This window comes from Canis lupus, chromosome 31, assembly GCF_011100685.1.
Source record: "Canis lupus familiaris isolate Mischka breed German Shepherd chromosome 31, alternate assembly UU_Cfam_GSD_1.0, whole genome shotgun sequence".
Classification (NCBI taxonomy): domain Eukaryota; kingdom Metazoa; phylum Chordata; class Mammalia; order Carnivora; family Canidae; genus Canis; species Canis lupus.
The window spans coordinates 33,715,809-33,959,601 of record NC_049252.1 but is presented as its reverse complement, the minus strand read 5'-3'; the positions used below and the strand labels follow the sequence as shown (position 1 = coordinate 33,959,601).

Sequence of the window (243,793 nt, the reverse complement as noted above, 5' to 3'; positions counted from 1 at the left end):
GTTGCCTGCCAAGGACTAACAACACATCCTAGTTCTCTCATACTGGAAATAGGTGACAACATTACAGATGACGTCATCAGCCATTAAGATCTTCTGGCCTTTGCTTATCTATCAACTTTTCTAGAATTTAGCTTTCCATATAGCTTTCCCGTGATGCGACTCCAGTTATTTCCATTTACCCAAGAGCAAATCTTAGTGTTTGCGTTTGGAATGGTTTGGGTTCAGCATGGGGTGAATGTATACATAATTTATGCTTTGCTTGGAGACTCTTGGCAGGTCCTCCACTGTGGACCTGCTGATGGAGAGTATATTCTCTTTTCCAGGTGGCAGAAGTGGGATCAAATCTGGGTCTCTGTCACTTGAGAGTTGAATGGGGAAGATATTCCACCTCTTGTCAGAATCTTTGTGTCTCTTTCAAATCCACAAGCAGTACTTGTCAGGGACATCAGAGGAGGTTGCAAAGGGATTAATTAGCAGGGCTTTTGCAAAGGAAAACTGTCCTCAACCCTGATGCCTCATGATGGTTACCAGGCTGCTCACAGGGGAATTATAGTCTTGGACGATGACCAGTACTTGAGAGATGAATTCTTATGTTTTGGGGGCTTTTACTTTTATGACGTTGTAACAAAGTAAAATATGCAGGGCACCTGACAGGCTCAGTCAGCGGATTGTAGGGCTCTTGATCCCGGGCTTCTGAGTCCTGGGGTTGTCTGCCCACATTGGGTGCAGAGATTGCTTAAAGAGAAAATCTTTCAAAAACAAAACCAAAACCAACCAACCAAAAAAACCTCCAAAGTGAAGTATGCAACTCTTGGGTCTGTCTCTGAGAATGTTAGTCTTCCTTTCATGTCTTTTTTTTTTTTTTAAGACTTTATTTATTTGAGTGAGTGAGAGCATGAGTGGTGGGGAGGGGCAGAGGGAGAGGGAGAAGCACACTCTCTGCTGATGCAGGGCTTGATCCCAGGACCTTGAGATAACCAGCTGAGCTGAAGGCAGACACTGACTGAGCTGCCCTGATGCCTTTTTTTTTTTTTTTAAGAGTTATTTATGAGAGAGAGAGAGAGAGAGAGAGCGCGTGCCACAGGTAGAGGGAGAAGCAGGCTGCATGCAGGGAGCCCAACGTGGGATTCGATCCCAAGTCTCCAGGACCACACCCTGGGTTAAAGGCAGCGCTAAACCGCTGAGCCACCCAGGCTGCCCCACCCTTCTTCATGTCTTTATCACTTACTAACTAGAGTAATCTTGTAGCATAGATCATACTGTCCCACAGGAATACACGCACCGTAACTTCAAATAATCAAGTTGTGCCAAGTAGTTACTCATTTTAACAAAGGAGTTACAGCCTGAATGTCCTATCTTAGTTGGTGGCACAACCTTGACCCACTCAGCCCCACGCTTGACTTTTTTTGACTCTTCTCATCCCACTTCAACCTCATTGTGTTGACCTAACCTCCAAGCATTTCTTTTTTTATTTTTTTAAGGATTTTATTTATTCATGAGAGACACAGAGGCAGAGACATAGACAGAGGGAGTAACAGGCTCCCTGCGGGGAACCCAATGTGTGCTTCATTCTAGGACCCCAGGATCATGCCCTGGGCCCAAGGCAGATGCTCAACCGCTGAGCCACCCAGGTGTCCCCCTCCAACTATTTCTGATCCTGTCTTTGCCTCTTTGTCCTTATGTCCACTGCCTTAATGCATCTTCATTTCTTTCCTATTTAAAGGGTCATCTAAATGGTTTTCCTGCCTCCTGGTCCTAGTACTCTCAAATCAATCCTAAAATTAAAACAAGACTCTTCTCTGGGCTTATAGAACCTCTCATTTTTTTTTTTTTCCTTCTCAATTTTAACTCCTGACTTCATGGGTCTCCTCCGCATCTCCAAAGTCACCTTAAGCAGTCATACGAAACTTGAGCTCCTTAAACTTGCAGTGTTACTCATGTCTTGGCCCTGGTTGTTCAGATGCCCGGAATCTCGTTCCACACAGAAGCTGGGAAGGCTCTTAACTCTCTTAACTCCCCCTCCCACAGGCAGGTTGATGTCCTTTCTGCCCTAAATTTTGTCACGATCTGCTTACATCTGTTTCTCCCAAAAGACACTGAAGTCCTTGATGGCAAGGATGTGGCTTGTTCTTTGTGTGTGTGTGTGGTTTTTTTTTTTTTTTTTTTGGTCTCACTTGATAATGCGCTGAATTAACAGATGTAAGAATACATTACTGATGCACCTATCTGAACACGTTTGGGTTGTTCATTGACAGACACACAGAAGAACCTTTGCTATCTGGTGTAGATAATCATAAAAACTGGTACGGGGCGCAGTGCTTATAACTATACACTGGGCACACATTAACCCACGGGGCTGTAAATGCTCACAACGCTACGAAAGCAGGCACACACGCACAAAATTAAAAAAAAAAAAGGAAAAGAAAGCAGACACACACAGGCATCTACGGTTTACAGGTGAGGGGACGCTTGGGCTCAGGCCCAGCGCCACAGGACCCAGGGTCGGGCCCACCTGAGCCCGCCCCGAAGCACCACGTTTGAGCTCCACCTGCAGCGGGGGCGATCCCACGGAGCAGGAGCTGGAAGGACCCCGGGGGGGGGGGGGGGGCTTTGCTCTGCTCACTGCTGCTCTTTCAGGCTCAGGGTGGGATGCCCCTGCACGTGCAGGGGGTCAGCGGCCCAGCACAGCCGATCCGGAGGGGCCAGAAATCCTCGCCCGCCGCTCGGAGCGCTCCAGCACGGGGCGCCCCCTTCAGGGCTCCCCCAGGTTTGCAGCCTGTCCTCCCGGGAACGGGCTGCCCGCCCGCCCGCCCGCTGCCTGCAGGAGGTGCCCGCTCGCCCCCCACCCCCACCCCCACCCCCGTTTCCCGATCCGGCTACGCCGTCGCCGCTTCCAGGCTGCGTTGCATCCTCCCGGTCCCCTCTGCTGCTGCACGGCCGGGCTCCGGCGGGGGCTGCGGCGCGGTGTGCCTGCTCCGTCCTTCGGGGCGGCGGACGTCGGCCGTGCCCTCGGGGGCGCGGGGGCATCGGAGTGTCCGCGGGGGGCCGGCGAGCTGCTCCTCCGAGCGGGGGGCGACCCCGCCGCCCCGGCCGCGCGTCCCGGGCTGCCCCCGCCGGGCTCCGAACGAGGGGTGCGCGCGCGTGTGTTGGGGCGTCCCGGCCGCCCCCGCCCCCGCGCCCCGGCCGCCCCCGCCCCGCGCCCGCCGCCGCCGCCGCCGCCGCACAATGGCCGGAGCCGCCTCACCGCGCGCAGGGATCCCGGCCACGCGCGCTCCCCGCCCCCCCCGCCGCCGGCCCGGGCCTCGCCCCGCGCCCCGCGCCCCCCCGCCCCGCCGCGGCGCCCCTGACCCGGGCTCGGGGGACGCGCGGCCCCGCCGTGGGGGCGCCGGGGGCGCCGGGCGGCCGCCGCGCGGGGACTACTTTCGGGGCCGCGGAGGGACTACTTGGCGGAGGCGTCGGCGTGGCGGCGCGCACGGCATGGCGGCGGCGGCGGCGCGCCAGAGGTAGAGGGACGCCGGCCCGCTCAGGCCCCGGCGCGGCCTACACGCTCCGCTCGCCGCGCCCGCCCGCGCCCCCGCGCCCCCGCGCCCCCGCGCCCCGCCATGGCGGAGCCCCCGCCCGCCCGACGCCCGGTGCCCCTCATCGAGTCGGGTAAGCCGCGCCGCCCGCGCCCTCCCCGCGGCGCCCCCGGCCCGGCCCGGCCCGGCCCGGCCCGGCCCCGCCGCGCGCCCTCCCCGCCGCCGCGCCCGCTCCTCACCCGACCCCCGTCTCCCCGCAGAGCTCTACTTCCTCATCGCCCGGTACCTCTCGGCCGGCCCGTGTCGCAGAGCCGCCCAGGTGAGTGCGGGCCGTGCGGGCCCCGGGGCGGCGTCCAGGGCCCGGCCCCGCCGCCGCCGCCGCCGCCGCCGCCGGGGGGTCGCGGGGTGCAGGGCGCCGCCGGGGGGGGGGACCCGGGCGCCCCCCGCCCCCCTAACTGCGCGTCTCGTCGGCTGCAGGTGCTGGTGCAGGAGCTGGAGCAGTACCAGGTCTGTGCTTGGCGGCGCCGCCGTGCCCGCCGTGCCCCCTCCTCCCCACCCTGCCGGGGCCGCTCGCCCGGCCCCCCCCCGCGCCCCCCACCCCCGCGCCCCCCGCCCGGCCCCGCGCGGTGGTCACTCGTGTGCGTCCCGTGCCTTTGCAGTTGCTGCCGAAGAGGTTGGACTGGGAGGGCAACGAGCACAACAGGAGCTACGAGGAATTGGTGAGATGTTTGACATTTGGCGTCCCCGCGCCCCCGCCCCCCCGCCCCCTTATCGGGGCTCCCGCTCGCGGGGCGTAGTGACCGACCGGTGCTCGGGGCGGGGTACGGCGGGTGGGAAGGGTGGGGGGTTGCGTCTGGCGACAGCAGGACGTCCGTCCGCGTTGGGGTTTGTTTTGTTTTGGGGCGGCCGGGTTTGTTTTGGGAGGAAACGGCCCGGGGCAGGGGGTAGGGGCAGGGGCTGGGGCGCGGGGCGCGGGGCGGGGGGCGGGGGCGACCCTGCGCCGCGGTTTGCGGTGGGGCGGGTCCCCAGGTGCGGCTGCCTAGGGTGAGAGCGGGCAGCGCGCGTGCGCGCGGGCGCGCGGGCGGGGGGGCGGCGCGCCAGCCACTCAGCGAGCCGCTCTCATCCTACTGTTGTCGTGCCCGACTTGTAACTCGACCTCTGATTGGTCCTCTCTGCCTCGCCCCGCCCAGCCCCTCTAACCACTTGTTCCCTAGGAATAGAATCGCTGGTGTCTGAAAGGTGGAGAAATACGTGAGCGTGTGTTGAGCGTGTTTTTTTTCTTTCTCCTGAGCAGCGAGCGTCCTAGAAACCTTGCTGCCGCGACCCTGTGCCGCTCCTCCAGGACTTTTGCCTCTCAAAGCTGCACAGCACTTGCGGAATGCCTTGCAAAGCTTAGCGTGATGGATCACTGTGTTGACCTTGCTTGTCCGTAGGGTAACACAGGCCCCAACCATGCGGTGTGTCTCACGTTAGAGCCCCGTCGGCGTAGATGGCAGGTCTCTTTTCGTGGCACTTTGTCAGCTTTCTGAGTCGCTCTCCGTGCACAATTCGGTTTCATCCACTGCTTTGCCCTATGATGTCAAACATTGTTTTAGGGAACTGTTTTTTTTTGCCAGTTTGTGTTCCAGGAGGAAGGATTTTGGTTTTGCCGGGGGCTGTATCAGCATCTCGTAGAGCAAGACCACCGAGGACGGAACGAAACAAAAACTCGGTGATCTTTTACCACAGTTCTAATACCTGTAACAGAATTTGGTAGAAGGATAGGATCACCGCTCTTGAATTAAACGAAAGGACGGAAAGGAAACAAAGGGGATTTGTTCATCTGTATGTGAACAGTTAGGTATTATTGACAGAACCGGGGAGGGTTAGAGGATGCTGTTTTAGTCAAATTTAGTGTTTACTGATGTAGAGTTTTTGGAAGCAGACACTTAAACTGAATAGTATTTCCGATAAAGTGAGTTCTAGAAATCCTGCATCGCGGCAGAGTTGAATTTATTTTGATATTTGAGTCTAGGGAACGTTTGAAGGACTACTTGCTTTACTGCTGCTGTCGGTGAGAGAAAATAGTGTTCTCGGGGAAGCAGAAGAGCATTATTGACAATGCAGTTGTGCTGTGGAAGAGAAAATTGTGCAAATTTTGAGATGCTATAATTACTGGAAAACTTTGAACGTTACGTTTTTGGCTTTTCCGTTAGAATTGCTAAAACCTTATTTAAAAATTGTTTACGATTACCCCAAATCTCTGTGATACATTCCTGTGATGTGGCTGTGAGCGAGGTCCTTGCTCATCACTTGGCTCATTGGGTCTGGTGGGTATCCTCTTTGTCCTTTGCCCTCTCCCACCTGCACTCTCTCCTAGCAGGGAGTGACAGAGGATGAGCTTCTTGTTTACAGAGTTACTCTTTTGTCAGAGTATGCTGGTAGCTTCTAGTTCTCCAAACCCGATCTGCTTTTCTGTTTATTAAGTATTTCAGATATACACAAATGACGATACTGTAATGAAGCCTGTTGCCAATTTGCTAGCTTTACTTTGGCTTCTATTTGAAGTTTTTTTTTTTTTTTTTTAATAAATTACCAGTGGAAATCTTCAAACCTAGAAAGATAGAGTAGTCATGAACCATTTACTAGGTACTCCTTATCAGCCTCAGTGATTGGCAAAGAATGTTGCATTTGTTAGCTCTCTCCCCTAAGCTGTATTGTTTTAAAGCAAATTCCAGACATTCCTTTATTATTGGTTAATATGCTGAAGTATTTTAAAGTAAGTCCTAGATGCTACATTTCCTCTAAATTCTGCAAAGTGCATCTCGAAAAGATGGAGCTATTTCTTGGGCCACCACAGTGCCAGGGTCACACTTAAAATCCAAAGAATAATATTCTTTGATATATATGTAGATTTACTTTTGTATATGTAGTCCATTCTCAGATTTTCATCTTGTTCCTTGGATTTCTTTAAATCTTTTTTTTTTTTTTTTAATTTTTATTTATTTATGATAGTCACACACAGAGAGAGAGAGAGGCAGAGACCTAGGCAGAGGGAGAAGCAGGCTCCATGCACCGGGAGCCCAATGTGGGATTCGATCCCAGGTCTCCCGGATCGCGCCCTGGGCCAAAGGCAGGTGCTAAACCACTACGCCACCCAGGGATCCCCGTTCCTTGGATTTCTTTTTATATTTAGTTTGAATTAGGCTTTAGGCACCATCCATGTGTTGTACTGAATTTATTTTCCTTTTTCTTTTTTTTTTTTTTAATCTTCTATAGTTTTTTCTCCTGTACCATTGATTTCCTAAAGACGCTTGAGTTGGTCAGCCTGTAGGGTGTTTCACGTTTGGGTTTTATCTGATAGTTTCCTTATGCTGTTTTCTTGTGATGTTTAATTTACTCCTTTTTCTCAATAGTCCTCATTCTTTGGATCAGAGCCATCTGGGGAGCTTTATAAAATCTGGATGCCTAGGCCATAACCCACACCAGTTAAATCAGAATTTCGGTGTTAGGATTGGACATTGCTATTTTTTGAAATCTTTCAGGTGATTCCAGTCTCACTGCTCACAAAGTTAGAGTTTATCTTAGACTTGGGACCCTGTTGTCATTCCAGCGTGTACTTTGGAAGTAAGAGTATTTTTGATACTTCTTAAAAGAATTGGGACTACTTATCTCTTAAGACCTAACCGTGCATTAGTAGTTGGACCTGTGAATTTGTAAAATGTAATTGGGGTGTTCATGGGGAGTGAGGAAGGACCTCACTTTTAAAGGAAGGACATGTTTAAATAAGGTGAATGTGATTGAGTACACTTAGTAATTGAGTAACACGCAATTTTGTAGGCCACAGTCTTTCTGAACCAGTAAATCAGGAAATCCTTACACTGGAGTTTGTTGTTAGTGGATTTAGTGTCATTATGCTTTTTCTTTAAATAATGTTTATTAGGGGGATCTCTGGGTGGCTCAGCGGTTTAGCGCCTGCCTTTGGCCCAGGGTGCGATCCCGGAGTCCCAGGATTGAGTCCCACGTCAGGCTCCCGGCATGGAACCTGCTTCTCCCTCCTCCTGTGTGTGTGTGTCTCTCTCTCTCTCTTTCTCTTTCTATCATAAATAAATAAATAAATCTTAAAAAAAATGTTTATTAGGCCTTTAAGGAAAAGGCTTAAAAGTTGTTTGTATTGAAATACAGTATGAGTTGTAAGTAGCCATTTTTCTTAAATCTTTAAGTTCAGTTATAAATCTTATAAATTCAGTAATATATCTAGAAACAAGTATATTTTATTTTTATTAGTGTTTAATTTGTAATGAAAATTTATTCTTTTAAAAAATTTTTAAAAAATTATTTATGAGACACACACACACACACACACAGAGGTAGAGACACCCGGCAGAGGGAGAAGCAGGCCTTATGTAGGGAACCTGATGCAGGACTGGATCCCTGGATCCCAGGATCACACCCTGGGCCAAAGGCAGGTGCCAAACTGCTGAGCCACCCAGGCGTCCTGAGAATTTAATCTTAAGGTATTTAACACCAAGTTAATTGTCTTAAATTTCCTTGAGCATTTCTACACCATAGTATTTTAGTATATGTGCTGTTGAAGTGAGCACCACACTATACTACAAATACGTGATTATTTCAGCTACCTCAATATTGCAAACTCTGTCAAATCTAAGTGTAATCTTTCTAAATTTAATACTTGCAAGTATATTTTAAATTTATTGTAATTATTTTTTACTCTTCTAAATATTAAAAGTAGTTTAGTCATTACAAAACCTGTTACTGTATCAGAATAACTGATTTGCACAAAGGTATCAATACATTTTTCTTTTCATCTCATTTGTCCGTCTCTTTCAGTTATGGATTAACTCTCCAAATCAAGGGGCTTGGGGCAGGGAGCTTCCTGCTGGATTAAGGAATCAGGTTATGGTAGAGTATACACCAAGACTTAGAATTTGGGTGTACTGTTAGACTCTACTTGAGGGCTGAGTTGAGCTTTTTTTATAGCAAGGCTACTTATGTACCTTTTTAAAACAAAAAACAACTTTGTACTGGATAATTGTATTGCGACTGACTCCACTGTTTTATTTACCTCGTGGGATCCTGACACAGCTAATCTCTTTCCTGTCTGGATTCTGGATTTCCTTTGTGGTTGACTATGGAGATGTATCATTCTATAGGCCTTTCATTGATAATTTGGGAACACTTAATGATTAAGGCAGTCTGATGACAAGTTACAGTCTAGCAATACAGTGGTAGAAAAATTAAAAACTTGGGTTTTTGTGCCAAGTATCTGGGCTATAATCCTGATTTGCGCTGCTTCTAGATGTTCTGATCTTTACCTGAGTTTCTTGATCTGTGTAACAAAGATAATAGTTGTATCAAAGGGTTGTTGTCAGCGCGGGGCGGCGGGGGGGGGGGGGGGATGGCTTACAGTACCTGGCACACAGTAATAATCAGCACTTAAAAGTAACAAAATGTTGGTAGGATGAAGAGTCCTAATTGCGTAGACTTTCCCTTCACTTAATTTGTATTTGTAGGGTTTAAATGAGAAAACAGAATGGTTTCTGTGAGCTTTTATGTCTGAGTATGATACCTGGTATTTACCCATTTACGGATGAACACAACATGGGATGGGGAACTAATGGTACCCTATAGCTGGGTGCTGAATAATGGTGGTGGTGGTCTATCTAGGAGTCACTCAGCCTTGACTGTGCTACTTTATTTAAGCTCTCCGTCCACCGTGGGGCTTGAACTGAGTATCCTGGATCAAGAGTATGCTTTATTTTTTATTTTTATTATTATTTTATTTATTTATTTGTTTATTTATTTTTATTTATTTATACATGCATATATATATATATATATATATATATGCTTTAATGACTGAACCTGTCAGGCACCCCAACCATGCTGCTTTGAAAAGAGGATAGTTACTAAGTACTTTGCTTTCCGAGGTTCACCTAATCATAACAGTCGTTTGGATCTATGGGACAGAAGTCACATAGCTTTTTTCCTTTCACATTGTTTAAATCCTTAATTGATTTTTGCTGTTCTGTTGGTGTCTGAGAAAGATTGTTCTAATCTCCATCTGTGATGATAGTTAGCTTTTTTTCCCCCAGTTCTTTTTTTTTAATGTTAGTAGGTACGTTCAAATTGATAATTGTTATCCTATTGAATTGACTTTTTTTTTAAATGAAGACTTTTTTTTTTTAATTTTTATTTATTTATGATAGTCACACAGAGAGAGAGAGAGGCAGAGACATAGGCAGAGGGAGAAGCAGGCTCCATGCACCGGGAGCCCGACGTGGGATTCGATCCCTGGTCTCCAGGATCGCGCCCTGGGCCAAAGGCAGGCGCTAAACCGCTGCGCCACCCCCAGGGATCCCTAATGAAGACTTTTTTAGAGCAGCTTTCGGTTCACAGCAAAATTGAGCAGAGGATAGAGATTTCCTATCTCCCCCTGTCCCTTGTAAGTGCACAGCCTCCCTCATTATCTCATCCCCCAGAATGGTACGTTTGCTGTGGTTGATGAACCTATATTGACCCAACATAATCACCCAAGTCCATAGTTTACGTTAAGGTCCTCTTATATTTACAGTGGGTACTCTTGGTATTGTGTATTTTGTGGTTTTAGACAAATGACACACATCTACTAATACAGTATTGTACAGAATAAGTTTATTGCCCTAAAAATCCTTTGTGCTCTGCCTAATTATGCTTCCCACGCTCTTTCCTAATCACTGATATTTTTACAGTTTCCATTGTTTTTGCCTTTTCCAGAAGTTGACCTTTTTTAAAAAAATTAGGAAATGTTCTTTCTCTCATAATAGCGTTTTGCCTCAAAGTCTGACTTGGCCTTCGTACAGCCAGCCCTGTTTTCTCTCTCAGTGATGGCAGAGTGTGTCTTTTTCTGTCCTTCTACTTTTATTAAAGCAAACATTTTCCGTGTTCTCACTTTCTAAGTATGTCTCCTGTAAACAGCATATAGTTTTATTATTCAGTCTTCTATTTGGAGTCTTTAAACTATTTATAATTTAAGTAAATTAATTAAATTGTGTAAAGTCTACCAGAAATCTTTTATATATGTTCCCATCTCTATTTCTTCTCTGTTTTGGATATTATACTATTTGTTCTTTATTGCTTTTTAGCTATATATCCTTTTATTTTTATTTTAGAGGTTATCTTAGAGGTTAAAATATGTTGACCATGTAACTTTACCATTTCCTAAATAAATAAAAACTGTTGTCACCCTCCTGTTCCTTGGGCTATTATCATATTTTACTTTTACATATGTTAAAATTTTTCCTGACATTACTGCTATTTTTTTTTACTGCTATTGTTTTAAAGTTAATTCTCATTTGCTTACCCACCGTCTGCCTTGTCTGGTATCTTCAGCTCCTTCCTGTCTTCCCATGTGTCTTATCTGTGATTATTTTTCTTCAGTCTGCACAACTTTGTTAATTCTTTTAATGAAGGTTTGTTGGCAATGACTTCGGTTTTCCTTTTTCTTGCTTTTTTTGGTTTAAAAACATTTTTGTTTTGTCTTTATATTTAAACATTGTTTTAAAGGTGAAATTTGGTTGGTGCTTTTTCCTTTCAGCGCATTAATATTGAAAAATTGGCAGTTTTATTATTTCTCCTTTCAAAATAATGTTTTTTTCTGGCTGCTGCTTAAGATTTTCATTTTGTCTTTGATTTTCAGCAGTTTTAACTGTGATGTAGTGTAGTAGTTACCTATTGCTGCATGACAGGTTACCCCAAACTTAGTGGGTAGAAACAATGCAGCTTTATTATTATCTCAAAGTTACTGTAAATCAGAAGTCCAGGCACAGCTGAACTGAGTTGTTTCAGTCTCTAGGCCAAATCTGGGGGTTTCATCTGAAGACTAGACTATAGAAGAGTCTGCAAGCTCACCTAATTTTTATTTTTAAAGTTAGAGAGAGAAAGAGAGACAGCACAAGTGGGGGGAGGAGGGTAGAAAGAGAAGCAGACTTCTTTCTGAGCAGGGAGCTCGATGTGGGAGTTGATCCCAGGACCCTGAGATTATGACCTTAGCCGAAGGCAGACGCTTAACCTACTGAGCCAGCCAGGCGCCCTTGCCTGGTTTTTTGGCTGGATTCAGTTCTCAGGGTTGTTGGACTTAGGAGTCTCAGTTCCTAGTTGTCTGTGGGCTGCGCTTTGTCTGTTCCTTGCCGCTTGTCCAGTTCAACAAGGCAGCTTGCATCATCAAAAGGTGAAAGCTGACTAGGCAGTAATTGTCTGCTGGTAAGACAGAAGTCAGTCTTTTTTTTTTTTTTTTTAAAGATTTAAAAAATTATTCATGAGAGACAGAGAGAGAGAGGGAGAGAGGCAGAGACACAGGCAGAAGGAGAAGCAGGCTCCATGCAGGGAGCCTGACATGGGACTAGATCCCGTGTGTCCAGGGTCACGCCCCGGGCTGAACGTGGCACTAAACCCGCTGGGCCACCGGGGCTGCCCCGTATCTATTTTTTTTAGGTAGGCTTTAGCATGGAGCCCAACATGGGGCCTGAATTCCTAGAGAGGTCTATATTTTATAGCCAAGTTGTCAGCTTCCCAAATCTTGACAGAGCTTCCTCTGTTTTATAGCCCAGTTGCCTGCTTTTGGGTTGCTGAGGAGATCTCTTTGCTCTTTAGTTGAGCCCTGGGCTTTCTATTCTTGGCCTTCAGAGGGCCTCTGGAGTGCACTTGAAATGGACTGGGTCTTCCCCAGCTGCTTTGCATCCTCCCATCCAAGTACTAACCAGGCCCGACCCTGCTTAGCTTCCGAGATCAGGCGCGTTCAGGGTGGTATGGCCATAGACAGCTGCTCTGTATCCTGTTTTTGGCCCTGTGCAGTTGGTGAAGGTCTGTGGGAAGAATTGGGGTGGTGTAGACTCTCTGACTGGGCCCTCAGGATTTGCATCAGGCATCAGACATGCCAGCCCACGGGTAGACTATGAAGTTTAAAAGTTTGACAGATTTTTCCTTATTCTCATCGGTGGTCAGTTTTTCCTCCCTCTCTGCTAGGGATGAAAGCAACTGTGAATCTTTCTCTGGTCACAGAAGGGCTTACCAGTTTCTGGGGTGTAGTTGATGTAGACTTGTTTTCTCAGCTCTGTGATGGGATTAAAAATTATTTTTAAGCTAGACCAACCTGTTCTCATTGTTAAAGTGAAGGCAGTAGCTTAACAGGTTATCTCCTTTTAATAGTTGAAATAAATGACTGCTTTCAGCTTTACAAAATTACGTGGAACATGTAACTGTCTGCAGTCCTGTGTGGGTACACTTAATTGTCTTTCCTGGCATATAGTGTTCATTGTCTTTCCTGGCTCTCAGTGTTCATTGAAAGAATTTATGTGGCTTAATGCTTAGTATATTTTCTGTTGAGAACCAATCACCAGCAGGTTGGTTATTAAATGATTTTTTTTCTGTGCTCTTTGATTTTTTAAAATCTCTCTGGGACATGTGTTTTATATGTAGGTCAGAGTAATGTTCTACACTGGAATGGCTGTGAGATACATGGAAGTTGTACACCCTCTCCCCTTTTTTTAAGTTCCACCATTTCATTAGGAGGGTATGAATTGTATGTGCAGTATTCAGAATTTGGCAGGGACTTTGACTTTGCTTATTATTTGTAATGGGATAGATGAGTGAGATTTGGATGTGAGACCTTAGCTGCTTAGAAAAAGTTCTTTGTTGATTTTAATCACTCTGCATATATATATATTTAGTTTTAAAAACTTCTAGGAGCCATTTTGGCTCTAAACCTCTTCAGATACTCCTTGATTATTTTGTTACTTGCCATGTTAATTAGGATGCACTATAGCCAGGTGCAAGGATCCAGTGATGCTGGAGAGTTGTGAACTAGATATCCAGGGTTCTTATTTTTAGCTTTGCCGTTTATTAGCTCTTTAGTTCTGGGCAGGTTATTTTTAATGCCTGTGCCTGTGTTTTCTCATCTGTAAAATGCAGATGAATAGTTTGGGGGATATAGTAAGTTAGTGTTCTTAGAAGTTCTTAGAACAGTATCCGGTAGTAAGTAAGCACTGTGTGTTAGGTATTATCATTAATGTAGTGAAGAGTTAAATTAGTCAAAACCTTACAATAGTTAGAAGTGTAACTTGTACATTGTAACGGTGCAGTATTACCTATTCTTTTTGCAAACATGGAGTCTGAAGTCTTAGAATCTTGTCCAAGGTCCTGTAACTAGTTAGGTAGGGCTAACTGGACTGCTAAGCCACATTGCCTGGATGGCAATGGATCAGGTGACTCCACTGCCCCCTTCCTCTAGTATCTGTTAAACTATCATTGATGTATTTCGGGCTGGATTCCACATTGAGAAACTTTTGCTGGAGAAAGACCTTGTGGTAAAACCTTAATTTAAAGCTTTAAATTTTGACTGTATTAGGGCAGCCCTGCTGGTGCAGTGGTTTAGCGCCGCCTGCAGCCCGGGGTATGATCCTGGGGACCCTGGATTGAGTCCCACGTTGGGCTCCCTGCGTGGAGCCTGCTTCTCCCTCTGCCTATGCCTCTGCCTCCCTCTCTCTCCATGTCTCTATGAATAAATAAATCTTAAAAAAATTTTTTTTGACTGTATTAAATTTGTCTACATATGTATGTAAATGTTTGAGGATGTTGGTAGTGGTCTTTATGTGGGGGTGTAACTGAAGAGTGATGTAAAGGAGAGGCTCTGACTTGACAAAAGGTCGGAACTAGAACAGACCTGGCTGCTGTCCGCACCATCTGTAGTCGTGTACAGAAGGTGACCGAGGGCATTACACTGGGCTTCCAGTACGAGATGAGGTCTGTGTATGCTTGCTTCCCCATCAGTGCTGTTATTCTGGAGAATAGTTCTCCTGTTGAAATCTGAAATTTCTTGGGTGAAAAACATATCCACAGGGTTTGGGTGAGGCCAGGGGTTGCTTGTTCTGTATCTCAATCCCGGGAAGATGAAATGACACTGAACTTGTATCAAATTCAGCTGCTTCAATTCAGCAAGTCACAACTGATAAAAACAAGGATATCAGAAAATTTTGGGATAGCATTCAGGTTTCTGAAAAAGGAACAGTTCAGCAGGCTGATGGATAAGATTTATGTTCTCCAGCTACAGAAACAGCAAGATGCCAGATGATTTTTCAGTTATTTGTGATATTTTAAAGATGCAATAAAAACTGTACTGATTTGGGGCTTTTTCTTAAACCTTTTTTTTAAATCCTTTCCAACTGTCTGGCAATTAAACCATTCAGAAGTAAAGAAACCTAAGAAACCGAAAACCCTCACCCAGTAATTATATGCTTAAGACTTTTTTTATGGCTGTCAATAATGCATCTTTTCTGAATTGCCTTTTTACATCTCTTACCTGCTTTTTTACTACTGTCTTATTCTGTAAGAATTTTTTACATTTCTTTAGGTTGTTCTTTAGTTGGCCATGTGTTCTAGGTTCCTGTCCCAGCTTGCAGGCTGCTTTTTAGTTTTGTTGGGAGCTTTTGTTTTTTACAAAGGTTTAAGGTTTTTTCTTTGGTTATATTTGTTAATCTCCATTTTGTCTTTAAAGTTGTCCTTAAAGCCCTTTTGCACTCAAAGATTAGTATTATAAAGGTAGTATTATGTATCTATTCATCATTATTTTTTCCAGTCCATTTGTAGTTTCTTTGTAATATCTTCATGTTCCTTTGAGCACATGGTTGGTGTGAGGTACAAATCTTGCCTTTTCCAAATTGTCAGTTTGCAAGTACCATTTGAATCTTCTTTCTCTACAGGGACAGTGATCATCATCATGTACTACATTCTTGCTGACTTTTGTCTCCATTCCTGTAACATTCTTTACTACTTTAGTGATTAGGTTTTATAATAAATTTCTTACTAAAATGCTTTATCAAATTCCCTTTGCTCAGGATTTTAGCTCAGAAAGAAGGTGGTCCTTAAATACACAGTGTTAAACTTTTAGCCAATTAGAAAGGAGTTGATTCTGAACTATATACCTTGAATGAATTAGCTGTGCAACTATAGATGCTTTCTGGCTCTTTTTTCATTTGGGGGAATAATATTTTTATTCTGAATGATATAATCGTATTTCCTTAAGAATTATTTCGTATATTTCAGGACTCTGACTGAGAATCTGCATCAAGTGCAGGGCTTTTTGACTCTTTGTAAGCTCTTATTTTGTTTGTATTCAGTTTTATGAATTTATTTTAAAGACATAGCTGATATGAATAGGTTTTATTCCGATAGGTCATTTATTTATTTATTTACTTTTAAAGATTTTATTTATTTATTCATGAGAGACAGAGAGAGAGGCAGAGACACAGGCAGAGGGAGAAGCAGGCTCCATGCAGGGAGCCCGACGATGGGACTCAATTCCGGGTCTCCAGGATCACCTCCTGGGCCAAAGACAGTGCGAAACTCCTGAGCCACCTGGGCTGCTCCGGGTTGGTGATTTAGAATATGGCATACTGGTTGATGAAATGATAAACTAAGGGGCTCCTGGGTGGCTCAGTTGGTTAAGCATCTGCCTTTGGGCAGAGTCCTGGGATCGAGCCCCAGGTGAGTCATCTGTGTTGGGCTCTCTGTTCAGCAGGGAGCTTGCTTCTCACTCTCCCTCTGCCTATTTGTGCATGTTCTCTCTCTCTCAAATAAAATCTTAAAAAAAAAAAAAAAAAAAGGATAAACTAAGTCTGGCTAAAAGATGTTTTGCATTAGTACTGAAAGCTTTGATCTTTGCTATGTTCATGTGGCTAAAATTGTTACTTGACCTGTACTTTGCAACTTCATATATTCTGTAGGGGGTAGCATATTTAAAATTCATTTAAAAATTTAAGTGTCCTGTCTCTTCTCTTTATTTTAAAGATTTTATTTATTTATTTGACAGAGCGAGCACAAGCAGGGGGAGTGGCAGGCAGAGGGAGAAGGAGAAGCAGGCTTCTCACTGAGTGGGGAGCCTGATGGGAGCTCCATCCCAGGACCCTGGGATCATGACCTGAGCCAAAGGCAGACATTTCACCAACTGAGCCACCCAGTCACCCTGTCTCTTCTGTTTTAATATATATTGTGAAATATTAAAAAAACAACAACAGGTTTGACTTTTTGGGAAATATTTGTCTCTTCATTAAGTTCCATGTAGGATCCAGACTTTAATTAGTCTTCATATAGGTTTATTTTAATTATGTTCTGCTTAGAAAATTCAGTTACTTTCAGATGTTATAAGAAAATAATCTCAAGTTTAGTGGTTTCTTTTCAGAAGTCAGCCTACTTATGGGTAGCCCTTGAGTATTTTTTGCATTTTGTATTTTATTCCTTTCAGATGATCTTACTCCCTGTTGTGATGCTTAGTCAGAATTGCCTATCTAGAATATCAGAATCTTAGATTTTTCTTCTTCTGAGTAATTTGGAAAAGCTTTTACAATCTAAAATAGGATTCGTTGTTTTGCTAAGGGAAGAAGAAAATGATATTAATAGATTACATAGAAATACTAAGGATATGTGCTCATTTAGTATTGGCTTAGGCATTAATAGCATTTTCTAGGTAAGCTTCATTTTATGAGATGGCTAATGGATGACTTTGCTTCAGATTTTCAGATTGGTGGACAGTGCTTTAAAATTTGTGTGATTGTGTGGTACATGATAATAGAATTATGGGATACGTTTTTTACTTAGAAGCAGTCGCCTAAATAATAAAGATATATAATGATGTCTTTTAAGTCTGTAGGTGGAACTGATACAGTGATTTAATGGTATCATTAAGGACTTAATCTTTGTCTTTTTGATTGAGCCAAGATTGACATTTTGACTTTTTCCCCCTCAAAACGCTTAGTTTTATGGTTGCCATCATATTCTAGAAATGATGGGAGGGAAGGGTTCTTTTATTAGGGAGGAGAAATTTTTTTTTTTAAATATTCTATTTATTTATTCATGAGAGATAGAGAGAGAGAGAGAGGCAGAGACACAGGCAGAGGGAGAAGCAGGCTCCATGCAGGGAGCCCGACGTGGGACTCGATCCCAGGTCTCCAGGATCACACCCTGGGCTGAAGGTGGCACTAAACCGCTGAGCCACCTGGGCTTGCCCAGGGAGGAGAATTTTTCAGGAATGTTCCCCTGCTCCAGGAGATTCTTCTCTGTTTCATTGGCCAGGACTACATCACGTGGCCATCTAGTTATGAAGGAGTCTAGAGAAGTGAGGTGGTGTGAAGTAGGGGAGATAGTGGCTGTAGGGGAAGCTATAAAACTAGTTATCTTTCCTGAATTACAATCAGTGCTTTTGAATGAAGGGTCTTTGTGCCAATACTAGATCATTTCTCTCCTTAAGTCCTTTTGTATAAACTGAGAGTTAAGCTGTTTTCCCTTCTCACATCTTTAGCGATATTTTTATTGTGCCATTGATTACTAAATTTGAATTTATTTATAAAGCTTAGAAAAGAGGTCAAGAACTTCTGTGGCATCAGAGGCTGAGGGGAATTACTTAAGACACTAGTTTTTAAATTTTGTATCAAAGACCATGCTCTCTGTCACTTCTTGTTTCATTGTACTGTGTACTCTAGGAGTTGTGATCTGTGGTAGTTTATGTGTTTTCCTTTGTAAGGTTTCTAGATGGAGTTTCATTGAGGGAAAGCTAAAAGTCAGATAGGTATGTATTTTTTTTTTTTTTCAAAGATTTTATTTATTTATTCATGAGAGACACACACACAGAGAGGCAGAGGGAGAAGCGGGCTCCATGCAGGGAACCTGACTTGGGACTCAATCCCAGGACTCCAGGATCACGCCCTGGGACGGAGGGAGGCGCTAAACTGCTGAGCCACCCTGGGGCCCCCCAGATAGGTATGTATTAAAGATACTAAACATTTGTTCTAGATCCTGATTAGATTATAGGATCCCAAACTTTACAGAAAAACCTACTTTCTCCCATAACCTTCCAATTAGACACATTATCTAGACCCTACTACTACTTTGTACAGCTGCTACCCTAGTCTTGAAGAACCTCATACTCACAGTAGTATTTGGTGATAGAGTAATATAATGATCCTAGGATTGTGGCTGATAAACTTTCAGAGACTGACTGTGGCTTACAAAAAATAAGATGGTAGAGAGATTGGCTATGTGGTGTTGGAAGGGACTTATTAGTTCTGGCCTGATTCCTGAGGACATTGTATAACTTCCTTACTGAAGTTGTTGGTAGAGACCCTTACCAGTCTGTGTAGGACTTAAAAATACTGAAGGAACATTTTTTTATCATTAATTTGGTCAATATGGTACTAATTTTTAACAATAATATAAGAATTGGCTGCTTAACAGACCAAGCTTCCCAAGTACCTCTTGTTTTTGTTTAAGATTTTCTTTTAAAGCAATCTCTATACCCAGTGTTGGAGCTCAAATTCATAACTACTTTCTGTTCATTATTTTTGTTCCCTATATTGGGAGTAGAACCGTATTACTTTCAGAAATGCCTTGTTTTATACAAGATTAGGTTAACACCCCTTCCCCCCTTCCATCTTTTATGGTTGTGCTAGAATCCTCAGAAATGCAGTGAATCTGTAATTATCTTTACGGGATTATAGCTGCTGCATGGAATCCATGTTCCTACAACACCTGGACTTTGCCTAACTACACCTGCCTATGTTGAAGCCTGTTATTTTAGTAATCGGTTTTATTGCTTCTTTAAGTCAGGCAGCAAATAGAATCTATAAAGTTCCCCTTGTAGATCATTTAAGAGAGAAAATAAGACCATGTCTAGCACTGGGAAGCACTCTATTTAAAAATTTCTGTCTGTACCCTTTCTATCTAGAGAAGTTGTTTTTAGCTATGTCTGGTTAGCTTGTTTTCAGGAACAAGTCTTCACTGAGGAGACAGGCTTGGTTGTGTATCTCAAAACTTAAAGCCATTAAATATTATCTATCCATCTACCTGAATAGTAGAAATCTTAAAACTGTTAGAGTGATTTTCTGCCTTATAGAAGCCATGTTGCCATTGCCCAAAGTAATTTTCTCTTTCTTAAGCCTTTTAGATAACATTATTTAGGTCGATCAGTGTGAGTCCTTCAGTGGGGGTTTTGTTTTCAGATTTGCATTACTGACAAGTTCTTAGATCTGTGATTTTCTTGACCCTGTTGGAATTACCTTCTAGTTCCTCCTATCTTTCTCTTCCCTCCGATGATGAGCTAATTATCTACAACAGTTTTTGGACTTTTACATGCTGATACTTTGAAGCACAGAGTGCTAATTAGTATTAAAAAAAAAAAACCACTTTGATATCTTCCTGAGCTTTGATAGAGCCGTGGGCTTTCTGTCAGGGTAGGAAACAAAAGTTAGGTTGAAAAGTTGAAGATATTTTATTTAGCCCCTTCTGTCACTAGAACTTATGAACAAAAACTTAAACGTCCTATTTATTTGAAACAGAAAGAGAGAGCAGGGGGAAGGGAAAGGGGGGAAAATCTCAAGCTGACTCTGAGCTGAGCAGAGTCCTCCGGGGCGGGGGGGGGGGGGGGGGGGGGGGGGTGGGGTGCTCATTCGGACTCTGAGATCACCTGAGCCAAAACCAAGAGTCAGACACTCAGCTGACTGAGCCACCTGGGTACCCATAACTTTATATTGAATCCAGGCTTATTTTATATTTGAATTGACGTATAAGAACCAAAAGTGTGATCTTGAACTATGTTTCAGATTTTCTTTGGAGCAGCTCTTTCTCAGGGAGCTTGAAAGTGTTTGGGGCATTGCTGGTGTCACGGCACAGGGAATACTCTTGGCATTGCTGGAAAGGAGCCAGCGGTACCATATGTCCTGCACATGCAGACAGTCTTGCACAGTGATGTTTTTTGTCTCAAATGTTGGTAGCATCATGATTGAGAGACCTTAATGCAGCATTAAAGTTTATGACATACATTCAAATCAGGTTAACATTAGGCATCTTTATGAGTTAAACTTACACAGTGTGTTGGGACACCTGGGTGGCTCAGCGGTTTAGCGCCTGCCTTCAGCCCAGGGTGTGATCCCGGGATCCCGGGACTCCAGGATCACACCCTAGGGGCTTGATTGAAGGCAGGGGCTAAACCGCTGAGTCATCCAGGCATCCCTACTTTTGGGATTTTAAAAAGAAAGATGTTTTAGAACATTTATATGCAAACATTTTTTAGGAAAGAGAGCTTTTTATTACTTTTACATATAGATAATTCAATAGTGGACACTTAACCCAGTTTGGTGGCCAGTTGTTTAGCCCTTTACCTTTTCCAGCTTGGCAATACAAGCCTCTGATTTTGGATCCAGCACATTGCCTCCCCAGTCATGGCAGATCTCATTAAATCTGTCATTGTCATTGGTCCTGATAGCTTCTACCAGCTTAGCCAGAGCTCCTTTGTCTTCTGAGTTAACCTATATGATGGTAACAGTGGAGCAGATCTTCCTGTGGACGCTATGCCCCAGCCTGGCCTTCCCCTTGATAATGCAGTAGAGACCCCCCCCCCCCCCCCAATCTTACGACACAGGACTGGAAAGAAGACAGCTTGCTCCGTGGGATCCATATCATGTGTAATCACTACCAGCAGAACCTTCTTGTTTTCCACCAAGGTGGTGACTTAACCCCAGCTCAGAGGACAGACAGCTCCACAGTGGGACATCCCCTTTGCTGGCAGCTTTCTTCTCAGACTGGGCCAACAATCTCTGCTTCTTCTCTTGCTTTGTCTCTGATCTGTATTTGTGGGCCAGCTTAAGCATTTGAGTAGGTGTTAGGTGGTTCAAGGCTGGGGAGAACTGGTTAATTGCAGGAGGCACTTGTAGGCATTTATAGAGAATAGCCTTTTGCTGCTGCAGCCAGATGTAGTGGGGCATGTGCATGTACAAACTTTTTATAGGAACTTGTGCTTTTGGTTTTCTTGAGTTCATACCTAGGAATAGAGTACCTGGATAATATGGTAGGTATATGTGTTGTTATTAAAGAAGCTGCCCAAATATGTTTTTCTTTTTTTTTTTACTTTTATTCGTTTTTTATTTTTTATTATTTTATTTTATTTTATTTTATTTTATTTTATTTTATTTTATTTTATTTATTTATTTATTTATTTATGATAGTCACACAGAGAGAGAGAGAGAGGCAGAGACATAGGCAGAGGGAGAAGCAGGCTCCATGCACTGGGAGCCTGACGTGGGATTTGATCCCGGGTCTCCAGGATCGCGCCCTGGGCCAAAGGCAGGCGCCAAACCGCTGCGCCACCCAGGGATCCCTACTTTTATTCGTTTTTTAAAGATTTTATTTATTTGCGGGAGTGCGTGTGCACACACAAGCGCACAAGCTGGAGGGGGCAGAGGGAGAGGATGAAAAGCAGATTCCCCACTGAGCCCGACTTGATCCCAGTCCCCTTAGATCATGACCTGAGAAAGTCAGATGCTTTAACCGACTGAGCCACCCAGGGGGCCCTGCATTTATTCTATATAGAATTGACCCCTGGACCATAAGTTTTTGTTTCTTCATTTTCTTCTGGGATATCCTTTTGCTCTGTACAACTTCTTCTGGCTTAGGAACCATCAGGTCTTTTGCAGTAAGGATCTCTCATTGTGCCAGGGAGAGCTCACGTGGGTGAATCTGAGCACGAGCCCTATAAGTTCTGCACCACATCTTGGGGGTTTTGTTCACCTGGATCTGCTCAGTGACCAGAGAATCTGTATCTAGACTCTTCAGTTCAGCATTACCCTCTGCATTTTTAATCACGTGCAGTAAAAATTCAGCACTCTTTTGGGGTCACTGATCCTTGTCCAGCTGCATTGTTTGGCCTCAGCATACCTACCATCTCCACTATTAGAGGTAGGGAATGGCAGACACGGCTTCTGATAAGCGACAGCCTGCAGATACATGATGGCTTTTCAGATATGTGTACCCTTGATGGTCTGGGCCATCAAGGTGTTTGATGTGTATTTTTATTTTTAAAAATTTTTATTTATTCATGAGAGACACAGAGATACAGAGACATATGCAGAGGGAGAAGCAGGCTGCCTCTGGGGAACTCAATCTGGGGCTTTATCTCAGGACTCTGGGATCACGATCTGAGCCAAAGGCAGGTTGGCTCAACTGCCAACAGTTGATGTTGGAGCATCAAGATGTTGAGCAGTTGATGCTCAACTACTGGGCCACCCAGGTGTCCCATCTGTGATCTGTCTTGAGAAAAATTTTTGTTCGTGGTTTGATGTATGGATCAAAGTTAATTAAAAGTTTTTTGACAATTAGATATCCAGTTCCAGCTCTGTTTTTTTTGAAAAGATTATTTTTTGTCCTTTGTGCATTTGTCAGAAATTGATTATCCTTGTTATATAATGATTCCTGAAGTCTGGTATTATTTTCATACCTCAACTTTATATTTTTTTAAAGGTGCTTTGTAGGCCACTTGCATTTAAATATGAATTCTAGAATAAAATTGTCAGTTTCTGCTTGGATTTTGATTGGGATGGCTTTGAACCTAAAGATCAGTTTGCTGTTTATTTAGATTTTCTTTAAATTATCTCAGCAGTAATTTGTAGTTTTCACTGTACATATTTTTACATGTTTTGTCAGACTTATTCGTGTTTAATATTTTTTGATACTATTGTGAATAATATTTTTAAAACTTGCTCTCCAATTTAGGTCTTGTCCAATAAACATGTGGCTCCTGATCATCTGTTGCAAATCTGCCAACGCATTGGTCCCATGTTGGATAAAGAAATTCCACCCAGTATTTCAAGAGTCACTTCTTTACTTGGTGCAGGAAGGCAGTCTTTGCTACGTACAGCAAAAGGTACCTTAATTTGAAGAAGTGTTCTGCTTTGTAGCTTAATAATAATTATAATTGTGAAGTAATGTAAGCATTGTGAAAGAAAGGCGATTTGTAACTATAAACCATGATGTGGACTATAAAATTCTCTGCATTTAGCATAGACATTGAATTTTACTACATAAGTGTTTAATGGGTCCTTCTGCATTAAAAAAATGATAAAGGTATAGTTGTTAAGCAAAAAAGCTTGGATTTATTCTGAGATGTGTTTGAGGTTTTATCGATGTGAGTTCTTAATTTTCCATTTTGTAGCTCACTTATAACTTCATTGAATGTAATTGTATGTGTCTAATAAACTCTTTAAATGATAGAAGTATTTTATTTGGTATTTAGATTCTGAAAGCCCTTTGTAATAAGGGGAAGTGATTTTCTAAATTTGGTAGCAGTTTGAAATCAAGCACCAAAAATGTACAATTGCATGGTTCTCTTTCATCAATTTAATTTTTTTGCAAAGTTATGTGGTAGCAAAATGTTTGGAATTGCTGTTCTTTTTCTGTTAGCTTGGTATAAATCACTTAGATTAAGTACATGTATGTGATATGATCTATGTATACAACGTGGCTTAACTGCTAATGGGCAAGAATGTTGGCTCTTCTGATCCTGAGTATACGTCAAGTTCATCCCCTGTGATTATCTTTACGATCTGTCGCTGAGGTGGTGCTGCCTCGTAGATGCACCACCAGCTGTAAAGCTTGACTGAGAAAGAACAACCCTCCTTCTTGGTTCTGTGCCAGACTGGTTTGTCAGCTTTAGTTATTTCTTAGTGCTCTGTGGCCCTGCCACATGGTGGCTTGGGTCAGGAAACTGTTCTTACTCTCCCTTCTCTGTGTCCCTATTCACCTTGTAATTATCCTATTTTAGGTTGTTATGTAGTAGTTGCCTGTGTGGCCTGTTTCCTCTGTTTTTCTTACTTGTGTCAAGCTCTGTGTCGTTTTGTGATGAGCACTGCTTTAGAACTGGCAGACCTTAGAAGAGACTTGAGCCAGCTGCCCTAGGGTAGGGGCCCATATTTCTGTTTTGTACTGGTGTCAAGAGAGGATGCCTTGTAACTGCTCTTTGGTCATGATAGTGGTAATGAATCCGTTCATGTAAAAAGTAATATGCGTGTTAGGTTGGGGCACCCGAGGCTCAGTAGAGGTTTATATGATGCCTTCCTTCCCTTCTTTCATTTGCGAAGAAGCTAATTTCTGGCACAGCATAATCTGTGTTCTGCTGCTATCTCCTATAGAGGGGGCAGATGTTTCTTCCTAGTGTATTTGCTGATAGGTCAAAGAGGGACGGGACGCTAGAATTAGAATTAGTGTTCACACTCACAGATCCTACGTATGTGCTCAGGGTATAAAGGCTTATCCGTGATCCTAAAACAAGAGGAAAGCCACTTAATTTTGTCAGTATTTCCTAAGGAGATTAAAGTCATGGTAATATTGGCCAAAATTAATTTTAAAACTCCGTTAACATTTTAAGGATTTTCATAGAAGTCAAATAAAATATTTCTTAAAAAATTTCCATTTTGGGAAAGTTGGATCCGTTGTGATTAAGCTCTCTTACCATTCATATTGTGTGGTGTAATTCTGCATTGACAAATAAAAACTTACTCGGCATTGACTAGGACTTGGGAGTCAAAAGATCTGGTTTTATGGTCCATCCGGACTTGGTCATTGGCAGTGGGTCTCTTGAAAGGTCCCAGAACCTTTGAGCCTCAGTTACCTCACTTGTGCGTTGGCGATCACACCTACCTCACAGGGTTGTTGTGAGGATTCAATGAGATGATGTACGTGGAAAGCACTTTGTACATTGTAAAGTGCTATACTCATGTTAGCTGTTGTTGTTGTATCTGAGATGTCGTAATTTTTTTTCCCCTTCAGAAATAGTCTAATAAACCTCTAGGGCTTTTCTGTTAAAGTATATTAGTTGGTAAAACTTTGAATAAACAGTTTGTTACAATATACGTAAGTATTCTATAAAATCTTTCTTGGGGTTAACTTTCAAGATTTTATGTGTATCTAAAATTCGTTTTAAAGACTGCAGGCACACAGTTTGGAAGGGCTCTGCCTTTGCTGCTCTTCACAGAGGAAGACCTCCAGAAATGCCGGTGAATTACGGTTCCCCACCCAGTCTTGGTGAGTGAGTGTGGCTTGGCAGGTGACCGAAACTATGTTTTTAATTTCTTGACCCACTTTGTAATGGTTGTGTTAAAATTTAAAAGGAAATACTGGTAGTGTTGTTTCAATAGTAGTAAGTGTCAATTTCCAGATTTATTGTTTTCCTAAAGTTATTACTAAACGTAATAAAAATTAATGAAATTTAATCTTACCGTAATAAGAGGCCCATAGTGGTGATTATACTAGAACAGAGTTGGGGAGAAAAACTTGTGTCCTTAGGATTTCTTGAACATAGATTCTATGACCCTCTAGAAATTGTGGAGTTTTTCTTCGTTTTTCACACATTGACTCTTCCTTAACCATTTTCATTGTTTTTATTTCCTAGTGGAGATACATCGAGGAAAACAACTCACAGGGTGTTCCACTTTTAGCACAGCATTTCCAGGAACTATGTATCAGCATATAAAAATGCACAGAAGGATTCTCGGACATCTATCTGCTGTTTACTGTGTAGCATTTGATAGGACAGGACATAGAATCTTTACCGTGAGTTAACGTTTTAAACTAAATTTGGTATCATTTGGAGCACTTCAGTGTGTGTTCGAATCATTTAGGAGATCTCATAAAACATGGATTCTGTGGTTCCCATTCTTGGAGTTTTTGACTCCATAGATCTGGTGTGGGGCCCGTGAATTTGCATTTTTATTAAGTGGCCCAAGACATTCAGATGCAGATAGCCAGGTCTTGTGTGGTGTTTGTGAGACATTGACCTAGAGCAAAGGTTTGTGGGCATGAGCATCAAGTATCTAAAAATATACACACCTAAAAAAAAAAAAAAAAAACAAAAAACACACACCTAATACTTGCCTTCTAGCCCATTCTAGACTTCTTGATGAGGATAGTTTCTAGTATGTCTAGTAACCAAAGCTTCCATAAAAATCCAAATCCCTTTAGGTGATTCATATTCATATTGATTACTCATTGATTCAGGGAAATTAATTATTTGAATAGTGGAAGATTATAATTATTATAAAACATATTTGTAATCTAACATTTTAATTTTTTAAGGGAAAATTACCATGGGTCAGAAGTTTAATAAATTTCCTTTTTCAGGTGTGAGATTCAGAGCAGGTACTCACAAATTTGCCGAGTTAGATGGGTGCTGACTGGTGCTACAAATCTGAGGCTGTGTTTGGTTATTTAAAATTAGAGTGCTAGTCCTATTATTTTTTTAGTTTTTGAGATTACCACTTAACTCAGTCGGTGAACCATAGATCTGTCCTAATGCATATCAAATTATTTAGCTTGATGTGAGCTAAACTGACATTTAACCATTGTTAGTTGAAATAAGTGAGTCATAAACTTTCAGTTGGACTCATTACTTGGTGGGGAATTTTGGAAAAATAGTATTTTATGTCTGAGCCACAGAAATGAAAATTTCATAGTATCTTTATATAGATGTTATTTGATTTGAAGAAAAAAGCTATTGTTCCATAAGTGTTCTGACCATAAGAGTCCTAGTTTACAGTGTATTGTACAGTTGGAAAGAGAAGAGGAGTTATAGTTCCTTCATTTGAGTGACACATGAAATAGTATTTTTAAAAATGCTAGGAAAAACTTGCTGTGTTAACATTTGTTTTTGGGTGTATTTTTTCTCAGGGTTCAGATGATTGTTTGGTGAAGATTTGGTCAACACACAATGGCCGCCTATTATCCACACTAAGAGGTCATTCTGCAGAAATTTCAGATATGGCAGTAAACTATGAGAATACAATGATTGCTGCAGGGAGCTGTGATAAGATAATTAGAGTGTGGTGCTTGAGAACTTGTGCCCCAGTTGCTGTGCTCCAAGGACACACGGGGTCAATCACATCTTTACAGGTAAAATAGCCTTAGTGTGCGCATTTGTGTATGATCTCCTTTTCCTTTAAAACTTTCTCCTAAAAAAAAAAAAAAAAGTAAAAATAAAAAAAAAATAAAACTCTTTCTCCTTAGAGATGAGAAATAATAAAATGCTTAGGAATTGTGTGATCTGTTTTAACCAAGAGAAGATGTAATTATTTATACCTCCATGAATCTTGGAAGGGTGAGGTAATGTTGTCCAGTGCAGTTAGGGCTTTACATGAAGACATGATGGATGACTTATTGCCTCCATTAGGCTTACAGTTGAGCCCCGGATAGTGTCAGTTATGAACAGGATAGGTTAATGATTTTTCTACTTTGTTTTAAAGTGGATTTCAGTAAGTTGGTTAAATTTGCTGAAGTATATTTAAAGAATCTTTTCACTTTATCATGGAGGATAATTTTGGCCCTACACAGAGTAGAAAAGTATAGTGAACCCTCAGGTGCCCATCAACCTGTGGCCAGTTTTTTGCTCCAACCTCTTTACTTTGTACCTAAAGCAAATTCTAGATTTCATATCATTTCTTTTGTAAGTATTTCAGTATATCTTTCTAAAAGATAAGATTTCTTTTTTTATTTTTTTTTTTAATTTTTATTTATTTTTTTATTTATGATAGTCACACACACAGAGAGAGAGAGAGAGAGGCGCAGAGACACAGGCAGAGGGAGAAGCAGGCTCCATGCACCAGGAGCCCGATATGGGATTCGATCCCTGGTCTCCAGGATCGCGCCCTGGGCCAAAGGCAGGCGCTAAACCGCTGCGCCACCCAGGGATCCCTCTTTTTTTATTTTTTAAGATTTTATTTATTTGAGAGAAAGAGTTTGCTCGTGCATGCGTGAGCAGAGGGAGGAGCAGAAGGAGAGGGAAGCAGAGTCTCTACTGAGCAGGTAGCCTTATGCTGGGCTGGGTCCCAAGCCCCTGAGATCATGACCTGAGCTGAAGGCAGACGCTTAACTTGACTGAACGACCCAGGCGCCCCAAAGATTTCTTTTTAAAAAATACAACCAAAATGTTACCATCATACTTATCTTTTTTTCGTGTTCAAATTTCCAGTTGTCTCTCATAAATAGCATTATTTTGTTTGAGGGACCAGAGAAAACTTACACTTTACAATCGGTTACTAAAAGAAGCTTAAAGCAAATTGTGTTCCCTTGTCCTTTTTTTTTTTAAAAAAGCTCCTTACAGGTTTTTTGTTAAAAGAATTGGGTGGTTTGTGTGTGGTGTTCCCATAGTTTGGATGTCACCGTTTGCATCCTTGTAGAGTGGATCACCACGTTCCTCTGTGTTTCCCGTAACTTAGTTGTTGGATCCAGAGCAGCAGTTGTGCTTAATGTGTATGTGAATCACTTGGAGGCCTTGTTTAAAATACAGATTGCTAGGCCCCACCACCAAAGATTCTGAAATGTCATAGGTAGGGCCCAAGAATTTGCATTTATAATAATTTTCCAGGTGCTGCTGCTACTCCAGGGACTGCACTTTCAGGATCATTGATCTAAAGGCTTGATCACCTTGAGACGTATTCTCTTCTAGGCATGAAATGTCTGGTGGTTTCTCTGTAGCAGTAACCGATGATACTGTCTTAGAGCCATTGGTTCATTCAGAACTGAAAATGGTGCTATTTGGTCAATTTTTAAAAAATTAACAGTTTGTTAGGAGATACTGATTTGTAAGGCCTTTTAAGACACCTTGCTGCCTCTGATTTGAATTTGGATAAAACTGTGGGGGCGGTTCCACTTTCAGGTGCTGATTGACCCAGGCAGGCTTCTATGTTAAGTGGTCCCTAGATTTGGTGGGAAGTTCTGTGACTAGAAACTTTTTGGGTCCATTTTGTTGAAGAGCAAAAACAATATAGTTTTGAATGAAAACACCATAATTGGGATGGTGTTTTATTTTGAAATTTTAAGTAAGATTTTGATGTGCCTGTTTATTTTTAGGCGAGGAGTTTTCTCAAAAGTTTTCATAGTTTGAACATTAATTCGAATCCTACTTGTGTGTACCACAGTTGACATTGTGTTATTTAATACGAATTTCTAGGCCAGTTTATTTTGTAGCAGAGGAGAAAACTTCTGACTTTGTGCTGGTGTCTGTCTTAAAACCGTTATGGAATCCCTCAGTGTGAAAGTGGAGCTCTAGTCTTTCCTGAAACCCATTCCTTTGGTAATGGGGCCCACCCAGTTGTACTTACTGAAAATATCTGAAAAGTCTCTTTGGGTAGTAGTAAGTTTTTAATAACATCAGAAAGTTAATCTGTGCTTGCCAATGATTACCAAAGTTCAAAGTCAAACAAGTACACAATTTTAGTTACTAATCTTTTTTATGTTCTTTGACCTGTTACTGGCATATAGAAACCATTTTTAATTTTAGTAAAGATTTTTCTTCCAGTTTCTATGAAGATATATAAGTAATATTGTTTACAGAAAAATTAGACAGTAGTTAATAGCAAGTAAGAAAATAAGCATCCGTGATCCTACCATTTAGGAATAGTCACTGTGAATATTTTTGTGTATACCTTTTTAAGGTGTAGCATTATACAGTGTCATTTGATATAATTTACATTCTCAAAAATGTTAGTATTATTACCACTGGAGGTAGAACCTTTTGTTTGAAAGAATAGCAATTGAGGATTCCATAGGAAGGAAAGATACTGTATAGCTGGCTTGGACTAGCTTTCCTTTTTAAAAACAACTCGAAAGCTGAACAAAGGTGAAAAAACACCTGAGGTACATATAATGAGAAATTAGGGTACTAAGATATGGTGGATAAGGAAAGCCTAGAGTGAGGAGCTGTGAATTGGAAGGCATTTGCCAATTCCAGAGGAGGTGGCCAAAAAGCTTAGTGGAATTTTTGACACACTTGTAGGGGTAGAGAGGGTATATCTTGGAAGTACCTACACATAAATTCAACTAATAGAGTAGAACAGAAAAATTTGCAGCAGAGAATTAACTGGAAGTTAGTAGAAAGGAAATTCTGGAGTTAAAATATAAAGCTGAATTTTAGAATTGAGTGGATGATTTTAACAGCAGATTAGCGATGACTAAAGACATTGGAGATATAATGAACTGGAAGTGAGGTCAGAAGAAAATAAATTAATTGAAAGCACAGCGGGAAGAGGTTGGACTCTCAGGCTCCTGCTGAAAAGATACTGCATGTCTGTACATACATATGTGCCACATGTGTGATTGTGTTTCCTGAACAAGAGGAGAGAATGAAGCAGAGATGTACTTGAAGTGGTAACAGTTGAGAGTTTTGCAAAATGTGCTAGAGAAATAGAGCCACCGATTGCAGAAACATCGAGGACCCTGAGCAGAATGAAGAAGAATACAGAAGACTGCAGCTGTTAAATATCACCCTACAGAGGAATCTTAAAGTAACCAGAAAAAAAAAAAAAAAAAGCAATAAGACAGATGATTAGCTTCTCAGTAGGACAGTGGAAGTTGATAGACAAATATTCCTTCTAAGGTACTATAGGGCACCTGGCTGGCTCAGTCAGTAGAGCATGCAACTTATTCTTGGGGTTGTGTGATCAAGCCCCACATTGGGCATAGAGCTTACTTGATAAATATATTAAAAAACTAAAAATAATCTTATATTTGGGGTTATTTAAACAAAGTGCTAATAGAAAATGACTGTCAAGAATTCTGAACCTATTGAAAATATCAAAGTGCTTTAAACGTATTTTCAGACAATTCCCTAGCAATAGAACAGCCCCAAGGGGGAGTTCTAAATAGTATTCTTAAAGCTGAGATGGAAATTTGATCCCAGGCTTGGAGATACAAGAAAGAATGAAGAGTTAAAGACAAAAAAGTAGGTGGGCAAATGATAAAAAGCATTGATTGTATACAAGTATATAATAGCTATGGGTTTAAAAATACATAGAGAATCAAACTAACAAATAATAGTAACGAAAGCTTGTATATCAGAAGGTGGTAACTTTAGTATTTTAACATCTTTGCATTGTTTGAGAAGTGAAGTAGACTTTTATTTATTTTTTTATTTTTTTATTTTTTAAAATTAAAAAAAAATTTATTTATGATAGTCACACACAGAGAGAGGCAGAGACATAGGCAGAGGGAGAAGCAGGCTCCATGCACCGGGAGCCTGACGTGGGATTTGATCCTGGGTCTCCAGGATCGCGCCCTGGGCCAAAGGCAGGCGCCAAACCGCTGCGCCACCCAGGGATCCCCTGAAGTAGACTTTTAATAAGATGAAGATGCATTTTGTAATCTCCAAATTAACAACTAAGAGAAAAGCTACCAAGCTAATAGGGAAATACAGAAAAATTAAAAAAAAAAAAAAAAGGCAAGAGAAAGGTGGGAAGTCCTAGAATGCTACGAGGCTGTTACCAGATAACAGTATGTTTATGAACACTGTATTTCTAAGTGTGTTTAGGTGGTTCTAGTGAGAGACAGATTTCAGACGACTAAGAAATGAAACCCCACCTTCACTGTAAGGCTATAGGGAGGCTGGAAGTAAAGGATGGAAGGCTTTTGCCAACATTAATCATAAGAAGACTGGTGTTGCATGCTAATACTAGATAATAGGGCCTCAAGGCAATTAATATTTTTAGAGGCAAAGCTGGACAATTTATAATAAAAGGTTTCATGAGACAGAAGAGTTCTAAATGTAGGAGTGTGGCATCAGTTTACATAAAGCAACAATAGAGTTTATGGGGGAAAAATGGGTCTCCATAATCACAGTGAAAGATGAACATACCTCTGTCTCCATAATTGAAAGAAGAATCTAAGCTCTTAAGAAATCTCGATTTGAACTACATCAATAATTTGACCTGGATGCTGGATTGAAATGTTGCATATAATATCTGCATTTTATTTCTTTATGACCATAAGTGGGGTGTTTATTATATATAACCACTGTCCCATTCTGACCCTTAAAGCAAGTTCTCAACAAATTTTAAAAGATTGAAATAATCCTAAGTATATATTTTCTGACAGTAGTGCAGTTAAGCCAGAGACTACAAACAGCCAGATTTAATAGGAAAATAATTCTCAAATTAATCATTATACTTTTAAATAAGCAATGTATCATAGGAGAAATCACAACAAAAATTTGAGAATACTTGAACTGATTAATAATGAAAATATTGGGTATTATATACTGTGGGATGTAGAGTTTGGTTGGCAGCCACCAGGATGGCACTCAGTGATTCTTGCCCCCTGGACTCACGTCCCCATATTGAATAGGGTTGACCTGTCTTATTCTCTTGACTCATTCATCTTGAGAGAAACCAGCTGTCATGCTGATAGGATCATCAAACAGTCCTATGGACTGTTTCATGGCATTCATAACAATTAACTGAAGTTTCCTGCCATTTTTGGAAGTAGGTCCTCCATCCCCCAGGTAAGTCCAGGCTGACATCTACTGCATCCTCATAAGACCCTGAGCCAGAACCAACCTAAATTGCTCCTGAATTCTTGACCTTTAGTGACTGGGGTATGAATATATATTATTTCTAGTAGCTACATTTTGGGGTAATATGTTACATGGCATTAGATTACCAAAGGGAGGGACTCCTGGGTGGCTTAGTGGTTGAGCATCTGCCTCTGTCTCAGGGTGTGATCCTAGGGACCCACATCGGACTCCCTACATGAAGCCTGCTTCTCACTTTGCCTGTGTCTGCCTCTCTCTCTCTGTCTCTCATGAATAAATAAAATCTAAAAAAAATTAAAAATAAATTAAAAAAAGATCACCAAAGTGCATGTATATTCGTCAGGAAGTTAGAAAAAAACAGGAAACTGTAGAGGATGAGGACCTTAGGAAGATATACAGAAATGAAGGCTTGAAAAAGTAAGCATAACAGTAGAGAGGATTAGCAAAGCCAAAATTTCTTTGAAAGAATAAAATGTTGGTTTAAGACAGATTGATCAAGGAAGAAAAAAATGTCAAAAATAACCATTATCAGCTTTGAAAAAGAGGCATTTCTATAGACCCTTTAGATATAAAAAGAGGATATTTTATTTATTTCTTTAAAAAGTTTTTTTGATGTCATCTCTACCCTCTGTGTGGGGCTCAAACTTGTGACCATGAGACTGAGAGTTGCTTGCTCTTCTGACTGAGCCAACCATTGGCAGGCTGGGTGGCTTAGCGGTTTAGCACCGCCTTTGGCCCAGGTCCTGATCCTGGAGCCCTGGGATCGAGTCCCGCGTTGGGCTCCCTGCGTGGAGCCTGCTTCTCCCTCTGCCTGTACCTTTGCCTCTCTCTCTCTCTCTGTGTCTCTCATGAATAAATAAATAAATAAGATCTTAAAAAAAAAAAAAAAGACTGAGCCAACCAGGCATTCCTAAAAAGAGGATATTTTAGATGGCTATATAGGAAATTTGAAAATTAAGTTGCTACAGATAAATATTCAAAACCCTTTCAAGACTGCCACAGAAAGGAAAATCTGAATAGATCTATATAATTATAAAGCTGTGTGGTTAAATTTTTTTATCCACCTATCAGTATTTCTGTAAAAAAATTTTAACTTGAATCTCATGAGGAAGCATGTCAGATAAATTCAAATTAAGAAACTGAAATAAGTCTCATATCCTTCAAAACTTCAGTTTCAAGAAAGGCAAAAAGAAAATGATATAAGGTAACTAAGAAAATGGTAGAAGTATAAATGCAACGTGAGAGCCTTGATTTTTGCCCTGGCTTTAGGAGTGAAGAAAACCTATAAAGCAAATTTGAGAAATGAGAAATTTCATTATGAACTATGTATTACATACTAGTATTATATTGATACTAAATTTCTTGAGTGTTGACAAGCTTGTTATAGTTCAGGAGTAGAAAGTGACTGTTCTTAGGAGACTCATGGTAAGGCTCTTAGGGCTGAAGTGTCATGATTCAGGTCCATGTGGTTCATGTCTATCCATTTATGCCAAGAAACAGGTGTGACACCATATTACATGTATGATATACTTTAAAAAGCCATGGGAATCCACTGAAAATACTTGGACAGGTTACAGTTTTTCTTCTAAAATAGTAACTCTGGGACCAGATAGTGGCAGTGGCTGCACTGCATGTAAATGTGCTAAATGCAACTGAATTGTACATGTTATTTATTTATTTATTTTTGGAGAGAAGGGGAGAGAGAATGAGAAGGGCAGAAGGAAACGGGAGAGAGAATTTTTTTTTTTACTTTTTTTTTTTTTAAGATTTTATTTATTTATTCATGAGAGACACAGAGAAAGAAGTAGAGACATAGAGGGGAAAAGCAGGCTCCTCACAGGGAGCCTGATGTGGGACTTGATCTAGGGACTGAAATCAATCCCTGAGCCAAAGGCAGACACCTACCTGCTGAGCCATCCAGGCATCCTGCGGAGAGGGAATCTTAAGCAGACTCCATGCTCCGTAGAGAGACTGATGTGTGGCTCCATCTCATGACACTGAGATCATGACTTTACCTGAAATCAAGTCAGATGCTTAACCAGCTGAGCCACCCAGGTGCCCTGTGAATTGTACATTTTAAAATCGCTAAAATGATGAGTTTTATATTATACAAATTCCACCCCCCTGCTCTGTCTAGAATGCACATGTAATAAACACACAGGAAAGATTGCTAAATGCATTTTAGCAGTTAATAGGGCAGCTGTCTTTTTTTTTTTTTTTTTAAAGATTTTACTTGTTTACTCATGAGAGACACAGAGAGAGAAAGAGAGGCAGAGACACAGGCAGAGGGAGAAGCAGGCCCCATGCAGGGAGCCCGACGTGGGCCTGGATCTTGGGACTTCAGGATCACGCCCGGGACTGAAGGCGGCGCTAAACCGCTGAGCCACCTGGGCTGCCCAGGCAGCTGTCTTTGAATAATGTATTCTTTAATAGCAAAAATAGAGGATAGCATACATTAGAAACTCCTTGTTTTGCCAGCAAACAAGTTATAAAAGTAGAAATTACGCTCCCAGGCATATGTTATATACTGAACAGTTACTCAAAATGTGTAGATTTCAAGAAAACTATTTTGACTTTGGAAGTAGCTATGTGAGCTTGTAGTACAGAATCATAAAGCCACCAGGGACTTTGAGGAAATATACTTCTTACTGTTTCCTTTATGCAGGACTTTCCTAACCCATCTTGGAAAAGTGAGACTCATATTTTATTATCCAGAAATACAGATATATGGTTACTGATCAGTAGTTTTGAGGATGATGAATGAAACATGGCTGGCTGTCAGTGACACTGCATTTGAGGAATGTTGCTGCTTAGAAACAGAGGGAAGGCTTGAAAGGTTAGAAACACCTGTTGGATGCCAAAAAAAAAAGGAAAACTCAAGCTCGGAGGTCTCACTTGTGAATTCTATTAAACTTACTAGAACTGCTGAGATCTTAGTAAACTGAATAAAAATAGGACCTGTGTCTTTTTTTTTTTTTTTTTTAAGATTTTATTTATTTATTCATGAGAGACACAGAGAGCGAGGCAGAGATACAGGCAGAGAGAGAAGCAGGCTCCATGCAGGGAGCCCGACGTGGGACTCGATCAGGATCATACACCGTGGGCTGAAGGCGGCGCTAAACCGCTGAGCCACCCAGGCTGCCCGGACATATGTCTTAAACCAGAACTTCACTATAAACCACCAATAATTGATTAGCAAATATAATGGGTTAAGAAGAACATAATCCACAATAGCAACAGAAGCCTTCAAACACACTGGGAAATGGGAAAAGTCTATATGAAGAAAGGTCTTAGAAATAATGACAGAACCTGAAAATGTCTAGTATACTCCAGAATCAGAAGATTCAGGGCTGTAAAGATATTATATCTCTCCAAATCTTGGTATAAAGTTAGTGTGTCTATGTTTGAAATCTCAGGTGCTTTGTTTTAATGGACTTTAGCATGCCATTAAGTTCACTTAGAAGAAAATAAGCACAAATCTCCCGTGCCCCCATCCTAAACAAAACAAGCCTCATAACTTTTGCCATGCTAGATACTTAATAATACTTTAGAGGTGTTACAGAGAAAACAGTATGGTGTTGAGCTAGGGACAAAATAGAGAGCAGCACCACTTATATCTAAGAATTGGATTTAGTTAGAACATAGGTGACTTAAAGTGGTTACTTTTCCGCAGAAATTCAGGTTTAGAATTCTTAAAGTATTCTATGCAAATTTATAAATTTTACTGTGATGTTTTAATTAATGAGAATATTCGATTCTTAATATACCTTCACTTACTGCTTTTAATGGAATATTCTCCAAAACTCAGTTTTAGTCTGTATTCTGGAACATATCTGCTTAGATGTAAATGATCACTGTTAACGTGTTGGGAAAAAACGCCCCTTTTTTCCTGGGCTTGAGAAGAAGGAACCTGGAAGAAGCTTCTTTGAAGAAGTATTAGGTTCAAATCCTACCTCCCTTTCAGAGTGTATAATCTTGGGAAAAAGTCATAAAACAGATAATAAACTATATGTCTCTGGGACGTTTTAATGATAAATAATTATGTAAATAACCTGAAAAAAATTCTTCGCAGCTCTTTCCTTTCTGTTAGTGGCACTGGTCTTTGTTTGCTGAGCTCCTTTGTCTTGAATGCCTTATGAGTCAGAGAGTTGTGGTGTTGCTCATAGCTTTCCTCCCCATTCTGGGGGAAGGAAGGGACTACTTCCTTCCAGTTAAGGTTTTTAGATTAACTGGATGGATTCTTAGTTATTGTTCTTATCTGTTTCCTTTCAGTAACTATTGTATACTACTGTGTGACCGACACATTTGGGGTTTAGTTGAGAACTGCAGTTACTTCTTGCTCTCTACCCATTTAACCCATTCCTCCACCACTTCCAAAAATGAGCACTTGAGTCATCTAGATATTTCTGTTGATACCATATACCATATTCCCTCTCACTTTGGTACTTTTGTTCATATTCTTTTGCCTAGTTTGTTTTCTTTTTTTTTTTTTTTTTAATTTTTTTTTTAACTTTTATTTATTTATGATAGTCACAGAGAGAGAGAGAGAGAGGCAGAGACATAGGCAGAGGGAGAAGCAGGCTCCATGCACCGGGAGCCTGATGTGGGATTCGATCCCGGGTCTCCAGGATCGCGCCCTGGGCCAAAGGCAGGCGCCAAACCGCTGCGCCACCCAGGGATCCCTTGCCTAGTTTGTTTTCTTTGTATTTTTCTCTTCATCCTTTAAGTCCTGTTAGATTCTGGTCCAAATTGGCCTTCTGTTTAGCTTGTTTATGTAACACAGTTGAACTTTGTTAAACATAGCCCTTCTGAAGTTACAGTTTATTTCTTGTGTTTTCTTAGAATACTTTTATAGTTTTCTTTTTATTTTATTTATTTATTTATTTTATTTATTTATTTATTTTAATATTTTATTTATTTATGACAGATACAGAGAGAGAGAGAGAGGCAGAGACACAGGCAGAGGGAGAAGCAGGCTCCATGCACCGGGAACCCGATGTGGGATTCGATCCCGGGTCTCCAGGATCACGCCCTGGGCCAAAGGCAGGCGCCAAACCGCTGTGCCACCCAGGGATCCCATAGTTTTCTTTTTAAAATAGTTTGTTGATGCACTTGAAATTTATCCTGGTGTACAGTCTGAAGAATAGCTTCCAGATTGCTGCATAGTTGGTAAAGCATTTATGTAGTGATCTATTGCTTCCCCAACCGATTTGAGATGGCACCTTTATCTTAACTCTCACATTAAAGTCTGTTTTGGACTTTATGATTTATTTTTCCATTGGTCACTGTATTAGTGTACCTACCATGTCCTATAATTTTAATTATTGAGGTTTTGTGACAGCTTTCATTTTAATAGGACCAGGTCTTCACTTTATTTTTTATTTTTTTATTTTTTATTTTATTTTATTTTTAAAATTTTTATTTACTTATGATAGTCACACAGAGAGACAGAGAGAGGCAGAGACATAGGCAGAGGGAGAAGCAGGCTCCATGCACCGGGAGCCCAACGAGGGATTCGATCCCGGGTCTCCAGGATCGCACCCTGGGCCAAAGGCAGGCGCTAAACCGCTGCGCCACCCAGGGTTCCCTTCACTTTATTTTTGTAGAAGTTTTTCTGGCTATTCTTGTTTATTAGTTTTGAAAGTAATCTTTTATTGAGATCACATTACGTATATAAATTAGAGATAGACTAAAGATTATGATTTTCCAGTGTAATATAGTCATTTGTATTTTGTAATTCTTACGTTTTACTTGTGTCAGTTGAAATTAACTTTGAAAAACCATTAAACTACGACTTAATTAGAAGCCCAGGAACCTGAATTGTCTGTGTTATTGCTTTTTAGTTTAGCCCAATGGCCAAAGGCTCCCAAAGATACATGGTCTCTACTGGTGCTGATGGGACAGTTTGTTTCTGGCAGTGGGATTTAGAATCCCTGAAATTCAGGTAAGTGGCTGTAATTGTGTGATAAGTTTTCTTTCTTTAATGTTTAATTTAGTCTAATGAGATGAAATCTGATTATAAAGGGAAGTTTGGTAAAGTAGTTGCCTTTTTACTTTTTTAGTGTATAAGGCATTAATGTTTTATTCACTTTACAATATAATATTTATTATTTTTTTTTTCAATTTTTATTTATTTATGATAGAGAGAGAGAGAGAGGCAGAGACATAGGCAGAGGGATAAGCAGGCTCCATGCACCGGGATGCCCGATGTGGGATTCGATCCCAGGTCTCCAGGATCGTGCCCTGGGCCAAAGGCAGGCGCCAAACCGCTGCGCCACCCAGGGATCCCTAATATAATATTTATTTTTAAAGATTTATGTATTTTAGAGAGAGAATGTACAGGGGGAGGGGCAAAGGGAGAAGGAGAGAGAGAATCTCAACCAGACTCCCTGCTTAGTGCCGAGCCCAACTTGGGGCTTGATTTCACAACCTTGAGATCATGACCTGAGCTGAAATCAAGAGTTGGATGCTTAACCAACTGTGCTACCCAGGAGCCCCTACAATGTACTATTTAGAGGGGTATGTAAAAGAAGCATAGCAATTCTTAGTGTGTACATTTTGTGGAAAAATAAGGGAGATTGTATGTATGTGAAACATTTTAAAAAATGTTAGAAATGTATAATTAGATGCATACTCAAAAATTTAGGCCGGATTCCTTAAGAATCTGAAGACCGGTTATAGATCTGTGCTGTCCAGAATGGTACCCCCCAGCTCTGTGTGACGGTCGAGCACTGTACTGGGGGTAGTACAGTTGAGGAACTGCACTTCAGGTGTGGGTAGTACAGTTGAGGAACTGAATTATTAGTTTCATCTTAAAAACTGATACTTGATTCAGGTATCACAAAACCGTTAAGCATGTTTGATATAACTTGACTGTGTTGAATTTAGTTTTTCAACTGTGAGTTTTATGAAACCTGAATACAGATCAAGTATCTTTGATGAAAACTGTTCAAATTGAAATGTAGTATGTATCTTGTATATTCTATTCTGGAAGATTTCAAAGATATAATATGAAAAGAATCTAAAGTTCTCAATATTTTATTTTTATGTGGTATTTTGGATATATTAGCTTGAATGAAATAAAACTGATTTTATCTTTTTTACATTTAATGTGGCTACTATAAAAATTTGAGGTTACATGTGTGGCTCGCATTGTTTCTGTTGAGTAGTGCTGTTCCCTGGTGGTTGTGTACCCCGCCCTCGAGCCTGGATGGCAGATTTACTTGCATGAGCTTTAGTCTCCTCAGTAACAAGATATGGGAGTCAGTAGGTCTGCTCTGGCTGTGGGATAGGAGTCTTGTGGACACACAGATTGGACAGTGCCTTCCAGAGTCCATCCAGCTATAATACCATATGCACAAATACTTGTGGGGTACTTTATAAATAAGGTACTTTAATAAGGTACTTTATAAGGTATAATAATGTACTTTATAAAAAATATTTGAATATGCTAGATTAAAACCAACATTGTAAACTCTGTTAGTGTGGAACAAATGAGTTATAAAATAACATCTTCTTCTTTTAAAGCCCACGTCCCCTGAAGTTCACTGAAAAGCCTAGACCAGGTGTTCAGATGCTTTGTTCTTCTTTTAGTGTTGGTAAGATAACTTTAGTAATTTTTTCTCTTAGTTTTATGTAGCATTTGTTGAATGACCGCATTATTGCTAACAGTGTTTATCAGATGGATGGTAGATGACTTATGCCCATTTCATTAGGTTTAATCCAAGATGTTTATTTAATTAGTTTTTTCCTTGTCTTTTACTCCCCCATGCTACCATTCTCTGATTTTAATGGTAAACAGAGTCAGCTGGTGAAAGGAGGCTTAAGGTGTCCCAATGGGTCCCCTGTGTGAGATATACCAAAACCGTGGTTTTCTTGAACAGGCTGAACTGCAGATTTTTATAGTTTAAGTTTGTTTTCCACTCATTTTTGTGAAATTATTGTACATTTTCTTTTCTTGTATAGTGAACTTGTAATCTTTTTTAGGAGAAGTCCAGGACTTTCTCCCATAAAAGCCTGAAAACTTGAATAAGTCAATTTTGTATTCTGAAGCTAGTATATGAAGTTTAGAAAGCAGAGCCCCTTTTGTCAAACACCTTTGAGTAGCAGAACATATGGTTGCCACAATTAATAAAGTAGTAGGAGATAGTAGTGAACATGTCCAGATTGAATATTTTTTTAATTAAAGTCCCATCTGATGTATGTATTTTTTTTTTTTTGTATGTTCTGTTCTGTTTTTTTTTTTTTTTTTTTTTTTTTCCCTCCAAACACCATCAAACAGTTCTCCAGCACTGGCAGGGTGTCCTGCTGTTCATTTCTATTCTGATATCTACCTAAAGAACACCGTGAGATCCCACAGGTTAAGGGCTCAGATCCCTAAATGGGATCTAAAAGATCCCATTTCCCCCCTTCAGACCAGGTTGTCAACCGGGGTTCTGACTACCTGGCTAAAGATCAGAGGTCCCTACAACCTCCTTTGTGGGTTTGATTATTTTGCTAGAACAGCTCAACAGAACTTAAACATTTTACTAGATTTCCAGCTTATTATAAAAGTATATCATTGAGTAACAGCCACACGGATGTTAAAGTGTATGGGCGCTCTCTAGGCATGCTTCTCTTTCCAAATCTTTCCAGGTTCACCAACTTGGAAGCCCTGTCCTTTAAGGTTTTTATGGAGGCTCTGTTACATAGCAACAGTTGATTAAGTCACTGGTGATTGATTCCCCTCCCCTTTTCCCTCCAGAGGTCAGGGGAGCTGGACAGAAAGTGCCAATCTTCTGATCACGTGGTTGGTACTTCTGGCAGTCAGCATTCCCATTCTTAGGTGCACTCTCCAAGAGTCACTTCATTAATATAAACTCTGGTTTGGGCAAAATGGATTTGTGATGAATATCAAGATACTTGGATCAGTATTATTGTTTAGGAAGTCCCAAGGGTTTTAGGAGCTCTGTGCCAAAAAGGGATGAAGACCAAATACATATATTTTTTATTGTAAATTACAACACCACTTTGCATTATATTTATTTTAAAAGGTCTTTCTTTATACAATGAGTTAGAAAGTGGATCTTTTGAGATAAACTTAATTTTGGGATAAGAGATCTTGCTTATTAGTAAGTTGACATAGAAATTTGGTTTGTTTGGATATTGGTTAACAAACTGAGTTTTTAAATCTTAACATTTTTTATTTCAGGTGGTATGTTTTTAGCCACTGGTAGTACTGATCATGTTATCAGAATGTATTTTTTGGGTTTTGAAGCACCTGAAAAAATTGCAGAACTTGAAAGCCACACTGTAAGTATTTATGTTATAAAATTCTGCAGATTCCTATTGGTACATAGTTAAATATCGCTAACAAAATTGTTACTTAATCCGATTTTAAATGTAGGAGGGATTGCATATAAAGGTAAGGATATTGGGATCCCTGGGTGGCACAGTGGTTTAGTGCCTGCCTTTGGTCCAGGGCGCGATCCTGGAGTCCCGGGATCGAATCCCACGTTGGGCTCCCGGTGCATGGAGCCTGCTTCTCCCTCTGCCTGTGTCTCTGCCTCTCTCTCTCTCTGTGTGACTATCATAAAAAAAAATTAAATTAAATTAAATTAAAAAAAAAGGTAAGGATATTATTGACAACTAAGTATGTGACTGTGCTAATATTTTGTGGTTATTTCAGCCTTACTGTTGAAAGTCTTGATTATGACAGTTTATCTGGGTGGGTTTAGTTTCAAGGGGCCTATTCCCCTTAATCATGCTCATGAAATAAGAATGTTGTTTTATTAATGTATAGTAAGATAGATAACTCAGGATTTCTGGTCAGTGGTCAGGTCATCATTTTTCCTATAGGAAGTTCTATGAAGTTCTTTGATAAACAGATCCAGATCACTTTAAAAGAAAAAAAAATTTTCTATACCTAATCAGTCATCAAAGTGATGCCTTGTTTTCAGCTGCTTTGTTTTCATCACTTTCCACATTTGAATTCTCCTAGAGATGTAATTCATTTTAAGTATAGTTGTAAATTTAGAAGGAGGGTTTCCTTGTAGTCTCGTTGGGGTCCTTGGTTTTTTTGCTCTTAATGTAGGATACGCATGTGAGCGAAGGGGCTCAACACGAGTATGCATTCTTGTTTTAAACGAAATGTGCTTCTAGTTCTAAAATGTTTTCTTTTTGTTGTTTTATTTATGAACAAGAGTGTGATCACTTTTGTGTTTGTTTTCTGTCCCCTTTTAGGATAAAGTTGATAGTATCCAATTTTGTAACAATGGTGATCGGTAAGTGTGTCTGTGAGTGTGTTTTTAGGCAAATACACTGTGCTTCATATTAGTGCAGCTGATATATCACTTTGTATATTGCAGGCAGTTAGTGCTAAGTGTTATCTGTATGAACGTGTCTGTAGCAGGGAGGGAAACACATGAAGCACATAGGTTTTTAGAATTGTAGCTTCCACTGGCTCCTGTGGCCAAAAGGAGCTCCTCTATTAGGTGTAAAGATGATGAAATTCCTAATGTTAGAATAATTAAAAAAAAAAAAAATCTCTTCTAATAAACCACTGTGATGGGTCATGCAACAAAATTGTCACTTAAATTACTCCCTCCTGGTCCCTAATTTCAGGTGCCTTTCCTAAACTGCATTTTTTAAAAAATAAATTTATTTTTTATTGGTGTTCAATTTGCCAACATATAGAATAACACCCAGTGCTCATCCCATCAAGTGCCCCCATCAGTGTCCGTCACCCAGTCACCCCCACTCCGTGCCCACCTCCCCTTCCACCACCCCTCATTCGTTTCCCAGAGTTAGGAGTCTCTCATGTTCTGTCTCCCTTTCTGATATTTCCCACTCATTTTTTTCTCCTTTTCCCTTTATTCCCTTTCACTATTTTTTATATTCCCCAAATGAATGAGGCCATATCATGTTTGTCCTTCTCCGATTGACTTATTTCACTCAGCATAATACCCTCCTAAACTGCAGTTTTTAACATTTTCCTTTGTTAAAAGATGGATTTATTTTTACATGGTGGCCAACATGAATTAGAGTTTAAATTGAAGCAGCTTACAATGGAGTTTTTGCTCTAACTGATCTTCCTGCACATCTTTGATCCTTCCTATTTTTTTTCCCCCTCCAGATACTACTTGTACATTGTCTTCTTAAAACTCAATTTGTTTGATAAGCTGTCGATTGAGTTTGAAATGTGCTTTAACTCCATAGGACCAGGCAAATGAGAGCAAACTAGATTTTTTTCCCATTCAGATTTGTTCTAAATCCCTGTCTTTTGAATTAGCACCTATACATTTACTGGCAGTCAAGATAGCTACATGAGAAATGCTTTTGCTTGTGATTTTAACTGTAGTTCTTGGTGTCCTGTACATGAGTATAAGATCTTTCTCTGAATTTTTTTAAGGTTCTTAAGTGGTAGCAGAGATGGAACAGCAAGAATTTGGAGATTTGAGCAGTTGGAATGGAGAAGTATTTTATTGGATATGGCAACCAGAGTCTCAGGGTAAGTGGAGATGGTTTGTTGGAAGCAGGTGCATCATAATTACTTGGTTCTTCTCTTGGTTGACTGCTTTGTCAGGGGATTGGAGCCACCTTCTATTATGAAGAGCAGTGATCTAAATGAATGGCTACTTCCTGCATATCTGATACATAGATACATAAATCTCATATCCCTAGGAATTTTTCCTTACTGCCTGTCTAGGGTAGTGCCATATCAAAGCTCTTAACAGTTTTTTCTAAGAAATGTTTCACATTCAGTTGTTTGGAAATCCACATGTCTAGTTTATTTTTAATAATTATAGGGGAAATTAACTCCTATTCTCTGCTGTGACTCAAAGAGCTTTATTTGGCTTTAAAATAAATTTGATCTGCACATTTTTGTGAAATGATCTGTGGTTAGGGAAGTGAGAGAAGAGTGTATACTGGAAATCAGATAATCCTTGCTCACAAACAAATCATCTCTACGATTACTTGAAAATGTTCTGTCTGGATATTCAAAACCATCTTAATGTAAGAGTGAATACTCTCAGTCCTTGATTGGTTATAATAATAAAGGTTGTTTTCATTAGGATAATTCGAAATCTCACATTTACCTGTGAACAATTATTAAGCAAAATAGGAACATCATTGTAACAACTTCAGTACAAAAAAAATTCTTTTAAAGATTTTATTTATTTATTCATGAGAGACATAGAGGCAGAGACACAGGTGGAGGGAGAAGCAGGCTCCTTACAGGGAACCTGACATGGGACTTGATCCCTGAACTGGGATTACGCCCTGAGCCAAAGGCTCAACTGCTGAGCCACTCCACCCAGGTGTCCAAATACAAAAATTTTTAATGAGACTGGAAACTGCTCAGTTTTCTTGCTGCCATGGAGCGTGCTCTGCCTGTAATTTCCCCCAATGATGGGAATATTCTTTTCTCATTTAAAATTCTACATCTTTCTAATCTTGAGAACCACAGTTTTCTGTATGTAAGAATTGATGGGTGTATTTGTTTTAGGTTTCTAATCTTGAGTGATCAACTTGATGAAATGTAGTATGTCTATTGCTTCAAGGTTATTACACAGATTTTTAGTTTAAAGAGAAGCATGGAGGCTTAGCCTTTACTCTTTTTGCCTCTTTTGTTACGCTTTTCCCTGACCAGTCTGGTTAGAATTATTCTCTTGTTGGTGTTCCATTGTGCTTATATAGATAGGTATTACATGGCACTTATTCCATATTCTTACAGCTGTTTTCTTTAATTAAAATAGGTGTTTATTAGATGTTTATAATTTCTTAAGATGTATTATCTGACTGCAAAAGCAGCTAGGTTTTACCTTCTCTCTGTTACTGACTATATTTTACAGAGATACTTTCCCTATCTTGTTAATTAAGGCTGCAGAATATTGCAGACATTTGTATTCAAGGCCATTCTTGCCAAGAGACCCATAGTAACCATCTATAGGGAAGTGTAAAGAGATGAGTACAGTTTTATTTATAGTTCAACAGATTGAATATCTGTGTGCTAGGCACTTTTCTAGACATTGGAGATGTGAAAATGCATTACCTTCTTTCTGTTGTCTTAAAATTTTCTTGTCATCTTCTCTGGAGAGAGAGATAACAAAATTATTGTTCTTAGGGCTTGGGGTCACGGGAAGGGAATAATAGAAAAGGAGTAGAGAGAAAAAGCTTTGCTTTTATGATCAGAAGTGGTGTCCTAACATCTGCTTTCATTTAGACTGAACAGTGTTTTCTCTTTCCTTTCCTTTTTTTTTTTTTTTAAGATTTTACTTATTTATTTAGAGCATATACAAGCAGGAGAAGGGGCGGGGGGCGGGGGCAGATAGCATCTCGAGCAGACTCCATGTTCAGTGCAGAGCTTGACACGGTGCTTGATCCCAGGACCGTGAGATTATGACCTGAGCCAAAATCAACAGCCAGATACTTAACCAGCTGAGCCACCCAGGTGCCCCTGAACTGTTTCTTACTCATCCCCTTCTCGTCCCAGTTGTGTCATAATCTGTTCATAGATAATCTGTTATGGGTCAGATGTACATTAGATATATGATTATGTATGGACATGAACTGGATCACTTCAGTTATTTTTGTACTGATTGTACTTTTCAAATGAATTTACACATTGTGTATGTTTTCCTTAGGGACTTATCTTTGGAAGAGGAAAGGTTTATGAAACCCAAAGTCACAATGATTGCTTGGAATCAGAATGATAGCATTGTCGTCACAGCTGTGAATGATCACGTCCTTAAAGTGTGGAATTCTTACACAGGACAACTGCTTCATAACTTACTGGTAGGTTTGTTTTTATATAATGTAACAAATCAATATTTTTTTGGAACTGTAATTTGATTTTTGAAGCTATAAAATATGTTAAAAGTTTTGTCCACTGATTATCAAATGAGTAGAAATTTATAGATATGCTGATGTTCAAATCACTATCATTAGTATATTTTTAAAAGTCCTTACACGCTATGACAATATGGGTTTTTAATTTTAAACTTAATGGCTTGCAAACCCTCTTTAACTATATGACTTTGTTGAATAAAGGGACATGCTGATGAAGTATTTGTTTTGGAGACACATCCCTTTGATTCCAGAATTATGTTATCTGCAGGACATGATGGCAGCATATTTATATGGGATATTACAAAAGGCACCAAGGTGAAACATTATTTTAATATGGTAAGTGAAGTGTATCTTAATGTACGCTTGCATTGGTTTCAAGTATTCGGATTATGAAGTTTAGCCAGAACCTAATCTGTATGTTTTGGCAGTTTATATAGGAATCAGGATACGTGAAGCCTAATAAATATCTGCCAGACATACATGTATAGATACTCATGAAATTCTCTCTGTAACTGAGTCACACTAGGGAAGGAATTTCAAATGATTTATTTAGCCCTCTGTATATATGTGAATGTGTTTGAATTTGTTTAAATTAGCAAAATCATGGTTATTATACATATTTTCACTAAATTTATTGAAATATTTGGTAATAAAACAATACTGAATGAAATTGTCTGGGAATCAAAAACATCATTGGGTTTTTCCAGCCAAACACATGTAATACTTTTTTTAAACACATGTAATACTCTAAAACTGAATTAGGATCCTATTGCATATTTTAAAAAATTTCTCATATATAATCACAAGCTTGTCACCAAAATCAGCAAATTTAACATTGTTAAAATAGCATTATATTATCCAGCTTTATATTCAAATTTTGTCAATTGTTCTCGTAATGTCCTTTTAGTTATATTTGGCCCTTTGAGCAGTATTTAATTAAGGATTATGCATTATATTCGTTGGCATTATATTTCTAGGTTTCTTTAATCTTCAGAAATCCTTTTTTTTCTATTTCTCACTTTCTAACTTTTTTGAGGAGTGCAGACAATATGTTACAGAATAAATATCTGTATTTTGTCTGCTGTTTTTTTTTTTTTTGTCTGCTGTTTTTTCATGATTTGATTGTTACACCTTTTTTTGCTGCTGATTATTTTAATTTTTTATAACTACTTACTTTTAGAGAGTGTGAGTAGGGTGGGGAGGGCCAGAGAGAAAGAGAATCTCAAGTAGGCTCCGTGCCCACTGCAGAGCCAGACTCGGGGCTGGGTCTACATGACATCATGATCTGAGCTGAAATCAAGAGTCGAACACTTAACTGACTGAGCCACCCAGGGTGCCCTGATGGTGATAATTTTAAATATTTGGTAAGGTGGTATTTGCCAGGTTTCCTCACAATAAAATAGTTGTTTTCCCTCTTTGCAACTTTTTTGCCCCCTCTTTGTAACTATTAATTTTTTCATGAGGTATTTTGAGCTCTGTAAATGTCCTATTCCTCATTCAACTTTCACAGTATCCACTGAAGATTTTTAATGGCATCATTCTTTCCATATTTATTATTGGCATTCTCACATAGTTTTGTAATCTTTTTTTCATTTTATGTGAAGAATATTTTCCAGAATCTGAAATATATTTTTAAAAAATTGCAATTACATTTTTGACTGAAAATTCATCCTTTCTCAGGTTATATGGTTAACCTACTGTTGAGTGTTTAAATGGTTTCTGAAGTATGCACAGTGACATCACTTTGAATATCCAGGTACATGGATGGCTATTTATGTAGGTCTGTGATTATTTCCTTAAGTTAAATTCTGAGGGGAGTTACTGTATAAAAGAGTTTTTGTGTTGTCAAGACTATTGCTTGATATACATATGAGATGTTTTGTAAAATTACTGTAAAGTTTATTTTGTTCCAGTTCAAAGTGTAATTCATTTTAGAGGAAGTCTAATAGTAGGGTGTAGAGATGAATGTGGTTCTTAGACCTTTGATTGAAGGCCCTCTGAGTCCATGTGTTCCATGTTTTTTTTTTTTTTTTTTAAACCTTAAATTTTTTATTGCAGCATGCTTATTTTGGACAATTCTTGACAAACAGTTCAAAATGCAGTATTTATTACCATAAAATGCACTAAAATAACAAAAAACATTGCTGAATTGCACATGTGTAATTAGGCATCTCAGAAAGTTGCATCTCTGGGTTTAAATTATTGGAAAAATAAGTCTTTTTCAGCAATTTTTCTATGGTTTTAAATTTTATAGGTATCTCCATTTTCTTTTTTTTTTTTCCCATTTTCTTATTTGTTCTTTAAAACTCTTTAAGAACATTACATCCTCAATTTAACTTATCAAAACAGAAAACTACATTAATTCAGGCTTTCAGCAGAATATAACCTAAACAACTTCTGAACCAAAGCAGATTCAAGTGGACAATGGTGATCTTACTTCCAGTGAGACATACAAACTTTGCTGCATATACTGGGTTCTTTTTCAACTTCTTTTATTTTTAAAAAAGATTTTAAAATTTATTTGAGAGAGCATGTGAGCAGAGGCAAGGGGAAGAGAGAGAAGGAGAACCTTAAGCAGATTCCCACTGAATGCAGAGCCACATGTGAGGCTTGATGTAAGGCTCGATCTCATGACCCTGAGATCATGACCTGAACTGAAATCAGGAGTTGGAAGTGCCACACAGGCACCTGGACTGAGTTCTTCTTACCTTTATGGCTCAGCTGAGGGACTCCCAGTTTTCTGTTAGACAGATTTACATAGGGTTATAAATTACCACCATTATGTTATTATATTAAATACATAATAACCTTCAATGTGACATTGAATTGTTGTACAAGCACAGTTGTACATTGCATTTTGTCAGGAATCACTGTGGAGGACTCTTTAAACTATAGGGAGAAACCCAAGTCTGGCTTGCTCTGCAAGATCCTACTCAGGAAAACTTCCTTCTCTGCAGGTACCTTAGCAGAACTTTTGGTGCACTTAGGTGCACATGTATGACAGGAAATTAGCTGCCACCATCTTTGACTTGCCAGAGAAGGGCGGTTGCCTCTACTTTACCTGGACTGGAGGTTCCAGGCCAGGGGTGTGAAGTGGTGCCAGGGTACAAGTAGGGTTGTAGTGAAGGTCGCTTCTCAAAGGACTGTGTAGGTGAATTGGTGTTCCTTTGTTTTAAAAAAAATTGGAAGAAAATTATTCCGTTTATTCCTTTTTATGTTATGAGAGAATACAAATTTGTATACATATTATGTATACGTGTAATAGGGTAGTGCCTTAATTATCCCAGTAACTAAATTTTCATGTATGTTAATCAGTACACATTTATGTGTGGTATAGTGGTAGTGGAGTGTTGATTTTTTTTTTTTTTTAATTTTTATTTATGATAGTCACAGAGAGAGAGAGAGAGAGAGAGAGGCAGAGACATAGGCAGAGGGAGAAGCAGGCTCCATGCACCGGGAGCCCGACGTGGGACTCGATCCCGGGTCTCCAGGATCGTGCCCTGGGCCAAAGGCAGGCGCTAAACCGCTGCGCCACCCAGGGATCCCCTGGAGTGTTGATTTTTAAGCAATATTTGGGCATGGGATGAGTTTGTTTTGGCAGTTAGTGAGTTGGGTGATTGATTTTCCATCACTGATCAGACTTGCCCTAAAGTTCAGTTATTGGAGAGTTACAGGCTTAGACAACAAGCTGTTAATGAAACAATTCATTTATCTATAAATTGGTAGTGCTAAACTAATGTAATTTCAGTTGAAGAACAAGAATAAAAGTTGAAAAGCAGTCTATTAAGGCAACATTCATGCTGTAATTGGAGCATCCTTCCTAAACCTGTGGTAGTTTGAAATAAGGTAGGTGCAGGCATTTCCATGTGCTCTCTTGTGACTTGGCAGCATTCCTACTTTTGCATGGTGGTCAGTCATCTTAGTGGAAAGTTTATTTTTTTTTATTTATTTTTTTAAAACATTTAAAAAAATTTTTTATTTATTTATGATAGTCACAGAGAGAGAGAGGCGCAGAGACACAGGCAGAGGGAGAAGCAGGCTCCATGCACCGAGAGCCCGATGTGGGATTCGATCCCGGGTCTCCAGGATCGCACCCTGGGTCAAAGGCAGGCGCTAACCTGCTGCGCCACCCAGGGATCCCCCGGAAAGTTTAAATTCTAGAAAAGTACTGATTTTCACTCACGAATACCACACTTTGTTGATCTTGAGTCATTTATCTTGTTTATGAAATTGTCATTCATTTCTAAGAAGTAAAGGAAGACTTTACTTTGGATTGGCTTATGATCTTTCCTTCTATGATTTTGAGAAATCATTCTTAGACTAGCTATCAAGCCCCGCATTGAACATCTTGGGAAAAAAAAAGTGACGTAGCTGTAGCAGGTAATTGACATGAAAACGGTTGATAAAGCAAATGCACTTGTGTAGAATTGGTTATAACTTTTTTCCTCTGTGTTTCCTAGATTGAAGGGCAAGGACATGGAGCTGTCTTTGACTGTAAGTTTTCACAGGATGGACAGCATTTTGCCTGTACAGATTCTCATGGACACCTTCTGATATTTGGTTTTGGATGCAGCAAGCCATATGAAAAGGTCTTTTTTTTTTTTCTTTTGTAATATTTTAACCACTTTAAAAAAATTGTAATTCTAGTGTAGTCAACATACAGTGTTATGTTAGCTTCATGTGTACAATATAGTGATTCTACAATTCTGTATATTACTCAGTGCTCGTCAAGAGAAGTGTACTCTTAATTCCATTCACCTATTTCACCCATCTCCCTGCCCACCTCCCCTCTGGTAACCATCTATTTTCTATATTAAAAGTTTGTTTTTTGGTTTGTCTGTAAAAGGTTATCTTTAGTGTTTTTTTTTATAAGTAGTTATTGTAAGTAGTTATTTATAAGTAGTTATTAAGGATGTTTTGGGGGAAAAAAGAGGTTTTGAAAATATGTTAGGTGTATTGAATTAGTTTCTTTTTCAAATTATACATAGCTACTTAATATTTGTATTCTTTAACTTTTATAAACCTCAAAATGTCTATCTGTAAACTTCTTTTTTCAGATTCCTGATCAGATGTTCTTCCATACTGACTATCGACCACTGATTAGAGATTCTAATAATTATGTCTTAGATGAGCAAACTCAGCAGGCTCCTCACCTTATGCCTCCACCATTCTTGGTAGATGTAGATGGAAATCCTCATCCAACTAAATATCAGAGATTAGTACCAGGCCGAGAAAATTCTGCAGATGAACATTTGGTTCCACAGCTAGGCTATGTGGCAACAAGTAAGTGTAAATTTTTTTTTTTTAATTTTTATTTGAAAAATGTAAAATATACAGAACTCACGAACTTCTAGATCACCAGTAATAGTTTGCAGTATTTGTTTTGTCATTCTATCTCTAGATACATACAATTATTTTTAAGCACCTAAGTTCTGGACTGCATGTGTGTTCATTTATCCCTAGATAACTTCAATATGTATTTTCTAAGAACAAAGGTATTCTCTTATGTAACCATAAACAGTTACCAAATATGGCATTTAACACTGATGTAATACTGTTATGAAATCTATAGTCTGCAATCAAATGTTGTCTGTTATTCTAATGCCTGTTAAAACTTTTATTGTTCTCCCCTATGTGGATCTCAATTTGGGACTGCACATTAAAGTTAATTGTCATTGGTGAAGTTCAGGTTGTACTTTTTTTTTTTTTTTTTTTTAAGTTTATTTTTAAGTAATCTCTACACTCAATGTGGGGCTCAAACTTATTACTCTTAAGATGAAGAATCTGACTGAGCCCCCAGGTGCCCCCAGGTTGTACATTTTTTGATAGAATACAGTGTGTAAATGATGATGTAGCTTACCTGCAGCATCACATCAGGATGCTTATGATTGTGTTTTATACAAATATTGATGATGTTATTGAAAAAATTTGGTTAAGGTGGTGCCTGCCAAGTTTCTGCACCATAGTTATTTTTCTCTTTGTAATTAGTAAAACATTTGTGGGGAGATACAACTTTACCTAAAAGTTTTAGAGTCCACTGATGATTTTTGCTTGATTCAGTTGTTCCAAAGATTGCAGCAAAATGGTTGTTTTCTAATTCTGTCATCATTGCATTTGCATTTTATTAGTCTGCCTTTTATATGTTTAGACAGTTCATTAAATTTTAATATGGACTTCGGGGTTGTTATATAATGGGTTATAATCCATAATGGTTATTATTTTGTTGCTAACACTGTTTTTAGATTTGAGTGTGAGAATCTTTTCAGGCTGAGTGTTCTCTTTACTGCATCCCTTGAACATTTCCTTACTTTCTGGCACAAGATGTTTGAGTCCTGTCTTGTACTTTGCCTGCCCTAGTCAAGGGCAGAGGTTTGGTTTTGTTTTGTTTTTGTATTTGTTCCTAGTAGTGCAGTGTTTCTCTGTACAGATGTTATTAAGCAAAGAAAAAAAATGCTTCTGTTTTGTTTGGATGAGGTTTGTTTTACTAAAAGTAAAATCACTGGGCAGCCCGGGTGGCTCAGTGGTTTAGGCCGCCTCCAGCCCAGGGCATGATCCTGGAGACCCAGGATCGAGTCCTGCTTTGGGCTCCCTGCATGGAGCCTGCTTCTCCCTCTGCCTGTGTCTCTGCCCCTCTCTCTCTCTGTCTCTCATGAATAAATAAAATCTTAAAAAAAAAAAAAAAAAGTTAATCACCAGTTATATTTGAGGCTAAAACTTGATGTGTAAATCACTATATGTTTACTGTTTCAATTACATATTTTCTATTAGTTTAAGGTATAGTTTACATAAAACAAAATTCACCAAATTTAAGTTTTACAAGTCAAATTAGTTTGGCAGATGTTGAACAGTCATGTAACTACCACAATCCAGGTACAAAATGTTTCTAATACCCTCAAAAGTTCTTCTGGCTTTCTTGGAATGACTGTTCTATTTTGTCACTTTAATTTTGTATTTTTGAGGAACTTTGTATAAGTCGAATTGTACAATACTAAATCTTCTGTCTGGCTTCTTTAACTTAGCATGCTGCTTTTGAGATTCATTTTTGTTCTTGCACAGATCAGCTATTTGTTCCTGTTTGTTAATAGAGTAGTGTTGTATGCATATACTGTCATTTATTCATTCAGTAACAGTTGAAGGGCATTTGGCTTTTTTCCATTTTGGGGTTCCTCTTGGGAGTGCTGAAGTACCAAACTAACAACTGGGTTTATCTTAGGTCTTTCTTTGATTTTATTAATTTTTGCTTTATGTATTTTAAAGTTCTGTTATTAGGTGCAGACACATTTCAGATTGTTCTCTTGGTGAATTCTTTTATCGTTATGAATTGTTCCTTTTTTCCCCTAGTAGCATTTCTTCTTTTGAAGACTATTATTTTGTTTTCATATTAAAATACTAATCCAGCCAATTTTCTTTAGTATTGTCATGGTGTATCTTTTCAGTTTTTTTTTTTTTTTTCTTTTAAGATTTTATTTATTGATGAGAGACGGAGGCAGAGGGGAGAAGCAGGCTCCATGCAGGAAGCCTGATGTGGGACTTGATCCCGGGACTCCGGGATCACACCCTGGGCCGAAGGCAGGCGCTAAACTGCTGAGCCACCCAGGGATCCCCTCTTTTCAGTTTTTTTTTTTTTTTTTTAAATTTTTATTTATTTACGATAGTTACACAGAGAGAGAGCTAGAGAGAGGCAGAGACATAGGCAGAGGGAGAAGCAGGCTCCATGCACTGGGAGCCCGACGTGGGATTCGATCCCGGGTCTCCAGGATCGCGCCCTGAGCCAAAAGCAGGTGCTAAACTGCTGCGCCACCCAGGGATCCCCTCTTTTCAGTTTTTATAACCAATTTATGTCTTTATATTCAAACAGATTTCTTGGGACACCTGGGTGACTCAATGGTAGAGTGTCTGCCTTCAGCTCAGAGCGTGATCTGGGGTCCTGGGATTGAGTCTCATGTTGGGTTCTCCACGGAGAGCCTGCTTCTCCCTCTACTTGTGTCTTTCCCTATCTCTGTATGTCTCATGAATAAATAAATAAAATCTTTTAAAAATCAAAAAAACAGATTTCTTATAGGCACCAATCCAATTTGAACCTGTTAATTGGAAAATGTAGGCCTTTTACATTAATAAAATTATTAGTATGGTCAGGGTTAATTTTCTACCATTTTGCTATTCTTTTCTCTTTATCCTTTCTATTCTTTGTGCCTTTTCTTTTTTTCCTGCCTTGTTTGAAATTGATTACTTTTTAGTATCTCATACTATCTCCACTAATATCTTACTAAAGATACCTGTTTGTCTTAGTTACTTTTAATGGTTGCTGTAGGACAGGAATTGTTGAGTGTGGTTTGCAGACCTGTGGTTTTATCCATGATCTTTTTTATGAGGCCTTCAAAGTTGCAACTATTTCGTAATAATATTTACCTTTTTGATTGTGTTGACAATTGCACTGATGGTATGGAATCAGCAGTGGGTAAAACTTCTGGCACCAGACCATGAACAGTCATTGTACTTTTCATTGCCTTAAACACACATTTTTAACTCTTCTGAGTTTAAGATTGGAAGTATGCATAGAACAAATCTTCTATATATTCTGAAGTATCTCTTTCTGGCTGGTGGGAACATGGACTATTTTTAGCTCTGTGAGAGCTCTGGGAATTTTTTGGGATACTGCCTTTTCATGTTTTTTCCACCTGCAGGGTGGAGTTTTACCCAGTGTGTGCATTGTATCATTATTTAGTCAAAGGATCAGTTCAGCATTACTGTGTATCTCTGAGCTTTCCATGCAATTCACTCTTCTCTGATGTTCAGCCCTGCATATTCTAGGCTTCCCTGCTGCTCCCAAGCTCTGACCTCTGTCTCCTCAACTCATTGAAACCTCTGGATGCTCTTTGGGTTTCCTCTCCTTATTTTGCAGCCTGGAAAGTGCCTCCAACTGTTACCTGGGGCAATCAGAAGGCTAGACTCCGTTATTGGTCTTCCCTCAGGGATTACAGTGCTCTGTATCTGTTGTCCAGTGTCTGAAAACCAGGGTTATATATATATTTTATGCATGTATATAATTTTTCCAGGGTTGTGGTAGTTTATGGTGGGGAGGGCAGTTCCTATAGTACTTAAATCTTCATGGGTAGAACCCCACTTTATTTTTATTTTAACATTTTATTTCCGAGGCAGAATGAGAGAGAAAAGACTCCCGGTTGAGCAGGGAGCCCAACTTGGACCCATCTCAGGACCCTGGGATCATGATGTGAGCCAAAGGGCAGATGCTTAACTGACTGAGCCACTTGGGAACCCATAGAACCCAAGTTTAATATTTCAGTATTTGAATAGCATTATGCCAACTCGTTCTGATGATATTTGCCATGTTACATTAAGTGTTTTGTGCTATGAATGAAAAGTTCTATGTTCTGTAGACCTCGGGTTTTTACAGGGAGAGGGAGAGGACCAGGAGTCATCTTTTCTGTTGTTTTCCCTTTCATTCCATGTGGTGGTCTTAGGAATCTTTTACCATTCCCTGTTCTAATTAAAATCTTTTTATCATTTTAGATTAGGGCTCCACTTTTTGCTTTCTTAGCTCATTTTTTGAAAATATAGAAACAGTGATTTTAAGATACAGAATTAGGACATTTAGCTCATGTAAGTTCTTCATTGATGGTCATGGTGAAATGGAGATGTTATCCATGAGATACAAGGGAATTTAATTCAGATAGTAGGATGCAAGTATTTTTTTTTTTTCCTGAAATAGTATATGACATTTTTTAGTTTCTGGATCTGTTACTGTAGAGACTAGGTTATATTTTTCATTCTTTTTGCAAATACCCTATTAATTTCAATCTGTTAGGGTTCTACTTATAAGTGGGTGGGGGCTTGGTCTGTATTCTGTTCAAAGAAGATTGATTTTATGTGGGAGGATATGTTAGTGTTTAGATAAATTTCCAGACCCCACAACCATCTAACACTTTCTATCCATTAATACTAACTGAACCTGTTAGTTGAAAAATAAGGAAGCAAAGTGACTTTTTAAAAATTCTGATTTTGTACTTGAAGAATTATGGGTACTGGCTATGCTAAAAGCATACCTAAGGGATAGAGGAACTTAAGCTTAGTGGGCGAGGCACGTGTAGCTTCTCCCTCCCTCCCTCTACTGCACCTGCTTTCAGGAGCTACAGCCATAGTTTGTTGAAGAGTATTACTCTCTTAAGAAATTAAAAAAAAAAAAAAAGAGAGCAGAGAAGAAATGCCACTCTTTTTCTGTACTTCAGAAATAACACATTGTTACTCTGGTCTTGTCTGGAGACCTCAGGAAATCAGAGTTGAATGAAGTATGTCTTGTATAAGTTTGAGGGGACTGTTAGTGTGTAACAATAAAATGAAGCTTCCGCTGTCCGCGTGTTTCTACATGCTTACTTCAGGGGTTTAGGGTTCGAGAGTTTTCCTATTTGTGTTTATTATGATTTTGAATGTACAGGTGACGGAGAGGTGATTGAACAGATTATAAGCCTACAAACCAATGATAATGGTGAACGAAGCCCAGAGTCCAGTGTTCTTGATGGAATGATAAGACAGTTGCAGCAGCAGCAGGATCAGAGAATGGGAGCAGATCAGGATACTCTTCCCAGTGGACTTCCAAGTGGAGAAGAAACACCTCGAAGAGGTAAGATGTATGAGAAATATCTTGTCTTAATAAGGCTGAACTGAGAGTAAATGAAGTCACTGTCAGTTACGTGCAGTGTGAAAAATTTGAAGTGTATTTTTACCACTTCAGTAGTCTGAGGGTGATTTCATTAGGTGTGAAGTTGGTGTGCTAGTAAACGAATGTTTGATTTTCAAGTACCTAGAGAGGCTGTTAAAACCTTTTTTGCTCTAAGATAAGAGTATTTATAAAATTGTATTAAATGAGTAAAGAACAAAGTGTGTTTGAATATTTAAGGAAAACTACAGTTCTAGGTTTCCCTTTAAACATTTTTAATTAAAAAATATTAGTTGGTTAGAGCGCTAAATGTTTCTTATGGAATCAGAAGGCTTGAATGAATTTTCAGGATGAAGTTCCTGATCCTGGAATGTAGTATTCATTACATTAGTAGTGGAGATAATGTAGAGGAGCAGACAGTGGTTAAACAGATGGAAACTCAACGGGGGAAGATGAATGCCGTGGAAGGTTAGGGAAGCCGTGCTCCCTGCCATGTCATGCTGCACTGGTACTCCCAGAATTTTTTGTCATCCTACAAGCATGGATATAGCCCATAGTTTCTGTTTACACTAATAGGAGGAGCCCCTTTATCCAATGTTTTAAGAAAACAAGCACTTTACCTGGGATATCTGCTGCCACTTTGGGCTCCATAATTCATCCTGCTGACTTGCAGTCATGGGAGGCTGCCCTGCCTCCTTTGCCCCCCAGATCAGCTCTGCACAGGCTGGGTTCCTGGGGTCTGCGTTGCCCTGTCCTTCACTCTCTCAGCTCCAATTCAGGAGCTTGCCAGCATTTCCCTATCGCATTTTGTGAAGTTTTAATATCCACTTTGGGAGCTTGCCTGCCCCAGTGGCACAGATTATCTCTTAAAGTCACAAGTAATGTTGGTGTTTTAGCTCTTATTATGAAGCCACCATAGTTTGAAGGAGACTATCTGCAATGCTAATTTTTCCAAAAAGAGGTGTTTTTAGTGTGCAGTTTTGAGGAAGGCAAGACCTTTAGGATTGCAAATAATAGCAGTATAATAGAAAATATCTGTACATTAAAAGATTTCAGGAAGTCTAGTAAAAATGGAAGTTGAAGTTAAAAGGTGTCCTGTATTTTGATCTCAGTTACATTATGATTCTTTTTTACAGAGTTGTTTTGATTGGTATTTTTGTTTTTTGTAGCTTATTAGGAATGTATATTCCTATTATATGTTCAATGCATATTTGTTTTGGAATCAATTTTGACAATTTTTCTTTAGGTTTTAGAAGGCTGAGCTTAGACATCCAGTCCCCTCCAAACATTGGTCTGCGTCGCAGTGGACAAGTTGAAGGTGTTCGTCAGATGCATCAAAATGCTCCACGTAGTCAGATTGCTACAGAACGTGACCTGCAGGCTTGGAAACGAAGAGTGGTTGTACCAGAGGTACCACTAGGCATATTTAGGTTTGTTTTAGGATATCTATTAATATTGTTTCTTTTTACAAAAATATATCTATATGGTTATTTTATGCATTTTTTACTTCCATTAGTGATATAAATAATCATATAAATATATTTTAGTAATGGGTTGGAATCTTTTAATTGTAGGAAAATGTCGAAATTGTTCTTTAAGTTTTTACTATGGTAAATTTTTGCTTAACCATTCTTGTTCCATCTTTACAAATACCTGCTTTTCTCCCTTCAGTGTTATTTTGAAGTAAATCCCAGGTGTATCATTTTGTTCATAAATATGTCTGTGTAATTCTAAAAGATAAGAAATTTTCAATATTACAAGCAGTCCTAATTTTATCATAACCTTAAAAAAATAATTCAGTAGAATCAAATACTCAGTCTGTGTTTAAATTTCCAATTGTTTCATGGCGTGTTTTCAGTTCTTTGCAAGACCATTTAAGTTACTTTGTGAAAAGGCACATAATATGTGTTGTCTCTTCATGAGGGAAGCAGGCGTTGGTGCTCACTGGCTGGGTCCATTAACTCATTAGGAGCCATGAAACAGTGATTGCTCAACTCTGAAGTCTTCATTTGTTACAGTGGGTGCTTCTAAAAAATTTACCCAAATGTACTCTTCACCTAGTGGTAAAGTTTGTATCAAAAAGACAAGATAGATGCTTATCTTGCTTTTATTCACCTTCAAAATGAAGATTTACTCCCTTTCACCCCCAGTAACGACCAGTTTGTGTTTGTGTTCTTCACTGTGTAAATCACACTGCCATGATTTAGCTTCTTTCTAATATCCTTACTGATTTTTAAGTTTTTCCGTCTCTGACCGGGAAGAGCCACTTGGAGGTGCCTCCTGAATCCTTTTGAAATGACAGGTAGTATCCTTCTATAGCATCCCTGTTATCAAGCATGGCAAGGAGTTACAAGTTTATCTTCTAAATTTCTCATCCTGGATGTGGAATCATTCTTTTCTTTTAAGCAGCCTGGTTTTTCTTAAAGTGGGACATATTTCACAGTTATAGTCTGGGCAGTAGGGTCTTCTTGCTACTGAGTTGTAACCTGATTTTTGAGGTAATGAAAGACAGGTAGCAAATGTTGTTTTTCATTGATATCTGAAATGTTCAGTATTCTATTAATGTCGCAATTAATTCTTTGAAGGTAATTTTGTAAAGGTATGTCCTTCATGTGTTGATGCAGAAGAGTTTCAGTAATTGGTGGAGGAATGTAGTACTTACATACTATGCAGTGAATTTAAGAATGTTTATAAATACACAAAGTAATGAAAAGCAAAATCTGGTATTGGGATGAGAAATACAGGAAATCACCATCCTATAGTGCTATGCTATGACTAAGCCTTAAAATTATGTCTGAGTTGCCTAGGCGTCAGAACTCAAAAGTGTCATTTTGGGATACTTTTTGTTGTTAAAACCAGGAGAAGTGGGACGCCTGGGTGGCTCAGCGGTTGAGTGTCTGCTCTTGGCCCAGGGCGTGATCCTGGAGTCCTGGAATCTAGTCTCACATTGGGCTCCCTGCATGGAGCCTGCTTCTTCCTCTGCCTATGTGTCTGCCTCTCTCTCTCTCTGTCTCTCATGAATAAATAAATAAAATCTTAAAAAAAAAAACAACCCAAAAAACAAGAGAAGCATACAAATAGCAGGAGTGAAAGACCTGGTGAATAGTTCCTTAAAGAAGTATTTATTCTCTTAACGTGGAAGAATGGAGATAGTTTTAGGCTGGAATCATGGTTCCCGGTTAATCACCAACTCTGGCTCCTCTGTTTCTGATCTCCATCTTAGAGTGTGGCTTCCAATCTTAAAGTCACCTCAAAGTCCAAGATTAGTTGGACTTGATACAGTGGCAATCATATATCTTCATTTGTGATGGAGGTTGAGATTTAGGCCAGAAAAAGGAAGAGAAACAGACAATAAGGACATTTCTTGTTGAGGGACTTCACTTAAGCAGCCTTAATGGTTGCATTTGACATTTTCTGCTCATAACTCATGGACCAGAATGTTGTTATATGGCCATACTTAGCTTGGTGATAGATTGTATTTAGAGCAGCAGAGAGCCTAGATAGAAACTGAGATTCTGTTTCAAAGGAAGAAAAGGAGAATGGAATTTTTGTGTCAACTAGCTGTCCGCTGTAATTTTTCCCAAAGAAGAGTGTAACTCTTTGCAGTACTGTATTCTAAAATACATATGGGATTTTGTAAAGGAGATGCTGAATGATCTGGTAACAATCAGTGCTCGCTCTCTCTCTCTCTCTCTCTCTCTCTTTTTTTTTAAGATTTTATTTATTTATTCGTGAGAGAGACAGAGAGAGAGAGGCAGAGACATAGGCAGAGGGAGAAGCAGGCTCCCTGCAGGGAACCCGATGCGGGACTCGATCCCCAGCCCCCAGGATCATGCCCTGAGCCAAAGGCAACCAACCGCTCAACCACTGAGCCACCCAGGGGTCCCTCAATCAGTGCTCTTGATGACAGTCCTTTAGTGGGAGCATTTGACATAACTGTTTACTTAAGCTGGTATTCGATGTGGATCAAGAGAAAATTAAAGTTTTCCAACTATGAAAGTAATATGTGTCCATTGTGAGAAATTTAGGTAATAAATGAAAGTGTGAGATGACCCCAAAGGACAGAATGCTAAATATACAGCACTGCTTCCCAGTAGACACAGTTCTGGTTGGGGCCGGATTTCAGGCATTTAGTTTGTCTTAATTCGGTTATAGTAGAGACTCTCTTCATTCTGTTCATGCTGATTCTTTATATTCTTCATATTATTTTATGTGATCTTTATAATATCCCTTAATTGACGGTCTCATTTAGCCATGGAATTGCAGAGTTGAAGATGATACTCATGAAGGCCTAGAATGTTCCTTTGCTTTATTATTGGTTGAGAATGAAGTGTATGTAGTGTTTCATTTTCAAAACAAAGAGAAGCGTACAGCTATGGGATAGAATTTCATCTGGCTACAAGTGAAAAACCTTATATAGTTCCTTAAATACACATAAAATTGGTGAAACTGACAACTCGTGAAGGGTTGAGTCTGATTTAGAGCTGCTCTGTGGATACAGTATTGCTCCACTGTATTCTGAGTGTGGGCTGGAGATGTACCGAGAGAAAAATGCAATTTCTGTAGAAATCCGTTTTTATCTCAGATGAAAGATAAAAGATATCTTAGGGCATTTGTGTGCATACTCTTTTGAGCATCCGTTTGTATCTTGAAGCATGGCCAATATGTCAGTTTTGAAAGTGGCCCAAGTGGGATTTTAAAGTGAACACAGAACACAAAGCTGTATGTTTTCAACAATGTTCAAATTGTAGAAAAAGGACAGTCACATGAATTTTCTAACCATAGAGAAGGAAAATTAACTTCAGTATCTTCCTCTTGGTGGAAGGTCCCTTGTGTTGAATGAAGTCAGTCACAATAACAATCTTTCTTTTGTATCATGTTAGTTGGAGATGTAAGTGATTAGAAGTATGAGTAACACTGCTATTCTGATTTTCTAAAAATTATAAAACATGAAGTTTGAATAAATTTAGAGGAGGATTCTCTTTTATTTCTTTAGAGAAAGGAATTACAATATTGGAAAATACATAGGGAGATTTTGAGTAGCCATTATGAAAGATCCTGTTTGCATTGGCTGTATTGGGTCAATGAAAATACAAACAAACAAATATTTCTGTATTAAATATGAAAAAAGGACCTCCTGTCTCTGAGATTATATTAAATTTCTAACATAAAACTAGAGCTTGACTTATTTTGTTATAACTTCAGGAACTTTCTGTATTAATTTAAAAAATATATAATTTTATTTTGCCCTAAGTCAAAATGATTAGTTTTTCCTCTTTATATTCTTCACTTTATGCATCAGTTCATTAACTCCTATAACTGGATACTTTTATTTGTAGGAAGTTGGAAGACTTCAGAATAGAGAAAGGTGAAGAGGAAAGAAATCTTTATATAATAGGAAGAAAAAGGAAGACTCTCCAGTTCACACAAAAGGTAACCTAAATTCTATTTGCTTAGGAATAATTAGAAATTAAACTGAATTTATGCTTCTTTTTGGTTCAGTAAGAATATTAGTAACTTTTGCCTGAGGTAGAATATTTCTTGCTCACAGTCTTCTGTTTGGGATTTAAAAGAAGAGTAGACATGAGGTTGTACAGCTGTTAGGAAAGAGTGGTCTGAAGCTTGAGGGAAGGAAGTAGCCCAATGCCTAACAATGCCAAAGGATTCTGGAAAATTACTGTCTGATGACCACTCAGGTCAAGAACTGGAATGTTACAGGCCCATCACAGGCATTTTAGGTGCATTTCCACTCACTGACTTCCACAACTAGCCAACCCTTTGACTTCTAAAACTGCTGGTTAGCTTTGTCTGTTTCAAGTTTATCCAGATATTCACATAAAAGAAAAATCTTAGGGGATCCCTGGGTGGTGCAGCGGTTTAGCGCCTGCCTTTGGTCCAGGGCGCGATCCTGGAGACCCGGGATCGAATCCCACGTCAGGCTCCCGGTGCATGGAGCCTGCTTCTCCCTCTGCCTGTGTCTCTGCCTCTCCTTCTGCCTGTGTCTCTGCCTCTCTCTCTCTCTGTGTGACTATCATAAATAAATTAAAAAAAAAAATTAAAAAAAAAAAGAAAAATCTTAGACTTACAATGGTTTGTGACCCTCCAAAGCTTCATCCTGCCAAAGGAAATCTTACTCCTTAATATTTAGTTTCTCTTTTGATTTTCATGAACATAACATGAACAGCATTAATTTGTGGAAGATGAGCAAAATGTTTCAAGATCACTGCTACAAAACTTGGTTGTAAAGTGATTGTGTTTCCAGGACTTGCTTTCAGTTGACCACTCAGTGTTGAAGGCATGTCCTGACAGATGGCCTGTGTGTGCTGGGCTGTCATGTGCCTTGTTTAAGCTTGATACTTGGTAATTTTGTATGTGATTTGGGCATTGAGAATGAAGTAAAAATAATTTTTATCTTTAGTTTAAAAGTGATTCAACTCATTTTGTCAAGTATTGAGAAGAAGAATATTGAGTATCTTTGCCCCGAGTTAGGATGTTTTCTCATGAAAAAAATTTGAAAGTTAAATTCACTAAAATAATTTTTAAGAAACGAATACATTTTTTCAATTAAGCTTTACTTTTGCTGGAATAATAAGTTTTGCAAGATTTTAAAAATTTGATTATATTGCTGTTCTTATGTATTCATAGTTCTAATTTGGGTATGTTTTTTGGTATGTTACAGTCTATATAAATTAAAATTCAAGGAATAGTTAGAAAGTTAAATGTGAAGTGCTTTAAAATTTTCAATTTAATCTTTAACTCAGAAATTATGATTCTTAATCCTATATTGAGTAAAAAGTCTAAGCTTTATACTTAACCTTCTCATGTGCAAAGCACAAGCACAGTAATACATGGTGTGTAAACAGTGGCAGTGTAGATCTATGGCATTATATTTTGTAGAGGAGCAAATCAGAAAAAAAGTTCAGAGTTTCCTGTAGGGTAGTGATGTTACAAAAACATCAAGAAACACTGATCTAAGTGGCATCCTGAAGTATGCAAATCTTTTTTATCTGGCTTAGTCGTTTGACTACATGAGATTTATCTGTGTTGCTGTGAGTAGGTGAAGTCCATCTGTTTGCATTGCTTGATGAACATGCCGCTATTCAGTCTGTTCTTGAAGGACATTTGGGTTGTTTTTATGTTTGATTATTAGTCATAATTCTGCTTTCGACATTTTGTATATATCTCTCGGCATCTGTGTGCATATTTCTTTTAAGTATATGCTTTGGAGTACAGTTTTTGGATCATTGGATATGTGTATATTCTGCTTGGTAGTTAATGCCTTGTGCCATTTCAGAATGATTGCACTTCTACCTATAGTGAGATAGGTGTTAAAATTTCATTATGTTTGTGGATTTCTATTTTTATGTGGTTTGCAGCTATATTATTTGGTACACATGCATTTAGAATTTCCTTTTTCCCTACTGAATTGAACCTTTTTTCAGTATGAATTTTCACTCATTTCTAGTAATGTTTTATTCTCTAAAATCTTCATATGGCTATGCTAGCTTTCCTTTGGCTAGCATTTGCATACTATATGTTTCCCTCCTCATGACACTGCAGTTACACATATATTAGATTTTTACTGCTGATTCCCTTTTGTTAGGCTGCTGTCCACTCTGAATTTTTTTTTTCTGACCTCTATTCCACTTCGTTAGTTCTGTTTAGCTGTGTGTAATCTGGTGTTAAATCTATTGTGTTCTTAGTTATTCTCTTTCTCAGTTCAGAATTTTTATTTAGTCCTTTTCTTTAGAGCTTCAAGTTGTCTGCCGAAGTTCTCATTATTTTAATTTCTTAAAAACCAGCCATACTTACTTTAAAAATCTGTGTCTGATAATGTCATTATTTGAATATCTTGTTCCCTGTTTCCGTTGCTTATTGATTTTTTTCTCATTTTTTAGCATCACATTTTCTTTTTTAAAGATTTTATTTATTCATGAGAGAGAGAGAGAATGAGACACACAAACACAGACACAGGCAGAGGGAGAAGCAGGCTCCTCCATACAGGGAGCCCGACTCAGGACTTGATCCCAGGTCTGCAGGATCAGGCTCTGGGCTGAAGGCAGCGCTAAACCGCTGAGTCACCAGGCTGCCCTAGCTTCACATTTTCTTTGTTGCCTGTGGTTTTGACTGTGAATGTTAAATGTTAGAAATAACTTGAAGCCTAGGATGATATTTCTTCCCCTAGAGAGGATTTGCTTCTGGTAAACTCCTAAGGGCCACTGTCAAGCCTATGTTGCCTTAATCCAAACAGGATTTGTAGTTTCTTTGAATTAGTGTTCATCTGTAGTTTACCCAGAGGTCTAGGCAGTAGTACCCTTAGATCGAACAGCCAAAGCCTGGCGTGTTCTCCCACACATAGGAGGTTCTGAATTACAAGTTTCTATTAGCCTAACTCATGAATTTAGTCTGTCACTGTTTTGCTTACATCCTGAACCCTTCAGCTTCATCTTCCAGAGTGAAATTCTAGGGTTTTCTTTTATTGTTTGCACTCTTTTTACTATCTTGTGCCTGCATTTCTTAACTGACTGAGCCACTCAGGTGCCCTCAGTCCTACAGTTCTTTATAGGCTTCTTACGTAGAGAATGCCCTCAAACTTATTTTAAAACAATATGTATTTTGAGAGATTTTTCTTCTTCTTAAGGGTAGTTTGGTCCATCTGTGTTTACAAATTAAGTCATGGAACTTATTAATAGGAGTTTTTGTTTTAACAAAAATCAGTGCTGACAAACTAAGGAAAGCATAATTCATTTTAAGATCAGCCAGTTGTGTATCAAAATAAGAGACCAGTGATTATCAAACATAAGACACAAAGGTGAAAATTAATTTGTGTATCAGTTCAAGGAATATGTACTTTTTTTTTTTTAATTTTTATTTATTTACTTATGATAGTCACAGAGAGAGAGAGAGGCAGAGACACAGGCAGAGGGAGAAGCAGGCTCCATGCACCGGGAGCCTGACGTGGGATTCGATCCCGGGTTTCCAGGATCGCGCCCTGGGCCAAAGGCAGGCGCCGAACCGCTGCGCCACCCAGGGATCCCGAATATGTACTTTCATTGAGTGATTTCACATACAGCTTCAGTGTTTGAGGAATAGCATGCTTCCCTCCACCCTTTATATAAATGCAGTCTAATTTATTTGGATGATTTTTAAAGATTATTTAATTATTTTGTTTTGATAAAATATATTTTAAAAATTAAAGTCAAGCTGAAAAATATTGAAAACAAATCCTCTAAAAATTTATAATCTGGAAGCAAGTGGGGTTAATATTTGAGGATTATTTTAGATATTTCTTGATACCTGTGTACACAAACAGTGATATGTTTCTAATGTTGGTAACAGCATCATAATATATGAATATATATTTTCACCTCTAAATTATATAATTACGAGCTATCCCTTTTTGGGGTTGTTGCTGTTATAGTATGAATGGCAAAACTACTGACAATTTAGTTTGGAAAATGCTGATATAATATGCCTCATTAGCCATGTCTTCTAAGTACCTTTTTTTTTTTTTTAAAGATTTTATTTATTTATTCATGAGACATGGTGGGAGAGAGAGAGAGAGTGAGAGAGTGAAAGAGAGAGAGGCTGAGACATAGGCAGAGGGAGAAGGAGTTTCCATGCAGGGAGCCTGATGTGGGAATTGATCCTGGGACTCTAGGATCACGCCCCGGGCAGAAGGCAGGAGCTAAACCCCTGAGCCACCCAGGGATCCCTTCTAAGTACCTTAAAAGTAAAAATACCAAGTTTATTTTAACTATAGGTGTGTATATATATTTGAATTATTGTTTTTTTATTTTTGACTTAAATGCCTTTTAGAATTTGAAAGAATGCCCATCTTGCTGACGATTGTACTTATTTGGGTGTTGATTTTCATTTGTATGTTTATGTTTCAGTCTGATTCGGTGGTTTTGCTGTCACAGTCTAGGCAGAGGTCATGCAGGCGCAAATACCCAAATTATGGAAGAAGAAATCTTGGCCGGCTTGAGTTATCTTCTGGAAATGAATCTTCAAGCTCTATAAGACATGTGAGTTTTATAACTATAAATGATATAAGGTAATGTTAAATAGCTTGTCTTAATTCTTTCCTTTGAATCTACCAAGAGACTAGAATGACTTTTAGCAGCTTTTTTGAGATACTTACAAGTATATAATCCAGTAGCTCTAGTATATTAACAGAATTGTGCCATCATCACTGCTATTTAATTTCAAAATATTTTTGTTGCCTTTAAAATGAAATCTAAACTCATTTGCAATTACTTCCTAGCCCACCTCACTCAGCTCCTGACAACCATTAATCCTTCTGTCTCTGTGGATTGATTGGCCTGTCCTGGGCATTTTATATAAATGGAATCATATGATTTTATGACTGGTTTCTTTTTGCTTGACACGTCTCCAAGCTTGATCATGTGTAGCATGTATCCAAACTTCTTTTTGACTATTAGGAATAATGCAGCTTACATACAGTGTTTTTTTTTTGAACATAAGCTTTTGTTTCATTTGGGCATCTATCTAGGAGTCAGTTTGCTGGGTCATGTGGTAACTCTGTTTAACCTTTGGTGGAATTGCTAAAATACTTTACAAAGCAGCTGCGTTATTTTATATTCCCTTCAGTATTGTTTGAGGATTCCAGTTGCACCACATCCTTGGCAGGACTTGGCATTGTCTGTACTTTTGATTTTAGCTGTCCCAGCAGCTGTGAAGGAGTAGCTCATTGGTTTCGACTTGCATTTTCCTAATGAATAATGCAAGTAATTAATAATGTGGAACATGTGCTTATTTCCTGTCTATCCTTGGAAAAATGTCTTTGCAAATCTGTTGCTCATTTTTCAATTTGGTTGTTTTTTGTTTTTTTTTATTACTGTGAGAATTCTTTATTCTGGATGCAAGTCCTTTGCAGATAGAAAATACGCATGTATTTTCTCCCATGCAGGGGGGCGGCATTTCATTTTGATGGTTTGTTTCCTTTGAAGCACAAAAGTTTTATAGTTTGATGAAGTCCAGTTGATTTCTTTTTTTTTTTTTTAAACTAAGTTGCTTCTGCTTTTGCTAGCAAATTTAAGCCTTTCTCTAACCCCTTTGCATGACCTTGAATAATCACACACAATTACTGGTCTTCATTTTGATTTTTGGGGGAAGCCAATATTTTTAAATTTTATTTATTTATCATGAGAGACACACACAGAGAAAGAGAGGTAGAGACATAGGCAGAGGGAGAAGCAGGCTCCATACAAGGAGCCTGATGTGCGACTCGATCCCGGGACTCCAGGACTACGCCCTGGACTGAAGGCAAGCGCTAAACCGCTGAGCCACCTGGGCATCTTTGAAGCCAGTATTTTTGTAAGGAGTCATTAATATTTAATAATAGAATGTTAATATTTTCTAATCAGTAATGTTTTGAGGTTTGAAATGTTCCATGTGGATGGACCGAGAATTCATTTAATTCTGTTACAAAGCATTAAAGTAGTAGCTGACATAGGGTTTGAGATTAAATCTAAATTTTTGCACTTGGACAAGTTGTTTAACCTTTTTGTGTCTCTGGCCAGATCTGTGAAAGCAGTCAGTGGTATAGCATATATTCCTCAGAGATGTGAGAACTCACTTGATTATAAATATAGTGTTTAAAACAATGCCTAATATCCAGTGATGCTAGCTGCTATTATCACTAGCTTTAGTGTAACTGATTTTATGTAATAAGACTGTTTTTGCATGATTTTCTTCTTAGAGTGAATTGAGCATATTTTAACCTTTTTTTAATAGTAGGGTAATTATGATAAGTGTTCCCACCCATCCTCAATGGTTTCTGGTTTATGCTTCCTGTGTTTTTTCTTTATACTTTCATCAGATACTTGTATATATTTTATTGTTTTTCCTTTTGTACACAAGATAAGAGCATACTATAGATGCTCTTTTGCCCTTTTTTCACTTGAAATATTTTTTTTTTTTTTTTTTTTTTTTTTTTTTTAATGATAGTCACACACAGAGAGAGAGAGAGAGGCAGAGACATAGGCAGAGGGAGAAGCAGGCTCCATGCCGGGAGCCTGACGTGGGATTCGATCCTGGGTCTCCAGGATCGCGCCCTGGTCCAAAGGCAGGCGCTAAACCGCTGCGCCACCCAGGGATCCCCACTTGAAATATTCTTGAACTCACTCCCTATCAGTTCTTAAATATCTTCTCTGTGATTTTTAAAGAGTTGCATCATATGTAATTGTGGGCTTGTAACAGTTTATTTAACCTCTTACTTACGGGTGTTTAGGACATTTCCAGGGTTGTCATTATAAGTAACGCCACAGGGTTTTGTCTGTGTATGTAGTTTTGTGCTGTCGGAGATGTAATTTGGGAGTCTGTTCCTGGGAGTGGGATTGCAGGGTCCAAAGTTAGATACCCATAAGTTGTATGACATAGTGATAAAAGAATTCCTGCTGAAGGAGGATTCCAACTTGGCATTCCTCCCAGTGGTGCCTGGGAGTGCGTATTTCTCTACTATTAGCCAACAGTGTGTGTTACACTTGATAATTTTTGCCAATTTAATGGGTGAGAGATGGTGTCTGTAGTATATATATATATATTTTTATATATATTTTGGCTGTTCTTTTAGTGTGATAAAGTATATACAACAAGATCTATCATTTTGACTGTTTTTCTGCATATGGTTCATTGGCATTAACTATACCTACAATGTGTGTAGCCGTCACCACTGTATGTTTCTGGCACTCTCTCTTCATCCCCAACAGACAGTCTGTACTCATCAAACACTGGCTCCCTAATCCCCTCTCCATCCCTCTTCTACTTTCTATCTCTGTAACTTTGCTATTCTAGGGACTCCTGGAAGTGAAGTCATGCGATATTTATCCTTTTGGTTTTGGTTTATTTCACGGAGTAGTTTTATTTTTACTTTCTCATATGTGTGAAATTGTTGAACATCTTTTCATGTATTCAGTGTTTTTTTTTTTCTTCCATCTTTATGGACTGTGTATGTTTTTTGGTCATTTCTCTGTCATGTTTTTGGCCTCATCCCCCATATCCCTGCCTTAATTTTTTTCTTTTTTTGTGGGGGAGGGGCAGAAGGAGAGGGAGAGAGCGAATCTTAAGCAGGTTCCTTGCCCAGGGTTGAACCTGATGCGAGGCTCAATCTCACAACTCTGAGACTGTGACCTAAGAATCAAGAGTCAAGAGTTGAACTCTTAACTGACTGAGCCACCCAGGCACACCCCCCTGCCTTAATTTTTAAAAGTTCTTTATATACTAGGGATACGAGTTATTTATCTGTAGTTTATAAGGTGCTGAGTGTTTTCTGCCATTATGGCCTCTAAGTGGATATTACTTGGCATGGATGAAGGCTACTGATTTCAGTAGATTTAATTTTTTACACCTCCTGCTACGTTACTGAATTTTTGAGTTAATTTTATCATTGAATTCTCTCAGATTTTTTGAATACTTTCTCCTTATTCAGATACTTAGTTTTACTCCTAATTTTTGTACCTCTCATTGATATATCACATTGCATCACTCTGTGCTTCCCGCACAGTGTTGAATAGTAATGGAGGTGGTGGTCCATATTCCTTTTGGTGGACATGTGTCACCATTTTCACATTAAGTAATATGCTTTATTTTAGGTGTCTATAGTATACATCTTTTGCCAAGGGGTTATCAACTAATGCTTATGTTCTTTTTGAAATATCAGGATTGATTATAGATTTTTTTCCTTTTTAAATCCTCACTGGTTTCAATCATATGATTTTTCTCTTTGTATCTGTTAATTTGGTATGTTTTTAAGTAATGGGGAACTTTTTAAACTAATGCAAACCTAGATAAGGTAGAATGATAAATCCATTTGATCTTTAAAAATAAATCATAATTTTGTGGTTTGGTAATTGGTTTTATCTCCAGTGGTATGAATTCATTCACCTGTGTTGTTGCAGTAAGGGAGGGTGTGGGTGGAGATGGTGTGTGTGCGTGGTTGGGGGGGGGGGTGCAGCAGGATAGAGATAGGGGTGTTGTGTATATGCATGTTGGTTCCATTCCATTTTGATTTGGAAAGCAGTAATGGTAGAAAAATTTTAAGGGCTTCCTAGTTAACCAGATTTCTAATTCTGGTTCCTGCACTTACCTTCCTGTGACCTCAAGCATGTTACTTTACTTTTCTTAACCTTGGGTGTCCCTATAGATGAAGAGCTAGTAATGTATAGGTAGGAATTTGGGAGACAATACAAAACTCATAGGCAGGGTGGATCTGAGTTTTGTGGAGTTTGAAGCTTGTGTAATTTTAGGGACTTTAAAAAAAATTTTTTTTTTACAGAAAAGTGGCTCAAAGGGACACCTGGGTGGCTCAGTGGTTGAATGTCTGCCTTCGGCTTAGGGCATGATCCTGGGATCTGGGATTGAATCCCACATCGGGCTCTCCAAGGGGAGCTTGTTTCTCCCTCTGCCAATGTCTTTGCCTCTCTCTGTCTCTCTCTCACGAATGAATAAATAAAATGTTTTAAAAAAAAAAGGGTAGCTCAAAGTTTCAAGTAGATGCATGCTACTTGAAAGTAGCAAGTTAGAGATAGGCAAGTTAAAGCAGAAGTCTCTGGGGATCCCTGGGTGGCGCAGTGGTTTAGCGCCTGCCTTTGGCCCAGGGCGTGATCCTGGAGACCCGGGATCGAATCCCACGTTGGGCTCCCGGTGCATGGAGCCTGCTTCTCCCTCTGCCTATGTCTCTGCCTCTCTCTCTTTCTCTCTCAATCTGTGACTATGATAAATTAAAAAAAAAAAAAAAATTAAAAAAAAAAAAAGCAGAAGTCTCTGAAACTTAGTGTCATTAGTTTTGTTTTCTACCTCTGTTAGCAGAGATGTTTGGAGAATTGGGATAATACATATAAGACATTCATAGGGTGCAAGGCTTCTAGGTAGTAGCTTTTAAGAGTTTATTATTGTAATTTAAAAAAGTATTGAGTGAGAGAAGCAGACACCTATTTAGTAGTTCTGTTATTCTAGACCTAGGAATCTATACTCCTGGAAGAGCATTGGGCTCACATTTTGAGAAATGGTTTTTAGAATTTTTTTTTTTAAGATTTTATTTATTCATGAGAGACACACAGAGAGAGGCAGAGACAATAGGCAGAGGGAGAAGCAGGCTCCATACAAGGAGCCCGACGTGGGACTCGATCCCAGGACTTGATCCCGGGACTCCAGGACCACGGCCGAGACCAAAGGCAGGCACCAAACTGCTGAGCCACCAAAGGATCCCCCCGCCCCCCTTTAAAAATTTTTTATTTATTCACGAGAGACACAGAGGGAGAGAGAGGGGCAGAGACACAGGCAGAGGGAGAAACAGGCTCCATATAGGGAGCCCGATGTGGGACTCGATCCCGGGACTCCAGGATCACACCCTAGACTGAAGGCAGGTGCTAAACCGCTGAGCCAACCAGGGATCCCCAGTTTTTAGAATATGTTGACTTTACATTTTGCCTGTTCAAATAAAGTAAACAAAAGTAGATTTTTAAAAAAAGATTTTACTTATTTATTTGAGGTGGGGAGGGAGAGTGAGAGAGAGAAGCAGTCTCCCTGCTGAGCAGAGAACCTGAGACAGTGCTCAATCCCAGGACCCTGAGCTGAAGGTAGACGCTTAACTGACTGAGTCACCCACATACCCCCAAAAGTAGATATTAATTTGAAATTTTGTCTTTCTGAGTTTGGGTTCTCACTGATATTTTCATTATCCATTATCAAACCTCCTTATGTATGTATGTATTTTAAAGATTATTTGTTTATTATGAATGAATGAATGAGAGACAGAGGCAGAGGGAGAGGGAGAAGCAGGCTCCTTGGAGGGAGCCCAGTGTGGAACTTGATCCCAGGACCTCGGGATCATGGCCTGAGCTAAAGGCAGACGCTCAGCCACTGAGCCACCCAGGCATCCCTTCAAACCTCCTAATGTAAATACTGTTAAAGGAAATGGTCTTGTCTCAGTTTAAAAGTACCTGTCTGGGATCCGTGACCAGAACTTAAATAGATTGCAACAATTAGCGCTATGGAAATCAAAGAGTTGTTTGTTTCCTTCTCTTTCCTTTATTGGCCTCAAACAAAACAAAACAAAAAACCAAAAGATTGTTTTGGAGCAGTTTTAGGTTTACAGTGAATACAGAGAATTCCCATATACTCTATTCCCTATTGGTAACATCTTCTGTATATATTCTTTTCTCCTATTAGTAACACCTTGAATTAGTGTGGTACATTTGCTGCTGCTGGTGAACTGTATTGTCTAGTTTACATTAGGGATCACTGTGTGTTGTATAATTCCGTGGGTTTTGACATAAGCATGATCTACAGTAAGAGTCCCAGACAGGACAGTTTCACTGCCCTAAACCCCCACTGGGCTATATTTAATCATTTTTCTCTCCTTCCTCCTAAGTCACTGGCAACTACTGATCTTTTTTACTGTTTCCATAGACTTTTCCAGAGTGCCATATGTTGGATTATACAGTATGTAGCCTTTTCAGATTGGCTACTTTATAGTAATACTTAGGTTTCCTACAACTTTTTATGGCTTGATGTTTTCATGTAGTTTTAGAACTGAATATTCCATTGTCTGTATTTACCACATGTTATTCATTCACCTACTGAATGACATGTTGACTGCTTTTAAGTTTTGAGAGTTTTATGAATAAAGCTGAATAAACTTCCATGTGCAGGTTTTGTGTAGACATTATTTTTTTTAATGCATTTGGGTAAATACCAAGGAGCATATTTATTGGATCATATGATAAAGCTATGTACAGCTTTGTAAGAAACTTCCAGACTCATCCCAAGTGGCCATATTATATTTTGCATTTCCATAAACAATGAATGAGAGAGCTCTGTTTCTGTATGTTGTTAAGATGTCAGTTTTTCCCAGCTTCATCTGTAGATTCAACACCATTGCAGTCAAAATCCCAAGTTAATTCTGTGGCTGTTGGCAGAGTGATTCTAAAGTTTATTTGGAGAGGAAAAAGACCCAGAATAGCTAACAGGATACTGAAGAATGTAGTTGGAGTACTGACACTATCTGACATTAAGAATTAGTATAAATCTGTAGTTTTTAAGACAGTATGGTTTTGGTGAAAGCCTGGACAATAGATCAATGGAACAGAATAGGGAAATCAAGAAATAGACCAAGACATACACAGTCAAGTAGTGTTTGACAAAAGAATAAAGACAACTCAATGGATAAAGCATAGTTTTTTCCAACAAATGGTGTTGGAGTGACTAGATATCCCCATGTTAAAAAAAAAAAAATCTAGACACAGATTTTTTTTTTTTACAAAAATTAACTCAAAATGGATCATAAACTTAATATAAAACACAAAACTAGGGCAGCCCAGGTGGCTCAGCGGTCTAGCGCTGCCTTCAGCCCAGGGCGTGATCCTGGAGACCTGGATCGAGTCCCACACCAGGCTCCCTGCATGGGGCCTGCTTCTCCCTCTGCCTGAGTCTCTGCCTCCCTCTGTCTCTCTGTCTCTCTCTCTCTCTGTCTCTGTCTCTTATGAATAAATAAAATCTTAAAAAATATATAAAAACACAAAACTAAAATTTCCAGAAGAAATTAAAATATAGGGGACCTTGGGTATGGCAGTGACTTTTTAGATAGAATACCAAAAGCACGAAAAACGTGCTTAAAGGAAAATGTGACAAGCTAGACTTTTTTTTTTAAATTTTTAAAAAATTTTTATTTATTTATGATAGTCACACAGAGAGAGAGAGAAGCAGAGACATAGGCAGAGGGAGAAGCAGGCTCCATGCACCGGGAGCCCGACGTGGGATTCGATCCCGGGTCTCCAGGATCACGCCCTGGGCCAAAGGCAGGCGCTAAACCACTGCACCACCCAGGGATCCCGACAAGCTAGACTTAATTGAAGTTAAAATCTACTCTGGGAAAGATATTGCTAAGAGAAAGGAAAGGCAAACGTATAGACGGAAAAAATATTTGTAGAGCTTCTATCTGATAAAGGACTTGTATTTAAAACATACCATGAATTCTTAAAAAAATACTCATGAGAGGGATCCCTGGGTGGCGCAGCGGTTTGGCGCCTGCCTTTGGCCCAGGGCGCAATCCTGGAGACCCGGGATCGAATCCCACATCGGGCTCCCAGTGCATGGAGCCTGCTTCTCCCTCTGCCTGTGTCTCTGTGCCTCTCTCTCTCTCTCTGTGGCTATCATAAATAAATAAAAATTAAAAAAAAAATACTCATGAGAAAACAAAAAATCCAGTTTAAAAATCAGGTGTGATCATATGGTGGAAAGATGTGCAACATCAGTCATGGGGTGTGAGAGTAGAATGTTGAGATCCCACTGCAGGCTTATTAATACGATGGCCTAAGTCCAAGAAAACACTGAGAACATTTACATTGACTTTTTATGAGCTTCACTCAGACAAGAACCGGCTGTATTAACAGTAGTAGTGTTAAGTCGTAGACTGTGGTGCCTTAACGCCTTGATAAGAAAAAATATAGTAAAGACATTCACTTTTTAAGTCCATCTAATTCTTTTTCTTGCCCGATGACCTAAGATGATTAGGACAAAGTGCAATTTTCTTGACTTGTGCTGCTTAATCTCCCAGATCAGGATTTTAATTTTATTTCCTTCTCTAACAAATAGACTTCCTGTGATCAGAGTGAAGGCTCTTGTTCCTCTGAAGAAGAAGAGTGGAGGAGTGATAGAAGAAGTGAGAGTGACAGCGAGAGTTCAAGGTATCTTCTTTTCCTTGTTCTCAGCTTCTCTGGGGTTCAGTCGTAGGCTTGGATGGAGTGGGACATGAATGACATTCAAGTTGTAAAAGCTCACATCTATGGATCAACTGAGTTTTTAATAAATTTAAAAGGAGAAGAAAACTGGTTTAACAGCTATTTCTATTTAAAATAATTTGAATATTTTTGACTGTAAACATTTGAACCAGCAGGACATCAGGTGTGTGTATGCAAAATACCAGTCTAGTCTTGGGCTGCATTTATAGAGTAGTATTCAAAGTATCTGTCATAAGACAGTCATTATATTTATTATTTATTAGTTACTGCATCTTCTGACCTTTTGTTTAACTTTGGTATCCAAATATCATGGGACCAAGATGTTAACATCCATTCTTCCTCTTGGTAAATCAATGTCAACTTCACTTTGGCAGATGCTCAGGCCAGAAACCTGGACATATTTCTCTCTTTTTCTAACATAACTTTCACCATAGGAAGGTGCCTCTGCCAAATACGACTCAGAGTATTTTATTTGTTCCCATTGGTCCTGTGTTTGTCTAGACCACTGTACTATACTCTCTATTTCCTTTCTTGACCTTTTTTATTCCATTTTGATTAGGAGCTGGAGTGATTTTTTTAGAGCACTTGTTTATTATTTTAAAAGTTCATTTTTAATTGTGAAATAGACATAATAAAACTGTCTTAACCACTGTTAACTATATATTTCAGTAGTGTTAAGCACATTCATATTGTCGCACACCCAGTGTCCTGTGCTCGATGCAAAGCTGAAACTGTATACCCATTAAACAGTAATTGTCCACTTCACATTCCCGTCCCCTGGCAACCACTGTTCTGCTTTCTATCTCTATAATTACTGTCTTTTAATTCAGCTTCTCTTGAATTTTATTATACAAAATGGGTGCTCTTACAATTTTTCTAAAGAGCTCTTTTTATAATAAACAGCTCTTGGGAATGTGTGTGTTACTGTTTGTTTTTTTGAGCCTGAGAGGTATGCGGTTGGCCATTGATGACCCAGTAGAGCCCTTTGTCATCCTTTCCTGTATTTGCTAGTAGTGAGGAGGGGGCTTGTTTTCTGGATGTAGTTTTCTGTGGTTGGGCTAGGACCAGTTCCTCTCTTAGGTCTTCTATTGTATCGGGGACAGTCTCCCCCCTTGGCAAGAAGCTCTGGCCACTCAGTTTTCTATTTGTTGTGGCTGTTTTCCTTGGGCTTCTGTGTATTCATGGAAGGCTTTTCATTCCAGTTAACATTTCTAGTCTGTTCCTGAGCCACCTCTCACTTGGGGTGGGAAGAAGGGCCTACTCTTATGGTTCTGCGTGATCTCTCCTGTTTTCATAGCTACACTACCTCTTCTAAAAGGGAATCATGGTTGGCTCTAAATGTTGTCTTCCACGAGGTCTCCTCTATATTATATTTAAATTCTTCAGGCTCACATTCTCTCTTAATATCCATTGTCTTTCTCATGATCTCTGGTCTTCAGTATTCACTGATGTTGAAGGCAGATTGTTCAATTTAAGTCTTCCCAGGATCCGTCCTTCTCTCCTCTTACTCTCTTCTTAAAGGTTGTGTGAGATTTGCTATCAGGGCTTAGATTCTGGTTCCTTACACTTACACTGTTTTCTTTTCCCAGTGACTCATCATCTAGATACTCTGATTGGACTGCTGATGCAGGCATCAATCTGCAGCCGCCTTTACGGACATCTTCGCGTCGGCGAGTTACTCGCTTTTGCAGTAGTTCAGAGGATGAGATGTCTACTGAGAATTTATCTCCTCCAAAAAGGAGGCGAAAGAGAAAAAAAGAAAATAAGCCTAAAAAAGAGGTAAGAGAAGTATATTTTTAAAAACATCTATTTACAGGGCACCTGGTTGACTCCTTGGTTGAGCTGCTGCCTTCAGTTCAGGGTGTGACCCTGTGGTCCTGGGATCGAGTCCCACAAAAGGCTGCTTCTCCCTCTGCCTGTGTCTCTGCCTCTCTTTATTTACTTATAAATAAAGAAAATCTTTTAAAAAAAAACAACAAAACATCTATTTACACTTTTTTTAAATATATTTCTTAAAATTTTATTTATTTATTTATTTATTTATTTATTTATTTATTTATTTATTTATTTATTTATTAATGATAGTCACACACAGAGAGAGAGAGAGGCAGAGACACAGGCAGAGGGAGAAGCAGGCTCCATGCACTGGGAGCCCGACGTGGGATTCGATCCCGGGTCTCCAGGATCACGCCCTGGGCCAAAGGCAGGCGCCAAACTGCTGCGCCACCCAGGGATCCCTATTTACACTTTTTATAAAGGTGTTTCTGTTAATATTTAGAAATTAAAAATCTTTGGGAAATTTGAGCTTTTATATTGTTAACACTGTTAAGTCATCAGGATTCAAATATAAAATGTGAATTTATGTTTCAAAAAACTGTATTATAAAGGCTTCTCTGTCAAGGCTGTCCCACAGTGGCCTTGTCACCAACTCCTTCCCCAGTTTGACACTTAAAGGGGAAGCTCTGTTTTGCTCGGAATCCCCCCATAACTCTTTATTTTCTCCTGTTAATTTCAACAGCAGAAATATGCCTTAAGGCATTTCAGGGCACTTCTTGTTCCATCTGTTACTACCATGTTTTCTAGATCCATCTGACATGTTCTGTTTCATTTGGCACATTCACACACTTGTAATTGTGCTGTCCCTATTCCTTATCATGTCGTGCAGGTGGTGGCCATGATTTAAAGAGGCCACGTCTTCGTACTTGTTATCTATTGCTGTGTAACAGATGACGCTGAAACTTTTAGCTGCTTAAAACAACAAACATGTATTCCTGTTTTGATTGATTGGGAATTTGAGGACTAATTCGTTAGGTGATTTTTGGCTCATAGGGTTGCAGTTAATCACAGTGGCTGGAGTTGGCAGTTGTCTGAGGTTTGACTGGAGCTGGCTGATACTCTTTGAAGCTTATTCATTGGGCAGTTGGCTGGTGGACTCAGTTCCTTACCAAATGGGCCCCTCTGTAGGGCTGCTTGGGTGTCTGAATGACAATGGTGGCTGATTTTCCATGGAACAAGTGGTCCAGACGTGTAAGCAAGGGGTGAGCCCTAATGCGTGTGACAGCCCAGTCTTCAAGCCTCTCATTGTCCCTTTGCTTTTATTCTATTTGTTAGAAGCAATTCCAGAACCACACTCAAATTGGAGGAGATGTGGGCTCCTACACCTCTTGAAGAGGAGAGGAAGAGGATCAGAGAGTTTGTGGTCATGTTTTAAAATCACCACTCTTAAAACTTCAAATCAAGAGGAGATTCCTTGTGAAAATTAGTCCATGGTGATATTCAGAATGGTGTCTCGGTAGAGCAGTCAGTCTGTTGAGGAGGATTTAGGTTGGAACTTAACTCCTTCCTATAGAATGTAAAGTGTTACAAAGAATCTATTAGAAATTCAGGAGATGCTAGAAAAGTGCTAGGTAAATCTACAATACTTTCACAAGTGATACATGTTACTGTGTATGTTAAGGAACGAACATATGTATGCTGTTTAAAAACAAATCATTAGGTGATATTGCCCGTAAATAGTCATTCTCATCGGTGAAATTTCTTTTGCTTTTCAATTAAACAGTGTGTGCATGCCCTTTCTGTTGTATTAAATTTTGTTCTCTTCTCCTTGGCAGAACTTGCGGAGGATGACTCCAATGGAGCTTGCAAATATGGAACATTTATATGAATTTCATCCTCCAGTTTGGATAACTGACACCACCCTTCGGAAGTCTCCTTTTGTTCCTCAAATGGGTGATGAGGTGAGAGTAATAAAATTTAAAAACACAAATATGGACCATAAGACGAAATGTTTTATTCATAGGTTTTAATTTATTTTTAAATGTATACATTTTGCAGGTAATATATTTTCGACAGGGTCATGAAGCTTATATTGAGGCTGTCAGAAGAAATAACATTTATGAACTGAACCCTAACAAAGAGCCATGGAGAAAAATGGACCTTAGGGTAAGATGATAGTATTATTAAATCATTCAACATTTAGCACATGTATAAATATTTATAAATCCATTAAAAATAAACTACTGGAGACATATTCATTACTATCTTTCCATTGATTTCCTACTTTAAAACATTTCTGGTGTCACCTTCTAAGCCTTAAGATCCAGCAGGATGACGTTTGTCAGTGGGCAGTCTTTGTGTGCTGCTGACTGGCACATAAAATTGTAAGAGTGTAAGAGTCTTTTAGGAAGGCAGCTTGGCAGTTTATATCTTAATCTTAAAATGTGTATATCTAGGATACATTTTCAAAAGAAGTGCAGCTTTTCAGGAGAGGAAATACAAATTGGAAAAATGGTTGGACCCATACATAATAGACTAGATTGCTGAGAACGCTTGAGCTCTTCTGTACTTAACCAGTTTTATAAACTTTTTTTTAAAATAACATTGAAAGAAAGAAACTGCCACATTTCAGCAAGTAGCACAGGTTTTGGTTTGTTACCAGTTAATCACGGTGGTGACAGGGTACGCAAACAGCCCAGGCTTTCTGGAGGCTATCTTCATAATTGGAGCTGAAACTAAAAAATATTTATATGTTTTAATTCAGTGATTTTACTTCTAGTAATTTAGGAAATAATTGAAATGCATGTGAATTTATGAGTGATGCAATTTCATATCATTATGAAATTTAGTTTATAAAATTTAGTTTATAAAAACCAAAAATGAGAAAAAATCCAAATATCCTACTATATTGAGTGAATCAAATCATGGTACATTCGCAGAATTGACTGTGTAGAGCCCATTGTGTAATTGAGGCTTTTAGAATATTTGTTGAATGAATGACTATTAAATTTTTATAACTTAATTATGAAGAGGAAAAATGGGATGTGAGATGTTGTTGTTTGTGGTTATGAGAATAAAAATTTACAGACCTATGTAGTCAACCAAAATAAATATATCAAAATGTGGAATAGCATTGCAGTTGATTTTTTATTTTATTTTTTATACCTTTTTTTGATACTTTGAGTAACTGTTAGAAGATGAAAAATAGCTATGCTAGCAACTCCCCTTCGATTTAATGGCTCTTCTTCTTGAACTTTTTCTTGAGATTGCTCTGATTTACGGACATCTCTCTCACTACAGAGTCTCTGGGTACATTTGATCCTTATTACTTGCAGATGCTCTGCTTGTGAATTTTCCTACAAGCTGTATGAATACAGTCGATCCTCATTATTTACAGATTCCCTATTTGTGAATTTTCCTACTTGGAAAATGAATCAATGCTCAGGATGCTTTCTGGTCATTTGCAAACATGCACAGAGTAGCAAAAAATTTGATTTGCTTGACCAGCATGTTTCCAGCTGAGATTGAGCAAGGTGATGCCTTCTTGTTTGAGTCCTTGAGGATCTCATAACTGAGGGTCCTTTTTGCCGACTGCCGATTGCAACAATAAAGAATTTTCACATCTCTACTTTTTTTTTGTTGGTGACTTGCTGTTTAAAAATAGCTGTCAAGTTTAGTGCTCAAAGTCCTCTGTTGTACTTCTCAGCACAAGGTGATGATATGCTTTACGGAGAAACTATGTGCCTTAGATAAACTTGTTTAGGCATGAGTTACACTGCTTTTGGCTGGGAGTTCAGAGCACTAATCAATCCATATATTAGATGAGATGTCCTTACACAGAAACACGCAATACAGGATTGTGTTTCTCTAGGAAGAGCACAGAGCCAGGAAGAAATTCGGGTTATTCACATAATTGTCTTTAGATTTGAGCTGGTTGATGACCTATATGTTCCTTCTTAACACTTGTGGTGTATTTTCTAAAGTGAGTATATTCCGTACGTTAGAAGCAGTATTAAATGGCTATCCTAAAAAAGACATGAAGATTAATGTTAACAAAAGTGATTGTAATTAATGTCAAATTGGAAGCCTAAATTTTGAGTTGACTTAAATGTAGCAATATAGAGAATTATAATTTTGAGGAATTGGTCTACTCTGACCATTTTAAACACATATTCTTTTAAAATATCGTTAAAGGATCAAGAATTGGTCAAAATAGTTGGAATACGATATGAGGTTGGGCCCCCTACACTCTGTTGCCTCAAACTAGCATTTATAGATCCTGCGACTGGAAGACTAATGGACAAATCGTTCTCTATTAGGTATGTGTTACTATTTTTTTGTGGAATTATTTAAATTTAAATTTTTCCTCTTGCTGGTGAGCATGACTTTTTCATAGCTGCAGCGTCCATAGTAGAGCATTGGGGACAGCATGCAGTGTGAGTTGAGGTTCTGGTAGATGGGCGCCCACTAGAAGTAAAAATCATGTGTTGTAGCAACAATTAAGCATTGGCCTATTTTATACCTTCCTCTATGCCACTTACATGTGTGGAGACCTGTTTTTGAGAAAATATTAAAATGAATAACTTGTTAAACCCGTGTTGTATATTATGGTAGCCCTTAGTCACATGTGGCTCTTGAGTGCTTGAAATGTGGTGGGTTTCAGTTGAGTGTGCTGTTAAATGTAACACTAGGTTTGGAAGCCTTGGTATGAAGAAAAAGAATGTGTAAAATATCTCATTATTATTTTGTATTGATAACATGGTGAAACAGTGTTTAGGGTACAAAAGGCTAAATGAAATACACTCTTAAAATTAATTTTACTAGTTTCTTTTTCTATTTTTTTAAGTATGGCTGGTTGAAAAATGAGGATTACAAATGCAGCTGTTTCTTTTGAACATTGCTGCTCTAGACTATAACCTGCTACTCAGGGCGTTTTAACAATCTTTTATTTCTTTTTAGATATCATGATATGCCAGATGTTATTGACTTTCTTGTATTGCGTCAATTTTATGATGAAGCAAGACAGAGGAATTGGCAGTCTTGTAAGTCCATCCTTCCTGAGTTTTATATGCCCTTAGAAAATCTTATCTCTCATATTGGTCTATTTTTCTGGTTTTGGTGCTGCTTATTATGGTAGATGGAAACATGCAAATTCTAGAAAGAAATGTAAGTGACCAAAAAGTGTATTTTGTTTAAGGCCTGGTACTTGTTTCTACTTAATAACCTCTTTAGCCAAGCAGTATTTCTTGTGTTCTTATAGTAGCTGACGTTTTGAAGGGATTCTTACTCATTGACTATATGCTAGAGTTGACTTTTTATTTCCTGTCAGACTTCCCTGTACTGCATTTTTTTCTATCTTTAATGTGACTAGTATAATTCACAAAATTATTCTAATGATATAAGACAATCAGAAAGTTGAAAAATAATGCAGATTTCACGCTGATAATATTCTGGTATACCAGAATATTTTACTTTAGTGTCGTATCAACCCAGACTTAAATACATTGACTTGAGGAAACCATTCTTCTAAAAAATAAAAGAAATTCATAGTACATTTCTACTTTATAACTCTGAGACATCTGACTGGACAGAAAAAATAAAATGACCTCAACATATGTGCTAGCTGAATGTGTTTTTTGTGGTGACCATTTGGGGTGGGTTGGTGGGCTCCCTTGCTTATTAAACTTTCATAGGCCAGTAATCTCCACAGGACAAAATTGATGACTGTAACCAGGCTAGGTAATACTAGTCAGCAACCGTAGAATCCCTTTCACAGGTATACATGTATTACTTTCAGTGTGGAATGCTATCTGGGGGGCTCATGTGTTGAGTTTGACTTGAATCACTGAGGATAGCTCATTCTCCTTTTATCAGTTTTGGCCTCTTATTAGAGATACTAAGTTTTATATCTGATGAATACATTGTAAATGATGTTAGGACCTCATTAATTTTCCTAGTTTTTGCTGCCTTTTTCTACATGTACTACAAATAGATAAATTATAGATAGAATTACCTGAGCCATCCCTATTTGAAACGAAAGATGGTCGGAGAGAGTGGCTACTCTTAGTGGACGATTTTTAGCGGTTAATGTCCACTCAAGTAGTCAGGATTATTTTGGGACTAGAGGTAAAGGAAATTTTTCTTGAAGAAAAACATCTAGCCAGACACAGAAACAATAGAAACCAAACTCAAGGCATCTGGAATGGTGGGAGTTAACAGGTCCTATAGCCAGATTCTGAAGAACATTCAGGTTTCCCATCTTTATGCCTGGGATCCTGAGATCAAGATCAAGCCTCACATGTAGATCCCTGCTCAGCAGGGAGCCTGCTTCTCTCTCTCCTTCTGCCCGTGATTTCTCTCTTTGTCAAATAAATAAAATATTAAAAAATAAAAAGTTTCCCATCTCTTGTTTATCCAGCCCCATGATGTATGAGTTGGAAGCTCTCTTTTTGTTCTACCAATATGTACATCCAAAAATTGTTTTAAAGTCAGTTCTTTGTAGCTCAGCTTTAGAGGTGGATTCCCACTTGACTCTTGTAATTTAGTGGTTTTGTTTTATTTTTGTGGTTGAGAAATTAATGTACCAGACCTTCTGATTCAGTTTTGTTCCCCTCTAAAATTTTACCTGTTTTCTTGAGGTTTGAGCAGTGTTATTAAAAGAAGTTGCTAAAAAAAAAAAAAGTTGCTTGATTCTGATTTTTCTATGTTGAAAACTTTATTAAAGTTCTGTCCTACTCTTAAGTTTATCCTACTGTTATATGGGCAAAAACAGGGTTTTTTTTTTTTTTTTAATTCTTAAAAGTCGGGTTTTACTTTCTGAAAAGGTTTTTTTTTTTTTTTTTTTTTTTTAAGATTTTTATTTATTCATGAGAGAGAGACAGAAAGAGAGGCAGAGACACAGGCAGAGGGAGAAGCAGATTCCTCACAGGGAGTCCAGTGTGGGACTGAATCCCTGAACCCCAGGATCATGACCTGAGCCAAAGGCAGACGCTTGACCACTGAGCCACTCAGGCGTCCCAAAGTGTTTTCTTTTTTAAAAATTTTATTTAAGTAATCTCTGTACCAAACATCGGACTCTAATTCACGACCCTGAGATCAAGAGTTGTGTGCTCCTCTGACTGAGCCAGCCACGTACTCCCAGAAAAGTGATTTCTTAAGGTTCCTTTTAATTAAAAGTGTTAACACTGAAGAAATGTTTTTATTTAAACTAAAAGCATCTTCTAGTTTTAGGTAAATAAGGAAGAAAAGTATTATAAAGTTAATTCCTGGTATCAAAGACTGGCTTTTTTATATTAAATTAGGTGTTTTACTTATATAATGAGACAAAAACCAGAGTGTTACATCAGATTTTTAATATATGCCTTTCATTTAAAAAGTTAGAACTTTGATAGGATTTTTTTTCTAAAGTTGAAGTTCTGTTTTAGAATATTTATATTAATGAAATACTATCAAAAGTGGAAATTTATTTAGAGAGAGGGATTAGGGGGCTTATGGGTTTCTAGTGATTTTGGAAAATATGAAATATACATAAAAGTCATGTTTCCATGAATTTGAAAATATATTAAGAACCTCAAAACATGTTGCTCCAGGAGTTATGATACTCCTGGTTTTTTTTATTTTATTTTATTTTATTTTTTTTTATTTTTCAGTTTTACAGAATTCAGTATAAGCATACTTTAAGTTAATACTATTTGTGGGTATTTTATGGCATAAATATTCTCTTTCTTGGAGGTGAGATGTAGCTTTAATTTTGATTGATAACATTTCTGTAAAACTTTTCCTTGAAAAAAGAATTGCAAATCTACCAAGAAATTACTAATTCTGGATAAGGGACTTTTTTTGTTAGTGATTTTGTTTTGAGAATGGTGGAATGGATGGGAAGGAAAACATGGGCTTATTACAGCAGTCTGTGTTTCTTTTCTGTAACGGACCCCACATATACTGTATTCCTCTAGAAGAGTTCTTATTGTTAAAATACATTCAGAAAATGACTGAAGTTAGTTGGAGTACTCTTTACAGTTATTTTGGTTTGTTGAGGAGCCCTCCTAAGATCTACTTCCCCACTTCATATACCCTGCTGAGATAAAGAGCTATGCAGATGTTTCCTTTTTTTTTTTTTTTTTTAAGGGAGGTGGGAGAGGCAGAAGGAGAGAACCGGGGGCTGGGGGGAGGGATGGAGTCCTAAGATGGCTCCATGTTCGATGTGGGACTTGATTTCACAACCCTGAGATTAATGACCTAAGCCAAAACCAAGAATCAGATGCCTAACCAACTGAGCCACCTGGGTGCCCCTAATGGTTTTAAATAACATGTAAGCAGTTTGAAGGATACCTCTTGAACTGATTTTTAATGTGAAGTCCTAAGATGTGACAATACTTATATAGGAACAACTTTAGAATAATCACGGATTAAATTCTAATCATATTTTTAATCATATTTTTATAATTTGTTTTATTCAGGAAACATTGCAGAGCTGTATGTATTTAATATACTTATTAAATATTAAACTATTGACAGTACATATAGTTATAAAAGGTTTTTGAGTTTTGTTAAACTTTTTTCTTTCATGTCGTATAATGTAATAGAACTTATTTTGGGGTAGGTGTTTGGATCCACCAGACAAGGTCGTCTAGTCATAACCATTTTAGTCTGTTACACTATATGGTTATATGCCTTCAGGAAATTGCTCAGTGTGACATTATATCTTTATACGTTTATCTCATCCCTGAAGATTGCTGGAAAGTGGGGAATGGTGGCTAAGTTTAAGATAAAGATGTAATTTCTCTTTTATCCAAATCAGTGGTATTTTATAAATTAAAAGTGTTAATTTTGGCAAATTGGTGTCTCAGTCTTGGTCATCTCTTACAGGTGACAGGTTTCGTTCTATCATTGATGATGCCTGGTGGTTTGGGACGGTGCTGAGTCAAGAGCCATATCAGCCACAGTACCCAGATAGTCATTTCCAGTGCTACATCGTTAGGTCTGTATGCAGTTGAAAATGAAGCCTCTACAAACATTGATTCATTGTGGTGGGTGGTTTTATGACCATGGTTAAGGACCATGATTTAGTCTGTCATTGAGTCCTGTCAGTCTTCCCCCTTACAGTGTCTCTAGTATGTCTCTGCTGCTTCCTATTTACTGGTACCCCTTAGGACAGACTCTGCTTGCTTCCCGGGACCATTTCTGTAGCCACCCAATATAGCAGTGTAATACTGCAGGATCCTTGTTCAGGGGCACACATTGTATCATTTCCTTTGTTTATAGAAGGCTTTGCTGCTTTTCTATTGGCTGTGGAATAAAGTCACATTCTAAACTGGTATTCAAAACTCTGCTGTGTCTTTGAGTTGTTTTTTTGCTTTTGTTTTCGTTTTTTAAATGCCTACCCTGGCTATAAGCCACAGAGGATTTCTGGTTTAATATATTTTCCTAAAAATCTTATTAGTAATATTTAAACTTTGATTGCTACAGTAAAATTTTCACATTTTATTTTTCTTTACTCTTGTAGTTGGTTACCTAGTTGTCAGCCACAAGTCGTGGTTTTTTTTTTTTTTTTTTTTTTTTTTTTTTTTTTTTTGCCACAAGTCGTTTTTATGAGAGCTAACTAGACTTTGTTTTTTAACAGGTGGGACAATACTGAAATTGAAAAACTTAGCCCATGGGACATGGAACCAATTCCTGATAATGGTATATAATTTTTAAATAATATTTTACCTATGTTTTCTGTTTGAGAAATGTTTTCGAATTATTATGGTAATTGTGAGCTTTACTAAAACTCAAAAAAGAATTTTTTTTTTTAAAGATTTTTATTTACTCATGAGAGACAGAAGGCAGAGACATTAGCAAAGGGAGAAGCAGGCTTCCCGCAGGGCACCTGATGTGGGACTCGATCCTGGAACTCCAGGATCACGCCTTGAGCCAAAGGCCGGTTGTTGCTCAACTGCTGAGCCACCTAGGCGTCTCTCAAAAAAGAATTAATGGGTATCTGGCTCATTAATTATTATCGTAGGCTTCCAGCTTGATGCTGACTGCATCTTAGTAGCCCACTGTCGTTTCCCATGTAATCCTGGCTATTTCGTAGAATTTCTCTCAGTTTGGGCTTGACTTGTAATTTCATCCATATCCAGGGTTTGCATTTTTGGCACTAGTGTTAGAGAAGTGATATGTATACGTGGTCCTCCGTGCTTCCTGTCAGGAGCCACATGATACCCATATGTTCTATTCCTGAAGACATTAACTTTCATTCTGTGATTTAGGTGGTGTCTGCAGGTTTCTCCACTATAAAAGAGCTACTTTTTCCTTTGTAGTGTTTTTTTAATGAGTTTCGACAACTTAAATATGGTATATTTGTTTGATAATTTTTCTGTTCTTTTTAATGGAATTCATAGTTGATCCACCTGAAGAATTAGGAGCTAGTATTTCTGTCACTTCAGATGAGCTAGAGAAATTGCTCTACAAACCACAAGATGGTGAATGGGGTCAGAAATCGAGAGATGAAGAGTGTGAACGAATTATTAGTGGCATAGATCAACTTTTGAATCTTGGTAAGTTTTTGAGTGTGAATTTTCATGTTTAAGCTTTCCACTCCACATAAGTATTTTAAAATAGTGGCAAACTGGGGTTGTGTTCTTCACTACAATTTTTATTTGCTACCTTTTGGGTGGGCTTGCAGTGTTAATTGTAGCTCTATTTTTGAATCATTTGTAGAGAAATAATCTCTTAAAGGTAATGAATTGATTGATCAAAAATTCTTTTCTCTCCCTCCACAGACATAGCAGCAGCTTTTGCAGGTCCAGTTGATCTGTGTACATATCCGAAGTACTGTACTGTAGTAGCTTATCCAACTGATCTTTACACAATCCGAATGAGACTTGTTAATAGATTTTACAGGTCAGTAGAAACCTCTTTTAAAAATAGTTTGAAAAGGTATTTGATCGTCCTGACCAGAGTAAATGGAGGTGGTGGTTGATGGTGACAGGGGTGAAGTAGGGGGGCTGATGAGCATTATTTTCGGTTTCATTCTCTTTCATTATGGTAATTTGTGGTCTTATATATAAGACACTTAGATGTTGAAGAGAAAGCAAATTAAAAAAAAATGCCATGTTTCATTCTTCAATCTTTAGTAGTCTGTTTTTTTTTTTAAATGAATTTGTTAAGTAGTTAGATATCATATTTGTTTTTATTTGGGTGTTAACATTCTTACTTCCCTTGATTTAAAGATATAATTGGTTAAACATTGGCCTTTGAAAGATTAATTCCCCAGAGTCATCAGCTTTTTATCTTTGGCTTCTGGAGAACTGGTAATTATAAAATTTCCTATTCTCAGTGATTTTTTTTTTTTAAGTAATTGATGGTATTTTATTTTTTATAATTCATCTATTTCAAGAAATTACCAGTACAAAAAACTGGCTTCTTATATAGTTGGTGTAATATATCTCCATAGCCAAACCTGGGAATGTGCATTTGTTCAGAAATCACTTTGCCCGGTTACTCTCTCAGGATTAATGGTATTTAACACATGTTCTTAAATGTGTCTCAGTAGCTTCAATAGTATCTCTAGAGAAGGTAAAAGGGTGGGTTACTTTGTTAGTTTTCTGGATGTTATGATAAAATGAACTGTTAAGATTTTTGGTCTTTACATTCTCTGTGGTTTAGCTTCTGTGACATGATTGCTTATGACTATGACAGGTTGACAGCATTAGAAAGTGGTTTAGCTTGAGGGCTTATGATTTAATATATTAATATATGCTGGCTTAATTTTTAAAATTTGATTTCTGTCTTTTCATTTTCTAACGTGTAAAATGCCTACTTTTTATTTTGAAGGAGGCTATCCGCATTAGTTTGGGAAGTCAGATATATAGAACATAATGCCAGGACATTTAATGAACCTGAGAGTGTAATTGCAAGATCAGCTAAGAAGATAACTGACCAACTTTTAAAATTTATAAAGTAAGTTACCTCCTGTTACAGATGTGGTGGAAAAGTGACTTTGCATATTGCACCTCTTGCAACGAACCATTTTTTAATTTTTGCTCTCTGAATTATACCCTTTTAACATGCGTTAAGTGGCATTTCTTTTTTTTAAGTGGCATTTATTTACACACATATTGTAATCATAATTTTAGTAAAGGCATGAGAAATCAAGAATCTAGTTTTTTTCTGTTTTTTAAAACTTTGAACTAATTTTATACTACAGAAAGTTGCCCTGTATATACCCTTCACCGGTTTCCCCTTAGGTTAACTTTTTTCATACCTGTGGTATCCTCATGAAATGTTAAGAAATTATTCTTGGTGTCATACTAATGCCTGCAGTGGATTTCCTCAGTTCTTATGGCAGCATCCCTGCTGTATCTCAGGACCTAGTCCAGACCCCTGCTGCTTTCACTCATCTGGTGTCTTTGTGTCCTTTTATCTGTTATGTAGCCTTTCCCTTCGCTCCTGACCTCATCATTATTTCTCACCACTTATTTTGTGGAGAATATTGAGTTTGGGTTTGTGTGAGGTTTTGTCATGACTAGATTGGTTTTCGTCTCTTTGGGATTGTATCCCATGAGAGTGGTTGTATAAGGGTGACTCAGCATATGCTTCTTGCACTGGGAGATCAGTTTGCAGGAGTAGAATGGAAACTGACTTGGAAAGTGAGACTTGAGTTTTAACCTCATTTGTTTGATTGAACATTCTTTGTCACTTTGGACAACTTACTCAGCCTGTTTCTTTTAAACTTAGTATTTTGCTGCATGATCCTTTTTTTGTTTGTTTGTTTTCCAACGTTGCTGTATGATCCTAATGCCCTTCTACCATAGTCACACAAATTGTTGGAAAGAATTGTCTATTGGAGAAGATGGTTTATAAACTGTGCCATAATTTTCACCATCAGGCCACACACTGGGAAGTAACTGGTTCCAAGTTTTTCAACTGGGTTGAATCTGCTCCTGGCCCACAATTTTCATTTTTTCCACTTCAGAAAAATCACACACCCATTTTGATCTTCCTTATGCCTAGACATTCCTAAATTAGCATGCTTTCTTTTTTGGGTGCAGGGAAGATATAATTTGCTTTAATTTGTACTTTTCCCCTCTATTTTATCTCCATCAGCCATGTTCTTGGTACTAACTGTATGACTATGACTAGTGATGATGTGTAGGAAAACTCATCCCCGAGTTCACCCAATTGAGCTTATGCATGTATTATTTCTGGATTACCAGCTTAGTTTTATACATACTTAGTTGGGGGGGGGCGGCTTTCAGTATTCTAAGATGGTCAGTTGTTTCCACAGAGGGTAGATTAAAAAACCCTGGTATTCCTCTACTTGGAGAACCATCTATATCTTAACTTGCAGTTTGAATTTTTTACAACAGTAACTACATCTGCATACTCTTAAAAATATGAAAAATTGTTTTTTAGGAATCAAGACTGTACAAATATCTCAGAACTTTCCAACACTTCTGAAAATGATGAGCAAAATGCCGAGGATTTGGTATGAAGTTTGCCAATTTTATAATGATTTTTGTTAATTTTAAATAATAACTTAAAAATATTGAGTGAATTAGAAAATACCAATTCTCACTATATTCCAGTGAACTATGAAAACTATTTTGATAAAAATATATTTCTTAATTGTCTAGACATTCAGTGAGGTAATTTGTTTTGACCAATAATTGATACCAAATAAAATACGTCTTTGCGAATAACATAGCTGCAGAATGTTCTCTACTTTTGCAAAAACCAACATCTGAGAGTTGGATTTAATCGTAATTAAAAAAAATTTTTTTTAAAGATTTTATTTACTCATGAGAGAGGCAGAGAGAGAGAGAGGCAGAGACACTCTGGCAGAGGGAGAAGCAGGCTCCATGTGGGGACCCCAATGTGGGACTCGGTCCCCAGACCTGGGATCACGCCCTGAGCTGAAGGCAGATGCTCAACCACTGAGCCACCCAGGCGCCCCTAACTGTAATTAAAAATTAATGAACTTTACCATGCTCCCAGTGCCTACAAGTTCTTCACTCAAGATTATTTTGAAGTTTAAGGCAAATATCAATGGTATAAATAATTTCACTTCATACAGAATCAGGCACTAAGTTGTAGGAGTTTTAGGAAGGATACTCTTTAAAAACACTAACCATTATCAGTGTAATTAATATCAATTTCTACAAGACCCCTAACTGTAATACACTGATTTTCAAGCTACTTTATATTGGAATAAAAATGGGTACACAAATATTTGATTTAGGGAATAAGAAAATGTATAGAGTAGGAAATTGAGGAAATGTAGGAGATGGTTTCTAGGGTTTTATGGATAGAAGTAAAACACAAATTTAAAGTCGCTTATGCATGTACTATATTTAAGTCATGTACAAAGCATTTTTTTATCACTATCTTTTGGAATTAATGCATGTTCTTAAGGAATGCAAAGGGTTATTAAGAATGGTTGGTTTGTTGGAGGCTGGGTTCCACAAAAATCATTTGATAGGGTCTGCCTTTTGAGATTTTTGTAAAATAAGTTAAAAACCCTGGTAAGACCTAATGTCTTTGATATGCATTTAGATTATTATATTTCTAATGAGAATGTTAACACTTAAGCTGCTCTGATTTTTATTCCTAGGATGATAGTGATCTTCCTAAAACATCTTCGGGAAGAAGGAGAGTAAGTTAATCTGCCTGATTAACCTTTGTCTTTTACTTATTATGTGTTTTGAAAGCAACCTAAAGGGGGTCCTGGGGTGGTGCATTTGGTTAAGTGTATGATTCTTGATTTTGGCTCACGTCATCTCATCAGGGTTGTAAGGTTGAGCCCTGCATTGAGCCCCCCTACGTCAGGCTTCGCTCTCAGTAAGGAGTCTGCTTGTCCCTCCCCCCTCCCCATATGGTATAATTAATAAATAAAGTCTTTAAAAAAAATAAAAGCAACCTAAGATCTTAGATGTTTCTCTGAAAAGTTATATTAGAATTGGGTATTGAGTGTTTTGTGAGAGAAATGGCAAATCACTAAAAGGTGGGTAGTTAGGGAAGGTTTAGTGGAAGAATTGGGACTTGAACTGAGTTCTCACAGGGAGCTGAGTAGGAAGGGGACATTCAGAAAGTAAGGAGCTATTAGGACCCAGGTCAGAAAGTAGGCATGTGTGGCATGTCCCCACACTAGTGATAGAGCATTGGCCTGGCTGGTTTAGGGGTGGAGTATGGGAGTGAGCAGAGTAGCAGCATCTGGCTGTTTGTTACTTTGGGAGCAGATGATGATGGTATTGAAAACCAAGGATTTCATTTAAATTTAGAGGATCAATTGTACAACCAAAATAGTTGAATAGATTTTGAAAGTTAACAGGATCAGTATTAAAGGAAGTGATTTAGGAGTCTGTTGCAAGAAGTAGGAGTATAGGATGTGGGAGCCTGGTCAAGGACAGTGCTTGTATGGAATGGAGAGGCAGGGAGAGGATAAGCTGTTATAAGGGGAACTTTGAAGGATTTGATGACTAAACCTTTTTTTTTTTTTTAATTTTATTTATTTATTTATTTATTTATTTATTTATTTATTTATTTATTTATTTATTTATTTATTTATTTATGATAGTCACAGAGAGAGAGAGAGAGGCAGAGACACAGGCAGAGGGAGAAGCAGGCTCCAGGCACCGGGAGCCCAATGTGGGATTCGATCCAGGGTCTCCAGGATCGCGCCCTGGGCCAAAGGCAGGCGCCAAACTGCTGCGCCACCCAGGGATCCCATGACTAAACCTTTTTAAAAAATGACTTGTTGAAAGGATGGAGTTAAAGAGAACAGTGTATGGATATGTGGTTAGAATTTTATCAGCAGGTCTTTTAAGTTCTAGTAATAAAAGTAAAGATTGTTGATGCTTAACATTTTGGGGTGCCTGAGTGGCTCAGTCGGTTAAGCATCCGACTCTTGATTTCGGCCCAGGTCTTGATCTCAGGGTCATGTGATTGAGCTCTGTGGCAGGCTCTGCCCTGAGCTGCAGATCCTGCTTAAAGATTCTCTCTCTACACTCCCCACCCCTGATCCACATGCATGCACATGCTCTCTCAAAAAAGAAAGGAATGCTTTACATTTTAAACGTCCAAATGCTGCTTAAATTTAAGCTTAATATGTTAATTTTCCAAATATGCTTGCCCCAAATAACATTGAAAAGTTAGACTTGAATTATTGTCATCCGATTGTCTCATGTCCCCTCTTCTCTCTTCAGGCCAGCAGCTTGAACCCTCTGTTGCTGACTCTTCTTCCTCATTCTTTTTTTTTTTTTTTTTTTTTAAGATTTATTTATTTATTTTAGAGAGAGAGCGTGATCACGAGTGGGAGGGATACAGGGAGAAAGAGAATCCCAAACAGACTCCACATACAGGGCTCAATCTCACAACCGTGAGATCACTAACTGAGCTAAAATCAAGAGTTGGGACGCTTAATCGACTGAGCCACCCAGGTGCCCCCTCTTCTTTCTCACTCTTAAAAGGACCTTTGTGATTAAATTGGGCCCATCCTGATAATCTAGAACAGTCTTCCCATGTCAAGATTCATGCCTTTAGTCAAGTCTGCCGTGTAAAGTGACAGTCATGAGTTCTTGGATTGGGATGCATGTATCTTTGGGGCCATTATTTAGCTTACCAAATTATTCCAGGTGATACTTCATATGTTGTGAACATTCTCTACACTTGAATGTAAAGTGATGGGGTCAACAATATTTCCAGAGTAATGGAAGTGGTGCTATTGGGTTTTTATAGAAAAGTGGGTTCCTTCCAAGTAGGTAGAAAATAAGAGTAGCCACATTGTTATAGTACAGAAGACAAGAACTCACTTGCATTTTTACCACTCTAATACGCCATACCACAGTGTTAAATTTCCAAGAATGAAAAAACTTAATATTATAAATGTGTTTTTAGGTCCGCGATTGGAAAAAAAGGAGCATCAAAGCAACCAACTATGTTGAAAGTAACTGGAAGAAACAGTGTAAGGAACTAGTGAACTTAATTTTTCAGTGTGAAGATTCTGAACCATTTAGACAACCTGTTGATTTGGTTGAATATCCAGTAAGTTGCCATTGTTTGAATGTTTGGGCCTTTTCTTATTTTGTATAGAGATTGGGGTGGAAGTATTTAAAGTAAGCTTTAATGAGTAAGATGTCTTAGCTTCATGTTAACTTTGTCTCTTACCACTAAGTGAAAGAGTTGTATTGCATATACATTTTCTTGAACTTACAGACACTCCTGTAACTTGGGCTGAGACTTAATCACTGCTACATCATAGTGGCAGGATCCTACAGGTTATCTATTATGTTGTAAGGCCAGTCCTAGGAAAACTGTAAATTGGATAAAAGCATCTGTATTCATTCTTCTAATATGAGAATGGAAAATTACCTTAAAAAAAGATTATAAAGCACAAATTTACTGTAGAAAGTTTGGAAATTACATAAAGAGTGTAAAGAAGGAAATAAAAACCATTCCATATCCCATGAAGTATATCATTTTGGTATATTAGGTTTTTATGTCTGGGTCTCTTTTTAAAAATTATTGATGAGTCTTCAGGTCTTCTAACCTTTTTCTCCTCTCTCATTTTGAATATTTTAGAGAACTGATGCACTTACATTTCTAAAAGTTGCAATTGTATCTTTGAGCTAATTATTGTTTTTAAAACCTAGGACTACCGAGATATTATAGATACTCCAATGGATTTTGGAACAGTAAGGGAAACTTTAGAAGCAGGAAATTATGACAGCCCTTTGGAATTTTGCAAAGACATCCGGTTGATATTTAGCAATGCAAAAGCATATACACCAAACAAAAGATCAAAGGTAATTTTAAAAGTTGTTGTCAAAGAAAAGTGTGCATAGTCTTTGTTGATGATCATTTTCCACTTGCTGATAAATGTTGGAACATTGCAGACAGGTGAGGATAGCGAAGCCACTGGTAAGAGCACTCTGCCACTGCCCAAATGTCTGCTGTTTGGTACCATACAGCAATTAATGTTTTCCTTTCCTGAAGGCAACAAATGGGAATTGTTGGGACTGAGGCAGCCAGTGAACTTGATACACAGATGTAGAAATCTTGAAAAGTGGATTAGAAATTTACTGATAGAGGCTGGAAGAATATTAAAAGTGAGGAAAGGAAGATCTGAAGTGGGAGTAGGACTACTGACACCATACTCCATACTGCTATTTCGGATCCAAAGAGGAAACACAGGAGCTGTCTGATTTTTTGAGAACACTAGTAGAAAGTACATCCCTGAAGTATTGTTAAAATGTTAACACATTAGATAACTTTTTAGAACTTGTTGAAGCATAATAAGTATACGAAAGTGTACATTTTCACAAATATCACAAATCCTTGTAGCCAGTAGGTGTTGGGTAATTTAAAAAAAAAAATCAATGATTTGAGAAGATTTAAAGCAAAACGTATTATATACGTTTAGTATTATAGTACCTTGTCTATGATTATTGATTATCACTGTTTATTAACCATTTTGCCTTAATTTCACTCTTTATTATTTATTTCCAGACACTCCCGTGTTATTCTTACTTTGAGGACTCTTACTTTGCATTCAGTATGCAAAATTAACATCTATTTAAACATCAGTTTAACATCAAGTCTGACTTTTTTTTTTTTTAAGATTTTATATATTTATTTATGAGAGACACAGCGCAAGAGGCAGAGACATAGGCAGAGGGAGAAGTAGGCTCCATACAGGGAGCCTGATATGGGACTCGATCCTGGGACTCCAGGATCAGGCCCTGAGCTGAAGGCAGGTGCTTAACTGCTGAGCCACCCAGGCATCCCAAGTCTGACATTTTTCTAAGCTTGTGTTACTGTCAGTATTCATCATTAGTGAGACCCTTTCTTTCCAGAGAGAAAATAAATCTCAATCATACCTTTTCCCCCTTTATTTAAAATACATATTTGAGGATATTTTACAACTCACCCAATTAATTTATTGGAGTTTTGTGTATTATCAGAATTTCAAAGTCTTGGTTAAACATACGTAACATAAACTTTATTATTTTAACTACTTTTAAGGGTATAATTGATTGGCGTTAATTATATTCACAGTGTTATTCAACCATCGCTGCTGTTGCCAAAACTCTTTTGTCACCCCAGGCAGAAACAATAACCATTAAGCAGTGACTCCACACTCTCTCACTCCCCTCAGCCCCTGACAGTGTCTCCTCTCCTTAGTCTGAGTATATGTCTGTCTATTCTAGATATTTCATGTAAGTGGAGTCACAACATTTGTCCTTTTGTGTCTGGCTTCTTTTACTCAGCAGAATGTCTGAAAGGTTCATCCATGTTGTAATATCCATGAGAATTTTATTCCTTTTTATGCCTGAATGATATTCCATTGTGTGGGTGTATGACATTTTGTTTATCTGTTCATCTCCTGGCAGACAGTTGAATTGTTTCTGCTTTTTGGCTATTAGGAGTGATGCTGCCATGAATATGGATCCTGTCATCATCTGTGAATAGTGATAGTTTCACTTACAGCCTTACAGTCTGAATGATTTTAGCTTCTCATTTTGTTAAATTGTTCCAGCTAGAATTTAGAGTATAGTGGTGAAACCAGGCAATCTTGTCTCATTCCTGATCTCAGGGGAACTGATTTTCAGTCTCTCACCATTGTGTATGATGTTAATTGTGGGTTATTTTCATACATGCCCTTTTTTCATTTTAAGGAGCTATTAGTTTTAGCCCCCGTTTTTGTTAAATGTTTATGTTCAATTCAGATGTATTACTGGATTTTACATAAAACCCAGTGAGAAGGGCAGCCCCGGTGGTGCAGCGGTTTGGTGATAGATAGATCAGAGCTTTGAACATTAAACTTTTCACTTATTTTCCAAGAATGATTGTGAATGAGTTGAGAGTACTTCTTGTAAATACGTAGCTGTACCAAAGTTATTTACAGTAGCATTTAACATCACATTGCTGAATTCTCTGAAAGCTTTGCCACTATTTAATTATAAAAACTGTTAAAACACAATCTTAACATCTGTTAAAGTTCTAGGGTCTATTTCCTTCCTCTGGATGAAGATAGCTTTTGGTCTGTAAGTCATGTATAGATCCAGGTGGCGGGCAGCCCGGGTGGCTCAGCGGTTTGGTGCCGCCTTTCAGCCCAGGGCCAGATCCTGGAGACCTGGGATCGAGTCCCACATCGGGCTCCCTGCATGGAGCCTGCTTCTCCCTCTGCCTGTGTCTCTGCCTTTCTCTCTCCCTCTCTGTGTGTCTGTCATGAATTAAAAAAAAAAAAAAAAAAGATCCAGGTGGCATACAAACTGCAAGTTGGAGACAAAGGCGAAAGCACCTTTTGTTTCTGCACCCCAACAAGACATGGTCTTTGCTGCCTAGATGGCAATCCTAAAACCAGCCAACTTCACATCCAACTTTAGGAGAAGGGGATATTCTTTTGGATTTGTACATGTAAATGTGAAAATGGGAAAAGCCAAATGAGAACATTTACATGTATATGTAAGTCTTAGCCTTCAGAGAGTGCTTGATTTAAAACTGCTTTCTTTTTGCCTGAGAGGTATATGTTGCTGCCTGTTCTTGCAGATGTTGCTGAAGGAAGGTGGGGGCAATGGATAAAATCTGTAACAGCTAGTGTCTGTAACACTGATGGAACAGATTACAAGTAGCCTACTTTATACATTTTTTTGTGTGTATGTGAAGTGTTTTAAAAGATACGTTGTAACTCTGCTTTTGTTTTCATATCCTTGCAGATTTACAGTATGACCTTGAGATTGTCTGCCTTATTTGAAGAAAAAATGAAGAAAATCTCCTCTGATTTTAAAATTGGCCAAAAATTCAATGAGAAACTCCGAAGAAGCCAGAGGTTCAAGAGACGACAGAATTGTAACCGTGTCAATCAGGCTAACAAAAGTATCAGGTGAATTAGTAGTTACTGCAGGCTTTGTATGCAGTTAGAAAAATTTCAGGTTGTGTTACTTCCTTAATTTTATTCTAAAACAATTAGGAGTACAGTATGTTCAGAAAGATTTTTTTTTTTTATGACTTGAAAGCACTGTGTACATATAGAGCTATTGTATACTTTATAATTGGGTAAATTTTAAAGCATTTAATGAAAATTAGAGATTTTCAAAATCTTAGGAATACAGTATTATTTATTACACAAGAAGCTCTTTTTTATTTTTATTTTTATTTTTTCAAGAAGCTCTTTTTTAATGCAGAGAGTAAAGTGGCCACTTTGGGCAACCACTGAGCATTTGATTACGTAAAGGAAATACCGATTCAACATTATGTACCCTATTTTTTCTGAGGACTAGTAAAAAAAATACAACATGCAGGGCTTATTTATCCTCTGTCAGGAGTTTAATATTTATGTTGTGTCTTCCTTGACTATGTAGCTTACATTAATATCAGATTTCGGGTATTTTAAAAAAGTGTTGGAGTGTGAAAATGGAGTAATCAATTTAGTCTGTGTCCAGGCTTGTTTTGAACCTGCACTGCACCTGTGCTGGGTGTCTTCCTGCCAGTTCGGGGATTCCACTCTGTATCTCCTTTCAAAACTATCTTCTTCAGATTACTGCTATTGAATTCTCACACAAAGTTTGTTCTTTTTTTTTTTTTTTTTTTTAATGATAGGCACACAGTGAGAGAGAGAGAGGCAGAGACACAGGCAGAGGGAGAAGCAGGCTCCATGCACCGGGAGCCTGACGTGGGATTCGATCCCGGGTCTCCAGGATCGCGCCCTGGGCCAAAGGCAGGCGCTAAACCTCTGCGCCACCCAGGGATCCCACAAAGTTTGTTCTTATTGAGCTCCCTCTCTTCCTTTTTTGTGCTGCTGCTCTTGTTGTCAGAGTACATCTTTATATGTTATGGTTTATCTGATTTTCTTTATAATTGGTTAAGAAAATAATTTAAAAAATCATTTATACTGTTAATTATATTTACCTATGTGATTACCTTTCCCAGTGGTTTTATTTTTTGTGTGGAGTGAGTTACCCTCTGGTGTCCTTTTTTTTCCAGCCTGACGCCCTTGGGGGTTTCTTGTTTCTCGTAAGGCGGGTGTGCTAGCAATTCATTCTGGTCGATTTTTGTGTGAGACTAGTTTTGCTGGGTTGTAGAACTACCCCTCCACCCCCACATTTTGAGTATTGCCTCCCACTGCCTGCCTGCTCACCTCCCGCTGTTTCCGATGAGAAGTTGGTGAGTTGTATTGCTGACATTCTCTCCCTTGTACATACAGAATGGCTTTTTCTCCTGCTTTCAAAATTCTCTGTCTGCGTTTTGCAACCGACTACGATGTGTGTAGGAATTTTTCCAACTCTGTAGAGGAATGTTTTTCATCAAATCTGGGTGGTTTTTAGCCATTACTCAAATATTTTCTGCTCCTTCCCTCTCATTTGGGGACTCCTGCTATACATCTGAAGCTTCCTTCATTTTTCCTTCTTTTTCTGTTCTTCAGCTGGGGTAATGCTTATTGACTGGTCAGGTCACAGCTTCCTGTACCAGCACACATCTGCTGCTGGACCAGTCTTCTGAATGTCTGTTTAAGCTACTGTACTTTTCAACTCCAGAATCTTTTTTTTTTTTTTTTTTTTTTAATAATTTGTGTCTTCATTGATGTTCTCTGTCATCGTGCTTTCCTTTAATTCTGTAAACATCATTTGTTCTTCCAAATGGGTTTATAATAATTGATTTAAATATCCTTAGTTCAACATCTGTGTCCTTTCAGAGACATTTTCTGTTGCCTGCATTTTTACTTGTATATGGGTGGACTTCTTTAACTCTTGGTAGGTCTTCTATTATTTTGTTGGAAACAGGACGTACTTGCTAATACAACATGGCCATTTTGGACATACCATCTCTTCAGGTTTTCTCGCTGTTTGTTGACCTATTGTAGAAACTCTGGATTCTGATCCTTCTCCCTGTGATGGTGCTTGCTGCTGCTGGCTTTGTTTAGTGAGTCTCCTAAACCACTTTAGTAGTCTGTGTTTCCTACAGTGCTAAGCCACAGAAGTCTGCTTTTAAAAAATTTAAAATTTTTTTTGGCTTGTCTTCCCAGCTGTTTTCCCTGACTTAGCATAGCTCAGTGGTCAGAAGTTTGTGCTTAAACATTTTCAGTAAGCCTTCCACACTTTTTGAAGGTTTGTGTGGAGTGAGGCAGACTTCACTTTCCACTTACATTTTTCAGGCATGAGTCTCAAGGTCATCCTTGGATGACTAGATAACAGGACTCTCTCCACTCTTTGTTGAGTATGTGTAGAACCTTCCACATCCCCAGGAAGACACTGGAGCTTTTCAGAGACTCCTGTGACTGTCTCTCATTCTCTAGATGCCTTTAAATTTTTGACTGAACTCTGTTACTTTCACCGGTGTGGCAGCTTAGGCAGCTCTAGGATGGGCCTGGCTGGATTGCCAGCAGTGAGTGTAGTGCCCTTCGACAGGGCATGTCCCTATTTGGTGAAGCTCCCAAATCAGGCACCGGCTCCCTCCACTTCCTCATCCTGATACTCAAGGCTGGGCCACAGGTTTGGGGTGTGCGTGACTAGGAGGAGTCCAAAGGTAAAATGCCAAAAACTCTAAGTTTTTTCTTAGATTCAGAAGGTTTTCTTGAATAAACACTTTTTAATTTGTTAAGTGCCTGTGATTGTTTTCCACAGTTGTGAAATGACTTTTTTGGATGATTTTGCCAGTTTTATCTTTGCTTTTTTGGGTGAGAGGATCTGCCAAAGTCCTCCTTGCATCTTCATCTCCTTGTTTAGAATAACAGAGTTGCCCTGAAGCAAGTAAACATGTGCTCCTTGGGTAACTGAATTTGTCCTGTTTAGCTGCTTTATAGCCTGTAATTCAGGGACATATGTTACGAAGTACTATGTGAGTCCTCCCTCCCTCTTTTTTTTCAACTTTGAATTTTGAAATAATTTCAGAATTATAGATAACGTTGAATAATAGTCAGAAGAACTCCTTTATACTCCTTATCTGGACTCACCAATTTTTCATAGTATGTCACATTTGCTTTATCATTGCTTTATCTTTTTGCTAGGTGTTTTTCTTCTAAATCATTCAAAAGAATATTTCTGAGAAAACCTTTACAGATCCTAAATACTTAGTGTGGGTTTGCTTTTTAGGTTAGTAGGATTCTAACTACACCTTACTTACTGTATTACTATTATTTGACCCAATAATGTTCTTAGGACAAATTTTTTTTTTTCTAATCTAGACTCAAATGAGGATTTGACATTGCATATAGTTATTGTCTCTTTAGTCTGTTGTTAAAAAAAAATTAACTCATTTAATCATCACATAGTCCAATTTTCATTTTTTTAAGTAATCTCTATGCCATTGTGGGGTTCGAATTCACAGTGCTGAGATCAAAAGTGATAGGCTCCACCGGCTGAGCCAGCCAGGCGCCCACTCTTTAGACTTAAGACTTTTATTTTCAACTTTTGTCTTCTTAATTGACATTTTTGGAGAGTATGGGCCATTTATTTTATAAAATGGCCCTCAGTTTGGTTTTTCTGTTATCATACGAGTTTTTTCATTTAATTATTTTAAAAAACTCTTTCTTTGAACCAATGAAGAGTAACACTTCAGAAAGACCTAGGATAAAAAGGGAACATTCTTACTCTGGTGGTGTTTACCACTTTGTCTTCTGTTTGAAATGAAATATGATGAATATAAGCATGTAATTCTTTCTTCTTGTATTTATTGGTCTGCCCTCCAATTGTTAGTAATGGAAGTTAATATTTTGACATAATAAGCTTTGAAATTTCTTGATGATGATAAATAGTTACTGCTTTCAAGAATCTTGTGGTTATCTTTAAGCTCAGATGCCTTGGATACTCTTTAAAAGCTCCTTTATCTTGTTTTATTTATTTATTTATTTATTTATTTATTTATTTATTTATTTATCTATCTATCTATCTATCTATCTATCTATCTATCTATCTTGTTTTAAATGAAAATACTCAACATGAATATTACCCAGATCTGTAATTTAAAACCTAAGACTGTCTTGTCCCAAACTTCTACTTTTTCTTCACGATCCATGGCTTTTGAGACCCAGCATGGTGAACTAGTTGGTACCTAGAAGTATACAGATTGGTCTTAATAAAAACTACTTTGTTGTGATCTCTTTTTTGCCTCTGTTCTTACTGTTTAGGTTTTATTGATATTTCCTCTTAATTTTATACTGTCTTTCGGAACATATAAATAGACCAGAGAGAAAATTGTGTCTTATTGAGACTCAGTTTTGTAATATAAATGAATGCCTATATATATGTTGGCTCCTTTTAGCATTTAATCCAGAGAACTTATTTTGTAACTTTACTACTTGGATAATTTGTTCATTACTCCAGTTTGGGGTAAAATTATGTCAGATTTAGAGTAAGAATATTAGTAGTAATCCATGTCAGAATAAGATGTTAACAACGAATGTTTTAATGTTTTGATCATAAAATTCTTGGGTTAAGTAATAGTATACTTAGGCATTCTCTGTTTAATTAAATTTTGTTTCCTTTGTTCATGTCTTTTGACCAGAAATATCAAGCAGAAGCGGTTAAAATCTCAGACAAAAGTAATTCCTGAATTGGTAGGTTCTCCTACTCAGTCTACCTCCAGTAGGGCTGCTTATTCTGCAAGCCACAAGACCAGTGCTAGTGTCTCTTCAGGTATGACGTCTGGGGACTCCTCAGATTCAGCAGGATCAGGATCATCAGAAAGAATGAGAAGTAGGCCTGTCACTCTAAACAATGGCTCTACATTATCTGGTGAGATGGGAACATTGTTATTTAACTGTGTAGCATTGCTAGTTACTGTGGGTTTAGAGGAGAAAGGAAATAAGACTAGCCCTGACAGCAATTTACAGTTCATTGGAAAAATCAAAAGTAACAAATAGGAGCAGTTACAGCATGTTTGATAAATGCTGGTCTTTGCAAATGGTACAGCCACATTCTCTGCATACTTGAATCTTCTATATTTTATTTTATTTGTAAAAGATTTTATTTATTTGGGGATCCCTGGGTGGCGCAGTGGTTTGGCGCCTGCCTTTGGCCCAGGGCGCCATCCTGGAGACCCGGAATCAAATCCCACATCGGGCTCCCAGTGCATGGAGCCTGCTTCTCCCTCTGCCTGTTTCTCTGCCTCTCTCTCTCTCTCTCTCTCTCTCTCTCTGTGACTGTCATTAAAAAAAAAAAAAAAAAAAAAAAAGATTTTATTTATTTGAGAGAGAGAACGAGAGAGCATAAGCAGGGGAAGCAGCAGAGGGAGAAGAAGAAACAAGTTTCCTGCTCAGCAGGGAGCCCAATGCAGGGCTCCATCCCAGGACCATGAGATCATGACCTGAGCCAAAAAGGTAGATAGATACTTAACTGACTAAGCCAACCAAGCGCCCCTAATCTTCTGCATTTTAAATAATGGGATAGAAATATCACACTTTGTATCCAAAATAGATGCTTTTGTTTTTCTTTTTTCTTTTAAAGATTTTATTTATTTATTCATGATAGACGTAGAGAGAGAGGCAGAGGGAGAATCAGGCTCCATGCCGGGAGCCTGATGCAGGACTGGATCCTGGGACTCCAGGATCACGCCCTGGGCTAAAGACAGGCGCTAAACCGCTGAGCCACCCAGGGATCCCGCATTTGTTTTTCTTTAAATTAAAAAAAAAAAAAAAAAAAAAAGGGCATGGTAATCATGTGAGCTTAAAACTGGATGGCCTAGTGAATTCTAAACTGTTTATTGTCTTGGCTATTTGGTAGTATAACTAAAGCTGATCCTAACCCTTTGTTAGCATTGTAGGAATGAGGCTGTGGTGTATATTTACTTCTCTGTTACTCAAGAGTGATTTTGGCGACTTGTGATGATAGTGTAAAAATTACTATAATTTAAAATAATAGAATCAGGGACATCTGGGTGGGCTCAGTGGTTGAGCGTCTGCCTTCAGCTCAGGGTGTGATCCTGGGGTCACAGGAATAAGTCCCACATCGGCCTCCCTGCTCCATGGGAGCCTGCTTCTCTCTCTGCCTATGTCTCTGCCTCTCTCTCTCTGTGTCTCTCATGAATAAATAAATAAACTATTTAATAAAAAACTAAAATAATAGGACCAGAGAGTTAGAGTGCAGCCACATATTAGAGTGGCAAGCCTTGCAGAAGAGTTTGGGTTACTTAATTGGGTCCCTTGATGAGTAAGGGAATCACATGATGAATTCTATTTCTAGAGGCTCAGTCACTTTGGCAATAATATGCAGGGAAGGGGAAGAATCTGGAAACTGGATCAACCTGCTGGGGAGTAGAGTGGAATAGTAGAATAGGAGCAGTCAAAGTGACAAATGGCAGAGCCGTTTCAGGAAGAAACACAACTTGGTGATTGGTGTCCTAATGCAGCCACTCTCTTTAATGTGGAGTTGGGTTGTATTTGTGGAGTAAAATTTTATCTTTAACAGCATGCTCCCACTCACTGTTATGAAACTCTCTGTGATACGTGTAAGAATGCAGTAGACAAAAGAGCAGGAAACATTCCTGTGCAGTGTTCACGCTGGAGCATGCGCTCATTCAGTGAAGGTAGTAGGGAGAAGTGACCTGTACTATTTAAATTATTTATCTTGTTTTTTTCTATCCCTCCCCTGTCCCCCCTTCTGGTGGAACATGCCAAAATGACCTCTTGAGCTGAAAACGTGTGTGGTACTACTACTGTGCTGTTATAGGCATTACTAGCAAAAGGCCTGAAAGCCTGTCTGCTGACATGGGACTCAGCGGCTGTCTATCCTACAGGAAATACCAATCTCATAGGATAGAAGTGGATGGGGAAGCTAGTTACATTTTTAAATAGAAGTTTATGAAATATATAAACTATTTTCTGAATCCAATATAGGATTAATATGTTACTTTCAGAAAGAAGAGAGCAAGCTTGATTTGGAGTGCTGATTTGGTACTTTTTAATGCCACAATTTTATGAGCTATTCTTTGAAACACTTTTTTTTAAAATATCACTTCTGAGTATTTTGAGAATCTGCTTGTAGTCAGTTGTGTGTGTAAAGACAAAATATGTGTGATGAACTGTTGATGCTTTATTTTTCTTAGAAAGTGAAATGGAAGATTCCTTAGGTACCTCTTCATCATCAGCTTCAAATAGTTCAGAGGAAAGCAAAGAGAGTTCAAGACCTCGTGAATCTTCTTTACGTAGTGGGCTGGCCAGAAGCAGCAATCTCAGGGTGACCAGAACCAGAGCTGCTCAAAGAAAAACTGGTAAGAGACTCAGTGGTTGGTACTTTGGAGGAATGTGTATCAAGGGAATCCATAAGCTAAGCATGGAATGGTTTATTGTTTTAGTACATCTACTATGTATGGTTAAATGTTCTTTTTAGTTTTTATAAAAATAGATATAATTGACATATATTTCAGGGGTAGAACAAAACGATTTGATATTTGTATACAGTGCAAAATGATAACAATAAGTACAGTTACCATCAGTTACTATATATAAAGTTTTTCTTTGTTTCTTGTGATTAGGACTTTTAAGATTTACCCCTAGCAACTTTCAAATATGCTTAACTACAGTCATCATGCTATACCTTACATCCCTGTGACTTATAACTAGAAATTTGTACCTTTTGACCCTCTTTACCTCCCCTTCCCCCACCAGTCTGTTCTATCAGTGAACTTGGTTTTTTTGTGTGGTAGGTTCCACATGTAAGTGAAAATCCTACAGTATTTGTCTTTCTCTGTTGACTCATTTCGCTCACCATAACACCTTCAAGGTCCATCCATGTTGTCACAAATAACAAGGTTCCATTCCTTTTTATGGCTAATATTCCATTGTATGTGTATACTGCATCTTCTTTTCCATTCATTCATCGATGGACATTTAGGGTATTTTCATGTCTTGGCTTTTGTAAATGATGTTGCAATGAAATTGGGGTGCAGATATCTTTTTAAATTAGTGAGTGCTTAGGGGCAGCCTGGGTGGCTCAGCGGTTTAGTGCTGCCTTTGGCCCAGGACCTGATCCTGGAGACGCAGGATTAAGTCCCACGTTGGGCTCCCTGCATGGAGCCTGCTTCTTTCTCGGCCTGTGTCTCTGCCCCTCTCTCTCTCTCTCTCTCTCTCTCTCTCTCTCTGTTTCTCTCTCTCTGTCTCTCATAAATAAATGAATAAAATCTTAAAAAAAAATTAGTGCTTAATTTTCTTTGGGTAAATACCCAGAAGTGCAGTTGCTGGATTGATCGTAGGATAGCTCTATTTTTAACTTTTTGCGGAACCTCCATACTGTTTTCCACAGTGGCTGCACCAGCTTGCATTCCCACCCACAGTGCATGAGGGTTCCCCTTTCTCTACATCTTCGCCAACATTTCTTCTTGTCTTTTTGATGACAGCCATTCTAACAGGTGTGAGGTGGTATCACACCGTATCACACTGTGGTTTTTGATCTGCATTTCCCTTATTGATGATGTTGAACATCCTTTCACATTCTTGTTGACCATTTGTGTGCCGTATTTTGAAAAATGTCTCCTGAGATCCTCTGCATTTTTAAATCTGATTATTTTTCCTAGTGAATTGTATGAGTTCTTTATTTTGACTAATTAACCCCTTATCACATATATGATTTGTGCATATCAGTAGGTTGCCTTTTTATTTTGTTGATGATTTCTTTTGCTGTGCCGAAGCTTTTAGTTTGATGTAGTCCCACTTGTTTGTTTATTTTTCGTTTTATTGCCTTTACTTTTGTCCCAAAAAAAAAAAAAAAAAAAAAAAACATTGGCAAGATAATGCGTTTCATCTAGGAGGTTTCTGGTTTTAGATCTTACATTCAAGTTTTAAATCCATTTTGTGTTAATTTTTGTGTATGTGAATGATAGTACTCTCTTTTCATTCTTTTGCATGTTGGCTGTCTGGTTTTCCCAGCACTGTTTATTGAAGAGACTATACTTTCTCCATTGTATATTCTTGCTTTTTCTGTTGTAAATTAATTGACCATATATGTGTGGGTTTGTTCTGAGAGCTCTCTTTTCTTCCATCCTTTCCATCCTTTGGGCTTTCTTTTTCTTTTCTTTCCTTTTTTTTAAAATTTTTTTTTTTTTGAAAAAGAGAACGCTTGAGCTATGGTAGGGAGAAGGGGAGAGAGAATCTTACGTAGGCTCCACGCCCAGCACACAACAGGGCTTGATCTCACAACCTTGAGATCATGACCTCAGCCAAAATCAAGAATCGGATACTTAACTTGAAACACCCAGAACACCCCCATCCTTAGGGCTTTTTAGATTTAGAAGGGAAATCTGTTTTGGCATTAAGAGAGAGAGAGGGATCCCTGGGTGGCGCAGCGGTTTGGCGCCTGCCTTTGGCCCAGGGCGCGATCCTGGAGACCCGGGATCGAATCCCACGTCGGGCTCCCAGTGCATGGAGCCTGCTTCTCCCTCTGCCTATGTCTCTGCCTCTCTCTCTCTCTGTGACTATCATAAAAAAAAAATAAAAAAAAAAATAAGAGAGAGAGAAAAACAGTTCTAAAAGAATCAATTAATTAAACATGTTGAAATAAGGAAGAGCTTTTTAATCTTATTGCTACTTTATTTCTAGGTCCAGTTTCTTTAGAAAATGGTTGTGGCAAAAAAGCCACTCGAAAGAGAGTCTATTTAAGTGACTCGGATAACAATTCATTGGAGACTGGTGAAAGTCTGAAAGCCAGGGCTGGAAATAACCGGAAAGTGCTCCGGAAGTGTGCTGCTGTGGCTGCCAATAAGATAAAACTAATGAGTGATGTGGAAGAGAACTCCAGCTCTGAAAGTGTCTGTTCTGGACGTAAGCTGCCTCACCGTAATGCTTCTGCTGTGGCTAGAAAAAAGTTATTACACAATTCTGAAGATGATCAGAGCTTAAAGTCAGAGATTGAAGAAGAGGATCTGAAAGATGGAAATCAGCCATCACCACTGGCTGGTTCTCATGCTGCCCAGAATACTGTGAATGAGTCTGAAAATGGGGATTCAGAGTCAGAAAGTGATTTGCGAGTAGCCCGCAAAAATTGGCATGCCAATGGTTATAAGTCACATACTCCAGCAACTTCTAAAACAAAATTTCTTAAAATAGAGTCCTCTGAGGAAGATTCTAAAAGTCATGATTCAGATAATGTACATAACAGAACTGCTGGTCCATCCACATCTGGGCAGAAACTTAAGGCTGAGAGTGCCTCAGAGGAAGAAGAGGAAGCAGATTCTGAACCAAGAAAGTATGCCGGTAGGAAATACAACACAGGCCGCAAGAATCTTGCTTTCCTTAAAAAAGCAAAGATTTTCAGTGACTCGGAGGACTCCGAATCTGAAGAGCAAGATAGAGAAGATGGCAGCTGTCACAGAATGGAAGCGACCTTGATTAGAGGGGGTTCGAAGTGTGAACCCACTGCTGGGTCCCATTGCTTCTCAGATCACGTATCTGAGACTGATTTGGATTCAGATGATGACAAAACAAAAGAAAAACCAAACAATTTTATGAAAGGTAATTCAAAACATGTAACCTTGGTTCACTGACATGTTCTCACTGTTTTTCTCTCCTCATAGCATACACTGTTTTTCCCCATGAAACTTTTGTTTGCCAGTTTTCTGTCCACCCTGTGCATTCTCAGTCTTTTCTGTGCATCCTTGATCTGTGTGCATGTGTACCTGGTTGTTAAGTATGTTTAGTTTTATTCACATAACAGGCAATCTTGGCCAAACAGCTCTTATCTAGTAAGATCTCACGTCTTGTAGCAGGTGTGGGTTTCAGAAAAGCAGAGGCAAAGTACCTTTACAAGCTGTGGTGGTACCAGTTTCGGAAGAGGAAAGAAAAGGGTAGGACTGTCTGCCTGAGAGGGATGTCTGAGTAAGAATAGCAGCTCGCCAGCAGAGTGGCCACCGAGCTGCTCTGTAGGGCAGGAAGCTGTTCCCCGTGCTTGCACATACTAGCTAGTTCAGTCTTCATATCTTTTCTGAGATAGGTGTTAGGTTAGTATTATTGTCCACTTTACTCATCATAACTCTGGGGCAGAGGAGTGAAGATCACTTGATTATTTAAGACTGTGTCTTGGTAGGTGAAGCTGATGAAAACTATGGAAGAGCAGGAGGCAGCTGAAACTAAGATTAAAGGTGTTGGTGCGATTGGAACTTGAGAAGTGAACACAAGTTTCAGAGAGGTGGAGAGTGATTAGTTAGCATACCTTACTGCCTAGGTGAAGAGAGTTTAGTCTGTATTCATGTTATTCATATAGATATTTGTTCAAGTGTCCTGTGTGTGTCAATAGCAGGACCTGGGCGGGGGGGTTACTGATGGGCAGTGACTGGTGCTGAGGTGGCACAGAGTTCACTGCTCTGAGGCATTATGAGCCCCAGCATTCACTGCCATCCTCCTTCCAGGAAGAATTCTGGACTTCCATTGTTTAACATGTTGAGCGTTTAATTCCTTTACACATACTCTTGGAGATTAAAGAAATACTTCTAATTTTTAATTTCTAGATTCTACATCACAGGACCATGGTCAGAGCAGAAAAGTTTCCAGGAAAAGGGTCTGTTCCAGTGACTCAGACAGCAACTCAAAGGTGGTTAAGAGGTCATCAAAAGCCAGAATGGGTCTCCTCAGGACTCCTCGAAGATGTGCAACTACTGCTGCCAGTAAGATTAAGCTCATGAGTGACGTGGAAGATGGCTGCTTAGAAAGCATGTGTACTAGAAGCAAAAATGGAAGGAAAAAACCCCTCCATTCTGCAGGTGCCACAGCAAAGAAGACGGTGAGTGATTCTGAGGGAGACGTAAACTGTGAAGTGCCAAATGAGAAGTGTGCCTGCGAAGGGAGGCCACCTGAAGCGGACTCGGAAGGCAGTGCGAAGAGTATTCGTCCGTCTGTAAATGGAGACTCGGACTCCGAAGGTCTGCTGAGCCCCGACCATAAGAAGAGGCACAGCAAGAGTCTCAGAACAAATGTTGGACCTTCTGACACAAAGAATTCCTCGATTGGGTCTTCAGAGGAAGAGTCAAAAAGCCATATTCCAGGGGGTGAGATGGATAGAAAATGTCCTTCAGAATCTGCTTTGGTGCAGAAAGCTACCGCAGAGAATACGTTCGAGGAGGACCTGAATTACGGGCTGCGCAGGTGGAACGGCAGGAGGCTCAGGACCTACGGGAAGGCCCCGTTCAGCAAGACCAAAGTGCTGCGGGCGTCGCAGGCCGCTGAGGCGGAGGTGAGGAGGAAGCGGCTGCATCCTGAGCCCGAGGAGGGCGTGCGGGCTGAAACAGCAGGTGCTTCCCAGCTTGGGCCTGACCCTGGCCCCAAATCCGACTCTGAGTTGGTGTCTGTGACTGAATCAGACGTGGACTGTGCCAAGGATGCGAAAACCAAAAAGAGGAAAACGAGAGGAAAAGCAAAAGCGGTGAGAAAAGGTAAAGCTTGTACAACCGCAGCATCTAGAGGTGCGAGGCGACAGAGACAGAGCAAACGGCCTAGGCTAAGTGTGGACGATAACGACTGGGAGGACTTGGACTATGCAAAATCAAAAAGAGGTCTTCGACGTTCAAAAATAAAAACGAGAAATCAGGGCAGAAGGACCGTGAGATACCATGATGGGGATGACGACAGAAGCTTAGAAAATGTGTTAGATTTTGATGATTGCACCTTATGACCTTGAGAGAAAACCAGTTCATTGAAAGAGGAAATGGACTGGAATTTATGGTGAAAGTGGGCTGTTGAAATTATTTTTTGTCCTACAATTCAGGGAATATATTTATATTTTTCTATGAAAAGTTATGAATGTGACTAAATCATGACTGTTATTTTTATTTGCACTTGCTTGCCTTTGTAGCAGCGCTCAGCACAGGTGCCAAAATATGCTTCATTTTGGGGGCAGATCTACTTTGACAGTATTTAACTACAGATAGCAAGAATTTGAAATCTGTTCAACACTAGACATCCTGGTTATCAAAACCGATAAGCATTACTTTCATGGTAGCAAGTGTCATGCAGTTACTTTCTGAATGCTTCAAGAGGTGGTAGTTTCTAACCCCTGTCCTGTTGTAGTAAAACAATTTCACGTGACCTATGTTTACAGATTCTTCATGAATATTATGTGCATACTGACATTACAATCATGGGAGGTGTAACCATGATTAGTAGGCGAGGTACCTACCACTTTTTTTTTCCTTTTTCTTTTTTTCTTTCCCTGGCTACTTGAGCAGAATGCATTATACCAGATTTGGTCATTTTCATTGAAATGGTTTCTTTCCAAATGCTGTTGGGTCTTTTCTCTCTTTTTCTTTATTTTTAAGGAAAATATCATCACTTTTATTTTATAAACTTGAATTTATAAAGTGCTGGTAAATTATTTTTTAAAATGTTTTGATTGTATATTTTAAACCTGTAAGGCCCCGACCATAGTCCTAGCATTTTCTTTTAAATTGTGCACTAACAGAATACTATATAATTTGTCTTTCCAAGATCTCCTGGTTTCTATGTAAGGGATTTAACCAAAATCTTGGTCTTCCATAGTCTTACTCTGTGAAATAGAGGAGTTTGTGTGCCTTAGATTTAGGAAAAGTGTGTTCTTTAATAGAGTGTGCAGGGCCAAGAGAGTATTTAAATTATATGTAGTTTCCCCCCATTTCCATTGAGATTAGAGTTGAGTTCTGTTAAGAGTGCAATCGCAAATCTCCTCTATATAGGAAAATAGTTCAATGTCATTCTCCGTCTCTTTGTTTTAGCTTACTGCTGCCATGTGCAATCCCAGGCATTCTTTGCGGGGGCAACTAAGTGTATCTTTACTAGTGACCTCTAGTTTAAATCTTAAGAAACTGTCATGTGTTGTGGGAAAATAATTTTGGAATCCATTTAAAATGAAACTTCTATCACATCAAATAAGTACTATCACATCAAATAAGTACACTTATTTTCGAGCCAAATATTTTTGCGTGATAGGTTGTGCTACTCCATACAGTGTAGGTGGCCATTCCTAGCTTGTTTGTGCCTGAAGATGGACTTGATTCAAATGGTTTACATATTTTGTAGCTGAGGAGTATGTTACAGTACTCCCACCTTTGTTATTTATTGGCCCTGTGTTTGGTTTCAGACAAAATTAACCCTTTTCTCCTGTGTATCCTGAAGGTGTCAGGTATGGAAAAGCATCAGACTCTGGTGTCAGTGTTAGAGAATGTTCTCAAGTGTTGTTACTTTGCAGTTATCTATTCCATTCTACATGGCAGGAGGTACTTCTGTACTTCAATGTAAGGGGAAGGCTGTTTTTGGACATAACCAATTGAGATAGATGGGAGAGACCTACCCTTCCCTTGGTTGTTTAGAGAGCTATCACCACTTCAAAACTATGATGCTCTTCTTATAAAGCTCGTGTTAAGTGTATAGTAAAAAGAGTGATTCAGGAGAATTGTCCTTGACTATTGACCTGAAAACATTAATGGAATGTTCTTTACTTCCCTAGTTTTAAGCAATGGTGATAGATAGCCTATCCATTAATTTATTTAAACTCTTCTAAAGCTTCTCTGTTTTATATCTATTCTCAGGGTTATAACTCCATGTTTACCATCATCTGCAAAAAGGTACCAAAAAAATCCATAAATAAAATGTAGAATATGTTCATAAATACATAAATTCTTTAGGTAAAATGAGACTTTGATCATTTAGGCTTCATCAGTAGAACTATTCTTATCTTTTGGACTGAATTAACTGGTCATAGATTGGCCAGTCAGCCAATTATTAATTTTTCTTTTTGTCCAAAATGGTTAGACCGTTGTGTACAGAAGGCTGTATTTTGGGTTTCATCTGGGTAAAAAAAACAAGAATTTGGCCTCGTGAGTTTGAAGGCATGGTTGGCAATGGTAGCTTCTCATGTTCTGAAGTAAAACTAAGGGATTATAGTGAGAATCATTTTTATGGGTTTTTTTGGTCATGGTGCTATTCCTAAGGTTAACTTTGAATATGTGACACACACTCCTAAGTACTTTAAGGAAAATTAATAAATAATTAATAGTTCAAAAATGTTTACATTGAGCACTAGAACATGTTTGACTTTTTTTCTACTTCTCTTTATGCGAAATGCGCAGGGATTTAATGCACGGATGTACTTTAATGTGTTTGGGATCAGTTTGTATTTTCTTGTGAAAAGAGACAAAAGCTTGCAGATTGAATGTGAACTGATCTGGAAGTAAGTGCTATAGCTTTTCATTGCACTTGAAGTCACTTAATGGTATATATGAACAACAAGAAAAACTGCTGTGGTTATGTATGTCCAAAGTCCTATGATTTTATTCATTTATGGTTGAAAAAAGGGCTGAGGTGTTTAGATTTGAGTTTTGATTCCTTTGAAAGACTATTAAGAAAAAAAGGTGTCAAACATTTAAAAAATAGGTGAGGTTTAAAAGAGCTTTTTTTTTTTTTTTTTTTCCATATCAGACTTAACTTTGAAAGGGCATACCCGCAATGTATAGTAACTTCTGAATAAAAGTGAAGGTATACCATTTTCACATCATTGTTAGGGTGGTCATTCTCCCTTTTTTATTTTAGGGGAAAATCTCTGATTAAATCCTTTCTCAGTGTAATGATTTCTTGGAAAGAATGATAAAGCATTTACTCACAGCTTCTATGTTACAACACAGAAGTTTCATCTAAGTGGTAGAGTGTTGTATCTAAAATGCAAATTAATTTTATAGCATGAAAATTGGGAGAAAGAACTTAGATTTGGGGAAAAGGCACTTCAAAACCTAGAATTGCAAATAAAAAAGGAGGTATGAAACAAGCCAGTAAAAATGCCACCTTGCAGGTATTGCTGTCCAAAAATAATAAAACATGTCACTAAATCTTCACACTATTGGTTGATGACATCTTAGGTAAAAATTCTTAGAACAGCATTGGGTTCATACTACATTCCCTGTCCCTCTTCTAGCCTTTTTTTCTTTAGAATAATCAGAATGTAGAATTTATTAACTTTAGTGTTTTGTTTTAAAAACTACATTGAAAGGACTTCAGTCTCTTGTCAGACACATTGAATTTGTGCCACCTGGAAAAAAAAATGAGAGGTTTGTGTATTAGTAGAATGTGAGAACATTGCTCAAGGTGCTTACAGTATTTTTGGTTTTCCTTTTTACTCAAACTGTATTGATTTTGTTTTTTTTTTTGAGTAACTTTTAAATGGCTAGAAAAGGTCTGTTTGCCTTGCCCTTTATAGCTGAAATACCAGCTCCATCCTTTTCATCCATGTTAAGTCAGCATATTTCCTTTATTCGGCATCTTGGAGTTGTCTACAAACACTTAAGTGTCTTATGTTGTATGGAAATTGTGGTTGAGTTGTCTTCTGGTATGATGTAGTGCGACACAGCACCCTCCCTGCAGAAGAACTTTCCATTAATGATTCTGTAAGTCCATCTCAACTTCTGCTGTGGATAACAGGATGTAATAAAGCAGAAACCATAAGAAATTTGCAATGTCACTGTTTAAAGACTGTCTCTGATTGTAGTATTTGGGAACAAAGACCAAACCAAGTAAGACATGTCAACGCTAGGGAGAAAATGGAATATTGTGGAAAAATCTAGTCCAACTAGATTAGTAAGTGCTAATGCCACTTGGTAGCTCAAAAATTGTGAATTAATGGAGAGGATTAAAATGTAAAGACTATAATGGTGAGGGCTGTGTTGTCTTTTCTCACTTTTTAAATGAGATTGTAGCTTTTTTCTTAAATTATAGATGTTGCCTGAGAGTATGTGGGAATTCTCAAAGTTGGGAGATTTTCACTAGTCTCTAATAATGTGCCAACCTGTTTCCTTACTACACTGTGAATATGGTAGAAAAATACCAATTCTTTACTTGGTGTCTCCTCAAGGACCACTTGTACGGATCTGATGTAGGGAGGTTGGATGGGAGCAGTTAAAACACTTGGGTCTTACAAATCTGCAGGCTCGTCTTTAGCAGCATGTAAGTAACTGTGGGATATATATTTGTCATAGATATCTATAGTTTCATTGAATTTAATTATCAGTGTTTCAGCATGTTTTCTGGTCACGCTTTAGTTTTTAAGTTAATTTTAAGGTAAGTTTTGTCATTCATTAAACCTTTCATGGGAATCTGGACTCCTAAAGAGGCGTTCTGACTTCCCTAAGTGAAACGAGACAACCAGTTACAGTTTGCATGGACGGCAGCAGCCTGGTCTACAGGAATGTTCTTTAGAAGTTATTACCTCTTTTTTTTTTTTTACCTCTTTTGATCAGTGGTTAAACAGTCTCATTTTTAATATATTGAAGGTAATTTTCTAGGTGTTGATTTAGTCTTAGTCGTCAGCCTTTGCACACATTCAGTTCACCTGTGAAATTCTGTTTCACTGGCACGGGACAAAAAGGCAAATCTTTGATTCCCCACTTCTGCACAAGATCTCTCAAACTTTTCTAAATTAACTCATTGCCACGTCTGACTCTCTGTTGTCATCTACGGATCAATTTTATTTTTAAAGTCAATTACTAACTAAAATAGAGTATAATAAATTTAGTTTTGTTACCCTAACATTTTTTTAAAACTATTTCAAGCCTTCTAGCTGATTAATTCTATAAAGTCTGCAATAGGCAAATCGATTTCCTTTGCAACTCCTCTTTACTCTTAAACAGCTCTATCTTACCTCAAGCCTTTGTCCATTTGTGATTTCTTTATCATGCACGCAGAATGTAGGGCCACACTGTGTCATATGGGCGAAGGGGACTGAAGGGAGTTGAAAGATGGGCCTGAAAGGGGGTTGTCCTTGGATTACCTGTGCCCTGATGCTTTTCATTAGGGAAGTAATAAAGTAGATTGATAACCAGTGTTTATTCTGATACCTTATTCTGCCCAATGGTTTGAAATGCTCTGAGATCTCTCAGAAACTTCATTAAACTCAGAAACCAATATTGCACTGTATTTTAACTAAAATTTAAATTTAGAAAGTTTATTAAACAGATACAAGATTACTGGATTCACACTTCATAAAGGTTTTATCAGATTTTTAGAAAAAAAAATTGCAGTGGCCATCACAAGTCTCTGAGAATAAGAATGGCCATTAACAACTTTCCTGGAGATGAGCGACGGCTGTAGAGTGATGAGCTATTAGCTGTTGAAGCAAAGCACAAGTTCTATGGTGCCCATCACTGAGTGTGTGGGAAGACTTAATGGATGAATTTAAGTTCATCCATTCAGCCATAAAAGTGACCAAGCTAGTGAGGAACAAGTCTTGATTATGGAATTATTTCAGACCATCTCCTGACCTGAGGTGGCTATTACTGTAGAAGCTGACTTCTCAGTGTTAACTCCAGTGTTCAACTCCCCCAGAAAAGAGAAAAGCATCGGGGAATTAACAGAAAACCTGTTAGCCTACAGTTACCCTCTAAAGAGACTTCCTAGCGTATGGAATCTTTTTGGAAACTTGTGCTTTTGGAGGGATGAATATCAGTGATAATGCTGTTTACTTCCTGAGTTTTGATCATTTCATTGCTTATCAGTGAAGGGCAGAGAAGGAAGAAGTTATCTTAAACCAGCTCCGAAAAGCCTTACTTGAGAGAGGGCACTATGATTTGCAACTAAAAGGTTTCCCCTCTGTGGATTTATCACCAACCACAGCAGCCAGTGATGTCAGTATTTCAAAAGTATGTGAAATAGGCCAGTACATTTTCATTTTGATTCAGACATGCTTTCACCTTTTGCCATTCTCAGATTTGTTTTTAATATGCCAATGGAAAAAAATAATATGCCAGTGAAAATTCTGATGAGATTAAAAATTCTCATGCTCCTACAGCAATGATGGGAAGTTTATTTTGGATTTAGGAGAACAATTTTGTATTAAGTGTAATTGGAATATGATAAGTCCTTAAAATATAAAAACTAAAGATAATTGCTCTGAGTCAAAACTGTAATGTCTGCATCCAAGTTTCTCTTCACCACAGACTGTCTTAGAACACACAGTGATACAATTTAAAGTGGTCATCTAGGTAAACTGTGATGGAGTACTACGACCCATGCAAAGTTTTACTCTGTGAAGGAGGTTGCCACCATACCCAAGTAGGGAATTATTTATAGGGAAGCAGCAATGCCTCAAGCTCTCGTTGCTCCCAACCCCGTGACTGACCAAGACCATCTGGGACAGTAGGACTTGGGGGATTGTACTGACTTGTTAGTATTAAGTGACGCTATCACAAATGTATTGTTAGAGCAGTATCCTCCAGAAGTTTAAGCTTGTGCCCTAACACATAAATTGGACTTCTCTCTAACCCTGAATGATCCTGTATATATTTCTAAAAACTGTAGTTTGCTCAAGAGGAATAAAGGCACTTTATAATTTACCAAGTTCTCAGTAATAAAATTAACGCTGACTTATATGTATGCATTATTATTATTTTTTTTAATTTCCCACACTGTCACTCTTCTGTCTTCCTCAGATTGCTTTTGTCCTTATCCTGTGACATTCCCATTTGAGGTCTGAGCCTAGACTTAGAGCTTCATCAGGTTGCGTGGCTGTGCACAACAGAATTGACTCGCCTATCTCCCCGCCCTTGACCTAGTTCAGATATTTGAAGTTCAGATTTTCTTAAAGGACTTTAAAAAGCCTACTTAGATTTTCTTCTGTAGAATCTTAACTGTTTTCCCTTATTTTGGATTACAAATAAGCATTTATTAAAATGAGTTAGGGTTAGTATTTACTGGGTTCCTAAATTGTGTTAGTACATCAAAAAGGAGTTAGTTGCTGCCACTTACGTCCTTTTGATCCACAGAAGTGTTTACTTGTGATAGGATTTTATCTCTAACTGGGTATGTTGTTGGGAATGAACTTGGTTATCTACTTCTAGTGTGGTTGCAGCATGCAAGTGGATGTAGTTGAGAGATGCTGGTGTATCCTCGTCCTTCGTAAGTCACATTTCACTTTAATTTTGTTATGTATTTACAAGAACTTTTGTCTGTCATAGCATATTATTTCACATTCCAGTATTTGCCTAACATTGATTTAATGTGCTAAACTGTCGCTTTGGATCTAGAGTTACTTTGCAGAGACCTTAGTTCGTGATTTAAACATTCCTGAGCAAAGGCCCTTCGAGGTAAAACTCCGTGGGCTGCTGTACTCATGGTCTCTGCTGCTTGTGCAAGTGACTGCGCGGAGCCCAGCCAGGCGGGGGAGGCTGTGCTGCCCAGCAGTGTGTGATGATGAGCTTAGCCTGTGAAAATGCCATTTTTGCAGTGCCTGATGACCTACGTTGAACAAGACGTGTTCCCCTTAGAAATAGAATTTCACTGGAGAAGTATAGAAGTCACTTAATTGGCAGAAGGGATTGATGTGCTTGTGGGGGGTTGCTTTTAGTACTTAGTTCCTGACCTCCTTTGGGAGAACTCTTAACAGGTCTTGGAGAAAGCAGAGGCACATCTTTGAAGTACGTTTCATAGACTTAAAAAATCTGAAGGGCTTTCCCTTTCGAGAGCAGAAGACTTTTTCTCAAGTCTCAATTAATGAACATGTCAATTGACGGAAGCCCATTTTCACCTGTACTCATTTGTGCTTGCTTGGTGGCAGAAGGGCAAACCTCTCTGTTCTTAAAGGAAAAACTAGGAAGGTTGGTGGTGGTTGGGAGCTTCACTGCGATAGAATAATAGCATCACTTGAGAGCTGACACAAAGGGTCCTTATTTTCTCATCCTTAGTGGTGAAAGGGCACAAGTGGCAGAGTCCAGATGTGGAGTGTGGGTATCTGAGAGGTCTTATCCTTAGCCTGTTTTTACCAATGGCTGAATGTCTACAAACGAGGTGGGGTCCCACAGACCCACCTCCCACCCCTCCCAACCCTCAGCTTGTGTACCTTTAAAACCATTTTACATAGTTTGACTTAATGTCCCCAAGGCTAGGTTGCCAACAGATAAAGGTGCATTTTTATCAAGAAATACAGGTTTTGCCTGCTACCTAGAAGTAGGGCATTCCTGTGAAACTTCATAAGCCAAAATGGCATAAAGCAAAGATGCAACTACCATTAATGTATATGGAAAAAAAAATTGGAAGGCATTTGCAGACCCTGAAAAATCACCTCTCTGGTTGCTCTGATACCTTAGGACACATCTTCACTAACGGATGCACAAAATCAGAGTGGAGGAAGCCCAGATGCTCAGATAGTTCAAGAGCTCTGGTGGCAGGGGGAGGAGCTTGGTGGGCTGCTCTTTGTTCAGGTGTGTGCTGCCTCTGTAGAGGCTCCCTGAAAAACGAACACCAAATGCCATATTGCCCCCACCTTTTTTTTTTTTTTAATGGAAAAGCTCTTCAATTTCTTTTGTGGCTAGCAAAACCAAGTAGGTCTTTTGTAAAAGCGAAGAGCTTAATGTGAACTTTCAAAAAGCAGAGAACACCCGCACTTTTGCCCTAGAAGCGTATTAATTGATCCTGTATTTGAAGTTTGAAAATCTGGCTTTGAGACATTGGCAGAAATAAAAATGATTCGAGCCCACCTAAGCTGTTAAACGTGGAGGGGTGGGCGCATCGTCATGTGGCACATCATGTGGCTCCTCACTCAGCACAGCTAGCGTGGATCCCAAGCCACACTTGGGAAAATTGCCTCTCCGTAGTGGCTTTCGTCCTGTCCTTTGTCTGGTGGATCCCTCCAAGGTTCCTAGCTCAGCAACAATAACACTTCTCAATGGAAGCTTTCTTGCCCCATGACTGTTCGGTTTTTGAAGTGCGTTTCTCAAGCTCCATACCGCGCCCCCCCCCCCCCACCTTTTAGTTTTTACAGCAAGTAAAGTTAATATGTGTGGACTTTGTTTTAGAATCTTTATCCTGATCCCTCGATGCCTGGCATATACCCAGCTCAGAAAATATTTGAATAGTAAGGAAACCAGGATTTAATAATTTGTTTTGAACAATGGATCTAGGACTAAAACCGTATTTTAGATAAAACTAATAGGCAGTTCCTTTTTATCTACTGCTTCATGTGTGTTTTGACTAAAGGCTGATGGAATGAAAACTTCAGGGACCTTCTTGAAGCAGAGCTGATGCCGCGTCCGCATAGTCATAATGGCATTGCCTTCTCTTTGAGGTTCTAGGAAAATTATCTCAGAACTCCTGTTGAATATCCTAAAGTAGTTCAACAGAGAATATCTGAAATGATACCAAGAATTTAGTGCTTTATGATTCTCAAGGAACATTCTCACAAACCTGATACTGTTGAGACAGTTGTCCTTCCAGATTAGAAAGTATACCAGGTGGCATAACTACCCGAGACTTCCTTTTGTTGATCAGGAAATAGGAGGTTCAATGTCAAGAACATGTAGTATCACTCACTGATGAGAATCACTTGAGTTTTTTTACTTATTTAGCAATGTGAGTAGTTTTAAAATTTACCATTTAGGAATGTGTTATTGAGGAATTGTAGTAAAATCTTGTGTTAACAAGGTTTTTGCATTTACATGAACTTTCACTCATTTTTCAGAATCTGTTCCTAGAGACAGAGAACCCAATACAAAAATGAGAACATGCATGCATAATCAGAAGGCTGCAGTGCAAATGCCTAGTGAGACTCTGAAAGCAAACATGGTGCCTGAGAAAGTTCTCCGCAGATGTGCCGCTGTGGCTGCAAATAAAATAAAAATAATGAGTAATCTAAAGGAAACGATTTCAGGACCAGAAAATGTCTGGATTAGGAAGAGCAGCAGAAAGCTGCCCCATCGAAATGCTTCTGCTGCGGCTAAGAAAAAATTACTGAGTGTTTATAAAGAGGATGATACAACCAGAAATTCTGACAGTGAAAAAGAGCTAGAAGACACTAATAGCAAAATGCCTTTTTTAAGGCGGTTCAGATCCTGGAAAGAAACCGCATAATAGTGACCATGGAAATGTGGAAGTGGGATTTGAAAGCAATCGGGCCACAAGAAAACTGGCGGTTGCATTCTGCTCTGAGCGCCAAAGTTAATCCCTGGTTGGCACCTTTTCCAGGGATTTTCTAAAAGCCATAACCCAGCAGGTCACAGTGGGAGGAAGCCTTCCTTCCAGGGAGTCTTTGTACAGGAACCCACTACAGAGAATCTGAGGGGGGAACAGATGTTGAAGCCTGTAGTGCAGAGGTGGAAAGAAGAGACAAGTGGCCTGTCCTAAGGCTGTTCCTTTCCAGAAAGGAAGGGCGTTGAGGAAAGCTCTTGATTCCTTAGAGGAAGAAAATAATGGGAAATGCACAGGGTCTGTAGCAAAAACTTCAAGGACTGAAAAAAAATGTCAACATCACAACCTAATGCTAATTTTGAGGGTTCTGCATCAGAGAATAAAAATTCAGACCAGCATGGCTACGGTGTCATTACTGAGAAGTAAGAGGGAAAACTCTAAGTAGGCACATTTCCAGAGGAAGTGCCATTGAGCCTATTTGACCAAGCAAACACTTTAAATATTAAAGACCCAATCCCTATAGTTCACAACTTCAAAAGCCAAAAAGCAAACTAGAAGGACCCGGGGATTCATTGATGGGGATGGTGATAAGTGAGCTCTGAAGTAGAGTGGGAAACAGGCAATTAGTGAAAACCCATTAATGTCTTATTTTGTCTATAATATTGGAATTCATACTGAATGGTGACCTCTTGATACGAGTAATTCAGGGAATATATATTTTTCTATGAAGGCAATGAATGTGACTATCACAACTTCTTTTCCTCATTTTTACTTGCACATAACAGCATTTACGGAGATGCCGAAACGTGCCTCATGATAGGCAAGGTCTTAGGTTTAATCAGTTAGAAAAGGTACAGATGAAGATCAAAACAGTCATATTTTTGGATGATAACAGTGACATCCTCTTACATTTCTCTATAGCACCTTAAAAATTAGTACTTTATGAACACTTTTAGCAAATTAATTACAGTCTCATCACAACAAACTTATGGCAGCATGTATTGGCTCTTCCATTGTGGCCTTTGCTAGGATTAGAAAATCTGATCTTGATACTGTAAAGAATTCTTTGCAATGAGGTTTAATTTGTTAACAGGTATTTGTTGAAGTTAAGATCGCCAGATTAAATGAATGCACTGTTAAATCTTTTTTTAACACAGTAACATGCTATTGAAAAAGTGAATTGTTAGAAGCAAGTTGTTTTCCCATTTAAAATTATCTGTGAATATTAATATATGATTTGCATGTGTAAATCAAAAAAGTAAAATATAGAAACCTAAGAGTTTCTATTCTTTTTTCATTAAAAGACTAATGTAATGCATATATTTTGGTTATACAGATAGACCCAAGTGTCTAGATTACTTGAGAAATTTGTGGTTGCATGTCTGCTTAAAAAAAGGCGTTTTGTCGTTTTCGTTTTTTTTTTTCTTCCCCTTAGCATAAGCCGGAATATTTCTAACCTACAGAGTCTGTGTCCTTTGCTCTGTTAATATATACTTTCATCTGAAATACCGATACCAGTATCTTGTTACTACAGGTGAGGAAAGGAAGAATTCCTAATAAACTAATATTTTTAGGCGCATGGGGTTTGATTTTTGATTGCTAATGAAATGTTTAAATCGATTTCCTCTCCCATATTTACCCTTAATTTTACAGAAATTTCTCACTGGGGATGTTCTATCCTCAACAAATACCATAAAATGAATATATTTAAATATCAGCTAAGACTCTTTTATGCAAAATTTTGTCAGTTTCTGTGTAATCAAATAATTTATTTTGAATTTACAGTGTTCTGTGATGGGGTTAATTTCCAGAAGATGTCACCAGCCTTCTTTCATAACAGAATCTCTGCTGGTATAGTGTTTAAATTGAACATCACTTTGCCTTTTTTTTTTCCTTAAGTGCTTTGCCTAAACTTACTGTAACTGCATGAAATAGCATTTGTTGAAAACTTAACATTATTGTAAAACTCTGAAGTGTACACAAAATTCAAATCACGGCCAAATGTATTATGATTACCCTGCTCATAATTTTAATCAGCTTTCTAGAAATGATTTCTTCATAATGTAATTGTGAAATCAAATCGCGGTAAATTTTACTGATAAATATGACAAGTTAGTTACTCGACAAAAGGACTAAGACAACGTGATAGCCAAACATCCTTTTTATTCTGCAATTCAGGCATCCTATAAAATAGAAAATAACCCAGGAGTCTCCATGCAGCTTAGAAACATCACCCTGGTAATCTTGCTAACAGCTAGCTACACACCAGGTTTCCTAAGCTCTCACCGGATAGCAATTTGGTCATGTACTGTTGATGCTTACATGTTCAAATTCTGCTTCAAAACCCGAATCTTTATTTTGCAGTAATATGTAAAATCGCTAAGGCGGATTTAATGTAAATGTTCTTGTTGATACTATTTCTCCACGTCTCAAAGCAAGGTACTTGTAGCAGCTTTCGGAGATTCTTCTGAATACCTCAAGCAGCCCTGCCTGACCCCAGACGAGCACTCGGCAGGTCGGGGCAGTGCTGCACAGTTTTGCGCAGTGATGCAGTGTTGCACAGTGTTGCACGGTGCTGCGCAGTGCTGCACGGTGTTTGCACGGTGCTCCGCAGTGCTGCACGGTGTTGCACGGTGCTGCACAGTGTTGCACGGTGCTGCGCGGTGCTGCCCTGTGTGGCGCAGTGCTGCACAGTGTCCTCTGTTTTCGGTGCAAAGCCAACGGGAAGGGATTTTTACGTTTCACGGCCAGAAGTTCTGGACGCAGCCCTTGGCTCGGGCGGGCGCGGCCGCCGCCCCGCACACTCCGCCTCCCAGCGCGCTCTAAAGAACAGGCCGATTCGAGAACTGCATTCTTTGCTCATTAACGAGGAGAAGGCGGAAATAAATTTTGTATCGAAACGGCCACGTTTTTAAAAAAAAAAAAAAACTATTTTTGCATTCTCACGAACTCTTCCGGATCGGCTTGACAATCATCCGCTTTTGAAATGTGAAATTATTATTGCCGCAGTAAAAGTCGCATTTTCTACCACCACGAAGCGCTGTGTTTCTTCCCGCCCTCGCACCCCCCCGCCCCCCCGGCATCCCGCAACGTAGAAGGGGCGCGGACACCAGCTGGAGGCCGGGAGGGGCGGGAGGGGCCGCGCGCCGAGGCACCTGCGGGGTTAGGGACGCCCCGCCCCCCATCCCCCCCCCCACCCGCTCGCCTCTCTAGCCCGTAGTCATCCCACCTCTCGGTGTCCCCGCGGGCTTACGGCCCGGTGCGCGTGCGCGCCCGGGGGGGCGTGGCGAGGCCCGGCCGGGGGGGGCGGGGCGCATGCGCCGTGCTGGGGCGCCGCGGCCCGGCCGGCAGGCGGTGAGGGAGGCATGGCGGCCACGTTCTTCGGCGAGGTGGTGAAGGCGCCGTGCCGAGCCGGGACTGAGGACCAGGAGGAGGAAGAGGAGGGCAGGAGGGAGACGGCGGAGGACAGGGAGGTCCGGCGGCAGCTGGCGCGGAAGCGGTGAGGCCGGGTCGGTGGCTCGGAGCCGCGGGCCCCCCCTTCCCGGGCGGCCGTCGCGGGCGTGGCCGTCGGCCTCGTAGCGTCCGCGTCGGGATCCGTAGCAGGTGGACCCGCTCTCTGAGGCGGTGGGAGAGGACCGTAGGTGACCCCTGACCCCGGCCGGGTCACGTGCGTCGGGCAGGTGTGGCAGAACGCGCCGCCCGGGACGCTGCAGGCATCTTGGTGCGAATGTGCAGTTAGGACCCCGGACACTCACGTCTTCGACCCCGTGGCCGGGGGTGTCCACCGGGACGTTGGACAGCGACTTCGTGGAAGTCGGAGGCCTGACCTGGTGCGCGCATCGCGGGGAGAGCAGCGCCTCCTCCTCACCCCGGCTGAGGCTCCTGGACCCCAATGGAAGGCGTTCCACGCTCTGCATGGCTCTCACTTAACCCGGGTGCCCATTACCTGCGCTCTGCAGATGCATCTTCCTTTATTTTATTTTTCAAAGATTTTACTTATTTATTCATGAGAGACACAGGCAGAGGGAGAAGCAGGCTCCACGCAGGGAGCCTGACGTGGGACTCGATCCCGGGTCCCCAGGATCACGCCCTGGGCTGAAGGCAGGTGCTCAACTGCTGAGCCACCTGGGCGTCCCGATGGATGTTCTTTTAGAGGCACCGTCAGGTGCAAGTTCAGTATTTGGCTGTTAGAAAGGAGGCGCTTGCTCTTTCTTTCTTTCTTTTTTTTTTTTTTAAGATTTTATTTACTTATTCATGAGAGACACAGAGAGAGAGGCAGAGACACAGGCAGAGGGAGAAGCAGGCTCCACGCAGGGAGCCCGACGTGGGACTCGATCCCGGGGTCTCCAGGATCACACCCTGGGCCGAAGGCAGGTGCTCAACCACTGAGCCACCTGGACGTCCCGATGGATGTTCTTTTAGAGGTGCGGTCAGGTGCAAGCAAGTTCAGTATTTGGCTGGTAGAAAGGAGGTGTTTGCTCTTTCTTTCTTTCTTTTTTTTTTTTTTTTTTAAGATTTTATTTACTTATTCATGAGAGACACACAGAGAGAGAGGCAGCGACACAGGGAGAAGCAGCTCCAAGCAGGGAGCCCGACGTGGACTCCATCCCGGGTCTCTAGGATCAGGCCCTGGGCTGAAGGCGGCGCTAAACCGCTGAGCCCCACCCGGGCTGCCCCGCACTTGCTGTTGCTTACTGCCCGCTGTACCCACCTGTCCCACCTTTCGGGGATGCTAAGATGGTTCAGTGAGTCGTGTGGACCTCGCTTGTGGAGTCCTCCATGAACTTTGCATTCAGACGGGAATAGCGTTGCCCGAATCTGTTGTTTCCTTAGGTGATAATTACATTCTTTCTGAAATTAAAGGCTGCTTATTGTTTATTACAAAGTCATGCCTCTAGTGTCCTTTCTCTCATAATAGAGCACTAATTGGATCTAAGTTGCTTTGTTTTTTTTTTTTTTGTCTTTTGTTTCTTGTGTTAGGGAGGTGCGGCTCTTTCGAAGACAGACAAAAACATCTTTGGAAGTTTCTCTGCTGGAAAAATATCCTTGCTCCAAGTTCATCATTGCTATAGGAAATAATGCAGTAGGTGAGTAGACGTGTGTTAGATTGGACTTCTGTTGAAAGAACAAAAGCTGTGAGAGGTGGGTGGGAGGGATGGGGTGACTGGGTGGTGAGCATTAAGGAGGATGCTTGATGTGATGAGCACTGCGTGTTCTGTGCTGCTGATGAATCACTGACCTCTACCCCTGAAACTAATAATACAGTATATGTTAACTAAATTGAATTTATTTTATTTATTTTTTAAAAAAGATTTTATTTATTCATGATAGAGAGAGAGAGGCAGAGACACAAGCAGAGGGAGAAGGAGGCTCCATGCCGGGAGCCCGAAGTGGGACTCAACCCTGGGTCTCCAGGATCATGCCCTGGGCTGCAGGCGGTGCTAAACCGCTGAGCCACCCAGGGATTCCCCAACTAAATTGAATTTAAATAAAAAACTTAAAAAGGAAAAAAAAAGAACACAATCCAAAGTTACTTATTTCTTTACATCATAAAATATTTCAAACGTCTGTTACTTTTTTTAGAAAAAGTTAAAGCAGAAAATTGACTTAGAAAAGGCTACAGTTTTTGAGTAAACTTTGAGTAATATCTGTGCCTCCTCATGTGATACCATCTTTTTAATAAACCTAAAAAATAAGATTTAAAGAAAGTGTTCTTTGGTTCAGGAAGTTGTAAATCCTGGGAACTGGGTTTACGGTTTGTTCCCGTATCCACGTTTCCTCCGGCTTCTGGGCCTGTTTGGGCCAGACTTCAAGGGACAGAGGGGGGGCGTGTGTACATGGCCCCCTTCGAGCCATGGTTCTTAAATGGTCTTGAATTAACAGGCTCCTTTGAGAACATGATGAGAGCTCTAAAAATAACAGTGATGGTCTCTAACGTTTTTGAACACTTCAGTGTGAAGGTCTGCACATACATGACTGACTCCATTTGATAGATTAATGTCAGAACAGTGCAGAGCTCAGCTGAACAGTGTACACGTGCAAGTGCACAAACCTTTGTCATTTTACAGCTAAAATGTACAGCCTGTCATTTCACAGGCTCTGGGGGTGGGCATTTGGGATCTCTGGTGAAGTAGATCTTTTCCCCGGTCAGGTAGCCCTAGTGCTTGCAGGACATAGTAAGTACCTGGTAAGTAACTACTGACTCGTTTATATGAAGTTCTACCTCCTAAAATTTTCCAGCCCAGTGTAAACTTCATGAAAGTGTGGTAAAGCATGTCAGTAAATCTGTGTTGTCAGGTCCTCCTCTGAAACCATCTGTACTTAGGGCATGGCCTTTAATTTCTTGAGGCCTCAGTTTCCTTTTCTGCTAAGTGGTGCTGTAAGGTCAGTGGTCTTACAGACTCTCCTAGAATAACTTGAAATTATTTTTGGTTATAGAACATGCAACTTGCAGAACCAGGCACTAACTTATGTGAATTGTTTTTCACAGCATTTTTGTCATCATTTGTTATGAACTCAGGAGCCTGGGAAGAAGTTGGTTGTGCTAAACTCTGGAATGAATGGTGTAGAACAACAGACACTACACATCTGTCCCCTGCAAAGTCCTTCTGTATGTTTTATCATCTAAAATCGAATCCCTCGGTATGTGGGACTTGGATGCTTCAGGGAGAGCCATTTAGGCGTCATTCATGTGTTCGTTTGAATTTCATGTTCCTGTATATCTGCTTTTGGGCTGAGGAATTCTGCCTGTAGGCAGTGCTAGTGCCCTGTATTATTTGTATAAATATTAACATGGCATACACAGTGTTGGTAAAGCTCCTAGGAAGTTCTGATAGAACTTTGTTAGAAAAAAGCCATAGATTGTGGACATTCAAATTTTGCTGTCATTCAAAAAATTATTTCACGTGGTAACTCTGTGCAAAAATGTGTTCGCTCTGTGAAAGCTGGAAGTTCGGTATGCCCAGTATTTAGCAAATGCCTGGTACGTCCTAGAAACTCAGTTAATGTTTGTTGAACAAAAGAATGCTCTGTGCATTCTAAGCATAATTCTCTTGACAGTTGAGCTTTTACCCTACCTCATTTGTCCTGATTTTTAAGTCCGAAGAGTCATTCCATAGCCAGTGCTGAGTGATTTCCTTGTGTCCTGTGCATTCGAATCTTAATCTTGGGTCCATTCAGAGAACACAACATAGTGGGTGATGTGAGAGTCAGGCAGATGAGGTGACCTGGCAGGTGACGTGTCTCTCCATCTGCTTGTCTGACAGAGAACTATTCTGTACTTGCTGAGCACTTGAACAAGGGCCAGGGCAGGGGTTCAAACGATGGAAGAAGCCACTAATTCCCTAATGTTATAAGTTGGCTTATTTTAACTAGGTAAGGACCAAATATTAGCCTTGTAAACTCTACGGTCTTATTTTGTAATACTTACAGTTTTTATTTTTTATTTTTTTTTATTTTATTTTTTTCAGTTTGTTTTTAACATGTAATCCAAAGTTACTTAAGTTTCCATAAGGATTTTTATATACATCCAGCATTTATAGGAAATAATAATGAAACTAAGCATGTTTTTGATCTGGTCTTTAATTGGAAAGGTTGCACTTTAGAATAGATTGTGAAGGTCCAGTAAGGAATTTTGGTCACCTCATCTAGTACCATTTATTAGGTATGTTTTGATTATGCAGAACCTGCTTGTGTAGTCTTTACATATCTAGTCTTTTTCTTTTCCCCCCACACCCGTGTACCTTTTTTCCCTTCTGTGATCCCCTTGGGTAATTGTTAGCATTTCTGGCAGTGTTTTAGTAGAAGACATTGAGTTCTCTGGGTAGTATCATTCCAGGAGCATTGATAATCAGGAATCCATCCTTTAATGGCATTGTGGCATTACAGATTATTTCATTTTGAGCATATAGGTTGGAACTTGGTTTCTAAAATAATACTATCTTCACAGGCATCAGTACCATTTTAGAATGCCATTTGGACTGAGTTGCTGTCAGACTGGCATTCACTAGCATTTGTGTAATACTTAGTTTTACAGTATTTATGTTTATTTTGCATTTGGTCTTCACAGTGTATGACACCCAGAAGGGCAGCAGGCCTGGTATCATTCCTGTGTCATAAAGAAGACTCTGGTAGCTTTTACTGGTAGTATCTTAAGTGCCTCCTATGCAAACTCTTGTGGTCACTCCATTCCTGTGTACTTCGTTCTCCTGTTAACTGCCAGTAGTGGCTTCATGTTTAAATTTTAAAAATAAAGAAATAAGCCAACAGCAAATTCAGAAAACAAATGTTATCTAAAGTTTATTTTAGAATTCAAATGATATGTATATGGTGGTAACGTGGAGTATGTATAAAATTCATTTGACCTGACAAAAAACTTGGAATATGATTTTCTAGGTTGTCCTCTGTCAGTGCAATTGCTACGTTGCTGAAGATCAGCAGTATCAGTGGCTAGAAAAGGTAAGAAGGGAATGAAGACTGGTGGGCTGCTTTTTTTTTAAGGGTTTGGTATCTTAACACTTGAGCCTACACAGTCAAATATGGAAGCGGGAAAGTCTTTGTTTTTTTCTTAAAAATATTGTAGTAATTTGTTACAGAATATCAAGAATAGAAACAGATTTAACAAATTAATCAATGTGCTAAAGACTTAGGTCATAGAAGCCTAAAACAGTTGAATTCTTCCTATCTACCGTATTGTTACATTTGAAAGAAAAACAGGCTACTCACATGAAACAGAACAAGGGCATGGCTAGTGGTGCAAAATGGCCTGACAATGTGGACTGGTGGCTTGACCATGCAGTCTGGTGGGAAATGTGGACTGGAGAGATGCTGGCTGGGGATGTGTGCTGGGGATACAAACTGGAGAGATGGGCACTGGGGGTACAGGCTGGAGAGATGCAGGCTGGGGATGGAGGCTGGAGAGATGCAGGCTGGAAAGATGTGGGCTGGGGATGTGGGCTGGGGATATAGGCTGGAGAGATGCGCACTGGGAGTATAGGCTAGAGAGATGTGGGCTGGAGAGATGTGGGCTGGGGATGACTCTGGGCTTTGAGGCAGGAAACAGACGGGAGCTGGATTCAGAGGGTTGGCACAGAGCTGCTACTTGTTCCAAATTCCAAAATATTACATCAGTTTGTCTTAGGATGGTTTAATTGAGTCTTCATTTTATGGGAAAACTGTGCTTGTTACATGCCCAATAAAACATACTTTTCAGTGAAGAATTTAGGAGTTTTAGAGAATAATCATAATTTTGGCAGATGCGTATTATTTATAAATGAAGTAGGTCTTATATATGTATATCTCAGCAACATTTCAGCTTAAAGTTTAGGTATATTTCTTAGGTATTAAAATTAAATTCACTGGAAATAAAATATTTGGCGTACACTTGTTTTAAACCAGATTGGCATACTTGAAAACATTTTTAAAAAGTTACTAAATACGCTTTATTAAATGAGGAATTATTCAAGAAGGTCTGTGATCCTTTTCACAATCACATGTGATTTTGTGTTATGTAGTGGTGTCTATTTTTCTGAGGAGAGTCCATAGCTTTCCTGAGTTCTCAGAAGAGGAGGAAACTGCTTTGTTAATTTGTGTTTTTTATTTTAAGTAGGATGACTGTTCCATCAAAACTGTTATTTTTGTACTCTGGGACAAGTTTTCTCTTCCAGACTTTAAAAACTTTTTAATCAGTATTTTTTTTTCCTTAGGGACACTCTTTGTTTCCCTTGCTGTTTGGTTTCTATCAGCCACAAAATCCTCAATACCACATACAGTCTAACGGAATGGTCAAGTGTGGATTCAGACTATAGGTGTTGTAGGGAGAATGATAAATTAGGGCTTGTGAGTAATGTTGTATTTTTTAGATGGGATGTACCTGCTGAAGTTAACTATTTTGTGTTTATTTACAAAGCTGTGAGCTAATGAAATTAGTCTTACAAATCATTAATGATGTGTAAAATCTTTAGTTCTGTTGTTACTGGAAACAGCCCTTCTTTTCTTCTTTTTCTTCTTTTCATAAAATACTTCCCAACAAGGTGGAATGGCCTAAAGTCTACTTTTTTCTTAAAAAAAAAAAAAAAAGAAAAAAAAAAAGCTTTTTTTTGTTTACATCACCATAGATTTTAAAAGCTGAAAAGGGTCCTTGGAACTTCATGAAATACACACTTAGGAGGAAATAAAGGTCTAGAGTGATTGAAACTTGCCTATAAGTGAAATAACTTTAAAAGTGCATTTAAGAATTAAGGCACTGATACAACACCATTATGAATATACTTTGCGGCTTAGAAGCATCTTCATTAAAGTGTTCTTGAACACATGAGTACATGGATTAGGGAAGGGGGGATCACTTCATTTTGCCAATACACTGCTGGTCTGAATGTGCTTGAGAGTGAAGCAGTGTTCTAAGAAATAATCTGTACTAGAATAGGTCTCTTCATCAAGCAGCTGGTTTACCCTAGAAGCCAGTCCTGGTGTTATCACAGGACTACTGCTTAGGTGGGTAGTATTGTCCTCAGCTGAGGAATGTGACTTAGAAAGGTCACCATACTGGAAGGTGACAAAACCAAGATCAAACCCCGGTGAGGGGACAGCAAAGCCTGTGTTCTGTTTTTCATTGGACACCTCCACCTGGATACTGCTGTGAATGGTGTTAGGTAAAGAGCTAGAGGAATGTTTCTATTCTGTAACAGAATTATGTGTATGTTTTAATTTGAGGTCAATTTTGCCTTAGGTCTTTGGTTCTTGTCCAAAGAAGAATATGCAAGTAATTATTCTCACGTGTCGACATGTTACTGACTATAAAACTTCAGAATCTACCAGCAGCCTTCATTCTCCTTTCCTGAAAGCCCTAAAAACACAGAATTTCAAAGAGCCTCCATGCTGTCCACTGCTTGAACAACCAAATATTGTACATGATCTTCCTGCAGCAGGTGGTATCAAAATTTGCAACATTTACATTATATCTTGTTGCTTTGTTGGTTATTGGTTATTACTTTGACTATTAAGGTCTTTTTAAGGTAGTTCATTCATGATGATTGATACCAGTGTATTGCTATTAATCTTTAATGTCTATTGTTCCTAGTATGTTGTGTTTGGTTTGAGGTTTTTTTTTTTGTTTTTTTAAAAGATTTTATTTATTTATTCATGAGAGAGACAGAGAGAGACTGAGACACAGGCAGAGGGAGAAGGAGGTTCCCTGTGGGGAGCCCGATGTGGGACTCGATTCTGGGATCCCAGGATCAGGACCTGAGCCAAAGGCCGATTCTCAACCACTGAGCCACCCAGGTGCCTCTGGTTTGAGTTTTAACATTGTTCAGACACACAGTTATGATGTGAGAGTAGGTCAGGGTTCTTTTTTTTTTTTTAGATTTTTATTTATTTATTCATGAGAGACACAGAGAGGCAGAGACACAGGCAGAGGGAGGAGCAGGCTCCATGCAGGGAGCCCAATGCAGGACTTAATCCTTGGACCAGGATCACGCCCTGAGTCAAGGCAGGCATTTAACCACTTAACCGCTGAGCCACCTGGGCTGCCCTAGGGCAGAGTTCTTAACGGTTAGGTTGGAGAGTTGCACTGGTTCTTTTTGATTTGTGATAACTAATCATGTGAGCCAATGTTAAATGTAAATCATTGGTGCATGAAAAGTGGATAAAATATGTTTTCATTGTCAAAATAAGTTACTGAATCTTGATAGTTTCTTTACTATTTTTTTATTCCTGTTGCTAATTATCCTCTAGCATCACATCGAAATGAAATTGTCACTTACTTTTTGATAGCTAATATGTTATATAATTGTTATTTGTTAATAAGTATTTTTTCCCCTTAAATGTTGTTTATTGGAATAAATGGCTAATTTATATTATTATATTCAGTAAAGTTTTAATCTTGTACTTACTTAAGCTGTGTCTCAGTATATTCAGGAAATGCAAAATAATATTTTCAGAGCGAGAAATTACTTAGGGAAAATAAATTGGCTTTGAAAGAAAATACGCATTTATAAATGGTTTGATATATCAGGGAACACTTTGAAGGAGGCAACAGAGACAACTGATTTTAAAAGTATCCTTTATTGTTTAGAGGTGTTTAGTTTAAAATCACCTAGTAAAGACTGAAGTGGGCTTTTCTTTGTGTTACTTAGTTCTGAGTTACTGCCAAGTGTGGAAGATCCCTGCAGTTCTGTACTTGTGTTACACTGATGTGATGAAGTTAGACCTGATCACAGTGGAAGCTTTCAGGCCTATCCTTTCTTCCAGAAGCTTGAAAGGTTTGGTTAAGGTAAGGTTTCAGCTCATTGACTAACAGCTGAGTTAGAATGAATTTAATAACAAATGGTAAATTTATGGTACCGATTTAAAAGTTAAGCAACACTTAGAGATCTTTTTTTCTTAAAGCGTTCTGGTCTGGCACTTTGAATTAGATTGTCACCCTCTCTTTTATATATACTTCTGTAACTGGAGAAATGTTTTGTTCATGCTTTTTCATGGTAGATCAGTGCAGTGCATTGATATAAATCCCAGACGGCTCTGTAGAAAGATGCTTTGACTGTTTAGGAAGTTTCTGTAACTAATTCATTTGGAAGGTTGTAATACTTAAGAAGGCATTTTTGAGCACAGCATGGATCAAATTATGAACAATTATTCACTTAATTTTGCATGGGACTGGCTGTGTGAAGGCGAGATAAACCTGTTTCCTTCTGTCCATTTGTATGTGTCCGTGAGCTCTTTCCCCAGAAAAATTCATATTGAGACATGTACACAAGAAGTTTTGCCTGTACTTCCAGATAGTTAGGAACTCCCGTCCTTTCCCTAAGAGACTTTCTGAAAGTGCATGGATCCTGGGTGAGAACTTGTCTTGTACAGGGAAGAGACTACACCAGCGTTCCCCAGAGGGAGTCCTCTTTTAGTCTGGAATGGCCATTGGTGTTAAGACACCTTTTCTGGCAAGGTCTGTTGGACTTAGCTTGTTTCACAGACCTCATTAAATTTGTTTGCTTGCTAGATGATCAGCTCCGGGGGATGGAACCGCCTTTTTCCATTTTGGTATCCCCAGGTCATCATGTACCTGGCATATAGGGGAATGCATGCCCAGCCATTTGTTGAATTAGTAAAAATTAAAACTAAGGTTGTATAATTCAAGCATAATTTCAAATTAGCTGGAGTCATGGATAATCTTTCTGACAAATTGAGTTATTTTATAGTTAGCGTTGCTTTCAGAGTATGTTTGGTTTGCTAATAGTTTGGTTTGCTTCTGTGGCTCACGGTCTGGCTCTTCCCACTGCATCGTGAGAGCAGGGCCTGTGGCTGTTTTGTTCCTGGTGTGGCGCGGTGCTCCGCACGCAGGTGCCCCAGAAGCACTGGCACTTGTTGGGAGAATTGTAAATCATCATGTGGAGTTTAAGTCCACTTTAGTCTTTTAGGAGTATTCCTTTTATTTATTTTTCTTTTTTTAAAAATATCATTCATTCGTGAGAGGCAGAGAGGCAGGTAGAGGGAGAGGCAGGCTCCCTGCGGGGAGCCCAATGCAGGACTTGATCCCTGGGCCCGGGATCACGCCCTGAGCTGAAGGCAGATGCTCAACTGCTGAGCCACCCAGTCCCTAGGAATATTGTTTGAAGAGGGCTTAGAGATAACTCCTTTTAATCTATTCATTTCTCCCTGGAAACAATTATTTGCGGAGGGTGCAGTGGCCATTTGAAGAGTGCAGTTGTCTCTCAAACGTGAGCAGACACGGTCGTCCTGAGTTCACTCCTAGTCTCTTGATCTGAGGGTGGCATGCAGTCAGTGACATGGAATTTTCTTGAGTGCCTCCAGAGCCATTTTAGTACCGCAGCCTGGAGGCGGTGCAGGCCACTTACTGTGCCTGCCAGATGGAGGAGAGCACGCAGTTGCATGCCTGCCAGAGCAGGGTGAGGTTCATATGAGGAGAGGTGGCAGTTGAGCTGGATCTGAAAGATGGATCCTCATGGGCAGAAGTGGGCAGAGGGGAGGGAGCGGGGAGTGCAGGAATGGGCAGGGGCAGAGCGCCTCTGAGGAGAGCGAGTGCGGAACTGGGTTCAGAGGGGCTCAGAGGGGCGCGAGGGCTCCTGTGGGAGAGAGGCTGGGCTGGAGTGTCGCTTCCCGCCAGAGGTCTGGGACCTCTGGGACGGCGGCGTGGAGGCTGTGAGACACCACCAGAGAGTTTTGGGCAAGGGGAGGACAGGCTTTGATGTTTCATCTACTTCAACACTTTGGGGTGCTGAGATGCTCAGATGTGTTACCTCCTGAAAGAGGAGAATCAGGGCAGGGCCTGGTCCCTTTTCCGGTGCCATTCTTTGTTTACGTCCCGACAGGGTAGGGATTCTGACTGAATTCTCCATCTCACTGTACTGACGATTTTTTTCTTTTCTTCCAGAATATTCCCCAGAGCACAGAAATATTGAAGAAATTGATGACAACAAATGAGATTCAGAGTAACATTTACACATGATTCCAAAGATTGCTTTGTATCAAGTGTGTTATTACCTATGCATTCCTTCAAGGGAAGCAGCAGTATGGTTTTGTTGGTTACTTTTTTTTCAGGGGGGTACTTTGGAGGTGTTCAAACAGAATAAACTTATTTTAAATTCATTGTAGTTTTAGTTCCTTTTTTATGGTGGTGCCCTGGACAACTGGAATAATCCAGATGCTTTTCTTTATCCACTAGGTGGGAGTATTGTTTAATTTGAATATTTTACACTAATGTAGTTAAATTTTTACGAAGCTGCAGATAACAGGTTTTGGTAATATGTACGTGTAGTTTCTTTAGTGATAGTTTTGTGTTATCTGAAAATAGACTTGGTGATTCTTTTTTTTTTTTTTTTTTTTTTTTATTTATGATAGTCACAGAGGGAGAGAGAGAGAGAGAGAGGCAGAGACACAGGCAGAGGGAGAAGCAGGCTCCATGCACCGGGAGCCTGATGTGGGATTCGATCCCGGGTCTCCAGGATCGCGCCCTGGGCCAAAGGCAGGCGCTAAACTGCTGCGCCACCCAGGGATCCCGACTTGGTGATTCTTAATATGTGAAAAGTTCTGATTTTATGGATTTTTCAGGGTTTTTTTATGGGTAAAATTGATCAGGTAACAAAGTTCTATATTTGCTCAACCTGAAACAAAAAGAAATGTGTATTTCATTGGTTTTCAATAATATCTGCCAGGCAGGCTCTTTGCACAGACTTTTCTGGGCCCTGGTGCCGGGTTAACTGTATTGGTGGTACCAGCTGGGCTGCGGCGGGCTGTGGTCTCTAGAATGATGTGAATCATGGGTCTGAGGTAGCCTCACTACCACAGAAAAACACACACTGAAAAGTATCAGTGAAAATAAATCTTACAGTGGTGAAGTTGAAAAATGCTGCTTGTGTCTTTTTCTTTTATTAAAATTATGGGATCCTTTGTATATTACAGATTTTTATTGTTTTTATTTTATTTTTATTTAAATTCCAGCTAGTTGACATACAACATACTCCGTAATGGTCTCAGGGGCTGAGTTGAGTGCTTCATCACATCACAAGGGCCCTCCTTACTGCCCATCCCCCATCCAGCCCATCCCCCGCCCACCTGTATATTACAGATGTGGACAACGTACTGGTATCTTCTAGATTCAGTCTACTTACTGTTCTTGACGGTGTTTGGAGGTGGGGTAACGACACCCTGCCCTCCCTTTGCTGAGTGCCAGAAGCCTTGTGCACGGTGCATGTGAAACATGTGAAACACATGCCCTGATGATAGAAATTGAAGCCGTCTTTTTTTATATATATAAATTTATTTTTATTGGTGTTCAGTTTGCCAACATATAGAATAACACCCAGTGCTCATCCCATCAAGTGCCCCCCTCAGTGCCCGTCACCCAGTCACCCCCACCCCCCGCCCACCTCCCCTTCCACCACTCCTAGTTTGTTTCCCAGTTAGGAGTCTCTCATGTTCTGCCTCCCTTTCTGATATTTCCCACTCATTTTTTCTCCTTTCCCCTTTATTCCCTTTCACTATTTTTTATATCCTCAAATGAATGAGGCCATATAATGTTTGTCCTTCTCCGATTGACTTATTTCACTCAGCATAAGACCCTCTAGTTCCATCCATGTTGAAGCAAATGGTGGGTATTTGTCATTTCTAATGGAAATTGAAGCATTCTTGTTGCAGAAGTGTTTGCGTCCGTTCAGAAAATGTGTTTGCAGAGCCCTGTGTGACTTCGGGCTCCAATCTGGAGCTAGAGTCTTGTGCTAAGGGTTCATGTGGCCCAGAGAAAGAGCAACCTTGGAAGTGAGCAAATGTCAGGCCGACCCGTACAGGCTGGGTGGCTGTGGGGTCCCAGTCTCATCTGTAAACTGCAGGTAGGAAAAGGAAAATTAACGAATTACTATTAAGCATGCAGTAAATGTTTCTTCCCCTCAGGTTCTGTTTCTCATCTGCTTAGTGAGGAAGAATCTGTCTGCTTATGTTGTTGGGGGTGTTAAGTATAAAGCCGTACAAATGCTTTTGATGAGTGGGAGAGCTGTCCTTCCGCGTACACACCCCCGTGTCCACCCACCCCAAAGATCCCACCTTCACAGTGTAGCCAGAAAGGAGTGAGGGGCAGACACTGCCCTCCGTTGCTTCTCAACAGTCCACACTAAATTCAGGAACCACGGTTCTTGGCAATATCAAGGCCAGGAGTGGAGTCGGGGGGAGATGGTTAGTGGTTGGTTTATCAGTGTGGCGGGTTGGTTGAGTGTGTTACATGTCCCTTTGCCCTGAGATTCATGTAGAGTAACATCAGTCATTACTTAGCGGTATAGAATCTCATTACATTCATGCAAATAAGTCACTAATTTGAACAATGGTGGTTTCTGGAGACAAGTCATCGGGATGGACACAAATGGCTACGAACAATGCTGACTTCTCTCTTTAATGTCAGTAAACACTCCTTTGTGAACTGTACTCAGGTCTGGAGATCTTAAATTTGGGCCGGGAAGAGGGGAAGACAGGAGGAGGATGTGTCAGAGGGACGGCAAGACAGTTCCCTGAGGTTGCCTGGAGTCCCGATGCTTCAGGGAGGAGGGATGGGGCGGTCGGCACAGGTACCACCATGCTGGGGCTCTCTAGAAGAGCTCAGGTGAGGCCTGGGCAGGAGCCTACAGTAATGGGAGGACCTGGTGGCTTGCCCTACCCGCCCCTTCTGTGTAGCTTCTCGATTTAATTACCTGACTTTAGACTCTTGGTGCCGGGTATCCAGTCTGTGGTCCACCCCTCACTTTAAACACCCCCCCCCGCCCCGGGACCTCTCTGAAGGTGACAAATAGCAGCAGCCCCTTTCTGGTGGCCTGCTTAAAGAGCTCTGATGCTGCTTGATGGCCACACAGGGAAGCCTTGTCTCCCTGTTCTCTGCAAATTCTCTTTTGTCTCATGAAATCCCAGGCAATATCACTCTTCATTAGTGTTTGGACAAAGGAAAGGAGGGGATGAAGCTCAGATCATTTTGACTGTTGTTAATGCATCTCTCAAAGATGAGTCCGAGTTGCCTACCAGTGTACCTGTGCCGTCTGGTTTCGCTATAACGTGTGAATGTCAGTTTCACATATTCAGGAAAAGGGACAGAAGTGTGAACTAGCCCCCACTGTCCCTCTCCAGCCTTGTTGCCGTTTGGAGATGCTGTTTGTCCCCTTCAACCCAGACCGCATCCTGGAAACAAGGTCCTGCAGTTGACCACAGAGAAGGAGCCTGCACTGTGCTTGACGTTGCCTAGACAGGTTTACGGTTGTCATTTCACACCATCCTTGAAACAGGCTGAGGAAGAGCCTGTTTTACAAACGAGGGCATTAAGGCCCACGGAACTTGACTCCTACAGGGTCAGACCCCGGTGAGGGGTGGATTTCAGCCCAGCTCTGCTGTACCATCCTCAGCATTCCCTACAAAACTGCCCACCTGAGGCTGCAGATGTAGGGTTCCAGGACCTCACCATCTGGCTGGAACCATCCACAAGATGGGAAACCCTGTGACCAAAGATGGCTCAGTCTCCCAGGGACAGGCCTGATCTGAGACAAGCAAGTTCCCCACCTCAGTAGCTCCACATCTCAAGTCCCAGCTGGTGGTCCTGGGCATAGAACAGCAGCCTTTGGCCAGAGCAGACTGAGGTTGGGTGTTGCTGCTGAGCTGGGGTCTCTCCCATCACAGGCTCCTGGGGACAGTGTGCACCTGGCTCCAGACCTGGCTCTCCTGATGCTCGTTCCCCTGGTCCGAGTTCAAAAGGCTCTGTCTAGAACCAGTTTCCTGCTGTGACAGTTGGGAGAGCTGTGTGCAGGACTCTAGGCAGACCAGGGTCTACCTGGTAGAAGTCCTGCTGGAAAGGAAGTCACAGGGCGTATGGGCCATTGCACAGAAATATGCCAGGCAAAGGATCTCTGCGGGCATTTCGTTAAGGGTCACATACCAGAAACCCGAGAACTGGCAGCAGAATTGTGCTCTAGATGCAGAATGGTATTTGGAAGTGTCTTCTGGGAGTGTCAACTTCTCTGGCTGAGCCTGCTGAGGCCCGGCCAGGAGCTGCTGAAGCGCCAGGGCGGCCGTCCCAGGGCATGTCCACCCGCCACACGGAGTCAGAATCCAGACAGCATTACCCACTAGGCCTGGCCCACAGACCCGACAGCGGACGCTTGATGCCAGCCGGCCCAGCCAAGACAAGCCTGGTCCCAGCTGGTTTCTGGGCTTGTCCCAGAAGAGGCTAGGTTTCTCTCTCCAGTCCCAGAATGCCTCCAGCTTCAAGAGATAGGGGCCTGGGCAGAGGCCCCAGGACGAACGGATGCCCCAGCCTGTCCGTGAGCTGCAGGCCTGTGGCAGGGTCCACAGGCACCCCCAAGGCCTCGTGGCTGGACTCAGTTCCACATGGTAGCGTTGCTCTGTGAGGGCTCTGAACCCTGGGGGTCTCCTTTGGGTCAAACGTGGGGCCTTTGATGTTTATAACAAAACAACCTGTATTCTGGATTGCCATGTGGCTGCCAGACTGTGAGCATTGCTGGCGATTACTCAGAAATTCCGCCTCATGTGCTCAAAAGGCCAGAGTGCTGGATTTAAACCACATATTAATAACTTGGCCGTCTGCTCAATCTCATAATATTAAATGTGAGATTGTTCGTGTATTCATGTCTACACATTGTGAAACCATTATTAAACATGACCCATACCAAAATAGCTTGGAGTGTATTTATTTCAAAGGGAACAGAGTGATTTACGTTGAATCCTCATAGCTGCAGTGAACTTTAAAGGTATCTTGAGGAAGGGATAAAAGGCCATGTAATTATTACTGCAAGTTCACAGAAATCTTTGGACTTTTAAGATACGAAGTCTTTCTTATTTAAAATTTTTTAGATGTTATAATCACAAAAGCATTTCTGCTTTTGACTCATGATCTGCTTAGGTTCTTGATGAAATCTTTATTCTGTTTCCCTCCCTAGGATACTGTGTTTCCAGCAAGAGACATGCTTGCTTCTGCCCTGTTCTAGAACCTTCTTTCAGTGCTGCTGTGCAAGGAGCTGGAGCCCAGCTTCCCATCTCTGATGCCCTGGCCTCCGGCAGTCCTGGAACGACAGTCTGGGTGGGTCCAGTTGCTCCTAGGTGCCCGCTCATCTGTTCTCATGTCTGCAGAAGGCTTGGTTTCAGGGCCACACTGGTTGTCTCGTTAACCTCGGCGCCCCCTGTGTCCCCCCTCCGCCTTCCTCTCCCCACACCGCCAAAGGACACTCACCACATGACCAGGGAATCCTGCCATTCCTGGTTGTCAGATAAACTCCAACCATCTGACCCCCCATTCAGGCTCCCGTTGGGGCCAGATTAATTCATCATTCCCACTTTCCCAATCTTACCTCCCTACTTTCCCATTTTTTCCAATCTTACCTCCCCACTTTTTCAAAAATTCGGCCACGTGCTGCCTTTCCCAAAAGCTGTTCCCACCTGCTCAGCCAGTGGCCGTCTGTTGTGCCTCTGGACCCACATGGAGCCGGATGGCCCATGTGCCTGCCCCTCTGGCAGCTGAGCCGTCTGTGAGGATGGGCTCTAAGGGTCGGGACAATGCTCTGTCAGGATTTTCCGTACCCCGCACAGCTACGAATTCTTGGCCCCGAAGCCAGAAGCCAGCATCATAGTGGAGACAGGACAAAAGTGAGGGTGTTCCCACTACTGGGAAGTGGAATCTTAGTCACAGCAGTTCAGGATTATCCTGAGTTTCTCAGTGAGTAGCAATTCGAGCAAAATACCAGAACACACACCACGGAGGAAGAGGAAGGTTATTACATATATATCTGGGTATATATATATGTGAGTAGTGAGTGCAGCCCATGCCCAAGCCTCAGTGGCCATACAGAGCTTTTCTTTTCTGTAGTGGGACTTCCATTTCTTTTTCTTTTCTTTTCTTTTTTTTTTCCTTCCTTCCTTCCTTCCTTTTCCTTCCTTCCTTTTCCTTCCTTCCTTCCTTCCTTCCTTCCTTCCTTCCTTCCTTCCTTCCTTCCTTCCTTCCTTCCTTCCTCTTTCTTTTAAAGATCTTATTAATTTATTCATGAGGGAGACACAGAGAGTGGCAGAGATACAGAGGGAGAAGTAGGCTCCCTGTGGGGAGCCCGATGAGGGACTTGATCCCGGGACCCCAGGATCACACCCTGGGCTGAAGGCAGATGCCCATCCACTGAGCCACCCAGGTGTCCCTAGGACTTCCATTTCTCCTGAGGGTCCACATTCCCCCAGTGACAGGAACTAGATCTTCCTCAGTTCAGAGAGAGCCCTTTCCTGGGTGCGACTCCACATCGAGCACCAACCCCGGTCTCAGGGGAGGCGTCACCCTGAACAGGCCTGTCCCAGCTTCTGCTGGCGTCTGTGGACCTGGCTGCTTCTTGACCCATGTTCCCTATTCTCTGGGGTAACCCCAAAGATGTGCCCTGCTTCAGGGGTTCCCGGGGACAGTGAGCTGTTTCAGGGCAGCTTCCCGACACCACAGAGGGGCATCTCTTCTGCCCCCACATTGAGGGGCCCACTGTTTCTTCTGTGGTTTGTGTCTGGTACAATTCAGGGGCTGGCCATTTTGCTGGGCCCTACCTGGGGAAGGCTCCAGGTACCCCGTGACCCAGGCATTCTGCGGCGCCAGCCTCTGCCCGCCACTGGCTGGGGAAGTCCCACACATGCAGAGACCCCCAACAATATCTACACTTCCCTACCGTCCTCATCCAGTTCCCCACAGTCTCATCTTTGGGGCCCAGAAGGAGCAGCTCCAGACAGATCTTATATCCCCACTTTTCTCTTTAGGCCAACACCTCACATTCTGAGACTGGAAAAGTGCAGAGTTTGGTTCCAGGACTCTGAGCTCTGCAGGGTCATCCACTCCCTGTGGCGTGAAGCACGGGGTGCAGGGACCATAAGGAAACAGACTCTAGTCACACTGCAAAAACCCAGACAAAAAGACACTGGAAGAGTATTTGCCCAAATTTTAGGCATGATTGTTTTTAGATGGTGGGGGTTTGGTGGTTTTCTGCTTTTTACTTAAAAAAATTTTTTTTTTCCCAACACTGAACATGAGTCACTTTTATAACTTGGGGGAAAATAACCCCCAAACCAGTGAATTTTAAAAAGGATCTGCACTGTTTTACTTTTCACTATGTCATTTCAGAGTGTGCCTTCAGGTATGCCCATCAAATCTTTTGTTTAATCTTCACAAGGACCCATGTTAAAACACGAATTCTCAGCCTGACTATTCATCCCCCTCCGAAAGCCATTCAGCACACTGCTTATTTCCCAGTAGTGGGGACGGGGTGATGGGCAGGGTAGACACAGTGTCTGTTGTTGCAGAGTTTGTGTTTGGCGAGGAACCCGCCTGAGGGCTACCTGGATCCAACCCCCACAGTCCCAGACAAGGGACACGATGACAGCCCCATTTACAGATGCCATCCCCATGAGGCTGGTTTTGTCCAGGCTGTTCCTGTCACAGTGGCAGAAAGGTACAGCCAGTCCTCATTATTTGCAGATTCCGTGTTCATAAATTCTATTCACGAAGATTTATTTGTAAGTCCCAAGAGTGACTGGAGACATGTGTTTTCAGCTGAGGTTGAACAAAGCCATACCTTGCCTTCTTGTCTTCATACAGAGATGATGGGAGGATGGAGACAGGAGCAGACAGTACAGTTGTATCCAGAAAGCTCTGGCTCTTGGGCTGGTTGGCTGGTGTTGAAGCCCAGATCTGGTGTGTGGAAGTGGTTTGGGCTCAGACAAGTCACTTAGCACTTCCAAATCTTGGTTGTCTCTCCTAAAGTAGAGAAAATAGAATCTACCTGGATGAGTTGTTTTTAGAGTTGAAGATTATAATCTCCGTGAGACATGTGTATGCTGTGCATATGTTCCTATCTTCCCTAGGAGCAGTACCTGTGAAATCAGTGTTCATGGAGACTTTATAACTACCACGAATAATGAGAATCAACTCCATTTGGCTTGAGGTCTCCAGCCAAACAGGGTCCTCTTGGCTAGACATCTTTCAAGGTGACTCTTCTGTCCCCTGAGGACTGGAGCAGATCGTGTGGGGCAGGAGGAGGAGAGGTGTTGAGTATCTTTGTTGGCTCAGACTGCTGTAACAAAATACCATAGCCTGGGTGGCTTAAACAACAGAAATTTATTCTTACAGTCCTGGGGACTGGGAAATCCAAGGTCAAGATGCCACTTGATTCAGTTTCTGGTGAGGACTCTTTCTGGCTTGTAGATGGCCATTTCTCCTTGTATCCTCAAATGGTAGAGAGAGAAAGGAAGCAAGCTCTTTCATGTCTCTTCTTATAGAGGACACCAATCTCATCAAGAGGGCTCCACCTTCATGACCTTGTGACCTTATTGCCCCTCAAAGATCCCATCTGCAAATACCATCACACTGAGGAGCAGGGCTTTAAAGTATGAATTTGGGGTGGTGGTGGTGGTTGGAAGAACAGTATTCAGTCGATAGCAAACACAGAACAATTGCTCTGTGGGACAGGCCTGAATAAGGAATTATATAGAGAAATCTGGGTGGTCAGGGAAGGATAATTCTGTGCTCTGCACTGGTGGAGGGCGTGGGGAGGGCGTGGGGTAGATGGGAAGAAAATGCTGAGGGAGACGGGAGGCTGCTGAGGATGCCTGTTTCCATGGGGTGGAGAGCATTCCTTAGCCTACCAAGCCAGCAACACATCGCATGAGGGTAGATCTAATTATATTTCTAACTTCTTCCCTGGTTTAAAAATTAACTTATTTTTTTTAGACATTGTTTTATTTTTCATTTTTATTACCATTTCCCCCTCTGACTTGTGGATGATTTAGAGCTTACAAGTACAGTTCTTGGGATGTGGCCTTTGCATTTGCGTCACAGCTGACAACCACTATCTTAATCCCTTCATTCCCTTTTTTCTTTTTTTTTTTTAAGATTGTATTTATTATGGGAGACACAGAGAGAGGCAGAGACACAGGCAGAGGAAGAAGCAGGCTCCTTGCAGGGAGCCTGATATGGGACCTGATCCCTGGACCCAGGATCATGCCCTGAGCTAAAGGCAGATGTTCAACTGCTGAGCCACCCAGGCTCCCCTTAATCCCTTCATTTCCAATGAGAGATATGTTTTCTCATCTTCAATCTTAGCTGAGTGGATTATTTAATAGATTTCTTTCTCTCTCTCTCTCTCTCTCTCTCTCTCCCTCCCTACTTCCCTCTCCCTCTCCCTCTCCTCTCCTCTCCTCTTCTCTTTTCTTTTTTTTCCTTTCCTTTTCTTTTTCTCTCCCTTCTTCCTTTCCCTACCAGGCTGGTCTGGGAGTCCACTGCAAAATATCCAGGCTGATCTGCAGCTATGCTGGCCACAACAGAGGAGACCTAAATCCATGTCCCTTCTTTGGTGTTATGGGCTGTATTGGATCTGCCCCCCCACCCCCCCCACCCCCCACCCCCGCCTCCTCAAATTCATTCTTTGAAGATGCCAATATGATTGTGTTTGGAAATTGGGCTTTCAAGGACAATTAAGGTTAAATGAGTGGGTAAGGGTGGAACCCAAATCCACTAAGATTAGTGTCCTTATAAGAAGAAGAGAAGACAACAGAACTTTTTTCTCTACACATGGGCACAAGAGAAAAGGCCAGGTAAGGATGCAGGGAGGAAGTCTTACCAGAAACTCATTCTACAAACACCTTGATCTTGGATTTTTAGTCTCCTGAACTCTGAGAAAATACATGTCTGTTGTTTAAGCCTCACAGCCTGTGGTATTTCATAATGACAGCCCAGGCTGACTAACATAACTGGTAATGAGCAATGGAATCAGGGTCACTCCACTCTTGTGCCCTGGAACAGCCTTGTGTCCTATCTCTTCAGCCTCCTCTTAGCCCTTACAATTGTTGTTTTATTTTATTTTATTATTTTTTTAGATTTTATTTATCTATTCATGAGAGACACAGAGACACAGGCAGAGGGAAAAGCAGGCTCCCTATGGGGAGCCTCAATGTGGGCCTGGGGCCATGATGTGAGCGAAAGGCAGACTCTCAACCACTGGGCCACCCAGATGTCCCACCCTAATGCCTTTCTAATGGGACCCAGAGATACCAACTTGAGAAGAATTCACCCATGAAAACTGCTACTACATTGGGTAGAATGGTGAGTGTGTGCCTTCTTGCCCATCACCCACCTTGGGTGGGGAACATCTGAAACCTTAACAATTATACACAACAGATTTGATTCAGGGAGTTGACAGAGCAACTAGAAATTTAAGGATGAGGTTTTGGAAGTGAAAGAAGAACATGCATGATAAATTCTCCATATGTTTTCTTGGTTGATGGCTAAACTTTGTAGGCACATGAGAATCAAAGGAAATGGAGCAAAAATAGCATGAGAGACTGGTAAATTTACTGTGCTTTTGAAAATATCCCTCCATCTACACACAGCTTAGCCAGTAGAGGTGGAAGACTTATTGGCTTGAAGTATCTTAGCATAATCTCTGCCTAAATCATTGCCTGACTGCAAAATTATGCAGATGAAAGGAAAACCCCTAAAAGCCAGAATTAAAAAAATAAAAATAATAAGCAGAGATATCAGTGGTTATCCATTGAAAGTGAGAGAGATTTACAGGTTGAGTCATGGCAAGTTAATTGTCTATTAAAACCAACAACTCTCAGAATGAAGCAGAATCCAGAATTGCTACAACATATTGCCTACCATGTCTGATTTTAAATAAAAGACTGGCAAACATGCAAAGAAAAGATAAAGTATTTCCTAAACTGAGAGAGGGGAGGTGAAGGGAAGTCTGTCAAAATAACTGACTCTGAAGGGCTCAGACATTACACCAAGCAGAAAAAGATTTCAAAGTAGCTATTAAAAATACTTGCAAAGAGTTAAAGGAAAATATACTAACAATGAATAAAATAGGAATCTCAACAGAAATGGAAAAAATCAAATGGAAATTCTAGAGCTTAAAAGTACACTAACTGAAATAAAACATTCATGGCATGACTCAGATGTCAGAAGAAAGAATAACTGAATTTTTAAAAAGATTTTTACTTTTTTGCAAGAGAGAGAACACAAACAGAGGAGCGGGAGAGGGAGAAGCAGATTCCCTGTGGATCAAGGAGCCCAATGTGGGGCTCTATCCCAGCACCCTGAGATCATGACCTGAGTTGAAGGCAGAGGCTTAACCAACTAAGCCACCCAGGTAACCCAGAATAATTGAATTTGATAGAATAATAGCAATTATCTAAAGAACAAAGAGAAAAACACCTCATAGTCAAACTGCTGAAAGCCAAAGTTAAAGAAAACATTTTTAAAGGAAGAAAAGAAAAATGTTATATCATATACAGGAAACAGTGAACAATATGAGTTATTGCTTACTTTTCACAGAAACATTAGAAGCCAAAAGACATCGAAAGCCCAAGAGACTTTGTGAATTTACTGCAGTTTCTGTAAAAGAACAGTGGCTTCCTATTCTGTTTAATGGCTTCCTGTTCCATTTAATGACATATTCAAAGTGCTGAAAGGGGGGAAAAACTATAACCAGTGAAGGTCTCCTTCAAAACTGAGGACAAAAACAAAAACAAAAACAAAACAAAACAAAAAACAAAAATGAGGACAAAAATAGGGCAGCCCAGGTGGCTCAGCTTCAGCCCAGGGCATGATCCTGGAGACCCAGGATTGAGTCCCACATCGGGCTCCCTGCATGGAGCCTGCTCCTCCCTCTGCCTGTGTCTCTGCCCCTTCTCTCTCTCTCTCTCCCTGTGTCTCTCACGAATAAATAAAATCTTAAAAAAAAATGAGGACAAAAATAAAGCCACTTTTAGATTTTTTTTTAAAAGGGAAAACAAAATAATTTGTCACTAGCAGACCTGTTCTAAAAGAACTGCTAAGGAGAAATGATATCAGATAGTAGCTTGGATAATAATTAAGATACATAAGAAGGATTGAAGAAAACCCTAAATGGAATCATATGAAGATATAAGGAATATATATATGTATAATATATATTATATATAAACATATATGCATATAAATATATGTGTAAGATATGTATAAATATATATGTAAAATTTATATATACACATAATTTTTAATAAAAATACATTAATCTATAAAGTTAAAATTATACTTCTGTATTGTTTGGCTTTAATGTATAGAGATTATGTATATGACAACAATAGCACCAAAAATAGCACAAAAGAATGGAGTTAGACAAATACAAAGTTCCAATATTTTATTGGAAGTAAGTCAGTGTTAATTTAAAATAGATTGTGGTTAATAAAAGATGTACACTGTAATACTTAGGTAAAGTACTAAAAATAATGTAAATAAATATAGTTTAAAAGTCAATACAGGAATTAAGATGAAATACTAAAACATTCATTAACATGAAAGTACAAGGATAACAGATTAAAATAATAGAAAATGGGACAAATAGGAAAAGTTAGCAAAATGGTAGACTTATATTAAGGGGAATGAACTAAAAATTCCAATCAAAATTCCAACAAACCGTTTGGACAAAAGTGAGATACGTTGTCTATAAGAGATCAGTTTAAGTTCAAAGTACAGATAGATTAAAGTAAAAAGATGGGAAAATAGGTATGATGCCAACATATAGACAGTAATCAGGAAGGAGCTGGGATGATTTTTATTAATATCAGACAAAATAGACTTTAAAAAATACATACTACTAGAGACAAAGTTTCATAATAAAAGGGTCAATACAACAGAAATAAGTTAAATTTTATAAAATTTATTATTTGTACCTAATGAGAGAGCTCCAAAATGAAGTAAAAACATACATAATGAGGAATATAGTTGAAGATTTCAATATCTTTCTCTCAGTAATTGCTAGAACAAGTAGGCATAAATTGAGCAAAAATATAGAAAACTTGAACAGCACTACCAACCCACTTGACCTAATTGACATCGATAGAATACTGCACTTGACAACAGCAGGATATTTATTCTTTTCAGATGTCTGAGAAATGTTCATGAAATAAGCCATCTACAGAATGATAAAACAGGTGTTAATACATTAAAAAATATTTCTATCACACATAGAATGCTATTAGATGACAATGAAAATAACTTAGAAATTTCTAACAGACAAAAGCTGAGAAATTCTAAAATATGGAGAAATTAACACATTTCTAAATAAGTCATGACTCAAAAAGAAAATCACAAGGGAAATTAGAATATATATCAGGTGTAGTGAAAATGAGAACACAACATATTCAAATTTGTGGGATGTTGCTGAAGAAGTGATTAGAAGGAAATTTATAGATTTAAACACGTATGTTAATACAAGAGGACAGGTCTAAAGTCAGTGAACTGAACTAAGCTTCCAATTTAGGAAGCTAAAGAAGAGGAGGAACTTAAATTCAAAGTTAGTAGGAAGAAGGCAATACTATGAGTGTGGAAATCAATAAAATAGAAAAGAAAATGAATGGAACTAAAAGCTAGTCCTTTGCAAAGATCAATAAAATTGATAAACCATCTAGATTGAAAAAAGACACAAATTACCAGTTAGAAAAGAAAGAGGGGACATCACTACAGATCTTACAAACACTAAGTGGATAATAAAGATATATTACTAGCAACCTGCTCTCAAGTTTAAAACATGTTAATGAAAGAAAACCTAAATAAAATGGAGAGGGCTGAAATACCCAGTATTATTAAGATGGCAGTTAACCCCAAATTTGTCTATAGACTCAACACAAGTCCAATAAAAATCCCAGCAGGATTTAAAAAATTTTTCTTATTGGAGTTCAATTTGCCAACATATAAGACCCAATGGTTGGGATCCCTGGGTGGCTCAGTGGTTGAGCATCTGCCTTCAGCCCAGGGCATGATCCTGGAGTCCCGGCATCGAGTGCCACGTCGGGCTCCCTGCATGGAGCCTGCTTCTCCCTCTGCTTTTCTCTCTCTCTATTATTCATGAATAAATAATAAATAAAATCTTTTAAAAAAAGACCCAATGGTCATCCCGCCAACTACCCCCCCTCAGTGCCCGTCACCCAGTCACCCCATCCCTCCCACCCAACTCCCCTTCCACTACCCCTTGTTCATTTCCCAGAGTTAGGAGTCTCTCATGTTCTGTCTCCCTCTCTGATATTTCCCACTTGTTTTCTCTCCTTCCCCCTATATTCCCTTTCACTATTTTTTATATTCCCCAAATGAATGAGACCATATAATGTTTGTTTGTCCTTCTCTGATTGACTTATTTCACTCAGCATAATACTCTCCAGTTCTATCCATGTTGAAGCAAATGGTGGGTGTTCGTTGTTTCTAATGGTTGAGTAATATTCCACTGTACACATAGACAACATCTTCTTTATCCATTCATTTTTCGATGGACACCGAAGCTCCTTCCACAGTTTACTATTGTGGCCATTGCTGCTAGAAACATTGGGGTGCAGGTGTCCTGCCATTTCACTGCATCAGTATCTTTGGGGTAAATCCCCAGCAGTGCAATTGCTGGGTCGTAGGGCAGGTATATTTTTAACTGTTTGAGGAACCTCCACACAGTTTTCCAGAGTGGCTGCACCAGTTCACATTCCCACCAACAGTGTAAGAGGGTTCCCTTTTCTCCACATCCTCTCCAACATTTGTTGTTTCCTGCCTTGTTAATTTTCCCCATTCTCACTGGTGTGAGGTGGGATCTCATTGTGGCTTTGATTTGTATTTCCCTGATGGCAAGTGATGCGGAACATTTTCTCATGTGCATGTTGGCCATGTCTATGTCTTCCTCTGTGAGATTTCTCTTCATGTCTTTTGCCCATTTCATGATTGGATTGTTTGTTTCTTTGGTGTTGAGTTTAAGAAGTTCTTTATAGATCTTGGAAACTAGCCCTTTATCTGATACGTCATTTGCAAATATCTTCTCCCATTCTGTAGGTTGTCTTTTAGTTTTGTTGACTGTATCCTTTGCTGTGCAAAAGCGTCTTATCTTGATGAAGTCCCAATAGTCCATTTTTTCTTTTGTTTCTTTTGCCTTCGTGGATGTATCTTGCAAGAAGTTGCTGTGGCCAAGTTCAAAAAGGGTGTTGCCTGTGTTCTCCTCTAGGATTTTGATGGACTCTTGTCTCACATTTAGATCTTTCATCCATTTTGAGTTTATCTTTGTGTATGGTGAAAGAGAGTGGTCTAGTTTCATTCTTCTGCATGTGGATGTCCAATTTTCCCAGCACCATTTATTGAAGAGACTGTCTTTCTTCCAAAGGATAGTCTTTCCTCCTTTATCAAATATTAGTTGACCATAAAGTTCAGGGTCCACTTCTGGGTTCTCTATTCTGTTCCATTGATCTATGTGTCTGTTTTTGTGCCAGTACCACACTGTCTTGATGACCAGCTTTGTAGTACAACCTGAAATCTGGCATTGTGATGCCCCCAGCTATGGTTTTCTTTTTTAAAATTCCCCTGGCTATTCGGGGTCTTTTCTGATTCCACACAAATCTTAAAATAATTTGTTCTAACTCTCTGAAGAAAGTCCATGGTATTTTGATAGGGATTGCATTAAACGTATACATTGCCCTGGGTAACAATGACATTGACATTTGACATTAATCCTGCCAATCCATGAGCATGGAATATTTTTCCATCTCTTGTGTCTTCCTCAATTTCTTTCAGAAGTGTTCTATAGTTCTTAGGGTATAGATCCTTTACCTCTTTGGTTAGGTTTATTCCTAGGTATTTTATGCTTTTGGGTGCAATTGTAAATGAGATTGACTCCTTAATTTCTCTTTCTTCAGTATCATTGTTAGTGTATAGAAATGCCATTGATTTCTGGGCATTGATTTTATATCCTGCCATGCTACCAAATTGCTGTATGAGTTCTAGCAATCTTGGGGTGGAGGCTTTTGGGTTTTCTATGTACAGTATCATGTCATCTGCGAAGAGGGAAAGTTTGACTTCTTCTTTGCCAATTTGAATGCCTTTTATTTCTTTTTGTTGCCTGATTGCTGGGGCGAGCACTTCTAGTACTATGTTGAATAGCAGTGGTGAGAGTGGACATCCCTGTTGTGTTCCTGATCTTAGGGGAAAGGCTCCCAGTGCTTCCCCATTGAGAATGATATTTGCTGTGGGCTTTTCTTAGATGGCTTTTAAGATACTGAGGAATGTTCCCTCTATCCCTACACTCTGAAGAGTTTTGATCAGGAATGGATGCTGTGTTTCGTCAAATGCTTTCTCTGCATCTATGGAGAGGATCACATGGTTCTTGTTTTTTCTCTTGTTGATATGATCTATCACGCTGATTGCTTTACGAGTGTTGAACCAGCCTTGCATCCCGGGGATAAATCCCACTTGGTCATGGTGAATAATCTTCTTAATGTACTGTTGGATCCTATTGGCTAGTATCTTGTTGAGAATTTTTGCATCTGTGCTCATCAGGGATATTGGTCTCTACTTCTCCTTTTTGGTGGGGTCTTTGTCTGGTTTTGGAATTAAGGTGATGCTGGCCTCATAGAACGAGTTTGAGAGATTCCATCCCTTTCTATCTTTTGGAACAGCTTTAATAGAATAGATATTGTTTCTTCTTTAAACGTTTGATAGAATTCCCCTGGGAAGCCATGTGGTCCTGGACTTTTGTGTCTTGGGAGGTTTTTGATGACTGCTTCAATTTCCTCCCTGGTTATTGGCCTGTTCAGGTTTTCTATTTCTTCCTGTTCCAGTTTTGGTAGTTTGTGGTTTTCCAGAAATGCCTAATTGCCTAGACTAGATTGCCTAATTTATTGGCATATATAGCTGCTCATAATAGGTTTTTAAATCATTTGTATTTCCTTGGTATTGATTGTGATCTCTCCTTTTTCATTCATGATTTTGTTAATTTGAGTCTTTTCTCTTTTCTTTTTAATAAGGCTGGCTAGGCAGCCCCGGTGGTGCAGAGGTTTAGCGCCGCCTGCAGCCCAGGGCGTGATCCTGGAGACCCTGGATCGAGTCCCACGTCAGGCTCTCTGTATGATGCCTGCTTCTCCCTCTGCCTGTGTCTCTGCCTCTCTCTCTCTGTCTCTATGAATAAATAATTAAATTAAAAAAATAAGGCTGGCTAATGGTTTATCTATCTTATTAATTCTTTCAAAGAACCAACTCCTGGCTTTGTTGATCTGTTCTGCAATTCTTCTGGTCTCTATTTCATGGAATTCTGCTTGCATCTTTATTAACTCTCTTCTTCTGCTTGGTGTAGGTTTTATTTGTTGTTCTTTATCCAGTTCCTTTAGATGCGAGGTTAGCTTGTGTATTTGAGTTTTTTCCAATTTTTAAGGGATGCTTGTATTGCTATGTATTTCCCTCTTAGGACAGCTTTTGCTGTATCCCAAATATTTTGAACAGTTGTATCTTCATTCTCATTAGTTTCCATGAATCTTTTTAATTCTTCTCTAATTTCCTGGTTGACCCTTTCATCTTTTAGCAGGATGGTCATTTACCTCCACGTGTTTGAGTTTCTTCCAAATCTCTTCTTGTGATTGAGTTCTAGTTTCAAAGCATAATGGACTGAAAATATGCAGGGGACAATCCCAATCTTTTGGTATTGGTTGAGACCTGATTTGTGACCCAGTATGTGGTCTATTCTGGAGAAAGTTCCATGTGCACTTGAGAGGAATGTGTATTCAGTTCAGTTTGGATGGAAAGTTCTGTGTATATCTGTGAAATCCATTTGGTTCACTGTATCATTTAAAGCTCTCGTTTTGGGATGCCTGGGTAGCTCAGCAGTTTGGATGCCTGCCTTCAGCTCAGGTTGTGATCCCGGGATCCGGGATGAAGTCCCGCATCAGGCTCCCTGCGAGGAGCCTGTTTTTCCCTCTGCCTATGTTTCTGCCTCTCAGTCTTTGTCTCTCATGAATAAATAAATAAATCTTAAAAAAAGCTCTTGTTTCTTTGGTGATGTTGTGCTTAGAAGATCTGTCATTTGCAGTAAGTGCTGTTTTGCAGTCTCCTCCTATTAGTGTATTATTATCTAAGTATGTCTTTACTAGGGTTATTAATTGATTGATATACTTGGCAGCTCCCACATTAGAGGCATAAATATTCATGATTGTTAGGTCCTCTTGTTGGATAGATCCTTTAAGTATGATATAGTGTCCCTCTTCATCTCCCACTACAGTCTTTGGGATACACTTTATCTGAAATGAGGATTGCTACACCAGCTTTCTTTTGAGGACCATTTGAATGGTAAATTGTTCTTCAACCTTTCATTTTCAGGCTGGAGGTGTCCTTAGGTCTCAAATGAGTCTCTTGTAGACAGCAAATAGATGGGTCTTGCTTTTTTATCCAGTCTGAAACCCTGCATCTTTTGATGGGATCATTTAGCCCAGTCACGTTCAGAGTTACTATTGAAAGATATGAATTTAGTGTCCTTGTAATACCTAATCAGTCCCTGTTTTTGTGGGTTATTTCTTTGGGCTTCCTTTCTTTTAGAGAGTCCCCCTTAATATTTCTTGCAGAGCCAGTTTGGTGGTCACATATTCTTTCAGTTTCTGCCTATCTTGGAAGCTCTTTATCTCTCCTATTCTGAATGAGAGCCTTGCTGGATAAAGTATTTTTGGCTGCATATTCTTCTCATTTAGGACCCTTTCTGGTCTGCCAGGTCTCTGTGGAGAGGTCTACTAAGAAATCTAATATTTCTCCCTATATAAGTTAGGGATCTCTTTTCTCTCACTGCTTTAAGGATTTTCTCCTTATCTTTGGAATTTTCAAGTTTCACTATTAAATGTCAAGGTGTTGAACGGTTTTTATTGATTTTTTTTTTGGGGGGAACCTCTATATCCTGGATCTAACTGCCTGTTTCCCTCCCCTAATTAGGGAAGTTCTCAGTTATGATTTGTTCAAATATGCTTTCTGGTCCTCTGTCCCTCTTGGCACTTTCTGGAACCCCAATTATATATAGATTTTTCCTTCTGAGGCTACCATTTATTTCCCTTAACCTTTCCTCATGGTATTTTAATTGTTTTTCTCTTTTTTCCTCAGCTTCCTTCCTTGCCATCAATTGTCTTCTATGTTGCTCACTCTTTCTTCCACCTTGTTAACCCTGGTCGTTAGGGTTAACGACCAGGGTTAACAAGTTTGGATTGCACCTCATTTAATTGATTTTTAATTTTGGCCTGATTAGATTTAAATTCTGCAGTCATGAAATCTCTTGAATCCTTTATGCTTTTTTTCCAGAGCTACCAGTAGCTTTATCATTGTGCTTCTGAATTGGCTTTCTGACATCGAATTGTAATCCAAATTCTTTAACTCTGTGGCAGAGAGTACTGTTTCTGTTTCTTTGTTTTGTGGTGAGTTCTTCTTTCTAGTCATTTTTCTCAGTACAAAATGGCTGTATGAGCAGGCTGAGTCAAGAATATCAACTATGACCTAAGTAAATTTCACCCTAGATGATTCTGATGAGGTCAGAGATCAGAAATTGAAAACAAAGATCAGAACGAAATAAAACAAAAGGACCACTAAAGTGAAAAGCAAATTTTAAAACAAAGTAGTAAAAAATAAAAGGCCAAGAATCCCAAAGAAGAAGAAAAAAAAAGAGAGAGAAAAAAAGAAGAGATAAAAGCAAAAATAAAGAGAGAAAAAAGAAAAAAAAAAAGGAGGGGATCCCTCGGTGGCGCAGCGGTTTGGCGCCTGCCTTTGGCCCAGGGCGCGATCCTGGAGACCAGGGATCGAATCCCACATCAGGCTTCCGGTGCATGGAGCCTGCTTCTCCCTCTGCCTGTGTCTCTGCCTCTCTCTCTCTCTCTGTGTGACTATCATAAATAAATTTAAAAATAAATAAATAAATAAATAAATTATTAAAAAAAAAAAGGAGAAGAAAAAACGGGTGTGTGTGTGGGGGAGGACTAGGGGATGGTGGTGGTGATGAGCTTGTAGTGGAGGGAGAATGTAGTCTACCGGAGGGGTTCTAGAGGGTGATCATCTTGGTTCTGAGTATATTAAGTTCTGTATGTTAGAAAATGCTCAGTCCCAAATTTATATAAACCAGACATACTTGTAGAAGACCCCACCATTGACCACCAAAACATAAATGAGATAAAAGAGGAGGGCAGAATGGGAATGAGGAGTCTCACAGAATGAACCAGCACGGCATACCACTTGGTTCTGGGTGCATGCGGTCATGTTTTAGAAGGTATTAACTTCCACCATTGTAGAACAAATTGAGGCAGAGAAAACAAAAAACACAAAACAAAATAAAACAAACAAAAAAAAACGTATCTTGTATATCTCCCAAATTTAAGTTGAGTATGTTGAAGGGAATCTAGAAGTGGAAAATATATCTACGACCTGTAATTATAGAAATATGAAAGTAAAAAGGCAAGAATCTTAAAAATGAAGAGGTGGTAAAATATTGTATTTAAGTTGGGAAAAGAGAAAATAATTGGAAATTTAGTCTGATATAAAAAAGAGTTGTACTGGAAAAAGGAAAAAAAATAGGAGGGGTGCCTTCTGGTTCTATGCACTGTAAGTCCCTCGACTTCCCTGGAGCTTTCCAGCGCTGCTCCCCCCAGAACTTGCTCTTCCCCTGTCCTTCCAGCTGGTCTCTGGGGGGAAGGGCTCCTGTGCTGACTCCCAGGTGTGTGCACCTGGGGGAGCTGCCCATCCCCCCGCAGGGTGCCGGGCTCAGTGGGAGCTGTTGACCCCGGGAGGCCTCTGTCCTCTGGCAGCCCCGCCCCTCCCAGGCACAGGGTGACACCAGGAAGGACAACAGCACTGGCGGCGGCCAGGTCCCCAGGCCTGGAGCCAGCTCCCCCAGTAACCACCCGCAGCTCCCAGTCCGCACTGGCCTGGATGCTCCGGGGGCGGGGGCGCTGACCTGCACAGCTTGGGGGCACCTGGCGGCAGGAGCGTCCTCGCTGTCCTGTGCCCTCCCCGCCTCTGCCCGTCCTGGGGGGACCGCAGGATGGGGGGCCGTGTCCCCGGCCTCTGGGATCCGGGGCCTGCGCTGCTGGACTCGCGCTCCAGAAGGCAGCAGGGTGCAGCCCCCTCCCCCGAGCCCCGCTGACCCCACTGGCTTCTCCCCAAGGCCCCGTGGGGTGCGCGCTCCAGCCCTTTCCCGAGATTGGCCGCGGTGTGGGTGCGCTCTCCCCTGCGCGCCCCTCCTCTCCTGGTGATCCCGGGAGCCTGGGGGCTCCACCATCCCCCTGTGATCCTGCCCGAGTTCCCTGCGCCTTTCCCTAGGGAAGAATCCGGGGCGGATTGTTAAAGTTCCTGCTTCTCCGGGGCGGGGCTCTCCTGTCCTGAGGCTCCCAATGCCCCCCTTAGCCCGGCTCCTCGCGGGGGCCCCTTCGCCACTGGATTCTTTTTTTTTTTATTTTATTTTTTCTGCCTTCCTACCTTGTTAGAAGCAAAAACCCTTCCTCTGTAGCGTTCTGGCTGTCCTCTCTTTAAATCTCAGGTCAAATTCATGGGTGTTCAGGATGGTTTGAAAGTTATCCAGGTGAGTTAGTGGGGCCAGGTGAGGTGAGGCCCCCACTCCTCTGCCTTCTTGCTGCGCCTCAACCCAGTAGAATTTTATGTAGAGGACACAACCTGATTCTAAAGTTTACATGGAGAAGCAAAGAATAACCAAAACAATCATGAAAGAGAAGAAAGAAATTTGGAAGACTTAAGTGACCTGATTTCAAAATTTAGTATAAAGCTGTGGTAATTAAGAAAGCATGGGATCAGCATAAGGATAAACATTTAGCTCAAAGGAACAGAATAGAAAGTTTGAAACTAGAGACCAAAGGTGCCAAGGTAATTCACAGAATTATATGAAGGATTTTTACAACTTAATAAGAAAAATAACTCAATAAAAAAAAAGGACAAGTGTAATCAGAGATGTTCACAAAAGAAGATGTATGAATGGCCAATAAATACATGGGAGGATGGGCAACATTACTGGTCTTTGGGAAAATGCAAAATAAGGCCACAAATGAGAAACTACCATAAACCTAGTAAAATAACAAATTTTTAAAAATGAATTAAAATACTAAGTGTTTACATACTAAATGAATACTAAAAATGAATTAAAATACTAAGGCAGGAATGTGGAGCAATTGAAACCCTCAAACACTGCTGGTGGGAATGCAAAATGGTTGGATAAACAGTTTTTCACTTTCTTTCTTTTTTTTTAATTGTATTTATTTATTCACGAGAGACACACACACAGAGAGAGGGAGATCAGCAGAGACACAGGCAGAGGGAGAAGCAGGCTCCATGCAGGAAGCTGGTCATGGGACTCAATCCCGGGACTCCAGGATCATGCCCTGGGCCGAAGGCAGGCGCTAAACAGCTGAGCCACCCAGGGATCCCCCAGTTGTTTTTACTTTCTTATGTAGTTAAATATGCCAAAAACATTAAACTTATCATATGACCCTACAGTTCCACTACTGAGTATCCCCCCAAGAGTAGGGAAAATACACATCCGCAAAAAGACTTGTATGTGAATGTTCATTATTCATAACAGCTGAAAAGTGAAAACACCCCAAATGTCCCCTGGCTGGTGCATGAACAAAAAAATGTCACTATAATGTGTAATATTATAACATGTGGTCATAACGTATCCATAGATGGAATTATACTGAACAATTGAAAGAGAATAAATTGTTGATACATGCAGCAATATGAATGAATCTAGAAAGTATGATGCTGGGGCACCTGGGTGGCTCAATCAGTGAAGCATTTGATTCTTGATTTTAACTCAGGTCATAATCTGAAGGCTGTGAGATCGAGCCCAGAGTTGGTCTCTGTGCTCAGTGTGGAGTCTCCTTGAGATTCTCTCTCCTTCTCCCACTGTCCCCACCCGCCCCTGCTCAACTTCGTGTGCTCTCTTTTTCTCTCTCAAATAAATAAATAAATCTTAAAGAAGGTAAAAAACTAAAAAGGATGATACTGAGTGAAAGAAACCGTACATAAAAGGTTACACATTGTCCAAATAGATCTGTATTAAATTCTAGAAAGGCCAAACTTTGGAAGTGGAAGGCAGAGCAGTGGTTACCTGGGGCAGAGTAGGGATCTGGACCTAAGTCAAAAGCACATGAAAGAAATGTTTAGGGTAATAAAAGTGTTCTAAAACTTGATTGTGTTAATTATTTGACAGTAAGGTGTATGCTTATGGAACTATATGCTTAAAGTGGGTAATTTTTCTTAGTATGTAAATTATACTTCAAAAAAGCCATTAAAAAATAATGCATCCTGACCTGTCATGATTTATGTAACAGATCCTGTACTTTTCTGGCCATCTTACCTCGGAGTTTTAACACAAGACAGGTTTATGTCTCGCTCACATTTCATCCTGTGTGGGTTCAGGGCGGGGAGGGAGTAACTCTGCTCCATGCAGTCACTCAGGGATCAGGCTCCTTCCATTTTCTGCCTCCTCCTTTCTCTGGATCCTCAGGGTCCCTAGCTAAGATACTGTCTCGAACCCTGCTATGTGCTGAACTGTGTCCTTCCAAAACTCATGTGTTGAAGACTTGACCCCCAGTACTTTAGAATGTGACTGTATTTGGAGATAACGTCTATAACGAGGTGGTAAAGTTAAAACAGGGTCACTAGGGTGGCCCTGATCCAATCTGGCCAGTGTCCTTAAGAGAAGACATCAGGACACACACAGAGGGACGGTCATGTGAGGACATGGGGAGAAGATGGTGCCTGCATGCCACGGAGAGAAGCCTTAGAAGAAACCAGCCCTGCTGACTCTTTGACCTTGGACCTCTTTGCTGCAGAACTGGAGAACACAGACTTTTGTTGTTCAAGCCACCAGCCTGCAGTGTTTTGTGACAGCAGCCTGAGCAGAGCAAGACCCCACCCACCCTCTCATTCTCTACCACACTTTCTTTTCCTTGATGACTCCATCGGTACCTTGCATTGTCTGTTTACTTGTTTGTTGCCAGCTCCCTTCCCCACCCACTCTGCCCTGAAGAAGGTTCTGGAAGAGAGGAGACAATGCTCCCACCCCCCTCAGCCTCTGCACACTCAGCTAGGTTTGCAACATGCATTGATAAGTGGGAAGGGAGCCTGTTGCTTTGTGACTGATAACTAGATTCTTCCAAAACAAATGAAATCTTATAATTACTCTGCCCCAGAGCCAGTCCCAGAAGGCTGACCGGGCTCTGGGGGTGAAGTAGGAGGCAGGCTAGCAGGCTCTCCCTGGAGGCTGTTACAGTGAGTGCAGTTGTCTTCAGTAATATCCAAGCTTGTGTGCTCTTACAGACCATGGCCACAAGCTGAAGAGCAGATGGTGGCAGTTGGAACATCAAAGTTCTAAGTGTGTGAGGGTGTGTGTGTGTGTGTGTGTGTGGTGGGCATATGAGATGTGAAACCAGGAAGAGAGAAACAAAAAACTGTTTAGGCGTGCTTACCAACGAATCAAAAAAAGGCTCTACTGTACCTTGGGTTTTTGTCCAATCAGGATTGCTTGATTTATAAAAGTCTAAAAGTAAATATTTTGGGATGTCTGGGTGGCTCAGTGGTTGAGCGTCTGTCTTTGGCTCACGGCACGATACTGGGATCCTGGGATCGAGTCCCACATCAGGCTCCCCGCATGGAGGCTGTTTCTCCCTCTGCCTGTGTCTCTGCCTCTCTCTCTGTGAGTCTCATGAGTAAATAAATAAAATCTTAAAAATAAATAAATAAAAATAAAAGTAAATATTTTGTCCTAACTCTAATCCCAGCCACAGAAGCCAGGATTTCATGGGGATGCTGCCCTGCATGAGCTGCCTAAAGTAATGGATGTGGGGCTCTTGCTTGGAATTAGGCCGACCTTCCCGATGAACCATGTGGATCTAAGCAGAGGTCTCAAAGGCAAAGACAACCTACAAGAATGGGAGAAGGTATTTGCAAATGATATATCAGATAAAGGGCTAGTTTCCAAGATCTATAAAGAGCTTATGAAACTCAACAACAAAGAAACAAACAATCCAATCATGAAATGGGCAAAAGACATGAAGAGAAATCTCACAGAGGAAGACATAGACATGGCCAACAGGCACATGAGAAAATGCTCCGCATCACTGGCCATCAGCGAAATACAAATCAAAACCACAATGAGATACCACTTCACACCAGTGAGAATGGGGAAAATTAACAAGACAGGAAACCACAAATGTTGGAGAGGATGTGGAGAAAGGGGAGCCCTCCTGCACTGTTGGTGGGAGTGTGAACTGGTGCAGCCACTCTGGAAAACTGTGTGGAGGTTCCTCAAAGAGTTAAAAATAGACCTGCCCTACGACCCAGCAATTGTACTGCTGGGGATTTACCCCAAAGATACAGATGCAGTGAAATGCCGGGACACCTGCACCCCAATGTTTCTAGCAGCAATGGCCACAATAGCCAAACTGTGGAAGGAGCCTCGGTGTCCATCGACAGATGATGGATAGAGAAGCTGTGGTCTGTGTACACAATGGAATATTCCTCAGCCATTAGAAACAACGAATACCCACCATTTGCTTCGACGTGGATGGAACTGAGGGTATCATGCTGAGTGAAGTAAGTCAGTCAGAGAAGGACAAATATTATATGGTCTCATTCATTTGGGGAATATAGAAAATAGTGAAAGGGATTAAAGGGGAAAGGAGAAAATGAGTGGGAAATATCAGAGAGGGAGACAGAACATGAGAGACTCCTAACCCTGGGAAACGAACAAGGGGTAGTGGAAAGGGAGGTGGGCGGGGGGTTGGGGTGACTGGGTGACAAGCACTGAGGGGGGCACTTGATGAGATGAGCACTGGGTATTATACTATATGTTGGCAAATTGAACTCCAATAAAAAAATATACAAAAAAAAAAAGAGGCCTCAAAGGCTGAGCTCTCCACCATGGTGGTAGCTGCCAGTCCCATGGGGCTCTTTGCACTTAAATTACCTAGAATGGAGTTCAAGGTTCAGTTCCTCAGTTGCTCTGGCCACATTTCAAGGGCTCAGGAGCCTCGCGTGGCTATTGGACAGTGGAAATACAGAGCACTTCTAGGATTAGAGAAAGTTCTATTGGCTTCAGGATAGAGAACAGGCAGGGCTGGGAGAAATCACTCTGGGGCCATGGAAAGGGTTGGGGGGGGGGGTCTTGGGCCTCGAAAGATCCCCAACGGGGTTGCCGGGCATTCAGGAATGTTGGTTGGTTGCTTACTTTGCCCTCAGCCAGGAGGGAAAGGTTTGCTTTAGCTGAGCTCTAGGTGTTTCAGACATATTTCCTCATTTTTGGGATTGAGAAAGCTGCAGAGTAGAGAAGTAGCTTCCCCATCACCAGCTGATAAGGGACAGAGTCCAGATTTGAACTTGGATGTAGTTAGTCTCAAGCAGAAACTTTTTTTTTCCCTCTGTGTCTTTCTGCCTTCTCAGCTACCTGGGCTCTGGGGAGATGCAGAGGAGAAGGGGATGATGGCCCTCACCCTCTGCACTTACTTCCCTCTCTCAGGGTACCCAACAGACTCCTGAGGCTCCTTCCTAAGGTCGAGGGGTCCATGCTGCTCTCCAAGGGTCCTCACTGTGAAGACTGAGTGCACCCATGCTTCTCCAGGCAGGTGCCTAGAGGCAAAGTGCCGATAACACAATTAGACACGTTGATGTTGGTATTAACTAAACATGTTGGTATCGCAGCTCCTCTGGAGGAAGGACGGTGCCCCCTGAACCCGGGATTACCCAAGTGCCTCTCGTGGGCCCTGGGGGGTTAGTGTTTGGGGCCAACAGATGAGGCTTTGATGTCACGGAATTGCAGGGAGAGCTTAGGTCCCGGTTTTTCTGCCCATGAAATGAGAACAGAACCAAGTCATGAAGCGGTCCAATTGACAAATTATTTGTGAAGTTGTCTTATGTTTTAATCACCGTATAAATTCAGTGTGTTAGGGTATTTGTTATATGAATATTTATTTACAAAGCACCCTCTTTTTTACATAAGTAGGGATTTTAAATCTAGCTTTTATTATTATTATTTAAAGATTTTATTTATTTTATTTATTCATGAGAGAATAAATCGCCAAATCCCAAAACTGGATTTTAAAAAGCCAATTTTTTACCTTTTAAGTGAGGTATTTATTCCATTTACACTTAGTGTAATTGTTATATTTGTATTATTTCTACCATCTTATTGTATGCCATCAATGTTCCACTTTTTGCTTTTTGGGGGAATCTAATGAGTTTTTCCTTACATGGTCCTATTCTCCCCCCCCCATTCTCTGGTTTGTAAATTATACTATTTGTTCTTTTTCTATTAGTGGTTACTTAAGAATCTACAACATGCAAAGTTAAGTTATTGTTTAAAGTTAATGAAAACCTTTATTCCTCTCCTAGATGATACATGAATCTTAGAAAATATTCAGTCTGTCCATTCTCTACCGGACTTACATGATTAATCGACTGGGATTTTAGGTGCAGATCTGTACAGATGAAAAAACCCAGCGGTCATTGTTAAGATTAGCATTTTCTGTAACTGTTGTTCACCGAAATCCGTACACTCATTTACCACCTTCTTTGTCCTTCCTTCCTGGCCATATTGTTTAGACTCTTTTTCTGAAGTCACATTCCTTCTGTGTGAAGTATTTTCCTAAGAATTCCATTTCATAAAGACGTACTAGGGAAGGAAAACTGTTCTAATCAGCTCTGTTCCTGCCAAGAAGGGTTTCAGCTTCATGTGGGGAAAGGTTTCTGTGTAACTCCCTCCTCTCTGCTTTTATGGGCTTATTGCTTTTGGATATCCTTTGTTTTCATTTTAATGGGTTCTTGAAAGGGAGGAAAATAAGCACATGCCCAATTGACCATCTTGTTCTGTACAGAACTGCCTGTTTTAGTTTCCCATAAATATTTTGAATGTTACTGTCATAGGGAGATTTACATCCAATAAAAGACACACCACTTCAGTTGACACATAGATGTCATTCAATAAAATTTTGTCGAATGAAGAAATCAATGAAGCAAAGTCTCCTAATAACCTTCTGGAAAAAACCTTGCCATTGAACAATTTCCCCAAAATTCCCTTCTGAATTTTAAGAAGAAAATGATTAAGATAATATGCAGTGTTGGCTGTAATTTCGCACTATTTTTATTTATTTATTTGTTGTTGGTCTTCTTCTTTTTTTTTTTTTCTTTGATAGAGAGAGGGTGTGAGCTGGTGGGAGAGGTGCAGAGGGAGAGGGAGAAAGAAAATCCTAAGCAGGCTCCATGCCCAGCACAGAGCCAGACACGGGGCTCCATCTCATGACCCTGGGATCGTGACTGGAGCGGAAATCACGAGACGGATGCTTAACCGACTGAGCCACCCAGGTGTCCCCTGTGATTTCCCGCTATTTTTAATTAAAATTTATCAAACAGCTGTCTTTCATGTGCTGTAATGTCTATTTTACTTAAGTGTCTGTGTATAGTAAGAAAATACTTTATTGGGGCTACGTAACTCACAGAGTGTTTCCACACACGGCTTCCACATGCTTTCCGCAACAGCCTAGCGAGACAGCAGCGGCTCGTAATTCTACCTACAGGTGATTCACAGAGCCAGGCCTTTCGATTTCCAGCCCAAAGCCTTTGCACGGTGTTGCTGTTCCCTGGTCCAGTGTCCTTATGTCCCTCTATCAGGACTATGGGCTAATTTCGCTGTATAAGTGATGTCGGACGGTCTCTATTGCTGAGTATCTTCTGCTGTGACGTTGCCCTGGTCACGTCTGTTCATTGGTTGCAGGGGTCCTGGTCACGAACGCAAACCTGTTCCATTGTGCCATGGCTCCAGAAAGGAGGCTGTACCGATCTAGGTGATGATTCATTTTCCAAGAACACACCGGCAAAGGCTGAGAGCCACCCGTCCTTCGCCTGTACAACATCTGCCACCTTGAAAAGGCGAGGACCACGGCTGATATTTGGAAGCAAGAAAGTTCAGAGGAATGGTTTTAGGGGTAGTTTCCATGAAATGGACATGGCTCTTGCGCATGGCTTTTCTCAGCATGCTCTCTGCCCTAGGACATCCTTCTCCGTGTGAAGCTCGGGTGACCTGACTGTCCCCGTCTCTCCCTCCTGCTCCCCTGGGCAGACTGCCCTCTGGTGCCAACACCTTCTTTTGTCCTGTGTTCTCTCTCAAAGAGGATATATGTAGGCTTCTGGAGAACACTTACCATACTTTCATCAAAATATTTTCATCAGACAATCACGTGACTTAGTGAGATGGGGTGACAAAGGACTTCTGATTTCTCCCCTTTCACCCCTCGGAGCAGTGAGGTTCTCAATCTTTGCTGCCTGTGAGCATCCTCCAGGGAACTTTTCAAATGCTCAGTGTCCAAGCCACACCGTTTCATGGGGGCCGGTGGTGTCGACACCTCCCAGGTAGCGCCAGCATGCAGCCAAGTTTGAGAGCCCGTGGCCCTCAGGCCTGCATCGCCGGGGAACTCGTTAGACAAACACATTCTCGGGCTCACCTGGACCCACTGAGTCAGACCCCCAGGGCGGGGCCCAGCAGTGTGTTTTAACGCGCTCTCCAGATGATGCTCATCCTCGCTCTTGGTCTGGAAACCACTGCAGAGCGTCTCAAACCCTAATGCAAACCACATGGGGATCTTGGCAAAACACACATGCAGACTCAGTGGGTCAGGGTGGGTCGGGGTGGGTCAGGACGGGCGGTGATCCTGCGTCTCTCACACGCTCCCAGGCGACGAGGCTGCTACTTTTGGGAGGACCGAGGGCACAGGGTTCCTGCAATTCTTGGCTTATAGTAGATGCTCAATAAGACCAGTCGAATTGGATAAATATTTAGTGAACGTGGGATTACAGGAAGCGTGGGACCGTGCCCGTGATTGCACGTCGTAATCAGGGTAAAAAACACCTACGGTGAACTTGCCTTGATAGAAAGTCGTAAGAATCATCGGAAATGTTTGGAACAGCTGTCTCTCATTGCTACAAAAAGACATAAAAAAATTGTAGCAGGTAAGTTACGTGGGTTGGAAGGAATGAACACTTTCTCTCTCTTGGGCATTTGCAGTTCACTGATTCTTGGAGAGAACGTTAAAAAAATTGTTGTGGAAGTGAGGCCTTCTGGACAGCATCGGCTGTTCTTACTGTCCTTACTGTCCTTACTCCTAAGACCCCTTGGGGACCCCGCCGTGAAAGTTGGAGGCTGTTCTTGGGTCAACTTTCTCCTCGCTGAGAAGTGGCCCCGGATCTGGGTGCTTCCTTCCAGAGTGCCCGGGAGTTAGAGGCGGCCTAGAGCGCGGGGTCCTATCTTGATGCTCCGGGGTCCCCGGGGGGAGGGGGGGCAGGTTGTCCTTATCCAGATGTCAACTTACAGAAATAGGTCAGTGAAGATCTGTCACTAGGGGGCAGTATTGCCCCATGAAGACTCTTGGCTGCGGCCTGTGACCCTGGCTCCCAACCTGCGCTTTCTAAATAAACCTGTATCCTTCGATGATCCTCCGTGTTATTCCTCCTCCCAGGGCCTGTGGGCGATTTAAAACATTCCCGAGAAATCTGCAAGCGTCAGACCTTCTAACATGTCTGCTGGGCTGTTTGGAAATACAGGTTTTAAGGAATTTATTTCTCTTGCCCTTTTTTAGGCAACCCTCGCTGGTTGTCAGCGGGGAGAAGCCCCGACCCTCCGGCCCAGTGCTGGTGGCGCACATCGTGTCTGACCACAGGCCCCAGCGTCACAGGCCCCACCGGGGAGTGCACGCGGCCAGCGCCCTGCGCTCGGCCTCTTCATCCCCCCCCCCCCAAGGTTGTTGCCGCCTCCACAGACTTGTCTCCAGAATAACATACAGTTGCAATCAGGTCTTTTCACATTGGCCTCTTCCACTTTGTGATACTCATTTAAGGTTTTCAAGGTTTATAGCTGCCTCCTTTTGTGCTGAATAACGAGTTGTCATATTTATCTGGAAGTCTGGAGTGGGGTGGTTGGAGGCTCAGGGGCTCAGAGGCTCAGGGGTCAGGGGTTTGAGGACTCGGGCTCAGGGGGTTGGGGGCTCAGGGGCTGGGGGGTTCAGAGGGTCGAGGGCTCACAGGCTCAGGGGGCCGGGGGCTCAGGGGGTCAGGGGGCCAGGGGCTCAGAGGGTTGGGGGTTCAGGGGCTTAGAGGGTCAGGGGCTCAGAGGCTCAGGGTGTCGGGGGCTTGGGGGCTCATGGGGTCGGGGGATCAGGGGCTCAGGGGCTGGAGGTTCAGGGGCTCAGTTTCAGGGACTCAGGGGGTCAGGGGGCTGGGGCCTCAGGGGGTCTAGGGCTCAGGGCGTCAGGGGGTCGGAGGCTCAGGGGCTCAGGGGGTCCGGGGGTTGGGGGCTCGGGGGTCAGGGGCTCAGGGGGTTGGGGGCTCAGGGGGTCAGGGGGTCGGGGGCTCAGGGGCCACCTGCCTCAGCCTCTGGGACCTGCCGAGGCAGCTGTCTGGGCCCCGGGAAGCACCCCCAGCCCGAGGCAGGGGCAGAGGGACGGGGAGGGGGGCCGGGTGCCGCCGGCCAGGGCTGTCCCCCTTTGTGCAGGAAAGCAGAGGGGCTTGTAGAAGACCCCGGGCCGTGGGGCACGCTGGGTGGCACGGGGACAGTCAGCCTGGCAGTGGAGTGAAGCGCGGGAGAGGCGAGCTCCCTGGGAGGCGGCCACCGGGCTGGGTGCTGCGGGGGGCTCAGGGCGAAGGCCACCTGCGCGGGGCGGAGAGGCGGGGGCGCCGCTGGGACAGGGACCTGGCCAGCGGGGAGGGTTTGGCGTAGGCCTGGAAGGGTGGGGAGGGTTCTTTGGAAGTAGCCGTTTTACACTGAATTCTACCCCTGAAACTAATAACAAAATTATAACACAGTAAAAAAGGATAAAGCAGCCGTTTGGTTTATCAGCGCGGCCAGGGGTCGTGTTCCACGGCCGCCCCGTCTGGGTGACGCAGGCTTCCCTCGCAGCTAGGCGCGGAGGGCCCCAGGGTGGCTTCCCAGTTGTGTCCTCTGGGGGATCGGGCCCCGTCCTGTTTTCCTCTCCCAGGCAGGTGGCAGGTGGAGGGTGGCAGGTGGCCAGGGCGGTGCTGATGTCCTCGGAGCCAAGGGGGCCCGCGATAGGGAGAGATGGTTTGGGTGACGGTGGACGCGGCACCCCTACGGTTTCTGGAGAGGAAAGGAAGCCTTTCTTGTTTCAGCAGGTGCTCGAGCCGCTACAGCTCTGCGAAAGCCCCGAGCCTCTCTTGTAATTAATAATCAAGTTTTTAGTGTCTCCCGAAAGGTACTTTAATCATACTTACCTAAATCAATGTGTGCACAGCCTTGCGTTGCTAAAGAACCATTTATAGCTCCCTTTTTTCTTTTTTTTTAATATTTTATTTATTCATGAGACACAGAGAGAGAGAGAGAGGCAGAGACACAGGCAGAGGGAGAAGCAGGCTCCATGCAGGGGGCCCGACAGGGGACTCGATCCCGGGACCCCAGGATCACGCCCTGGGCTGAAGGCGGCGCTAAGCCGCTGAGCCCCCGGGGCTGCCCTATAGCTCCCTTTTAAAAAAGAGGGTCTTCTGCATTGTGACTGGGTGCTGGTTGGTGTGGGGAGTCAGCCTGTCGGGCAGGTGTGGCGGCAGGTGAGGGGATGCTCTCCCCTGGGACCCTTCCCCCAGGTAGGCTTCGGCGTCCCTGGGAGGGGATGCTACGGCAGAGAGAGAAAACCTGGGCTCAGGTCTGGGCTTTTGGTTTTCTAGAGGCCGACCTCGGTGGCTCTGAGAGAGCGGGACGGCGAGTGGGGATGCAGGTGGGAGGGAGGCACCTGCCGAGGGCCGAGGGGGCCGAGGGGGCCGAGGGAGCCAGGGTGAGGTCCCCGCCGTACCGCGCGGCAGCAGGGACAGATGACCTTGGGCTCCTCCCCAACACCTAGGAGCAGGTCCCCTGGGAGCCATTGGCACCCCGGGGGCAGCGAGGGGGCCCGGGTTTGACTGGGTTCCAGTTTCTGCCGTTGCCAGGGTGACGGCTCCCGGTGGAAATCGTGCGGAGCAGCGAAGGGTCTCACGGCCCACGCGTGTGATCGCTGGGCGGCGAGTTGTCTCCGCTACACGACTACACCAGCATTTAGGGTCCGTTCTGGGCCTGGCCATGCACCGGGCACCACAGGTTCAGAAAATGCTGCAGATACAGCAATGCGGACACACCTGTCTCTTCTTCTCAGGTTTCTGTTCCCTGCCCTAGACGCCGGGCCGAGGAGGCCACGTTGGAGGGCCCCAGTGCGACGTGGTGGTTCTGAGAAATACCGGTGTATTTATTATATTATCACAGGTGCAGCATCTTTAGGACCAAAGGATGGAGTTCCTTTGCTGGTGGCGATTTTCCAAAGCATCTTTTTTTTTTTTCTTTTTTTTTGCTAGCAACTACTCACTTTGCATAGGGTGCTTGGTCCAGGGTGGCCGGTGCCCTGACTATCTGCCGAAGCAAAAAGCCTCCCTGCATGTCTTTGGGATTTCCCAAAGATTTAGCTTCTGTGTGAGAGGGAGGTGACTTTGAGCGAATGGATCCTACTGACACGATCACAATTTTCTGTTTGGAAGCAACCACACAGCAGCAAAGTGACCTCTGAGGGCAGACCTCCGACGCCACAAAAAGTCGTGCCCTGTACGAGAGAGGCGGAAACGGAGTGGGATACGCTGTATCATTGCCTACACGCGGATGAGGCTAATGTTGCACCAAAAAAGGAGCTTTCCGTGAGATTTTATTGCTTATCTTAGAGCCATAATAAGAATCGTATATTAAGGGGTGAAAACAATTTGCTGAAATCCCACTTCTTCCCCTTAAAAAGCCACTGATTAGCAAAACTGTGAACACATAGCTTTTCGAGCCAGTCAGCAGCAAAATAGTTTATATAAACCAAGTCACCATGACCGTGAAGAAAACATTGCCCCCGGATGGGATGCTTGGCCATCATAACGTGAGCTATCTTAGGAGACACTTGGATGGGATTTTGCTTGGGGAAGGTCTCTTGTGACCCGGCATAAGTCCTGACACCACTCAGAAGCTGTAAAGGGAAATACTGATCCATTTCACTTCACACAAATGGAAAGCTTCTGCATGTCAAGAATGCCATAAACAAATTTAAAATCTTGACCGCAAAATAACCATCCAATTAAAATATGCAGCCAATCTTCAACCTAGCAATTTCCCACTGCTAAGAAAAATATTTGCAGTCGCGGTGGAAGCTGGTAGCTAGTTGCCCTCTGAATCTACGTCCTTTCTCTTACTCTCATGGAATTCTTTAAAAAAATTTTCTTTTTGCTTTTTATTTTTTAGGATTTTATTTGTTTATTCATGAGAGACAGAGGCAAAGACACAGGCAGAGGGAGAGGCAGGCTCCCTGCGGAGAGCCCGACACAGGACTTGATCCCAGGACCCCAGGATCACACCCTGGGCCTAAGGCAGATGCTCAACCACTGAGCCACCCAGGCGTCCCCTGTCATGGAATTTTTTTTTTTTTTAAGATTTTATTTATTTATTCACGAGAGAGACACACAGAGAGAGAGGCAGAGACATAGGCAGAGGGAGAAGCAGGCTCCATGCAGGGAGCCCGACACGGGACTTGATCCTGGGACTCCAGGATCACAGCCTGGGCCGAAGGCGGTGCTAAACCACTGGGCCACCCAGCTGCCCCTGTCATGGAATTCTAAGGGTCCCCCCTGACAGCACCCTGGGTGGTGCCCCGCTCTTGGTTCCTGCTGTTACGTAGCCTCCTTCCCTGGGGTGTGGGCAAATGCACACCCAAACACAATGAGATACCACCCCATTCCCCTTAAAATAGTTACCATTAAAAAAAACCCATAGTAATAAATGTTGGTGAAGATGTGGGGAAATTGGATCCATCCTGAACTGTTGGTGGGAACATAAAGTAGCGCAGCCACCGTGAAGACAATATGGCAGTTGCTCAAAAAAATAAAAAAATGAACATAGAGTTACCATATGATCCAGCCATTCCACTTCTGAGAATATACCCAAAAGGATTAAAAAGAGGGTGTTAGGAGCACCTGGGTGGCTCAGTGGTTGAGCGTCTGCCTTTGGCCCAGGGTGTGATCCCGGAGTCCTGGGATCGAGTCCCACATAGGGCTCCCTGCATGGAGCCTGCTTCTCCCTCTGCCTGTGTCTCTGCCTCTGTGTGTGTGTGTGTCTCATGAATAAATAAATAAATCTTTTTTTTAAAGGTGGGTGTTATTTATTTTTAAAATTATGTATACTTTTTTTTAAATTTATTTTTTATTGGTGTTCAATTTGCCAACATATAGCATAACCCCCAGTGCTCATCCCGTCAAGTGCCCCCCTCAGTGCCCGTCACCCAGTCTCCCCCACCCCCCGCCCACATCCCCTTCCACCACCCCTAGTTCGTTTCCCAGAGTTAGGAGTCTCTCATGTTCTGTCTTCCTGATATTTCCCACTCATTTTTTCTCCTTTCCCCTTTATTCCCTTTCACTATTTTTTATATTCCCCAAATGAATGAGACCATATAATGTTTGCTAAAGGTGGGTATTAAAGAGAGATTTGTCAACCCAGGTTCATAGGAGTGTTAGTCCTAATAGTTAAAAGGTGGAAGCCATCCAAGTGTTGACCAGCAGATGAGTGGATAAGTAAAGTGTAGACTGTGCAGAAAACGGACTAGTATTCAGCCATAAAAAAGGACATTGTAACTGCTGCTACCGCACGGATGAACCTCGAGGACATTGCGCTCGGTGCAATCAGCCCGTCAAAAGGACCGACGCTGTCCGATCCCACTCACATGAGGTCCCCGGAGGAGTCAGCTTCCGAGACACACGATGGGCCAGGGGCAGGGGGAGGGGAGTCAGGGTTGCCTGGGACAGAGTTTCAGTTTTGAAGGACGAAGAGTCCTGGAGACGGATGGAGGTGGCGGCTGCGCAACAGTGGGAATGTACACGAGAAATGGTCAGGATGGTGAATTTTGCTATGTGTATTTTTTTTATTAAAGATTTTATTTATTTATTCATGAGAGACACAGAGACCCAGAGAGGGAGGCAGAGACCCAGGCAGAGGGAGAAGCAGGCTCCCTGCGGGGAGCCCGACGCGGGACTCGATCCCGGGACCCCAGGGTCATGCCCTGAGCCAAAGGGAGACACTCAACCTCTGAGCCACCCAGGTGTCCTGGTTTTGTTTTCTGCTCTAAAGCTTTTTGTCCCCCTCCCCAAAGGATAATATTAAATCCTTCCAAAGCAGAACAGCCAAGGTAAATTTTGAAATTTAGTTGGACTGTATTTGAACGATTCGGATCTCAGTAAGTAACACAGTTCTTAAAAGAGCCTTTGGGGTTTCCGAAACACCAAACAGAGCCACAATCTGGAAGGCGTTTGGCAAACAGAATTCCTCATCTGTAGAGACGGCGTCTTCTACGTTTTTTGTGCCCCCCCAACTCCCCCCCCCCCCCCCCGCATCCTGGAGTCTATGCTTACTCCGTCCACGGTGGGCAGAAACCGATCGTGGCTAAACGTCGACGTTAACAGATCATGTGATCAATTCATTTCGGCTGTGGTGCCCTTTTAATCATCAACCTCACAGCTGAACGTGATTAAATTACCCAATTACGCAAAAGGAATGTTGAACAAGACATCAGCCTCAGGGGGAAAAGGAATATGCAGAAATGCCTTTTCATCTCCACGAATAGCCCCACAGAAAAAGATCTGGATGCGGATGCCCTTAGGAATCCCAACAGGTGGCGGGGTAGGTGAAGGAGGCCCCGGGTCAGCTGGGGAACAGGGCGGCTCCCCCCGGGGGTGAGGGACCTGTCAAACGGGGGGGGGGGGGGGGTTTGAGGGTCAAAGGATGCATTTAAGCCCCAGGAAAACGCAGGCTCTCCTTTGGCAAGTGCGTCGTGCGGTTTTGCTCCCTTCAATGCAGGCAAAATGCACTTACGTCATAACAGAGTTCCTAGGATTTTTCATTCTAAATTAAAAAAAAAAATTTTTATTTATTTATTCATGAGAGACACAGAGAGAGAGGCAGAGACACAGGCAGAGGGAGAAGCAGACTCCCTGCGGGGACCCTGATGCAGGACTCGATCCAGGGACCCCGGGGTCACGCCCTGGGCTGAAGGCAGACACCCAACCACTGAGCCACCCAGACGCCCCTTTATTCTAAATTTTTAGCTAACACATCATTTATTTAAAAGCAGCACTAATTTGCCCCACAGCTGAACACTTAAGGCGGGGTTCCTCAGCCTCACGCTGCTGACATTGTGGCCCCATAATCCTTCACTGTGAGGGGTCGCCCTGCGCCCTGGAGGCCTGGCCTCCACCCACGGGGTGCCCGCACCCCAGTTATGCCAACCCCAGAATGCCTCCGGACATTGCCACATGTCCTCCGGGGCCAGATCTTCCCCGGTTGAGAACCATGGCCTAGAGGGCGAGGCTGGAGTGGGGGGCAGGGTGGAGGGCCCCTTGCACACCTGGGAGCCCCCCTCCCTGGCCCCAGTGGTGGTGACGTTCCTCCAACCCGCCCCCCCCCCCCCGGGGCTCTGACCTTCCCCTGCAAGGGTCGGTCCCCCCCAGGGCGGGCAGGGGGTCCATGTGTCTGGGCACGTAGCAGGGACAGGCCACGGAGCCATCGAGGTGCTGAGGGCTGCAGAGGCCCGCTGAGCAGACTGGATTGCATCTCGGGGGCCCCGGGACGGGGGTCCGGGGGCGCCAGGCGCGCCAGCACGCAGAGCAGCAGTCTGCTGGGCGGGTCTGACTTCAGCTTGCAGTTTCTGACCGCCGATGAAGTTTAGCATATTTTCAGATGTTTTACTCCTATGATTAGACGAAAATTAAGGACAGTTGCACATGTACGTGCGTGCACGGGTGTAAAGGAGGTGTTGTATAAAAAGCGGGGAGTAGCAACAGCCCCGGGGGCAGAGAGCTCCCAGCCTGCAGGTGGCCCGGCGCTCCCTCCAGCTCCAGGTCCTGGAGGAGGACGCGGCCCTTCCTCCCGCACCTCCTCCTCTCCAGGGGCCCTGTGTGATGCCAACCACTGGCGGGTGTCCCCCCACCCCACAACCTGAGCTTGGGAAATCGTGCCACCGAGGAGCCTCTAGGTGGCAGTGGGTCCCAGAGATTTGGAAAGCGAGGCAGGCCCAGGCCCAGCAGCCCGGGGGTGACCGGACTTTGACCTGCTTTGCAAACAGAGTCCCGCCCTGCACCTGGTTCAGAAATGCTTCGGGAGGGTTCTGCGGGCAGGGGTGGTGAGAGACTCCTCCCTGACACATGCACGTGTGTGTGTGTGTGTGTGTGTGTTGTCTGTCGGAGGGGACGAGAGCATGGTGTGCTCCCCATGAGAGGAGGTCCTTGCTAGAGATTAAGAAGTTGTGTCCACAATCTCTTAGAAGACAACAGTTGACCCGCAGGACACACACACACACACACACACACACACACACACGTTTTCAAGTACAAAATTCAGAAGTCACAAAGAGACACACAGTGTAAAGCAAGGGTCCCTTTCACTTTGTCTCCAGCTTCTACTTGTCCCTTTGCTGCAGTGGAGGTAATTTAAGCACAGTGACAGGGGGATGACTGTAGTGCGTGTGCACACGTGTGTATGTGTGTGCGTGTGTGTTAGCCTGTGAGGCTTCCCCTCGGGGCCCGACCGCCACTCCCACACCTGCTCACTCTCATGAACACTCCCAGCTGCTGCCTCCCAGGCTCCCTTCGGGGCTATGGGCTCCTGGCACTATAGATGGTTTCCCGCTTCCACAGCAGGGTGGGGAACTTTCTGGAAGGTTCCTCCCTGCCCGGCACTGAGGCACATACATTGGTTGCCTTGGCATCGATTCTAGGTTGGCTATTTCCAGATTTGGGCGGGGTGGGGGGCTGTCCAGAAGGGGTTCCCCCTCCCTCGAAAATGCAATTGTTGTTTCTTTGCACTATTGTTTCCTTTTCCTTTGTGGAAGCTTTTTTTTTTTTTTTCTTTAAATGGGGGAAGAGCATACTCAGAAAAAGAATCAGCATCTATTTTTACTCCTAAATTATTTGAGAAACAAAAGGTGGAATGTCTTTAATTAGAGCTCCATTGTATCATTTTCAGTGTTTCCCAGCAGGATGAGGGCGGCCTGTGGGGGCAGGGCTCTGGGCTCCCAGCTCGGGTGTGGACCAGCAGACCTTGGGGTTGGGCACACTCTTCCTGGAATGCAGATCGTCTGCGTGCGTGCGTGCGTGCGTGTGCATACGGGTGTGCATGTGCGTGCAGGCGTATTTTGGGGGGAATGACTGGGAAAGCGGTCATGGCCAGTGAGGTCGGGGAAGAGGCTTCACCCATCCTGCGGCCTCCCCCACGTGCACTTCTGTACATCGCGAGCCGGGAAGCCAGGCCTGTTGAACCTTCCACGCAGTTCTGGGGTTACCTGGCATCTTTTGGCTAAATTTGGGCGAGTCTTCTGTGCCTCTGATCTTTAATTTTGACGGGTTGGCTGCCTGGAGTTCGTGGAGAAATGTTAGCAGGTGCTCCTTTTGCCAGAAATAAGCTGGTTCCACTTTCCTAGGGTGAGACATGCAAGGGTCCCCGAGGATGACTGCGTCTTGGCACCAGTGAGACCCACTGCGTGGGAGGGAGGGCTGGGCCCCGGCTCTTCTCAGGCCTCACGTCATGGTCTCTGACAAGACTGATGGCTCCTGATGGCCTCTGAGCATCTCTGCGTGGCCCGAGTAACCCCCTGAACTGCCCCGCACCTCCGAGGCCTCTTCTTTGTTATATACAACTGATGGATAACTGAACACTGCATCTGAAACCAGTGATGAACTGTGTGTCACTAATTGAATTTAAATAAAAAAAATGCAAAAAAAAACCCCCAAAATAAATAACTGAATCAATCAATCAACCAATCAATCAAATGAGGATGATGGTGACCCTCGGGGATTGCTCGTTTCCACCTGTCCTGCTACTGCGTGGAGGAGGGGGGCGGTGGCCGGACCCAGCCACGTGGCCGTTGCCAGGAGCCACACACCCTCAGCTCCTTTGCCCTGCGGGGTCCCCCTGGGGGAGCCCCGCTCTGGCCTTCCATGGAAATTCGAGGTGACCCGCGCTGGCGAGCCAGGCCTGTCTGAGTCACGAGGCAGCTTCCCCCACTGGGTACTGAGTCATTTTTAACAAGCCCTCCTCCTGCCTGGCAAACTCTGGTCATCATCCCGCGTTCATGGGAGTGAGCAGGTCGGGAGTGGGGGCCGGGCCCGGAGGGGAGGCCCACAGGCTAACTCAGCCCGACAGCAGATATTCAACCCTTTTTTTCCAGAAAGTTTTCCACTTTTATTGAGACATGTCTGACATGTTACATTTTATAAGTCTTAGCCTTTTGATCGCATATATTTGTTATTTTTATTTCAATTCAGTTAATTAACATACAGTGTATCATGAGCTTCAGAGGTAGAGTTCAGTGAAAAATATTCAACTCTTTTAAAAAAAATTTAAATTCAAGTAATTAACATAGAAGTATCGCTGGTTTCAGAGGTGGAGGTCTGTGATTCATCCGTATTATATAACACCCAGTGCTCATCACATCATGTGCCCTCCTTCATGCCCGTCACCCAGTTACCCCCTTCCCACACCCACCTCCCCTCCAGCCACCCTCAGTTTGTTTCCTATGATTTTTCTTAAGATTTTATTTATTTATTCATGAGAGACACAGAGAGGCAGAGACACAGGTAGAGGGAGAAGCAGGCTCCCTGTGAGGAACCCGATGTGGGACTGGAACCTGGGACCCCGGGGTCACGCCCTGAGCTGAAGGCAGATGCTCAACCACCGAGCCGCCCAGGCATCCCTGTTTCCTATGATTAAGAGTCTCCTAGGGTTTGTCTCCCTCTCTGATTTCATCTTCTTTTAAAATATTCAATTCTTATCAATCACTCTCTGACTTCAGAATCTCTCCCTGTGTTGGTTTGATTTTTCTCCTCAAATCCTCATTTATTGACCTCTCCTGCTCCATCGTCCAGCAGTAGCTTGCTTCCCGTTGGGGCAGCACAGGCTTCTTCGGGTCACCTTCTCATATCACATGATGTGCTGGAACAAGCTCCCAGACTTGGAGCCAGGTCTCCGGATCTGAGATCTGAGCCTTCAGGGACTGGCAGGGATCCTTCCCCCCTCCACCCCTTTCAGGGGTTTGGAAGCAAAACTAAAATCAGTCGAGTCTGCCCAAGACTGAGAAGACCGGCCACGTTTCCTGCGAAGCCAACATTGCTATTCCGTCTCAGCCGTGAGCTCATGGTTTCTCTGCTGCTAGATTCTCAAGATGTTTCCAGCTGGCCTTGCTTCTAAACGGCGCTGTAGCTTACAACTTCTTGGTTGTCCTTAACTAACGTTAGTTTTTAAGATTTTATTTATTTATTCATGAGAGAGAGAGAGAGAGAGAGAGAGAGAGAGAGGCAGAGACACAGGCAGAGGGAGAAGCAGGCCCCTGCAGGGAGCCCGATGTGGGACCGGATCCTGGGTCTCCAGGATCAGGCCCTGGGCTGAAGGCGGCGCTAAACCGCTGAGCCACCTGGGCTGCCCCTAATGTTAGTTTTTAGAGTGGTTTCAGCTTTGCAGAAAAGTGAGCAGAACTTGCAGACAGAGTTTCCAATGCCTTTTCGCTCAGCCCAACCGTGACCCTTTTGCTAACATCTAGTCCACGTGTGCTGCACCTGCTACAACTGATGAGCCAATGTCAGTAGACACGGGATCATTAGCCCACGTTCCCCGCGTTCATTAGGGTCTGCTCTTCGGGTTGAACTTTCTATGGGTGTTTTTTTTTTTTTTTATTTTTTTATTTATGATAGTCACAGAGAGAGAGAGGCAGAGACATAGGCAGAGGGAGAAGCAGGCTCCATGCACCGGGAGCCCAACGTGGGATTCGATCCCGGGTCTCCAGGATCGCGCCCTGGGCCAAAGGCAGGCGCCAAACCACTGCGCCACCCAGGGTTCCCTTTCTATGGGTTTTGAAAAGCATGCCTTGACGTATGTCCGCCTTGACAGTTCACCACCCTACGGAGCTGCTGCACTAGCGTTTTCCACCCACTTCGCTTCTCCTTACCCGTGACTTCGCTGGATCCTCGCAAAGGGTGTGAAGACCTTTACAATCGTCACTACACGCTGCCAGCCTGCTTGACATGCCCGGTTCTTTTGTAGCACCACACAGAATGTCGAACTCTCTCCATTTCCCTAACCCCTTAATATTGGGTTTTATTGTTTTGATTTTTGTTCCTAGCTTGAGATAAAACACTTTACTTCGGAATCACTCCTTATCATCAAAGCAATTAGTGCTTATTTAAAAATCCCAGCAATCCTTGCCCTTTATTCATTGAACACCTGTTTCTTAAGTGCCTGTGGGGCTGCAGGGGAGAAGCAGGTGGACATGGCTCGTTGCCTCTGAGGACTTCGCAGGTGGGTGGGGAGGACAGACAATGAACAAGTAAGCCCTTGAGGGGAAGCTAAGGAAGCCAGTGATAGATGCCCACAGGTGTGAGCTGAGGGGATGGACCTGGATTTGCAAAAGTCTGAATTGGAAGCTCCTCTGGAGCTTCAGAAACACCTGGGTGTTTTGGGTGGGGGCATTTGGGACCAGCTGAATGAAGGCCGAGGCCTGGGGCTGGTGAAAGCTCCCTGACAGCTCAGTTTCTCCAGAGCCGGGAATCTCTGGGTGGACAGGTAAGACCTGGGGGGTGACTTCGGTTTCAGATAGGGCGGCAGGGAAGTCCTCTCCAATAACAGGCACCAGCTCAAGAACCTGAGTGCAGCAGGGAGGGAGCCAACGGGACACCGGGGAAGGGCTCCGCAGGCCGGAGGAACAGCCTCTGCAAAGCTCTGAGGCAGGGGTGTCTTTCTCCGTCTCTGAGTCTTGGGAGCCCTCCCTGTCCACGCTGGTGGCCCCCCTCCGGATGTGGGCTGCCGAGTTCAGGCCACTGGTAGGCAGAGGAAATGGTAAGCTCCCCACCTGTTCGTGGGCCACTGAACGCAGACCTTCCTCTCTGGTCGCACACGTGTGCACAGCTGGTCCGGGCATCCTGCCCAGGCTGCACCTCACGAGAGCAGGAGCCCTGGAGCAGGGTGGTTTGGGGTTTTGTCTCTAGTTTACAGGTGAGGGCCCTCACGGGGCTGTAGGAGGGGGTCCTGCTGGACTCTGAGCCAGGATGGACTTTGGAGGCCAGGCTGCCCCCAGTCCCCACCCCCTCCCCGCCACAGGCTCCACTGCAACTGATTTCTGCAAGCTCCTGCTTTTGGATATAAAGCTGGTTCCATTTTCAAATTCTAAACACTGTGATGATGAAATTCTGTACACAGAGAACACGTCTGTTTCTGGAAGTGGAAGTTTTGGAAGGGGAATTGGCACATCTAAGAGTACGGATACTCCTTTTTTTTTTTTTTTTTTTGAGTATGGATACTCCTAAGGCTCGGATTAAAACACAATCACGAAAAAACAAAACAAACAAACAAAAAAAACACAATCACGTCTTAGGAGGTGCTCAAGGGGACGACTTTGCCATCCTCCAGTGCCCGTGGTGAACTGTCCCTTGGGGGGTGGTCCCCTGGGGTGAGGAAGCAGGTGGCCCTGGGGATTGGCCTGACCACTGCGGACCATGCCAGCCCCGCGTCCACGGTCCTCAGCCGTCCCCCAGGAGGGGGCCGCCCCCTGCCCTGATAAAGGTTTAAGAGGTCCCCCCCAGGGCTCCAGACCATTGGCTCACAGCCTTCTACATGCAGCTGGGGCAAAAGCTCTGCATCCTAATTTGACCCCTTTGCCTGTCACCCCACGCTTATCAAGTCTGCTCCTGGGCATCATCTCACCCCACCCCAGCCCCCCGTGGTCTCACTGTCCCCTTCTGCTGCCACCCCCCTCCCTGTTTCATCTGCAGATCATTTTCAGTTTTTTTTTTAAGTTTTATTTACTTTATTTTGTTTTTGTTTTTATTGAAGTTCGATTTGCCAGCATATAGTATAACTCCTCGGCGTCCATCACCCAGTTACGACGTGGACGGAACTGGAGGGTGTCATGCTGGGTGAAGTAAGTCAATCGGAGAAGGACCATCATCATGTGGTCTCACTCATACGGGGAATATAAGAAATAGTGAAAAGGATTATAGGGGAAAGGAGGGGAACTGAGTGGGGAAAATCAGAGAGGGTGATAAACCATGAGCAACTACTAACTCTGGGAAACAAAGGGCTGTGGAAGGGGAGGGGGGTGGGGGAGGGGTAAATGGGTGCAAGTCATTTTCAAAATAGGTGCTGCTGGCACTCCACCAAATCTCTTTAGTGGGCTGAGAAGACATCCTGCTGACAGCAACCTGGTCCCTGTCATCGTCTGTCATCTGTCTCCATCCCAGGCCGCCTTTAGCCAGGGATGCACCACCAGGGAGCCGGTTGGAGCTGGATCCCAGCTGCCCACGGCCTCCCCTGCCTGGTCCTCCTCCCTCCTGCTCCCTCCCCTGCACACAGCCTCTACGAGAACCCCTGTCTCAGGCTCTGCTTCTGGGAACTTCACTCGAGGCGCTGAGACACTAGTATTTTGGACTCACTGCTAAATCTGACAACAGGTTTTTTTTTTGTTGTTGTTTTTTCTTTTGCTTAGCTTCTCTACTGATCTCTACGTATTCGATCTTTCTGCTTTCCTCTGGATTCATTTTTTTTTTCTTCTTGCCAGAGTAAACCCTGCAAGAATTTTCTCAAAGAAGGCTTTGTGAAATACATTCTTTGAACCCGTGTTTATGCAAGAATAGTGTCACTTTCTTCTGTTGAGCCGGTGATTTAATTAGATACACGGTTTTCAGGTTAAGCACGCGTTCCCTTCACAGGGGTTAAGCTGTTCCCCCACTGTTTTCTTCCCCCCATTAACCTCGAGAGGCCCCATTAAAGTCTCATCTTTGCCCTTTCGTAGGTGTTGTGGGTTGAACTGCGTCCACCTAAAAAGATCCGTTTGGGTCCTCACCCCTGGTACCTGTGAGTGTGGCTTTAGTTGGGAATAGATGGCTGCAGGCGTGGGTCGTTAACTGAGCCCAGGCTGGGGTAAGGTGGGCCCGTAGTGCCCCCTGAGGGGGTCCTTATCACAGGAGGAGGAGAGACACAGACCCACGGAGTGAAGAGTGGCATGGGGACCGGGACAACAGGCAGGGCTGGCGTGAGGCTTCGAGAAGCCAAAGAAGGCCCAAGATGCCGGCAAACCAGAGGCTGGGGGAGGCCGAGGATGGTCTCCACTGGGCTTCTGGAGACAGCATGTCTCTGCTCGCCCTCTGACCTTGGTCTTGGGCTTCTAGAACAAGGAGAGGGGAAAGTCCTATTGTTTAAAGCCACCCTGGGGATCCCTGGGTGGCGCAGCGGTTTGGTGCCTGCCTTTGGCCCAGGGCGCGATCCTGGAGACCCGGATCGAATCCCACGTCGGGCTCCCGGTGCACGGAGCCTGCTTCTCCCTCTGCCTGTGTCTCTGCCTCTCTCTCTCTCTGTGACTATCATAAATAAATAAAAATTAAAAAAAAATAAAGCCACCCTGTTTGTGGGACGTTGTTGAGGCATCTCAGTGTACGAATGCAGGGGGTGACCCGCTCTTCCTTCTGGAAGGACGTGAAAGCTGACCTTCTTCTTAAGTCTTGGCTTCTTACTACTGTCTGACTGGGGGCTGGGACCCAAGGCCAGGCTGACAGCAGCAGTGTGCAGTAAGCTGTAGGCACACACAAGCTTCTGTCGCAAGGGGCTCATCTGGCTCTCCCCCCACCTCCAGTACCTTCCCACATCCTTCCAGGTGCTTCCCTTTTCAGGGAAGGCAGCCTCCCACCCACGAGCAGCCCTGGGGAGAGGCTTTGGGCTGCAGGGTGGTGGCTGTCACTCCTGTGCACTCTATTTCCAGCGTCCCCAAGGACCCGGAGGTCCTGAGCTGAGCGATGCAAGTGCAAAGCTGGGGGGTGCCTGGGGTCTGGGAGGGGTCTGCCCTGGTTGCTGCTGAGGGGAGAAAGCACCTGCCAGCCCTGTTGAGCCCCCTGGCTGGCTCACCCCCTGCTCCCCACCACCCCTCCCTGGGGCCTGCTCCCCTTGGTTCACCCACAGCTACTCTGTCCACATCCACGAGGCTCTTTGACCCACCAGCTTCTTCTGTCACCTGATCTACCTCAGTGGATGGTTCCAGAAAGGAGCCTGGCAGCCCGATGGCTCTCTGCTTCATGTGGACGGCACGGAGCTCTTGGAACAAACCAGGACCCTGGGCTCATGGGCTCTGGTGTCCGGAGATGAGATGTTCTGGACGAGCGCCTGGTGACGCCGGGAGGCAGGTGTTCTGTGGCGGCGATGATGGAGGGGAGGGGAGTGGGACACGCACCTGCGGTGACGCGACTGCCATCGGGGTGGCGACGGGGTGAGGGACGTCCTCTGGTCCCTGTTGCCCGCGACTCTGGTTCTGTCCCCACGGCAGCGGGCTGGGAAGGGCCGGTGGTGCGGGCTGCGCACTGCGTTTCCCCTCCGACTCCCAGAGTCTCCACACATTTGAGGTCGTGTGGCCCCGGGGTCCAGGAGGGGCCATTGCCTTCCCTGCGAGGATGCGGGGAAGTGGAGGCAGGGAGGCCTTCTCGCTCCAGGGGCGTCTGAGGCTGGCAAGGCCGAACCTCAGGGCGGCTCGGGGCTGGCCGACAGGAGCACCAGCCCCTTGGGTGGCACGGTGTGCGGCCCAGGATTCTGGAACGTTCTGATTCTCTGGGGGAGGGTGTGGCCAGCTGAAATTTGCAGCTGGTCCCTACACCGTGTTCATCCAAGTGGGTGCTTCAAGATGTTGGGGTGGTGCCACCCAGACACTTGGCGCCATGGGGCGCTGTGCCAGAGGCGAGGAGGGCGACCGTGTTCATGTGGACCGGGGACCTGTCCCTGCAGCCTCTGTGAGGCAGGCCAGGCACCCGGGATGCAACACTCAACGAGCCCCCCGCCCCGTCAGGACTGTCAGCCTGCACGTCCCCCGGTCCCAGCCCAGTGGAGGGTCTGTCTGGGGGGGCCGTGGCTGCGCACCACGGGGGGCCCAGAGCTTGAAGACACTCAGCTCTGCTTCTTTGTGACTTGCTCTCCGGACAGCACTTTGCGCAGCCCGCCTGTCCCCCGACGTGTGTCAGAGGCGGAGGCTACGCGTCCTTCTCTCTGTGTCTTTATCATCTGCGTCCTTACAGTCTCTAAATCTCCACATCTGGGATCTGCAGGGCAGGCGGGCAGGCTGGAGGCCCCGGGAAGAGATGACAGCTGGAGTCCCAAGGCCGTGGAGAGGCACAGCAGCACCCCCCACCCCGCCCGGACCTCCTTCTTTTTCACTTGAGGCCTTCACCTGATTGGGCGAGGCCCACCCGCACTGCGGGGGGAAGCCGGCTTTCCTGGAAGCCTACTGAGGTAAATGTTGGTCACATCTAACAGATACCTTCCCGGCCACACCTGGTGGGTGTTTGACCGCATGACGGGGGCACTTCGGCCCGGCCGGGTTAGCACATGGACAGGACCATCGCAACCAGCAACCACTAAGGAAGTTGGATGCAGCAGGTGCACGACCGGGCTGTGGGTGCACGGGGGCCCGAAGACTCGTTTCTCTGAGGATTGGGAAGAACGCCTCCGGAAGGGGAGCTGAGGCCTGCGGGAGGGTGTCTCATCAGGCCTGCAAGGTGGTGGGTGGCAAAGAGGCTCCAGGCCTCTACTCATGCCAACTGCGCCTTCAGCGTAGGCCGCCCAGGAGCTGCGGGTGGGAAGGACCCTGGGGCTCCCGTGGGTGAGGGCCCACAGGTCCACGTGCAGCCGTGCCATGCACACAGAATCCGTGGCGACCCCGCTATGGGGCTCTCGAGACTGGAGGGTGGACGTTCTAGAATCCTAAGCCCGGGGTGAGCTCACTGCAGAGGCACCGACACGTTTCTCAGGGACACACAGAGCGCGCTCCAGCTGGAGACAAAGTCAGCGTGAGGCTGGTGGAAAGCTGTCCCCTGTCCCCCGTCCCCTGTCCCCCATGCTGGGGCATGCTGAGTTCTCGACAGCGCTCCTGCCTCCTTGGAGGCCAGGACGCACTCCTCTTGGCGGGGTGGCGGGGTGGTGGGGTGGGGATGATACTTGGGTTGATGGGTAGCACGTTAGTCGGAACAGGGGGGCTCATTCCTGCTGCACTGTCTTCCTGAGCAAGTCACCAGAGGGACCGTCTCCAGCTGCCCAGATCCAGAGACAGGAAGCATTGTCCAGGGGCGGAGTGTGGTGCAGGTTTATTGTCCCCCGGGGGGCTGGTTGTAGGTTCGCATGTACGTGCATCGAAAATATTCTGGTTTTCTGTGTAGGCTCCCACTGTGTTATTTGGAGGCTGTTCAATATTTTCACATCATGGTTTCATTTTTTCCCCATCTCACCCCTTGTTTTCCTAAAGGGCCCAGAGCTCCCCCAACTGTAAGGTATCACATATGTCTCTTTGAGAGGATAAGACACTCACCGAACACTTAACCCCTGAGTGGAGGTGGCCTCACGGCATGAGGATCAACAGGGGAAGCCCCTCCAGGAGGCCCAGACGCACGGCCTTTGGAGTGTGCGTTCCCGCGCTGGGGGCCATGGGGAGATGTGCCTCCCAGCACCCAGGGGACTGCTGGGTGGGGAGGGCGTGGAAAGGACCACATGGCTAAGCCAGCCTGCTGTGTCTCGAATTCAGACTCCACTCAGGCGCGTCCAATGTCTGCACCAGGGTTCCAAATTTGACGGCTTAAAAACCCCACCCGAAGGGTCTTCAGGTTTTATCACGAGGTCTACAGATTAGCTGGGGGATTGCAGTTTCCATGTGGAAAGGGACAGTTGTTTGCGAGAGACAACCCAGTGTCAGCGGATCCGAGTCACGAGTCTGTCCTGGGTTAAGAGAGGCAGGTGGTCGGGTGGGCAGTAGACAGACCGCTGCAGACAGAGGAATGTCCACCCTGCTCTGGAAACTTCTTAAATCTGTGATGACCCTTAACAGCCCCCAGAGGAGAAAGCAGTGTGCTCTTTAGAACGATGTCAGGTGATCTTTGAATGAACATTTTCATTTTTGGTGGAATGTGGCTCAATGCAGAGAATGTTTCCAGGACATTTCCCCAGGAGAGGGATCCATTGGTTCCGAGCCACCCCGGGTAGACTCCACTGGTCCTTCCCGCCCCTGTAGTAGCATGTCTGGGGGTAGGTAGGGGTGGGACTCTGGTACCACCTATTATCATTGACTCAGATTGTTCAAGTAGGTAAATTATGACCATTTCCAGGAGAACTGCACCTTTACTTACTTAGAAACCTAACATTAAAAAAAAAAAAAAAAAAGAAAGAAACCTAATGTAGCCCAGAATGGATTCTTGTGTCCAGCTCAAACCCCTAATCCACTGCCCAGGAGAGACCTAGTTTGCATCTTTGGAAAAAAGGAAGTCACTCCAAACTCCTCTTCCAAGTGACACCCCACCTGGAAATCCCTTGGATTTATAAAGCACTCCCTGTATCTGTGTCTCCTCCTTTCCTTGCTGAACTCCTTGGTTGTCCTCCAGAAGCCCCCAGAGCACGTGGCACCATCTTGGTTGTGTTGCCTGGACACCCTCGTGGGCCATCACTACCGTAAAAGGTGTCCAGGTGGGGAGAGAATATTCCAAACCGGTGTCTCTTTGGAGATCTTTATTGTGTGTGCTTTTTTCCCCTATTGTTAAGCGCCAAGTGAGTCCTTAAAGGCAGAGGTCTTTTCTACTGTCTGTAATTTTTTTTTTTTTAAGATTTTATTTATTTGACACGGAGAGAGCGCACAAGCAGAGGGAGTGGTGGGCAGATGGGGATGGAGAAGCAGTTCTCCGCAGAGCTGGGAGCCCGACGTGGGGCTCGATCCCAGGACCCCGGGATCATGACCCGAGCCGAAGGCAGATGCTCAACCACTGAGCCACCCGGGTGTCCCTACTGTTTGTATTTTTACTTGGAAGTTTGTCAATGAAAAAAAAAAAGTTTGTCAATGCTCATAGGTTATTTACACACATTGGATGAAGGATACAGGTTGTGGACAATAATAATAATATGAAATCATCTTTACATCATGGAAATTGGCAAATGCTGCAATCAAGATTTTGAGTTTCCGGGCAGCCCAGGTGGCTCAGCGGTTTAGCGCCGCCTGCAGCCCAGGGTGTGATCCTGGAGACCTGGGATCGAGTCCCACGTCGGGCTCCCTGCATGGAGCCTGCTTCTCCCTCTGCCTGTGTCTCTGCCTCTCTCTCTCTCTCTCTCTTTCTCTCTCTCTGTCTGTGTCTCTCATGAATAAATAAATAAAATATTAAAAAAAAACTTCTTTAAAAAAAAGAAGATTTTGAGTTTCCCCTCTTAGGGCTGGTTTGCAGGCACCCACTGCTCGAGGATGACAAAGGGCTCCAGTCATTCATTCCTGGAAAAAAAATGAGGAAGACACATTGGTTTTTTTTCCCCCACCCATTGTGCAGGGGGTAAAATTCAATGATGCCTTTTGGCTTTCTGAAATATATATATTGTTTTCTCAAGAAAGAATAAAACCTAACTCCCAGCCAAAGATGGGAAACTGAAAATAATCACAATATTCCCAGGCAGGCGCGCAGTCAGGTGTAGGCAAGCCATCCTCCCCTTCTCTTGTGAAAGCGTTAGTTTAGCCGGGATCTTCTGCGGAGAGGGTCGCAGGCTTTGCAGAATGTTAAACCACAGGTTTTACTCTCATCATTTTCGACATTCATTTACTTTATGGGAACTGCGGGGCGGGAATGTGACATCCAGTTAATATTCGAGTCTGGTTTTCTGCAAATAACTTGCCATTTGGGAAGATGGTATATACCGTGTTAATCTCGGCTGCTGGGCTGAATTTGCCAGGGAAGTTTTAAGTTGGCCAAGCCCAGGATTGGGCACGGCGTTTCTGAAGGAATAATTCGTTTTCAGGGTGTTCTTGGGTTCTGAAATACCAGCATGCCAACGCGAAACGATTCCCTCGGGGAGAACTTTCCTCCTGAAGAGTCTCCAACGCCCCGCGCTGCTGAGCCCCGCCGATATGCAAAGCATTGAAAGTCTTCATTTTTTTTCCCTTCAAAATATATTTAACTTCAGTAAACCTTAAGCCAAGCCTCTTGCAGATGGCAGACAGCTTAATTGCTGTGGTAAAATCGTCTGACGTTTTTTTGGAAAACCTTGGGTGCTATAATAACCCATCGAACCCAGAGAAAATAGAATCCTACCCACACAAAGGCATGCATATGGCCCAGCCCCTCAACCGAGCCATGGAAGTTTCTTCCCAGGGTGTTCCTTTTTCTCCCCCCTTCCCTTTTCAGCCTTTCTTGCACAGCTTGCGAGTGTCCAGAGTGTACGAGCTGGATGGCAAATCCAGAGAGCCCGGGATGAAATGAATCAGCGTTCCTGTTTCCTCCCCCGGCCCATCTGTCTTCCTGGAGCGTCGGATGGTGGATGGCCAAGACCGCCTGACCGTATTCGTATATTAGCTTGATTTCTTTTTCTTTCTTTCTTTTTTTTTTAAATTTCTTTTTCTTTACTGACTTATTTTTTAAGAATCCTGTGGGCGCTGTGTGCCCACAGGCAGCTCACGTGCTCCATCGGCCCTCGGGTGGGCGCTGGTTGGCAAGTTGCTCTATCTTTCGCAAGTGCCACCCGTAGGCCGGGCCTGCCCGGGCTCTGTTTTCTTGGGCGATGACTTCTCTTTCTCTGTATCAATAAAGGATATTTTCTGAGCGGATGATTTCCTTTTTAAAAAATTTTAAATTCAAATTGCCTATATGTAGTATAACACCCGGTGCTCATTGAGCAAATGATTTCTGATGCAACATAGAAGCCACAATCTGGGGGCTGTAAACAAGTATCCGGCCTACGAACTGCACTTGGTCATCACGGCAAAGCGTGCTACCGTCCTAACGTCAAGGTTAAAAACAGACCCCGGTGGAGAGCGTCTTTGTTTACTACGACGACCGAGGCCTGTGAGGTTGGATTACTCTTTTTTTCTCAGCTGTGTTTATAAACACTGGTAAACAGGCTGTAGCATGAACAGCCAACCCTTGTTTGTACTTCCAATGGATTTATTTTAAGTGGTTCCGTTGATGTGCGTCACTGTGTGCATTGGGTTCTTGGCTTGGACCAGAACTGACCTTCCTCAGCCTCTTTAGGGTTGTGTGTCCAGGGTGACCGGGCAGCCGTACGTGTGCTGCACTGTCTTGCATGCATGTGGCAGGAGGGAGAGACAGGTGGGAGGTGGCCCCTGGTGGGCACGGTGGCACCTGGAGCTGGGCCCAGAGGAGGAGCTGAGGAGGGAAAGAGAGGATGCAAGTGGCCACACTTGGGCGTTTGGATGGGCTTGTTCACAGGACAGGCGAGCCGCCCCTGGGGGGGCCCCAAGCATGTGGGTGGGGGACAGAGGCTTGCGGGGGTTCCCGACAGCAGGGGAGGATGGGCTCTGAGAAAGTGTGTGGCTCCAGCTGGTATCCCGGGAGGGGTTTATTAGTAGCCTTCTCACCCAGCTCATGGTCCCAGAGCAGTTGGCATGTGACACCCCACGGCCACTAGGTCACTGGGCAGTCCAATAGACCTGTGGGCCTGGTGGGCCTGAGCCTTGCGGATGCCTGTCTTTGACCAGGTCCCAGTCTCCCAACTGCCCTGGAGAGAACCGGTTCTGGCTCATTCTTGACTTGGAGATAAAAGCACTGAGGCTAGCAGAGTGTACTGGATCTGCTCTGCTTCCCTCGGCATCTGGGTACCAGGATTCCAAGGGGAAACCGAGTCTCCCACAGGCCTCTCAGCTCAGGAGCCAGGTCACTCGGCGGGGGGTGGGGGTGGGGTCAGTGTTACCAGATGCCCTTCATCTCAGTAAATATTTCTGGGTGGTTTTCTCTCTCATAAGCACCGTCCTGCTCAGACGATTGCTTCTCACAAGACACATGGGTATTGGTGATCTGCTGCCTTCGCTTTACTTTCTCCAGGAAAAGTCACGATGGTAGGAGAGAAACTTCCTGTGTCTGAGTGGGAAGGGATTTGCTGTCATTAGGAAGCTTTGGGTGGCGGGCCACAGAGAATCCGAGTAAAAAGTAAAAAAAAAAGAAATCCTACTAAATAGTAAAAAAACCCCAAATCCACGTTGTCAGGCCCACTGGCAGTACTTTCAAAGTTCAGTGGCTCAGGGATGTCATCGGGGGCCCCCGTCCTCTTTGGGGGTGAACTCCTTAGGCTTGTCCTCTCCTGGTCATAAAGTGGCTGCTGCTGCACCAGCCATCACCTCAACACACAGACCCGTTTCTCCTTAGCTGACTTTCTTTATCAAGGAGGAAATCCTTTCTAGACAATCTGCTCTTCCCCAGATTTCTTTCAGCCCACCCACGTGCTCAGCCAACCCACACACCCCCTCACCGGGGTCCTCGGTCCCCTGCACGCTGTTCGCAGGCCAGGGGGCCCTTGTCCAGGCTCATCTAGGTCCCCGTCTCCGTGGCCCCTCCCCTTCCTCCTCCTCCTCTTCTGAGCTGAAGGCTTGCAGCCCCCCTCCTCTGGGCCTGGGACGTACTAGGCTCCCAGATATCTTCCTGGACAAGCGTCAGGTTTGCACTTGCTCCTGCTCTTCCTTCTCCTGTCTCCTGTCCAGATGACGCTCCAGGCGCTGGGGACTCTGGCATTCTCACCCAAACGTCCCAAGACTGTTCTCCCCAGGGGTCTGCCTTCCTGATGGCAAAGCCGAAGCAGGTGTGTCCCCGAGGCACCCGGGGGGTGGCTGCGGACCGGCCACTTGTGAGGCCACGGGATGATTGTCTACAGGTCCCCATGAGCTTCGGGGGGTGGGACCCACCTGAGGAGGGGGTGGGGCAACGGGGTGGGTGGTGGGCTGGTGGGTAGGAGTCTGCACCTCCCGAGCCACCAGGTTCCAGAACTCCCGGGAGCCTGAGGTCATTAAATCCAACCCGGCTCTCCAGGCTGTTATTGGGTATGGGTATCAAGGTGAAGGCCAGAATGTAATTTAGTGGTTTGTCCACTTAATTTATGACCTTAAAATATTTCTTTTTTTAAATAATTATCTTTATTTTAAAAAATTTTTAGGTTTTATTTATTCATGAGAGAGAGAGAGAGAGAGAGAGAGAGAGAGAGGCAGAGACACAGGCAGAGGGAGAAGCAGGCTCTGTGCAGGGAGCCCGACGTGGGACTTGATCCCGGGTCTCTAGGATCACGCCCTGGGCCAAAGGTAGACACTCAACCACTGAGCCACCCAGGTGTCTCCCTTAAAATATTTCAACGTGTGGTTTGTAGGCCTTGGTTTCCATTCTCACCGCGGGCCCCACCAACGTCAGCGGTGGCCTGCTCGGAATGGTGTTCTCGGCCTTGGCCATTGACAGAGCGGCTTTAGTTGATATGATCCAGTTCGATTGTTCTTATTTAACTTTCAAAGCCAGTGCAAGGGCTCAGTGGTTGAGCATCTGCCTTTGACTCAGGGTGTGACCCCGGGGTCCCGGGATCGAGTCCCGCATCGGGCTCCCTGCATGGAGCCTGCTTCTCCCTCTGCCTGTGTCTCTGCCTCTCTCTCACTGTGTCTCTCATGAATAAATACATAAAATCCACCCCCCCCCTTTAAAAAAAAAAAAAAAAGCAAGCAAGTGCAGGCCGGGGTACTCCTGTGTCCAACACTAGGGTGTTCCCGTGTGGCCGACCCGTCCTCGCTCATCCTAAGTAGCACAGTGGCTTTCTTTTCCCGATAGATAGAGTCTAGCAGCTGCCATTCCCCATGTGCTTCCAAAAGGCCCTTGAGAAATGCCACGTCCTCAGAGATACGGGGCGGTCAGCGAGGCAATCGCTCTACGTTGTCTGTGCTCGGAGCTGTGCCAGGTGCTGCCGCAGACGGATTATAGGACACGCTTCCTGCTCTCCGAGTAGTGAGAAGAACTGAGGGAGAAATACAGAATGAGAGAACACATACTTAAAAAAAAAAAAACAAACAATCCCTTATTTCTCAACTATTTTATTTAAAATATGTAGTAGGTAATGCATTCACATGGTTTGAAATCAACAGGCCGCAAAGGCCCTCCCCAGCACGAATATCCTAACCACCCCGCTCCCTGCTCTGTAGGCACTCAGCCTTACTGCCTCCTTCCAGAGATGTCTGATGTGTGCACGAGTCAGTACACATACACGCGTGTTGCACGCGTGCGCACGTATCTCTCCCGCTCCTTTTTATACAACAGGGTAGTGCAGTATGTCCTTTTTATAAATCATAGACTATCTTTAATTTTTGTTTTCATGTATTTATTTTTAAAGGCTTTATGTATTTGAGAGAAAGAGAGATAGTGAGAGAGCGAGCTTGAGCAGGGGGGAGGGGCAGAGGGAGAGGCAGATGCCCTGCTGAGTGCGGAGCTCGGTGGCCTCCATCCCAGGACCTCGGGATCATGACCTGAGTCCAAGGCAGATGCTTCACCCACTGAGCCACCCAGGTTCCCCATTATTTTTTATTTTTTTATTTTTATTTTTTTAAATTATTTATTTATTTATGATAGTCACACACACAGAGAGAGAGAGAGAGAGAGAGAGGCAGAGACACAGGCAGAGGGAGAAGCAGGCTCCATGCACCGGGAGCCCGACGTGGGATTCGATCCCGGGTGTCCAGGATCGTGCCCTGGGCCAAAGGCAGGCGCTAAACCGCTGCACCACCCAGGGATCCCCCCATTATTTTTTAAATCACTTTTTTTCGGTAGGTTAGTTGCTTTAGTTCGTTCGTTCTTGATGGCTTGAGGGAGGGAGGGGGGTCGGGAGGGGTATGGCTGGGGGGAGGTAGGGCGGGGGAGGGAGGAGGGAGGAGGTGAGGTTCTGGATAGTCATCCTGCATTCTAATGTCATTCCTTACTTCATTCCTTCACTTCCTGTCCTTCTTCCTTCTCTCTTCTTTCTTCTTTCTTTCTTTCTTTCTTTCTTTCTTTCTTTCTTTCTTTCTTTTTCTTCTTTCTTTCTTTCTTCTTTCTTTCTTTCGAGACAGGGAGAGAGAGCATGTGGGCACATGGCAGGGGGTAATGGGGGAAGGGCAGAGGGAGAGAGAGCATCTTACACAGGCTCCACGTCCAGCACGCAACCCAACACAGGGCTCCATCTCACGGCCCTGAGATCATGACCTGAGCTGAAATCAAGAGTTGGGTGTTTAACTGACTGCACCTGGGCGCCCCAAATCATAGACTATTTTTTAGAGCAGTTTCAGGTTCACAACAAAATTGAGCAAAACATTTAGTGGCTTCCTGTCTGCCCCCTGCCCCCGTCACTCACAGCCTCCCCACCATCAGCATCCCCCCCTTTCTCATTGCAGGGTGTCTATCAGACCCTAGAAACCTACCCTTACCCATCATTATCACCCCCGTTCCTAGGCCATGGAAGGCCCCACTCTTGCTGGTGCGTGTTCTGTGGGTTTGGGCAAACGTATAATGAGGTATCTGTCATGGTAGTAGCCTACAGAATAATTTCACTGTCCTAAAACTCCTCCTAAGGGCACACATTTTGATGCTATTTTGTGTGGCAGATCTAGAGCAGGGGTTGGCAAGCTTCTGCAAAAAGCCAGAGAGTAACTATCTTAGGCTCTGAGGGCACACAGTTTCTATCAACTCAACCCTGCTATTGTAGAAAGAAAATGGCCACAGGCGATACGTTAGCAAATGAGCATGGGTGTGTTCCAAGAAAACTTTATTAGGAACACCGAAATTTGAATTTTCTATGATTTAAGCCAGTCACGAAATACTGTTTTTCTTTTGATTTTTCTCCCCAGCTGTTTCAACATGTGACAACTCCAAGAAGTGATAAGAGTGAAAAGAGAAGGCCTTGACCCAGTTGAGGGCATCAGAGAAGCCTTCTGGGAGGAAATAGCACTGAGGTGAGATAGAACAATACATATAAAAAAAAAGGAACAACTAAGCTAACTGGCCATACAAAAACAGGTGGCGAGCTGACTCCTGGGGTAGAGCACTGTCTCCTGAATTGTTTAGTAGAACAAAGCTACTTCATGGGCTATTAGTGGGCGTGCAGAAAAATGAATTTGGGAACTACTATAGACCTTGTATCTTTATTAGAGGGTCAGTTCATATTAGCATATTAAAGGCTCTGGGAAGTTCAGCAAAAAAAAAAAAAAAGTATGCAACACATTTATGCTGTTTAGCACCATATTTCCCAAACTGGTCATGGGTATCTCTCTCTGCATGCTCCTTCCTTTCCTCCTCCTCCTCCACCTCCTCCTCCTCCTCATCATCATCATCACGGAGTATGTGTTCACTCCTTGTAGAACTGATATTCAGAAGATCTCCGATTGGGAAGTGCTGGTTCTAAAGCTGTTGAGAACATAGTTTGGAAGCAGGGCAAGGAGTCCAAGGAAGGTTTTGGAAGAGCTGGGATTTCAGTCTGCCCACCTTTCTTGAGTTCACCTTCAGATGGAAGGGTTCTCTGGGGGGAAAGCTGTTGCCGATGAGGCTTCAGGATCTCTGACACACCCCTGAGCACAACACACTTTTCCTCCCTCTTCTCTGAGCCTGGTCCTCTGTCTCAGTTGGCAGCACCTGCGTTCCCCAGCTGTGTGGACACAGGATTTGTACTTGACCCCCTCTATACTCTCCACACCTAAGTCATCAGCAAGCGTTCTCAAGTCTACCTTCAAACAGTCATCTCTCACCACCCACCCCAGTTCGCCTGACCCACCTACTGTATTTGGCACACACCCCTCAGCTCTTCCTGGGCCAATGGTCTTCATGGTGGGGAGGAGAGGAAACCACTAAACTTTTTATTTCTATTTGCTGGTTTTCCATCTCCCTTTCTATTAATATTGTATGCCTTGTACATTCTCTGATGTACATAATATATGACTAAGATGGAACATGTTAGAATTTATAAATAATACATGTGTATGCGTGCGTGCGTGCATGCCTGTGTATATGGAGGGAGTGCTACAGAATTTAGGTTGATTTTGCATGAAATCTATCACACACACGTAGAATGAAATCCAACTCTCCTCCTCGAAGAACAGCTAAAAAGTGAAGAAAATAGGAATGGTATTTGAAGACATTGGAGAGTTCATACAGCAGTGAAGAATTTTAGGGCCAACGTGTGGGAGAGGGATGGAATACAGGAAGGCAAGCCAGCCCGTGTGACCACTTCTCCCTACGTGTCTTTTTTTTTTTTTTTTTTTGCAGAAGAAAGGGGCTGAAAGAGTGAGAAGTTAACAGAGCTGTTGATAGATAATGAGGATGGGGCGACAAACATGAGCCCCCCGGGCCCGTGAGGAGCTAGAGGCCCCAGACATCCCCACAGTCCTGGAGTATTTGGTGTGGGAAACCACACGGGGCTACGGTCTAAGAGTAAGTGTGACAATCAATGGACTGGTCTGTGCAAGAAATGAAGCCCAGTTTTGAGTCATTTCAATCCCGCATCAGATTAAGGAGATTAGGGATTATCAGTGCCCATAGCGGCCCACCATCAGTAAGTGCACTTTTTGCAACAAGGGGGCGCTCCTCTAGATCTCTGTGTTTTGCATACCCAACACTGGCATTCAGTGAAATTCATCTAGTGCAGGGGAGCCCCCATGGCCCAGCGGTTTAGCGCTTCCTTCAGCCCAGGGTGTGATCCTGGAGACCCAGGATTGAGTCCCACATCAGGCTCTCTGCCTGGAGCCTGCTTCTCCCTCTGCCTGTGTCTGTGCCTCTCTCTCTGTCTGTCATGAATAAACAAATAAATAAATCTTTAAAAAAATTCATCTAGTGCATGAATGAGGAGGCAAGATAGCAATACTTAGGGAGAGAGAGAAGGAAAAAAGAGGTAAGAGAAACGTGCCAACAGGGAATCCAAAACAGTGGGCTTAAGATAACTATGCTTGATATACTCAAGGAAGCAAATATCAGTAGAAGATTTTGGCAGAGAGTTAAAAGCTGTAAGAGAGACTCAAAATCTTGGAAATGAAAAATACAATAACAAATGATAACCCCATGGCTCCCTCCACAGGTTAGACACAGCTGGGGAGAAAATTAGTGAATTGGAACAAAGGAAATATCTAGAAAGACATTCAGAGAAGAAAGCAGAAAACAGCTGGAGATGTAAGGGTGTGGAGGAAAGGTCTAACACTCAAATATTGGAAGTTCCAGAAGCAAAGAAGAGAGAAAACGAAGCAGAAGTAAAACTTGCATAGATAATGACTGAAAGAAAGGTTTCTGAAACAGGTAGCAGAGCACATCCTCCACAGGGACTCGGAGCCCCAAGTAGAATAGATACGGAGAGAGCCACATCTAAGTGCATCGTGGTGGAACTGCCGGCCACCAGAGACAAAGGGAAACCTCAGAGGGATGGAATCCAAATCCCCTACAACAGCCGACAAGGACTCCATGAGCCGGTTCTGCCTCGGCTTCCAAGGCCCTGCACCTGGTTATCCTGGCATTCTATCCTCTCAGTTTCAGCGAGAAATCATTGACCTGGAACACAGTACTAGTCCAAGGTGTGCAGCATCGTGATTTGATATTTGCATATGTTGCAAAATATAATAAGTCTAGTTAACACCCATCACCCCACGGAGTCCTCATTTATTTTTCTTGCGATGAAAACTTTTGACATTTGCTCTCTTAGCAGCTTTCAAATATATAATCCAGTATTATTGACTATGGCCACCATGCGGTACATTATGTCCCCAGGACTTACTTACCTTAGGAGCTGGAAGTTTGTACCTCTTGATGCCCTCCTCCCATTTCACCAGCCCCCAATCCCTTGCTTTTGGTAACCACCACATCTGTTCTCTGTATCTCTGAGTTTGGATCTTTTCAATTCCATAAGTTCCATAAATATATGAAATCTGTCTTTGTCTGACTTATTTCGATTCACAGCATGTCCTTTATGCTCATCAATGTCACATATCATAAGATTTCCTTCTTTCTTATGACTGAATAATATTTCATTATATATATATATCATATATTCTTTTTTTAATATCATATATTCTTTACCCATGCCTCCACCGATGGGCACTCAGACTGCTTCCATGCCCTGGCTATTGTAAATCATGTAAATAATACTGGAACGAGCACTGCAGGTATCTTCCCGAGCTGGCGATTTGGGTATATAACCAGAAGTAGACTTGCCAGACCATGGAGAGGGCTCTCTTTGCTTCACATGCTCACGGACACTTGAGAGATTTGTTTTTTTTTTTTTTTTTTTTTTTTGTTGTTGTTGTTGTTGCTGGCCATCCCAACAGGTGTGAGGTCACTCTAGCTTTCTTGATCAGGTGTTCCCGAAACACAACGAGCTTGACCCCAAGTATGGACCCCTTTCCTTCTGCCTAGAAAGTTCTTTCCAGCTATTTGTTTGGCTTCTTCCCTCACTGCACTCAAGTCTCTGCTCAGAATCACCTCCTAAGGGAGGCTTTCTCTGACTGCTCTCAGAGTCTCTTGGCCCCCCGCCGTCCACGGTCCTCTACTTCCATGGTGTTACTTTTCTTCACTACCTGACTTGATATTACATGGGTGCTGTGTGTTCTTTGGTCTCTGTCACTAGAATGGGAGCTCCATGAGAGCAGGACCTTGTCTCGTTCACTGCTGCATGGAATAGACTTAGTTCTTGGCCCAGCACTTGGCCCAGAGTAAGTCTTGATTAGTACTGTTTGATGCATTAATGAATGAAGGAATGAATGAATGAGTGAAGGCGTGGTACTTGCTACGTGCTGTAGGCATAGGAAAGAAATCCAAGACGTCTTCTACACAGGGAATGGGCATTTTGTTCTGATGAATCAGGGGTGCTTCTTCAGGGTGGGCCACCTCCTCATCAGGTGGTGTCAATCCCCAGGATACCCAAGAAAATATTTTTTTATGGGCAGCAGAAGCCTGTGGTTCCATTCTCTACAGAGGCAAACCAGTAAAACACAAATCCTCAGAGCCTTCTGGAAAAGTCAAGCTCCTTTTCAGAAAGCCGCCGTTTGCTCTGGCTGGGATTATGTGTTTCATGATTTTTTAGTCTAACTTGGGAAACTTTATGACAGCCAATTAATCTATTTTAAAAGACCCAGTCAATGCGGTTGAGACTCTTTTCCTGAGATAATTGAGATGAAGCTTGAAAGAGATTTAAAAAAATTTTTAAAGCCTTTTTATTTATTGAACAGCTAAAGGCAAAGCCATCTGTTACCATAATGATTGTCTTTGGGGGAAGGCTGTAAAGATGCCAACAAGTAAATATCCCCGTAAAATGTCCACCCAGATCCTACGGAGCTGTTCCTTCTCTCCCTCTCTGTCTTTTTTGGCTACCCTTGGCTAAGTGAGGAATAAATGGCTCCAAGTGTTCGCTGGTGTCACTGGATGAGGTCAGAGGGCGAGCAGCACTCAGGGTTCATGGTGCGAATATCTGATTTGTTAGATGCAAGCTTCCTGCAGACAGAGATGGGAGGCCTCGGGTGCTGAGGCCAAATTTCCTCTTGGGATGACTTATGACCCAGTCCCTTCCTGGGGTAACGGATGCACGATGCCTTCCCATGCAGTGCTGGGTCAGTTTACACCAAGAATAATGCAGCAGGGCCCGCCGCCAGAAAACCCAAGGCCGCTTTTGGGCTGACATGTGTGCTGTTGGGCTCTCATCAGTGACTCTGGTGCCTGCCACGCACGAGGACGTTCCAGATTTCTGAGACCTAAGTGGGGAGCATGAGAGTGGGGGTAGGATAACACGGGTCTCTGCCTAGGCTTTCTAGAGCCTCCACGCCAAACCGTGATTTAGCAATCAGATGCCTCGCTATGCACGGTGCCGGCCTCCTGCGAGCCCTCCCTGAGAGGCTCTCCTTTCATCCGCACGGGTGACCTGAAAGCCTGGTCTGTCACTCTGTCCCCTTTGATCTTTCTTGAAGATTTCAGATGGAGACAGGTTTTGTAGGGAGGATCATTTTCACCCCGCAAATAGGTGTGCAGGAGATTTGATGGCGGTGTGATGTCAGAAACGCTCTAATTCCCGAGCCCTGGGGTTAGGTGAATGTGGAAAATCTCCAGACGGTGCTGGATTAGATTTTCACCCCAGTTACGCGGGGCCGTCCCCGGGCGCTTAGCGGGGACCCCGTAATTAGGGGCGAGATGGCCAGTTGTCACCGACAGCTCTGCTCCCCGGCGTCATGACCAGCTGGCCCCGGTGCAAGGAGGCTGACGCTGGGGCTTCTGATGGGAAACAGCTGCGGATGGGACCGTGTGATGGCAGGAAATCTCCTTACCAGGCCCGGCTCCTGCCTGGGAGGGCGCGGGGCGGGGGGTGGAGGTGGGGGGGCTTTATCTCGGGTTTGTCTTGAAATGAGAGCGATTCTTTCATCAGAGCTTTGAAAGGCTGACAATGACCTGCAGTTTGTTATTGTTCAAGAGGTCGCGTCAGCGGTTTTGGGGTGTTTGACGCTTCCTCAGTCAGGAAATGAGAAGCTGGCACAGGAAGAGCTGCCTCTGCTTTGGGACGAGCGTTGTCCCGACTGTGGGGCTGTGGGTTCCATCCTCGGACCCCAGCCGGGGCCGCGTGTTCGGCACCGGCAGGCATGAGGCCTGCAGACGGGCCTGGGTCGCTTTTGCAAGACAGGGAAAGAGCACATGCATGCGGATTGCTGCAAACTGGGGCCTCGTGAATCTTGTGGGGTCCCCCCACAGTTTACTTCCTTGCCCCACTGTTTTTCTCACTTCCCTAATAGCTTGTCCAGGCAGTAGGAAAAGGAACACGCCGTTTCTTGCCAAAGGCCATCTTTTGGAGAAAGCACATCTGGCTTTCCCAAGGGCCAGGAGTCCCGGCCTCGGTGGGGACGCTGCACGGATCCAGGGAGCTTTTGAATCAGACGGTTCAGGCAGAGAAAACGGATGCTGGAGAGGCTGGGGGGAACAGGCCTGAGTTCCCTGAGAGGGCCGCAGAGCTGGCTGGAGCCCAAGACAGGAACAGGGGCAGGAGGACAAGGAGGGTGGGTGGAGATGCGGAAAGCAGGAAAGATTTCAGTGGCCTTGATGTTACTGTGGGCAGCAGGCTCGGGGGAGGGTCCACCTCTTCCCACTGCTCCAGTGACTGGGCCACCGGATCTACAACCAGGGGTTCTCTTGCTTTTTGGAGCATGGTTCCCTTGGGGACCCACGTGTTGACCTGACTCTTAAGAAAAACTCCATTTCAGGGGCACCTGGGTGGCTCAGTGGTTGAGCATCTGCCTTTGGCTCAGGGCATGATCCTGGGATCCTGGGATCGAATCCTGCATCCTGCTTCTCCCTCTGCCTGTGTCTCTGCCTCTCTGTGTGTCTCTCATGAATAAATAAATAAAATCTTAAAAAAAAAGAAACTGCCTTTCACAGCCCAAGGCTTCTCTGGGGAGAATGGGAGCAGCCCCACAGCTTGTGAACATGCCCTACGGCTTCACAGGCTCCCATTGCCTGGTCTGTACAGTGCCCGTGATCTGCCTCAATTTACCAGCCTCCCCTCTTCCTCATCTTCCCTCCATGGCTCCCGTGCTCCAGCTAACTAGGTGCCTGGTGTGTTCTGGACACATCTGGTCCCTACAGCTGACTTTTCATTGTCTGGAATGCCCTCACTTCCTTCCTCACTCGGTAGTGCTGAGCGCATTCACTGGGCATAGTCCAAACACCAGCGTCTGCCCGCTGTGTGGGAGCCAAAGCTCAGCCCTCCAGCCACCAGAGAGCGCATGGTCTTGTGCACGGTCTTCCCTTCTGTTCGGAAAGCACTTACAAGCCAGCCTTGATCTATGCATCTACCTGGTGTCCAGGTGCTGCCCACCACCCTGAGGCCAGCAAGACCTTCTTCTCACCTTTGCCTCCAAACAAGTAGAAACAAGAGGTATTTGATACATGCCAGCTGGAGAAATGAATGGGTGTTGTGGTGGATTCCTCTTTCAGATTTTTTTTTTTTTTTAAGAAACCAAGAGTTCATTTTCAAAAAAGAGTAGGTAGGTAAAGACTGTGCCGAAAAAAGACATATCTAGGAGGTTCAGTTGTCACATCACAAATAGCAAGTGACCCATATGCTGCCTGGAGAAATGGTATTTTGTTTGAGAACTCTGAGTCCAGAGAAGCCTATGATTAAAGCCTACAATTCACTCATCACCATCCATCCATCTACCCATCCACTGTCCATCCATTCATCTATCCGTCATCCATCCATCCATTCATCCATCCACCCATTGCCCATCCATCCATCGTCCATCCACCCATCATCCATCCATCCAATCGCCCATCCATTGTCCATCCATCCACCCGTCATCTACTCATCATCCCTCCCTCCCTTCCTCCCTCCCTCCATGTATTTGCCTCCCTTTATTTCCCCAAGTACTGGTGAGGATATGAAGACAAATAAAACAAGTTTCCAGGCTTGAGAAGCACATAGATTTTTTTTTTTCTCAGAGATAATCATGGCTATGTGACTGTTTGCTAAGAAGAGATTCAAAACACTATTTGAGAGTAGGGAACGGATAATGGAAATCAGAGTACCCCTGGATGGAATGTCACACCACCATGAAAATGATGACTGCAGAGAGTAGGCCATCATATAAACGGCGGTATGACATAACATGAGGTGACAAAGTGTAGATGGCATTCGATACAGGTGTGTTTAAGGAATAGAAGTCTGGAAGGAAAACAAAGAAATCTGAAACAGTGACTTGAGTCGTGGGAATATGGGTGACACCTTCTATTGCCCAGCCATTTCCTGAGGTTTCGGGAGTGAGCCCCTTCTCTTTGTACCGTCCCTACTGGAGGAGTAGGATGCCTGTGCAGATTTTCTTCCACATTGTCCAGTGTTCTTTGACCACTTGAATCCGTATCAGTAGAGTGCGCTTCCTAGAACAGGAAAGATATGCTGTCTTTCTGTGGTTGGAAAAAGATGTGTGTGTGTGTGTGTGTGTAATAAATATATAAAATAACATATTTTAAACACCCCCCCATACATACATACGCACATAGATGTATAAACATGTATATACAAACTCTTTTAACTTTTTTCCAGACGTTTTCTGTCTTGTTTCCAACCAGATTAAACCTGGGTGGGCTTTGCTGCTGGGTCTCCGCAGACCCCTGTGGGGAGCCTGGACAGGAGCCCAAACACTTGAAGCCAGTCGCTGGAAAGCGAGCGTCTCCTCACTCTATGGCCACACTGAAGAACCAGCCGTCAAGTTTCTTCCTTGGGGAGAAATTATTAAAGGGCCTGTTTATAAGCATTAATGTGAACGCGCCTATTTCCACCGAGCGAACTGAGCTTTCCTTGGCTGACATTAGCTCCTGGTGTTTATCTGGGCTTCAGATCCTTTGCAATTTAATATTCCATGTCACAGTTTCCCCGTGGGCACGTTTCCCTGTGTGCCTCTTGAACGCTCATTTCGTCCGCTGTCACTCCCTGACCGGTGGTCCTGTGCATTGCATTACCTCTCCCCTTCCACTCCTGGAGTTTCTACTGTAATGGATGGGACGCGTTTTTGTTGTCAGCCTCCCACAGAGTAGGATTTTGAAGGCTCTAGACGTGCTCCAGGGGCATTTGTAAGTGGTTCCACTGCTTGGAAGAGACAGTGACTTCTCTGGAAACCGAGGTCTGAAGTTAGCTTTTTGCAGCTGCCTCAAATCTCAATACCTTCAGATCTGGCCCAGAAGAGCTCCGGGGGTGGCTCTTCTGGAACCCCTCCAGCTGCAAAACCACCAGTGGGGGAAGGCTCTTGGGTCCCATGCAGGGGCCAGGCCTGGGGAAGCATTCCACCTCTGGGTCGGGCCCACCTCCAGTCTTTCCCTGGGCTGGTGTCAACACCCGGCACGGGGCACCACTCGGTCCTCCAGTCCTCCTCACTCGGGCTGCAAAGAGCGGTCAGTGCTTTATATGAATGATCTCCTTTAATCGGAGAAATCAGAGTAATTGCCTCGGACCACACAGGAGGGTGCAGAGCTGGGCCTGCCAGGTCTGTGTGGCTCCCCGAATTTCACTACCAACCCCCATGCCCATGAATGCCTGCTACATGGTGCAAGCGACTCCCATACCCTGAGTTAATACACTGCTGGCTTTATTTAGAGATAAACGCCAAGGAAGAAAATGCACAGTGGAAAATTGCGTGCCAGAGAAGCTCTGGATGAAAAAGGCGCCCAGCTTTGGGATTGAAAAGGAGAATCAGGACATGGGAATAGCACATGAGCCTCTCCCCGCAGGGAGGGAGAGGTTTGGGGAAACTTCAAAAGGGATTTTATTTTATTTTTTATTTTTAAAAAGATTTTATTTATTCATGAGAGACACACACACAGAGGCAGCAGAGACACAGGCGGAGGGAGAGGCAGGGTCCCCGTGGGGAGCCCGACATGGGACTTGATCCCAGGACCCCGGGATCACGACCTGAGCCAAAGGCAGATGCTAACCTACTGAGCCACTCAGGTGCCCCAAAAGGGGACAGATTTTATTTTATTTATTTTATTTTTTTAAATAATAAATTTTTTTTTTATTGGTGTTCAATTTACCAACATACAGAATAACACCCAGTGCTCATCCCGTCAAGTGCCCCCTTCAGTGCCCGTCACCCGGTCACCCCCATCCCCCGCCCTCCTCCCCTTCCACCACCCCTAGTTCGTTTCCCAGAGTTAGCAGTCTTTACATTCTGTCTCCCTTTCTGATATTTCCCACACATTTCTTCTCCCTTCCCTTATATTCCCTTTCACTATTATTTATATTAAGGGGGCAGATTATAAAGATGAGTTACTTTAAGCTCATGAGGACTTGATGACGGAGGGCCATTTTGGGGTTCCACGTGGCTTTGTGCGCCCACCCCCTTGTGGGCTGTGTGCTGATGGCATTATGGCTCTCACCGGTGAAGGTGCCCGGGACATTCCTACCTGCTGTCACCCTGGGGCTGCGTGTACAGCAGCCCTTACGGGGCTTCTGTCCACCTCCCTTGAGCAAGGGAAGAAAGCCATGCTGCCATTCGCACCGGATGACACTGCATTTTTTGGGGGTGTTTATGATTTTGCTGCTCTATTATTGAATCATGCTGGGATGTTACAATGGAACAGACCAGAAGTGGTCTCCTTTATATGCATGATTCATGGTTCACACCCAAAGCTTTCAGAGGTTCAAAATCCCTTTGGGGGGACGCCTGAGTGACTCAGTGGTTGGGCACCTGCCTTCGGCCCAGGGCGTGATCCTTGGAGACCCGGGATCAAGTCCCACACTGGGCTTCCCGCATGGGGCCTGCTTCTCCCTCTGCCTGTGTCTCTGCCTCTCTCTGTGTGTCTCTCATGAATAAATAAATAAAATCTTTAAAAAGACCCGAAAAACCCCTTTGGGGCAGAGAAAGCATAGAACTGTGAGTAACCAGTGAGTTCGGCTACCCCGTGCTCTCTGCTGCTCAGTATACCTTGGTGGCCAGGAGGCCCTGGGGCCACGCCCTGGGACCCCCATCCTGCCCTCCGTGTCATGTGTTACCTGGTGCGGACCCTCCCTTTCAGAGCCCCACGCACATTCTGTGAGTGTTTTGGAAAGGAAAACAATGACAAGCCATCGCTTTCCAAATCTCACAGCGAACGTGATTTGTCACACAATAGAGCCAGCCTCTTCTACTTCACTTTTCATGTCCTCATACTCAGACTGACGTACTTCTAATACCAGGAAAAGGGGAACTCATGTTCCCTGGTATCCCCAAAGGGGAAGTGAAACAAACGAGCAAAACAATTCCATTCAACCTCCCCCCCCCCCCCCCCCCCCCGCCCAGGAACTGCTTATAGAAATATGACTTGTCCCTACGATGAACAGCCTCCTAAATTGAGGTCAGTGCTCAGCGGGAGACTCTGGAAAGGCTTTTTAAGAATGAAATGAGGAAATGAGGAGTCATCCCGGGTTCCCTGGGCGTAGGGTTCACCTCGTTCTTTGTGTTGAACATGACCCCCTGCCAAACGGATTCTCCACACAAGGCCTGTGGTTCACGGTTGGAAAGGTGCCCCCTGGCCAGCTGACTTTATTTTATTTTATTCTATTTTTAAGTTTTTATTGAAATTCCAGTTAGTTAACAGTCAGTGTAGTATTAGTTGTAGGTGTTGTGGGCGCCCAATATAGTGACTCAACACTTCCATACATCACCCAGGGCTCATCACAAGTGTCCTCTTCATCCCGGTCATCGGTTTCCCCCATCCTCCCCCCACCCACCTGCCCTCATAACCAGCAGTTAAGAGTCTGTTTCTACGGCCTCTCTCTCTCTTCTTTTCCCCTTTGCCAACTGACTCTAAAAAGAAGCTGAAGAAGGATGCCTGGATGGCTCAGTGGTTGAGCGTCTGCCTTTGGTCCAGGGTGTGATCCTGGGGTCCTGGGATCCAGTCCCGCATCGGGCTCTCCACAGGGAGCCTGCTTCTCCCTCTGCCTGTGTCTCTACCTCTCTCTCTAGGTCTCATGAATAAATAAATAAATCTTAAAAAAAAGACACTGAGGAAATTTCACTACTAGTATTTACCCAAAGGATGCAAAAATATGCCTTCGAAGGAGTACATGCACCCTGAAGTTTATAGCAGCATTATCAACAATAGCCAAGTGATGGAGAGAGCCCAAATGCCCATCGCCTGACGAGTGGATAGAGAAGGCGTGGTATATATGTCCATATGAAATATATATGTGTATATGAAATATATGCAATGAAATACTGCTCAGCCATCAAAAAGGATGAGATCTTGCCATTTGCAACGGCACGGGTGGAGCTAGAGGGTATTATGCTAAGTGAAACAGAGAAATTCAAATACCATATGATCTCACTCAACATATGGAATTTAAGAAACAAAATGGAGGAACGTTCGAGAGGGGGTAAAAGAGAGAGGGGAACAAACCATGAGAGACTTAATGATAGAGGACAAACAGGGTTGCTGAAGGGAGCTGGGTGGGGGTGGGCAGTGAGGAGAGCACTTGCTGTGATGAGCCCTCGTGTGTAAGTGATGAATCCCTGGACTCTACCCCTGAGCCAGTGTCTTTTTTTTTTTTTAATGATTTTATTTATTTATTCATGAGAGACCCAGAGAGAGAGAGAGAGAGAGAGAGAGAGGCAGAGACACAGGCAGAGAAAGAAGCAGGGTCCCTGCGAGGAACCCGATGTAGGACTCGATCCCAGGACCCTGCGGTCATGACCTGAGCCGAAGGCAGATGCTCAACCATTGAGCCACCCGGTGCCCCTGAGCCAATATTGAACTATATGTCAACTAATTAGAATTTAAATACAAAAATAAAGAAAAAGAAGCCCAGGGAAGTTCTCTTGTGAGCGGTCTGCCTTGTAGACGCCTTTTGATGAGGCCCGGCTTTGCTTATCCGTTTGGATTCAGGACAGGCCGCCTGCTCTATCACTCTGGCTCGTCCGCAGGGGGCCTGCCCTTCCCACCGGCCCCACCCGCGCTGGGGCCCCACTCCCCTGGGGAACGGGAGCTCCTGAGAGCGGGCTGGCCCATTGCACACGTGTCGGGGAGGAGAGGGGGACGAGGACAGGGATGTCGGGGCCCGCTCTTCCTCCCTTGAGAGCTCCCGAAGGTTTTCTCAGGGTTCCCTGCAAGGTGGGTGAATTCACTTGCTTGGGGCAGGGTGGGGGGTGGGGGTGGGAGAAGCAGCTCGGCTGCACCTGTCTGGCGGCCCCTTGCCCTGTCCTGCCTCATTTGGCCTTGGGTGCCTGCGTGTGTGTGTGTGTGGGGGGGGGGCACAGAGAGTGGGAACGTCTGTGAGGGACACTGTCCACCCAGGGCTGCTGCGCAGTCACCAGGACCTCCCGGTGACAGGCAAGTGTCAGCCTGGGCTGTGTGTGTCCTGCCAGGCGGGGGGCATGGGGAGGGAGCACCTGTGGGCCTTCCCCTCTGCCCAGAGATGGGCCATTCTCAAGGGGTTCGAGGGTCTGTGGACTCACCCCCCGGGACACCTGCACCTCCATTTGTACTGACCTCGACTCCAAGACAGATCGAGCATCTCCGCCCGTGGTGGGGCGAGTGGCACACAGCAGCCAGAGCCTTTCCTGTCACATCATCTTGACCGAGAGCCCAAGGAAACTTTGTATTGTGTCACTCTTCTTCCAGATTTCTAGAACCAAGGGCTGACGCTTGTCCCTCCTTCCTAGTGTCATCGGGGTTCTTGGACGCCCAGCTGGCTCCTGGTACCCAGTGTGTTAAAGGAGCACACCTCCTCTTATGCCGGAAACTTCAGAACTGTTTCCATAGCTCAGTGTGTTCCAGTGACATTGGTTTTCTTTGCAACCCCACGTATTTATTTATTTTATTTTATTTTATTTTATTTTATTTTATTTTATTTTATTTATTTTATTTATTTATTTTATTTTATTTATTTTATATTTTATTATTTTATTTTATTTATTTTATTTTATTTTATTATTTTATAAGCACTCTTCTGGGAAGGGGTTCTGCAGGCTTCACCATATGGTCACACAGATCGGGACCTCAGACACAGATGGTCTTTCCCCTTTCTTTGGCCTCAGCACCCAACTCGTCACTCTGCTCACAGAAACTCTGGGGGTGATGGAGAATCAGCACTAAGTTGGGGTTGCCATGCACCCCACCCCCGGGGCCAGGCTGGCAATACCCCTGTGGCGGGGAGGGTCAGAGGCTGGGTCAGCGTGGGGGCCAGGTGCCCTGGGACTAAATGAAAGTCTAGCCAGGGATCTGGTGTTTCTTTGATTTCCCCTCAAAGGTCCTGCTTCGAACTCAGACCCCTCTGGCGGGGCTGATTTTTTTTTTTTTTTTTTGATGAGAATTGGGTTCCTACATCTCCTCCACTGGAAAGTTCCTAGAGACCCGGGACAGGCGGGGGCGAGAGGCAGGGGGTGGGGGGCGGGAAGTAGTCCATGACATGCATGGAAGTTTTCTTTCCAACTTTATTTATTTATTTATTTATTTATCCTCTAACTTTATTTTATTTTTTTAAATTTTTTATTTATTTATGATAGTCACACACAGAGAGAGAGAGGCAGAGACACAGGCAGAGGGAGAAGCAGGCTCCATGCACCGGGAGCCCGATGTGGGATTCGATCCCGGGTCTCCAGGATCGCGCCCTGGGCCAAAGGCAGGCGCTAAACCGCTGCGCCACCCAGGGATCCCTATCCTCTAACTTTATTTAAAGAAAGCTATTTTATTGTGCAAGTATTAATGTTGTTCATTGCAGAAAATCGATCCATTGAAAGGAAAAACTTCAATGTGAATTTCTGCCTCTCAAATATGCTGCTAAAGTTTTGGGGTCAATCTTTTTTTTTTTTTAAGATTTTATTTTTAAAAAAAGATTTTATTTTTTAAGTAGTCTCTAGACCCCCTGTGGGGCTCGAACTCACAACCTCAAGATCAAGAGTCACACGCTCTACTGACTGTGCGAGCCGGACGCCCCGGGGTCGATCTTTTGACGCTTGAAGGGGCCTCCGTCTACACACTGCGTGTAACCAGCTTCTCTTGCTTAGCGGTTTATTAGGAGCACCTTCCCATGCTAACATGTTTTGCTCTACTATTTCTTCAATTCGACCTACTTTCTCAATGTGCAGAATTAATCTTTATTCCTAATGTAGTTCTTCAATCTGCTGCGGTTCCCATGGTGATTCTTTTAAATGATGCCCATCCTGTGTTCATGAATCAGTATTTATTTAGCTCAGGAGATTTGTCTCTTAATCTATAAAGGAGGCTCCTCCCTCCCTCCCTCCTTCCCCCCCATCTCTCTTTTATTGAAGTGCAGTTGCCAGGAGGCTTTTTGTTGTTGTTGTTGTTGTTTACGGGCAATACTAACTATGAGACCTAGAAATTAAGATAAAAATGGAAACTTCAAAGTAAGCAGCTGGGGTGTTTGTCCATTTAGGAACAAATTCAGTCAACACGGAAGACCCCTTCTGTGGCCCAGGAACCAGCCAGATGCCTGGGGAACTTCCTGCCCAGGAAGGGACGAGGACAGCAGAGTGGGAGGTGGTCAGCGTCCAGGGGCTGCGTCTGCGAGGGAGGAAGGGAAGGGAGAGTGTATCCATCTGACCCAGGCTGTGTATGGACCCATGAGTCAACTTCCTAAAAGGGTGGGTTGTAGTGAGTGTTGTGCTGAGTACAGAAACTTCTAGAACCCAAGGGCTTGGGTCTGGCTTTGTCTCTAATTAGAGCTAGTAAGATCTTAGGTTTAACATTACCTCTCGTGGGCTTTAACTGAGCACCTATTTACTTTTTCTGAGTCTGGTCTGTTTTATGGATCAGAATAGCTACTTTAAAAAAATTATTTATTTATTCATGAGAAACACACAGAAAGAGAGAGAGAGAGAGAGAGAGGCAGAGGGAGAAGCAGGCTCCCTGCAGGGAGCCCGACGTGGGACTCGATCCTGGGTCTCCAGGATCACGCCCTGGGCTGAAGGTGGCGCTAAACCGCTGGGCCACCCGGGCTGCCCCCAAATAGCTACTTTTGGTAAAGATGCTGAGAATAGCTTATTTCAGTATAAAATGTGGGTGGCATTGTTAATTTTAAAAGATTTTATTATTCATTTATTAGAGAAAGAGAGTGCAGTGGGGAGGAGCACAGGGAGTGAGAGAGAAAATCTCAAGCAGGCTCCTGGCTGAGTGCAAGCCCGACATGGGGAACGCGGGGCTCCATCTCATGACCCCGAGATCGTGGCCTGAGCTGAAATCAAGAGTTTGATTGAGCCTCCCAGACACCCCAGCGTTATTACAGGGAGCTAAAATCTAGTCCCTGTTGTAAGTGACTACATTGTTTCTTTTCTTTTTCTTTTTCTTTTTTTTACTTGTTTCTTAATAGAAACACAGCATCACCCTCCTGGGTTGCCATGGGAAGGAGCCCCTTCTGGAAGTTTCCTAGGCCCTGAATGCTCCCCCTGAGAAGCCCTGACACCTCCACTTTGACCTCCGGGGACCTCTCTCTTTCACCCACTCTCAAACTTGGGCCAAAGATCTCAGGACAAGCTGGGGCTGGGGTCTCAGGTGGAGGCACTAGGACCTGTGATGTGTTAACAGGGTGTAGCTCAGGAGCAGGCTGGAGCCTCGAGGTGTTCATTCATCTCGGGGAACCCTTTCGGCGCGCCAGCCTCTGGGGTCTGGACAGGAGTGTGAGCTTGGGGCCTGTCAGGGGACATTGTGTCCCCCCGTAAAGGTACCCCAATACCTCAAATAGGACTTGATTTTCAGTGGGGTCTTAACAGAGCTAATCAAGTTAAGTGAGGCCATTAGGGTGGGCCTTCATCCAATAGGACCGTGTTCTTACAAAAAGGACGCAGACACATGGGGAGAACACCCTGTGATGATTCAGGCAGAGCTGGGGCAGTGCTCCTACAAGCTAAGGAACCCCAAAGAAGGTTCCAGAACCCAGAAAACCCCCAGAAGCCAGGGAGAGAGGAGGGAGCAGAGGGAGGAAACAGCCCTGCCCACATCCTGATCTCAGACTTCTGGCCCCCGGAGCCTGAGACAGTACATTTCTTTGCAAACTTCCCAGTTTGTGGGACTTTGTTTGGTGGCTGGAGCACCTGCCTGTGGTGGCCTCCTGGGAAGCCTGATTGGATCTGCTTTCTTGGCATGTCTGGTTTGATTTTGGGCATCACTTATCTGGAGGCATCTCAAAAACCAAAGAGAAGAACCCCACAAAAACCAGCCAACCGACCCAACAACAACAACGAAGACGTAAGAGCTCCACTCCTGGATCCGGATTCCAGCGGGGGAAGCGGCTGGCAGAGGGGCTTTCTCTCGTCAGTGAGGCTGCTCAGCTCAGCAAAAGCAGCAGAAAATGCAGCACAGAAAGGCCCTGAACTGGGATCTCTGTTCGTTGGGCCGAGTAAGGGCCAGGTCACCGGAGGTCTACGTCCATATGGACACAGTCAAGCTTTGCTTTCCAAAAGCCTCAAGTTTTTGGTCCCGATTGCACATCAGAATCACCTTGGGAGCTTTTAGAAAAGTGCTCGAGACAGAGCCCTGCACAGACCAGTGAGAGGAGTCTTCGAGGGGTGGGCAGGGAGGGGATCGGCGTCTCCCAAAGTGGATTCAAGCGCACAGTGGGCCTGAGGGCCAGTGGTTGAGGAGATGCGGTGTTCTAGATCCTGCCAGTGACCCCGCCTCCCCCCAGCACCCCAGACTTCCTAGCCTCACTCGCCCATGTGCACCAGGAAGGTCCTGACTCGACGGCGGTTCCCGGTCCTTGCTCACCTGCCAGTTGGCTGGTGGGTTCCTCCCGGGGGGGGGGGGGGTTGGTAACAAAGCAGCTCAGCACAGAACGGTGCTCTCTCAGAGCTCGGGAGGCCGACACCGCGCGGTCAGCCTCCTCGTGGAGGCTTGGGGGGAGGACCTGTTCGAGGCCTGGCTCCCAGCTTCTGGTGGTTCCCACAGTGCTTGGCATCCCTTGGCCTGTAGGTGCGTCACTCCGTCCCCGCCTCCTCCCTCACATGTCCTTCTCTCTGGGTCTCTGTGTGTCTCCTTCTCTGTCTCATAAGGACACCGGTCACTGGATTTAGGGCCGCCCTACCTGGGGTGATCTCGCCTGGGGAGCCTTCCCTTTGTTACACCTGCAAAGCCCATGATTCCCAGTCAGCCCGAATTCAGGGGCTCCAGGTGGACCCACTTTCTGGTGGGAGACACCATTCCACCTATGATCCCTGGAGCGTTTTCAAAGGTCCTGATGTCCGGGCTCACCTCCTAATTACCCCAGCACCCTCAGCGCGGGGGACGCAGTCCCGGGGAGGTTGCAGAGCTCCTGATTGCAAAACCAAAAGAAGCCTTTGTGTTTCCAGTTGCCTTTTAAACGGCTGGAAAAATCCAACCTGAAACAGGCCTGGCGGCGGGGGCGAGGTGGGGGTCCACCCGGTGGAGGGTTCGGGGCAATTTCTAGTCTTGCCTGGTGCCTACTCGGATTGGGTGGGGGGTATGTGTGTCCTCTTTGTGAAAGAGCGGTTCTGGGCACCCTGGCTCAGGCTTCAGCTGTCATGTGTTATTTCTGGCCTTTCTACACCTGGACGGCCTTGGCTTCAGCGGGCGATGTTTGTTCTAACGGGGCTTTGTAATCCGAATCTCTGGGGCTCACGCGAAGGCCTGGAACAAAGCGCTTCTTCAGTCCTCGACGTCCTGGGTTTCTCATAAGAAACCACGAAGTTGGTTTTCTTGGGCTTGTCAGCTGCGTTTCCAACTGAGCGCTTTTGATCCACAAAAGGGTTATTCAGCATCCCCTTCAGGCTTAATTAATTGCAGACCCTCTGCACGCAGAGCCCCGTCTGGTTTCCATTCCGCACCCCCAGCCCGGCGGCGCGCCCTCCGCGTCGCAGCCCCGCTGGCACTGCCCCCCCGGGGGCTGTGTCCCCGCCGCCCCGCTCAGCCCTCAGGCGGCATCTCGTGCGGCGGGCACAGAGCGAACTGGAGCCTCGGACGTCGGCTCGGATCCCCTTCCAAGGCTGGAGGCCTCAGGCTTGCAGTTCTGGACCTGGCTCGCTTTCCAGGAAAGGGGGACAAGGGCCCGGGGAGAGCCCTGCTGGCTGGCTCGGGGCACCCACGTCTCTGCCTAGACACAGGACGGCGTGTCCGAGAGCAAGGGGCCGAGCACCTGCTTTGCACGCCGAGCCGTGGGACCCGAAGCAATTTCCGAACCTCTCTGCGCCTTACTTGACTCTCATAATGTGGTTATGACCACGGTCCCTACGCCACCCTAAGGGTGCCTGCCGTGACATCCTTAGCCCCAGCGCCCCGTGAACGGGCATTGGCCTTGTCGTGACCTGTCATCGGGCTGAGACCCTGCCTGAGAATCGCCATGTTTCGGAGGCACAGTTGATTGTCAGAGATCGTGTCAAGGAAATGCCACCTTCATCTGTGCCTCTGGGAAGATGGGCAGTCCCGGCAGTTTCAATCCTGAATCTCCTGGGCACCACAGGCTTCTCACACCCCCCGGTCACCTTCTTCTCCTGACCTCCACGCTGGCGGGGGACACCATTCAACCCTTTCTCCTTGACCCCCAAACTCAAATGCCTTCTAGAGGCAGGAAGGGCAGTCCCCGGGTGTGCAAAGCAGGTTTTCCCAGACCCTGGGCGTGCAGGGTGTGCCAAGGCCGGCGGAGGGGGTGGCCGAGGTCCCTGTTGGCTAACAGTTATGTTACCACTGTTTGTAAGTCGCGAGGCTGAGACTTGCACACAGGGCTGTTGAGCTCAGGCCCTTCTTGCACCGACAGGAGCAGGAACCCAAAGCCGTCGGGAGCCAGCCTGATGGTGAGCCCCGGTTTTCAGGGCTGGGGCTGCCTTCCCGTATTTGTAAAGGACCCCAAGCTCACTCTCAGGCCTCAGCACAAACGGCCCGTTGACCTGGAACCATTCTAACGGGGTGTGTGTGCAAATCTAGAGCCTTCCATGCAGTGGTGGTGACACACGGTTCTAGCTTTTCGTGATGAGGCTTTTGACTGTCATCGAGCAGATACTCACTGGGCACCTTGATGACAAGTCCCTCAGATGCTGAGCAATTTGAGGGAAGGAAAACAAAACAATAAAGGAGTATTATTGTCCCTGGCTCAGCAGACTGGTGTTTTCAGTGGGGAAATAAAGTGGAGGTTTCAAGGGACCTGAAAGTGCCAAGTACTGAAGGCTCCTGCGCCTCCACGTGCGGGGAGTGGGCAGGTCTGGGAGGGCTGGACGGGGCCAGGAATGTTTCATGGGTGATGGGGAGCATGTGGGGGGGCTTCCAGGGGGGAGGGAGGGTGCACCGGGATGGAAGGCGTGGGGGCTCCGTGTGCTCCGTGATTATCAGGGAACCGGCGGGACTACTGCCGACACCGATGCCCGCGTCACCTGGAAGGCGATGGGCAAGGGGCCGGATGTCGTGCAGAGCCGTGGCTAGGATGGGCCACGTGTGCATGTGGGAGCCTTGAGTATTTGTCCTGTGCTTCACTCTAGCAGAGAAAGCACCCTCCACGCTGGACTTGGTGCCCCTGGACTCTGAAGTGAAGTGTACAAGGCTCTGGGCAGGTTCTTGGGCAGCTTTGGAGCAAGACCAGAGCCTGCAGAAGGTTCTCGTAATAGCAGCGACAGGCAGGCTCTGTTGGCTCACGGTGGCAGCCTTCCCTAGGAGCGTCCCCAGAGAGGACGGCTCCCCTCTGCTGCAGCCAGCGCTGGGGTAAGTCCATGCTCTCAGGAGGCTCACAATCTCCTTGCAGGTCTGCCTTCGGCTACATCAGAGTCACCTGCAGGGCAGGGCCCCACCCCCAGAGTTCCTGATTCAACAGGTCTGGGGTGGGGGCCTGAGAATCTGCGTGTCTAACAAGCTTCCAAGTGATGCTCTTGCTGCCTGTCTGGGGACCACCCTTTGAGAACCACTTGTCCAACATGGGATCCCAAACTCCGGATGCCTGAGAGTCACCCGGGCCTAGTTTTGGGAGATTTTGATCTAGTCAGTCTGCCATGTATTGGGGTGAATGCACATATTTGGGCGGCGTCCCTGGGATTCTGATATTTGAGAGCCACTGGCATATGCACAGGGGAGCTGGAGAGCTGAATTCGGGGGCTCTGGGGCAGGGTTCCTAACCTGCATCTTGAACAAACACCCCCATGACTCTTACCCTGGGCCAAATGGGGAGAGCGGGTGGGGTAGGAGCTCCGCCTTCCCAGGAAGGAAGTGTCTGTCACCCTGCTGTCAAGCCCCGGTGTCTCCCACTGCCAGGACCTGCCGCAGCAACAGTGTGGCCACGAATGTGGGTCCAGTAGGTGCCTGAATGCCCATCATGTTATGCTTGGCACCTTGCAGGCCACTCGTTCCATTCAATACTCTCAACTGTGAGGTCCCAGCACCAGGGAGGAAAATTTTCACTTTGCTCAAGCTCAACAGGCCCGGGTCCTGGACCTCACAGTGTCCCCCTGCATCCCCCCAAATTTAGCTGCTGTTGACTGTTTCCTTGCCAGGAGGCTCAGCTAGCCTGATTGCAGGGATTTGGATCCTTAACCTTCAATCTCTCAAGAAGGCAGAGATACTATCCAGCGGCTCTGAGCAAAGCTTATGGCAAGTTGTCTCCTTGAGTCATGACCCCCACCCCCAGTCCCACACACTCAGGAGACTGATGTATGCAAAACACAGGAATTTGCAAAAACAGCCTGTAGTTTATTCCGGACTGGCGACCCTGTGACTAGTACTTAGGAAGATTCCTCTGAAGAAGTCCTAGAGACCAGAAGGAGATTTAAGAGGTGAGAGGGCAGAGGGACGGGGCAAAGGGCAGCTTTTGCTGCTGCCGAGGCTCCATTTCAGGGCAACCACAACAGTAGCACATAGAGGAAGGGGAATCCAGATTCATCCAGAACGTGGGGGGGTCTGTGCTCTCTCCTACTCAGAACCAGGGGGCAGGGTGTGGGGTGGGAGCTCAGGAAGGGGAGCAGGGGCCAACCAGGCTCCCTCACATTCAGGTGGCACCTCTCTGCCTCCACATCTGCAAAACGGGAGGGACATATCCTCCCGGATCCCCACCGAGGGACAGGTGAGAGGATGTGCGTGGGAAGTCGGGGCCCCTTGCCCACCTGCCCGGGGAGGTTTCCCATCACCGGGTGCCGGCCTGGCCCTGCCCAGTGACAGGGGCCAGAGCGGGCTCCCCGCACCCCAGGTGTTAGATTTTATGAGGAACCCACTTAGAGAAGCAGAACTCGAAGGGCTGAAGTGGGTCAGGAAATGAAAACGTTTATTGACCTTTTACATGTAATTTTACAGATATCCTGAAGCAAGCGGGGGGCTGGCGGGGTGCCCGCGTCATTGTTACCTGCATGAAGGCTGTTTGCTGTTGCACGGCTTCCCCGGCAGCCTCACCGAGGGCCCCTGGACAGAAGATGGGGAGACAGCACCGAGCCCTGAGAAACCACGGGGCTCCCAGGCCAATAAGCTAGTGCACACTTGGCCTGATGAGCCTCATCGCGTGCTGTCCCAGGCACCTAAGAGCAGACCGAGCAGCGGGCGGAGGGCGGCGGGCAGGAGAGGGCCGGGCCGGGTGTGGGGCCCGCACCCCCTGCACAGGTGCATGTGCGGCAGCAGCAGGTGCACGGGCTGGCACGTGGAGGGCGGGTGGCACCAGGGCTCCGATCAGCAGGCCGAGCTGCGAGGCTTTGTCACCACCCATGGATGGGTTGAGTGACGCTGGGCCAGAGACTACATTTCTTTGAGTTTCAGCTTCTTTGTTTTAAAAAAATGATAAAACGGGGACACCTGGGTGGCTCAGTGGTTGAGCATCTATCTGCCTTTGGCTCTGGGCATGATCCCTGGGTCCTGGGATCGAGTCCCGCATCGGGCTCCCTGCATGGAGCCTGCTTCTCCCTCTGCCTGTGTCTCTGCCTCTCTCTGTGTCTCTCATGAATAAATAAATAAAATCTTAAAAACAACAACAACAACAACAACAACCCAGTGATGGAGATGCTCTAAAAGTGAGTCACGGTTGTGGCTGCATGACTTGGTAAAGTCACTAAAATTTACCCATGACACGCTTAAAATGGTGGATTTCATGTGATGTAAGTTCTACTCGATAGGGACGCCCGGGTGGCTCAGTGGCTGAGTGTCTGCCTCCAGCTCAGGGCGTCACCCCAGGGTCCCGGGATCGAGTCCCGCATCGGGCACCCCGTGGGGAGCTTGCTTCTCCCTCTGCCTGTGTCTCTGCCTTTGTGTCTCTCATGAATAAATAAAATCTTTAAAATAAAATAAAATAAAATGGCAAATTACTCACTTGCCAGCCTTGCATTATGGGCTCTAGAGCGGCGCATACTCTCTGCAAACTGTTATGTGAGAATAAAACACGCAGCCAGCCATCGCTGCTCTGCAGAGAGGCTTTGAATCAGCTTAATTATTATCAAGTGTGAACCAAGATTCTGAAAGCTAAGAAGTGGCCCTTTCCTGAAAGCAGCCTTTCCCCAGGGTGTCACTGAGGTTCTGATTGGGGCTGGGATTCCTTCCTCTTTGGTGAAGCCTTCGGCCCCCTTGTTAGGATAATATTTCTTTTCTTTTTTTTTTTTTTTTTAGGATAATATTTCTAAACGCGTCAAAGAAAACACTCTGGATTGCAGAGTAAATCAAGTTCCCTTGATACCCGCTTACCAATTTTAAAACTGTGTGTTCTTCTTTTTAATGCATTTTGTAATAAGATCTCCCGGCAGTTCTGACGACCATTCTACAATTTCAAAGTAGCCACGGGCGATCGGTGCGGTTTTGAGATCGCTGGGACAAACCGAAGGTCACATCAGAGTGTATCTCTAATCTGTGACCGAGTCCCGGGTCTGTCCCTGGCGTTTGCGTCCATTCGCTGTCGCAAGAAGTGCTGATTTTCAGGTAGAGATCAGCGAAAATAAAAATATCTCTATCTTCCTGTGCAAGTTCCCGGACCCCCTGGATTCTCTGGGAGAATGTGGACTCCTGATTAAAACCCCTCAAATAAAAAAAAATAAATAAAACCCCTCAAATGAGAGCTTACCTACCAGGATGGCCTGGCTGGCTTCCCACAGCTGTGCGGCACGTCCCTGTCCCTCACCTACGTCCCCCATCCCTCCTCCTCCCTCCTCCTTCCCCCTCCTCCTCTCTTCTCACCTCACCATCTCTCTCTCTCTCTCTCTCCTCCCCCTCCCTCCCCCCCTCCCTTCCTCCCCACTGTGTTCCCAGCCTCACACCTCACCTGGTTCACGTAGGCCTCGGTAAATATTTCTGACAGTGAATGAAGTCCTCCAACCACAGGCACGAGGGCAGCTTCCGTCGGGGGCCCAGTCCTGTGTACTGTGTTGAGAAAAAAAGGAGCTCCGCCCGAGTCCCTGCCTTCTAGAAACTCGGGGGCTTGTGTCTGCGGGAAGCACAGTGTGTGTGTGCAGGCGAGCGGTGTGGACGCAGTGCTCCCCGAGTCTTGGCTCCTCCCCGAGGGCCGGCTGTCCTCGGTCCCGGCCCCTCTGCACCCCGGGGCCACCTTCCCGGCCCTGACCCTTGCCACGTGCTGGTGTTTCCACTCCTCCATGTGCCCGGCCTGCAAACAGAGGGAAGAGCCTCTCTTGGGTGAATCCTGCCCTCCCAGCTTCCAGGACAAATCCGCAGAGCTCACGGGCTTCCCCCTGGGCCCTTGAAGTGTGTTCCTGACGTCTCATTTCCGTGAAAGCTTACCCAACTGGGGAGGGGATTGAATACACCAGGACCCCAGAACCACACGTTCCTTTCTTCTCACTGGAAACTTTGGGACTTTCTCTTGTGTTTTGGTTGGCTGATTGGTTTCCCCTCCAGCTTCCCAGGGCCAGGAGCACGCTGATGTGCTGGTACTGCTGGGGGCCCAGGCTGATCCCAGGGTGACCCCAGGCTGATCCCAGGGTGACCCCAGGGTGATCCCAGGGTGACCCCAGCGTGAGATGTGGTCAAGCCCACACTGCTCAGTTAGGAGGCAGTTCTGGCTTCCTGTGGCGTTTGGCCAATCTGGGACCTTGGAGTATGTTTTCCGAACAAATGTAGGACTCCCCTCAAGGGACTCACATGGTGAAGGCAAGAGAAAAACACTGTGGGTCAGGGAGTGAGGGCATTTCTCTGGAGAGCCTCCTGTCCATTGCCATGGGAGCGGGGACGGCAGACAGGCCAGAGGAGCAGGGGCTGGACAGCTCGGGCCGTTGTGACGAGGCGAAGACACAGACCATAGACTCGTCTGAGAGCATTATCAGGTCTAACTCTTGTTTGAGAAACGAGGAAGGCAGGATTCTGAGAGGTTAAGTGACTTACCCGAGGTCACAGGGCGGAATCTATGGGCCGTAATCCTGTCCTCTTCCGATACTCTCTGCGTAATTTCTGATGAGGTTAATGTAGAAATGGAATGAATTGGAAAACCAACTTCCAAATCCTCTCCCTCTAACCTTTGGCTCTACTGCCCTGGACAGACCTTTTAAAAGGGCCGTCACCGCACAGCAGAATGAACTCGAATGTCATCTTTTGTGCCTTTTTCCTTGGAGAGTGACCCAAGCGACAAGTAGTTTGGCCCCGGGGTTGGTAGGATCATGGAAGGGTGAGTCACACGGAGAGGACAAGGGAAGGGGTGTGTCAGACACGAGCCAGGGACATTTAGAGAGAAATGCTCAGAGGGAGAGAGAAACTAAAGTCTGTGTGGGAAGGGCAGGACAGAGGAACAAGTGCAGCCAATGGCAGGGACGTGGGAATCAGCTCCTGGTGGGAAGTCGGCCCTGGGGCCGCTGGTTCAGGGGGGAGTCAGGGAGACCTCCACCCAGCCTTCCACTTGCCAGGAGAACCACGTGACGGGATGAGCACTGGGTGTTATTCTGTATGTTGGCAAATTGAACACCAATAAAAATTAAATTTATTATTTAAAAAAAAAAATAAAAACCACAGTTCCGCGGAGCCAAAGTAGTGGGTTCTCCACTGACGCTCTCAGGATCCAGACCGCAGCTCTCCCAGCACCCACAGGATCTACTCTAATCCTTTGAACCAGCCAGACACTGAGGAAATCAAAGCAGCACTGGAAACACCAGCAAGGGGCTGAGAAGAGATGCCAGGGGCGAAAGGGCTCACTTGGCTTGGAAGTGAGTTCAGCCAGGAACAGACCGGGGGCGGGGGGGGGGGGGGTGTCTTGCAGGTTTTAGAGAGGAGAGCATTTTGCGTAGCCTGCTTACCCCTCTTCAGGAGTGTCCGTCCTCAGGACTGGCTAGGTACCCAGGGGGGCCCAAGCAAAATAAAAACGCAGGGCCCCGGCTCAAACATTATTCAGAATTCCAGTACGGCAACAGCACGCTTTTGAACCAAACACAGGGCCCTTCTGTGCACGGGGCTCTGTGTGGCCGCGTGGGCCATCGGCCCGGGAAGCCGGTCCTATCTGCTCTAAACAGTCCAAGATGGTTATTCTCGTTTCAGGCCGGACAACCAGTCATCCACATGGATTTAAATGGACTCTACGTTTTTTTTTTGACTCTGCATTTTTTTTTTTTTAAGATTTTATGTATTTATTCATGAGATACACACAGAGAGAAGCAGAGACACAGGCAGAGGGAGAAGCAGGCTCCCTGCAGGAAACCTGGTGTGGTGGTGTGGGCCTCGATCCCGGACCCTGGGATCATGCCCTGAGCCAAAGGCAGATGCTCAGCCGCTGAGCCCCCCGGGTGCCCCTTGACTCTACATTTTGGATGACTATACAGGTATTGGATACATTGCAACAACAGAACTATTTTACCCACTTAGGAAATGTCAGAATTGAGCTTTCTACCAGGGCAACCAGATTTCTGCCATTCACCATGTGAGCATCGGTGATCTGATGCCAGATAGTGACCCTGTTATCTGGCCTAGCCCCATGCAGTTCTCCCCGCCTTCCTTGTGGTGCTAAGGACGTATCTTTTCCAGGGCCTTTAAAATAGTCCAAAGATAAAAAAACAAAAACAACAACAACAAAATAAAATAGTCCAAAGATGCTCTCTATCTAGGGTTGCCACATATGATATAGGACACCCACGTAAGCTGAATTTCAGATAGACAGCAAATAATTCTTGGTATAAGTATGTCCCGAATATTGCTTGGGACATACTTATGCTAAGAAATCATTGGTTACTTTGCTGAAATTCAGGTTTTTGTTGGTTATCTTGTATTTTTATTTGTTAAATCTGGCAAACTCTGTCTCCAGTGCATTCTTAAGACACTGGGACTTTAGGGTGGTAGCTTCCAAACCACTGATGTGGATCTGGAGACCCAGGTGGGCTGACGGGTCTGAGTGATGGTGAGTAAACCAACTACGGGAGCTGTTAGGCTGCGGGTCTGTAGTACCTTCCTCTGGCCGCTGTAACGAAGTCCCACAACCGGGGTGGCCTAGGATGAGAGAAGTGTGTTCTGTCTCAGTTTCGGGGAAGCCATGGCTGTGCCCTCGATGAAGATGCTGGGAAGGATGCATTCCAGGCCCCTCTCCCCACTTCCGAGGGCCTCTGACATTCTGTGACTCGGGGAAGGTGCAAGTCGAATTTTCACACAGCATCCTCTCTTCTTCTCCTCATGTTGTTCTTCCTTTTCTGCGGGTCTATGTCCCAATTACCCCTTTTTATGAGGACACTGGTCATATTAGATTGGGGTCTCACCTAATGACCTCACCTTGCCTTGCCTGCTTCTGGAAAGACCCCATTTCCAAATCAGGAAACATTCTGAGATATCATGGTGTCTTAGTCCATTTGGGCTGATTTAATGGAACACCACAGACTGGGTGGCTTATAAACAATGGAAATTATTTCTCACTGTCCTGGAGGCTGGGAAGTCTGAGATTAAGGTGTGGCAGGTAAGGTGTTTGGTGAGAATCCACTTTCTGGTTCATAGATGGTGCCTGTTGCCGTGTCCTCACAGGGCAGAAGGAGTGAGGAGCTTTCTGGGGTATCTTCTTCTTCTTCTTCTTCTTTTTTTTTTTTTTTTTTATAGATTTTATTTATTTATTCACGAGAGACACAGAGAGAGAGAGAGAGCAAGAGAGGCAGAGACACAGGCAGAGGGAGAAGCAGGCTCCATGCAGGGAGCCTGACGTGGGACTCGATCCCCGGACTCCAGGATCACGCCCTGGGTGGAAGGCGGGCGCTAAACCCACTGAGCCACTCAGGGATCCCTGGGGTATCTTCTTATAAGGGCAGTAATCCCTTCAAGAGGGTTCCTCCCTCCTGACCTAATCACCTCCCAAAGACTCGACCTTCTAGTACCATCACATTTGGTATCAGGGCTTCAATATGTGAATTTGGGGGGGGGGTGTGCATATCCAGCCTACAGTATAGGTCTTAGGACTTCAGCATATCTTTTTTTTGGGAACACAATTCAACCCATAACACGGTCCCAGGACCATCGAGGGCCTTTCTGTTCTTAAATTTGTATTCAGAGGCCTGGAGAACCTTTCTACCTGGCCTGTGAACAATCAGCCGCGGTAAATCCAGAGGTGTCAAGTGATAGAAACACAGCTCATCAGACAACAGGCACAGAGAGGGCGGGAGCTGTCGATAGAGGGGCAAGTGTGCATCTGCTCAACGCTCCAGCGGTTGTGCGGACTTGGGGAAGTTTTCACATGGGATGGCCAACATGCACGCTTACTTCTGCAAAGTAAACATTTCTGGAAATGCTTGCTTCATGGAAGCAGCCCACGCATTTTGCACAGAATGTTACACAAGCTTTGGAAATCATGGGTGGAAACTGTTTGCAAAATCCTTTGGAGCCTTATAACAAATGTTTGCCTCGGTCTTGAAGCCTAAAACAAACAACCTTTCTATTTCAAAAACGTTGGCTAACGAGAAAGACATTTCTCGCTGAAAGGGACGGAAGACAGTGCCATCATTGCCAAAGAGGTATTGACCACACATCACGTTGGTAAAGCAAAGTCAGCCTGGGACTCTCATCACATTAGCTGCTTTTATCAGAAACAAGGGCGATAATCCTTTGTTGAATAGACGTGATGATCATTTTAACAAGCATAGACTTCTGATGTCTGGGTCGGTTGTATTAAACCAAAGGTCACTGTGAAAATAGTCAAAGGAAGCCCTGGCTAGGGTGAAGGACAATTTGTAGCAGATAAATATCTGGTTTCCATTAGTCCTTTTTCTTCTGCTTTCCAGTGAGAAGAGGTGGGACGCCAAGCCCATTTTGGCAGGCTGAAAAGTTGTGTGAATTTTCGAAGGGACAAACAGATATAAAATGGCTTTTAAGAATACTTACAGGGGCACCTGGGTGGCTCAGTCAGTTGAGCATCCGACTCTTGGTTTTGGTTCAGTCATGATCTCATGGTGGTGAGATGAAGCCTTGCATCAGGCTCTGCACTCAGTAGAGAGTCTGCCTGAGAGTCCCTCTCTTCCTCTTCCTCTGCCCCACCTCCCGTGCTCGTTTTCTCTCTCTGTCTCTCTCTCAAATAAATAAATAAATAAATAAATAGAATCTTAAAAGAAAGGAATATTTACAAAAGAGGCTCGTAGGTGGCTCAGCTGGTTAAGTGTCCAGCTCTTGATCTTGGCTCAGGTTTTGATCTCACGGTTGTTGAGATTGAGCCCTGCATTGGGCTCTGCGCTGGGCGTGAAGCCTACTTAAAAAAAAAAAAAAAAAAAAAAAAAGAATACTTACAAACATTATGACTTTGAAGCTTGGGGGAATCCTATAGATCAGTGCCGTCCGAGAGAAATGTAATGTGAGACCTCTCGTTACCTAAAATATTGTAGTGATGTAATGAAGTTAATTTTAATAATATAGCTTATTTATTATATCTGCCAGATATGGTTATATCACCATATATTCATTTTTTTGATTAACCTTGGCATGTTTATTAATTGAGAAAATTTATTAATCTCAGCAAATTTAAAAAAATTTTTTTATTGGAATTCAATTTGCCAACATGCAGAGTCTCACTCCCCACCGGCCTGGACCTGCTGAATCAGCATCTGTATTTTAACCGGATGACTCCCACGCATGTTGGCTCATTGCAGTTTGAGCAGCTCTGTTGCAGACTTCACCTCTTCAGACCCTTGGGGCAGGAGCCTTCTGCACAGAGAGAAATGAGAAGGTATCTCTTTCCCTGTGGCTTGACCGCAGACCTGCAGCTGCTCTCCTGTCCCCTAGCTTCTCGTTGCCCTGGGCTTGGGGTCCCTGCTGATCCTGCTGCCCTGCACATGGAGTGTGCAACTGCTCCCATCTCTCTGGGGGTGGTGCCCTGAATTGCTGCACACAGCAAAAGAGAAAAGAAACGTTCAATTCCTTCCTCTAGAAATTGGGGCTTTGGAAGGCCCTGCTTTGGTTCAGGACGCTCAGCAATGGACAGTTGATTGCTCTTAGCCCTGAGGCAGGAGGGACAGTGTTCACTGTCATATAAAAAACTGTGCTTGTGTCGTAGGTCAGAGGAGCCAGCTTTTTTGTCGTATCTGGGTGAAGTCAGGGGGTGGGTGGGTCATCCAAGCTTTTCTCCTACTTTCTGGAGAATAATACTCTTCCTGCAGTTTAGATTCCCATTTAGAGGATCCGTATAAATTGCAACTCCATCTTGTGAAATTTATTGGCTAGCTTGCCTCAGTGCTGTGACTTCGATTCATTCCCCTGCTGATCCCGGGGTAGATGTGGTCACAGCAAGACATGCCTGTGGTTGGGACGTGAAGCTTGGAGGGGAGTTGCCACAGTCTCCTGTTTGAGGGGATTGAGTGCGTAAATAGGAGGCCTCCTCAGATGCCAGAAGGGAACATGCTAGGCTTGCATGTGAGTGTGGGCATTCATTTTATCCCCGTGCCTCTGGCTAAGGGGAGCCAGCTGGGACTCCAGTGGCAAAGGCAAAAAAACTTTGGAGCCTACTTCCTTGGTGGCAAGTCACTTTAGCCTCTTGGCATTTCTATTTTCCCATCCATAAAATGCAATTGACAGCCCTAGAGGGTGGTTTGTTGACATTGGAGAAGACATTTGAGAGGCTCCCGGGAGGGAAGGAATGAAGTATAGCTTCTGGGAATAACACATGTGTGCAGAAGAGATATGGAGATGTTGGGGTGATGATCTCTGAGCAGGAAATCCAAGAAATTCCCAAGGTGAGATTTAGCCAGAGAGGTCAAATCATCCATAGGCAATATAGAGACAAAAAGAGGAGGGGTATCTGGGTGGCTCAGTAGGTTAAGCATCTGACTCTTGATTTGGACTCAGGTCATGATCTCAGGGTCCTGAGACTGAGCCCCTCACTGGGCTCTGTGCTCAGTGGGGAGTCTGCTTGAGGATTCTCTCTCTCCTTCCCCTGCCCATCACCCCTGCTCACACACTCTCTCTCTCTCTTAAATGAATAAATAAATCTTTTTAAAAAGAGGAAAAATAAAATAAAACCACAAAGAAACCCAAGAGATTATGGAGAAAGATATTTAGCCCTATCATCACAGGTTATACATGACTCAATGGGAGTGGAAAAAACCTGCTGGTAGCTACATTCACATTTTGAGCGCTTCTGGAGATTTCTAGGCTGGTGGGTGATGTACACCCTTGCTCCGATCTCGATCAACATTCCTTTTACATGCCTCTTTAAGAAGGTTCCTAAGAAGGCAGCGGCACAAAAACTCCACTGGGAAACAAATTCCTTGCTTGTACAACGCAGCACAACTCAGGGTCTTCGAGAAAAGGATTGCCAGAGGCAGTGCCGCCGGGCTTGGCCCACCCATACGGCAAGGGCCAGAGGTCTGATTTTCCCTGGACACAGGCACAGAGGATGTGGACTCCTCTGGATTGCTATCTTTCACTAAAACAAGAGGTAAAACGTCCAAGTCAACTCTGGGATAAAAGTTTCTAGAACTTTCTAATAATAATTATTTACTAATTACCTAATAGTTTTTATAGGCTCTGTTCTTTAGGGCACTTGCAGGTAGTCAAACATGTGAAACGATTGGATTCTTTTATTTCTCTGGTAACACGGAATGGAATTCTGGATGCACAAATATATCCTTGATTCTGTGATACGGTGCCTTATGTAAAACGTTGCATGATACGCTCACCATCTCTCACCAGACACAGACTTTTAATGCACCATGGGATGCATTCGCCCTTCCTGAGAGAATGGTACCCACACATGGCTGAAGACTGAAGAGCGTTAACTTCAAATGGCTCAGAGTTCATCTACTCTTAAAAATTAAAGTAAATAGCTATTTCCCCTCATTATCTAACTTACCCATGCCCTTGGAGAAAGCTGGGAAATTAGAGTGTAGAGTAAGGGATGAAATTTACTGTAACAACCCCACCAACCAACATAGTCACTGTGGAATGTTTTGGTAGAGAACATACTGATTTGTATAACTGAAAATTATTTGTAAGCACGGTTTAAAAACTTTTATTATGGGGGCACCTGGGGGGGCACAGTTGGTTAAAGCACCTGACTTTTAGTTTCAGCTCAGGTCGTGATCTCAGGGTCATGACTGGAGCCCTGGGTCAAGCCCTGTGCTCAGCATGGAGTCTACTTGAGTTTCTCTCTCCCTCTCCCTCTACCCCTCCTGCTATTGCTCTCTCTCTCTCTTGAAATAAATAAATAAATCTTTAAAAAATTAAAAACTCTTATTATGGAAATTTAAAACCATGTACCAAGTTAGAGCAGTTTATCATGAGCTTGAAGCATGGGACAACTCTCAGTATCTGGCCACTCTTGTTCCGAAGCCTCTAACATCACCCCCCAGACCCCCAACCCAAATTATTTAGAAGCACATTCCAGGAATTATATAATTTTATCTCTAAATACTTCAGTACGTATCTGACAGATAAGGAAAAGATGAAAGCCTTAAAAACAAATAATTCTAATAAAGCCACAATATAATCTCATCTAAGAACAATAATTTTTAGGTATTACTAAATAGCCAATGTTTACATTTCCTTGATTGTCTTGTGAATTTTGTGTGTTTTTTAACAATTTAGTCAAAGTGGGCACTCAACCAAGTTAGTTCATTGAGATTGGTCTGTGTGTCTCTCTCTTATTCTGTTGTAATTTATTTATTGAAGAGACCAACACATTTACCCTGTAATTTTCTAGAGTTTGATGGAATCCCCATGATTTTGTCTAACATGTCTCTTTAGTCCTTTTTCTATCCATTAATGCTTAGATGCAGAGGTTTGGTCAGATTCGACTTGGTTTTTGGGAGTGTTAACACAACTATATAGATGTTGTTGGTCCTTCACCAGGATACACTTCATGTCAGATTTTCTATTTTCTTGTGATTATTATTGCCCAGATCCATTAATTCACTAGGAGTTTTAAGATGGTATCAGTAGATCATTTTTTCCTCTGTTTATTAATTGTTAATTCTTTTTCTCATCAATTCTTTTATTACTCTGCAGTTTCCATTGTGGAGGCAAAGGACAATAAAGGCCAGATTCATTTTCTTTGCCAATTTTCAAAGTAGTGATGTGTTCAATACCATCCTCCAATCGTGACCAATGAGCTTTTTGATATTATTATGAACTTAGAGATTTAATTTAATGCTCACATTATTCTTTAAGATTGACTCCTGATTTCTTTCGACGTGTTCCTAGAAATTTTTGGTAGCTTCCTTATTTTCTGGATGGTAAGTTTTACATTTACCTTGAGTGCTTTCCTGCTCTGACCTGGGATCAGCCATTCAAACAAGGAGCCCTTGGACTTTTTACATGGGAAATGGTATTTAGAGACCACAGTACAGTACTGTGGGTGCTCAGTGCTAGGTTTGATGACTGTTTCTAGGCCTTCTCAGTGAGCAGCATGTAGTTTCTTAAAGATAAGACATATTGTGAACTCATACTGATACATTATTTTATGTCATATGGTTGGGCAGGGCGTGGCTGGATGACTCCTCTGTTCCAGAAGGCAAGGACAGAGGTCCCTCAGTGGTATTCCGCTGGTGGGTGTGTCAGTCTAGAGGGCTCTAGGGGGCTTCATTCTCAAGTCTGGTGGCCTGAAGTGGATGCTGGAAGCATGGGCTCAGCTGGGGCTCCTGAGAAAAGCATCCTCAGGCTGGCTGGACATCCTACATGGTAGCTCCGGGCTCCTGAGAGCATGCTCCCAGAGGCTTCTTGGATGTTGCAGAAGTCTCAGGATGTCATTTCCATCACATTCTGTGGGTGAGGCAGTTCTCTCAGGCCAGCCTTGGTTTAAGAAGATGAAAGCCAGGGATCCCTGGGTGGCGCAGTGGTTTGGCACCTGCCTTTGGCCCAGGGCGCGATCCTGGAGACCCGGGATCGAATCCCATGTTGGGCTCCCGGTGCATGGAGCCTGCTTCTCCCTCTGCCTATGTCTCTGCCTCTCTCTCTCTCTCTCTGTGTGTGTGTGTGTGACTATCATAAATAAATAAAAATAAAAAAAACTTCTATAAAAAGATGAAAGCCAGAGTCCACCTCTTCACATAAGGAATGTCAAAGACTATGGGGCCATCTTCAGTCTACCATTGAAAACTTATGGTTTTGTGCTGACAGCTACCTTTTTGCTCATGCCTGCATATAATATCTGGAGTCTCCCATTCTATTTTTGCCTCTAGTCTGAGGACTCCTTAAAATGAGCAATATTGAAATCTGCGATTAACCTCTTCTTTCTACTATTTTTTCAATTTCCTTCCTATTTCCATCATTGGACTTGAGGTAACAATCAGAAAGCTTAGTCTACCTTATACACACCTCCCATCATTGCACCACTTGTTAGAGCTGTCCTGCATCTCCCTGTCAGAGTGTAACGCCATCGCACACCAGGCTTTTATCATTATATCCATCTTTTATTCTCAGCTCCACAGGGGAGGATTTACCACTCAGCACCAGTCCTTATGTCCGTGCTTCTCCACTCTGGATACATCTGCACAATATATTTTTTTTCATCTGCACAATATTTTAAGGTAGATGGTGTGAGGCAGAAGCCAGAAGCAGGCTTTTGCCTTCCGAAGCCTTTCTTTGGTGCTCTCAGTGCCCACTTGCCTCCTTGCTGCTCCCACAGTTCTTTTCCATCTCCGGACATTACTTACACCTTCTGGCTCTTGGTTAGTGTTGAGCAGACCACTCAGAGGGTGGGGGCCGAGTGCCACCAAGGTGCTCATGAGGTTCATTCCTGAAGCCTGGAGGGGGAGGGAATCCTTGAACCAGCTTTTCCTATGCCCCTAAGGCGTTCTGGCTGACCCTGCTTCCATTGTGGCTGGTGCGGGGGGTGGGGGGGGGTACAGGAATGCAGGAGAGAGAGAGAGAGAGAGAGAGAGAGAGAAGTGGGCTGGGGCTCAGAGCACAACTGAGCTCCAGCAATTGCCAGGCAGCCAAACTGCCCTCTAAGCACAGTGTCTGGTGAGTGAAGGTCCAGGGTTGTGCAAATGTACCAAGGTATTCAGAAGGTGAAGGAGGGAGGGCTGACTTAGACCAGGATGAGCTAACTGCAAAGGGTGGTGCCCAGGAAATGGGGACAGGCAGCCCAGGGCACCCAGGGAGTAGACTCGGAGGACCCCAGCTGTGGGGGCTGCTGCCCAGGACTTCAGGGGAGGAGAAAGACAGTGAGGCCTCGGGGATAGCAAGGTCATTGTGTCCAACGACACCTCCCAAGGCCCCAGTAGTCTTGCTGCCCCCGAAGCTGGTAGCTCCACGGTTGTTGCTATGTTCTCTGCGCACCTGTTCACCCTGCGGGCAGGACGAGACCCAGGGGGTGATGGATGGAGTGGCTGTGACCCTGTGGACAAAGACCTGGCCAGCTTCACTCATGCTGGAGCTGGTGCCTCTCTGGGGGACTTCTCCCTGTTGGCTTGCTTGGGGGTCAAGAGGCTCATACTGGGCCTACCCTGGGTGACTGTCAGCCTGTAGCTGCCTTGGGGTGGCCCAGGGTGAGGTCATGGGTAATTGTGCTTGGAAACCCATGGTGACAGCTCCCTCACAGCCTGGCAGTCTGCCCCTGATCAGAGAGGGTGGGGTCAAGACAACCCTGTGCCTGGAGATGCAAGGTTCTAGGAACTTCTAAAATGTGGACAACACTGTCTTGGCCTTCCTGAGGTTCATGGTCATTAGGAAGCTGAGTTACACGACTGAGTTAAATGACCCAAGAGGGAGTGGCACCCTCCTGGTGTCTCCTCATTTGATTGCAGCCCCACCAGGGCAGACAAACTGTCACCAGTGTATCCATGTGAGGGACAGATAGAAGTGTCCAGAAGGTCAGACGGGATGCCTGGTTTGGAATATCTGAGCAGCACTTGCACCAGCAGCACCTGCTCTTGTCCAGAACCTCCCTCTCCTGTGTTCTGGGATGAGGATTGGGCAGCCTGCACTTGGCCGCCAGCTGGGCACCTTAGACCCTGCTGCCTGAACCATGGGACAGTCCCCAAACAGGTTGAAAGATGCCTCTACTACTCAACATGTCTTAGTCTGGTTCCGGCGCTCTGCAAGCTAGTGATTTTCTCTACTTCCCCCGGAGATGCATTTCAGCTTGCAGGCGGGGTTATTAACCAGGGCACGGTGACTACAAGCTTCCTAGTGTGGAAGCCCAAACTGTTGGTGCAAAAATATCAGAGGTTCTTCAACCTTGTTGGCGGAATGTGGAATTGGGCCTGCGGATTAGGGTGCACAGCAGGTGGCCATGCAGAGAGAGTTGGAAGGCTGTAGCTGAAGGGGTCCCTCTGAGCCTGGGCTGTGCACAGAGGCCACCTGCGGCTCTACGTCCCTCCTGCTAATTCCTTGGCTGTCCCTTGAGAACTTTCTGGCCCTGCTCTGCACCCCCCAGGAGGACAACCCATGCAGACAGTGTGGCAGGTTCTGGGCTTGGATCCTGGCAACCCCTCTACTGTGGTGGGCACGGGCTTCAGTCTGCTCCATGCCCGCTGGATGAGGAGCGGCTGGGGGTCCCCTACAGGAAAGGTGCCAGGCTCCGCAGATGGCCCTTCATGGTCATCATCAAGGTCTTTCAGCAAGTCTGCAAGTCAGAGCGTGCTTGGAGGGGGAGTCAGAATCCCAAGAAGGGGTGTCACCGCATGAATAAACAGGCATGCGTCAACAGGTAATTCCAGCTGTGGGTCATCCTGCAGGTCATTTCTTCCCTGAGGAAACCGTCACCCAGTGACTTACTCCCATGGTATTTGCCGAGAGGGGCTGCAAACACGAGCCCCACAAAAAGAAGAGTGGGGACAAGTTTCCAGAAGACTCAAGAGGTGGGGGCGAGGGGCCTGTGTGTGTGTGTGTGTGTGTGTGTGTCTGTGTGTAAAATACCTGGATAACTGCCTTACCTCTAGGTTGGATTGTGTTGGTTGGTTGCAATGTAGTGAGTTTGGTTCTCAAAGTCTCGGTATTACCCATTATTGACTGAACGTAACTTGGATGGATTGTGATCAAGTTTCTGTATTTGCCTAGTGACGTGGGCAGAGCACTGAGCTGCATTTGGACCTCAGCCCCGCCGTGGATGATGAGCTGACCTCAGCAGCTCCTTCGTGCTTTCTAAACCTTACTTTCCTCATCTGTAAAATGGGGCAGCAAGCCCTCCTACCTCACAGTGCTGTGGCGGGTGGATAAGGAGAGGGTGTTTGAGAAATGCTCTTGAGGCCAAGGAACGGGAAGCGTGGTCCCCGTTACCAGGCACACGGGCAGGGCCTGAGGCTCTTCCCACCCAGCGCCCTTCTGGGTGCCGAGCACGGGTCCTCATGCGCTATGTGCAGTGGGCATCTGACCCATCGCATCTGTCACATTCCCCAGTTAGAACTGTTCCCTGAGTCAGAAACAGCAAAAAGGGAGTCTGGACTAAACGCCATGCATCTGGTCTACCTCTTACCTGCATAAAGGGGTGTCTGGGTTGGACGATTTTAAGTGTGGGGCTTGGTTTAAACAAACACCACAGCAGCTCAGTGTCTTCGTTTGGAACTGAGGTGCTGACTGCTTGGTCCTTAGCTGGGTCTCCCAGCAGCTCCAACAAGGAGACCATCTGATCCACAAAGGAAGTGCCAGGAGCTCTGGTTGCACAAACTCCGCCGACAAAGCTCAGGGACACTGAATTCTCGGTGTCACCGGGAGGATTGGACTACCAGTGTCTTCCTTGTTGGTGACCTGAGTCTCCTTCTGAACCAAGCAGCCTTCTACGTATTTCTCCACAAGCGGAAGTGGTCACGTAAAATTTATATGACTTTATGACATGCCATTTGCTAAAAATAACAGCAATTATAATACACAAATCTGGGGCATTTCTCTGAATTCGAGGAGCCTGCACGATTTGGGGTGGGGAAGAGGAGATTTAGTGTGACAGGGCAGGGCCACTGTGTCCTGGCATTTCTCTCCGCACAGCTGTGTGTCACTGCTCTACATGTGTCTGTATATTTGTGTGTGTGTGTGCGCATGTGAGTGTGAGATAATCCGGAGATCCGTATACAGAAACTGTCTGAATTAGTCACCATGGGCTACCCTCTGTAACAGATGACCTCAATATTTTAGTGGCTTAATGCAATAGAATTTATTCCTTACTCGTGTAAAGTCTGACGGGTGGTGGAAGTCTGGTGGGGAGGAAGTTTGCTCCACGGCATGCTTCGAGGTCTGGCCGAGGCCCTTCTCGAGGACCATAACATCCTTTTCATTCAGCCAGCAGATGTGGGAAGGGAGCATATGCAGGATTGCACAGAAGTCTTAGGGGCCAGACGAGGAAGTGGCACATATTCCTTCTTTCCACATTCCATGGGCCGCAGCAGTCACATGTCCACCTGTCTGCAAGGGAGCCTGGAGAGGTGGTCCAGCTGGGTGCCCAAGACGCAGAGAAACCCAGAACTTCAGAACTGTAAGAGAATACATTTTTTTTTTTTTTTTTGTGGTTTAAAGCCACTACGTTTGTGGTTACTTGTTACAGTAGCAGGAGGAAGCCAATGTGCTGGGCAAGGGGAGAGGGGGCTCACCAGGAACGCACCCCTCCTGGTGGGAACTGGCCAGGGCTGCTGAGGTTAGGACGCACTCCTGAAGTGTTGTTTGTAGGGTGAGCACAGTGGGCCAAGGAGTGTTTATGGGTGGCCATGGCAGAGATTGGATAATCTCTGAAGAGATTTCCAGGCTAGGCTGGAAGGAGCCAGAAGGAGTGTGGTGGCTCCTCCATCCGTGTTATTGAGAGTCTTCGATGTGTACCAAAGGGTGTGGGGACAAGTGGGGAAGGGGAGAGCCTAAAATCAGCACACAGGTGCCCTGGGCCGGATGAAACCAAACGCTGATTTTTCTCTTCTGATCTTTTGTTTTCTCTTAGGAACGCAACATTGCACTCGGAAGAACGAATGACTTTTGGAATTATGCACTTTCTCACAGCTCCTGAATGGCAATTCCAGTGATTTCGATCGCCGAGTCTCAATGCATCGATCACATCTCTTTTCTAGCTGCAAGGCCGCGTGGAGCAGTTCTGTCCACTGTACCTTTGTATCCTGCACGTTAATCGCCTGACTCCAAATACGTATATGGTCCTTATGGTTGAAAGGCACAGTGTTTAGGGTCTTGTGTGTATATACGTTTGTGGAACATGCAAAACACTGTCCTCACACACTCAGCATTATGGAACTTGGACGTAATTTGCCCGGTGACTTTGTGGGTTATTCAGCAGTCATCTGCTGCAGAACTGCTTGGAAATTAGGAAATGCCTCCTGATATTGGTAATCAGCCCGCGCCTCTGAGCTGACAGTCTCGACGACGCAGAGAGGTTTCCAAACACTTGCGCGCACTTGCGTGCAGACCTGCTCTCCAGTGCCTTTCCCTGCTCACTAGAGCTTTTATTTGCAACTGTTGTTCAATCATGTATCAGTTGTGGTAATTATGTTTCATTAATTTGTTAAAGTTTTGTATTTGCTGTCATGTGCAATCATAACAGGGTAATAAAAGCCAATAATTTGTAGGTGATGGCAGATGGTGAGGATACAAATGGGTGCCAGAGAGAGAAATGAATTTATAGATCATTTCCTGGTATTTTTGTCTCCCTTTCTTTTTCTCCTGCAAAGTCTTTCTTTCTTTCTTTCTTTCTTTCTTTCTTTCTTTCTTTCTTTCTTTCTTTCTTTCTTTCTTTCTTTCTTTCTTTCTTTCTTTCTTCTTTCTTTCTTTCTTTCTTTCTTTCTTTCTTTCTTTCTTTCTTTCTTTCTTTCTTTCTTTCTTTCTTTCTTTCTTTCTTTCTTTCTTTCTTCTTTCTTTCTTTCTTTCTTTCTTTCTTTCTTTCTTCTTTCTTTCTTTCTTTCCTTTTTTTCCCTTTTGGTGTGTTTGTCTCGAGGACACGAGCCTCTGCGGTGCCAACTCTCCATGACAACTGTTGAAAACATACTGAGATGTTTTCTAAAAAAAAAAAAAAAAAGCCTCTAATAATAGTAATAGTAATAATAATAATAATAATATTACTGGAAGCAAGGTTAGAGAGCAGCCAAGGCAATTAGAAAGTTTCTGAATAGCAGAGCAGCTATTTTTGCAGTTGCAATTCTGATCGTGTTGGAAATTGTCATTGTCTTGAATCATTTGATGAGAAATCTCTCTGGGTGCCTTGTCAGCCTCCGGTATGAGAGTCTTGGAAAAACAAGTGTGGTTTCTGGTTTCCTTTGGGGAGGGGGAGATGGACTATTTTTTCTTTTCCTTGAACAGCGTGTGATTTTGCCAGGTGCCCTTGTGTGGAGCTTCAGACGGGATGGCAGCAACATGATAAATGGCCACATGGCTCTACAAATAATTTGAAATCCTAGGGCAGTTCTCTTGGATTGGCTGGAAGATGGGCTGTGCCACCTTCCAGGAGAGTGGATATTGCAGATGAGTGAGATTTCTCCCATAGTACGCAACTATTTCATGCCAGTTGCCAAAAGGGCAGACCAATAAGGATGTTGACCATCTCTTAATGGAAGTATTGATCGACCAGTCTCAAAGCCTGTGGGGTGGCTGACCTCTCTAAGACCTGCCTGCCATGAATGTGACTCTGTCCCACACCTTGGACTTCAGAAAATTTGCAACGGCTGCAATTATGTCAGTGTAGCATCCAAGTGAAAGTTAGCCCTGAGGCTCTTGTTCTGACTTGAAATTACTAAAGCTATTTACGAATCTGGGATGCAGAGCACCTTCCAGTGGGAGAAATGGCATCTGAATGGCTTTGTTTGGATCCTGGCTACTGTCACTGGCTTTGTGGCCAACTTGCTCTTGAAGCATCTGGCTACAAAGACACAGCCAGCTTCAGGGCCTCCCATCTGAAGATGGGAGGGGAAGAAGGAATTTTGATCTTTTTCTCTCCCATCTTCCATGGGCTGATCTCTTCCTTGAGGAGCAAATACCTGATGTTCTATTTCCAGAACCTCAAGCTTCTTCACAGATTCTATGGAGTCTTTCCCCTGGAGTTTTATTGAGGGCAACAAGTCAATAAGGACTGAGCCAACACTGAGCCATATTTGCATTGACTTTAAGAAACTTTGGGATTGGCCCCCAATCTGACACTCCTCCTCCAGGGTCTTCCCCATGAAGCATTTCTCCTTCTTGGGCAGCCTCCTTCTGACAAAGGCCAGGGTTGGGGAGGTCTTCCCTGGAAGTTCTTGAAGCCCCACAAGTATTGTTGACCTCCGGGGTTCAAGGAGTTTTGGAACTGAAGAGCGTGTCTGTGTTCCTGGGAGTGGAGAGGGCAGGAGGAAAAGCGCCTTCCTGCTGATGAGTTTATAGCAGTGATCGGCAAACTTTTCCTGTAGGGGCCAAATAGTAGGTATTTTTTAAGGTTTGCTGATCATCTGGACAGTTATCAGCTCTGCCCTTATAGCATGAGAGCCGTTACGGACAATACTTATGTGAATGACCACAGCTGTGTTCCAATAAAGCTTTATTTGCATAGACAGGTAGGCAGCCAGATTTGCCCAGTTGGCTGCAATTTTCCCCTTTTCTGTCCTCAAAAAACTGAAAGACAGGGAACTAACCCGTTTCTCATTATCTCAGCTTTTTGACTATAAAAGCATAATTACATCATACTTGGAGAAGAACTGAAAGGCTAGAGGAACGCAGAAAGTGCTAGTAGGCCACAGAGGAGGGGCACCTATTTAATCTACCCCAAATGGGGGCTCCCGTTGGGTGAAAAGACCTGGAGGAAAGAGAGAGTCTGGGAGCTTCTCAGGTATAGTGGTCCTCCAGATGGATTTTGAGGAGAAAGCAGGAGCTTCAGAACGTCAAGCCAGAAGGGGATTCAGGGAAAACCAACGGCCCTTGCAAAGGCGAGCTGGAGTGTGTGGGTCCTGCATGCGCCCTGGTGTGTCACCACCTAGATCAAAAGGACCAACTTTGGTTGCAAAAGAGACTGGAAAGGCAGGCCAGGACCAAGCCATGAATGGTCTCCCACTTCATGCAAAGGAGTTTGGGTGCTGCCGAGCACTGAGGGGTTTTGAGCAGACACGATCAGGACTTGGAGGACAGTGGGAAGGGGCATCGCAGTGCTGGGATCCCTGCCCCATGGGGATGCCGATGCTTGGCCTTGGCCTGAGGACCCTTGGATGAGGTGTGAGTCCTCTCTGTAGGTCTGGCCCTGGGCTCACAACTCCTGAGGGTCTTCAAGTTCAGCCGCTTGTGTCTGTGACCTTGGGCCGGCTAGCAGATTCCTCACCCTGTGTGTGTGTGTGTGTGCGTGTGTGTGTGCGTCCCAGATTATTCACCTGGCAGGTGGTAGTGCCAGTTACCTCACCCAAAGACGGAAAGGCATTTTATGGTTCGATGATCATTTTTATGTGTCAGCTGAGCCTGGCTCTAGTACGCAGTTATTTAATTAAACACTAATCTAGGTGTGGCTGTGGAGGTATTTTGGAGACGTGAGGCTGACTGAACAGCTAACTTTCAGTAAAGGAGATTATCCTCCATAATCTGGCCGGGCCTCTCCACTCCAAGGTCATAGGAGCGTATCTGGGGTTTTCTCGAGTAAGAAGAAATTTCACCTGTGGACTGAGGCTCCTGCTCTGCCTGAGAGTTGCCAGCTGCCCTACAGACTTCAGACTTGGCCAGCTAGAACCCACACTGATACACCCCAATTCCTGGACATGCACCCATCTCTCTCTCTCGGTCTCTGTCTCTCTCTGTCTCTGTCTCTCTGTCTCTCTCTCCACACACACATACACACACATGCTACTGGTTCTGTGTTCTTCTAGGGCCCTCACTGATGCATTTGGTAAGGGCAACACTGAGGTCTGTGATGATGAATTTTATTAATAAAGTGATTTTACTTTGTTTTTTTTTAAAAGATTTTTATTTATTTATTCATGAGAGACAGACAGAGAGAGAGAGAGAGAGAGAGAGAGAGAGAGAGGCAGAGACATAGGCAGAGGGAGAAGCAGGCTCCCTGCGGGGAGTCTAATGTGAAACTCGATCCCAGGACCCCGAGATCACACCCTGAGCCAAAGGCAGACACTCAACCCCTGAGCCACCCAGGCGTCCCAATAAAGTGAGTTTAATGGTATGTTTTCCATTATGAAGGTAGAAAAAAATAATCTGTCTTGAGTGGAGAAGGTGGATCCTTTTTGATTCTTTTGCCTTCCTCCTTGGGGTAATCCAGAGAGAACAGAACGTCTGTTAAATCAAACCCTTTGTAAGTGTGGTTGGTGATGGGTCCCCCGCCCCCAACCCCAGTTTGTCTAGACTGGCCATGGAGGAGATGTTCAGTCATGACTCCCAGGTATGATTCAAGACACTTGCAGGCATTGTAGGTGCTTGCCTAATTCCAGCTCCGCAGGTGAGATTACTCCGGTCATGCATACCCCAGCAGGGCTTTGTGGGAAAAATCCAGCAGTGCGTTTAGGCATTATTCACCCTTGCTAATGAACAAGTCATCTGTGTAGACAGCCGAGCCAGCCTGGGGAAATGACTTCAGGGCCACAGAAGAAAGTTATGAGCCGTGTTGAGTCTGACCCTTAAAGTAAGTTAGCAGGTTGGCTTTCGGGCTGAGCGCCAGGCAGGGGGAGGGCACAGGCTACGGGGCGGGGTCTTCTCCCAGGCACTGGCTGTGCTCAGCAGCCTCTGTCCCCCTCCCAGAAGCCATGCAACAAGTGCCTCTCAGTGCTCGCAGGCAGGGCCTTCGTGTGGTTTGGCCAATGGCCTGCAAACCAGAAGGGGATTCCTGGCCACCGGGGTGGCAGTGGCTGGGGAGAATGACTCACTGCAGAGGCCAGAGAGTCAAAAGGCCACCATGGACATGGCTCAGAGGCCCTGGACAGACAAGGGGGCCTTCTGGTACCCATCATTCTGGAAAATAGGACAGTTAAAATGGAGGAAACATCGGAGATGGGGGGTTGGGGGCTTGCTTCTGGGGAGAAGGAACATTCGTGAGTTTCAGTGGCTGTTTCAGGATTCAGACCTTCAGTGGTTTTTTTTTTTTTTTTAAGATTTTATATATTTATTCATGAGAGACTCACAGAGAGAGTCAGAGACACAGGCAGAGGGAGAAGCAGGCTCCCTGCGGGGAGCCCGACGTGGGACTCGATCCCAGGACCCCGGGATCATGACCTGAGCCAAAGGCAGATGCTCAACCACTGAGCCTCCCAGGTGCCCCTAGAGCTTCACATCTGCAGAGAATGGGAAGAAAGGTTAGAGCATTGGGCCCTGGCCAAGAAGCTGGATCCAGTGAGGGCCGCGCCCACTCTGGGAAGACGGGGACCTGCTGCCAGAGGCTGGGCTCAGTGGTTTCACCTCTGCAGCCCCCACCTCTGCGGCAGGTCAAGGGCTGAAGGGAGATGGGATTCCTGCTGCGAGCAAAGAAGGGTTGGGCAGGTTCCTAGGAAAGACTGGCCGTAAGCCACCGAGGATGAAAGGAACCCACACTTTGTTTCAGTTGCTAAACTTCTGACCGGGGTTCCTTATTGGGGTGATGAAAACATTCTAAAATGGACTGTGGTGCCGGTTGCACAACTCCGTGCATATATTAAAGGCCACTGAATTATACACATTAAATGGGTGAATTATATGACACATAAATTCTATCTCAGCACAGCTGTTAAAAATCCATCAGGCCGAGTTAAATTTGAATTTCAGATAAATAATGGCTGATTTGTTAGGATAAGTGTGTCTCTTGCAACATTTGGGACATACCAAAACCTCAGTCATTGTTTATGTGAAATTTAAATTTAACTGGGCGCCCTGCACCCCATCTCAGAGCGCCCTTCAGTCGTGTGAGAATAGCTTTGAGAGTCACTGAAGCTGGTATTTGCTAGTTGTTTTTTTTTTTTTTTAAGATTTTATTTATTTATTCATGAGAGACCCAGAGAGAGAGGCAGAGGCAGAAGGAGAAGCAGGCTCTCTGCGGGGAGCCCGATGTGGGACTCGAACCTGGGACCCCGGGGTCACGCCCTGAGCCAAAGGCAGACGCTCAACTGCAGAGCCACCCAGGGGCCCTATTTGCCAGTTTTCAAACCCCCTGGGCTACCTGAGTCAGACACCCATCAGCCCAGAGCCTCCCGACTCCTCGGCAGCACAGAGGTGGCTCCTGTTTTCTGAGTGCCCCACCTCTGGAGCTTTCCCTAGTTACCCCCACACAACCTGTCATCTGTCCTGCCAGCCAGGGAGGCTTTTCCTGGCAGCTCTCGGGGCTGCTGCCGTGAGTGAGCAGGACACACGGGTTATGAGGGGAAGCCACCTGCCTCCTGTCCGCACACCGCCCTGTGGGACAAGCCCTTCGTTCCTGCCACCTTGTTTGAAATCAGGGCAGGCCCCGTGGCTCTTCTGGTTGCTTTTGCACCATCAGTATCTGGGCTCCTACCCCCACCCCAAGACCCTCAGCTCAGGCATGACGTGTCCGGCCCGTGTGCTCAAACCCCTCACTTTGGTGGGAGTCCCCAGCCTCAGGAAAGGAGGATGGGGATGGGGGCCGCTTCTGTCTATACTGCACATCTTCTTGCTGACCCCTTCCCCCACTGTGGCTCCGACCTCGCCAGGGGGCCCGGGGAAGAAATGGGGGACAAGACAGACTTGCTTCTCTGGTGCAAAATGAGCAGGCCTTGGAGGGTGTTTACACAGACCCTTTCTCATATTCTGCACAGATTCCTGAAAAAAATTCGGATTCTGACTCTTAATATAGGAGTCTGCTTTATTCTTAAATGTGGATATTGATCGCCAGTTGAACACTTGATCTTTTGGTCCGCACATCTCTCTACTCTCGCCCTCAGATCTTGAAGTGAAATGCCTCCTCCAGGGACACACGCACAGTCATCCCCGCACCCTCGGGGGTGGGGGTGAATCGTCCAGTTAGAGGAGCCCTGGGCTCCAGCTTGGGACCCATAGTCCCTCGAGGGTCGTCCTTGTGTCCTGGTGAGCCACGCTTGCATGGAGGCTCCTTGTTTAGAGGTCATCGGACTCTGGATCCAGGAAACTCTAGGTCATTCTCTCTACTTGGGACGAAGGCAGGTCCCCAAAATATTGTCTGACCAAAAAGACAAGAAAGTAGTAGCTCCTCTGACACCTTCAGGGGGTGGGTGGATATTGTGTCACCTGTGCTTGCTCAGAAAGAGGGGACTTAGATCCCTCTCTCAAGTGCCAGGGACCCAGGACATTCTCCAGAGAATTGTTCTGGAACTTTTCCTGGACTGGTCACCTACTCAGAGGATGAACGGTTTCCGGAGGCAGGTGGTGGTGATGGTCGCGCAGCACCGTGAAGGCGCTAATGCCGGTGAACTGGGCCTTTAACCATGATCAATATGATAAATATTGTGTTATGCCTCAATTAAGAAAAAATAAAGGTAAGAAAACAGAAAGCCAGTGTGAGAGGCCAGCCCCCCACTGCCACTGGGAGAGACTTGAGATGATCCTTCCCAAGCGCTGGGCGCCCTGACGCGGCTTCTCTGCCTGGACGCCCTGGCCTCCCCACTGAGCCGGGAGCAGGAGCAAATCCCAAGGTCAAGGTGCTTCGTCTTCAGTGGAACGCTGCTCCCAGGGGTGGACTGTCTCCCAGCCGCAGGCACCTGCTGGGGGTGGGAGCCAGGCGCGGGCGCTGAAGCGGGCTGGTTCACCCACTGCCTCCTCTTCCAGGTCGGATGCCAGCCTGCATCGGCTACATTACTCCTAAGTCATGCAGCCAGAACGTGCTAGAACCCGAAACTACTGGGACACCTGGGTGGCTCAGTGTTTGAGCATCTGCCTTCGGCTCAGGTTGTGACCCCAGGGTCCTGGGATCGAGTCCCACATCGGGCTCCCCGCAGGGAGCCTGTTTCTCCCTCTCCCTGTGTCTCTGCCTCTCTCTGTGTGTCTCTCATGAATAAATAACTTAAAAAAAAAAAAAGAAAGAAAGGAACCGAAACTAGACCCTTGTCCATCTATTCTAAGGCCACGGTCTTAACTGCTCATATTTATCATCATTCATTTTTTTCAAAAACCGTTGTTCAGATTCCCCTTCTCCCTGAAAGCATCTCGCACTTTCCAGGCTGGGAGTTGCTTCCTGTTGCGTGTCCTCATGGCACTTGTGCTCCGAAAGGACAAAGTCTTGGTGTCTTTCGTGTGCTTGTTTGCCCACCTGCCTCCCCCATCAGACCAAGCAGCCCTGCAGGGCAGTCGGTGCCGGGCCCGTCGTGGTGCGTGACTCCACACCTGCAACCTGCGAGGGCCCCCGAGCTGCCTCCTGGCTCCGCGCCACCGTGGCCACCAGGCCCGCCTCTCTGTGAATCCCTGGAGCCTTAGACATGACAGCACAACGTTGCATACATTTCAAAATCTCTCCTGCGGTGAGGACCCCCCTTACTGAGTACGATGCTGGGGGGAATGACTTCTCTTCTGCCAGGGGATCAAAATATTAAAGGAAGATTATGTCTTTCACAGCTGGGAACAAGTCTTATTTTTCTCTGGCGCCTTTCATTGATTTGTGGCTCAATATTCTTTGGGGGGGGGGTAATCTTAATTCTTCAGCATTCTAAGCGAGGAACAGATTTATTTGGCACGGCTGGCATGGAGGGGTTAGAAGAGCCCCCTGTTGGTTCCTGAACCAAGGAAATGCATCTCTGCGGCCAGCAAAGCAAAATCCCACGTTGTCCTTTGTTCTTCCGGATGGGTCTCTGCTGATGCTATCCCATTGATCACATTAAAATGAAGACTTTCTGTTCAGTGAAAGAGACCTAGGACAAGGCAGGCTTGCAGGTGTCCCACCGGAGAAAATATTTGTACCATCTCAGATGGATAGAGGATTAAAGTGGAGGTCTGATGACACAGAAAAAAATTCTTGGAGATTATCAGGAAAAAGGTTGGCTGTCTGGCTAACTTGCATTCTTGCTTCTTGATTGTTTTTTTCTTTTAAACATCTGTCCTTTATAAGTAAGGAAGAAAAGGTTTTAATGGTAGAAAATATTTAGGCCAGGGAAGGCCTAAGGGTCCGTTTGTGATGTCATGACTCAAAATATAGAAAATTTTAATGTAGGGGCGCCTGGGTGACTCAGCAGTTGAGCATCTGCCTTTGGCTTAGGTCGTGATCCCGGGGTCCTGGGATCGAGTCCCGCATTGGGCTCCCTGCAGGGAGCTGCTTCTCCCTCTGCCTATGACTCTGCCTCTCTCTCTGTGTGTCTCTCATGAATAAATAAATAAAATCTTTTTAAAAAAAGAAAGGATTAGAGTCCTTATAAGAAGAGCCACCAGGGAGTCTGGGTGCCAGCAAGCTAGTAGGAGAGTTCTCATCAGAAACTGGCCAGGCCGGCGCCTTCATCATAGACTTTTTCCCAGTCTCCAGAATTGTGAGAAAATAAGCTTCTGTGGTTTATGCCACTCACTCAGCCTGTGCTAGGTTGTTTTAGCAGCCTGAGCACACGGAACAGTCCAATAGTTTTAGATCAGATGAAGTTAGGGTGAATTCTGGGTCTTCCACTTGCTGATTGAAGAACTCAGACAAGACATTTAATCATCCTGAGCTTGATAAGTGATGAAGGATTAATACACTTTGCCAGTAGTTTTGTCATTAGGGGTAAGGATAACATTTGGCACTGAGTGGATGCTCCGCAGGATTTCATTCACTTGTCGAGGATGCCCTATGGTGGGCTGCCTTCCTAAGAGGCAGCCTTGCCCAGCCCTTGAATTTTTGGGAAACAATGAATGCTTGCTCACTTAGAGGATGTTTGTCATTGGAGTTGGCAGGGCAAAGGGGACTCTTTTTCCTAATTCAGTATGTATTTCTGGATCAGTTCCTTTCATTGTAAGGTAATTGGCACAGAATCCTCTTGGGAAGAAACCAGTTCACACCACTATGAATGGAGGTATGCAGGTGGTCATTACTGGTCTAAACTCCCCATCGAGGCTCTGAGGAACTGGAAGCTTACAATGGAATCCAACCCCTTCACTTGGACTCAGCCAAGATAAATTAATCTTTGCTCCAAGGGAAGATGCTTATAAAAGAGCCCGAGTGTTTACTTATATATGGTGAGAACCTTCGCTCCAGCCACACACAACCAATATTTAATTAGACACCAAATACTAATTCTAAGGTGAGTCTTTATGGAGGCGTCAAGAGCGCTGAGAATTAGACACTCCCATTGCACCAGTGTCTAGGTTCTGGGTGGATTAGGAGACAGGGTGGCCAGGAATGTCTCTTTGCTAAAGCTGAACAACAAATCTCAACGTTGCTTCTGCAAATGTCTGAACAACACTCACTCAACATCCCCCAAATCCTTGGACTGAGAGTTTCTGTTGAGCTTGAATTTTGTAAGCACGGTAGAGTCACCACCTTCTAGGATTCCAAGCATGGTACCATATTCTGATGACCTATTCGTCAGCTCAACAGAGGATGACCATGTGGAAAGAATCCAGAATTTCCTTTGCAATTTGATGTTTGGATTCCAAAGGGGACAAAATGTGAGATTGGAAAATTTATGTTATCCTTTTAGACTATTATTTCAGGAGAAATAACACTGACCTTTGATCCATCAAAAAGTTTAGACAGCCCAGGATGAACCCACTTTAAGTTTAAAGATGAGCCTCATTCTTTTTCTTCTAGAAGAAGGAGACTCTGTGGCCTTGATTTTGCTCCTCTTCATCCGTCATGGAGTCTTCCTTCAGTGCTTGCCTCATCCACTTTCCTGAAAGGCCACTCTCAGGATGGCCATGTCTTGAACTACTTGTCTTTAAGGGTTCCAAATTTACTGTGCTGTTTCCACAGGGTTTTCCATCCCCTGTTCCAGGTTGGTGAACTTTATAAGCAATGGAACTTGGTGTGGAGAAGGTGGTCAGCAGGAAGTGTCCCAAGGGATTAAAAATGTTTATCAGCTGCCAGTGTGAATTGTCTGCCTGCTTATTGAGAATGCTTCAGTGCGTTGTTCTGGAATCCTGGCATTAGCTTATTATTATTATTATTATTATTTTTAGTAGGCTCCACACTCAGCCTGGAGTCCAATGTGGGGCTTGAACTCACAGCTCACAAGATTGAAACCTGAGCTGAAATCAAGAGTTAAATGCTTAATGGACTGAGCCAACCAGGTGCCCCTGTGGCATTGGTTCTGATCCGGTGAGACCCCTCAGTGGCACCCAACCTTTCGTGGCAGGTGACAGAGAGCCTCATTCAAGAGTTCACATTGGAAGGCTAGCCCACGAGAGGAAATTCTTGAAACTGTAGGTTTCTTCTTATTACACAGAGATTTAAAAAATTAATTATGTAAACGACTGGCAGTAGACTCCTTCCACAGGGGGAACTCATCATGATGTTTGGAAAATACCTTGGGGTAGGAAAATGACCCCCAAGAAGCAGTGCATTACGGGGGCTCATGAAAGCCAGCGAAGTGAACTGCTTTGTCAGAGACAAGAAGAGGTGGGAGCGGGCAAGAGGGAGGAGGAGGGAGATGTCAGGAAATGTTAGTGATGGTGCGTTTGGGTTGGGGTGGACCCGACAGGAGCTGAGAGGACTGCTAACTCAAGAGCCTCGTCTGCAGCTGGAGAGTGTTTTCAAACCTTCAGTGTGAACCCCCCTTCCCTAACCTTGAGTCCAGCCAGTCATCCTAATAGATGCTCTGTGTGAGTTTTGTGAGAACGCGCGCGTGTTCATAGGCATGTGTATCTTCATGTGTGTACTCTTGTTCGTGTGTGTTCATGCATGCACACATGTTCACACCTGCACATTCACGCGTGCTTGCGTCTGCATGTGCAGTGTTCACTGTGCTAAGCTCGTTGCGTGCACATTCGCGTTCACCTGCATGTACGTGTCCAGGCGTGCACGTGTTCACGCACACGCACGTGTTTCTGTGTAAGTCAGAGGAGGTGAGCTGTGGTTCCATCTGGTTAGCACCATGTGGGCTGCAGACAACCCCTGTGGCTCACCCGTGCTTATGGAGACCGTAACGTCAGGAACCCTTAGAATTGATGCCTCAGCCCACATGGAATTGGGGGTTCAAGCTCACTTCAGCTAGGTCTGGGGACCAGGAGAGCTCTGCTTAACATCTGAGTTACAGATTTATTTATTTTTTCCCCTATTTTATTGAGGTATAGCTGATAATCGAGGTACAATGTGATGATCTGGTAAATGTCCACCTTGTGAAAGATTCCCACCGCTGAGCTAATCACCACCATCCTTCAACTCACATGTTTGCTTTTCTGTGCCTGTGTGACTCCACTTCTACTCTCTTGGCAAATTGCAATTAAAATCACAATTACATGATACAGTGTTATCAGCTGTAGTCACTGCGTTATACATGAGATGGTCAGATCTTATTTCTCTTCTAACTCAATGTTTGTACCCTTTTTACTGACCTCCTCCTCCTCTTCCCCCTGGCCCCAGC

The 243,793-nt window shown here is 43.5% G+C and overlaps 2 protein-coding genes and 1 long non-coding RNA gene across 6 annotated transcripts; 2 read left to right on the top strand and 1 right to left on the bottom strand.

The window, feature by feature from the left end:
- Positions 1 to 3,598: 3,598 nt before the first annotated feature.
- BRWD1 (bromodomain and WD repeat domain containing 1) lies at positions 3,599 to 123,107 on the top strand. 2 transcript variants are annotated; one of them, XM_038581507.1, is made up of 42 exons: positions 3,599 to 3,651; positions 3,779 to 3,837; positions 3,996 to 4,025; positions 4,178 to 4,237; positions 23,088 to 23,238; positions 25,296 to 25,394; positions 25,762 to 25,922; positions 27,036 to 27,257; positions 38,511 to 38,611; positions 40,195 to 40,265; positions 41,858 to 41,958; positions 42,889 to 42,929; positions 44,057 to 44,155; positions 46,293 to 46,443; positions 46,699 to 46,833; positions 50,958 to 51,086; positions 51,555 to 51,780; positions 56,951 to 57,136; positions 58,419 to 58,602; positions 62,512 to 62,605; positions 67,096 to 67,200; positions 75,791 to 75,882; positions 77,526 to 77,715; positions 79,548 to 79,673; positions 79,771 to 79,878; positions 81,907 to 82,031; positions 82,672 to 82,754; positions 86,581 to 86,692; positions 87,335 to 87,396; positions 88,098 to 88,253; positions 88,479 to 88,599; positions 89,533 to 89,658; positions 91,114 to 91,186; positions 92,312 to 92,353; positions 94,594 to 94,740; positions 95,349 to 95,501; positions 98,415 to 98,581; positions 103,198 to 103,427; positions 105,736 to 105,900; positions 108,224 to 109,135; positions 110,128 to 111,048; positions 121,083 to 123,107. In XM_038581507.1, the coding sequence occupies exons 1-42, from the start codon at positions 3,603 to 3,605 to the stop codon at positions 121,469 to 121,471; spliced, it is 6,954 nt and encodes a 2,317-aa protein (XP_038437435.1). In that variant the 5' UTR covers positions 3,599 to 3,602; the 3' UTR covers positions 121,472 to 123,107. The 2 variants fall into 2 exon arrangements, with proteins under 2 accessions (XP_038437435.1, XP_038437434.1); XM_038581506.1 differs by having other exon boundaries at positions 67,069 to 67,200.
- Positions 123,108 to 124,844: 1,737 nt separating this feature from the next.
- On the top strand, positions 124,845 to 136,129 carry PSMG1 (proteasome assembly chaperone 1). Of its 3 annotated transcripts, none has more exons than XM_038581508.1 (7): positions 124,845 to 125,027; positions 126,509 to 126,615; positions 128,019 to 128,170; positions 129,923 to 129,985; positions 132,255 to 132,453; positions 133,663 to 133,799; positions 135,915 to 136,129. In XM_038581508.1, the coding sequence occupies exons 1-7, from the start codon at positions 124,894 to 124,896 to the stop codon at positions 135,987 to 135,989; spliced, it is 867 nt and encodes a 288-aa protein (XP_038437436.1). In that variant the 5' UTR covers positions 124,845 to 124,893; the 3' UTR covers positions 135,990 to 136,129. The 3 variants fall into 3 exon arrangements, with proteins under 3 accessions (XP_038437436.1, XP_038437437.1, XP_038437438.1); XM_038581509.1 differs by having other exon boundaries at positions 124,896 to 125,037; XM_038581510.1 differs by lacking the exon at positions 124,845 to 125,027 and adding an exon at positions 125,231 to 125,358.
- Positions 136,130 to 214,397: 78,268 nt separating this feature from the next.
- On the bottom strand, positions 214,398 to 225,892 carry LOC111093480. Its single transcript, XR_005382018.1, has 5 exons — positions 225,733 to 225,892; positions 217,431 to 217,496; positions 216,358 to 216,696; positions 215,787 to 216,114; positions 214,398 to 214,523 (listed from the first exon to the last, which is right to left on the bottom strand). It is a non-coding gene; the product is annotated as an uncharacterized LOC111093480 (long non-coding RNA).
- Positions 225,893 to 243,793: the final 17,901 nt, after the last annotated feature.

Excerpts from the sequence above, each read along its gene's own strand:
- BRWD1 (XM_038581506.1), top strand. The coding sequence starts at position 3,603 with ATGGCGGAGCCCCCGCCCGCCCGACGCCCGGTGCCCCTCATCGAGTCG. Across the intron at positions 44,156-46,292 it reads ATGGCAACCAGAGTCTCAGG|GGACTTATCTTTGGAAGAGG; the intron begins GTAAGTGGAGAT and ends TGTTTTCCTTAG. Across the intron at positions 105,901-108,223 it reads AGCTGCTCAAAGAAAAACTG|GTCCAGTTTCTTTAGAAAAT; the intron begins GTAAGAGACTCA and ends CTTTATTTCTAG.
- PSMG1 (XM_038581508.1), top strand. The coding sequence starts at position 124,894 with ATGGCGGCCACGTTCTTCGGCGAGGTGGTGAAGGCGCCGTGCCGAGCC. Across the intron at positions 126,616-128,018 it reads TATAGGAAATAATGCAGTAG|CATTTTTGTCATCATTTGTT; the intron begins GTGAGTAGACGT and ends TGTTTTTCACAG. Across the intron at positions 133,800-135,914 it reads GCTTGAAAGGTTTGGTTAAG|AATATTCCCCAGAGCACAGA; the intron begins GTAAGGTTTCAG and ends CTTTTCTTCCAG.